Source organism: Atractosteus spatula, chromosome 7, assembly GCF_055471065.1.
Source record: "Atractosteus spatula isolate fAtrSpa1 chromosome 7, fAtrSpa1.hap1, whole genome shotgun sequence".
NCBI lineage: Eukaryota > Metazoa > Chordata > Actinopteri > Semionotiformes > Lepisosteidae > Atractosteus > Atractosteus spatula.
The window spans coordinates 53,106,869-53,395,226 of NC_142712.1; the positions used below are offsets into that span (position 1 = coordinate 53,106,869).

The following is a 288,358-nucleotide window of genomic DNA, read 5'->3' on the forward strand; positions in this document are numbered from 1 at the left end:
GGGAATCAAATAAATATATATATAATATTTTCAATAATTATATATTATTTTTAATAAGTATAAATTATATTTTAATGCCAAGACATGGATTGGGGAATAAATTTACTTTTAGCAGCATTAAAATATTTACCCTAATAAACAGTAGTATAGAACAATAGTATATAGGATATTTTATCTTGATAAGCATGAAATTTGTTGTTGAAACCATAAACTTTATCGTAGCATTAAAACTGATTTGTTTTACATTGGGAGCTTTCAGCCACATACAAAGTTCAGCTAGTCTGATCATGATAACAGGATAAGAAAAAAGTACAAGAGCTGCAACAACTAGTATAATAACCCATCCATCCATCCATTTTCTAACCGCTTCATCCCATTCATGGTTGCAGGGGAGCCGGAGCTATTCCGGCAAACAAAGGGTGCATAATGTTACACCCTTTGCAGTATATTGCAGTATCTTGCAGTATATTGCAGTATATTACAGACTATGGGTGAGTTACTGTATTCATCTTTCCAGTATTAAAACTCAGTAGCATTTCTAACTAAACGTTAGAGTTCAAATAACAAAAACTGGACAGCTAACATCTCAGTTTATAAACATTCAGATTATTGTCTCCTTCTGTTTACGCAAAACAGATATAATTAACAGGTTTCAGAGTTTACTTTTTAAAAAAACTGCATTTCTGCAGAAAAATGTTCTGAACCCATTTTTTTATTGTTTCCTTATTCTGTTTTTTTTATTAAAAGTGGGTTTATGGTTTTATTCAGGAAAATGCTTCTGTATCTGCAATGAAAAACACAATAAAACAGAAAGCACTGCAATGCCCACAATAATATTACTCTTCTCTTCCACTCTCCTAAGCAACACACTCTTGTTTTCATAATTCTGCCTGAAAAAGGAGATGATGTATTGCCTATGGAAATGTTTTTAGTCTAAAGTGCCAATGCAAATATGAAACTTTTGAAGGTTTCAGAAAGCAAGGACACATACTGTATACCAAGTTGGGAATTAGTCTCCACTCCACTCAGTCTTCCACTTATTCTATATGATGGCTGTTCAATAGGCTTACACAAACTGTAAAGTGTTTTATATAGAAATTACAATAGGAATTTAACCTTTTCTTAAAATAAAATTCTCTGAAACTGATCCTGAGTTACATAAGACAAAAGTGTATGAAAAATAATAGCAACCAAAACACATTAAATTCAGTTTTTAATGAATATTTACTGTAGTTCTTCTTTGTGCTTTTAATGTTAGATACTGTATATACTGTAGTACTATTCATCTTTAATAAATTGTTAGCATATTTTATTGATAATAAAATTGCATGAAATTGTATCTGTGTAATTACCAAGTAAATAATAAATTAAAAAAACTCATATAGCTCTTTACTGGAAGCTCCACTGAAAGCAATGTGTAGCACCCACCTGGATGATGTGATGGCAGCACACAGAGGAGAACAGAGAAATGAAGCCACTTCATAGATGGGTGTTATTTGGTAGGCCATGATTGGTAAAGGCCAGGGGGAAATTTATCCAAGACACCGGTATAACACCCCTACTCTTTTTGAGAAATGCTCTGGGATTTTGAATCACCATAGAGAGTCAGGACCCTATCACTAAACTGGGCCATTAGGATTCATACAGACCAGAAGGTGAGCACTCCATGCTGATAGCCACTAACACCTTCCAGCAGCAGCCTTAGTTTTTCCCAGGAGGTTTCTTATCCAGGTACTGTCCACGCTCCTACCTGCTTATCTTGACTGGATTTGCAGTTGTGAGTTGCAGGGCGATATAGCTGCTGGGTAAAATACTTTCTTTTAGTTTGGTATTGATGAAGGTGTTGAAATGTGTCTGATCTGATGTGCAGAGATAAGCGTTACATACCTGACAAAGTGAATCAATACATGGGAATAATGTTTCATCTTTAATTTCAGTTTTCAACAAATGTTGCAACAAATTTTAAAATAAACCACTCTCCATCCTGGCTATGGGTACTCTAAATGAATATACTGTATAAACATAAAGAATGTTTACATAATCCACATGCAAAATGACAGATGAAACCTCCTTTCTTGTAATAAGAATGTTTCTTCAAAAGCAATCGTGAGTCATTCTAGATTCCTTAATTTACAATTTGATATCATACTATTCTTGTAACTTTTTTCCCTATTTTTTTAGGAATTAGGTTGTATAAAAATAATAAAGAAAGCCATTTACTTATTCAAAAAGTACAAAGAAGCCAACAAGGCTAATCCCATGGCACAATGGAATGAGCCACAAGAAGAGTTTAAAGAATAACATTTTATCACTCGCTCCCATGTCGTTGTTTTGCATTCAAAATGCAGACAGGGACGTTAGAGTAAAAAAAGAAGACGATGAATAAATGTAAGTTTGGTCCAGAGGTAGAATTCTGTTTTCCACACATTAATAACTCTGCAGAATAAATTACCAGCTGAGACTGGAGTCACAGTCAGTAAAATATTAGGCCTTTTGGTAAGTTTTATTTAGTTCCATTCCTTTTTGCATCCTTAGTTTTCAGGATGTCTTCTATTATTTCTGCAGGCTTTTCCCTAAGAAAATAACTATCAAAATCACAAATTAAAATGGAACATAAATATAAATCATTGCTGTAGAATTAAACAATTTACTTTTGCTATGGGACAGTGCTATGAAGGTAAATTTAAGACTTGACTTTGAAATATTGGAACAATATAAAATATTGGGTGGATTTCATAATAACTTGTAGAGGCAGTCCCTTCATCATTTTTACAATATTCTATAGATTTTATGACTGAGTGTTTGAACTACGACATAATTACAGTATCCCAGTGAAAACACAGTTAAATGTTGTCTTGTGAAAAATCTGCTCTATGTTTTCTTACTAATTTTACTCTCTGTTAATTTTAGAATGTCTGCTTCATTCTAAATAAATGTTCTTTATAATAGCAACTTATATGTTACTTATAAGAACAATACATTATATTATAACCTGTGTCTTAGAAATATTTAAAATTTCTTCAAACAGCTTCCGCAAAATGGATAACAAATTTTGTTTGAGGACAAAAAGTCCTTTTGAATGCATGCAGATGCCAATACTGTATTTCACAGCACCATTTAATAAATAATAGCACAAGCACTGTAGTTTATTTTCCTTTTGTTAGTTTCATTCCTCAGCCATAATTTCCAATATGTTGTCATTATATCTACTGTAATATTTTATCTGCAGCTATATTCTCTGGTGTATCACAAGGAAAGAACATGATGTATGAGTTATATGAGTTTCAGCAAATAGTGATCAAGTTCAATTAAATGAATGCAGAGAGATGTACTGTGTGTTATGTCATATTTATTAAACCTAGAGTATGGAGAAATAATAAACATTTGTATATTTTTGTTTAGATCTCCTTATAAGTGATTCAGGATTTACTATTATTATTATTTTATATTATTTAATAAAATATATACAAAATATTTATTTTAAGAAATGGCCTATATGAAATGCAGACAGTGCATACTGAGTGACACCTAGTCTATCTACAGTGATACTAATTAAAGTATTATTTAGGATTTACTGCAGTTCATTGAGGTCTGCAAAACTATCAGCTGCTTTGTACAGTATGTCTGTTCTCAATATGTACCACTGAAGGAGCTTCTAACTTAAATAGATTGAGTGTTAGTTAGCTTAGGTTTTCTTCGTTATTGGTGCAACAGCTACTCCTGGCACCTACTGTAGGTGTCTCCAGGCTTGTTCCTGCATTCGGCAGAAACCTGCTGCTTTCAAAACATGAGTAGGTTAAGAGGAACATGTCCACAGGTTCTTATTCTTCCCATGAAGTACAGGAATCATAGCTGAATAACAAATTAACATGAACAATCAATGATTCCGAATTGTTTGAGCATAATTAAAAAATAACTGGTGATTCAATTTTAAGAACATGTTTATGGGTTCACTTTTATATTTTTCTTTGCCCTTGTTGTTTGAAACAAATTGACTATCCCTTAATGAATTTGAAAGTACATATCAATGAGAAAGCACAGGAATATAGGGATCACACACATACAGTGGGTCAATGGGGTAAATACTGTTGAATAGCATGAAAAATTATTATTTCTAGTGTTTTCATTTGTGAAACCATTCGTGAAGGTTTATAACCTCAGTATGTATCTTCAGGGTGCTTTTCAGATACATAAAAGAGCGGCTATTATTAGTGTCAGGGTTCAGGTAGACACTTGTGTCAAAGGTGGTTAGAGGTTAGAGAGTATAGTGTTACTTTATAAACTGCAGGGGCCCCGTGGTGAACGATTCATGCATCCTTAATTTTAAGGCACCTTGACCCTTTTTCTCCACAGAAGTTAACATGTTCACAACCTCTTTGTTTTTTTGTGTGAGTGCACACATTTTTCTATCATAAAGTGTCACTGAAGTCTACTGGTCTGAAACCCAATTATTCACAGCTTAAGAAGCAATACAAAAAACTTTTTTTTCTGGATTGGGATACAATTCATGTCATTTTTACATATCTTTATTTATTGTATCACATTAAATTTTTAGTCTGAATCAGAAGTAACAATATTAAGTCACTGTCCTTTCACAGGCAGAGAAATTCTAACCATTTCTAAATGGAAATAATATCTCATTGTTGCATCTTCTAGTCAGTAAATGGATTTTTCTTATTAATTGTCTTGTATTGCATTTTAATTATTACAAATTCACAAAAAACATACGTTAAAAACTTTCACTGACTTTATGACATTTTTTTTCTTTTGTACACAAGGTCATCAAAACCACATTCTACATTTAATGTAGGGCCAGTCTCTGTGTTCTTTTTAAGACAAGCTACTGTACTTTGTCATATCCTATAAAGCTTGGATAGAAAAACTGTATTGTTTTCAACTGCCCCAACCCAGCAACAAATCAAGGCTACATTTAGCAGATATTACAGCACAACATGTCTCCACATGCTTTATCAGTGGTGACTAACATGTTAAAATGGCTTAGAATTCAACGCTACAGCTAGAGTTTTAAGTTTAGAAGAGTTCATGTAATATGACTTTTTAGCTTTAAGTACATACAGTAGATCTGACCTTCTAGTTATTATTACATATTATTAGATAAGAGCTATTGAGGTCAGTAGCTCAGCTATAAATTTTATTTTTCTTTATCTGCAGAGACCCATGAAGGAAAATAGTAAGATCATCTAAATACACTGCAAAAGAGGTAAGAATCAATAAGAACAATATTCACAAAAACTTAATTCTGTCCAAGACACATTATCTATGTGTAACTTGGCAATATAGGTGATAATGTACCCTTTGTGTAATTTGTCAGATGTTTCCATTTGACTAAATGCCAGGAAAATAAAAATAGTTGTTTCCCATATTTTGACATTGGTAATCAGAAGAGTTGTACTCTTAGAATATAATAGTTCAGGTGGGTAGCTGCGTCAGCATGCATAGGCTGCAAAGGAACAAGTAATAGGTTTATTCCATGCTGAAAAGAGAAGAAAGAAAACACAACGTTTCGGCAGTGGAGCCTTCTTCAGGTACCTGAAGTATGTTATGTTATTTCCAAATGCAGGGACCAACAAAAGCAGAGAAGATTGTGAATGTGCGGCAGTATCACTTCCGAGAGGAAACGGTGGGAATTTTGGATACACTATTACGTATCAATTAACAGCTAAAGATTCTGTCAGCCTCAGATGGCATTGCTTTTCATATCTTTCCATTCAGACAACATTTAAAACATTTCAGACAAAAATCAAAAAGCCATACATTACAAAATTGGCCACTCCTGGATCTGAACAAATAGAAGGCATCTTAAGCAATTATTTTGTGATAGTTTTTGCCTTTTTTGTTGTTCTGTTTTGTTTTTTTGTAAAGCACTGATTCCTAAACTTTATCTACCAATTTTTGTGTGTTCTGTACAAGAATATTGAATATTTTGTATATTGTTGACAAACAAAATCAAAATATTATTTGGAATTGCTTGAAACATTTACGAAATAGAAATCTTTGGACCTTATACAATGCAAACTATTTCATTAAAAAAATATATTTCCAGTTCACAAAGCAGACCTTTTTGTGTTTGTGTTGGCTTAGTCATATAGAGTATGACTGTCCTTCATCAAGGTCTGTCAAATTAAGATAAATTCTGTGATTACAGTAGATTTCAGCTTACTGAAACATCTGAATTTAATATTTGCTGCTTATATGTAAGTAAAATACCTGACCAAGCCATGTCAATTAAAGATCAAATAGAGCCATACAGCGAGGTTATTCTAATGTGTAATCTTAGATACAACACCCTACAAAATTTGTTATTATTGACTTATTGAAAGTATTTGTCAGTATAATTGTACTGGATAATGCTCAATGGGCCTAGTGAATCATTGCCTTGAATACCAAACAAAGTTAGGTCAAGCAAAAACAAAATATAATTCCCAGAACGTTTTCCTTTATCAAATTATTAGAAGCTGCTTTAGGAAAAAATCTTTTGAAAGCAAATTTTACTGTACCTTTCAAACGCCCTGATATGAATCTCATTAGTGAGCTATGCTGACTCATTAATCTCCCCTTAGTTGTTAATGAGAAGAGTTTTTAAATCAATGTCTCTACATCTAGCCATTGGCTAATAAACCCATCAAAAATGTTTATATAGCAATATCTAGATCCATATTTAATGTTACAAAATAAAGAAACCTGCATACAGTATATTCAATAAAACAATGTTTTTTCTGCACAGCAAAGAATCCCAAAGTACATTATATATGGGAGGGGTTCACTTCATTCCCTACTCTTACAAATAGTGCCATAATCTTTAACGACAAACAAGTTAGGGCTTTGTTTTATGGAAAACCAAAGGACAGTACGTCCTTCAATACAGTGCCCTCATCACCAGATTGGAGTGTTGATTTGGAAATTCAGGTCTAAAGGGAAGAGCAGTGCCTACTGGTCCTCCGCCCAGTATAGATCAGACCCAGTATTTCTTAACGTAACTGAATTCTTGGTAGATCAAGCTGCAGGGTGGCATTGCTGTTGTTAAAAACATGTAATATACTGTATGTTAAAACAAGGAGTACAGTATGTTTCAGAGCACTTTAGCATTAGAATAATTAAGAGATTCTGGGTTCCTCTGAAGTAATCTTTATTTAGCAGAATCAGATGTTGTATATACTATTGAGCAGAACAGTTAAAAGAACTATGATACCACAAAAAACAGTACAGTTTATGTTAAGCAATCCTCACAGTACAGAGAGTTCCTTTAGCAGTGGATCACTGGGAATAAGTCAAACAGAACAGGAAAAATAAAACACCCAAGGCACCAGTCTTGAATTAAAAGTTGAATATTAATCTATTCGCTAACTTTGTTTTCTCCCCCCTCATTGGGAGCTGATGCCTTTTCCATTCATTGGGCATTCTTTTTATAGTTTATATCTTAAAAAGAGCAGCAATGTTTGCTAATCTAGCTGCATCCTTATGTTGTTACAGCAACATGCATGTGAAACAGAATTTTGTATTTGGAGTAGTATCATCCATCCAGCTTATCCCAGCAAATAATGGGTGCAAGGCAGGATACACCCGGGAGAGGACACCAGGCCTTCACAGGGTAGTGACACACACATACTCACACTAGGGCCAGTTTTCCCAGAAGCCAATTGACCTACCAGTATGTCTTTGGACTGTGGGAGGAAACCAGAATACCCAGAGGAATACACACAGGAACACTGGGAGAACATACAAACAACACCCAGATAAGCACTGCGTCACTATGCCTCCCCGGAGTAGTATCACACATGATGTCATTTAAAAGCTACCTTCATTAGAAATAATTCATTTTAGGACAAGTTAAATAAACATACAATGTTTTTTTTTTCAATGAGTTTTCAGAATGTTTCAGGCAACATAAAGTTAGCAGTGCTTTACTTGCTCTTGACACCGCAGAAACAGAATATACATCAGTGACCAGGTTACCCTAACAATTCTCCTAATCCTTCAAAGAGCCCAAGAGTGGTTCCTCGTGTTTATGGACCCTTTCAGTGGGAGTTGGCAAAAGATACAATGAGGGGTGCTTTCTAGCAGAAGCCAAATGCTACAATTCCTGCCCCCAGAAGCAGTGTCTTATCTTCCGCAAAGAAGTGTCCTTTGTGCAATCTCGTACAGTACATACAAGTATTACAGGTCATCCAATTCCCCTCCTCTCATAGTCTCAGTGTCCTGTGAGTCCTGACCTGGGCTTGCAAACCGCTACAGTATGTTGAAAGTGCCAGTAATTCAGCAGTTACAGTTTTTTGCGAACTGTTATTTATAAATTTTCAAAACAGAGCAAAACTAGAACAACCAAATAATGTCAAATACCAAGTCATAATATATTGCTCAATTATGAAGTGAAAGCTCTATCAACAGTATATTGTGTAAGAGAAAGGACAGAATACTGTACATTCAATTTTGAATTTTGAACTTTCTGCAAGTAGACACCAAGATGCATGAATTTCAGGACTGAACCAAACAGACAATGATTATGAAACAACAGCTTAAAACTAAAATTTGAAGTCTGGAAGAGCTAGGCTTCCAACAGATCTTTCATGCTGTAGAATTTAATACATGGTTGCTTCTCTTTCCAGATGAATTTGGAAATTCTAGTATGCAATCTATACCAATACAGTAAAGTAGAAAAGAGGAATCCTAGAAAAAAATATGAGTAAGGAAGGATATACGTTTTTCTGCTGTGATTTGAGCATGCAGCAGCCTGTAAATCTACTTTTAAAAAACGTAAAAAAATGTAAAATCTAAATTTACTTTTAAAAATGTAACTGTTTTTTTGTTATATTGTGTACCAACAATAAATACCAATACTAAGGTATCTTACGTTTGACCATTGGCACAATTTTAGGTATGCCATTGTTTTTTATTGCAAAATGTAAAGACAATAATGCTTATTTTGTTAAAATGGTTTAATGCCCTGATAGAACACAGTTACTGTTTATAAAAATAGCTAGCAGATAAAGTAAGGTTTGGGCAACATTATCTGCACATAGCAAAATACCATTGCCAGGGTGAATTGCAATATTGATTATTGTTAATGTAAAAAGGGTTAGAAATAGAAAACTGCTGGGCAGTTTGAGCTAGTTGTTCCAAAAACCAGGTAACCTGAAGAAGTAAAAGTGGGGTTCCCAAACTTTGAAATTTCAAAATGATAATACTAATACATATTAACACAAGAATGGTGCTTAAGGGTAGGTATATACTAAATCTTTGTAACAATATCAATGGCATCTGATCTAAAACCCATACATTCTAAAACTGACTACAGATATCCTCACGCTTGTCAAAATCTTTCTTGGTATCCAACAACAAAAAAGCACACCATGAGGAAACTGTGAATATTATAAATAATATAATAAGCACATAATGCTTTTTAATAAAGCCTGAATGATTGTGGTGAATTAATTTGGTCATACAGGCCTCCAGTCAAGACAAGTACCTTTGTATTCAACTTGGAACCACAGCAAAGCAAACAAATAGGATAATAGTGGAAACTAAATACACAGTAGGATTGATGTTGTACAATAAAATTGATATAACTATTATATTCATATACAGTATTACATGTTAATGTATCTTTCTATTGAAGTATGTATCATTTTGAGCAGTAGGGGGTGCAACAGGGGACAAAAAGCTCAATACAATTCAGAAAGGGATGCCATCAGTGCCAAAGGGTTTACCTTGTCGTATCCTGAACCATTGTTTTTATTTCACACCTCTTCAGGACAAAGACAAAGTAAATGAAGGTCATTGCAGAGACACCTTACATTTTCCCTGATTACACTAAAAGCCTGCACTGTATAAATGTAGAGTTTATCTGCATTTTATAATGGGGCCAGCTACCATAAGAAATAATTTTCTAATAAGGTGTATTTTCTTATGCAGAAGCCTCAGAAAAAAAGTGAGTTGTTGTGCATATCCTAGAAAAAGAACAAGTAAAGGCCCATGCTGAAGGAAAGAGAAAGTTGGTGGGATATGAAGCAGAACAGAATGAAAAAAAGGAAATGTGAGAATTGGCACAGCAGGTGACAAAGAATGTTTAAAAAAATGGAAATGTGCAGGATAGCTTCCAGAAAAAGCCTGAAAAGTTTAAATCTGTAAATGAATTGAGAGGTTTTAAAAAGACATTATACTATCTTTGAAAGCTGGTAGAATGTGTGATCTTAGTTTGAGGATAATCTTGGCTTCTCGTGTGTTTCTGGGTTTAAGAGCCCTGGAAGCTGTCTAAAAGGTCAGCATAATCATGGAAAGGAGATTAAAATGAGGGAACTGTTGAAGTTCTAGGAAAGCCATGTTGGTTTCCATTTCAGATTTATGATGTTGTGGCAGTAAGTGCAGTTAAATTTTTATTAACTGCCTTTAACTGTGCCTGAAGAATGCAGGTGCTGTTGATCAGAGTACTTGTTATGTAGCCTGAAACTGCATCTAATTTTCTTAAAATATAATAATAAAAAAGTAAGGGGCGTTTGACGATTTATCAATTAGTGCAAAATTCTAAAAATTGCCAAGGTTATCTAATCACTATCTAATCACTTCTATCACTATCTCTGCATTGTGTACCACTGGAAAAAAACAGCTTTGAAGTAAAAAAGTATAATCAATTGCAGAGCACATTTATGTCTAGATGGAAATAGTAAGTTCCTTTACTGGTGAGTTAAGTGCATTCCATGTACCTCCAGTTTAGATGTATGTTAATAGTGTCTATCACACCCACAAAGAAATTTCACTCATAAGTGTAGATGCTGCCATCTAGAATGCATGAGGTGTCTGTAGTTATGCAGCGGTAGATATGGCAGTGTACAGAGGTGACATGCAGCACCTTATTTATCCCCAATTGTCAAATGCAGGACTGCATTACTCTGTAACACTGCCCAGTGATGCGGTAAAGACTTCAATTTCCCAACCACTGTGCTGCTGCAAACTAGTGTACTGTCAGAAGAGATTGAGGGTACATGTAAAAACAACCTTAAAAAAGTAAATTATTTTAAATATGTAAAACTAATAAATGCCATACAAAAAATAAAATAATTCTTTTAATCCAGATGACTCAATTAAACCCTCAAAAGAGTCTAGAATGTTCGCTTGTCTAGATCACATCATGAATGGGGTGGTTAAATTGTATTGGTAACAATATTTCTAAAATTACTGGTTTTATAACTTTATTAGTGGTTTTATATATTTTTACTATATACGGTGTACAGTAATTAACCTAAAATTAATTAACAAAACTCGTAATTTTGTTTGATGTTGAATTTACAGTATTACTGAACAGGTACAGTTTAAATGTTTTCAACAATGACAGCTTTTCTTCCCACATATATTACACATTATTACAGTGGCGTGTCCCTTTGGATGACTGAATGTGTAGGACAGTGGGATATGTAGTTTCTTAGTTCATGTACTTAGTGCCACGAGCTAAATTAAAAACTATAAGTTTCATTTTCCATTCAATGCAAAGAAACACTCTACAGTGTGTATATATACAGGATATAAACATTATACATAAACAACAAATAATTACTGATGTTACAGTTGTTTGCAGAGGAAGTGAAACCAAACAAACCAGAAGTGTTTCAAAATTAATATGATGTGAATAAAAATGCTGAACGAAAACTTAGACAAAACACACAAAAATCATGTAATAAATCAAAAACATTTCAAAAAATAAATCTCTGCTCCTTAAAGAGAATCTCTGTTACACATTGAATCTTTACGGAACTGGATAAAACATAGATTGGTGGAACGTGAGTATGCATACTGTGACTGAATATACTTTATTTTAAACTGGTATACTGTAGTTTTATACATTTATGTACTGTATTTCAGTATTGTTTACTTAAAAACAACTTCAGACCTCCAAGAATTTTGCACCAGCATTTAAAATCACTGCCCCAAAATAATTTAACTGTTTTCTGATTTCACTAGGAACAACAATATCTAAGGATTGAATGCTTTGTAAATGTTTGGAATACTTGGTGGGAAAAGTTTGGCTGAGCCTACTTGGTTAATGGGTAGCCTTCTGGTCATAGGACGAGGAGGCTCAAACCCCATTCAGACTGAGTGACCCAAGGAGAATATACAGTATTTTCATAGGCAAAAAGAGTAAAATATTTCCATCTATACCACAATTAGGACCTGACTGAATGTCAGGGCAGGAAATTCCCTAAACCCTGGAATGTATCTGATTGCCCTTCATTGGACTGATTCCAAAACAACAATGTCTTTAATGTCTATAACCTGGTGATCAAAAAACAGCCTTTGACATAAATCTTGTGCTATTAAATATATATCCTAGCATTTTGTTTGCCTTTTATCCGAGTCCCTAAACTGTGTTGAAGATGTAAATAATAAGTCAGTAAAAAAAAATCAATCTTTTTCATAAGTATCCTCTTCTGGCTCTGCATCTCCTATTTAGTATTTACTGTACAGTTCACAATTTTACTACTTGCATGCAAAACCCTGCTCTTTACAGTACATTAAACATCGCCTGCCAGCTGTTTGCCCAGATTCAAATTTTATCAAAATCTTTCTGAATTTTATTTTCTGTTTCTAGAGTGTTTGCTAAGCCTCCTAATTTGATAATATCTTCAAACATGACTAATTGACCAGTTTTCATTTACTTTTCAATTTCAAAAATGTTAACAATGTTTACAATTCAGAAATTGATTGCCTGAATCAGAATCAGAATTTGTAAGGATGTACAATGTCACAGAGGCATTTCCCAGACAGGAGTAGTGTAAATTCACACTGGAGTGGGTGTCCATAATGTTCTTGGCCTTCTTTAGAACTCTTGTTGTAGAGTGCATTTAGGTTTATTTGTTTTGCTTAATGATCTTTATGCTTATCTTAATTTAACTTTCCCAACCTATTACAATTAATTATACTAATGTTGCCAAACAGACATGTAAGGAAGTATTTTAAAATAAGTGTTTATATAAATTAAATAAGTGTTAGAATAGTTTTGAGTATCTTAAAGAAGCTTTTTTTACAAGTGGTACCATAACATTAGTCCCTGTTTTCCCATTGATAAAAAATAACAATGGACCATTAGAATAACCAGTTTCTACATTGATTTACATGACAAAGACACCTTTTATGCAATTGAACACCATACAGCTTTCTGCCAATTGCTGGCATCATTTTGACTGGGAGCAGTGAAATTAATGCAAATACTCTCTCTTCAGGCTGCTGGGTGTTTCTACAATTGAGGTACATTTTGTAACAGTAGACAATATTTATTCAAAATGCTTTTTGTCTTATTATAACATGGTTTCAAATGTACAGAAAAAAGCCAGTTCGTATATCTTAACAGGTAAACCAAGTTGTATTATTTGCTATTATGATGACTGATTACAGTATTTGTTGTCACCTCCTTTACAGACATACTACGCAGCACATAATTTAGAAATGTGTTTGGGTTACTACAGTATATATCAATTTGTGGATATACAAAACTTCCTAATTCCCTTTACCAATTTCTCTTTTAACTTTATTTTTTTATTTAAAAGGAACTAAGATTAAACATATATTAAATATGATATCACAAAAATATTATGGCACTACCTTTTACTCACAAAAGTCACAATTAAAATTAAGATGTTCATAAACAGATAATCAATGGTGCTTCATCGTTGTTTTTTTTCACCTTGATCCGGTTGCACTATTTTTTCCTCATCTCCTGTTAGTCTTGCAGATACCTCAGTGCTTTTCCGGGTGGTCATGTCACCCTGTAATGCTAAGCCCATTTGCCCCCCTTTCCTTGGTTCTTCACACCAGGACTCTGCTCCGATGGCAAATACCCCTCCTCCCTCAGGGCTCGGCAACAGGATTCCACTCTAATGCTGAGGTACATGAGTGTCCTCCTTCTTTTCTAGGAGTTTGGTACAGGAGTCTGCTCCGAAGCTGATGCTGCCCAATTCCTGTCAAAAGGCTGTCAAAAGACTCACCAGGGTTGAGATCCTCGGGCTCTATGAAGACCACTTTCGCTTGTTGCTGCTGAAGCAGTCTGCTCTGTCTCCAGTTCAGGATTTCATGTCACTCTGCACTGCAGCACTCAGTTCCAGCTTCTTTATCTGTCTGCACAGAGGCTCCTGGTATCTGCCCTGGAACCCTGGACTCTTTTTTGCAGACCTCCTTCTCCTGTGGTTCTGTCCCACTTTCAGTAGGCAGCTTCTGTCATCCAGGATCCCAGGGTTCTCCCTGTGCAGCCATTTTTTCCTCTGCCTAGCAGCCCCATTTTAGTTCTGTAGAGTAATTTAGTTTTTCGTAGTTTTTCGTTGTCCTTTCCTGACTCTTTTTTGGCTTCTCTTTGAGGCAGCTCCTTTTCCTGACTCAGGGGTCTTTTGTTTTCCTCACCTTTTTCTCTTGGGCTGTCCAGGTAATTTTGCGTTTCTTTCTTTTATCCCAGTCTCCATCCAACATCCCAGCAAACCCTTCTGTTTCTTCTTAGAGAGCCAGGCATCCTGTTTCTGATCTGATGCCTGGAAAGCATCACTCCTTTAGCCTGAGCTCCCTGAGAATTTCTAGTTTGCACGCAGTGACAGGGAATGCTCCCTGCAGCTGTGCTGACCTTGGGCTCTGAGCATTGAGAGGAAACTGAGGGTGGGCCTGTTGCCTCCCATCCATCGCATATGTCTCCCCCAGTTAGTCCAAAGGGAGCTTGTGTATCCGATTCTGTTCACACCTGGGAGCCTGCATCAGAGAGTTGAACTTGGGAGACCGAGCTGACTCCTGGCCTGGTCTCAGAGTAGACCCCCATAAGGACGTGTCACTTGAGTCACTGGACAATCAATGGACCACTGAGTGCGGTTTTCCTGCCTTGCCAGTTTCTGTGAAATCCTTCCTCTCAGTGGATTTGAGCCTATGGGGCAAAGGACAGCTGTGCTCTGATGAGATTCCTTTTTTCCAGTGTGTTGGCCTATGGGCTTGCCTGCCTGCATCCCTGGCTGCTTGGAGGGCTGTCTCCCAGAACCATGGGGACCCTTTTCTTCTGGGGCCTCAGTGGTCAGTTCCATCCTGGAGCTGAGGGTCCCAGATATTGGTCAGTGGGCTGGGGTGAGCAGTTTAACTTGGGAATGGCGCTTTGCCTTGCCAGCCTGTCTCTTTAGTCACCAGGGATGCAGAGAGCTGGCATCTCCCAGACTGTCACGCCTCACCAGCTGGGGTAATTCTTGCTTCGCCGGCCAGTTCTGGCTTAGTTTTGAGTTTTTCTTTTCCATTACTGACCAGCCTGAACTGATTTAGCTCTGTCTACCAGTAATTAATTTATCATATTATAACTTCCTCGGTTTCCAGTTCTCTTTTACTTTCACTCCGTCCTGTAGTGATCAAGCCCTGAGTCAGTGGGGTCTCCTTGGGTGTTCTGCCACTCTCAGGTCTCTTGCACTTGGGTTCTGAATAATTACCGGCCATTTCATAACAATATAAATATTAAATTATATTGTTAGTTTTGTTAATAATATACTGGTTATTTTTATTTTTAGCCTTTAAAATTTTTAAATGAAAAATCAATTTTTTTACATAATTCCATATTAAGTGGATTAATAAAGAAGCAGGCTTCCAGTACATGAATATGACAGTATTGCATTTCAAGGTACCATATATAGTTGTCTGTAGTGGCAAGGCCTATTATTTTTACTTAGAATTAAGTGTTAATACAGATTTCTAATAATCTTTGTGCTGCCTTGACCAGGCAGGTTGGTGCCTCTCTCAAAATGCAGAGGAATGTGTAGCACAGATGGGCTCCATAATGTCTGTAGTCTGTTTCTTAACCAAGACCATGTGTCCAAGGTCACTGTTCATCTTCCAATGGAAGATCCACTATTAAGGGATCTGCAGGGTGGGAACCAGGACAAAACCTGATAGAATCTCAGCTAATCACCAGCTTGTGATCCTTTACCTTAAAAGGAAGAACCCAACTCATTTTTATTGATCAACTTACTATCTCCTTTTCTCTCTCCAACTAAACTGGCAATCTGACTTTTCCAACCATATTACTGCAAGTAGTCCAAGTCAGGACTTAAGCTTTTCTCCAATATGCCGTGCTGAAGGAGTGAGTCAGTAAAGTACAAAATTCTGCCCAATATATTCTTTCTGAAACAGATTAAATATTGTGCTTGTGAATTCACTGTTATTTTCACCTGATCAATGAAATAAGACATTTGGACTCTTTTTGTCGACATTCTGAATATCCAAACATATTCAATATCAAGCTACAGCCAGGACAAACCAACTTCTCCCACCTGCGTACCTTGTGGTCAGACCCAAGAAGACAATTGTGAAGACACTATTACTTCAAGACAGTTCAGCGATCCTAACTTTTGGAAGAGCTGCCTGAGATTTACTGTAATGCTCGGAAAAACTCTCTCTTCTCTCTGCACCCGGGACACTTCCTGCACAGAGCAAGCAGCTGCCAATTGGACCATGGACCAATCCAGACAGCTTCATCTTATCAGCGGGAAGTTTGAACTCATCGAGGATATTTGGTCAACAGATCTTTGAGTATTAATTGTCTTTATTCACATTATAATTCTTGAGAGTTTAACTATTATTCCAACCAATGTTTGATGTTAAGTTCATGATACTAATTATGTATTTACTTGTATCTGAGAATATGAATGCAATGTAATTATATTAATTATATGAAACTGATAAACAAAGACTATAGCACGTTATATGAGTGAACGACAGCCTTTTGCATCACAGCAGATCGTTTTAAATATATATTCTATTACATTTGTTGTTTTTTAATCACATAGTCACATCACTATGGGTCTAATGCAAGAGCTTTCAATGTGATTATTAGACTTAGAAAAAACAGATTAAACAAAGTTACCATTTTAATAACATCTAATGTAAAACAAGTGTTACCTATCAATATTTGAGCAATAAAGGGCTGTATTTGGTATGCTGGACAGGACTATGGTATACAGCAGTTTGCTTTCCAATTAAACTCATTTTGACTTGCATTCTAGATGGCTGCATCTGTACTGCCTCATCAAAGGAATACTGATAAATGTATTAGTATCCCAGAACAGCGTAATGCTTCTCAATCAGATGTACAGTAGAAGGCCCTTTTGATCTAATGAATTTCTCCACCAGCATGGAGGTCTTTGAGAAATGCAGTATGGAACAGGAAAGGCTGGTGGCCAGCCTCCCTCAGCAATTTTCTTAGTCCTGTAAAAGCCCATTTCTGATGTGTGAAATTTGAAGTGGTCGGTGAGGCAGAAAAGAACATTTTTTGGATTGGGTGAAATTTGCTGAGTCCTAGGTTGTACTTGCTTTAATTCAAATATTGTGACCAAATATAAAACACACTTATATATCTCAGTAACACTACTGGAATTGTTTTGGATACTTTGGAGACATGGTTAAATCCATAGCATTTTATATGTTGTAAGTTAATGTTTTTCACAGATGCATCTTTTGAAGACTTTAAAAGAAATGTAGGTTAATATAACACCACTGTTGTTCAGCTGTTGATGTTCTGATAAACCAGTAGTATTAAGTTATGATTATTATGATTATTACTGTATGTGACATGAAACCTAAGCCAAATTGTCACTGCCAAATAGTCAGAAATTTCCATTTTATGTAGGATGTATTTATCATCAACTATTAGATGTAGCATAAAAAGTGTGGACACTAGGTCTTGGTATGAAGTTTGTGAAATGTGTCTACATAAGATCAATTCTGTGGTATTTAATTCAAGCAGTGGTTCCAAACTCCAGGCCCATGTACTTAGGAATCCAACATGTTTTCTGTCTTCTTTTAGTTAAAAAGAGCTCTACACCTAGAAGAAATGTTAAATGGATTCAAAAAAAGCTCAAGTGGAGTCATGGCTTTTATTTGGCAGTGTAACAGCACAAATTAACAGATGAAGCTGTTTTTTTTCATGAGCCTGAACAGTATTTCCTTTCTAAAATAATAAAAAAACATTTTTCCATTGCATAATCAGTTATAAATGTTTTTATAAGGCAATCAGTCAGATACATTGTAAAGTATCTTTATAATACTGTGCTTATCTAAAATGGCAATACGGAATATATCTGAGAATTATTATGTCAGCTAACAGTTAATTTGAAATATAGAATTTGGCAGGACTATGACGTATTGGAGAAAAAAATAGGATCAAGTGCACTAATTTTGATGTGTAAAATAGGATAGAAATAACTCATAATTCTGTAAGCAGGGTAGATATATTTCTCAAGAATATATTTCTATATACATAGAAAAATATATTGGATATTCTATATTATATAATATAGTATATATTTTACAGTATATACATATCCCACCTTGTTTTAGAAACTTAATCAAGGTCAAAATAATATTTTGCTAGTAAAGCTTTAAAACACTGGGACTCAGCAGCACATTTTCTTTAAAAAATTTAAATTCTAAAAAATAATACAGTGTATTTGTACAGTATGTAGATTAGACTATACGTATCTCGAGAAAAAGTATACAGTTGTACAGCTTTCACACAGGTAGCCCATTTGGTGATTTTATGGAATGCAAGTTGTGTTTGTGTTTGAGGGGAGGCTGAAGTAGCCACTAAATGTATATATAAATAAGTTAAGGAAAAACACTTTAGACAGAGCAGTTACTGCACAAGATTTACTAGTACCAGGATTGGTACATAAACTGACAATCAATGAGTCATCCAAAGCAGTCTCCTGGAAAATGAACTCCTCTTGGCTTTAGACTTTTTTTCTATTGCTTTCATTTTAGGTGACTCACAGCAATAAGAGTCGCACAGCTCTGAGTGTCATAAATCATTACTTTTTCAATTTGGAGCTTCGTCCACTGCGACCTTCTCTGGAAGTGGGAATGGATGTTCAGAGTTTTTTGTGTTTGTTTTTGTTGTTTGGTTTTTACTCACAAGTTTCCCTCTAGAATGCTGATGTCTACAAAGAGAATGTATACTTTCATAAAATTAGTAATTTATTAAAATGTTCATAAACTGTTTTACAGTTAGCAACTTAAGCATTCCCATTTTGTTCTCCCACAGCATTAGATACTTCTGTTTTGCTGACAAAGTCAAATATGGACAGACTAAGCATTTAGTCTGAACATATTTGTTTTCTTGCAGTAACACCATTTCTCTTTTTTCCTCTTGAAAGAACCTACTTGAGATAGCCAATATGAAATAGCTGAGATAGAATTACCCTTTCTCTTGAACCTGTGCTGTCTTTGATATTATATTGTTGCTGTTACAATACTGTCAGTGGCTTCAATTTGTAATGTACAGAATAACTACCTTTCAGAAATGGATAGGACACCTTAATATTTTTATCAAAATTAATTCACTAATGACAACAACATCCAAGAATTATTTATTTTGTGAATGTTTGGAATACTTGGTGAGATACATTTGGCTAAGCCTGCAGCTTTATAACCCTGCAACTTAAAAGTGACAACCCACTGAAGCTAAGCAAGCGTGAGTTTTGTTGGTACCTGGATGGGAGACCTTCTGAGAAAGCTAAGTTTGCTGCTGGAAGAGGTGTTAGTGGGGCCTGTAGAGGGCACTCACCCTGCAGTCTGTGTGGATCCTAATGTGATGGGGACACTATACTGTTAAAAGGCACAATCTTTTGATGAGAAGTAATACTGAGGTCCTGATCTTTGTGGTCATTAAAAATCCCAGGGCGTTTCTCAAAAAGAATAGACTTGTTACCCCGGTGTCATGGCCACATTTCCCATTGGGCTTTAAAAATCATGGGCTCCTAATAATTTCCATCTCTAAATTGGCTTAATCACTGTGTTGTCCTCACCACTGACAGCTGATATGTGGAGAGTGTACTGGTGCACTATAGTTGCTGTTGCATCATTCAGGTTGGTGCTGCACATTGGTGTTGGTGGAGATGGAAGGAAGGTTGGTGGAGACTAGGAAAATAGGAGATGGGGCGGAGGAGGAATGTTTGAGATGCACGCGAAGGTACACGTAAGCATTTGAGTTCAGTATATTTATCTAATTGTGTATTGATGATGATCATGGATCTTCAGTTAATAATTTCAATTACATAAAATGAGAAAATTGCATGTGAAAATATATATTATCACAAAATTCAAAATGGGACATTGTAGGAAGGGTCTGAATACTTTTGTAAGGCACTGTAATTACTGACAACTACATATCCTACAAATAAAAAAAGAAAATCATCATAATTCTATTATTTAGGAAGTAATATTTATTTGGGTAATATAGTATAACTAAGATTATTTATTATTTTGACTAAATATATGATGTTCAGTATGTATGCTTTGTGTGTGTGGACATTCTTCTACAGGGGACATATTTGATATGCACATACAGTGCCTTGCGAAAGTATTCGGCCCCCTTGAACTTTTCAACCTTTTGCCACATTTCAGGCTTCAAACATAAAGATATAAATTTTTTATTTTATGTGAAGAATCACCAACAAGTGGGACACAATTGTGAAGTGGAACGAAATCTATTGGATTTTTGAAACTTTTTTAACTAATAAAAAAATGAAAAGTGGGGCGTGCAAAATTATTCGGCCCCTTTACTTTCAGTGCAGCAAACTCACTCCAGAAGTTCAGCGAGGATCTCTGAATGATCCAATGTTGTCCTAAATGACTGATGGTGATAAATAGAATCCACCTGTGTGTAATCAAGTCTCTGTATAAATGCACCTGCTCTGTGATAGTCTCAAGGTTCTGTTGAAAGCGCAGAGAGCATCATGAAGACCAAGGAACACACCAGGCAGGTCCGTAATACTGTTGTGGAGAAGTTTAAAGCCGGATTTGGATACAAAAAGATTTCCCAAGCTTCAAACATCCCAAGGAGCACTGTGCAAGCGATCATCTTGAAATGGAAGGAGTATCAGACCACTGCAAATCTACCAAGACCTGGCCGTCCCTCTAAACTTTCAGCTCAGACAAGGAGAAGACTGATCAGAGATGCAGCCAAGAGGCCCATGATCACTCTGGATGAACTGCAGAGAACTACAGCTGAGGTGGGAGAGTCTGTCCATAGGACAACAATCAGTCTTACACTGTACAAATCTGGCCTTTATGGAAGAGTGGCAAGAAGAAAGCCATTTCTCAAAGATATCCATAAAAAGTCTCGTCTAAAGTTTGCCACAAGCCACCTGGGAGACACCCCAAACATGTGGAAGAAGGTGCTCTGGTCAGATGAAACCAAAATCGAACTTTTTGGCCACAATGCAAAACGATATGTTTGGCGTAAAAGCAACACAGCTCATCACCCTCAACACACCATCCCCACTGTCAAACATGGTGGTGGCAGCATCATGGTTTGGGCCTGCTTTTCTTCAGCAGGGACAGGGAAGATGGTTAAAATTGAGGGGAAGATGGATGCAGCCAAATACAGGACCATTCTGGATGAAAACCTGTTGGAGTCTGCAAAAGACCTGAAACTGGGACGGAGATTTATCTTCCAACAAGACAATGATCCCAAACATACAGCAAAATCTACAAAGGAATGGTTCACAAATAAACGTATCCAGGTGTTTGAATGGCCAAGTCAAAGTCCAGACCTGAATCCAATCGAGAATCTGTGGAAAGAGCTGAAAACTGCTGTTCACAAACGCTCTCCATCCAACCTCACTGAGCTCGAGCTGTTTTGCAAGGAAGAATGGGCAAGAATTTCAGTCTCTCGATGTGCAAAACTGATAGAGACATACCCCAAGCGACTTGCAGCTGTAATCGCAGCAAAAGGTGGCTCTACAAAGTATTAACGCAAGGGGGCCGAATAATTTTGCACGCCCCACTTTTCATTTTTTTATTAGTTAAAAAAGTTTCAAAAATCCAATAGATTTCGTTCCACTTCACAATTGTGTCCCACTTGTTGGTGATTCTTCACATAAAATAAAAAAATTTTATCTTTATGTTTGAAGCCTGAAATGTGGCAAAAGGTTGAAAAGTTCAAGGGGGCCGAATACTTTCGCAAGGCACTGTAACTCTTCCATTTCTTAGCACCCTTTACATTGCACAAGAAGGAAAATTGGCCATGTTTTCTGCCTGTCACCCATCGAAATAAGGATAAAAATAGACATTATCTTCTTTTCCACCAGCCTCAAGGGCCATGTTACCGAAGCAGAAGGCTTCTGCTTATGGTTTTACATTATAGAATATATTACCACCAATAATGCATAGTCCTTTTGTGCATTCAAAGCAGTAATAGTTACATTAACAAGAGTTCAAAGCATTAACAATTACATTTCTTAATATGCTTTGTCAAGTGCAGCACTACAGAATGTAAATTTTGCACATCTAAGCCTATCTGAATCCCCTCTTAGTCATCAGTTGACTACAAATTCAACTGATAAGCTACAGTATCTTTCTAGGAACATATAAGTACATTTGACACTTTTGCTTTAAATAATGCAATAGAACACTTAAGTGTAAGTGATTGTATCTATGCTGGGACTTTCTAATATTTCAAAATAAAAATCTGAGAGCTTGCATTGACCCAGGGGCATTTTGACACATAAGATGTGTCATCTTGATTTTAAACCACAAATTTCTGACAATAAACTCCCTTGTTAATTTAAAAAATCTGCATTGCTAGGAGCAGAGAAAAATGTATAAATGTATGTAAATTTATGTATATGTTATTTTTTGTGGAGTTTCTGCTGATTGTGACAGCCTATTTTACAATTTACTTGGCCTATTAAACAAGGAATACAGGTATGTACCTTGTAAGTTTGCCTAATGCAAGTGATGCTCATAGCCCTATTCATTTGAAAGAGTAAGTGTCTCCAAGTAAACCACCCTTAATTTTTGACCATGCTGGATTTTAATATATTTTATAATGATGACAAAATTCACAGCACAGAGTTCTTTGAAGACTAGGAAAAACGAGATCTTTTTTTAAAATTTCAGAAACTATGGATTGGATACTATGGATACTATGGATGTGAGTGAATGTTATTTTTCAATACAAGTAAAAAACAACACTGAGGAATAGTATTATGGAAAAAGATTGTTTTGTTTTCCACATATTATTAACATATGTAATATGTAAGGAATCTAAGTTTTTTTCCCCAAATATTTGTGAAGTAGATTACATCATAGGTTAGAACCATTGCATACAAATGACATGTTCAATAAATTCAATAAAGTTATTAAAATGACACTTTTTGTCACTGAGCAACATAGATATACAGTACTCCATGATAAGTGTCATGGTGTTAATTTTCATGTGTTGATTCTCATGATGTTAAGAAACGTACTTTTGCAACATACAACTGGAAAAGAAAGGAGATCTAGAGAATTAGCCACATATTAAAAGTCTTGCAAAATATTCAGACCTTTGTAGTTTTCTCATTTTGTCCCTGTAAAGTCATGACACTTTTTTAAGTAGCAATTAATATATGATATGTACACAACCTAACCAACACATTCAAAGCAAAAAAAGAAATCAACAGATAGATAAAATTAAAAAAATGGAAAAGACATGATTGTATAAGTATTCAAAACCTTTTCTGTATATTAATTAGGTGATCAAAATTACCTAAATGAGCCACACAATTAGTTGATTGGCCCCTGTCTGTGTGCAGCAAAAGTGATTCATATGATTTAAGAATAAATACACCAATCTCTGTAAGATAGTGAATTTCAAACAATGATTCAACAATGAACATCAATGAGCTTTCAAAACAACTTAGAAAAAAGGTTTGATGAAGGCACAGATCAGAAAAAGGGCTACATTTTTGTTCAAAGATCTTTAATATCTTTTTGAGCATGGTAGAGTCATCATTTAGAAGTGGAATGCACCCAGGCACTATCTAGATCAGGCTGTTTCTCCCAAATGTGCTTTTAGGCAAGGAAGAAACTAGTTAGGGATTTCAGCGGTGACTTTGAAAGACTGAATGTACAGAGTTCAGTGGCTGAGATGGGAAAAAAAGACCATATCACTGTCAATCCACAATAATGGCTTGTATGGGACTGAAAAAATTCAAACTCAGTATAAGGTTTGCAACAAGGTGCCTAAGAGTATTGCAAACATGTGGTAAAAGGTTTGTGGTGAGACAAGAAATTGGAATTTGTCTGAATTTGATGGAAAAGTGTTACATCTGATTCAAAACCATTATGCCTCACTCGGTCACCACCATCCTTAATGACAAGCACGTTCATGAAAGCATTACTGTCACGCCCTCCAACCAGATTCCCACATGGAGGCACTCTCATGCTAATTACACTGCAGCCCTGAGCACTTCTTCCAAACAATAGCGTTCCTGTCAATCAACCAACCACAACACTCCACCTGTCAGTGCACCATCCTCCTCTCACAATATTTAAACCCTCTAAACCCTCTGTTCTTTGCCTGGTATTGGTTGCCCCTTCAGAGCCCCTACCTTGCTGTCCTTTCAAAGTCTTCTAAGCCCTTCTGGATAAGAACTATGGAGCTTGCCCTTGACCACGTCTCTCGCCTAGCCCTCTCTTGGATCGGAAGCTACTGGATCTTTTACAGAACTTGACCCTGACTAATTGAAGTAAAAAAAAATTACGCTTAACTACGCTTGAACATGAATAGGGGGTAGCATATTTTGTAATTACACATGATGAAATTTGTGTTAGTTAACATATAGTGCCTTGCACAATTAATGCTCAAAATGAACACTTTTATGGGTAAAAGATGTTAAATATCAGGCAAAAATAAAAACATATTGATTGCATAAGGAGTCTATACTTGGTTGAAGCACCTAATGGAGCAATTAAAGTTGGGAGATGTTTTTAATTAGTCTCCACCAACTTTGCAGATTGGGATGGTACACCATCTCAACCTATTATCATTTTTGATTTGTCATTTCAATTTATGATGGCATTTAAGTTCTTTTACCCATGAATGTGTTCTGTTCAGCTATTCAGGATTTGATTGAAAATTTGTATGCATAAATTGTAACTCAACAAAATAGGACCTAATTAGAAGGGGGTGAATACATTTGCGAGGGACTGCAACCTCCCAATCCAGTGTTGTACCTTGCAATACATTTGAGGATTTAATACACACTTGAGCATTTGTCCTATATTGATAAGGGATTCACAAGCTACTGCAAATGTCACAGAAAGGGCAGTCATTGCAATGCAAATTTGGAATTTAAACTTTTTTCTTCTTGCTTTGTTGCTATTAATCCCTTTTTTTATTATAATAGAGTGTTGGAGTGATTGACAAAGAGGGTTTATTAACAAAAGTTCCTTTACATGTTCTCAAGTACAGTAGGTGTGCATATTCACAAGGAAATATATCTGTCAGACTGACTTGTATAAAACAATCAATCTTATACATCAATGACACAGAACAGTAAATTACTTCAGTAGCTGATTCCTATGGAATGATTTCCATTTCTGTCATAGATTTACAGCATCCTTGGGAAACAGAACTGTTTTATCACATTACCTATAAAATGGCATTACTTGAGGGCCACACAGGAGGCTGAGCAAATTAAATCATGATATACTTATTATGGTAGAGTAATGCCAAAAGAGAGAACTGTTTGTTATACAACCATGCAAGATTCCTATTCCTGTGCTCTTGGCCCCTCAGATCAAAACTGTCAGGATGGAATCGCTAGTGGACCTACAGTAGATGTGTATTTCTGTTGGTAATATTTATCTCACACTCGTATCTTCTTTGATTTCTAATTATTGTTAACCCTGTTTGTCAGTAGGAAGCAGAGCAGAGTATTCCTGGAGGGTATTTCACAAACTCACTTAGAAGGATAACTTTAGTAAATATGTTAACAAAAGCCTGGCTTTTTGTTTTCTTGAAGCTAGATCGAATTACAAAAGTGACGCATTCTCTATTCCTAACTTGCTCAGTGCAGGTTAGTTCAAACGTCTCCTCACTTGCGGTTAAGATTTTGTCTAATTGACCAAGTAGTCACCTGCAAAATTTGACATCACCTTTCTTTAGGGATCGAGTTGACATTGAAGGTTTGCAGAGAAAAAGAAACTACAGAAAAGAACTACAGGAGTTAAATGACTGAAATATTGCTGAACTACCCCATCCTGATTTATTCTGTGTTTGATTAAGTGATTTTGTTCTCAAGCTGTTTGCCAGTAACAATAAAATTTTCAAATTCAGAATGTTAACACCAAATTCTTGCTGGTGTTCAAGGAGTCACTGTTGCGGTTAATGAAGTAAGTTTGGAAGAGATTTTTCATCAAATCCAGATGCATGCTTTTCATATTGTTCTCCATCCACAGACAAATGCACATAAATCAATGCTGTTTAATAGATTGTGCTGAGTCATTTGTATTTAGGCTCATACATCATTTACCAGCACAACAGTATCTTTTTTTTGTTGTGGTATGTATAACATGATCATAACTGGAATAACTGGCTCTTATAAGTCAAAGGCCTAGAAAAAAACATAACAGGTCAAATACATCAATATTTGTATTTGCATTTTGAAGATATACTGTGATTTGCCAGGAATACTCAATTTACAGGTGCCTTACTAGTGGGCATTGTATAAGAGGCAGTGGCAGTTTTGTAAACAGCAGGTAACCAGGCATGACATACTCAAATATAGTTTTGAGCAGATTGTTATGATTCAGCACCTGCCCTAATGAACTTAAGTCATGCTGTCATTCATAGACTGTTGTGAACAAGACCCTGACAGGGAAGCAGTTAAAACACTGTGCTTTAGCAAATATGTGATTAGTTGATAATATACAAGCCGCTTGAGATGCTCTATTAATATCAGAAAAAGAATGGATCTATAATTCTTTGGGATTTTTGGCCACTTTCCAGATGATTAAACATGCACAAGGAAAAGTTTTGATTTTGTTGTCTTCAAAAGACTTTTAATATGTTAACCAAAATATTCCAACACTAGTGTTTGACATAATATATTTGGACAATGGAGGAATACTTTAACTTTAATTCATAATTATATCATTTACAGATGCAGCCATTCAAAATGCGCGGGAGATACCGCATTATTTTGCGGTGCGCTTTACGCGGTCTACCGCGAGTTACCGTAAATTCTCCTATAATACCGCAATTAAAATAATAGTATCCGGAATTTCAGCAAGGTGGAGCTAATAAAGCTCAACCTCTCATGTTTGAGCTGTCGCCATCAAAGTCTTTAACGAAGATATTACTAATAGTATTAATAATGAATGACCTTGGACAAGCTGTAAACTCAAAGTATTGCCCTGGTCCACATTCTTTTTTTCATTGACCGTCTTTGTAAAAGTAACACCACAGCATTTCGCAATCACGCATTTGTTTCCAATCATGCAAAGTACAGTAATTTTTGAGAATCGATTCACCATGCCTTTCACATGCTCATAAAAGAGATTGATTTAGGAACATAAACATATTACCGTATGCAAACTGTACTGTATACAGTATGTATATGTATATTTAATGTCTTAACTGTGCCCGTTTAAGTATTGAATATTTATATGGAATTTTACCACTGAAGGGAAATCTTAGTACCTGAGCATAAAAAGAATAGGAGCATACTGTAACGCGTGTGAAGGCCATAAACAATATTAATTTTGGAACTTAAACATACAGTATATGGCTGGTCTCAGTACTTTAAAGAAAACATACACACCAGTATTCCATTTCTCCCTAAACATTTTAAGCATCGAAGTCTTTAACTAATGTGATACCGGAGTCAACAAGCATACTTTTAGAATTTGATTAAAAGGGAATATAATATGGAATCGCGTATCTAAAGAAATTAATAACGATATAATTATATTCATGTACCGCAACACAAGAATAGTACACGCTGTACATTGTCTGTTGCAACGTAAATTGCAAAAATGCACTTGGAATCTGTCCAAGCCCTACTTTGTCAGGCATTTTCTTTTACTGCAACGGACATAAAAACTCCCTTGTTTTAACAGAGCGTTTCATAATTTCTAACTACGAAAATTATTTAAACTGCGACATTTATCATTCAACCAGAGCTCGAAATATCATAAGGATCCTCTAGAGCACAGCAAAGACTGTATTAAAAGAATCGCGTATCTAAAGAAATTAATAAGATATAATTATATTCGTGTACTGCGACAGGGCTGTGTAGGGCTGTTTCACCTCTCTCTTCATGTGACTCTATTTAAAAGCCATTTAGCAAAGAGGGGATGTGAAGAGTGACAAACTAGTATACTTTAGATCTTTTTTTCTGAACCGAGGAAAATCTGATCATGTTTCTCTATAACAATAATAAAAAACATTATTTTACATATCACCTTTAAAAGTGGCATCTCAAAGCAATACAGTAGATGGAAAAACAGTTAAAAGGACCAAAGTAAATACCAGACAAACGCAAACGCGTTTTTAATAAAATGCTTTTATTCATTCAGCAGAGAGTGAGAGGGACATCCAGCAGAGAGAGACACACACACTGGTTTTCATTGACAAAAAGTAATTGTTTTTTTACATTCCTCTTGTCTAACAGGAATGTTTTGTTTGTGGACAGACTGTTAGACTAGAGGAAAAGAGCGCCTCCTTCTACGAAGCATTTCGTTGATCCGATCACGAATTCTTTTCCAGTCGCACGAAGTAAGGGTTGAGAATCTCCGATTCACCATGCTACTAATGGTTTCCCGGAGATTGCAAGGCAAGGCACTTTTGCCTCTGGACCCATCGAAATTTACAGACATGGTCCACCCCCAGTAAATGTCAAAAGTCACAAGATTTCGAAACACTGGGACGGCGTAGCGGTCGGCTCTTGCTTTCCCATCCAATGAAAGGCAGGTTCCTTTTGCCGAAGTTGGGAGACATTAGAGGCTTGCCACACCCGGACTGTTAAACCAACGCATTAGCACGTCAAACCCCATTGAGGAGCCGGGCGCAATAATTGTTTTGTCCCTTGATTTACTGATCTGCATTAATTACAGAAATTGAGTTCCTGCTCTTTGCAGACGACCTGGTCCTGCTGTCGCCCACATAACAGAGGCTGCGGCAGAACCTGGCACTGCTGGAGCAGCACTGTCAGACCTGGGCGCTGACAGTCAATCTGGACAAGACCAGAGTTATGGTTTTCCAGAAAAAAAGCCAGACCTCAGGGAAACAGGTACAAATTCACACTTAACAACAACACATTAACACCTTACAACGGGAGCAGGGCCGAATTAGGCCAGTACCCACTATTGTTAAACATACAGAAAAGAATATTAAAGTATTGGCTTTAGTATTAGCCATACAGAACATTAAAGTGCCCCTTTCCATTCAGCGGGTGTCTGAGCCGCTGTGTCCTATCTTCTGACAGTCGCTGTTGTGAATGTCTGTAGAGTGTATCTTATTTTTAGTACTATATTTTTATATTATATTCTCTATTAATCAAACTCTAAGAGTATGTATCGGCTTGTCCCCCCCTCCCGCCCCTCTCTGTGTACAGTAGAGCCTCCTGTCCAGCCAGCACATGTCCACAGACATTCACAATAGCAACATATCATAAAAGGTTTGCACATATAGTTAAATTATTAGTTGTTTTTCAGGAAGTTAAAAAAAACACTTGAATTACTTATCCAGTCTCTCGAAATAAAGTTATTTTTCAAGCAATGCAACAAACGTCGGGCAATGTGTTTTTTTTAATCCAACATTGACAGCCACATCTTAAATCTTGTCAGTCAGCTCTTTTTTCTCTATTTGAATTGTGGCGATTCAAACAACCTGGGATAACAAGTGGTCTCAAAGTCACCGAGCTCACAGAGCTTCAGCAACAGATGACAATTCCCTTAGTCCTTCCTTAGTCTTCCTGAAATTGTCGGATTATGAGTGAATAAAAGCATCTTATTAAAAACACGTTTGCGTTTGTTTGGGAGCTATATTATGTATTTTTCATATGTAAGATATAATAATGTGTTCCTGCTTACACATCGCACGACTTTAAAAGCTAGAAAAACAGGTTTCGATTCACATTATCTGGCGAGCCTTGTTTTGTCAAAGGACAGCACAAAAAAAACAGACAATACACAGGGGGGGGAGGGCAAGCGAGAGAGAGAGTTTTTTACCCTCTGTCAAAAAAAACCAAATCACCCGGGGCAGAGACTCTGGGGGGATCATTGTGTGGTACAGAGCGGAGCTCAGTCAATCCAAACAAGTACAGTAGTAAAGAGAGAAAAGTCAACAATTGATTTAAGGACGATCTGTCAAAGTGCAATGAAATACAATATTGTTGTTGTTGCTGTTATTGTTGTTTTTATCCCGTAAAGCCTTTTGAGAAGCCACCTTTAAAGGCGATATATAAAAGCGCTGATTCTTATGGAATGTGTTCCGCCGGGGAACAAGTATAACCTTGTTCATGCACAAACAGTGGCATGTTACATTATTAATTTGGGTGTCTCCTCTTGCCAGAAAGCTCTAAATTGCATTTTGAGTGCGGTTTTTGACTTTTTTTAAATTGCAACCCGTAAATAAAGCTGATACTGTTTAGACTTATATTAGGATTTAGACTTATATTAGGATTATATACTTTGTGAAAAGTGATAGTCTTTTAACCTTTTCTGTGAATTCGCTTGTTATCTAACAAATGCATACTTTTAGAATTTGATTAAAAGGGAATATAATATGGAATTGCGTATCTAAACAAATTAATAACGATATAATTATATTCATGTACTGTCTGGCGGAATAAACTGAAGAGGTTAGTTAATGCGACACGGAATTACTTTCCACCCCCTCTACATTCTCAGAGTAGAACAGACTAACCTTCTAATGAAAGACGCTCCACCCCCCACGGACAGGAAAAGTGCCCACAGGCACTTAAACTTAATATGGTCAGTAACAGTAAACAGTAACATGGTCAGAAGGAGCACGTACAAACGTTTCCGAAATAACCACATGTAAGACTCTGATGCTTAAAATGTTTAGGGAGAAAGTGGAATACTGGTGTGTATTTTTTCTTTGAACTACCAATACCAGCCATATACAGTCTGTAACGTAGGGATTTCTATATGTCTTTATTTAGTGGTTACATTAGTGACAAAGGCTAAACTTTTAGCTTCAGTAACACATACATATCTCCCCTTTTTATAAAACGACATGGTTGAAAACTGTTCCAGAGCCACTGTTGTTTCATCAGTGAAAAGTACATCATGAAATGCCTCTCCCTGTTCAATCCACTGGAAAAAGAAAAGGAGCATAAAGCGTCTGATGGTCATAAACGATATTCATTTAGGAACAGCATCAGAGATATGTTTTTAACTGCACTGCATCGGAGAGAATACCATAGTGTGTTTTTCTTTTACTCCCTGGCGGAAACTGGCTTCCATAAGAATCAGTATGGCTCAGAGATTAAATAAAACTTCACTTGCACCAAACAAATGTATATTTCTAAATATCACAACATGATCGAATTTAAGTCATTTTAATAACAATGAATAGTCACCTAGGCGTTACAATATAAACATTTATATTGATTTAAATCGCGTTTTGATTTAAATCGGAAAAGTGGGTTTAAATATATGTGTTTTTTGATTCACAATCAGACAAATGCAACATAAATTGATATCTTTGTCTTCTAAGTATCTTAATAAACTTTCAGCATAGCTTTCTCCCCGTTTAGATTTATTTTTCTTGGGATCTTGGGATCAAACGTGGAAAGATTAGATTGTAATCGTTTTTATTTTTTAAATACATTTTAGAAAAGTGTAATCTATACTAAAAAGCTGTACACCACCTGCTATAAAGATACATATTGTAATACTTTCAGGTTTGGATAGGACAGACACAAGAACTCAGACTTGCGTAGTTAAAGCAAGTTAAAGCCTTGATTTTATATATCACCTTTAAAAGTGGCATCTCAAAGCAAAGTAAATACCCAACACTGATTGTACCCATCTGTCATGCTAATAAAGCACCTTGAATTGAATTGAGAGAGAGAGAGAGAGAGAGAGATTTAAACTGCGACACTTATCATTCAACCAGAGCTCGAAATATCACAAGGATCTCAAGAGCACAGCAAAGACTGTATTAAAAGTATACTAGTGACAAACTAGTATACTTTAGATCTTTTTTTCTGAACCGGGGAAAATCTGATCATGTTTCTCTATAACAATAATAAAAAACATTATTTTACATATCACCTTTATGTGATATCACCTTAAGGACAGCACATACAAGGGTTAATTGCACAATGGACCGCGCAAAGAAATTTAAAATAGTCTTCTTTAGGTGTGAGGGCAGGAGTGGATCGCAGAAGGCATAATCAGCAAATTAGGAAAACAAAGAACAGGACAGGCGAGACGTTTATCCAGAGAGCGAGTGATCAGAAAAAGGAACAGCTGTTACGCCCAGGTTTTACACTCTCTCTCTGCTGAATGAATAAAAGCATTTTATTAAAAACGCGTTTGCGTTTGTCTGGGTATTTACTTTGTAATCTGTGGTTTACATCTACTGTATTGCTTTGAGATGCCACTTTTAAAGGTGATATGTAAAATAAAGTTTTTTATTATTGTTATAGAGAAACATGATCAGATTTTCCCTGGTTCAGAAAAAAAGACGATTAAAATCTGTAATCTTTCCACTTGTATGTCATCGGAAAATACAAGAAGTTTCTGCTTTGTGTAAGGATGGTATCAAAAAGTAATCTAAGTGGTGAGAAAGCTGTGCTCCTCAAAGCGCTTTACAGGATAAAAACAATAACAACAATAGTGTTAGGCTGGGCAAACGATTTTTTTTATAGAAATACAAAATGAGATATAATGATGTGTTCCGGCTTAGACATTAACGAGTACAACCCCCCTCTCTGCGGGAGTGCTGGCTGTGACGAATTAAACCGGTTTCACAGGTATTTTCAAAGTAGAAGGGGGCAAGATTTCCAGCGAAAGACACCTCCCCCCTCCAAAACCAAGGAAGTACAGTACTTACTAGTTAAGAAAGCTAGGCTCCTCAATGAAATCGCTTTAACATGCTAATGCGTTGGTGTAACAGTCTGGGCGTGGCAAGCTTCTAATGTCAACTCGACTCGATTGGAAGACAATGAACATATTCTAGCCCTAAATGAATTAATAGCAAACATGGTTTACATAAAAGACATTTTTCCAAGAAAGTTTATAATAATACGATCTATAGTTGAAATCTGAACCTAAATAAAAAGAAAAAGCATTTTCAGAGAGCAATTACGCTGTGTTTATGTAGAATAAATGATTAGGTTTAGTAATATAATTACTTATTCGTTTAAAACGCTATATAAAATAAAGTTTATTATTAATTTGCTGGACAGAGCGGTGAACATTATTATGCATAAGACAAAGATAACGATCCTGGTCAGTTTAGAAATCTGTGTACGCTGTAAGGTTTTTACTTCTTAAACTTTTAAAATACACGTTTCGAATAGAAAGAAATCCTCTTCCTGGTACAGTATGTACGTATAGCAAACCAGCACGTCTTTTTTCTCCAATCAGAGGGGTGTCAGATGGTGTCAGCCAATCACCATTCTGAAGCCCTACCATAATCTCTGGTATGGGGAGACCCCAGAATTCTGTCCCATAGTTTAGACAGATGATAGATACTTTTATTGATCCCGTGAGGGAAATAAAGTAAATCATTTTCATTTTAGGAAATTATTAAACGCTCAGTTAAAAGCAAAGGAGATTTGTTATAGTGGACATAAAAACAAGAGTACGCTGGCATTATATCCTAGAAGACACAGACCGGCGCCAGACCGGGAGAATGCCCGCAGCGTAAAAGAAAATGCCTGATGAACTAGGGATTGGACAGTTTCCAAGTGCTTGTACAATCGATGGAAATGTTCAAATAAATGTGCAAAAGAAATAAACAAAATAATCATTTATTTCTTTATCATATTGGCTAGCTAATGTCCTCTCTTTGCTAGTTAGTGGCTGTGTTTCTGCGTTGGGTAGCAACAGGTGACTGTTCTCAGGCGGAAGATGTAAACAGCTTAATTTTCGTGTTAAATATTTTTTTTTAAATTAAAAATTCATTCTAAACAGCAATCGCATATTTGGGTACCGTTTCATAAAACTTTCATGCTTAAAATGTTTAGGGAGAAATGGAAGACTGGTGTGTATTTTTTCTTTAAACTACCAAGACCAGCCATACACAGTACAGTTTATGTACATACAGTAATGTTTATGTTCCTAAATTAATATCGTTTATGACCTTCAGATGCGTTATGCTCCTCTTCTTTTTATGCTCAGCTACTAAAACTTCCCTTTAGTGGTAAAATTCAATATAAATATTCAAAACTAAGCGGATTATAATGTGCACAGTAAAGACATTAAATGATTAAATCTTTTCACTACCAACCAATGCACCACGAGTGCCCCTGTCGGTCATTTTGGCCAGCCAATCACTTACCGCGGTGCCCTCCGGTGCCTCGCGGTGGCTTGTGGGTAGTTTACCGTACCGCGGGTTTGTACCGCGCATTTTGAACGGCTGCACCTGTACCAATAACATTTCAAAGGTTCTGTTGATTAACTTGCGAATTGTATTGTTGTCTATTGTGAATAGCTGGCTGTGTCTTATATTAAAACAGTATTTGGTTATCTCTCCCCATGCCCTTTTCATCTGCTTTCTTATATTGTCTGTGTTCTTCATGTTCTTAGAATTGTCCAACATTACCCTTGTTTTTTCATTGTCCTCCCATTTAATATTAAGGAGCTTTTTAGGATTTTTGAAAAGCACTTATGAATAGGACTGTTTTTAATATTATTCTTAGAAGCATATATTATTACCTTTGTTTTGTTGAGCATTATGGGGAATTGAGATTGGAGGAATAGTTGTATTTTTCCCCCTATCCTCCCAAGTCAAATGTCAGGAAAAAATAAGTTAAGATGTAATTTTTCACCAGCAGTGTGCAATGTTGATGTGCAACTTTCAGAGCTCTTTTTCAAACTCTTGTTTTGCTGTTTGCATTTTATAAACAACCATACGTAAAATAAAACAAATAAAACAATATATTGAAAAGGAACTGAGAGAGAATCTTGAAATTTCATAGGGAAATATTTGCAATAAAATAATCAATTTCTTTTATCTGTGCCAAAACATTCCTTTTCTCAACTTTTTGTTGCTTTTTCCTATTTCTGCAACTTTTTACGGTGTATATATATATATCTGCTATATTTTTTTAAAAATCAGCAGTTATCCATTGCATCCCAGCAGTATGAATGTGTGCAAATGTACTGTAATTGGCTTTGGAGAAACACACCAGACTGTTGTAAATTAATAAAAATACTAACATCAGCTGGTTGAACAAGAATTACATTTGGTGTCTTAATAACAAAAGGTCTTTACTTCACTCAACAAAGATTCTTGCAACACACGTTGCTTTATTCTGCATCACAAAAACCTTCTACTTCCCTAACTTAACTTCTATGACATTCTATTTATCTTAACTTTGACAGCTTTTTGCTTGCAGCTTGATTGTTATTAATAATTTTCAAAATAATAATCTTAAATGACATATCTAAGAATTATCAAACAACTGTCCCAAATTAATGACTAATCTAAAAACACCAAACATAATGTTGAACTCTGAATATTTTAAATTCAACAGCAGAATTAAAACAAAATCTGATGTTAGTGGCTGTTTGTCCCAGCCAGTGATTTTTTTTTGTGTGCAGAAAGATTAATATGCTGTATTTTATAGTGGTACAGAAGTCCTGATACTGTAATTGCAAATGCACAATTTAATAAAATACTTGTATCGAATAAGAGGAAGCCATTTGGCTTATTGCATTCATCTTATTTTTTTCTCCACTTCTATAGATAATGTAACAGAATTTCAGAGTTGGTGTCACATCTACAACTAGAGCCATTCATGCTACAAGCAGGGCATAGACACAAGTACACAAAGTACACTGTGGCTAAGGATCTGCGCCTGTGGCTGGAAGGTTGCCAGTTCAAATCCTGCGGCCGGTAGAGGAATCCTACTCTGTTGGGCCCCTGAGCAAGGCCCTTAAATCCAGCTGCTCCAGGGGAGCTGTACAATGGCTGATCCTGCGCTCTGACCCCAAGCTTCTCTCCCTGTCTGTGTGTCTGTGTCTCATGGAGAGCAAGCTGGGGTATGCGAAAAGATGAATTCCTAATGCAAGAAATTATATATGGCTAATAAAGTGAACTTATCTTACAGTCATAAAATACTCAGAAGTTATATTTAGTATAAAATATACACCTACCCTGTGGTGTTAACACATTTTCTGAAATTCTCCTTTCTGTGCATCTGTGGCTCCTGCCTGGCTAAGCTACAGTAGCAATGGAGCTGACTTGGAGTGCAGGCTAACCTGCTTGATCCATGTATCATTGATTGAAACCTGTGTTACTGTATATCACCTTAAAAAAAGCCACTATGATGAATGAGCGTTCTTTTCATATGCTGCTTCCGCCACCTTATTGGAAAAAGATTTTTGAAAGACTTTATTATTATCAAAATTATTTCATTGTCCTTACGGACATTACAATTTTTATTGGGGTGTGACTGTGACACATGCGCAATTTCTTTTGCGTGATAATTTGCAGATTTTATTTTTGTATGACTCAGCTCAGGTCAAAGCAGTCTGACCCACATCGTAGGTTGACCCACATTCTAGGTTGGATTGTTTACCAGCTTCAGCTTCCAATCCAGGTCCATGGTTTCACACTGGCAGGGTTTACCAAAATTTGGATTATAGATGTAGGTCAGAAAGGCCTTGTGTGAAAAACCCCTTTTATTTTGTGTATTTTCTTTAAATTCACCACATTGGTGGTGGTGGAGGGGTGTCCCCATTACCTGTAAAGCGCCTTGAGTGGAGTGTCCAGAAAGCGCTATATAAGTGTAAGCAATTATTATTATTATTATTATTATTATTATTATTATTATTACATAAAAGCCAGTCAGTTATCCTAAGCAAAACATAAAACAGTTCATTTTAACTTTTAAATTTGTATACTGCAGATTTTTCAGTGTTTTTAATAAGAAATCATTATTTGGAATTTTCTTATTATCGTGCAGTTCAGTAAGAATTATGAACATTTTATTCGGTGGACTATGCATTTGAACACATTACATTTTCCTAATTCTATTGCACAAACATAATTTCAGAAAAGGAAGGTAGAACTTCTGTTAGAGCTGATGTGGCTGTGAAGATAACCAGTGATTCTGGAAGATTTTTTTTTCTCTTACGTTACATTATAGAACACAGAATAATTTAGTTCTCTTCTGTTAAACAAGTGACTGACATTAATAAAACAAAATACTATGAAAACCCACTGTTGGGTAGATGTTCCTGCCACATATCAGCTTTCAAATTTCAGCATTTGTCTTTAAGTATCATAAAGCATAGTTCAAGAAAAATATTCAGATTCTTTTTTTCTCAAATTGATGTTTTTAGGTGTATTCATCTCTGCCACTTTCAAGGTCTCAAATATAACTGAATCTGAATTAAAAATGTTTATGCTGAAAGTTATAGCTGAAAACAAGAACACACAAACGTTTAGATTTAATGAATTTCTATTCAAACAGACTACCTTTATTGAAAGTCAAATTAATTATCCATATACCTGAAGGAAATAATGGTACACAGTTATTTCTTTATTATCTTCCTATGCCAAATTATATTTTAGTGTATGCAAAACTGTAAAAAAACATGCTGTTTATTAATTAATAGATACACAATTACAGTAGCTGCAATTCTAATCTGAAAAACAATGACAATCAATCTTTGAAATGGAATAATAATGAACACTGAAATATCTCTTCCTCTATAAATTAAATTGTATTTTATTAAAAAGAACATTCAAGAATGCTGAAATAAGATCTCTCATATTGTCTTCTAGTACACTGATAAGGAGCATTAACACACTTTTTGTTCCTTAATACACTTTCATTACTTTTTCTAAGCAGAAACTGAAATGTTCCAATTTACACAAAGGAATTAAAAAGTCGTTAGCATTTTTAAAATTCTGTTCCCCCCCCCCCCAATCTCATTTTACATCTGTCCTTTCGTACTGAAATTAATTTTTGCTTCAGCTACTATCCGCCTTTGATAAATACTAACTTGCCCTCACATTGGTACTCTTAAAGGGTAATTGAATTTTGTTTGCACCAGATATAAATAGAGTAATGAGGAGTTTAATTTAATGATCATGGCTGTTATCGGTAATTAAGGATGCTACAGTAGAATTGCAATGCAAATTGGCACACCCTCCTTTTTGCTCATCTTACTTGAAAAAGCTGTTTGTGTTCAGATGTCTTGAGCTAACTGACTTCTGTCTGTCTATTATCAAGACCAGCTCCCAAATTTTAGAGTAGATCCAAACTCTCAAATTGCATATTTTGATATAACAATTTCTTAAATTTCTTCTTCAGTCACGTTCTTTGGACCTATATACTCTATAGCTTGCTGCTTGGTTCTCTTAACTTGGAAACTAGCTGATCCACACATACTGTATATGCTCAATGGCTGAGAAAACTATTGCAACATCTCTAGCTCAAAAATATACTATAATACATGTGCTTGGTGGATGGAATTAATACAAAAACAATTCTGGGATTTAGAAACATTAATTATTTTATGGTCGATTATCTAATATATTCTTTAAGGCCTTGTCCCTAATATTTATACTTGAGCAGTAAGAACAATAAGAACATTAAAATAAGAAAAAATGGTTTGCAGTAGCACCAAAAGAAGAGAGGAGACGCCAACTAAAACAGGAATGTATCTTACCAAATCATGTGATAAAGATAGTATAATTATTTTCTGCCCAGATTATTTTTACAATTTGTGTTTTTTTCACAGCACATGAAAAAGGTGATTGGTTTTTAGCAAGAATAGTTCAGAGGAATAATCTCTTTATACAATGCTATACATTTCTGTATACTGTACATGAATGCTCTCCAGTTACGCTTTCATGCTCTCTCATTGTTTGCATGAGTCCAAGCAGAATTGTAAGAATTGTTGGGTAATCTGTAAGGTACAAGATTTCTGACTTTTAAAATGACATATTTTCTGTTTGAGAGAAGACAAGACACCACAGTTCATCTATGCCCTGGGCATCCAAACTCAGTAGAGATAAAACTTGCTTTAGTAGTCTAATGTTGAGTGCGGAAACTGGACTTCAGCCCCAGTATTGTAGAACTTGAAGAAATCCTCAACCATCATAGGTTGTATCAAAATGAAAGCAAGGAGAATACCACCTCACCCCCATGCCCCCGTGATTGCAGTGGTGAACACAAATGTTTCCACACCCTCTTATCTCTTGGATAATGAGATTGTTTTTTCTCTGATTAGTTCAACTTTTCACATTCAAAATGTTTATGTAGATATACTGTATAGTACATAGCCATTTCACAAAACTTATTTAATTCTCTACAAATCATAAGAAAATGTCTGTGTGAACTGGGTCTTCTACTCCATACACTTATATTCTCTAGAAGGGAGGATACCTTTTAAAATTTGTGGATCTTAATGAATACCCATATTCCGTGTTAGAAATGGCTTAGATTAATCAGTTTTTGGATGGCTCATTGTGTCTGCACAATGTACTGTATAATGGCTGAAACATAATGTATTAGCTTCATTTGTGATTCATCAGTTGTACCTTGTCTCCGGATAACAATTTACAACAATAAGATAGCGGTCTTATGATGTGTGCCAATTCTCTGTACTGTATGTAGCTTGGGAGTTATGGTTTCAACCTGTAGGTAAGTGCAATGTAGGATGTAAGTCATTTTTTTAAAATAATGTATGCATATACATAATCAGGAATAAATACAACAGAGATTAAAAAAATAAATAAAAAAAATATAGACACCCCTAAATGTCATCTCTTTAAAGAAAAAAAGCCCTGTGAAAAATAATACCCTAAATTTGCTGCTTGTGAGAGCTCATAAAATCAGCAGGCCTGCAAACCTTAACACTTCATTAAAATATTCCTTGGTCAATTGATAGGAAAATAAACAACATTCTTTAAATTTACTGCAGAATGTTTGAGGTTTATCATTTATGCATTCTTGCTGTGACAGAAACAAAATCTGCTGACATAGCAGATTAAGTTATACTACCTTCTGTCTGTTGGCACACAGTTTCATAATGCTAGGGAAGGCGCAATGGTGATTAAGCTTGAAAATTCTGACAGCACCTCCTACTTTTTACAAACAAGCAGGTTTTTTCACATTTTTTGAAGACTTTTGAAAGATAATGGAAGTAATAAGCACCCTTTTGATTCTTGCAAACAGATTTTTGAAAACTAGCTCTTGATTCTTTCCGATTCTTCTCGTTTTATAGACTTCATACTCCAGGTTGCTTCTGTTTCACACTGCAAAACTCACAGTGGATTAAAAGTCTGTGTGAGTGCCAAGGAAGTAGTGTGGACCTGAGCTTGTAAAGCTGTGTATGCGAAAGGTATGGTTGGCTAATTGGTGTTCTTTTTTCCCTTGTGGAGTTCCTATGCAGCCAAGCTGCCTACCAAGCACTTTATTGAAAGCTAGGTCAGGGAACTCAGCTAATAGCAAATTAGAACAGTCCATATGAGAGGCATAGAACTGTGGATCAATGTGTCTGTTTACAGGCACAGGCAGTCTCTTAAGATGATGAAATGAAATGCACAAGTCTTGTTGTGGCTAACCTAACCTTCGATAGACACGATACATGCATTTTCTGACTTAGAAGCTTACAAGGGACATGCAGTGCATTTAGTGGATTGTGTATGCATTCTGAGACTTATCTAAACATTAATTCATGAGAACATTCTGGTACAAAAAGTTTTCATTGCAAAGTATAATAAATGTTTAAATGGAAGAGATCGAATCAATATGCACAACATACAGAAGTCAATGTTTATTGTTCTTCTTTATAAGAGATGTATTTTCAAGGACAAAAATGTATTGTGCAATCTGAATAACGTATCAGCATTATTTAGTAAATTTGAATAATTGTTCGAGTTTTGAATAATGAAGTGTTTGTTTCTGCGGTTCTCCATCGAGGTACCAATTATCTACTCTAGACTCATTTTTAGGATTTGTGTTTAACTCAAACTAAGATTAATTTTGCCTGGAGGCTCCTTGATAGAAGACTATTATTTGAAATTCTAAAACTGAAGCGACATACTATAATTTAAAATATGTTTCCTATATTTTAAAAATGAGAGTTTGAGAAGCAGGGAGTCTATTTTAAAAAACCTATTTAGAATTGTAAGTGGCTCTTAGATTTTTAAGGACTGGTTATTTTATTAAACACCTCACCTACTTCAAGAAGTATAAAAATGCCAAGATATTACAGAATCAAAATAGATTAGATTAATAGATGAATCAGGTGCCTCATTGAAAATACTACTGCTGTGCATGCTCTTGTAGAATTCTGAAGTGGACCAATCAAAAATGTGCAGTTTAGAAGGTACTGTACAGTATATAAAGAATGCTGCTGTTAATAATTAGCTAAAGAAATACTATAAATACAGCAGTTCTCCAAATTTTTACTATCTAAAAAGTCCCCAAAAATCCAGTGTAGAGGTACACTCATCCGAGACTATGAAAGACTTGCTATGCTGCTTTTTGTTTGCAAGGCTACGGCACAAAGAACGTTTATAGTATTTGTTATGTTTGTAATTATTACACAATTACTTTTCTTGTGTTTAAATGTTCTAAGTTTTACAACATGCAAAGGCAAACATTTCATTAGTGACAAACATATAATCTTGAAAACACCCTATGAGTTTATATTGTAATGACTGCGGGTTTCAGTACGGAATGGAGCAGGCATGGGACTCAGGGAATGGGGTTAAACAACACATGTATTAACTCGAACCAGGGAAAGGTACACACACAGGGACAGGGGTTACAGTGCTGCACCTTCACTAACACACACACAGGAAGGGTCTCCCAGCCTCCGCCCCACTATATATAGTCCCTCAGTCCCGCCCCCAGGCGCTGTTCTCAGCCCACCTTGCGTGTGCATTGCTAAAGCGCCCCATGTGGTGCTACAATATATTGCATCACATAAATGATTGGGAGGGGCAGGAGGAAGGCTGATACATGTCACAGGTTCTTCTGCCTGAGCCTTTTTCTTCTGTCCAGGTTAAGAAAGTTATCTTGTGATGGTGTGTCACAGAAGTATGAATTATTTTTTGGAATTTAGGTTTTATAGTTTTTTTATACTATGTTCCTCTATGACTCCATTAAAATAACATCTTCTCGCATTTACTCATAGTAATACAAAAATAGATACTTGTTTTTGCTATCAATAACATCAACAGACACTGACAGAGATGTGCATGGCTTTTTTAACAAGAGTCAGTTGGTATATTATGCAATGCATGGTGATGATGTGAAGTAAGTGTATGGACCAAATCCATATATGATGGAGTGAGATGTGGCTCCCTTGGGAAGCCAACTCCTTAGCTTGTACTTGGCCCAGTGGTGGCCTCGAGCTATGATTGATCATAGAGTAATGGGAAAGAGCAGCATAATTGAACACACCTGAGCTCAGTGAGTGTATAGCACCCTGAATGATTCAAATTCCTCATAAAGGAAGAGAGCTGTCGACATAGGCTCTCAATGGAATTAGCCACGCCTCCAGCAATCAAAGCATTTCTGAAATTTATCAAGAGTTCTGAAAGCAACATCCTGATGAAACATCCACGCTGCTGCTGTGGCAAGAATGCGACTGTTCCACTGATTGTCGCTTACTAAATGGAATCAGCCCAGCAGGAGAATAATTCTGGGCTCTGAATTTCGTTTTTTTTCCTAGAACTAGATTAGAAAAACTAACGGGCTTGATGGACTTGTTGAAGTATGAGACATCTTGAGAAGATGTAGTGAATGCTGTACTAAAGTACCTTGTAGGTTCTGGACAGGTGGGTTATATATTAACTCATTTGCCAGGCCCAAAGATAAAGAAACATGTTGCTGACAAACAGCAGTAGCAGGAAGGATCAGACATCACAGAGTAACATGAAAGGAATACTGTGCTGCTCGTGAATCTGTCTTACCCATCTTTTTTTTCCCTCTTCACTAGGCATCATATGTTAATTACTGTAATTGATTGCTTAATGAACCTGCAGGAGGCAGAGGTTCAGCTTAGGAGAAGTATTTAGAAGCATACAGCCAGGGAGAGCCAATGGCATGCAACTGTGGTGTGTGAGCAAGCCACAATCAACCAGACAGGGCAAACAGGCAGGATAGACACAGCTGTGCAGTTAGGCTGCCATGCTGCCAACAGTGGTCATAGAGCTGTAGGCAAACCGCTGAGATAGAAGAAGGCAGAAGCACAAAGGGGAAATCGAAGTGTGATGGTCAAGCAGGCAAGAGGTTCAAGCACGGGAGAGGGTTCACAACGTCAGATGATCTGGGTCAAATATGGGAGATCAACAACAAACAAAGTGATATGCAGGAAGCATGGTCAAGAGAACAAGCAAGGACTCAAGCCAGGGAAACATTCAAAACATGGGAGAAACAGCGAGAGACACAAGTTCCAGGTCACAGAAGCTAAGACTGAACACTGTGTTATTATTGGAATAAATATCCTGGTGGGAACAGGGTAAGCTTTAATTATGTGCTGGTGGTATTGACAACCTGCCTGACCACGTTGATATGGGAAGAGGCAAATTGGATGATTTACCACCAGCTGTGGTGGTATGGGAGTTGAAAACAGCACTTACCCAGCCTTGAGCATTACTAATTTCAAATTGCTCTGACACCCTTCTCTCTAACTCATTTATTTTTGTTAATCAATGACAAGAGGACAAGAGTGCTGTTCTTTTTCCGGAGAAGTTTTCAATAGAATTTATCATCATAGTCAGTAACGAAAAAGGTTATAAGAAAATAATTCACTTTTGTATGAGAATCTTTACAGACATTTTTTAGTGTTTTAATAGTAAATTAAAAAAAATAAAATTTAATAGTAAATATTATAATAGAGGTGCTGAGTGAGTGAAGGCCTTTCGGTATCGTCCAATTTGGGGTGTATGCTGCCTTTTGCCCATTGCTTGCAAGGATAGGCTCTAGCTCCTCCGTGTCCCTGATTTGAAAGAAGCTGTTAGAAAAAGAATGGATGTTCTCCCCGTGTTTGCGTGGGTTTCCTCCAGGAGCTTCAGATTTTTTCTCATAGCCCAAAGACATACTGGTACAGTAGGTCAAAGAAGTTTGAGAAGGTAGCTGCGTCAGCATGCTTAGGCTGCAAAGGAGGTCACCTGGAAGGTTAATTTGTTTCTCGGAAAACTGTGCCTGGTGTGAGTATGTGCATGTTTGTGTCCATCTACTCTGCAACTGAATGACGTCCCATCTAGGTTGTATCCTGCCTTGCCACCCGTTGCTTGTCAGAATGGGCTCTGACTCCCCTGCTACCCTGTATTAGATAAAGATCTTAGAAAATGAATGGATGGAACGGTATCTGTTTGCTTTTTTGGCTGGAAAGTTAGTCACACTGAAAGCATGTGACTTGCAGATTACTGTAAGAACATTATGTACACAAGCCAGATATTTAATATGATACAGTATGTGCAATGAACTAATCTGCTTTACAATGCAATACAATTACTCTTTGGCTGGCTAAAGATCTTTGTCCAAATTCTGGTTTCGGTAAAATTATAATTTCTTTAAAAACGAGAAAGAATTCTAATAGTAACTTGTTCCTTGGTGGCCTTTCTTGTGTTTTGCTTATGCTCAGGTGACAAATGAGCTTGACAGAGCAGGGCACCAAAAAGCAAGTGGCAAATGCTTAACTCTGGACATTGTACAAGTAGTTGAGTCTGTTGTTTACATTCAAGGCTGTTTCATTGTATCATTCATTAAGGTTAGGGTATATGTTTTATAAGGTAATGTCTTAAATTTTAAGTTAAAATAAATTGACTTTTTTTTCATCCGCATCCTTTTAATATTCCAAAATTTGTGTGGAACCAATTAAATAATATAGAACTACACAAATTCCGTGGGTATTGATTTCCCAGCAGAGGAAATAGTAATAAAACATAAAAAGTAATCTGTACCCAAGTTATCCTTTGTATGAAATAACAGAGTTAGGGAGAGTTAGAACTTTACAATGTTACAGTGCAACTAATACATATAGACGAGTCTTAGTGTGCAATCACGGTCATTCAGAATCAAGACATGTACTGTATAAATTTATCTAATGGAAATTCCTTATTTGGGAACATAAGGCAGAATGATGCCCTGCATGGATATGTGTTAGGTAAGTGAGTGAGGTGTGATAACCAATACCTTCAAACATTCCTTTAATGAAAGTTGACATTTGCCACTTGTACAGTGATTGCACTGCTGTTCTGGTTAGCCCTGGCCTGTTTCACAAAGCTTTAAACTGCAGTGAACCTTGCTACAGATAATGAGTTTCACACTAAAGAATGGCAGTCCACTCTCTCCATCATTGAGAAAAATGCCAGAGGGTCAATAGTATGATTGCTGGACAAGTGGTCTTTTGGAGGAGATGGAGGATGAGAATCATTATGGTATTTTTTAGTGTGATCGTTAGCAGTATGAAGCAAGCTTATATCACCATCTGTTCTTACAGTATGTTTATAACAGTTCTGCTTTACTAGAAGGTGCATACTGTATGTAAACCTGGGTAGTGATAAAGCTAGAGTGCATGAGATAAGGGATCTTAGACTTATAAAGATGGATAACAGAAGGATTACAGGAAGGTTTTGGGAATAAGGAACAAGCTGCCCAGCCAGTTGCAGAAGCAGATACCCTGGCTTCGAGAAATGACTGCTTGGTTAAATTGGCTGCAGAAACACAAAATGATGTAGATGAGCTGGATGGCTTTCTTTCATTAATAACTATTCGTACGGTCTTAAAACCCAGCCTTCTATTATTAATCTATTTTAGTTCTATTTTTACAAGATTTTTATAGCTCTGTAATTAAGAAATATTATGACGCTCAATTTGAAACAGTTGTTTGCTAAATATTTTCAGTGCTTTGGTAACTGTTTTTGGTGACGGTTTCACTTTGAGACAGTTCATTTTAGATTAATTTTAATTTTAGTACTGAAATATGCTTTAAACACTACAGAGAGATTAGATGATAAGCTTGGAAAAGCTAAACTTTATATTTAGTTTTTTTCTGTGAGGTTCTAAGTGGCAGGCCTTCTCATCTAGGCTGACATGGTAACTGCATTGTCCGCAGTTTCAAGTTCTAGGTAAAATGTCAAATGTCTTCTGAACAATGAAACATTTTAAAACTCTGTGCTCAAACTTTTTTAGATTTCTTGACACGAGTCTTAGCCAGGACACCATCTGTACTCTTTTTAACTTGTCTTGGGATCTTACTGTACATGATCAAGTAGTTGAGACCACAAATTAACATCTCATCCAAAGGATTGCACTTCGCATGGCACAGTACTACATACTGGTCACCATATCGGGTCTTCAGTTTGAAAATTCTCATCCAGAAGGAAGAGGGCCAGGTACTATTCCACCAGCCATCACCATCTCCACTAGCAACCTTGTTTTCCTTAGAGGTCTACCATCTCAATATTGACCAGTCCCACACTTGTTTAGCTTCTGGGATCTGACTAGATAAGACTACAGAGTGACAATACTGCTGACATTTACATTAAGTAATGGAAAGGGAAAGAATGATTATAGCATTATAAAAACAAAAACGTATTGTATATGCCAGTTTCATGGTACACAAGATGGTGTTAGGAAAAATATTAGTGTTTTGGATATTTTTTGCATTAATTTTTCTGTAGATTTTCACTGATTTTTTCCTTATTCTGCCTCCTTTTGCTTTTCGGTATTCTTCATTTATATTGTATGTAGCATATATTGCATAATACAGTATATGTTGCATGTAGCAGGAGGAATTAAGCTTGCACTGGACATTGTTGTCAGGAGAAAACTGCAAAATAGAGAATCTTTTAGAAATGACAGATATCTGTCACACGTCCTACAAAAGCTTTTTGTCTCATCTGGGGAATTTAAAACATCTTAATTTGAAACCGAAGCAAGAAGACAACATTAAAAAAGTTGCTTGACAAAGCAATATTTAAATACATTCAATGGCAGTCCTAAAAGAGCAAGGTGCTTACTCAGACTTTCAATTTAAACATAAGTTAAATAATATCATGATATTTTATGATAGCAGAATGCTTCTATAATTAATCTGATATTGCATATACAGTTCTAGCAGTCAGAACAAAAAGAGACTGCTTATATTTGGAGCCAGTGTTTGTATTTTCCTGACTATCTTTTAACAGTTGTATTTTATGTATATACTTTTACAGAATTGCAACCCTTTTTTCCTTTTTCCCTCTCTGTCAGTATTTAGACAGAAAAATATGTTTGTTTTATGGATGGCAATGGTCAAAGATATTGATGTGATACCTTTGGGTGATTTCTCAAAGCTAAAATATGCCCCTCTGGGGCAGAAATGTAAGCCTTGAATCCTTTCTTTTAAACCTAGCCACTAGCAGTGGTTGTTTGAAGTGTCTACAGATTTATTCTTTAATTTTTAATTATTTTAACTCTGACAGTTTGTGTGAAAGCAGAGTTACAGCATTTTGGTTTTCATTGCTCTGATTCAATTATATATATAAAAAACAATTCAATTACAGTACATAGCAGCTGTTAATAACAGAGAAAGAAGGTTTTTATTTAACAAGGAGTGTTATGTAAAGCAAATAAGTTTTCTTTGTAAAAATTACCTGGTCTGCAGATATCACATTGTCAAGGAGTGCATTTCTGCTGGTTATACTGTCTACCATGGGTCAAAGAAGGATACCTGTACAGTATATCTAGACAATAATGGAATACATGGATGGTAAAGTCACTTAAGATTTTTTTGGTTACCATGCAGGGAAATTATACAGTAGGTATTTCATTACAGTGTAGGTATTTCAGAAAATATTTTAGATCTTATTTTTAGAAAGGAAAAGTTTCATTCCTTTAGTATGTTAATGACTAAATCACTCTTTCTTCTAATCTGTCACTATTCTGGCGTGAAACTATCAGAATTGTGTTTATATGTTGATAGAATATTTGTTCAGAATGATTGTTGCAGTCTCTTTTTGGGGGGGGGGGGTATATGCAAATAATTGCACATCATACAATTACAGTAAATAGGATAAATGTTAACAAATTGTTTTATTTCCTTTTCTCATGATCAATATGGAAGTTAATTATGTAGAATTAAAATATGTTTTTTTTTTCAGTGCATGACTAGAAAAGGATAACATCCAAATCCGGTGATAGGAGGAACCCTGTCAGGTCTTCTGTTTTTATCCACCATTTGATTCTGGTAGGAAGACTTTTCATTGATTTGTTTGAAATTTGTTTTCTTGCAATCTTCATTTATTGCCTACAGGGGTCATAGCTTGGCACTGGGATGCATTCTGTTAAGAATATTTTACATCATTCTAGATACAAAAATAATATTTGCAGTGCCACATTATTATGCTTGTGCAAATGTTTAATTTCTTTAAAATTAAATTTTGAAAAGCCAATCAATTCTGACTTTTCAATGTTTCTGGATCTGCGTGAATGCATTTGTCTACATATTAGTGTTAACCAAGGAACATTTTGGGGATTTAATGTGCTTCTGCAGTATAGAAAGCAAGCCAGGCTACTTTACATTGCAAGTCATAAGCTGTATGCCCTCAGTTCTAGCTAATACTCTTCTGTGTTCAGACCTTTTCTGGTTCAGAAATAAAATTGGAAGAGATATTACTGTCTTGTAAATCCCAAGGATGTGCTTCAAAACGAAGACTCTTTCATGCATTCATCTTGAAAGCAGTAACAACATTACATTGAAAACACTGTACATTCCTACAGGGAGCTGTGCTAGGTTTAGCAAAACTGCTTAAATTGTGGATTATTTCCGTTACCGTTAGTCAAGGCACTCATCACTGACAGATTGATTAGATTTTTGTTTAGAAAAGAAAACATACCAAACATAATTGTATGCCACTGATCATTTCAAATATTATTTTCTAGAATAAACTCAGGGTGAAAGTATTACTGTATGTGCATCAACATTTGGTTCTTAGGTACCACCCTCCCCAATTCTATGGTGTGATCATAAACAGATCAGGTGTGTGATTCAATATAATTTTGCTTTATGAGCAATTTTTTTAACATTACCATTGTTTGATCTGCATTGACTTGAGGTCGATTTCCAATTCTGTAACTTTCATTCTCTCTTAATCATCTATAGTTTCTTATTGACATGTAAACATGCCTTTCCCCATTTAAGTTCTTCTTTTTTTAAACTTTGCTCAAGCAAATTAGACTGACCTCCCACTCTGAACATAATGAGATTATCTGAAACAGTGACAAGGCGTGATATGAAGGTAGAAATGTTTCATCTTAAGGAACATTGTGGCATTCTTTTTTATAAGCTTATTACAAGACAACTGCTTTGTAGTTTTTTATTGCTGCACAGTTCATGACTCATTCCTCTGGCACCTTGTTAAAAAATGTGTTACAGAGAGATGCAGAATGAAGTAATATCCATAATTTTTAATGACAAAGATCTCAAAGAGACTTTAAGTATAGAATAATGTTCTGTTTCCTACATATTAAAAGGTTATTTAAAAAATGTCAATAGTATAGCATAGTATGGTATTGTAATGCATACGGCCTCCATTGCTTGCGAGAGCTGGCTTACCAGAATGGTGACGTCACCGTCCTTCCCTGTGGATAGCAGGGACTGCAGCCGCTGGGCTGAGGGAAGAATTTCCTTTGGTTCAAGAGGCTGGGTCCCTGTTGAGTGACGCCGGAGGCCTGGGTTCGAGTCCTTGACGGTGGGGGGCTGACCTGATGCGGCAGTGGTGAGGGTGCCCACGTGAACCCTGTAGCGTTACAGTATGTATAATACTTTTAAGCCATTGGTAACAGTATTTTGCATCTTGCGTAATAGATATGACAAAAATGTATGTTTATTTCAAATAGTTAGATGATGTTTAAGGTACAATATTCCAAAGATTTCTGGGCATCTTTTTTCTCCTTATGAAGATCAATTGTTCTTTTGTTTTCCCTGAGAACTATTGATTAAAATGTATTCAGATTTCTTTAGGAGACTTGGTACAGGTATCTGACATTGACAATTACAATTACAGGCATTTCACACACTTCTCTGAAAACAGTTTTGTATGAAATATGTTTTACAATTATTTATAAACACTTTTATGAAACTGCAGACTTAAAGTATATTGGATGCTACAGTGTATGTAATTATAATCCATGCTTGTAACAATATGCTTTTGAGAGAGGGTCTGTTTTATTCATCTAGCACTGTCTGCTTGATGTTGGAAATCACAAGCTTCCCCAAGCAACACATTATGTGGAGCACAATCAAACAAGATTGTTTCATGTGTGTCTGTAATTGACCTTGAAATAATCATTTTCCAGGTCTTTGTAAATGTGCTATTAACAGACTAAATGAGCCGTTTCAAAAGAAAAGGTTGTCAGGTTTTTCTCTCTCTCACTGATGTCCAGTCTTGCTCTGAATCCTAGAGGTACACTACAATATGTCTGTAATATATTTCAATGCATACATTTCAGACTGAGATTGAGTCATATAATTCTGCACATAAAATACAAGAAAGCAGAAATAATATTTTTTTTCTGTTGTTCTTGAGTGACTTTATGTTTTCTTAAAAATTAGGAGGAATGTTTCATCAAGACATTCTGGAGGTCATTAGGTCATATGAATCAATGCAATTGATTGACATACTGTATGTCTGTGCATTACTAAGCTTCATATTCTTGGTTTTTACAGATCTAGTAAGCATACATATAGAGATAACATGCTATATACAGTATATGAAAATCACCAATACTGTGTAATATGCAGTCATGGTATACTTTACATTACATCTTTATTGCAAAGGCTGTCTTAAAGAGTTGACTTCCTAAACATGTTTTATAAAGTGGGCCAGGAATCTGAAATTAATAAACAGTATGGTTAGCATAAGGAAAAATTCCTTGTTTCAGAGTAGCCACAAACTATATTAATTGTAGTTCAACAATGAGCAGATGAAGAAAACCTTGCTTTTTACATAACGTTTAATAACTGATTTTAAAAGCAAATTATAACTGACACTTCTAAGGAAGGCTATAATTACTATACTGTATGTACTATAATAAAGTAAGTTAGAACTAACAATGCCTAAAGTACAATGATACAAAGCCAGTGGTTACAACTTTCCTAGTTTAAAAAAAAAATCAGAAAGCAACACCCCTCCTCCACATTGTATTGACATATCTCACTTAAGATCTTTGTGCTCTTTGAGTTGTTTTATCGATGAAGGTTCCTGCAACTCCTTATATACCTGTACTTGTTTTCATGGCCGCTTGGGTTTCTAAGTGTCTTTTCATGTATAATCCCTGTATTGAGAGTGGTATTTGTGGTACTTTTGCACGCTTGGAAGTTCAGGAAAAAAAAAACAGAAAAAGACAAACTGGAGATGTGGTGAGCACAGTTTTTTAAATAAAACAAAGCATTTTTTTTCCTTTCTTAAAACAAAGATGGAAGGAACACTTGCCAGAATGCAACTTGCCTCAAATGTAAATAACAAAGCACTTGCAATTATCAGATGCAAATTATTTATGGTATATATAAATATATACCAATATATAATGTCGTATATTAACTATGAACTGCAGTACTCTATAGTATAATAGCAGGAAAAACACAACTTTAAGTAATTTTAAACGCTGAAGAGATTATTCTAGCTCTTATAAACTAAACAGAAATGAGATAACCCAATCAAATTATATTCTTTTGTGTACTGTTTATTATCTTTATATTTTAGTTCTTGCAATGCTCACTTGATGAAGAAGTCTCAGTACCAGGGAAAACTTTGGTCTGTGTAGCTTTTTTGTTCAAGGCTCCATATGATAGTAAATCTTTTTACAGTGTTAGGGAGGTTTTACCAGATCATAAGCTACTAACCATCACCATGTGCCATAAAGAAGAAAACATCATATGTACTGTAATTTATCAATGTACAGCATGTTGTGTTTGCGATAGAAGGATGGAGGAATTGATACAGTATAACTAACAATGAAAAAGGCCAAGGGAAAAATACTCAGTACTGGAAGGATAAATTATCATTGTCCAGCAGAAGACCATGAGGTAAAAGATTAAAATAAGAAAAATTAGTTTAATAGTTTCACAGTCTAAGATTCTTTATAGGCATCATAAAGTGAAAGTTTTAAATGTAATTGTTCACTCTGTTTTAATTTGTTTCATGTGTAGAGACTCACAACCATCAGAACTAGGACCAAATGTCATTGTCAGTGTCTGAAATTCTTTTGAATTGTTGGCTAAAAAGCCCATCTTTGGCTTGGCAGATGCTACCATAAGTATGTATTTTTTTATTGTCAAATTCCTAGATAGCATGCTTGAATGCTTGCTTAAACTGCCACAAAGTGACCCTTGAGAGAGAAATGTAAGGGCATTTTATAAACATACAGCAAGGCAGGCATAAAAGAAGATGTGCTTTCTGGTATAAACAAAAAGGCAGATGAACAAAACCTGATGTGGAGATGTTTTTATTATTATTCCTAGTTTAACTTTCAGAAAGAATGCTCAGAATTCAAAGATGTACCGTATATTATACAACAGTTTTCTTCCAGAAATCATTTGTATTTGGTTTTGAAATTCCACAGAACATGTTTTAGGTGCCTGAGATATGAAATTAAAGAAACTATTCAGTCAGTGCTAGATTCTGGGAATTGAGAAATATGGCAATACTATATGTAATAAGCATGTAAAAACAGAAATGCATGTTTAATCCCTCAATCTCTCTCATGCTGTAGTCCATTCTAGGTAAAATGTTCTTTAAACATGCAAAGAAAGGTTAAATTTTCAGTAATTATAGAATAGTTTGTTTCTCAAGCTTACATAAATTGTCATTTATTGGGACATAAGTATCTCTATTAAATATAAACAGCATATATTAATTATTTTAAAGAATGCTTTAATCATACTCAAGGCTTTTTATTGTTAACTATTTTTCATGTACTAACATTAAAATGAGAATTGTCAAAATATTTCTGTTAAATAAGGCAGTATAAAGAAATCTCCCTTTATTGTAAGAATAATATAATTTGATTTCCCTCTTCTTACTCTCATTATATTTTGTTATGGTTGCATCCAATGTACAGTAAGCTTTACAATATTGCTACTCTGTAACTACTGTTTTTATAATGTACAGTACTCATACAGTGCAATGGCATGTGTAGAAAAAGATATAGAAAACATAATGGTCTGTTCAAAGACTTATCCATCTTATCTGCCTGTTAATCAATAACCTGTGTAATTTAAGAAGGAGATATTTAAAGATACTTTCAAATGTGATAGTCTGATGAATTCAGTTCCTATGAAAAGCAAGTAGCCTGAAGTACAATATATCAAAGGCATTTTTTCTCCCTGACTAAACAAAAACATTTTTACAGAGTATAGCTAGATAGATGCAGTAGTTTTGTTGCAAATACAGAAAAAATGATGGTGTTTGTAGAACCCAGCCATACAACTATCAAAATGGAGTCTCTGTGCTGAATTTTAGTGTCTTGTGTAAAAAATAGAATGTTTGGCCATAGCAAAGTTCATAAATGTGGAACAGAACTTTACTTGCCAAAGGTGGACCTTAGGTTACTGTACACTGACCAAAATGCATTAACAACAAGCACTGGCTTTTCCTCTGCTTCTTGATTATGCATACAGTATATACATCTTGCTACTGATGTTGCTGAGCCAGCTGGATCTATCAGAATATAAGGATAGTATTTGGCTCTGGGGGAGTTTCCTTCCTCTAGCTGTGACCTATTTCAGTCTTTTTCCATCTTCTTGCAAAATATGTGGAGATTATTGTTTTGCTGTATTTCCTGGGGTTCATTTGGAAAAAAAGAAGTTTTGATGAAGCCATGCTGCAAAAAAGATTTTTTCACTCATGGCTTTAAGCTAAATTGGTTGGAGCACATTGGATAAAACAACATTTTACTCAATAGAATTTCCAAACTTTTTCACTTTTGCCATTATTTGAAAGATATTTTAGGTTTCCCTTTCCATAATGGTGATTTAATAGAAGATCAAGTGGAGTAATTAACCTTTGTCTGTTACTTCAGTAGAACCAACATTTAAAGGCAATTCTAAGTGTATATTGTACAGGAAGAGAAAATTATGAAGCACTAAAATGATGAAAGTAGTATTAAAAAAAGTTGTAACCTGATTTCATGTTCTCTTGAGATAAAGGGGTCCCATGAATGTGAATGTGAAAGAAAATATTACATTACATTCTTGAAATAAAAGATTCACTATTCTATTACCTTCATATTTATCCTATAAAATCAGTGAAGAGAGCTCAGCAATTTAATGCAATTCCATGCCTATATCCTATACAGTAGTGTTCAAATGTATTAGAATACACCATCTGTAAACTTTAATTGCTTCTATAATCTTTATAAATCGTTCATGTGACAACATGCTACTGCAAGTGAAAATTCAGATCAATTGCAAAAACAGTGAATCTGACCATTTATCTAATTTACTGTATATAACCATAGATAAATAATGTGTAGGTGCAGATGGTAAAATGGAAAAAAACATTTTTTTTAAATACCAAGTATTTCAGCCCAAAATACTGCTGATTCTGAAAAGGTTTTGGCTAGCAGTAGTTTCATGAAAAGTAACTTAAAAGTAACTTGACTTAAAGACTTGATGTAAAACACTTTGGAATCTGTTTTAACAAGTTCAGCACAAGCACACATTTACGTTATTAGTAGACTTTGATGTCACAGTGGATGGAATTGCAATAGGATATTAGCTTAAAGAATTGTAAATGTACATTATTTTAACAAAGGCAAATTAATTTTTCATTCCTAGTTCTCAAACTATTTGTAGTAGAGCTAACATGAAGGAATTGAATTTCATGTCGAGCATAGTTATTATTGTCCAAGTTTCATATGGGCACATATTTGAAGAATCCAAGAAAATACCAGTCACCACTTAACCACGTGCTGTACAGCTCAAACCAGGTTCTGTCTTTGCTGTTTCACACTTATTACACAGCCTATTACATCTCCCCATCACTCACTTTCTCACATTTGCCCTTTTTCTTTTCCCTCTTCCTCAGTTGATCTTGTCTGTTATGTTTTGTGAGTGCACGTGCAAAAAACATGTAACAGCTTACTTTGTAACTCAAATCACTGGAAACGGTAGACATGAAGTCAGAAAATGATCAGACACTTCCTATTTTTAGTCCAGAGAAGCTGGCAGGATGGAGCTTGCATGCATTCATATGGGTTTGTCATTTACCCCAGTAGGGTGGCACAGTGCTGTAGTGGTGAATGTTTTATGTTCTTATCTGTTGGGTTCCTGAGGTTTTTTTTTGTTCTCCTTGTGTCCTTGTTTGTGTTTTCTGGCTACCTCAGTCACCGTGCTCCTTCAACAGACGCACTGGCCATGTTGATTGATGTCTCTAAATTGTCCATGTGTGTGTAAAATGGCATTTTCTTCTTACCCCCAACTCTTCCTTGTCATTACTGATTCACCTCTAAGTTTAATATTCAATATGAAACATTCCCTAAAATTAAGTCAGACTGTCAAATCCTGTCAAGTCCTTATTGCAGGATATGCTGTCTTAGCAGTGTCAGCAGTGGCACTCCGGGCACACATGGACAATTTAGACATGCATGCATATACAATGGACCGGCATCCATTCCAGGATGTTATCTTGTCTTATAACATTCATCCGAGATATGTTCTGGTTGCCATGACACTTTAATGGGAATAAGTAGATTTAAGAAAATGGATGGACGATTTTTAATCAGTAACTATGATCAACTTTGAGATCGATCACAATTGACCTAACTTGATATAGCAGCTGAGCAAGTTCTTAAAAGCAATGCTGGGGTGGTTTCAACATCAGATTCAGCTTTGGATGTACGGTACAACATAAGAGAGGTATTCATTGTGAATTTGTTGCTGTTATTTTAATCTTTGACTTTATTTACTTTCTTTCTGTTGTCAAATGTCTAAATATTAGAGCTAATAGCATACAAATATAGAAATAAAAGACAACAAGAACAAGAACTGCTTACCTTTAGTGAAAATAAGTTACTGCTAATTGAACAGTGCACTATACAGTATGTATTATAACTGATCGCAAAAATATCACCATGCATAATTATTATCATTTCCAGCACTAAAGGCAGTCTAATGCCAGTCTCTTTTTAAACTTTATTTTAGTATGCAACACAAGGTTTACCTAGGCTTAACTTCATTTGAACAGTAGAACTGTGTGTGACAACATAGGGCTTTAAGCTTTGTTTTCAAAATTTCAATGTAAAGCTGACATTTAAAGCAAAGTCCATGGTGCTGCTGATTATGAGCAGCAAGCAATTAGCTCCAGGTTTTACACACTGCACATGATGCATTTCATTTCTAAATGTCAATTATTGTGAAGATGCCTGTAAGTAGGCGACCTCCAGTTATATCTGTATAAAATAAGGCAGCATTTAATATAAGCCTGTTTAATCCCTTGCAGAGTGAATGTTCATCAGAATTGTTTCACTCCACAGTATAAGGTGTAGGTTGGTAGAAAGACATATTTGGTAAAGATTGCATTAGTCTGCACAGATATTAGTTTTTAGTACGTTTTTGAAACATAAGAACCAAAAATGACATTTTGCTCTTACCCCTAGCTCCTCATTGTCAGTATTTCCAAGTTAGATATTTGATATGAAATATCCTTTAAAATTAAGTCAGACTGTTGAATCCTCACTGCAGAGTACACTATCACACAGCAATGTCAGCAGCGGCATGCCAGGTGCCACCTCCCCCACTCCCACACTCAGCAACAATGTCACGAGAAGTAGAGAACTCCATATAAATAAGGTCAAGAAAGATAGGATAGAATCCAATGATCCAGAGGAGAGAATGCAGTGGCTTCCAATGCAGCATCTACATCTTTTTAGTTGCAGTGAGACCAGTCACCCAGATCTGTTTCAACTGACAAGGACAGGATTAGATTTATTTAACAAGAGTGCTAGGTAAAAAAAAAACTGGCATATCATTGTATAGCATAGTGTGCAAAGAAGAAGAAACATTTTGTCCTCTCTCCAGGAGCTTGGGACTAGCTTGATATTATAATATTATAATGTACAGTATGTGAGGTGTTTTGTATGACCTATGACAGAAATGTAAAAAATGAATTATTTGATTTTTCATACTGTTACAAATTAGGGGTTACAAAAATGGTGAATATCAGAAAAAGGTTGAGTGGGTTAGTAAATTAAATTATCATGACCCCAACTTATAAATATTTTGACAAGAATATACCTGAGTGTTTGGTACAATTAGAGGCACCTTTGTTCACTGGCACAGCTTTGATGAAAAGAGTAATAATTCAGGCACACTGGGTAAAACAAATATTTATTAACAATAACAATGAAACATCAAACAACACATGACATAAACATACAAGTTACACTATTTATAAACTTACAAACAAGGTGTTCCACAGGCCTACCACCCCAACTAGGACCCACTGTCCTCATCACCCAGAAAACCACAGCAAGTATTCATATTCTCTACTATAATACTATAATAGTATACTTTATAATAGTATACTATAATATAATACTTTTTACACATGCCTAAAGAAGAGATAAATCTGCCCTCTAAAGCAAACAGAACACAATGTACAGTTAAATCTCTCTCTGCAAACATGGATGCAACAAAATGAAGGGGAAACCCATCTCCCTATTTTAAAAACACATCCACTTAGCAGGAGGCATTCTCTAAACTGGAAATCGTTAAGAATGGCAAGCTCCCTTAACAAAGTTAAAATATTTACAGTAAGTCCACTCTGGTCTGGTCTTTATGGATGATCTGGATAAGGACCTTCCTCCTTCTATCTTTCTCTCCTGTACCTGCTTGTTGTTATGCAGTGTTCCTACACTGTTGATAACACTTAAAGATTTACCTCAAACTTAATTAAGCAGGTAAAGCAGAGATTGCTTTGATCAGAGTGTCTCACACCCAGCACAACTAAGTTAATGCCATAGTTCTTTCCTTGTTGTGAAGCTCAGATTTGAAGAACTTCAAATCTTTACCCTTTCCAGGTGTTAACCATTGTATTTATATTCTTAAAGACGCTTCAGTAGTCCCATAAGTTGTAATAGTATTTTTGGAATCCAAACTTAGTCCCAAATTCGGTGCTTATAATGTTTACCTGTAACATTCAAATTAATATTCCAAACAACCGCAGCTGCTAAATGTTCAGATGAAGTATTTAAAACAAAGAAAGGAAGCCAATATCTTTGTTAGACTTTGTTGCTAATGTAAGCTCTCTGCATGTCTTGTCATTGCACAATATCACAATAAATACATAAAAAGTACCTTCTCGTCACCTTACATTTTGAAATGTGTCAAGGAATGATTTATGCCACATACTAATGAGTGTAAAACTGTCTTCCTTTGTTCTTTTCATTTCCTCAGTAAATTCAAATTAGGCTGTACATTTTCTTTAAAAAATATCCAGATCATTAAGAATACTTGTTTTGTGATATGAAATGAAACTATATAGTACACTTTACTAATATTAAACTTTTGTATATAAATATAAACCAGACACTGGTGAAGAAACTGTCTTTATATTGCTACAATTGAGTTCCCTAAGGTTTTTGCTATTATATTTGTAAATAAAATCAATGATGTAAAATCATCATATTTCTAAATTTTTTTGATGGAAAATTATGGTGAATTACAAATAATTACAAGTTAAAGTTAGTAATAACCCTATACAAGGAATGTCATAGTTTCAGCTTAAACATGCACATGTGTATTTTGTAGACACACTGAACTGAACAATAGGGATTTGGAAGAAGTGCGTAGTTTATAAAATGTACAGCGGTGTTCCATTAACTATGCTTTAAAAGCCACTCCGATAGGCATCCAGTCCTGTGAAATGACAGGTTAAAATAGAACCCTTTGATATTTCTTTAACATTTCATTCCACTGTCTACATTTTACTCAACATACTGTCTGATAGAAACAAAATGCAATAGCCACAGCTATAGACACACTACTTCACATCCTCTCAGGCCAATCTTACAATATAGTTAACCACACTTTCAAAATCAGCCAAGCAGAAAACCCAATTCTAGTAGCCTGGGTGTCACAATATATACTGATGGAAAAAAGAAACGCAACACCTCCTCCTGCACACTCTGGCCCTCCCGTCTGCGTGAAACAGGCTGAAGAGTGACTCATACGTGAAGATGACCTGACCTGAAATGATCTCTCACATGGACCAGTCTGATGTGTCGGTCTTGCTCTGATGTGGTCACTTGAGGGCCTACTGTCATATGTCCTGCTGGTCAGCTGAAACCTTCTCTGCAGTCGGGACACAGTGGAGAGGTTTACTCCATAGTGTATGGCAACGCTGGCACATGACATGCCTGCCTGCAGCATGCCAATGGCCCTCTCCATTGCTTCTGGTGATATTCGAGGCATTATGGAATGCACAGAAAACTGACTAAGTGTGGCCTTTTTCTTGCAGTGACCTAAGCTTTGAATTAATGCCTTTTTAAAGGTGATCTGATCAGGCATTGTTCCACCTGGACCTTGCTGGGTAAAAGTGCACCTAACAAGTTTTCGTGTGATTGGCAAGTTGCAATGCCAATGCACTGCACAAGCTGTATTGATGGCCAGAGAGCTTAAAACAAATTGACAACTTTTTGTAAAAGCACATAAGCTATAACTATAATATTCTCATTTTTCCATCAGTATAGTTATACTAAACATCAAAAGAAACTTAGTATTTATAACTGAATGAATTTACAAAGTTATCATTATGAAAATGGCAAAAATATTGGAGGAGGTGCATTGACATTTTGTTAAACAGAGGAGACAGATAAAATTATGTTGCTGTTTTTAGCAGATGTAATAAACAAGGGTCTACAATTAATACCATGCATGGCCACCACTGGATGAAATAGAAGTGAAGCATGAGGTTGCAAATGTTATCTTTTGGGATTCTGTCCCCTTCCTCTTATCCTATTCCTCCTTCAGTAACCACATGCCTGTTCACTTTTCTGCCAAGCATCATCAGAGCTGTTTAAAAGGCTTGTGAGTGGCATTCAAAATTGTCATTTTTGCATCTCACGAAAACAGCTTTCTTACAGGATGAGGATGTGAAATGGAGGAATTCTTTGATGTCAGGATGAGCAGCAGATATTTTCCCATGACTTAATGATTAGGATCTGTCTACCTGTTCCTTAAAAAAATTTAAAATGTTTATTGTACTGTCCAGAGTACAGATGTTAACTTCAGTGTCCTAGATCCACTCTGGGCTTGTGTAATCTTCCAATCTGAAGTTTGCCCTTAATTTATGAAGTCGTTTATCACTTCTGTACCTCGACGATTGTGTAACAGGGCTTCTGCTTCAGAATGGCTGCAGTCTGTCACCGAGGTGGGTATTGCTTGTCAGCAGTAAATGAATTGGGTCCCTTCTTAGATTTAATTTTTAAAATTTTGTTTTTGGAATGAATTAGGGGAATTCATTGTATGCAAGGAAGTATTAAATTGAACTGAAAATATAATGTAGATGAGTTATTTCGCAATCAGTCCTCGGATGTCCTGATGGGATCATTTTTTCGACTCAAATAAGGCTCAATTAAATAATAGCATTGACTAACAAGCCTATCTTAATTGTCAACATAATACTTTATGATCTTTTTCTGTTGGTTCAAAATCTAAAGCCTTTGGCAGACAGAAAAGTGCAATCAAGTAATATTTGGAACTTGTGATTTGTATGTTTGATTCGATATGGGCCGAAGAAAATTCTTTGATCTGTCTAGTTAGATTACATTAATGCAAAAACATTTCTTACTGTTTGCACTGTGAGCATATATTTCCTACTTATATCCCAAAGGATGTCAACAAGAAAAAAGTAAATAAAAGTTGAGATTACATCTCTGATCACCAAAGCAACTTATAATGGATATGAAGGGCTACAAGTCTGAAGGAATTCTCAACTTCATCATCTCAACTCACTAAATCAATTCACTGGAGTGTTTGATGGACATAGACACTCAGAGGGATGAAAGACTGCATTCACAGGTTAAATTTCCCTGGCATATTCAAACATTAATGAGCTATTGCCATAGTAGAAAACAAATATGATTTAAATAAGCTCTCAAGTTCAGACAGTGGAAAATGAGTTCAGGCTTCAGGAACAGTCTTTACTGTGTTCAGTGACCTCTTTTTAAAGAGCCAAAACAGAAGCAACCATTTACATTTTTGTGCCTCAAGTAAATGCACCATTGCCCTTTTGACTTCTAACTTTCTCTATTTTACCAACACTCTCTTGTATAATCATTTCTCCTTGGGGGAAAAAGGAAAAAAATAACAAAGTAGGTTTCATTTTTAGACCCTCAATCTATTATAAAATGATGCTCAATCATTTTTGCCATTACATTTTAGAGAATCACTTAAGCAGCAAGTATCACCTAGTTCATGCAAAATAAGTCACTATGATACAATCCATTCAATGCTTAAGCAAGAAATACATGTAGCAGTTAACAGCTGCATCATTTTGTACATTTAAAATATAATGGAACAATCACTTGACTTGTGATTTTCAGCTGGGATATTCTGTTATTTTAAGGGGAAAAGCAGGGGTTAGTAAAGTAGAAGAAAGTAGCACCCGGACTGCACAGGGAGCCCAAGTGGCTAATTGGGTTGGCTGACTCGGCAGCCTCGGCAGCCTCCGGTCTGTGAAAACATAAACACCCTTGACTCGCGGAGAGTCACTTGAGAGGCGCTGCCTCATGACTGGGAACTAGGCCCGCAGGGGTAGGGAGGGAGGAGAAAGACTCCCCTGACTCGTTGAGAATTGGTTTGAGAGGCACTGCCTCACAAGCAGGCTATGCCCTCAGAGGATAGAAAAAAGCATGTAGCCTCTTGACTCCCTGAGAGTCGCATGAGAGGCACTGCCTCATGACTGGGAACGAATCCCTCAAGGGGGAAGAGAAAGAACCCCTGACTGGAGAGACACTGCTCGAGGGGTTGAGAATGAAGTGAAAGCTGTTCGAGAATGAAGCAAAAGAAGTCACCTGACTCTCTGAGAGTCGCTTTTGAGACGCTGGAGATCGAAACTCACAGCTGAAGAGAAAACATGTACCTGTTTACTGAAGTATTCACAAAGTGGATTGGGTTAGAAGCATAGAAAAGAAAGTGAAAGGCTGGGATACGAAAGTCAAACACTCAATTCTGGAAAATGGAATACAGAGAAATTGGTGAATTGCTGCTCTTAGAATTTGTGGCAGCCAGACACATTACATCCATAAGAGAAGGGGTAAAATGGCCTTGTCTTGGAATGGAAGATAAAATGCGAAGGATTTTGGAAGAGATAGGCTTCCTTGAAGAAACTATTGAAGATGCAGTCTGGATTCCTTGAAGTGTGAGATGTAGTGCTGGAATAGAAAGCAGTGAGGAAATTAAAGAGACTGAAGCATGAGGCAGAACTGAATCCCAGAGGTAAAATCCTGTAGCACCTGGAAAACAGTGAGAATAGCGAGGTTAAAATGGTGATTAAGGCGGCCAGTGGAACGGGTGGATGGGTGGAAGGTACTGCATGTAGTCCTGGCAGAAGAGTAAGTTGCATAGGTAGATGGAGCTAAATCATGTAGTAACGTGCCCATTGAAGCTGGGTGGAGATTTGATTCTAGACGAAGGAAGTTGGAACTCTGGAAGTTGAAGAGGAAAAGCTGTGATGGGCATCAGGATGCGGGATTTGGTAATTGCCAACCGTAAAGAGCATTGGCTGCAGCATTGGAAAATCCAGGGAGGTGTTCCTTGCCAGAGCTGAAGGAAATCCAGGTGAGATGGCAAAGGAGGCTTGAAATTGGGGGAAGAGGATCTTCCTTTATCGATAATGGAAGTGGTGGATTTGATATCAAAAATAAAATTGATTATCCGTCCTCTGGTGTCCCCAGACATGGATTACAGCAAGAATAGGGTACAGTTCCAGAAGGGCTGACAATCACACAAGCAGAGGGAGATCCTGGACTTGAGAGGGCCAGAAGTTACAAAAAACCATTGAGCATTTAATATCACTGCAAGACTGACAGCAGAGTAGAACACCAACAGAGAGACAGTTCCAGTGGCAGAGTAAAAGACCTGCATTCTGATATCTTTCCAGGCATCAGATGGTAAGGTAACGTGGGCATTGAGACAGTTGTAGAAAGCGAGAAGATGGAAGAAAGATTTTCCTTGAGGTATAATGCAAATAGTAATGTATTACTATTTAATAATTAATAATTTAATTAATAATTTTAATGCTGCAACTAGGATAGCAAGTCGCATTTAGTAATTATTTAGAAATCTGAAAGTGAGAGAGGAGGGAACAAATAGAAACAGCTTGTCAGGAGGAAGATGAGCTGCAAATTTAACCATATCTAAAGTGATAAGGCTGTCTGCTGGAAAGCTTATGAGAAACAATACCAAAAGGGGGTGATCCAGTATAACTAAGAGGAGGCTCTAGGAAAGAGCCAATGAAAAAACCTTTTGAAGCTCAGCTGGAATCAAGATGGCAATCATCTTAGGCTTAGTAGTAGAGGAAGATTGGGACAAGAATAAGATGGAATTAAAAACAAGCCAGTAGAAACATTTCGAAGACCATCTAGAAGGTACTTAACAAGAGGGGAGGGAAGATCCTGAAGGGCACGATTAAGCGTGGGAATACAAATGAATGTATGAACTAAAAAGAGGTATTAGAATCATTTTGGATCAGTGGGACAGCAGAGTCTAGAGTCGGCCAGACATGAATATGCAAATAGGGGCATGCCTTAGGACAGAAAGAGTGGTTCAATTACAAATTCATTTAGACTGAAAATTCAATTGGGCATAAAACAAAGAACCACCTTAACAAACAAAGATCAGCAGTACCTGGCATTTGAGATGGTGGAAAGAACAGATGACATTCCTGAAAATAGAGAAATTTAGAATAAATGCACCCAGAGTTAAACTTGAGAAGATGTGGATCCCAGGATTTAGAGCATCGGCGAGATCTCCAGATTCCACTAATGAGTAATCGCATTCAGAGCTGTCGATTTTGTTTATCTCCTATTAGACATCTTCACCATCAAGGATTTGGTGGCGGAAAAGAGGAAGGAAAAATAAGGATAGCCTGAGCAGCATAGAATCTAAGGCGGTAGCTGTGCTGAGGGTGAAATCTGACACGGGGTCGGGTAGAGGGAGAGATGGGCGGGGCTGAAGCAGGAGGCAGAGCTGAAAGGAGGGAAGTTGAAATTTAAGCAGATAGGACTTAATGCCAGCTACAGAGAGAGAAGGGTATTCGGGAATCTGAGAAACCTGCTTGGAATTTGGAAATGGCTGTCCAGGAGGAGAAGGCGGAATTGGAGAGCCAAGAGAAGGAGGACGAGCTGGCCATTTTGCAGTAGGCAGATCTGAAGAAACAACAGTGGATGGAGAAGGAAGAACTGTTTCATCCAAGATGGAATGGTATAAGACTAGAGAAAAATATAAAAATGGTCGGACTGTGAAATAGGAATAGATCTGTTGAAGAGCGACTTGAGGAGCTTTGAAAGAGGCCAGTCCTTTAAAAGATGAGACGGCGATTCCGTGGCGGTGGAGTGGTATAATGTGGGAGGCTGGATTGGAGAAGAATTGTCGGCGAGGTGAATTAATTTGGATCCAAGGAGGTTGATGGACTAATGAGAAAACAAACAACTGGACAATCTTAAAGGTGCTGGAGGAAAGAAAGGTGGTCTGAGCACGGCAGAGAATAGGCACCTGATCCATTACAGGTCTAGTGTTCCGAACTCAAAAGACTTGAATTCAAAACTTTAGACGTGTGCGTTAGTGTGGTTAGGGTTTAAATAGAGAAGAGAAAATTAAATGATAGGGGAAGGGGTGGAGCACCCCCAGCTTCTCCCCTAGAACTCCACCTAATGGTTTCCATTAAGACAATTGCTGCTGCCCTTATAATAGCACACTGCCCCTACATTAACTGTTATTGCCACCATTTTACTGTCTTTATTGACTACTTCTAAACGTCTGCTCCATTTGATCAAGACCAGAAGGGAGTCAGCTGAGCCAAGAATGAAGGAAAATTCATGTAATCAGTCCTTTGTAAGAAATGCCTTTTGGAGATGTCTTTCAGTCTTAAGTCTTGTGGGATCTAATAAAATTTGGAATGAGGCAGAAGTAGCGAATTTAGTTTATACTTTCATCTTCACAGGACATGCTGCAGGAGGATCCGATGTTAGTGCTAGTAAATTTGACACATAAATATCAGTTGTATTCTCATGCAATAACTGTGGTATTTTTAAAGGATAGTTTTTTGATAATGTTACTCTGATTACAGTGTAAATAAAATATTTGTGAAATAAGATTATTGATTTTCAAATAAAATCAAAATGCAGGATTAAATTGCCTTTTTATAACACAAGCTTCAAAAGTCATATTAAATCACAGGCAGCAGAATGTCAGGTTAATGATGTTTGTTCATTTAACCAGGACAGTCTGCATTTTGAAATTTCACACACCTCATTAAGAAGTGCATTCATTATGCAATCACGTTATGTATGAAATTAAACTTGTTAATATATCATATTTCCTGAATTTGTTGTGTGCTATTACGGTTTGTATTTTGTCTTAATTTATAAACTCAGATTATGTACTAAATGCATATTGTACACATATTAGCTTTTGTATACAGTCCACAGTAAATACATACCACTTTTCATTCCTTCATGTAATGTAATTATAATTTTGAAATAAAAAAAAATCTAATTTCTAATTTGGAACATTTTAAACACTACCACAAAGAAACATTAAATTTCTCTTCTATTCGTTCTATTAAGTACAAATCCCATTTACAGTTAAGCATTGTTACACAGAGCCCTGATGAAAATTGAAGTCTTGAACCCTGTTGAACGTCCTCATTTACTGGTTATTCCTGGATAATTGTCTTCCACAAATCCTAAGGTGAGTGATAAGACCAGGACATGTACTGTCTGGCTAGTGATGTGTTGGTAGAAATTTGGTCATATACTGTGCAATCATGTCATTCTCTAACAGCACACATAAAACTGATGTACTGTACTCCTATGATGATTATACAAACAACTGGAAATGTTTATAAAATACAGTTGTTGGAAAGTGTTATTCCAGTTAATGTTCTATAAAGAAATGCTGAGCATCAGAAGAAACGTCTATAAAATATGTACAGTATATCTATTATTTGAGCATCAGATGAAGCTTAACACTATGCATGTATGTTTTATGATACTATTCTGATTTTGGATATTAAATACTTTGATTCCATTTAGATTAATTGATCACTCCTGACTAACTAAAATACATTTAAGTGAATTTTAAAGTTGTATAAGCACTCAACAACCTTATTAGAAAAAGAGCTGATTGGGCATATGTGATAAGGTGATTAACCTATTGACTGTCAAGACTGGTGAAAATCAAGAAAGACAAATTCAGAAAAGAACCAAACTTCCTCACCTCAATGAGCGAACATCATTCTGTGTCATTAGTATGGTGGTGGGTAGATTAAGTCATTGGAATGTTGCTTTCCATCTGGTGTGTTCAGAGCCAGCAATTTCTATCCTGGCAAGACATTACATTCAAACACAGTTTGTCAGTGATAGGCCAATATCTAGGAGATAATGACACCTGGTCAAGATTAATGAGGAATTTCAAGTGTGATGGTCTGGGCAGGAGTGTCTTGTCAGTACAGAACTCTACTTGCAGTGATTGATGTAAACATGATTTCACAGCAGTGCATTGATCATGTCCTGGGACCTCACTTGATGCCTTCCTGTGTGCTCCTGAGGTGATAACATTCCAGCAAACATACTTCCTCATCCTGTTTGCACAATGATAGGCTTCTTTTGAGATGACAATGAGAAAATTATGCCACAAGATAGTCTCACATGGCAGCATCTTACACAATGCATGTGCAACAGATGTACCATATATGATGTGGCTTGTATTGCTTGCAAGGGTGTCCACAAACTATAATAACCAGAGACTTTCACAGTAGACTCCCTGCTCATTACATCAACCCCGTTGATGACAACTGTTAATCAGCATAATGCCAAATGCCACACCTACTTATTTTATATATTTTTTAATTTCATAATGATAGCTTTGTAAATTTTCTGCAGACATAAATGATTCATTTCTTTTGATGTTCAGTATATCTATATTATGACACCAATGCTACTAGAGTAGGTGAATATATACACATTTTGAAGTAGTTCAGTTAGGTAGCTGCATGTGTAGGCTGCAAAGGTTTATTCCATGCTGAAAAGAGAAAAAAAGAAACATTTTGATACACTGTCCCTTTCTGAATTTAAGAAGAAATCTCAATACTGTTACAATCCAGAAGAAGGACCTATGCAGAATCCTCAGAACTTGATAGTACAAATAGAAGTTTATCCAGAAACGTGAGTCAGGAGTTCAGGCCAGGGTCAAAAACCAGTAAATCTCCAAAGAAAGTTCAGGGGAGAGAGACAAAAACTGTAATTCAACAAAGAAAACCAGTCCAAACCAGAGAGTTCCACAATAACCAAGTTGAGAGCCAGAAGACAAAGTCAGAAACAAGCCCAGGGTCAGAACTGAAAACCTAGAAATCTTACAGAGAGAAAACAGGAAACAATGCAGGTACTGTAAAACACAATGTTTAGCAGGGAGTGGTGTGTCAGGCTGGTTTAAGTAGGCAGGTGGAAGAAGGTGTGTTTGATTAGTCAATTGGAAACTGCACTGGAATGTGAACGAGCTGATTGAGGGCGGTGAGTTCTCCAGGGGCGTGACGTACAGTAACAAATACATTTTAAACTGAGTGCTACTAAAGGTATTTAAGAACATAAAAATAACTTGAAACGAGACAAGTAGACCCATCTATCTCTTTTGGGTTCTAACATCTTTCTTTTTGATTCTCAGATCACTTCAGTTCTTGAAAGAAGCCAAGGTACTGGCTTGATCAACCTGGCTGTTTGCTTGCTCCAGACCCCCCAGAGACCTTTATGTAAATAACTATTGTGCTCCTTGATAAATGTATTTTCCCCTTATTTTCCATTTGTGTCCCCTGATTGATGTTTCACTGTAAATTCTATGTTCATAGCATTAACATTAATCTGCCTATTAGTTTAGCTTGTTGGTAGGACATTCCTTTGAGTCTAGAAATGAACTGCACATGGTCTCTCTGATTGACAGAGCAGAGATATTTATTTGTTATTTGATATTGTGTCAAACTGTGGTGGTGAAGTGGGAACTGAGTCTTTGGACAAAGCTATTAGTTTTCTGATTGATCTGTGTCCACATCTTTACTTATGGTCATGAGCTTTGGGTAATTACTGAAAAAATTAGATAGCTGGTAAAAGATGCACAAATTTGGATTTTCTGTAGTGCTCAGGGTGAGACAGGGTGAGGAGCTCAGCAATCTGGGAAGACCTTGGAGATGAGATATTGCTCCAATATTGAGTGACTATTGTATGCAACACAAAATTATACTTTAAAACTGCAAAAATACTCCATTCCTTGTAGAAGCATGATTTGTTTAATTAAATTACTAGTATGATATCTTTAAAATATTTATAATTAGAACATCTTTATAATGTTGAAAACAAAAAATCATTTACAGGTTGTAGGAATTTTGATTCATTGTTTTTTTTTCAGAAATTGAAAAGTTCATAACATCTAAGCACAGGAAATAAGAATCTTAGAAATACCTAACAATCAGAAAGGCATGGATATTAAGCAATAGGCACATCTTCCATCACATATTCCAAAAAAACTGGTTATGACATTAATCCCTGAAGCAGGCACTTTTTATATTACATATTCACCTTTTATGCAATCCCACACACATTTACCAATTCACTTTTGTAGGGATGCCAGTTAAAAGTTATCTCAGACTTCAGCATGCTGTGATCCTATTTAGTGGTGATAAGGTGTCTAAAATAGTCTATTGTCCTAGCTATTTTTATAAAACCTTTGCTCATTCGGTGCTCCATGTTATTTGCAGTCAGGCAATTAAAGCTACAGAAACTTATGTCGAAAAACTTTAACTTTAAACTTTAGAGAGAATATGCTAAATGAAAGTCTTAGAATGTTTCTTTCACTGTACTTTACATTACAACTTGTTTTCTTTCCCTTCAGAAAACACATATATAATTTACTAATTGAAATGTTTTAGATTCACTCTTGTACTCTTCTTTTATATTATATATATAACTGCATTCTTCACAAATTATCTTAAACTGTGGATGCTAAAACAATTGTAAATAGATAAACATGACTGCATTTTGATTATCTGAGGATCAAAGTGATTAGGACAACATTATTCTTGCAGATAGGGTTTGTTTGTTGTACCTTTCTCATGAGTCACCAGTGAATCAATGAAGAGTGTTATTGTCAGCTCAGGTGTTGTCATTCCCATTTCATGCGAAATGAAGCTTGTAGTTGTCTTCTACAAAACGCTGGCATAATTATATCAAGATCTTGCCCTGTACAGCCAGAAATCAAATCCAAAATGGACTCTGAGCCCTTCATTGATTCCATAAGCACCAAAACCAGGTGCTGCCTGTGTAAACTCTTTTTTTTGCATGCTCAGTCTGCATGCTGCCAGTTAAGGCAAATGTTTTCAAAACAACAAAGTAAAAAAAAACAGTACTGAGGTGATGAATCTCAGTAATTTGTATTAATGTTTATAATTCTTTTGGGGGAAAAGGGTTGCAACAAGGCAAGCCACTAGTAGTATTCAAGGATAGTTTAAAAAAAACATTTGTTAACATTTACTGTAATATTGGTATAACATAATCTAATTATTGAACTAGTTATTATTTGGTGTAACACATGATATAATGTAGTAAGTCTGCCCCTATAAGTGTTAACACTGTCACACAATATTATTAATTTACAGCACACACTTGCTTCTAATGACTTCAGAGACTTATGATCTTTAAAAATAAACATACATTACTGTATATAGAATTATTTTTCTTTGTTAATGATAGGCTTCTGTTACGTCCCAGTGTGGTCCATGTGTTTGTTTTTGATATTATGTTCCACACTTCCTGACTTTGCTTGTGCTCCCTCCCCATTGGTTTATTAATGCATCCATCTTTGATGTTGTGACATTATCTTCAAACAACTCTCGACCAATCAGAACTCAGCTTATTTAGTATTTAACTTGGAGGTTTTCAGAACGAAGGGCCTTTCACTTGACTTTGGTTCTGCTCGGCTCAGCTTTGGCTTCGTTTCCGCTTCTCTTGGTTTTCGTTCGTTTCGCTTCATGTGTGTCTTCGTATAGCTTCAGCTTCGTTGGTTTGTTTGTTTCCTTGTACTTTCGTTTGTTTTTATTATCCTTTATTTCGCCATTACCTTGCCCAAACACTTCATATCAACCTCTGTGCTCTTTTGTACCCTATTGCTTGTGTCTACTCTCATTTTCCCTTATTTGTATTCGTAGCTCACTTGTGTATTTGTGTGAACTTTTGTGTAAAGGGTGAGTTAAGGTTGTTGGGTACATGGTGCACACGTAGTTGGTCTTTGTATTAGTAACATTAGTTTAGGACAGGTGAGTGCCTTTTGTCTTGTATGGTTTTGGGTAGTTAATGAAGGTTAGCCAGGGTGTTAATAGATGCCAAAGACTGAGTGTTTTGGTAGATACTGTAGGTCAGCTTTCCCTCACTATATTAGCCAACTCCATTTTGTTTCTTTTCTTTGGCACTGCTCTAGTTTCCTTTCCCTGTGTGTTATTGTTTCCTAATTACGTACCAGTCACTTATTCACTTTAAAATAAATCACTTTTACACCAAAGCTTTTCACGCTTCCTAAGTCCCTCACCAGAAACCCACCTGCATCCAAAACCATCCTAAATGTTACACCCCTTTATCCCTAGACACTTGGGGTCGTAACAACCCTAGAGTTGATTGAAGATAATGTCACAACAACAGAGTGTTACGAATTCGACCAGTAAAATCAAGACTAAGAAATGCTCCCACTTGCAAGAGCTGAAAAATAACCCTGAAAAAGATATTTTCCGCAACACAAAAACCAAGTCAAAAGGGGAAGTCAGAAATTCTAAATCCAGAGAGCACGAATGAGGAGTCAAAGCCGCAATACAAAAAACGTAGTTCAAGGGAAAAAAGACAGGAGTCCGAAACCAGGGAGAGAGTTTTCCAAAGCCAAGTCGTAATACGAAAGCCGTAGATCAAAGGAGAAAGCCAAGAGTCCTTAACCAGGGAGAGTATTTTCTAAAGCCAAGCCATAATCCGAAAACCGTAGTCAAAACAGAGAAAAGCAGTTCCAAACCAAAAAAGTAGCAAAGGGGAATGAGGCGCAGCGCAACAAGGTAGCTCACACGGAAAACCAATACTGAGCGAGGAGGTTAGGGAAAAACTGTACTTAAGTATAAAATGAGAAGGAGGTGTGGTGGTGAATATGTGATCTGATAGGTTGTCTAATTCAACGGACTACGCCTTCTTCTTCTGACCGAACTCCGTTGCCGGGAAGCGGGGATTATAACACAAAGATGGATGAATTAATGAACCAATGGGGAGGGAGAACAACCAAGGTCAGGAAGTGTGGAACATAACATCAAAAACAAACACACGGACCACACTGGGACGTAACAGTTTCATATACATGTTAATTTTATCAGGCAGTCGTATACCTCAAAATTATGTTTACATATTCTTTGTACACTTGTTCTATAAGTGGATTTTCACAAAAAGTGAACTAAATAATGTTTGTTTTGACAGCGAACATCTATACAGAGGTTGGATTGAAACAAACATTTTTAATTGCTAATAAAACAACAGATCAAGAAACAAATTAATACATTTATTGATTAAGCCTTGGTTTAATCAGTTTTATAAACTGCTGCTACATGTACACAAGAATTTCCTCACACTTCTTACCATTTACATTGCAAAAGATTTCAAAGTTTTCAAAATAACTAATCTATAATCAACAATACCAGTTTTTCTTTACAGCAAGTCTACATACTGCAACACCATTGTGGATGGTTCAAGTGTTTAGCAGAGGAAATCATAGAACAAAAGCAAGAAATATATCCTAGGGTTTTTGTTTAACACTGCAGAAATATGCTCTATCCACAACTAGAAAAAGAGGTCAGATTGTTTTTCCCTCTGCATAGCTAAAGCTTTATCACCGCTTCTCTCCAGTCTTGAAATGCTTTGATACTGCCTGCAAAGGCTGTACCTGCTTATCTCCATGACTGGCCCTGCAGCACAGTTCAGATCTAAGGAGCTGCCTAGGGGTTGTGGACGCTGTTGCTAAGCCTAGTTTTGGCAGTTTTCATCCCTCCTCAGATCCCCTGTCAATCGTGGAAGCTTTTTTTAAAAAAATAACTTTATTGACTTTTTTTTTTCAGTGCACTCAACAATAAACATTTTGTGTGCTTCAGCAGTTTTTGCCCCACAGCTTTCTCTGACCTATCATTAGAGCTTGTGATGTTTCTAGAACAGGTCATTCCTGAACATATTTGGCAGAAGGATCCACCAAGATGCACACAGTATCTCTTGCAGGGCAAAACCAATCCTAAGGATTATCTAAGCATTTAAATTTAATTTCTTTTAATTCAAGATATATGACTTGAATTAAAACTAATACTTTTTTTTCTATAGACATCTGTTTGTAAGTGTGTGCCCTGCAATAGACTGGCACCTTATCCAGGCCATAGCTACAGTATGTGCCCAATTCTTTTGGGAACTCTGAGTTGATATTTGTAAAATGAAACAACAATCTTATTTCCAAAAATTCAGAATTTTATTTTTTAAATTCCTTCGGGAATACTTACAGTATGTACCTGACACTGCTGTTTGTCACAGTTTTTTACAGCACAACATCTGTTGTTGAAGTAGCATATTCAGCATTAAGTGGTACAAAAAGGGAGCAAATATGCATCTTCAACAAAACATCCACATGCCAAGGAATGGCCCGTTTCAATACCAACTTTCTAAAATAAGATTTCTTCCTTTTTAAAACAGAGGTTCAATTACATTGAAATTAAATGTTACAGTTTTTAATTTTGTGTAGGACTGTTGTTATGGCACTATGTTGTCAAGTAAATGGAAAATGCCTACTTTTGTATGTCTACCAGTTTACTTTGCTGCTTAAATTATAGCTCAGGTGTGCCATTAAGCTCTATAGTCTATTCTTACTCAATAATATTTCAACTTTACCCTTCTGGAACAATAAATAAATAAAAAAAACAATGAAATAATAATTACGTCACTGAAATGTGTATGGCATACAAATCTGCGATGCATTAATTGTTTTAGAGCTGTTTGAACTTCCTTATATAATGTTTATATTCCAATTGAAGTAGCTTGGATATACTTTATGGATATGGATCCATATATTTGGATATATGGATATATATTTATGCATTTAAACGTTATTAATGTATATTTTGCTGCAGTGCTGGAAAGGTAAGCACTCGTTCTGTTGTGGAAACCAGATACTGAACCAGCATTCATTGGTGTCAAAGGTAAATACCTACTGTTGTGTAAATGGTCAAAAGAGACAGCTTCCATTGGTATAGCAGACTGATAAATCTGTATATTCAAATCAAATGTGGAGTACGCTAATACTGTTTTTTGAATAAAAGTTTCTGATTCTGATTTTGATTCCAATTACAAATATTGAATATTAATACTGTGGTATTCGATAAATATAAAATAATGTACTGTTTTAGCTGAAGCATGGCTGTGATGGATTATACCTGTGTCTTTATAAGAGATGGAATACTCTTTTGTCCTTCACTAAGCCATATACAGTAAAACATTAATGTGAACTGGCTGGCAGTGTCAAGCAGTATTTATGTTCTATAGTCCAAAAAATAAAATAAAACTGTAAATAATTACAGACAACTTTTTCCCCTTTTTGAATACTACATTTCTGATGATAAAACAAGTGAAGAAAGTTGTATCTGCTCATATATTTAGATTATCATCTGGTAATATGGTAAAAATTGCTCAAGTAATTATGATGTTTTTGTAAATTACAATAATACATACAGTATATAACGTAACAATTCATAAAACAACATTAATTTGTAAATCAGATTAGCACAATTTATCATTCCTGAAATGTGCGTAATGTCACCTGAAAATAACAAATTCAATGCTAATGATTTGTCCATGACAGAGCCACATGGGCTCACCCTAGAGCCTCTAGGAAAAAGGAGACTAGGGAGCACACAACCACCCCCCTGGATGGGACACATGTCCATTACAGGGATTACTGCTCAGCAATGTTAGTCCCCATTTATAAAACTGGGTGGACTAGAGCAACAGGGATGTAGTACCTCCCTCAAGGGTACAATAGCAGTATGTTCAGCAAGGATGGAACCTACAGCAAGGATTGAACCTACAGTACAGTCTGACAGTTTGCCCCTACCTGGGCAGTAAACTTTAGAAAATCTTACTTTACGTCTGTCAAAGATACAGGTACTATAACAGTAATGTGGCAATGTACTAATGTGTGTGAATAATATGTTAAACCTACATGCTGTACTGTAGGTTCTCACAAAAGAAAGCTAAAAGGTACTGAGAATGTAACTTTTCAATGTATCATAATCCTAACAGTAGTGACTGACACACTGTTTGATGTGAAGACTAGGAACAATTGAAAGTGAATACCACAAATCATGTATCAACAAATATAAAGCAAAATAGTGCAGTCACTGTTAAGAACATTAATGATTGTATCCATTTGTGAAAATACAGCTTTTCTGATAACAATTGTGTTTGAAAGTGAAATTGACCAGACTCAGGAAGTTTTGCTGGATTTGGGCTAACCGCGTCTCTCTCTTGTTTTAAAACAATGGATTTTCTGTGTCTCCATGCGAGACCAACTGCTAACAAATCCACTAAATGACAGCCCCTCCTTCAACAAACCATTACAACGCTGCTTGTGACCATTCAGCCAGCATGCTCTGCTTTTCAGAATTAACGTTTATGGATTTAAAAAAAAGAGATATAGACGTGTCTCCGACTGGGCAAGGAACTCTGCCAGGATTTTGCAGTTATGCTGTGTATAAGTAAAAACAGGCCAGCAGTGCTCTGTGCCAAATCTTAGCTATAATAGGCCCCTAGATGGTGATTACTTTGAGCGATGGCATAATGAATGCTTTATAAATATGCATAGGTCGGAAGGCTACCCATAATGTGGATTATTTATACCGCTGGGTGAAAGGTCAGGCTAATGAGAGAGAGTTGGAGGTTGACGCAGAGACTGTGGGGAGTTTCACTAGGCATTCTCTTTAACATAGATGTATGACGAGTTCTATCTTGGGTCCTCAGAGCCATTTTCACACTGTGTTGCAAAAACTCTGCCTGAATCCGGGTCTGTCTTGTTCTCCTCTCTGTCATTTGTCATACCTCTTCTTCTCAAGCAGCAAAGCACCAGGAGGAGGTTCAAAGCATCTCTTTATATCAACCATAGATTTGTAGAATCTTTTTTTTTAAAGATCCAGAGGGCAATCAGGTCCCACTGGGAGAGGGGAAGTTAAAAAAAAAGATAAATGTAATATTTGCTTACTTAAAAGCCATTCAGGAAATTATGGTTCATTTTACTGCCTCACAACTCTAAGATCCTTGGTTCCATCATGGACTGGTGCATCTTCTGTTTTCTGCCAGGTGCTGGCAAGTGATGTAATCATGATATAGTTTATCATCCCTTGGGATTATATTTTTGAAGATTCTGATCAGTGTAAATTAAAGACTGTGTTAATCACCCTAAGGTGATTAGGTTGGTTAGGATTAGATTAGGCTGCTTTGTTTTTACCCTAAGGTGCATTAATAATAGTTATAATAGTAGAAAAGAGAAGTGGAGTAAATTAGTAAACTGTTGATACAGTATAATGCAGTTTTGTCATTTGTAACCCATGATTGTGTCTGAGACTTTTGCTCTCCAATGTGCTGCAAAAAGCACACTTATGTATTTGTCATTATAAAATCCTATGTTCTTTTCTGGACAGGCCACTCAAAGAGCTTTAGAGGTAATAGGGAGTCCCCTCCACTACCACCAATGTGCAGCCCCATCTGGATGATGCGAGGGCTGCAAGGTGTGCCAGTTCGCACATCACCACACATCAGCTATCAGTGGGGAGGAGAACAGAGTGATGAAGCCAATTCATAGATGGGGGTTATTAGGAGACCATGATTGGTAAACGACAGGGGGAAAATGCAGACCAGGACGGTGGGGTAACACCCCTACTTTTTTTGAGAGATATCTTGGGATTTTTAATGGCCGCATAGAGTCGGGACCTTATTTTCATGTCTCATCCAAAGAATGTCATCTTTTTACAGTATAGTGTCCTCGTTATTAGGACCCACAAAGACCAAAGGGTGAGCACCCCCTACTGGCCCCACTAAAACTTTTTCCAGAGGCAACCTCCTTCCCAGGAGGACTCCCATCCAGGTACCAGCCAGGCTCACACTTGCTTAGTTTTAGGGGGTTGCCTGTTGGGAGTTGCTTGCAAGCTGCTGTAATATGTCATACATGGTATCCTGAATTGTCTGGCTTGACACATCACTCCATTTATACCTGATTTCTTGTCTTGCATGTGTTACATGAACTTCAAAAAAGTTATTAGCTCTAGAATAACACTTAACATTTACCGTAAATGAGCATTACACAATTGATATACAGTAGTAGTTATGATGTATTTTTAAAATAGTTAAAAAATATTATATAATGCATATTATTTCTAATATTCTTTATCAGTAACATACTTAATCAAAAACTTTTTTTATGGGTTGTTTATCACTTTAAATAAATCCCTGAACTGAAGTTTTTCCTGCCATTTTAACCTGCTTCAATTCTCACCTTCTGGTATCATCCATTGTGATTCAGTGTTCCACATGGCTGGGAGCACAGTCTCATCTCTGTAGGTGAGAGTACAATTAAAAACAGATGTCTCAGAGTGACCAGTGAATACAAATGTGGGTAAATGTTTAATAGCTCAGATAAGAACTAACACGGGAGACCTTAGCTCAGCAGTTAGAGAAAATAGAGTTCTCCTTCATCTTCTGGGCTATGTTTTTTTATAGATTTTTGCTCATCTGTAGTTTTAAGTGCAGTGGTCAACTACATTTGCAGCAACTTTCTCTCCCAGCTCTGTCAGCTCCTTATCAGTTCATGATTTTTCTTCCTGCTCCTTAGGTACTCAGGTTTTATGGTTTTTGTTTCGCTCTTAGATGGAGTAATGCTAAAATGTGAAAATAGGCCTCAGAATGATGCCTACCTGTTGCTTTAGCCAAATTTTAATTAGTCAAAAAAATGTCAAAAAGCATTGATTTTTCTTTTGGTGTAATTCATCCACCTCTTGCTCTTTTCCATAGATTTTATGAAGCTTTAAAATGAAACAGCAGAATTTAAAGAACAAATTACAGTTGACAAAAATATTAATAAATGTGAGCTCACAGGCAAATACAGACAAATAATTGGAAAATGGAGGTTAAATAAAATATAGTCAGGAGATGGCAGAAAAACAGCTTACCATGCTTTTTTTTAGAAGCAAACCAAGTTTCTTGTACATCTCACCCACACACCTGAAGAAGGATTCTCAGCCGAAATGTTGTGTTTTCTTTCTCCCTTTTTTCAGCATGGAATAAACCTATTACTTGTTCCTAAGAACAATGTCTACAAATGAATGCAATTAATTGTGATTTAAGGATATCTGGGTCTTTATTTAAACTCATAAAATATGATTTTTGTCTACAGTTGGTAGTACACTAGGAATCATCATTGAGCATGAACACTCAGTGGCAATGGCTCAGTAGCATAGTCACATGTACATGTGTCAATTCTGAAATTATATCAATCACATATTTGTACACACAAGAAATACTGTATTGTACCAGATTCTCCCTGAATGCTTCTGTATTTAGTGAAATATTTATTGGTAATTCTAGTTTTGCAGAAGTTATGTTTGCAAATTTAAAATGGATTGTCTGGTGCATTTGATTTTTCAAGGAAGAAAAAGTATTGTCCCAGACTATTTCAATTAACACTAACATCCAACGTGTCCAGTTTTCTATCTCATATAAAAGGATGTCAGTGGTGATTGATTTTAGATTAGAGAAGAAAGTCCTATGGGGAAGAAATTAGACCCCTTGTGGAGATACTTGCTCTTGAATGCAGTGCATAAATGCACAATGTTCATAAAAGCGAAAGAGATTTTATTTCAATGTTTAAGCATTGTTCTTGCATGCATTCACTGGATATATCCTAGATTTATTTTGGAGTGACTTAAATTTTGTAAATTAATTGCAGAAAAAAATCAATACAGTATACTGTAACAATAATAATGATTTTCAAATATTTTACACTGATTCCTAATTATTGCATGCTGATTGGGAAGATCTTCTACTTCATTTAATTTGGCACACTGAAATGTTTGCTGCTAAACAGGCATCATCAGTATTTTTTTCTGTAGTTTGTTGGGGCTGCTCTTTTTGGCCTGTTGGAAATTACCTTCACTTCATTTTGTGAATCCAGAATCAGAAAAAAGAGGCTTTCTGATGATGGATGCTGTGGAGCAAAGAATCAAAATTAGTTTGGTTTGTTTTTCAATGAAACATTTCCATTTACATTAAAGCTGAAAAAGCCAAATGTACTGTAACTATCCCTAGATAGCCTGACATATTTATTAAATGCAAGCCTGACATTTGAAATTCTGAATGATAATTTGTAAAGGTTAAATAAACAAAAACTCCCTGTATAGTCATTTAAGACAAATTCTTCTTTCTTTTGAAAGGGCAATTTGTTGTTAAGCCTTTTTTATTTTCTTACATTTTCCTGTTGTTTTGAAGCATATATGTTGTATGTTATTTAGTGGTACAGTTTTTCATATTTTTGAATCTTGGGAGAGGTGTTTGTGAATATTTAATACACTTCCAGGGGGTGTATTTATATTTATTAAGAGGGAGTGGTGGGATTTTGAGGATGGGCTTATGCGATTACCAATATGCCTTGGCTCAGTTTTGAAATACTAAACTGCTGTTTATGTCCATATCATCCATGCAGATAGTAAATGACCTCTGGGTCCAGCACGTCAGCCAGGGCTTCCTTATTTTTTTTATCTGTCTCACTCCACACCCTCCCCTGGGTGCTATACTGTTAAAAATGCAGAAGAGGATGTTAAGGATACAAGATCAGGTCTAGCCACATGTCACCTGAAGTCATTATCATTGTGCACTAAGTCAGCTCCAAGTTATGATTTGTTTCCTTGTTTAATAGATGATTGGCTTTGTCTATTTTAATCCAGTCCTCCAGTGCTTAACTAGGCTTTCCATGTATTTTTATTGATGGAGTTTCTGCTCTATAACTCCAGCTCAGCAATGCTCCATAGACTGTATTTCAGGTCATGTTAACAAATAGTAAGAAACGTTAAGTACTTCCTTTATGTACCCATGGGAGCATAGAAATATATCTTAAGACCATTTAAAGATTGGTTTTGATTTTAACTGGTTTTGATGAGCACATGTTTTTCCTTTTGAGAACTGGTATACATTGTTTTCTATGTTTTATGTATTTCACACACAGAGAGTCATCCAGTCTGTCACTTTTTAAAACAAAAATAAGTTATTTCCAGTAAACATTTTTCTATACAGTATATGAAGCAAAAGGTGATGCAGTGTTGTTGGTAATTCTCAAATGGCTTTTTTAAGATGTTCAGTTGCTCCCAGCCAAGACAGTGGTTAAATAAAACTCAACACTTTTTTCAGCTTAGGGCAGTTTTTGCAGCTAAACCCTGTTAGGCAGATCCCAGAGATGCTTGGTTCCCTATTCCCCTAAAACTAAGGTTAAGAAAGTCAGGAAGCAGCTTTTTACCTTGTATGCCACAACAACTGACACTGTATTTTCCTGTGATTACTAAGTGAAGAAACTCTCTGATGCATAGTTCCACTCACTTAGGGATTTTACTCTGAGTTGCATCATGTACACTCTGAAAACCAATCTCTTTACAAATGTTAAAGCTATCTGCATTACACAAGGAGCTATACAGTCTCAAGCCTTCAACAGAAGGAGTAGAGGATTGCAACTGTTCTGTCATCTGCCAACGAAGAAAGGTGGTGGGTGGATAGTCTGAAAACAGTATTGGAACAGAGCTTGTGACAGCATCAGAGAGTAGGAGAAGATGCAATCACTGTATAGTCTGTAGATCTAATCAATTTGGAAATGAATTTAGCCCTTAATCTTACTCCTAATTTTTAAGTCTGCTGGAGTGAGGAAAGCAATATGATCCTCTTGTTTCCAAAAAAAATACAAAGTCACTTACCCTCACTGGTCACCGACCAGTTGTAGTAACATATTTATGTAACTTATGCTGTAAGCACAAAAAGACAGGCCTCATGCCTTCATCTTAAACGTGTTCTCTATAGCACTAATATTCACTCCTGGTCCTGAAATGCTGCCATGTCATTTGGTATTCATTTCACCTTGAACTTTTAATGACAATTAGCTTCAGTTATACATTTAATTGGTCTACTGTACAGTATAGTGCCACCTTTTACAGGTTTTAAATAAATCTAGTGGACTGCTAACTTTCAAGACCAGGAATGAATATTATGGTTGTTTGATGTCATCAACAGCTCATCCTTTAGCCTGCCAGAAGATTATATGCCTCCTTTCTTCCCAGATTAATCCACTCCCCAGTGCCGAAAATGTTTAGCCCTGTAACAGAGATGCCATCACCAGCTTGGAGTGCAGAGGTGTCTGTTTCACCCAGTCACCATGAGGTTTTCACCCAGTCATCCACTGCAGCCAGTCCTGTCTGTCTCACATGGCACATGAAGCGTCTTACAGCTGCAGAAAAACAATGTCTAGTTAATTAGCTATAACACTTCCAATTAGGCACCTGAACTTCCTTCTTTTGTAGATAATCCTTTTGTTTAAGTGTATTGCATTTTTATATAAAGTACATCAAGTAGATAATTTACTTCAGTGAATTGAAGCTTTGTGATTTATTCTAGCGTTTCGGAGTGAATAGAGTGTTGTTCTGTTATATTTTACTGTAACTCCTGGGGTGCCATTTTTGTATTGTATTTTTAAACACCATTCTAATGTAGTGATTTCTGTGGGGTTGCCCAACTAAAGTCTTGGATTGAAACCATGGAAGCTAATGTTTTTTGGTTGTTATTTTCCATGAAGCAGTTTGATATTCACTGCTGAATTTTTACATCCTTTTACATGATTACTTATGTTATACAATACACTGTCATTACAGCAATTCTAATGAGGTTCAGAACTTTTGTATGCACTAGTCTGGGATTTCTTAATGAAAAGTTAATCAAACTTAAATGTTAGAATAGTAAACCCACATACAAAATACATTGTAGTATTATAGTCATTTCAGACAAAGCCATTAGCTAAATTGGGACATTTATTTTTATCAATGTTTTAGTTTGTTTATTTGATGTTATAATTGCAGTACTAGTGTGGTTTAAAAAAATAACTACTAAATCTTCTAATTGTAAAGGCTATTTTGCTAATGATTATCCTAATACAAAGAAAGTGCAGCATAATGCTATACTGTAGATATTAGTGCTGCTGTTTCACAGGTCTTATGTCATCATTCTGACCAGGGGTGCCTTCTATGTGGAATAGCTACATTCTCCCCATGTTTGTGTGGGTTTTCATTAGGTTCATATGGAAAAAAAATAGAGCTAAATTATGCTTTCCTAATGCCAAAGTGGTCAGATACATTTTCCCATCTCTGGAACATGTTTTATCAGTTTTGCATTTTGTGACTCTTATGTACAAGTGAAGTTTGTTGATTTATTACAAAACAGGCCCATGTGGCATAATTTTCTATTTTAAGAACATTTTTAATTTAAAATACTTTAAAATAATTAATAATTAAAATATTCAGTAATATCTTCCCACTAATATTTATTTACACAAATTGCACTATGCATGTAAACAAAATTAAATCTGCAAACTTCAATTGATTTTTTTCTTGCTTTCTAGAAAAAAATATTGTTTTACATCTGTATTTTTGTACTAGTATAATTAATTCCTTTTGGATAGTATCTGTAAAATCTACAGAAATATTAAATGATTCTGGTTGGTAGAACTAATATCATTCTACAGTTTATTGTTATCATTTCTGATTAATCTTCCCTTTTTAACCTTTCCACTGTAGATCTAAATCACCATATGCAATCAGAGTGAAAAAACTATGGAACATACTGTAGATGCTACTTCCAATAGATGTTACTTGATTAGGAAATGCTTTGGTATGTATTGAGGAGTGGGGAAGGAAACCATATTGACATCTTTTGATTACAACATGGATGCCCTATATCTGACAATACACTCAATTAAGACTGTGGTGATGTTTCCTGACTCTAAACTGTGTATTTGTTTGAACAGAAAAGTAGGAAATATCTTTAAAAAAGCCATTTACTAGAGGTGTATGGGGAATAAGCTACAACTGGTCAGAAATGAAGTTTTTTGCCATTTCTAACTTTGAGATCAACATACAGAATTTAAGAAGAAAAAAGTTAAGCAGGAGATTTTTATTGAACAATGGCAGACTTCTGCTCTGAGTAATTTGTTTAGATAAGAAAATATTAATTTAAGAAATTAGTCATTACATCACCAAATGTTCACATCAGAGTTTACATAAAATTACTAAAAAGTCCTAATATGTCCAAGATAAATATATCCCAGTTAAATATTTAGGGATTGAAATAAAAACCCTGAGTTCACATTCTTACAATAACTTTTAAAGGTACTATATATGTACAGTATGTGCATACTGTAAATACACACAAAGATCTTTGGAAATGAACAATTTCATTAATTTTTGTACAACCCCTCATACAATACTAACCATGTTATCTGAAAGTGTGAATAACTACATTTATAATTAGAATTACATGTGTCTCCGTTTCCTCATTTGTTTTCTGATCCTCATCAGCTCTTCAACTTTTTCACAGCCTGCAGAGGAGTTCTTAAAATTCAAACAGATCTGTCTCAGAGGATTTTTTTTACTTGCCTTTCCAGAATACAGATAGATCAGGTTCTACATTATCTATTCCCCCATTGTATAGACACCTAACCAGGGACCCACTATCCAAGTTGAGAAATAATTTTCAGTATATCACATACTTGATACTTCTCCAAATTGTACGTGTGTCAATGATTTTTTATACAAAGAATGCATGATAAGATGGAAAAGACAGATTAACTGCAATTTAATGACAACGACTCTTGGAGCAATAATATGTAAAATAAACATTTTAAATTCAACCCAGCTGTCATAACAGAAGGTATTCTGCCTGCTATGAACAATAAATGTTATCATTTCTATATTAAGACAACAATAAGGAAGACAGGTAATTTCAACATAATTTGTGGAATATTATGTTAGACAATGGTAAGTGCAGAGAGTTAAAAGACTAGAAACCCAAAGTTCCTGGGAAAATCAGTTTTATTTGTGCAATTTGGAAATTAAGGAGGAAAGGACTGTTCTATTTAAAATCCGTTTGCAATACAGTGCATTGTATTGTAAATGTTTAAATCAGAAAAGCCACAGCTTTGATACTGTGAGCTCTGCACATCCAAGAATCAGCCATTCATTCAGTCATCTGCAGATTTTCATGATTATTTCTCTGCTGGAGAGATTTCCAAGCCCAGAAATATTCATTTTTTTATATCTTTCTTTAAATCAGATGCACGTGAAGGGCTGGGAATGTCTGTTAAATTGTTCCAGTTAAGCTAAAAATTAATTAAATTACATAATAAAGGGTGGTCCAGGAATAAAAATGTGATTTTATTATAATCTACCAGAACTGAGTTTAGGAACCCCTTCTCTGTGGCACTCATTATTATTTTACACTCATTATTATTATTATTTTACATTATTGACACCTGAAGAAGGCTCCACGGCCGAAACATTGTGTTCTCTTTCTTCTTTTTTTCCAGCATGGAATAAACCTATTACTTGTTCCTTTGCAGCCTACGCATGCTGACGCAGCTACCCACCTGAATTATTATTTTACTATGCTTCCAGCTCTTCACAAAACATGAACAAAAGGAGGCTCCAAAAAGTGCAAGAGATACACTGTTTCAAATGTTGATGCAAAGACCAATGCAGTATAGTATTATGAATGTAAAGAGCCAGCAGCAAAATGATTTTTTGAATAATGTGAACATGTATTTGTGTATGCATGTATAGGTATACAGTATATGCATTATTGTATGTAAGGGAGATCAGATCACTTTATTAGCCATATACAATTATTTGTATTAGGAATTCATCTTTTTACATACCCCAGCTTGCTCTCCATGAGACACAGACAGGGAGAGAAGCTTGGGGTCAGAGCACAGAGTCAGCCATTGTACAGCGCCCCTGGAGCAGTTGGGGTTAAGGGCCTTGCTCAGGGTCCCAATGGAGTAGTATTCCTCTGCCGGCCACAGTATTTAAACCGGCAACCTTCCAGCCACAGGTGCAGATCCTTAGCCATAGAGCCACCACTCCATCAAATTCTTAATGTTCTTTTTTATATGTAGAGATGTACTGTAACTGTAGAAGCAATTTATTTTCATTGCTGTGACTTTTTTGGGTTCAGCTTAAGTTGAGCTTTTAATATTATGAACAGTGATACAGTACAGTATATGAACAGATCTTGATTGGTGTATACACTACTATTATTATCTCCCATCACAACCTCATTTTACTATTTAGAACAATTACATAAATTATATAACTAATATTCACATGTGACCACTTACAGTAGTGAATATAGCTAACCATATTGGCTGAGGGCACTGACCAAATGATACTCTCTATCACTCTACACCTCCATAGACTGGTAGGTGTAGGGACGGGATGCATGCAAGTTAAACATCACAGGATAGGATGTGCACAGGTTAATACAGATGCAGCCATTCAAAACGAGCAGGCGATACCGCATTATTTCGGGTGCGCTTGACGCAGCCTACCGCCAGTTACCGTAAATTCTCGTATAGTACCTCATATAAACCACGTGGTACCTCAAGTAAAATAATAGTATCCGGAATTTCCGCAAGGTGGAGCTAATAAAGCTCAACCTCTCATGTTTGAGCTGTCGCCATCAACGTCTTTAACGAAGATATTACTAATAGTATTAATAATGAATGACCTTGGACAAGCTGTAAACTCAAAGTATTGCCCTGGTCCACATTCTTTTTTTCATTGACCGTCTTTGTAAAAGTAATACCACAGCATTTCGCAATCACGCATTTGTTTCCAATCATGCAAAGTACAGTAATTTTTGAGAATCTCCGATTCACCATGCCTTTCACATGCTCATAAAAGAGATTGATTTAGGAACATAAACATATTACTGTATGCAAACTGTAATGTATACAGTATGTATATGTATATTTAAGGTGGGTAGCTGCGTCAGCATGCGTAGGCTGCAAAGGAACAAGTAATAGGTTTATTCCATGCTGAAAAAAAGAAGAAAGAGAACACAACGTTTCGGCCGTGGAGCCTTCTTCAGGTGTGTTCACACACACCTGAAGAAGGCTCCACGGCCGAAACGTTGTGTTCTCTTTCTTCTTTTTTTCAGTATGTATATTTAATGTCTTTACTGTGCCCGTTTAAGTATTGAATATTTATACTGTATGGAATTTTACCACTGAAGGGAAATCTTAGTAGCTGAGCATAAAAAGAATAGGAGCATACTGTAACGCATGTGAAGGCCATAAACGATATTAATTTTGGAACATAAACATACAGTATATGGCTGGTCTCGGTACTTTAAAGAAAAAATACACACCAGTATTCCATTTCTCCCTAAACATTTTAAGCATCGAAGTCTTTAACTAACGTGATATCGGAGTCAACAAGCATACTTTTAGAATTTGATTAAAAGGGAATATAATATGGAATCGCATATCTAAAGAAATTAATAACGACATAATTATATTCATGTACTGCAACACAAGAATAGTACACGCTGTACATTGTCTGTTGATACTGTTTCTGTAGGACTTTTTCAACACTCCTCATGTGACCTTGCCAGTGGTGCTGTGGGTTAGGTTCCCGACTTATACAGTACATCACACGTTGGGTGTTTGAATCCAGCCGGAGCCATGACTTTTTTTTTAACAAACATTTCTTTGAAAAAATAAAACTTTACCCTGGGTCAGAGATTAAATAAAACTTCACTCGCACCAAACAAATTTATATTTCTAAATATCACAACATGATCGAATTTAAGTCATTTTAATAACAATGAATAGTCACCTATGCGTTACAATATAAACATTTATATTGATTTAAATCGCAAACGCGTGTTTAAATATATGTGTTTTTTGATTCACAATCAGACAAATGCAACATAAATTAATATCTTTGTCTTCTAAGTATCTAAATAAACTTTCAGCATAGCTTTCTCCCTGTTTAGATTTATTTTTCTTGGGATCTTGGGATCAAACGTGGAAAGATTAGATTGTAATCATTTTTATTTTTTAAATACATTTTAGAAAAGTGTAATCTATACTAAAAAGCTGTACACCACCTGCTATAAAGATACATATTGTAATACTTTCGAGTTTGGATAGGACGGACACAAGAACTCAGACTTGCGGAGTTAAAGCAAGTTAAAGCCTTTATTTTTCTTCTCCGTCACCACCTGCCAGCCCGGCTCTCCCGCAGGGAACTATTTACAAGGAAAACGGATACCTGGCACAGTTGTTAGTATGCTTTTTGTTTTGTTTCTTTTTCATAAATACAACAGTAGTACCTGATGTCTCAGTGGCATTCAAAATTAAATTATGAATGCAAACCTGTGAACTGGCCTGTGATACTGGCCATGTAATACCCTGCATTGTGGAATAATAGTTTATTTTAAAGGATAGAGAAAGCACAGAAAACAGGCAGTTAGATTGATCAGATTAGTATGAAAAGCCATTTAGCAAAGAGGGAATGAGAAGAGTGACAAACTAGTATACTTTAGATCTTTTTTTCTGAACCAGGGAAAATCTGATCATGTTTCTCTATAACAATAATAAAAAAAACTTTATTTTACATATCACCTTTAAAAGTGGCATCTCAAAGCAATACAGTAGATGTAAAAACAATTAAAAGGACCACAGATTACAAAGTAAATACCCAGACAAACGCAAACGCGTTTTTAATAAAATGCTTTTATTCATTCAGCAGAGAGAGACACACACCGGTTTTCATTGACAAAAAGTAATTGTTTTTTTTACATTCCTCTTGTCTAACAGGAATGTTTTGTTTGTGGACAGACTGTCCATAAACGTAATACTGTCTTTATCAGACTTTCGTGATTTGGCCGTAGTCCGTCTCCTTACCAAAGCGATACAGTGGTGCAGGTTGAAGCCTGTACCTGTATATCGTATGGTACAGATAAAACTTACACCATACAGATGAGCTAATACCAGGGAAAGACACTCCTATTTTATTTAAAACACAATACGCCAGGAAATGTGTCTGATGCATTAGCAAGTTAAAAAAATCAATCAAAAATCAAATAATCAACTTGAGCTCTGAAAAACTCTCCGCTCCTGCTACTGTCACTGGGAGAGTGACTGCAATCCAAAGGGCTATTGGCATGCAGCAACGATATTTAGCCAGGCGATCCAAGCGGCTTGTGTACAAGTGGGAAAATGCGGATCTGTTAAGTTCTAGTAAAAACATCTCAAGTAGTCTACATGTTTAGCTTGAAAATGTGGCGTGTCTACCATTCACTAGTTCCATGGATCTTATAGACTTAAAACAAAATAAAATACAGTACATTGGGTGTGCCTCTGTTTTGAGTAAGCTTATTCCGCTCTTCTTTTCTGCGCTTCAGAAACATATTACAGTGCCTACTCAATTATGAATGGTTAGTTTTTGACTAGGCTTCCATTAGAAACATCCACAGCAGCAACAGAAAGAGCCTCTATATGGAATTCTTCACTCACATATTAAATGATCTGATTAAAAATATATTTTGCTGCACATTAAGGGGGTGCCCTGGTGATGTCGGGGCCCTAGGCAGTCATTTAGTTGGCTTATGCCCAGGACTGGACCTGAACATGCAATTTGTATATAGGGCCTTGTGCCGAGGACTTCAATTTAATAATTGATCCACAGGATGGAACCATCTACAGCGCAGTGTCCACTGTCACCATTCAGAGGCATTGGTTCAGAAATTCTGGCACAGAAGAAAGAATTTCACCTACTTGTCAGCTAACACCTACTGTATTATGGCAACAACCTGGTTTTTCCTTAGCAGGCTTCCATCTTAGTGGTTCTAAGATAAGAGGATATCAGGCTAAATCTGTTACTTTTTTCTACCCATATTTTATGAGTAGATACCATGGATAAGAGTAAAAAAATATTACTTTTATGATATAAAATGAATTAGTTATTACACATATATGAATAGACCAAGGCAGCATGTTGGCACAGCGGTGATCTCTGCTACCTTGCAGCCCTGGGGCCTGTGTTCAATTCCTAATCCAGCATGCCATCTGTGTGGATTGTGTATGTTCTCTCCATGTTCACATGGGTTTTCTCCAGGTGCTTTGGTTTCCTCCCACAGTCCATAAACACAATGGTAGGTTAACTGGCTTCTAGGAAAATCAGCCCTTGGCATGAGTGCATGTCTGTGTTTGTGTCTGAGTGTGCCCTGCTGTGAGCTGGTGTTCCATCCAGGGAATACTGCAATTTCCCTTAGGGGATCAATAAAGTATCTATCTTACCTTGCTTTGCACCCTGTGCTGCCATGGGGGTAGTTGACACCACATTGGGCATGGTCAGTCTTCCATTCTCCCCTGTCACAGCTTTATAAGTGCTTTTAGATTCCTTTTCTTTATCTTACACACACTCTCCTCCAAGAGTGGTGATCACACTGACCCCCTCATCACCATTCCATTACTTTTGGGCCCTTTGCCTTCAAGAGTCTCAAGCTCACCATATTCATCCCATTGTCTTCACTGCTAGGAACCCCCTGCTCTCAGACCCCAACACGGAGCCTCCTGCTCCTATTCCATTAGGTCACTGTTTCACTCTCAACCAGTACCTCAGACTCCCAGGTCCACCTCCAACCTTGACGTACTCTTCCCAACACCACCAGCTTGGGTTACACAAACACAAGCTACCTACATCACCGAGTCTCTTCTCCACTACACACCGTGTCAAGACCCAACACACAGTCCCTCTCCAACACACTCACAACCTCTCTGGTGCCTCACTCTCACACCCTTAAGTTGCAAAACTCACAGCTGCCAGCGCAGCCCACATCGTGCCCAGCCACACTGGAATTGTCATTATTCTCCACCCCCTCACGGGGTTTCTACAGCGACTAATCAAGCCTTTGTTCACTCATACACGATGGCATGCTCTTCTAACATCGCCCTGACTAGTAGCGTCTCACATCCGCTACTGTCATGCTTCAGCCTGGTTCTCTCACAGTAGAGACTGTGCATTTGTCCTCTCACCACTACACCCACAGCAAGACTGCTAAAGTCCTGCTAAATCTTTCCCCCTTTTCCAGGAAGTATTCAGGCTAGTTTTAAACCTCTTCTACACCTGCAATTCATTCACTTATTCATTACAGGTGTGGTTTCCATGGCAACACGTCTCCCTTAATCCGGGGCTCTGCCCCCCACACCCAACACTCCCTGCATTGCACCACAGCCCGTTAGTTACCTACTGTAGATCCCATGTGGCCTTGAATTGGAAAAAGTGATTAGAAAATGGATGGATATATAGATAATATTTAGGCTATCACTGGACAAATGCATGTTTCCCTCCCACACACTTTCTGGTTTCAGTTAATTCAACATTTTAGAGCTCTGCGATATGGATTGATTGGCATTTGGCATATGGGTGCCAGATATACAGTATATGCACGAATGGGTTTAACAACAAATATCAATGGATTCATATGCAGCAATTAAAAGAAATAATTTATTGCATGACATGATGTAGATGTAAGTGCGGGAATATTTTAAAGAGATCTCAAATCATGCCTTTTAATACATTAGGCATAGTGGAGTTCAGACTTAAGGTTGCAATCAAGATCCCATTTCCAGGAAACTAGCTTCTTGCCTTTCTGAATGCATTTAGGAAACAGAGACAACTGTTAATTGACTACACTTCCCATAATGTAGGATAGTATTTCTCTGTCAGTATACTAAGTTTCTTTTACATGTCGACATACTGTAAATATACTGTACTGTATATGTACAGTACATGCACACTAACATTTTTATTGCAAATAAAATGTACTTTTTATTAGCATATGGTAAAGTCCAGCCCAAGTAATTTAATAGACTGTATTAAAGATGGTTTAATAAAGCCTTTTAAAGCATGTACCGTATGAATATGAGCAATTAAAATGGTTATTTTTTGTCTAGTAAGTATATATACTGTATGTAAGTCCAAATTACCCATAAATATGTTTTGTTTTTGAATTACAACTTTAAGGTGTAGAGTAGCATAAGAGCTGCTAAATTAAAAACAAACTGTGAAATTAAATTCTACATTTTGTGGCAAAGTTTGAATAAATTAGTTATGTCATTTAGGAGAGTCTCAGAATTGTTTATCATTCAGTTCTATTTATCTTCTGCACATCCACTTACTGTAGATCTCTGTATGTCTATTTTTTAATGTTTTCCAAAATTTTAAAATACAACCCCATTGGTTTTAGCTCATTTTTGATGGTTCTATTCATGAAAACTGCGTTTTGAGAGGATTTTATGAGGAGAATTATTGAGTTATTACAATTTGTAAGAGAATTATATGAGGGATAAAAAACATAAAGTAAAATTAAAGTAAAAAGATGTTTTAACATACTGCACTGTTTTTTCTTCATGTTGAGTATGTTGGGCACATTGCATAACAGTGTGTTATTAAAAAAATATTTCATTATATATTTTTATTTCATAGTGATGTATTCAGAGTATACAGTGAAGTTATTAGAATAATTTATAGCCAGCAGCCATATCACCCTGCAACTTACCACTGGCAGTCCACAGATGCTAAGCAGGAGCATAAGAGACTTTCTGGGAAAAAATAAGGTTGCTGCTAGAAAAAGTATTAATGGGCCAGTAGGGGGTGCCAGCTCTGCGGTCTGTGTGGGTCCTAGTGCCCCAGTATATTGAAGGGGGTACTATATTGTAAAAAGGCAGTGTCCTTTGGATGAAATGTAAAACTTCCTTACTCTCTATAATAATCCCAGGGCATTTCTTGAAAATATTCCCATTTCCTTTTACCAATCATGGCTGCCTAATAATCCTCATCTATGAATTGGCTTTCTTTACTGTTCTCCTCCCCACTGATAGCTGATGTTTGGTGAGCATACTGGTGCACTATGGCTACTGTTGCATCTAGCTGGATCTGCACATTGGTGGTGGTGGTGGGGAGTCCCCATTACCTGTGAAGTGCTTTGAGTGGACTGTCCAGAAAAGCCATATGTAAGCGTAAGGAATTATAATTAATTATTAATAATGATAAACATGTCTGGCTGGATCTTTCTAAAGCAATGGGATTCCTTATTACAACTACCTTGATCAGATACTTCTGTATTGTATGGTAGCAGACTTAGCATTTTGAACATGATGTACAGTAATTTTCTGCTGCATGATTTAGAATATTTGAGTTGTGCAGAAGCATTTTATCAGTTTTAAATTAAATATAAATGTTCTGTATTTCCTGGAGTAATGTGTTCTTCAATTATACTAAGTTTTTCAGACCCTATTGCAAAAATGCAACTTCATAACTTCATTGGTCTGACCCTATATCTGTAGAGAATATATTATAGAGTATATATATAGAGTATATTGTAGAGAATCACTTACAATTTGAAGGTTATGAAAATGTATTTTACTTATTGATTAAACCGCTCGGTCAAATCCAGATTTTCACCATTTTTGTAATCCTCCATTTGTAACAATATTTTCAATACATAATTTATAAAAATAATATTGATTCACAAATGTTAACACTTCATACAATGAGATATTCAATTTTGGTTATGCACACTACAAATGCATAGTTTTCATATAATACACTGTAAGTTCATCATATTTCTTGTTCATGTAGTAAAAAGTTTGTGCAAATTTTATTTTTAACATAACTGCTTCATAATATATTTAAACATAACATCTTGCATCAGAAAGATGTATTGGTAAATTCTTCTTGTTGTAACAAATTGTACTTTGCAATGTATACTGCCAGACTATTCAAATGCATCATATAAGTACCTAAACCCAACAGGAATATATTTAGTTATGAGCACTGGGAAAGAATCTGAGACTTTTACATGTATTTTAATGATCATTTAGTGTCAGTTTTATAAGTTTTCATCTACATGCAGACATTTTGGAAACAATTGTGTTCATATAGAAAGGGATGAGTGTACTTGGCATTCCATAATGCATGATTCTGGCATATACTGTAATTCTTGAACTCTTTTGTGGCTTCTATGTGTTTTTATCTCCTCTATGTATAATATATTATATCAGTAATTTTTAGATTTGTATGAATTATTACATAATCCAAACATGAATATGTTTTCTTGCATTTTGACGCTACTGGCTGTAGAATGTTTTATTAATCAAATTGCTGCAACATTAACATAAGGTTGTCATTACTGATCTTTATTACTGTAGCTAGCTTCAGATTTTTCATATTTTATGCAGGAGGGAGACTACTTAGTTTTGCTTGGATTGTAAACTGTTAGAACCATACAGTATGCATGAGCTTAAATGGCCCAGACAAATGATTTTCTTTGGGTTAAAAAGAACTAAACAGTCTCGAAAGGCATGGTTCATTACATTATTATGGTATACAGTACATAGTGTACCTCTAATCCATATCTCTGCTGCTAATCTGCTACATTATTCTAAAAACATAACTATATACTATTGAAAGCCATGGGCATTTTAACTCCTAAAAACTAAAACCCTAAATGTTTTCTATTGGTTTTGAAATGAAAGCATTTTTTAAGGTGGTAGGATTACACAATAACATCAGAGCAAGAGTTATTTTTTTCAGAGAGACACAAATTACTACTGAGATAAAATGGATGTCTGAAAATTGTGTGCCCATATTTAGAATTCTGCTATTCAGCTTGACAGCACTTCCACACTGAAAGTGGAGGAATGAAGATAGTGTCTCCATAGTGTCTATACATCAAAATAGATGTACTGTCACACCAGTTTCTTCTGTTCACATTGTAGATCCAGACCAGAAATTGTAGAGCTTTAGTGCCACACAGAGGTTGAATGCTTTGAGACTGGCCTGTGCTGGATTTTCAATTTCATGTGAACTTTTTAAAGTAAGTTTCACTCCTGAGAGTGACCCCTCTGGGCTTATTTATGCCCATGGGCTGTTTATGCATGTGTAAAATAAGTTTCTAAAGATAGATAGATAGATAGATAGATAGATAGATAGATAGATAGATAGATAGATAGATAGATAGATACTTTATTGATCCCGTGAGGGAAATTGCAGTGCAACAGCAGCTTAACACACACAACACAGCCACAATGTAACGAATTATATAATAATAGTACAATACATACAATACAATACAAGAGTTACTCACAGTCCAGACGCACAAGAACAAACTAGAACAGAACAGTACACAGAAAATCATATCACACTCATATCACACATATGGATATAAATATAGATGTAACTGTAGATATAAATATAAATGTATTGCACAGGTCCCTGGCATATATTGCACAGAAAGTGGTTGTAAACGGGAAAAAGAAAAAGAAAAAGAAGAAGAAGAGAACAGATGTAGCAGTAGATGTGTAGATGCGTTTAATCCAGATACAGGTCACTGTCGATGTTGCCTCTGCCAAGACGCAAGGTGGATGCGTTGTACAGTCTTATGGCAGACGGCAAGAATGACCTCCTGTAGCGCTCCCTGTTGCACCGTGGATGAATCAGTCTATTGCTGTACGTGCTCTTCATTCCTGCAAGCCTGTCATAGAGGGGATGGGAGAAGTTGTCCATGATGGCCTCTAGTTTGGACATCATTCTCCTCTCAGCCACTACCTCCAAGGAGTCCAGGTCAGACCCAATGACAGAGCTTGCTCTCCTGATGAGCTTGTTCAGCCTTTTGGAATCTACTGCTCTAATCCCCGAGCCCCAGCACACCACTGCGTAGAAAATGGCACTCGCTACCACCGACTGATAGAACATGTGTAGCATCTTACTACACACATTGAAGGACCTGAGCCTCCTCAAGAAGTAGAGTCGGCTCTGTCCCTTCTTATAGATGGCCTCGGTGTTCTTAGACCATTCCAGTCTATCGTCGATGTGCACTCCCAGGTACTTGTACGAGTCCACCATCTCCACGCCACTCCCATGGATGTAGACAGGAGTAGGTTTGACCTTTTTCCTCCTGAAATCTACCACCAGTTCCTTTGTCTTTGTAACATTCAGTTCCAAGTGGTTTACCCCACACCACTCCACAAAGCTGCTGACCAGTCCTCTGTACTCCTCCTCCTGCTCACCCTTGATACATCCCACAATTGCAGAGTCATCTGAGAACTTCTGCAGGTGGCATGACTTTGAGTTGTACTTAAAGTCCGAAGTATAGAGGGTGAAGAGGAATGGAGAAAGAACTGTCCCTTGAGGTGCCCCTGTGTTACTCACTACCTGTTCAGACACACAGTTCTGAAGTCTCACAGACTGTGGTCTGCCTGTCAGGTAGTCAGTGATCCACGAGGTCGTGGAGGCATCGACTTGCATCTCTTCCAGCTTCCTCCTTAGAAGTAAGGGCTGGATGGTATTGAAGGCACTGGAGAAGTCGAAAAACATGATCCTTACAGTGTTGCCAGCCCTGTCCAGGTGTGAGTAGGCCCTTTGCAGCATGTAGATGATCGCATCCTCCACACCAACACTGGGCTGGTAGGCAAACTGTAGGGTGTCCAGTGATGAGCTGACCAGGGGTCTCAGGTGGGATAAGACCAGCCTTTCCAGTGTCTTCATGATGTGAGAAGTCAGTGCAACTGGTCTGTAGTCGTTGAGGACAGAGGGGCGCCCTTTCTTTGGTACCGGGACCAGGCATGATGTCTTCCAGAAGCCATAAAACAAAACAGTGTGCTAAGCAGTACAAAACAACAACATTACAAAATATACACTTAATTTAAACATTTCCTGCAGTATATGATGTGTGTTCTTTCCAAAAGGCCCTGAATTTTTAATTCAATTGATGTTATACATTGTAAATCGCCAAACTATGTTTGTAGTACAAATTGTACTGTATTTTGCACATGCATTAATTGCAACCTCCTTACAGTCCCTTTGCAGTTTGTTTGGTTGAAGAGCTGTGTAATGAAGAAGGTGTTCTGTATTCCAATAAAGAACAGTAAAAGAAGAGAACAATTCCCAAAATTATATTTAATTCAAGGCGTGTTAACAAAATATTGCAGCAGTTACAGTATGTTGTGATTATGCAGTGGTGCGCGTGGTGAATGCAACTTCTAGAAAGCACATTGAATTTCTCCGTATACACTTCAGAGCAAATGTACAAAGGGATATTATTGCAGGCTTATCACCATCCCATCTCATACAAGCAAAACCCTTTCCAAGGGTAGTCAAAGGTGAATGATGAGTAGGTCATTCCACTTCCAATGTGAAAATTACATAATTTCACCATATGTAGCAATTTGTATCAGAAGTGCTTTGGGTTTGTCAACTCACTGATCCAAAGAGCAACTCTGAGCAAACTGCAGCACATATGTTGTTAGGATAATAATGTCTGCAAGGGGAGAAGGAAATGAATGTTTGCTCAGAGGGTCATGGTGCTTTTAGTTAATGACAGACATAGCTGAAGACCAGTATGATTTACATTTGCTACTTTATTCTCGTAGCAAGTACAACCAGAATCGGCCAAACAAACAAAACTCCAATGCCTATGCAATTTTATTTACTAACTTCTGAAGCATAGACAAAAGTTCTGGTTACTTCAAACGCTGTTTACTAATTTACGGAAATAAGAGACAGATAGAAGGCTGTATAACTGTATTAGACTAAGAGAGCCTCTGTTGTGATTGCGTCTTATAGCTGAATGACAGGTGCATTTAGCAGCATGCTTCCTGGAAGATACTTTCTTTATTCATCTCATTATAGAGCCATTATGGTCACAAGACCATAGAAATTAGGTTGGTTCACTTCCCCCAGTTGCTTTTGTAAGTGGTCTAGCTGCCTATAGTCTACAGTCAAAAAAAGAATACAACAACATTGGCATGATGGTGAAATTCAGACATCTAGAGAAAAAACTAACATAAAAACCCCATGGTGAACATTTATCAGTTTGGGAAATATGGGTTGGACCAGATACTGGGTACAAGTGAGGTACTAGTGCCAGACCTGACCATCTCTCCCAGCATTTACAGTGAGACTGAGGTAATTTATCCATCTATTTAAGTCAGACCACCATTGTTTTAATAATTTTTTTTGTTTAAATATAAATATTTTGAGTTGCAGAATTCCCCACACCCCCAAAGGGAAATTCAAAAAGTCAGTTGTACTATATAATCACAAGTAATTCCTTGTTAAACAACATTTGAGCAACAAATGAACCACAGAAATTATGAGCCATTCACTGTGTTGGCCAAATTAAATCCATTGGCAAACCAATTTCCTGTAGTCAGAGCTTTTACTCTCCGTTTTATTTTTGTCTTAATCTTTTGCAGTGCTTGATTTGTAAATTATAACACTGGTTAACACTGGAGTTAGGGTAAGAGGTGCCCTTTTGGATGTGGGGGGCTTTTTTAATTGTTACAAGAATGTAAAAAAAGATTACAAATGAGAGACAGACATTTGGCTCATCCAGGTAGATTGGAAGATAGAAAGTAACCGATCCAAGGCTCTCATCTAGTTGTCTTTTTTAAAGAATTTAGGATATTGACTAACGTTTTCTAGACTTCCACAACCCTGCTGTAAAAAAAATGCACTCACTACTCAGTTTTATTGCACTTTTTTTTACTTCTGTACTCCACTGTACTTTCTACTTACTGTAAGTGTGTCCTCTGGTTTGTTTTTCACTATTGACTCCGCGAAGTTGGTGGCTATGATTATTTATCTATGATTTTTTCTTGAGTTTCCACATTTTGACTAGTTCCAGGACCTGGAGTGAAGTGGATTTGTTTTGTAATATAATAGTAGATGGCGGCATCAGGAAGGATGTGGCTGTCTTTGTTTCATTGACAAACTGGGCCAATCGCCACTTAGTTTCTATGTGTTGGTTCCCTGTGCTTTGATTTGTCAGTCTCTCCATTATATGTTGCTGCAAGTCCATCACAATTTAGGAATTGTATTAGTTTGGATGTAGTTTAACATCCAACCTCCCCACCCCCCATGAAAAAGCAACCTAGGAAAAGTAATCAATTAAATTTTACCTTGAATGCATTAAAGTATACCACCAATCTGATTAACATAATTTGAGCTCCACTTAAATTTCATTTGAGAGTGTAACTGTCATACTGGCCACCTGCCCCTCTCAATATCACAGACAGTTTAAAAGGCATGCCCAACGTTTTTGTAAGGAAACTAGACTTGATATTCTTAGATTACACTGATAAACAGTATATGACATCTGCACATAGTAATGTAAACCGTTAACGTGCAGAAAGGCTTTTCAAATCAGCTGTTATCATTGACTTCATAAAGGTGTAAAGCACATCAAAATAACTATTTTAAGAAAATGTTTACAGAGATGTTATTCGCAAAGATATAATATTAATCATTCCAATTATTTATGTTACTAATGTGTAAATGTACATTTTTGAGACCTTACTGAAATGAATCCTAGTGTTTTGTAATCCAATTTGTTATGAAAACAAAGCGTCTGAAACGACTGTAACTTTCAGGTATTATTTGTCTTTCACTGTTTGTCTGTTTATTTCTGCCTGACTATCTGCTGATCTACCTGCTTGCATGGCTACAGGTGCTGTCCACTATTTTTTGTAACTGTGTTATTTTACTGTGATGCACTGTATAGTTATTGGTCTTGACATTTTATGGTTGGTAAGCATGAGCATCACTCTCTGAATGTCTAAATTGCTGAATGTTTATGCTTCCCTGCCTTTTATTATCCTTTTTTCCATCAGAATCTAAAACTCTCCTCACTGGCTAAATGCATGAGGAAAACGTCAGAGACCCATTTGCAGAGGCTGTCTGTCTGTTGAGCTCTCCGCTGGCATCGCCACACCTCCCCTCTGTTTGGTTTTACCTTTCTCTCTTGGCCTGTTTATCTTCCCTCCTGCCCATTTACCTTCATCCCCACCTATTCATCACTTTGCAAGTGCGTGGTTTACTTTGACAATAAACGGTTTTTGCACAAGGGGAGCATAAATCATCTGTGCTCTGAAAGACAGAAGAGGGGAGGGGAGATGGTAATGCTGCTGTTGGTAGTGGGGGGGTTAATAAAACAAAAATAAGCACAACTCCTGCCCCCTCCCATGCATTCAATCCTCTTGGTTTCAGTGACAGGCTTGTCATCTCCCTCCAGGCCCCCTCACCCCCCCCTTCCATTCCCTATTGCAGCTATGATGGAACGTGGGAATTGAATTTCATTAGTGCAGGCTCCCATTTTGTATGAGATCCACTATATACAGCCAGTCTCTCTCTCTCACTCTCACACACACTCCTTCTTCCTCCCTCCCTCTTTCCATCTCTATTCTGAATGCAGTGCAGCTCCTCCCTCCACCTTGCACTGTCCTCACCCCCCCCTTCTCTCTCGTCTCATCCGCACTGATCTATAGGTATAGCCAGTGTGTGTGCTTGCATTGACATGTGAGCACATTTTTGGAGGTAGAGGGCAACACTCAGCACTACTGAGTATTCAGCACTAAATCCGAACAGGGGGTTTGGATGACTTAGTCACATACCTTGCTCAGCCCCCCACCCCTTTTTAAAATCTTCTAGCTTTTTTTCCCTCCAAATCTGTTCTCTTCAATGGAATCTTCAGTCTCTCTTCACCACTCAGAGGCATTTGGATTTAATGTTTAGTGTGGCAGCATGAATTAAAATTTGGAAATCTCCAAGTAACGCTGGTAAGGTCTCTTTTTTTACACATTCCTTGTAAGGAGGGGTGGCAGAAAAGGGAGGGTATGAGAGCTGAAATTTAGAGAGGAGACAATGTTTGTTATACTGGGATGTGGGGAAAAGAGAAAGAGAGCTTACTGAGCCCGAATGCAGTATCTGTGTTTGTATTCAGTGTGAATACCTAGATTGTTAGGGCATGAAGGAAAGCACTCCCTGTGTTGCTACCTGATATTGATCCACTAATTATTTACAGCACTTCTTTCATTCTTCACTTAACCCTTTTTAGGGCACTGGTGCTGTAGGTGAACTGTATTGGTGCTGCTTCGCCATTGAGGTGCGTGGGGAGTATATGCAGTACTTGTAATTTTCTATAATTGACATTTAGTTTATTAGACACTCTGAACCTTTCAAGCTTTACCTGCTCTTGCTGATAAAGCGGGAACATGATGACCACAAGGATTGGTACTCTGTTTTCCAGAGACAACCTCTAGCATTTTGATGTTCACTCTGACCTATCTAATGCAATCCAAGTTGCATTTGAGACTGGTGAGTGATGGTGTGCTTTTGCTTTCAATGTCCCAATTAACATAAACACCCTAAAGGTTCTGAGGATGCTGTATCACACACTGGTGTGATAGAGACTTTTGCCAGAATGCTCTAGAAATGTTTACTTGTATCTGTGTGTTGGGGGGTGGGGTGGGAGTACACAAACAACTCTTTTAAAGTCCCCTTGTCATTGCATTAAAAAAAAGTTCAGGCTAAAAAAATCTTCAGATAGCAATGAATTGAACGGAAAGAAATGCTGTTTTATGGTGAATGTTTTTTTAAATATATTTTCATGCATTTTAATTATTGTATTTAACTGAATCCATGGTTTCGTAACAAAGTGCACTTTGGGATTTAAAGCCTTGACTTTTCCATCACTTGTCAGCAATCACGATGTACTGGATGCACTGAAGGCAGCATTTTTTAACCACCAGCTGGGAAGCACAGTAGCTGGAGGCATAATGAAGAGAGAGCAGGCAGAGAAATTGCCTGAATGGCTGTTGGCACATTCACATCTTCAGAGGGGGAAAAAAATGAAAAAGCAAAAGCAGATTGATTAGGGAAAATACTGCAGACTGCCATTCTGCCTTTCTTCCACCAAACATCAATATTTATTGCATTTTCTGTTTCAGAGAAGAATTACAATAACATGGCACAAAAATAATAAAAGTGGAATCAAATTACTGTCTTATTTTTTACATTTACTGGCTAGATATGGGTAATATCAAATGAGTAAGTTAAACCATACATGCATTAACCTATTTCTGCCAAGTGTGTATAATAAATTGGCATTAGGAGAGATTAAAATGCCCAATTTGTGTCTCTGTAGGCTTTAAGCAGAAAGTTGCTATGGAATTTAAAACAATGGATCAGAGAGGTATAGTGGATTGAAAATAAGAAACTAGAAAATTTTGCACTTTAGCAACTCAGCACACACAGTGCAGACTAAGGTTTGGTGTGAAAAGCAGTGATCTGAGTTCTGAACTGAACAACAGTTACAGTCCTGTACTAATTCTTGATTCTTAGTGGTTGGGCTTCAGTAGTGGGTTGCAACTGGTCTTTAAAGCTCAGTAGTGATGAGAGCTAGTTGTCTGGAAGGTGGCAAGTATGAATTTCATGGTTATTACTTTTGGCTCCAAAGTGGTTGACAATTGGTTTCAGTAGTAGGTGTAGTGCTACCATCTCTTAGATCTTAAGAATAATGAGGCTCTCAATACTGGGCAGCTTAATTCTGGATTTCAGCTGTGTATTTTCAAGAGAAAGTGCTTAAAATGAAAAAAACCTAGCTTTTTAAATGAATGTGTTTATGTAATATCTGTTTTGCAAGATGAATCTGTTTTGATATTTGTCTTTGCCACAGTATGTACTGCATTCACACAGCTGCTATGGCACATGCTGCTGCACTGCCCATGGTGGCACCCCTGAGAAATTAGAATGGGTTTGTCTTCAGTGTTTGGCTTATTGTATGACAAACTGGCTATTTGTAAATTCAGTTCTGCATCTAAATGGCTGTTCGGGTCATTATGCATAAGTGTCAAGGACTAGCACAGGCCTTCTAACAATTAACAATGTCATGGCCAGCAGCCATATCACCCTACAACTCACAACGGGCAGCCCACTGAAGCTCAGCAGGTGTGAGCCTGGTCAGTACCTGGATGAGAGACCTCCTGGGAAAAACTAAGGTTGCTGCTGGAAGAGGTGTTAGTGGGGCCAGCAGGGGGCGCTCACCCTGCGGTCCATGTGGGTCCTAATGCCCCAGTATAGTGACGGGGACGCTATACTGTAAACAGGCACCGTCCTTCGGATGAGACGTAAAACCGAGGTCCTGACTCTCTGTGGTCATTAAAAATCCCAGGGCTTTTCTCTAAAAGAGTAGGGGTGTAATCCCGGCTTGCTGGCCAAATATCCCATTGGCCCTTACCAATCATGGCCTCCTAATAATCCCCACCTATGAATTGGCTTCATTACTCTGCTCTCCTCCCCGCTGATGTGTGGTGAGCATTCTGGCTCACTATGGCTGCCATCGTTTGAACAAACCCCTGAGAAATTAGAATGGGTTTGGCTTATTGTATGACAAACTGGCTATTTGTAATTTTGTAATTTTGTTTGAACAAACTTTTTTTTCTTGTTTAAACTTGCTGCACATTGGTGGTGGAGGTGGTGGTAATCCCCATTACCTGTAAAGCGCTTTGAGTGGAGTGTCCAGAAAAGAGCTATATAAGTGTAAGCAATTATTAATGATTATTATTATAATTAACATGTCCAAGTTTTTATTGTTATTATTTAATGAAAAATTCTCAATATGTCATGATTCAGAGCTAGGCCCCATTCTGGCAACTTAATGTGTGATCTTGACCAATGCAAGGAAAAATATAACATTTAACTAACTTTGAGAACAATTCAAGTGCTTGCTTAAAATATAAAATGCATTGTAATACTGTATTGGTGTAGAATTTGCTACTCAGTATTGTATGAAACAGTTCTCTTCAAGGACTCCTATCCTAACATACATTTCATTATGGTTAACTGGATTTAGACCACAGTGGGAAATGTTCTGAGGTCCTTTTGTATAAGATGCTTTTAAATGGAATTTATTTTAAATCATCAGTGCTGATCATTGCGGTAAACTGGAAAAACAAATGAACTCTCATAGGATTTGTCAATGAGCACTGTGATAACAGACTGCTTCAAAAATGTTTGAACCACCAGTAAAGTGTTTGAAAATTACTGGAGCGGATTCCATAGCCAAATTTATGTTTATAGAGTGGTTGGCACCCGACAAAATTTGCAAGGTCTGCCTACCAACACTTCTTTAGGGATGATGACGGGAAGTTAAGTATCTCTGCAAAAAGTCAATGAGTGATTACTTTAATCTTTTGCAGCTCTGATGATGCTTCTGATGAGACTTTATAGGGCCATTAAAATGTTTTTTTTTCCATTTCAGTCTTACGTCTTTTAGTGATCTGTATTAGTTTTAAAAGAGGATAATGCTGACTTAATAAAACGCCTTTTGTACAATTTCGGTGAGATGTAATTTGTGATTGATAATTTTCCATCATCTCTGGCAATGCAGCAATGCTGTAATAGTTTATTTCGGGAGAAGAGCTATGAAAATGCCTCTCCTATTTGCTTTCCAAGCTAAAGACAATGTCAGTGTAAGGTGAGCTCGGTTCCAAGAAAATCAAATGTGCCTAATCTTTAAATTAGAAATGGTATTACAAGAGTGCACATGTTTCTAAGGGTGCTAAGAACCTTTTGCAGCTGTAAGTAATCCATGAATGAATTTTTAAGCCTTGCTGCTTTTGTTCACATCATTCAAAATAGAAACAGAATATCTGTAACCTTTCAAGTGCTGTTTTTAGAATAAATTCAAAGCAAGGATTTTTGGGAGAATGTTTGAACAAACTTTTTTTTCTTGTTTAAACTTCCAAGGAGGAGGTTGTTGTGTCTGTCACACTTGCAGGGGTGCTCAGAGATTATTGATCTGAGGATCTCAGTCGGTATGGATTATTAACAAACCAAAGTATGCTTTTTCTTTATACAGTACATATGTGTGCTTTTGACACATTGAAATTATTTGAAGTCAACATGTGAACATTTCAGATTAGTTTTCTAGCTAGTACAAGTTACAAGGTACAAGTTTTTCAAATCATATTGTTCTTGTAAAGCTGTGATGAGGTCAATTTTAATGATGTAAAAAGAAGATTGTATCTAAGTGCACAGCCAGTCAATCTCTTGGGTCTTAATCACAGTGGGGAATTAATTGCCCCTTGATTTAACATTATTGAACACAGTAACCCTTCAAGTGAATATCAATTTCTTAGTTGCTTCTCCCCACAGGGAATTAATTGCCTCCCTATTTAACTTCAATGCAAAGAACAATGTAGTAATGATTGTACAACAGTAGGTTTACAGTTAAGGATGGCGGTGACCAGATTCTATCTTATTTAACTGATTGAAATCAGCCTTGGTGCTGTAATAAAATGCATATCTTAACTAGTTCTAAATTATCATTTGACACACTCTTTAAGATGTTAGTGGTACTTACAATGAACCCAAAAGGGATTAGACCTAGATACATTGCATTTATGAGTTGGGTTTGTGTCTCACACTATAGTTTGTTTCATTAAGACCTATTCACAGAGCTGTAACTCTGGAGGAGGACTAAAAAGGTGCATTCTTTTATTTGTTCTACTCTCTTACTATTGTAATTTTCCTATATGAAATGTTTGAATTGAAAATACTTTTATTTTGCCTTGCATTAATTAATTTTAAGTTTATGTACAATTCTATATTAAATGTACATTAAAATGTGTCTTATTACTTGCAATTTACATTTTACAAATTACATTATTCATAAGGCAACACTGAAAAATAATTAAAGAAACTCAAACTACTATATACTATACATATAAATTCTATCATAGGTGGTGGCTAATGTACAATTGTAATTAATGTTAATTTGTGCTTTGCAATAAAAGCAGTTTTTACTTATCAAACTTTTTTTTTAAATATGATGATTTCATTATAAGGATGTCTCAGTTAATATTCTCACAATCACAAATACTTGTGCATATGCAGATTGGAAGCAATGTTTGGAGCTCAGGTTGCAAGCAAATGTTCAACAGAGAACATGTGAATCTTTAATAAATCCATCTTTCATTTCCCTAGCCTGGCTGTAAAAAAGTACAGTTTTAGTTAACAACTGTCACCAGTTTTTCTATTGAATGCAAATTCATAAACCATAAAATTAATCTGAGCATTTAATTGAGCTGGAAAGCAACACAGAATGGTCCTCAACTTTGAGCAGACATAGTACTCCTAAAGTTTTTATATTTAATCTAGATCTGAGTTTTTGAGTCAAGAAGGGCAAAGACAATCAATTCTGACAGAAATATATACAAAAGCAATTAAGAAGAATGAGAAGTATTAATTCCTGTCAGGTACTGTATACAGTGTTTGTGAGATTTCTTGCACTTTAAACCACTTTAGGTAGGAATTTTTCATACTGTATATATATTTAATTTTACCATCATTCTCAAACTTTGACCTGTAGAAATCTCAATTCAATAAGCTGACCACAGCTTGACAAAACAGACTTCTGTATTAATGCATTTATAAATGTTAACAAGTTTTATCTGTAGATATATTTCTTGTGGTGTTGTGATTTCCAAAATCCCTCCATCCATCTGTCTTTTACAATAATCAATGATCGAACAGGATTTGTTTAATGCAAAATAATGCATCAGTATCCATAGCATATATAGAATCATATGCATACCCCCTCTCTTGTTTGAATATTTGAATATTTCATTTAGAATTAATATATATATAAATATTATTCCATGAAATATCCAACAGAAACTCTTTTTGAATAGTAATGTAGATAAAGGGCTAGGCGGAGATTGCACTTGGCCTCATTGATTAAAGATGGACAGCTGGTAATGCATGTAGCTCTCCAAACAGATGCAGAAATCAGAGCACATCAGCTTAGTAGCTCATTTATGTCACATAAAAGGAGTGAGTATAAAAAAATGGCTCACACACAGTGAAAGGCTGAATGTGGTGCAGTAAGGAGTGAGTGAAAATAGAAAACTGACAGATCAGGCATGCAATATTCTCTCACATTAAATAAATAACTTTAGTCAATATAATATCATTTACATCAAGGGTTTGAGAAAGTGAGCAATGATACTTGGATATAAAATATAACAATTGCTGAAATCATACTATTTATAAATATTGCATGTTCTTTACCATAACATACATTCACTGTGGAGCCTTCTTAGAGATAAGGACCAGCAATTCCTTTTTGTTTGATCTGGAAACTGTGCATTAGTAGATTTATTGAGAGGTAGCAACATGTTGTTATGCTATAGAAATTCTTTTTAGCAACAGGAGATGCCATGAAAAATAACATGTTTTCTCAAAGAACCAAAATGAAAAGGACATTTTCATAATATTCTGGTTAAGATTCTTTGCCACTGGTGAAAGTGCTCCAAACCTCAGATTTATTGGAATACAAAAATGAGCTATGGTTAGAGAACTTGTTTATAAACTTTAGCACAAATGTAAAGATATTATTGACTGCAAATATGGTCTCTGTTATATGAAGGAAGAAGCAAGGCCAGAGCCCATATTATTCCACATCACTTTGAGTTGTGCTTGAATAGGGAGATAAGGTAATAATTTCAATGTTATGATATTGCCAGCCAGCTGCATGCTCCTTTGTGTTGTTTCAGTGAGTGGCAGGAGGGGCTTATAATGTAATATATTGTTAGAGTAATAACATGAAACAGACTTGAACAGTTAAGAATGCTCATTCTCTCTAGAAAGGGAACAGTTATGCATAACTCTTCAACCAATTATCATACCTCCTACATCCCTCCTACAGGCGCTTCTTATTTTGCACTGATCATTACAGAGCTTCACTGTATAAACATGTTTGAATCTTAAAGGCATGGATAGGATAACACAAAATACAATAGAGATACTTAGATAGTTCAAAATTGAAGAATAAGCTGATGGGTCTAACCGCCCTAAGCTGTGGAGATATTCAAGAAAAATAATGTGGACACGAAACATAAAAACATAAGTGAATTTATACACAGCTGTCCATCTAAATATCTTCAGACACACCGCTAACATAGCTCAGTAGACAATAATTATGTTTCTGTTTTCAGCTACATTAAGCATATTGCTGTTTTTGATTTTGTCTTTATATTTAATGACACATTTATTGAAGTTCAGGTGGGTAGCTGCGTCAGCATGCATAAGCTGCAAAGGAACAAGTAATAGGTTTATTCCATGCTGAAAAAAAGAAGAAAGAGAACACAACGTTTCGGCCGTGGAGCCTTCTTCAGGTGTGAGAAAGACAAGGCAGTAGGTAAAGGTAAATTTCACCTCTGACGGCCACGACCACTCTAATCTCTCCGTCTGTGTTCTCAAAGACGGTTTTCAGAACTCATACATCAGAAAGACTACCGAAACCAAAATTATTCTGCAGCTAGGATCACACCTTCCCACTTCTCTTAACGACAGACTACTGTTATTTTAAATTTTCTCCATTCATTGGAAGTTTCATTTCACACCTCTCTACACCTATTCTGACTTCACACCTCTTGATTGGTCTCTCTTTTCTGTCCCCTGCTCCTGCCTCTCACTCCTCCTTCCTCCCAGCCTTTGTTCTCCCGCTACATTACCTTTACCTACTGCCTTGTCTCTCTCACACCTGAAGAAAGCTCCACGGCCGAAACGTTGTGTTCTCTTTCTTCTTTTTTTCAGCATGGAATAAACCTATTACTTGCACATTTATTGAGCCTATTGTGCCTATGTGTGCTGTGAGCACTTAACGCTTTAATTAAGTCTCTTATTTAAAATGTTACATCATAAACTAATCTACCTCCCAACTATTTCAATTTTAATAGTGAAATTGAATGTGATATCTGAGTAGTATTTTTATACATTTGAAGATGGAATTTGACAAGAGAGACAAGGAGATAGAAAGAGAAATTAATAGGTGCAGTAAGTTGTCAAACTCTTGCAATTGATTTTTTTTGTGTTGCATGTTCCTCTTAAATAAAGATTAAAGAATTCTGTTACATTCAATGAATTTGCATAAGTTTATTACCCAGATAAAATTAAAATGACTATTGGGAGAGCAAATAAGCATGTACTGTACAGGACTCCTACATACAGTACATAAACATAAAATCTGATACATGTGATTATTCTCCAGGGACCAATGCAGATCTTACTTAGACAAGCAATTTTTCATGTTTAATGGAAGAATCAGTGCGTGATAAAATCCGATAGACTGATACCTGTAGAGAAGTGCTTCATCTCTCTACAGGGTAGGTATGGCACAAGAAAATGAAAAATTTGTGCCAATGAAAGGTTAGGCTTGAAAACTCAGAAGACAGTAGACTCTTTCACAATCATTTTGCCTACTTCAAGAAAAAGAATTTAATATCAGTGAAAGTTGTAAAGAGAAAAAAAAATCTACTAGTTTTCTGAAGGAAAATGCATTAATGGTTTGATTTCTAATTTGCGATCACCAATTATTTATTACAACCCCCCATTCAAAATTGCCATTTGCTAACCTTGTTTGCTTTGGCACTACCACTATTGACTACATGTCAATAATGAGGACTGAGCAAATTTCCCCTTTAAACAGACCGCAGGTCGCAAACTGATTATCGCAATGTTCTCATCAATTAGATAAATGTGAATCTTGAGGACAACTTTACAAGCTCACGAAGTTGTTTCAGTATTAAAAGTCTTGGACACACAATCTTGTAAGCACTTGGTCAAATCAATGCTCTGAAATATCTGAATAGTTTGAAACAAGGGGCTCAACCTGTGATGCCTTGGTACACCTACTTTGCAGTTCAGACATGTAATACTGTATGACCAATACTTAAACCAACCTCCAAAACATAACATTCTGAACTGTTTTTGCATGCAAAGATAATGTCTTGGCATTATACAGTATATCCATCTATTATCAGTCACAACTTTGTATACAGTATTTAGTATTTTGAAAATTCAGAAATTGAATTGTATATTATGATAATTCAGAAATTTTAAAAATGGTGTTATCACTTTCACAAATATATTATTGTATTATAAATTATTGTAAATAACAGTGAAAATGGTTTGCAAAACATTAAGAAGTAATGCTTTCACACCTAGTCTTTTTTTAGATAGATTCCTTCTTTTTCCTATTTGTCAGTATGCATAGCATCAGAATGAACTAAACTCATTACTCCTTAAACACATGAAACGCAACCTTGGGGATATCAAAGCTTATTGAGGTGCTTTCATTTGAAATATGCTTGAGTGCATTCACACCACTTTCTACAGATGTTAGTGTGAGCAATAATTTCTTGGTCAATAAATCTAAATATTCTCTTCTTTTAGCCCCCAGCAAAATGAAGTGCAAAGTATTGTTTTCTGCTTGCTATAACCATAGTTAAAAATGGTAGCAAAGGGTCTGTGTTCCACTGCATTTCACACAAACAAATTAAAACATCACATCCTCCCACAGTTACTTTTTAACTCAGTTAAGTGAATATTCATTCAGCATTCAAGATCTTGTGATAAGGTCAAGAAAAGTTGTTATTTCACTATATACAGTACTTGTTTTTCTGTAATGTTTATTTCCTCAGTAGATAGGTTGTTTTGCATATAGGTTCTCTTTTTAGGGGAAACCTTTAACTTGTGGAACATGTTTTTTCCATCTCTCTTAGTTCTAAATGGCATAACAAATTCAATAAATCTATAGTTGACACATTTAGACACTTAATGTTGTATGTAATCCTCCAAAATGCAGGACTGAAGGTGCAGAGAATCTAAAATTCCATGCACTAAGAGAGGGGGTTTCTTTTTTCACTTCCATGTACAGTACACATCAGTAGAACTATACTGTAAATGTACATGTAAGAAAATAGTGAATAATAGTCCACTAGACCAATCAGTTACTATTAATATGCCAAGCTTTCTTACTCTTTGGGTTAATTTTATTTTGACCCAGGAATTTTCATTTTATTCTTATACTTTTTACATTAGTGTATATCCTTATATGTGTAATAGCAAATAAACAATCAAATAAGGAGCATTCATTGACTTTGGTAAAAGCATATCAACTTTGTCCAGCATTTTGAATGATTCCTTTCAATGTTGTTGCATTATGCAGTATGAGAAGACCTGCATGAATAATTGTTTTCCTCCCGGCCTTCTGCCAGTCAATGGATAGCTTGAATCTGAATCTTTATTAAATTAAGATTAATAACACTGATCTGAATTTAACTCTACATAGATAAAGACAAATCTTCCACAATGAATTGCAATTTAGAAACTTTTTTTTACAATGTAATTTTTTTTTTCAGAAAAACCTTACTCAGAAATTCCTCACTCATAACAATCACATTATTATGTGATTGCATTACTATTTGTACAAAGGTTGTCATTTGGAATGCAAATTAAATGTACTGAAATAAGAAAACTGAACCTCATGTTTTGAGTCCACTGCCTGGGAAAGAGTGATGTTAATGTAACTGAAAGGTCACACAATGGGGTGCCAATCAAAGGGGAAACAAATGTATCCTTCCTTGCACCTGTGGCTTGCAGGGATAGGCTCTGGCTCTTCTGTGACCCTGTGTTAGACAAAATTAGAAAAAAGTTAGAAAAAGGTGCATGGAACTCTAAAAAATGTGTGTGTGCTATCACTGTAGAGGTTTCTGAAAACCCAGCATTGAAAGATCTGGGAGTGGAAGCAACATGGAAGTGTTTTCTTAAAGTCTAATAAGGAATATTGCCTTTCATTCAAATAATATTATATTTATTGTTACAAATTATGTAAAGAAAGGCCACAATACTATAGAAAGTAAATACAAATATACACTGTAACATGGCTAATCAACATTTCTTTCAGTCTAGTCCGTGTTATCACATTCATCACCTAATAATTATTGTGTTGATTTAGTGACCTGAATGAAATGATGGAAGACAATAATGGTCTCAAAATTTTATAATGGACTTTATAATTGTTCACAAATTTGAAATTTTGTCTTAAATTTTCCTGCTTGACTTTAAGATAGAACTGAAGCACTTGGTTATTTTTATTTTATAATTTGTTTTCCATCCAGTGTACTTGATTTAAGTTTTCAACACTTTTTGCATTGCTTTTTTAAATATATGACAATTTCAATAGTTGTGGATTTAAATCTTTCTTGGTAATACTTGTATATTAATTAAATCACAGAAGGAATGCTAAATGAAAGTAAATTGAAAGCAGTTCCCCATAGTTTCATGCAAATGATAATACTAGTTAGTCATCCTGACATAATGTTTTTATGTTGTGGAAGTAAAAATGCTATTTTAATTTTTTTGTGTGCGTGTGCAGATACGTATCTACAGTATATGCATAGAGCATTTGCTGTCATGTCAGTTTTAGTAGCAATTATTTAAAACAATGTAGGTTTGTTACATTTTTTTCATATTTCACAAAAATAACAAGTGACAATAATGCATTATTTACATATTTGTAAATTAATGTGACAGTTTGGAAAAAAGTCTAACCTTAGTATGACAGTATTTTAAAAATACAGTCCATTAGACAAATCCATGGTAGACAAGTTAACATTATGGTGTTTTTATGTAACATTAGAGGAACATATTTGTCATTTCAGTTGATCAACCCATATACTCTATGTATTACAGGCTGCTTTTACACGGCGAGCATCGTATGAAAGTGGTCTATGTAGGTCATTTCACAGTTGTCTTTCTTGTAAACACATTTTCATTTCATTTCATTTTAATTTTTAGATGGTTTGAAAAGACTATAAAGCTATTTTCACTTTAGTTACCCTATGCTTAGTAAAGAAAACCACTCATTCAAAAAGCACTGGTTTTATTAGATGTGGACATTTACAGTAACTCCAGATGTCAGAATGCATTAAGAAATTACATCTCAAAGGTCATGCCAACATTGACCTGCATAAACATAATGAAGAAAACAGTACTGATAGTTCTTATATCCTTATAGTCACATTACCAGAGTTATTTGCAGGGTAGAGAGGCACACAAACCATTTCCCACATGAGATTGAACCAAAGGGATGGCTACAGAAGCCAATTAAACCTACCCTGCATATCTTTGAGATGTGAAGGAACTGGAGCACCAGGTGAAAACCTGTAAGTGACAGGGTTGTAAGCCGTATGTATTTTTAAATTAATTCAGAAATAAAAAAAATGTCCAGTTTGACATTGTAAGATTTTCTACAAAATTGTTTGCAACCCAAACTATTTTATTTTGTCAATTAAGTACTATTGGTAAGATGTATAAAATGCAGTGTGTGCCACATTGAGCATTGCATAAGGTACAATAGAGCTGTATAGTACCTCATACATTGACAAAATTGACCCATCACTTGCTTTAAATATACCTGAATGGTTGGGCAAGATCAATAAATTTCTACCCATGCTTTAACACTTCCATTTCTTAATGAAATCAATCTAATTTATGCATCTTTCCATTTAGAAACAGCTCTGTGCTTCTGTGTGTAAAAAACAAAATCTCAGCAACTATGGAGCCAAAAGTCAGATCCAGATGGAATTCTAATTTTACATCTGTACTCAAATTGTATTTATAAAAATGCCATCAAGGAAGAACACGAGAGAGCAAACACATTTTGGCCTAGTTTAGTGTTACAGTTTGTAAACAATTCTAACAAACATTTTTGATTTTTTTTGACTCAACATGGTGGTACTGCTAAAATCAAACAGCATACCAATATATTTCCCATTATGTTTAAAATGTTAATTATTAAAACGTAGACTGTCCTAAAGCACATCTAGACTAGAAATATTATGATTATAAGCACTTAATCTCTTCTAATAAATCTCAATATCTTTAAGCAAAACAAAACTTGAAAGAGTAATTGTCTAAGGGCCCTGGGCCTTTGCAGTAAGTTGTTGATGCAAAAGGCAGTAGCACATTTGCATGCATGCCTGAGGGCTGTCTCTAAATTGTGAATAAAAAATAAAAAATGACCTTAGAAACCCCTTCATTGCTGTTCATATAGGGTAAGTGGGAATTTTTTTCTGCTTGGTTTCCTAAATGGAACAATCACTCAGTGGTAAAAAAAAATGTATTTATTTGAAGTTGAAGCCACTTATTCTTGACAGTAAGGGGGTGAAAACTTAACTGAACAATATTATTAACCATAAACAAAACAGTTGCAGCAGTGTAATCTGTGACTGTGTGACTACAGTAATGGTCAAAAGTGTTAAAGCAATAAAAAAGTGTACAGAATAAGCTGATGCAGATACTATCTCTCAGTATAATGGTGAAGATCCTTCAAGGGCAGTTTGTATGTGCTGATTGGGCTGGATTACTGACCCAACAGGAAAAAGAATATTTGAATACTTGTACTCGATAGTCAACATGGACTTAAAAATGACAGCTTGCACATAACAACTAAATTGTGTTCTTTTCAAAAGCAATGGTAGGTAAGGATACAATCTAAATATATTTTTAAACATTCCTCTTTTCTTTAGATTATAATTGTCCAATTCCTCCTCCAGTCTAGATTCTGGTATAGTTAGCAAATTACTCAGGCTTGTAAATGATACTAACCTTCCATGAATAGCAAATACTGTAGAAGCTGCAGAAGAAATACAATACAAAATTCTGCAGTGTGAAAACAGCTCGAAGATGACATCGCAGTAAACAGATGCAGGGTGTTAACCGCAGGTTTTAGTAATTCCCATAATGTCAAGGTTGCATGTTAATGGAATGCCTTCACATTATTGTACTGTATTTCTTATGTTTATAGCAATAAGTTAAATGAATTACAGTATAAATGTGTTTTTTGTTTTAAGTTTGCTCTTCATTTGGCTTTACAGAAATTGATTGCTGTGAGCCCTTTGCACTTTAGGTTTACCACAGATACAGTATATAAAAAGAGGAGATAACTTCAATTCATATTGAATTCAGATTAGGTGGAGGCTTCAGACCTGTGCTGCTTTGTAAATGAGGGTCAGCATTTCATTTGCAGTCAAACCTATTTGAATTTGTTTGGATTTATTTGCAAAAACGCTACATGTAAGACAGAATTCTGTATTCATTTTGCAATCCTGACCAGCTTCATCACTCTTTTGCATGCGCAGCAGTATCCCATGATTACTAAATTCTTTTCTTATATACTGGTCTTATGTACAGTATACGTTTATATACAGTACATTTTATATGAAACCTCTGCTTGAGTATGATAAGGCAATGCAAATAGATGAAATGCAAAAAGAGCAACAGTTATCATAATCTGTGCTTTAAAAAAAATAGCTTCCTACATAATGTGCTTACCATTTCATTCCATTACAGAAGCTATGTACCCCAGGGGAGCTGCAAGAGGATATGAACCAATCAGCTAAACTGCAGCTCTCTTAATTTTTGATGGTGAATGTATTGTAGCAATTCCAGTAATGGTTGGAAATGTAAAATATATGCTTTAGATGCACTGTGTTTCACTTGAGGCATAGTTAACAATAAGAATGAGTGGAAAAAGTACAAAAAATGCAGAAAGAATTATATTAATAAAATAAATGATGACTTTCTTAAAAGGTTGCAGGAATGAACTACAAAAAAGATAATCGCTGTAGTTGTACTTAATGCTTTTAAAATTTAATTTGTAAATCTGTAATATTTGTAGACGTTTAGTGATACTTTTTAAGATTTGTCTTAAGAAGAAACAATTATGCTCATTTTTTTATACTGTAAGTGGAAGGTTATACTGTACAGTAGGCACCAATCCCAGGTGGGGAGCTACTGTTGTAACCTTGGCAAAATAATTACCATTGCTTCAGTACAATGGCCTACTGTTCAAAGAGATAACACTGTTAGTCACTCTGAATAAAAATAAGAAATTGTTCAAATACACGAAATACATTTATTAATACATAAAATTGTGCATATGAAAACATATAACAGACTGCCTGGTTACAGATGGCAGATCTTATTGTGATGGTTACCAAGATATAGAATATATAACACAACGATACAAAACAAAGAATATGCAATACAATACGGAGTATCCGGCGTAGCGGCTACTTCTGAATAAAATTATTCAGATGTCAACACAGTCCGACCGTATGTCGTTGATCAGGCAGGCATCCACAGAGGTTTGCTAACGTTCACAAGGTCTGTGCTGCAGGCTTGACCCCGGGCAGAATTCCGTCTTTACATACGGGCTTCCTCTGGCTCGCTGCTTGGAACAAAGTTGCAAGTCCCACACTCAGACAACAGTTCTGGCAGTCACGTGATTAAGTTGGACAGAGGAGCAAAGCACCTACACTGTCTTTTAACTACAACACATACGGGAGGTGATTGGTTGAGAGTTTGGCGGGCATTTGAGACCAACGTGCCCTACAGGTTCCTGATTGGTTGGTCAACTTGAGGAATGACTGACCGTGACCCCTGACTCTAGGACCATAAAGCATTTGTTTGTAGGGTCCGAGAAGCTCTGACCAGACAGGCCATCCATTATGATAGCTGGTCGCTTCCCTGGTTGCCTCCTGATCCTGGGAGCTGTTCTTATCAGAAGCACAACATTCCTAAGTCAGTGAGCATGTGAATGGCTTATCTGTGGCTGGACCACAGAGATGAGAGAGAGGCCTCACTGGGAAAGCACAGCAACACTTAAATGTTAAATATCCCTTAATCTAAATCTTTTGAAAAGAGCTCATACAGAATAGTACAGTGCAGAACTTAATTATTGCCAAGAGTTTAGCCCTTAAGAAACACTTATCAGTTTCAAATTCAGTGAATACTATCCATCCATCTTCTAACTGCTTCAAGCAGTGGATGCAAGGCAGAGTATAGCCTGGACAGACTGCCTGTTCATAGCAGATCACACAGAAACACAGGCAAACATACTGACAACAGGGTCCATTTTCCCAGAAGTCAATGAAATTACCACTATTTAATTGAACTGTGGGAGGAAATCAGAGCATCTGGAGGAAACCCACTGAACACAGGGAGAACATATAAACTCCACACAAACAGCAGCACAGGTCTGGAGTTGAATTTAGGGCCCCCGATCTGCAAGGCAGCAATGCTAACCACTGTGCCACCATGTTGCCCAGTGAATACAATGAAAAATATAACTAATGTCTCAGAATCTATTCTACAAGTTGAACAGATTCTAAATAAAGTAATTTTCATGTGGACTGTGCAAATACTAGTTCCTGTATGTGACAATTTGCAATTGCACAGAAAACCTCCTACAACAAGTGCTGTAGTACTTGCAGTAACCCCGTTTCCAATATCTATGAAAACAGCATTCAACATTTTGCGGCTATTGTAATATCAGGAATGTTATGTCATTCTCTGTGTCGAGGCTGATTGTAATAGAAAAAATCGTCAATTTATATGCAACAGAGTTTAGCTCGCATAAATTGTTTTTAAGACCTAGCAAAGAAAATGGAATCATAAGTGTGTGCACTGTGTACTAATTTAGATAAGCCTATAGTCTTGAAATTGCATACTATAAAGGCTGATGTCAGGGTTTAAAATACTATGATATAATATAGCTTTGTGAATACCCAAGCAACAGTAATGAATGAAATGAGTTGTACTTTTTAAGCAATTTATGTTCAGTAACATATAATATGCTAGCATGTGAGCCTTAGTGTTTTGAAGACTGAATCCAGCTGGGAAGGAAGTTAGCTTGAATAGATTCATATTTGAAGTACAGCATTTGAGTGCAGAAAATGAAGAAATGTATGGAATTTTAGAAGTGACAAGTCACCCTGCTCTGCTCTTATTTTTATGTATGGTATAAAAGATATAAATTGTGCATGGCAGTATTGCAGCTTAGCACGGAAGAAAGCTACAAAAGCAAGTAACATATTTGAGCTGGAATGAGCAGAGCAAAATTTAACAGAAATGTTCACAGGGACTGGTAGTACAGTTTACTGAAATTCACCTGTTTTCAACTATTTTTCCTGCAGTAATTACATTAAAGAGATAACTAACACCTGAGAGATGCAATCTGAGTTTTCATATTTCTACAGTAGGTACAGTAGGTTCCTATTTCAGTCTAGCAGTTGGACCTATCTTTTTCCTCACTAATGATCTGATCAGGCCAATAATAAATAAATAAGAAGCTAAGAATCACACTGTCTCATTCTGAGGTATTGTGTATATATTACCTGCTGAAATACAATTGAGAGTTAACCTAATTGCTTAATCTCAGGAGATGAAGGAACCTGACAATACTTTTGTCAACAAAAAAAGGGAGATGAATTATTCAAAAGTCCAATTCTTCTTTTATTTGTGCTGATTGTTTCCCCAAGGAATTTAATCATTGATGTTGTATTTCTAGCTTACAACAGTATTCAGTGCTTGCAATAAGACAGGAGGGGAGATGCACAGTTCATCATGAAATCCTCATTGGTAGCTCTGCTAGTGGGCCATTTCTTGGACTTCTAGCCTGCTGTGTTCTTCTCAAAGTCCCATGAGTTAGCGCAGTCCAAGTGAAATGCATATCACAGATGAAATCATTGAAAAATATGGTGTGTACCCCATCTCTTCAATTTGCTTTGTATGTACTGTATACAGTATTTTGAAATTAAAATAGATTCAGAATATTACACTTGGGCATACAGTATGACTGAACAAAAATATAATTAGGTAGTGTGTATCTTTTAGAGATACAGAGAAGGGATATATGGTTTGAATACTATAATTCAATATAGTTCTATGTATTCAATGTACTGTATAATTCAGTAAATGACTTTTTTTCCATTAAGCAATAGCCTGAACATGAAAAACTCCTCGGTCCTTCCTCTCGTTTTGCAGCATGATGTGCTACTTCACAGAAAACTACGAAACTAGATTTGTTGAAAAATGTTAACCGTCCTAAAAGTTTCACAACTGTTATTTTATTCTCTCTTAATCTGAAAACTACTTGTACAAAAACAAGATGACAAAAACACATTAAAGTAAATCAATGAAGATGTACTGAACACTTACAATTTTAGTAAGTTCCACAGATTCTGTATATGGAAGCATGTGTTACTGATAATTTTCATTTCTGATCTTTAAAGCTGTCCAGAGATTAAAAAAAATATAGAATGTTTCATACCGTCACCTAAATCTTTCATCAAGAGGAGAGGAATCTGAAATATGTCAAGAATAATATTTGACAAGAATTTCATTATTTCAAATATTACAAATCAAATGCCAATAGTAAAAGCCAATTATATTTATATTTATAAACTATCTTGTTAGTATTTCAGATGCATGGCATTCCATCTGATTAAAAAAAAACTTTAGGTGACAGTCTGAACTAAAGATTAAAAATGTCTTCTCATAAACTCAAGGAACTCAAGGTACCCAGCAGCTTTCTGTTCAACCAACACAAAGTGGTTTGAAACTAAGAATATATAAACAAGAGAAATGGACAATTTAGAGCAGAAACAACAGTTTATGTTTAAAAGACCAAGCAGAATGGGTCATCACTAGTACAAGAAAATGCTGATCTGAATATTAAGTGATAAAAAGACTAAGCAGAAATTCTCTTGCAGGGTGACAAAATTAAATAACACAGACAGTAAGAAGCTGGACACCAACAGCCCATGTCAAAATGTGAAACAAACTCAGTGAAGATTTAAAATCTGTATTTTATTAAGAAACACTAAAATTGATGATTCTACATATACTCTACAGTATGTACTATATACACCAGAGATCCCCTCCTGGTTTAAATTGGCTATAGCATGTGCACATTAATTGAAAGATCAAGGAGAGGTTAATTTTTACTGGAGAGTAAAAATAAAGATGACAAAATAAACGTTTCAATTCAGTACTACTAATTATTTATTTACACCCTGCACCATCTATGATCTTACTGTTTCATTATGTACTAAGTAGTCTAACAACAGAGAAACATTCTTTTTACTGGAAGTGTAGCATATCTGACTAACAGGCAACAGCAAAATGGAACGCACAGGCCAGAGAGGAAATCTTACCATTAGCTACTCCCTTGGGGCTTATCTTAACTAAGATTTCGACTTAAGTTTGACCTGCTTTTATATGTACAGCAGTACAATATGACTCCTGACGAACCAGAGTCAATGGGAATTTCAATGGGATCAGTTTACAGCTCCTTGATGAGCTTTTGAAAATGGTGGTAACAGAGACCTTCGAGATCCTTCCCAGCCAAAAAGACTGTAGCATGTGTTTCAGTGTTTAAAGACTCTACTAAGTTACGTACATCCTCTTGTTTATACATACTCTGTATATGTGCATAATATACCTAAATATACTTCCGAATTTGGTGAATTATTTTGATGGATAAAACTGTATATTTCTGCATGAACACCCAAAGACAAATGTTTTGTATCCCAGTATTTGAATTTGGGAAATGTATCAAATGAATAAGAATACATACCTTAAACAACTCATGAAAGCATGATTTCATGGCCAGTTAAAGGAGTAGGCTAAAAGTAAAACGTATTCCAGAAGGCACATATATTAAAGGCATTCTTTGTTCTCTTAACAAAACTAGCCTTTATATGTAGGGATCATTTCAACACATCTGCCAATGCTTTATCTAGTACATGTACCAGACTATTTTCAAAGCTTTTCCTACTGTATATATCACATGACACTGAGGTCCATCATGAGATATATTTGAGACTTAAAATCCATTTTGCAATGAGCTTTGAAGGGAACTTGTTATGTATTGATCCACCAAAGCGGAGACGATAATGTTGAACTACTGTAAATGAATGCAGCAGTAAGGCCCTGATTTTATGTTCAGTTATTTCTGTTTAGATTAATTCTCCATAAAATCTTAATCCATCTCACCTCTGGTAGGTCATTTTAAATTCACCCTCCCAACAGGAGAGATCGTAGATAAACCGTCACATTATGTGGGCAGGTCTCTAGATATATTACACTGCTTACTTTGTAATTAAATTGTTTAACTGCTCAGAACAGTCACTGACACCCTTGCTGTGCTTCTTTTGTAGTTTGGTATTAATCTTTTAAAAATTGGAATTAACGTAACCTATATACAGACACCTTAATCTAAAATAATATATACATAGTGAGAAGAAAACAAAGCAAATGTATATTTGATCAATAATGTAAATTGTGAATTATCATATCTTAATTGCCCCCTCCTAATTCAGAATGGTCTGACAGAGGACTGTAATTATCTCTGTATTATCTGACTTTCATTCATATCATAGAACATACAAGTTGCAGTTTTATGGTAACAGAATACTTAGAAGAAAAAGAAACAAAGGTCACTATTTTAAATATAACCAGTCAGAAATCTGTAGATTTAAAGAAAGAATATAGTCACAAATAAAGGTGCTTCAAACTAAAAATTGTTCTATTAAATTTAATATTTTTAAAATGTAACTCCAGGAAAGATGTCAAAATATAAAAAGTTCAAGTAGGTAGCTGTGTCAGCATGCATAGGCTGCAAAGAAACAAGTAAAGGTTTATTCCACGCAGAAAAGAGAAGAAAAGAAACATAACATTTCGGCTGTGGAGCCTTCTTCAGGTGTCACAAGTGTACTACTAGAAGTACTTCCACAATTTCCACTTATACCCTCTTGTGTATGTTTAAATGTGTTATAGCGGCAATGCTTATTAATAAGACAGAATTAACATGCACTTCCCTCCAAAACAATTTGTATAGATAAAAAAATGTTATTTTTTAATATTGTTTTTTTCAATTTTGCTTCACGGTTAAGCAATTTACATTTGCGATTAAGAGGTGAATATGAACGCTAAGTACAATATAACAGACATAAAGAACAGATAAAGAATCATGAGACAGTTCCAAAGACAGTTACATGGCTGAACACATTTGGTGAATTCAATGGTGTGCAAAATCCATGCAGATTTTGCCTCGAAGGAATGGGAAACCAAAAACAGAATATCACACTGATTTTATTGAGTTAACTGAAATTGACCTAAAATGGATGTGTCCTAATACTTGTGGCCCCTTGCAAGAACTATATTGAACTCTGTTTTGTTCTAATATGACAAACTGTATATACTGTATGGAACTACCGAAAATTAATTTTTGATATTTATTATTAATATTTTTCACAAATCCATCAATCCAAATTACTTTACTGTAAAACAAAAACAATTTGAAACTGTATATTAATACTACGTCACAATAAGCAAAATAGCTTATTGTTAAACTTAATGTTCTGCGTATCCTATATTTTCATTAGAAATCATAGTAAACCTTTTATTTTAGCAGTGTTTTCTTTGTAATGTACTTTTATTCACTATGTCCATGGATTTTGTAAATATTGCTGTGAAATCTTAAGCAGATGAGATATGATAAATCCTATTGCTAGGCTTGTACTTCTAGGACTGAGCACTATATGGATTTAAAAAGTTTGACATCTACAGAGTGATGTTTTATGTTTTTTGTAAGAATTCAATAAATAACATTTAAACTTTAAGGAATGGAGATTACTGAGGTACGAAGGTAATGAGGTAAGCTACAGTACCTGATTTAGTGGATGTAGAGCAGTGTTTCACCCCACAACATAATTCATTATTTACTTTTTAAGCAATACCGAAACTGCGTTGTGTTGTTTTAAATGAAATTAATAATATTAGAAATGCCTGTTATTATTGTACTACAAGATATAAAACTATTTTTCAATTGATTTATTTTTATTAAAATGAAAATACTTAAGTGTCAAAGATTACTGTATTCTTGTAGCAAGGTATTTAAAAATGGTACAAATTAATTTTTACCGTATAATTTGATTTTATGTAATATCTAATTGGTAACATTACTGTTCTTGCTTTGACTTACAGTATGTGTGGATTATTATATTCAGTTTTAATTTATTAAGCTTGTACTGCTACATCTTATTTCTAATGAATTCAATGAGTGTTTCAATGGTGTAATGAAAAAGGGGCATTTTTTGTATTTACAGTACGTATTGCACAAATATTCAAACTACCAAAATCATTTGACATTTGCCCTGTACTGTATATCCTAACCTCATTTAAATGACAGCTGGACCCCAAGTCATCAATCACTGAGCAAACTCCCACTTAATCTAAAGCCATTTCTTAATTTGCCTGGTGTTTGTTAAATATTAATGACCCAGAGTGAATATTGGGAAAAGAAAGAAATATGAATAAGGCACTTCAGCAAGTATGAACCACACTGTCTTTTCTGGAGATGGAAAGAAATGAGGCAGAAATGTCCTTAAATATTTTATGTTAGTGTTTGAAATCAGAATACTTGACACCAATTACCTTAACTCCAGTGTGAAAGATGAAATCAACTATTAAAATAGAACATTGATATATTTGAGATATTAAAATATCTAACAATAGCATACTGTACATAATACATTGTAAAATAACTTGTTTTCCTTTGTTCTTTGATGCTTCATGAGTTCAAGTAAATTATTATTATTATTATTATTGTAACGTGCAGTTCTTTTCGGACCCTATGCGGATGACACAATCTGGAATAGTGAGGAAACACTGGGGAAAAAGTAATGCAGGAATACAGGGAAGAAAACAGGGGGGCGCGTCCATGCAGTGCTGGTGATCCGGGGAGGTGTGGCAGAGGCAAACAATCCAAGAAGAAGTCCAACGGAGAAACCAAAACTAAGCAAAAGTCCATGGCCGGGTGATCCATCCAAAACAAGGGATTAAAAACAGGTGCCGGGTCGGGACCGGCGGGGGGAGCAGGAGCAGGAAGCTATAAACATAACGGAGCCAGGCACAACCAGGTCCCAGGCTCACACGATGTGGAAACAGATGCAGAGCCTCAATTGGCGACTGCATCTGGCTTTTAAAGGGGGACAGGAAGGAGACTGGAACAAGGGGCAGGTGCGGGGAATAAGGCAAACGAGGAAGAGCTGGAGCGCCCTTAAGAGGAGGAGGAGCAATCGTGACAATTATTATTATTATTATTATTCAGTATCCTAGCACCTAAGGCATGGATTGTGTCAAAAGAACAAATCATTTTAAGATTCCTAACTTAACCTTAAAATGCCAGTCTGCATACTGTTAGTTATTTCTTTAAAGCGTTGGCTATGAAATTATTTCTATAATTTTCATTATTTCCAATTAATCAAACTGGAGAATGGGGTAAAAACATTTATTTCAGTGCATATTACACTTTCAGTGCACCTGAAGTAATTTCAAAGTAATTGATTTGTATTTAACCCACCACTATAGATGATCTTAAAATTAATATCAAGGACAAATGGAATCCCTGATATATACAGTAACGCTTCATTTACTATTTCTGTGTTTTTGTTCTTCCCTTACATTTAAAAACTTTGTTCCATAAAAGTAAAAAACCTTACTCCTCCATATAAAATGTACATACAGATAAGAATAAAGCCAAACATTGTTTTGTAAGTAGATGTGAGAAATAAAATGATTGTGTTTCATGAAACATGGAAAAAAATAGTGTTACATTGTTGCCAACGTCTTGCCAACAAGTAACAATGTTTCCTCCAAAATTTGTTATTGCTTGATGGAATGATAATAAATAATACATATAGTAGTATCACCGATAGTGGTTAATATTGATAAAGAAATGGCTGTTCTTTGAGTAGATGCCTTTATCCAAGATGACCTACTATTAATACAGTTGGCATTGTGAATTAGTGCAGTTCTGGTGATAATTTATAGTCACTAATAGGCCTGGCTGCTCCTTACCTCCTTGTCTTTAGCATATTTTCAGTCCAGCAAATAGTCTTATTACATCACAGAACACACTATTTCAGGTTGTTATGAATTAATTAGTCACACTACAGCCTGCCTGAGGAGTCAAGGTTATACGACTAATTAAGTTCAGGTATGGGTAATTACGCTAATACGAAACCTGAATTGATTATTTTCAGTATTCAAAAAGGCGTTGTTTTCTACTTACCAATATTATCTACTGTGGTTACTACCATTTTGTACAAGTAATGAAGAAAGAAGTATTACTCTAAAAATGATTTTCTGTCTCTTCCTACCAAAGATATTATTTTAGGAGTTCAAGATATTCAGAATATCCTTTGTTAGGTACAAAAATAGCCAACAAGTTCTCTTTTCTGACAGGAAAATCATATGATTTGTAAAGTAACACAATTCGCTAGAAAATGAGAAAGTTGCTGCATATCTACATCAATATTAATCCAATAGGCAAGAACATTGCTACTGTATATATTTTAGGTTTCTGCCTTGTAGTAGAGCAATACTTGTTACCCAATAAAAAGCAGACACTGTCAAGGATGCAGAATACTCTTGCAACTTCTTATGCCTGTTGGCAGGAATCCTGAACCCAGTTCATTAAGAGCTGTCTATACTTTATCATGTTCTGTGAATGTTAGACTATTGCAAGTGTGACGGATTGTGAAAAAGAATTCTGTGTCATCTCTCTTCGGAAGTGGTCAGCAAATTGTGTTGCTACCCGATGTTGAGAACTTCTTCTATCAAGATTAGTGACAGAAAAGTCACGTTTCTGTGTGAAGACAAAGATTCTTTTAGTTAGCTACTGTATAAATGTAATAAATAAATATGAGCATGTCTGCAAATTGACTTATGGAGTTTGTGTCTTTCAGATGTGTAGGTGGCACATGATGCCATAGGTCTGGTGATTTTTTGGTTCCATTTGGAGTGCTTTTATGTGAAAGACACTGAGAAGCTTCCAGTACTGCTACTGCTTTCAATCTTTTTATAACTGACAACCTTTTTTACAGGAAGTTCTCTCTCAATAATTAATTTGTTTGTAGCAGAGTGCACCTGAAGTAATTTCAAAGTAATTGATTTGTATTTAACCCACCACTATAGATGATCTTAAAATTAATATCAAGGACAAATGGAATCCCTGATGCTGTTCATTTACAAAAAGGTCTGTATCTACAAAGTGCAAATCAATGCAGTCAGAAAAAGGTGAACCATAGTCATGACAACATAGATAGCTGGGCATTTTTTGCAAGAGATACAGTAAATGAGGCTGCCGGAGTTACACGATGTCTTCTGGGTGATCCGGAATTGATCTATGGGGCCTGAATGAGCGTGTTGTTAGATATGTATTTGCAGGTGATGCAGCGAGTTCTGTTGCAGGGGAAGGTGCCTGGTGGGGATGATTGTTGAGTGCAGTCAAGGGAGCTGTGAACAAGAAGTTTGTTGATTGGGTGGTCGGCGGTTAGATTGGTGATAAGAAAAAAGGGTACCGATGGAGGGATCGTCCTGTAAAATGGAGTAGTTGTTCATAATGGTCCTGGGGGTTGAAAGTGTGTTAGGGTGGTAGGGAAGCACCAAAGGAATGCGGTTGTGAGAGTTCCTGATTGAGTTGATGATCCAAGGGCTGTTTTTGGCCCAGGTGAGGTGATCTTCAAAATTTAAAGATGACATTCTCCTCTTGCCAATACTTACTTTTCTTATTTTTTAAATGAATGGAACTGTGTAAAAGGATGTTTGCAAATTGAAAGCATGTGAAATATTTCAAACCTTAGGTTTTGAATACAAGGTCCTAGTATTTGGAGATGGTAGAACTATGAGATCAATGAGAAAAAGAAAGTGTGAGAGATTAATTTAAAACTAGACCAAGACTTTTAAGGCAGTGACTGCTAAAAAAGCACAATGAGCTCCTTACACTACAGTTTTGAACCAATGCTATTAGAGAACTTTTCAACTCAATACCTCCAAAAAGTAAGAAAATGAAAATCTGAAAACAAGACATTGATTGTTGACATTGACATACCTTATGTGTCCTACTGTCTATCCCATTCTCTTCACAGGTTAACATATTGCATTCCCTACGCCAATATAATTATGCTTATGCCTGGACAGTTCGTGTAATTATGTTTTTCCCTTTCATCTACCTTATTGATTTCAATCAACATTCAGATACTCCTTTTTCTTCTTTCTTCGCTCTGCTGTTTCTGTCCTGAGACATTTCATCATGCAAACAAAGGATTTTTAGATATGTGTCTTCCTTCATCCTCTCTTGCTCAATTCCAAATCCCCTTTTTATGTTCTACTTTCACTTGGCCACACAAAGAAGATTAGAAGGTCTGGTGACTTCTAATTAAAGACAAAGGGGAACTGCGAGCAAGCATGAGGCTGAGCAGGCCATCAATTATATATTTGGTTCAGATAGAATTCAACCAATGTTGTAGATTCGACAATATTAGCGTTCAGCTTAGTGTGGGAGACAGAGGTTGCATGTAAGCAGTGGTGCAAAGTAATATAAGACTTAGATGTTATTCGTTAAGATTCACATTATTTAAAATGTAATGTCCTATGATTCTTTGAGATGTGCCTGGAACAAGATTTACCTGTGCATTCCCAAACTATGAAAAAGGACACATTTTCCTAAATGTTGAAGACCAAAACCCAGCACTTTACAGTATTACACATGCCTTTACTTAATAATAAATTAAACTCTACAAAGATAAAAAGGAAAATATTCAGACTTTTTAAAATCATCCTTCTCTGGTTAAGAGGGCTTTTACACTTTACCAAAAGCTTACATTAAAATTCAATGCAAAATTAGGACACCTTTTAAAAATCCTTAAAAAGATGTAACTACAAAGAATAGAAAGTGCCTCTCACCCTTTGCTAGAATACCTGACTCGTTGGAAACCCGCTTCCAAAGGTACTTGCTTAATACTAGTTACTGCTACCTTTGTTTCTTTGAAGCAATATGTGTTTATCTGCTTTATTTTCTATCTTTGGAAGCTATACCATTGCTTTTTGTAGTCCTTAACCTACCCTCACCCCATCCACACACTTGGCCAAGCTTTTTTAATGCCAATCTGGATGAGAAGGGAAGGTCAGGTGTGGTGACGTCTGTGTTCTGGCAAACACATTGCTGGATTAGCCTTCCACAGTTGTCCTCTGAGACACAATGGGCAAGGATACGAATTCTCAGCTTGTCCAGCAGTGTAAACCAGATGTGGCTGCAGTCCCTAGAAGAATGTCACTATCAATTGGTTGAAGGTTAAAATGTTTCTTTTTCCATAACTTTTCTCTCTCATATAGTAATACAGACCAGAGGGAGCCCTTTTCCATGAGAGTTAGATGCAGAATAAAGGCTGCATTTACATACATTTTCTGTTATGGTCAGGACCCAGAATTCAAGAACCTTTAAATAAAAAAGGAAATTGTGGAGGATGAAGTGATTCAATATTTATATTTCTATATCTTTTAATGTGAAATGTTTTGTGTTTTGTAACAGCTGTGTAGAAGTGATTGCTTTTTTTCTGATCTATCTTTAGCCCACTTCTTTATTTGCTGACGATGAGCTAGTGAATAATTCAATGTTATCCTGGTGTGCTCTGTTAAAGACGGCAGTGGGTGTTGCTGTAAGTGAAGATGTAACCTGGTGTCATGCAGTTTTTTATTTGTATTGTCTCTAGTGCAGCAATGTTACTTCCCAGTTGGAATTTCCTGTCTTTGCTGGCTAACTCGTCACAACTGATGGTAGATAGTTGTAGTATACATTAAACAGTGTGCAGATTTAAACTCATCAACAATTTAAACATCATGTACGTTATACTAGACAAAAATATTTCTTATTATAAAAAATGTACAATTAATGTGGAAACTACAATCAAATGAATTTATTAAAAAGTGCTGCATTCCTACAGTATATACAGTACATGAACCACTATTTTACTTACTGAAATTTTGATTAATTTTTTCAGATATGTTCTCATACATTATTATATCATCACCAGGGTGCTTACCTGGTGTGCTTTCTGAGAAACACCAGAAGGTACTTTCAGAAGTTTACTTTTTGCCAAAATAATGGAAAGTACAGTAGCAAAACCTTTCAACCGAGCTAAATTTAAAAAAAACTCAATAAAAAAACAGGAACAAGCTCTCTTCCACTTTCTTCTGGAATGAAGACAGACATTTCCAACACAATCCCACTGTGATTCTTTGACCTGCATAAAGGATCTAAAATAATAGTGACAGTGCATAGCAGCAATTTTCTTGAGGGGTGGATTTGCATTCACAGTAGAATAGGGAGTAAGTGGAACAGTGGTTGGGGGTCTTGATAACTGGAAGAATGTGGGTTCAAAACACTTGAGCAAGGTACTGTACGCTACCCCAATTTTACTCTAGTAAAATACCCTGCTGTATGGATGGATGGAAGTGGCCTTCAATAAAAGTAATTTCATAAAAAAAAACTTTTTATTTAATTAAAATTCGCTCCTCCAAATAAGCTAGTAAGTAGGTATTAGTAAGAAAAAGTGGTCCCACACAACTGGCTAGACACTACAAACGCTTATAAACTCGACATTCATTCTAATATACTTTGTAGTGCCTTCATGTTTATCAGTGGTGTCCCATGATCATATTTTACTTTATTTTTGCTTTATTGGTATGCACAAAAATTCAAGTATGCCCCCTGCACACTTTTTGGTCAACACGTTTTAAGAAGAGGCTTTTATAAGCTGGTCTGTGTATTGAGTACAAGTTCATTTGAAAGCAAAAAAGCAATTCAGCATTACACATTAGACTAAATATAAAGTATTTTGTAATGACTTTTCTTAATTAGATCATAACACCAGTCATAGTTAGATTAGTGTTACCTGAAATAACACAATTTTATCTTTCCATAATGGACGTCACAAAATGAAAAAAAAATACACAGCGTAAATATCTAGATTTTTTGTATTGCCCCTGCTTTTTGTTTTGTTTCAGTATTACAAAAAGGTTGCAGATATAACATTCTCTGTGCACTTAAGAGGTTTGTAAATTCCATAAAATAGTCAGCATGTATTCTGTCTCTGTGGTGTTTTTAGAGATGTAACTGTCCTAGAATCTAGTCCATCTTTCAGCCTATTATCTGTGAACATTGACTTTTTTGAGTACTCAGTGTTCAGCGAATGATCTTTCCCAGACCTCCCCCTTGAATACCCAAACTCTTTGAGCTGCTGCAAAATATAAATTGACTTTCCCTGTTTCCTTGTGCTCCAACCTTGTTTCCATGGTGACATGGCAGACATGAAGGACAGACTAAGGGCTCTGAAGGCTTGAACCACACTTCCCAAGAGTAAAATCCCTCAGGAAGAAATAGAAAGAAAACCCAGCAATACTATAGACATATGAATAGTACCCAAATATAAATAAAAAATTCAGATAAAGATATTATGTATATTTATATTATATATAGTAAAATACACATCTTAACCTATTTCTTCTATATATACAAGTATATATACTTATGTAAGGTTCCTTTTTTACTCTGTTCACTGACTACATGTATGTAAATGTATATAATTAATCTGAACTTTTGAAAGATTAATGATGATACAACATAGTGGTGTAATCATGTTCAAATGTGTATGTGTACTTATAATTATTGAGAAATAAACATTAACAGTCTTGTACTCACGTCTTAAGTTAATACTTCCAAGCTATTTAAATACAAAGAATTACTTTATTCATTTTTAGATAATTGCTTTATAATTCTAGTTATTTAGATGTTCTTTTTTCTTTAATTTCTTGTGGAACCTTACAGTAGTGTTAGCCACTGTAGAATGTTCAGTTTATAGCCAAGAAGCCAGTTTCATGTATGAAACCAATAAATTCCCTAATAATAACTTAAGGAAAAAAAATATGTGAAATGTGAAGGCCAATGAATTCAGCTTTCATAATGGAAAGGAATGTGCATTTTCAGGGAGAGTCAAATGAAATTTAATTCCTCTTCACCAGTCAAAAAAAAAGACACACAAAATGACTTGCACAGAGTGTATTAATTAATTTTAGTCATAATTATTTGTTATTAGCTAGTATATATTCAATTTTGTGTTATACTGATCTCTGATATGCAGAAACGTTAATATGCATAATGTTGTTAAATGCAAAGAAGTTAAAATAAAGGACAAATATGGGTATGAAAATATTCTCTGATACTGTACAGACTTTGTCCTCCACAGATCATCTCCAACTATCATCTGTTCCATCCATTCTTACTAACTAAAGAATTTGCTAAGAAGACAGTCTATATAATTATCTGTGCACAAAAGTGAGTACAGAATGTGTCAATGTGGCGGTTGTTACTCTAGTGAATCTTGATAATATGACAGACAAAAAAAATCAATAATATGCATTGTAACACAAAACTATACAGTATATAGATAACCAGATGATTATTTTTAACACAGATTGGGCATACTTCCAGGTAAACAACAAACTTAAACAGACCAGTCACAAAATATGAAAATTCAGCCTTTCAATAAACAGATTAGAAAATTCAAAGTTTTTAATGGGACTATGGACTAATGAAATATTTTTTTAAGTTGTTTGCTGGCAAGCACAAGCAGAAACAGACCCGAGCTATTGATCGTCCATAGGTGAGAAAAATGAATATTTCTCTGCACTGAAAAGGAACCATTTGCCTGTCTGTAAAGACAAAATATGGGGTCAGGAGATCAAAGATCAAACCACCCATCAGATTAGAACATGGAATGTTGAGTTGGCAGTGTATTATTATACCTTAAAGACTGAAGGTATTTCAGAGTTCCTTTTTTCTATGAGGTGTTTACCTTAGCTTAGATGAGGCAATTCTATTAGAAAAATGCATTACCATAAAAAATTGAAAGAATGGGTGCTCACTAGTCGCTGTAAGCATATAAGAAACATAGTTTCCTAACAACGTTAGTTATTTTGAGTGTATTTTAGTTGGCTGTCTTTTTTTGCTATACTTAAGGTTATCTAAAAAACATGTCACCTTGCATGTGTCTGTTTCATGAAAATATTTACTATTGATATAGTAGGAACATTTGCTTGGTCTAAAGCATGTTTACAGTGTAATAGGGCCACTTTCGCCTCACTGGAAGCTTGTTGCCTCATTATGAATTACAGACAATGACAGCAATATGACACTAAATGTAAATTGGAGGTTATTAATGTTACCATGTACTTGGTAATTTCATTTTGATTTAAAATGCACTCATCATTGCTGATTCCTTAAAACCCCAGAATGTAAAAATACAGCTCAAGCAAATGCCAAGTCCATTTTAGCCTTAATATAAGGAGTTTGAATGTTTTTGAAGGACCAGGTGAGTGACATTGCCATAACAGTCACTTTTTTCCGGCCACTGTTAAAAAAACAGAACTTTACTAGTGAATACTAGTGAGAGAGCTGTAATTAGTGTGGCACCAAATGATAAGCTCTGCAGTTTCCAAGGACAGCTGAAGACCTGATTAATCACCCCGAGGAACCCAAAGTTTGAGTGAGAAATTTCCAAGTTGTATTTCGATGTTTAATTTTATCACATTAAGGCATGTAAATCTCATTACTAAAATTAATCGTAAATAGGTGATGTTTTTACAATTGATATTAAAAATGAAATTATGTTTTGCTGGGCTCCCAACTAGATAAACCAGTAAAAGGGCTCACTTGGAGCACAAGCTGACCTCTATTGTTTGACCCTGGGTCTTGTCACCAGCCAATTGTTGGCCAAGTACCGCTGACGTGAAGTTAGGAGGAGTGAACAAGGTGTAATGGGAGCCGGTTCAGACTCCCATGTAGTGCATATTTTGGATCCTATGCAGATGGTTAAATCCGGAACAGACTGGAGAAGGACAACAGGTAAACACGACAGGATCAGGATTGGATGACTGACAAGGGGGCGTAACGACAGTGTTCTGGTGTTTGGGTGGCGTGGCACAGGCAAACAAGTCCAAAACTATCTAGAAGGGGAAACCAGGAAGCAGTCCAAAAGTCCATAGCCAGGAGATCCATACGAAACAAAAACTAGACAAGGATAAAAACCGGAATGGGATCTGGTGCAGGGAGAGGAAATAAAAATGGGATGACGAGGCCAGGCGCTCTGAGCCCCGGACTCAGCTGGGTCAGGACGCCAGTAGGAGGCCTATGCCCTCAAGCCTCGGACGTAGGGCGACTTGGTGGTAGGCGGGCCTCCGGTCGTCAGTCTTCCAATGCAGAGCCGGGAGTAGCGAGAGCGCCCGCCTTAAATAAGGAGGGGCAGGATCGGCGGCAGGTTCACATGATCAACTAAAATGTGAAAGAGCCGGAGCGCCCTTAAGAGAAGGGATTACGAAAGTAACACTAGGGTTTGAGTGAGTTTCCAGAAATCAAACTCCCATGGCTGGAAGCACCTTGCGGGTCTACAGTTGCATCAGTGAGAGATGCAAACCACTTCCAAGAAGCATTAAATCTCCTGTCAGTCACTTTGGAGCTTGCAAGGCGTCACATGGTGAATGTCTGTACAAGTGAGCGTGTTAGAGGATAGTGTTGATACAACTTATTCTCTCCTGAGCTCATTCTACAGCCATTGCCAGAGAAACTATTCATAAATAATGAAGATTACAAATTTGGGTTTACCATAAAAAAATCCATTCTTAATTATTTAATATAAAGGGGTGTTTCTTTGACATCAGTGTACAGCACCTTCTCAAAGAATGTCATAAGTTATTGGAATTTTGGCACGGCAAACATACAGTAGAGTACCAAATTCACAAGACTTATAAATACATATTTGCTAAAAACATCTAATATTTTTGAAGATTTTTAGAATACTTTTTATACGTTATTTATAGGGGAACATACTCTATATTCATCAGAATTAAAGAAATGACTGGGACAGTAATCTGTGTTTGTCAGTCTTTTCAAAAACTGTGAAAAGGAAAGACTTTAAAGAGACATCATTTTAAGAGGAAATGGTAAATATTACAACACTCTGGAGAATTGCTTTCAAGAGTGTTGTCTTCTTTTTCTTCTTTTTTTTAAATTTAACTTGGAAAAAAAGCATCTGGAATGTTCAGTGTAAAAGAAAGGTCTGTGTAATTATCAGCTTAGGTCAGGTGCTAGCAGTGAATTCCAAGCAGGAGCAGGCTTAATTATTTTTCAGAGGATGACAGTTAATGGAATTATTATTCGTCTTATTGTTAAGAAATATAAAAGCAGCTCAGTGCAGTATTATCACCCATTAAGCAACTTGGTATTTACTCATCTACAACCATTCTGCACAGTACATGTTACCACCAGCTAAAGGCCCTGAGATATCAAGGGCACATAAAGCCACACTTTTACACTAGAAGGTAGAACACATGGCTTCTACATTGCACAAAACCACTTTTTGCCTGTCGTGTTGACAGGCCAAACCCTTAGTTGTTTTCCCCGCTGATGTTTGTTGTTCATACTACCAATAGATGTGATGCATCAAAAAATAAATATATATATCTCCTTTTTGTAGTAACAGACATTTAGAGGGCCTCCTTCCTGGATCAATAACTGATAGTACTGATTTTTTAATTGGTAGTGTGGTATTACAGAGTTGTTTTAAAGCATATGATTATTATTCACCTGCAACTCACAACTGGCAACCCACTGAAGCTAGGCAGGTGTGAGTCTGGCCAGAGGATGGGAGACATCCTGGAAAACTTAAGATGTGTGCTGGAAGAGGTGTTAGTCCCCTTGACAGGTAATGGGGGTCAATGAGGTTCGCTTCATTCAGGTAGGTACTGTACAACACATTGGTGATGAAGGAGGGGAGCTCCCACTACCTGTAAAGTTCTATGAGTGGAGTGTCCAGAAAAGTGTTATACGAGTCTAAGGAATAATAATTATTATTATTGTTGTTGTTGTTGTTATTATATATTGGATAATGTGTTTGAGACAGTTTTGTGCAATCTGCATTTTGCCTTTTCGATACAATTTTCGCCTTTGAGTTTAACTAATAAAAATGGGAACATGTATACATGATGCAGAATGCACAAAAACAGCAATTTACTTAATGGGATTCAGTTTGTTTTCAGAACCTTAGTATGCGTAGTCCCAGATTCTAAAAGCAATTAAAATATTATAACCAGCTGTTTTTTTTTCCTGTAATATGATCGCTTCCTGTTCACTTCAATGTATTGAATATTGAGTTCCCTGGTATTGCAACATTCTCTAATGTTTCTGTTAAGATTATTTTTCATGCCAGACTATGATTCAAATGAAATAGCATCTGACAAGACATCTCAAGTTGCTGTGCTGTGTGGTGGTGATTCACATTAGCTTCCCACAATGCTCTGAAACTGAATTCTAAAGTGTTACTTCTGGAAGCAAGCAGCACACTGCTACCTTATTTTTCTAACATTCATTCTTATGGAAGGTCCGGCAGGAAAAATTGGAAGGAAGCATGGCAAACAAAAATTGAAAAAGAGAATCATTAAATCATACTAAGTAGGATATCAACCAAATAAGAAGCACATTAACAGGAAAAAGCAGATGATATGAAGTATCTACTCCATCTGCCATGCTTAAGCACATCTGATATATTTCATGCAATGTTTGTGGGTAGTATACTAAATGTGCTGCTGTTTATCTCACATTGTCATAAGCATTATTGCTGCTGTTCTACACTAGTAAGTACAAAACACACTTAACGGACTCCCAGGATTTTAATTACTTCAATTAATGACACTAAACATATTGCAGATAAACAACAGGAAGGAGCGCACATAAATTACTCATTCCACATGCAGTTCTGACTTGCCTGTGAAATATTGTATGTTTCAGTAGAATAGCAATACCCCACTTCATTGTCAGCAGAAATTAGTAATACCCAGTGCTAGCATATAGTTGCCTACTCTGAGGCAAAGGAAGAACATGTGAAGACAATAAGAAAGCTTTTGAGAGAAATAAACAAAAAAAGGATTGTATATTGAAACAGAACTGACAGCAAATGCATTAAAAGCAGAAATGAGTCCATTTTAACATTTTCTGCCAGCCAAATGAAGGTAAACAGATTGGTTGAAGATGATTCGGAAGAAAAATGTGTAGGAAGTGAAAAGTGGAGGAGTGTGGATGTCCTAAAATGTACTGCCATATCTTTGGATTTTATTCACAAGTCTGCACATGGCTTTCATTTTTTTTGCTGGCATGCACATCCTCCTTTAGTTTTAAACATTTTCTTCTGAAGTCTGGTATATTAACAATTAACAAAAATGGTAAAGAAAAGGCCTCTTCAGTGTGATGGTGATGGTTTCAATGCTGAAAAGATACAAGGATTATCATTGCCACACTCACCACTTTGTTTTGAAAACAACTACTTCCACTTCCTTCAGGCATTGCTTCAGTATACTCTAACTACTAACTACATCACTAACCTTTTGTTAGTTATTGAGTCTTGTTTCATTTTCATCATCAGAACCTTATTTTTGTAAATTGGTTGCTGCTTTAAATTCAAATTACTGATGTTAGCAAATGTTTTGTTCTCATTTATTTGTATTGTTTTTCCTAAATTCTATAAATCAAAAGTCTACCATAATATTGAGATTACTATTGTTTTAGCTGATTATATAATTCATTATATGATACATTTGGTAATTAAACCTTCTCTGGAAATGTATACTTTACCAAGAAGGAGGTACAGTATTTGTTTTGAACAAGGACACAGTTTGTTTACTGAAACATTACTAAAATGCATACCCCAAAACAACAATCTTTTCAAAATTAAGCAATGAATACTTAAGCAATGAGTGGTAATGAATAAAATTATGGGGCTACAAGAATGGAAATGACTATTAGATATTATCTGACAAAGCCAGCAAAATACTTAACTTCTCGAAAGAAGATTTAGCAGATCTGTAGATCTTGTGTTCCAGTTGGGGTGACATTCACTGCTGGGGAGCTAATAAGGACAGCCTGTCATTATGTTATCTGTTTGTAATCTTGAACATGAAAGTTTAAAATTCATTCTGTTCATGGCTGGAAATGAAAGCAAAAAGAATAGATCTTCTACCACAGGGACATCTGGAATTTGTATTTACTCAAGAGGTGAATTAGCTATGACAAGAGACCTGAAGGAGTAACATCTGGACAAAATAAGCAGCTGGGTCAGAAGCTCTTTGTGTGTGCTATTCAGAAATGACTTGGGGTATTTGAGACTGAAATAAAATATGAGCATATCCTTTATATGAACCACTGCTTAACTAATTAATAACTTATTAACCATTTATGAAGTCTAGACATCTTCAAAAAGTAAATCCCCAGTTAGTTGACTTAGTCAGTGTATGTTTAATAATTCCATCATTCATTCTTCAATGGTCATGAGACATATAAGTTTTAAGGCCAATTTTAGCAGACTGTTTTTCTCAAGAGTATTATCGGTGTTGGTTTTTTTCTAAGAATAAAATAGTTCAATGCACAAATTATACCAAACAGATTTTTCTGTGCTTCGAAAAATAACTAAAAATACAAGCAAAATGAAACATAAACTAAAAATATAAAATTAAAATTAAAATTGAAAGGGCAATTTATTAGAATAACTTATGTTTCTTATGGTGTTTATGTACACCATTTTTGCATCTTTCCACACTTCTAGACAGTGGCAGTACATGAGGGAAGCAATACAGTATAAAAGGGAAACAGAATGCTAGGATATATAATTAAAACAGAAAATGCCAGACTCAAGGGATGTAAAATTATAAAATGCACTAATAAGACCTCATTTACAGTAGGATACTGTGTACAGTTCTGGTCACCAAGATACAAGAAAATATATAGAGTAGTTACTTTGGAATCTGTATAGAGATTAGGAACTAGATACATCCCAAGAATAAAATGGATGTCCTACAAAGATGAGCTAAATAATTTAACCTTTTTAGCATTGAACAGAGAAGACTACAAGGAGATCCAAGTCAAGTATCTGAAATCCTCAAAGATATTGACAAAGTTGCCCCCTCTTGGTTGTAACTGTTGCTACACTCTTTTTTAAAACAAGTCATGAACAACAATGCAGCATGAAAAACAGATACTTTTGTTATTACTGATTTGTTTGACAAAGTCAATTCTGTGGACATCTTCACAATCAACAGTGAAACATATCAGAGGACACAAGTGAAAACTGTGATGAAGTTTAAAGCCAAGACACTTTCAAACAAATTTGTGTAGGTTTATAGAACAAAACACTGTGTTTTCAGTTAAGTTAATATTCTGCATTCTTTCAAAAAACAAGTGGATGAGCTTTTTTTATCTGTTATCTACTGAAAAAACAAATGAGCTAGGCTAAATGGTACCCTTTTGGTTGTAACTGTTGTTACACTCTTATGTAAAACAACTCATGAATGACAATACAGAATAAAAGAAAGTATTTTATTACTGATTTGTTTGTGTGACACGTTTATCCAGCACAACCTAAAAAATATACAGTTATATTTTTCCATACAAAATGTGGTACTCATTTATACAGTTGTCGCAATTTTGCTAAAGTTCCTTATAGAAGCAATATTTTGTCTTATGATCTGTATCCAGAACACTTCAGTCAGGAGTCGTCATTTCTGTTCCACACAGCAGGAAATATACAAAAATGCTTTTTGCATGAGATGATCATTTTTGTAATTGTAAAATATTCACCTTTCTTCTTATTATTTAAGTGTATTTAGAATAAAACCTAATGTTTTGTCTATTTCTTTTCCATTTATTGATACCAAAATACACTAGGCTCTGGTGAGTTTCAGGGAATTGATAGAGATAAGAGGTTAAGGAAAAAATACAAGTACAACAAAAGCATATAAACAAAAAAACATAAAATTGAAAATAAGAGGAGACAATTTATGAGAAAGACTGATATGGTGTTTATGGTGTTCGGTGTAAGTCTCTTATGGTGTTTATGTACACCATTTTTGAATCCTTTCACAATCAAAGGTTTCTAAATTTGGGTTAGTCAACAAAGAACACTAGATAACAAGATAGAGCGCTACATCCAAGATTAAATAAACTCTACTTTGTTTTTCTTGAATTTTATTGCAATATATTGTATGTATACTGTACATAAACTGTCTCAGTCTCAGTCTCAGCCTTTCATGGTTCAATATCATAATCCTTTCTGTTAATAACCTGATTCTTGTCAGTCCAGATGAAAAGCCCAGCTGACCAATATACAGTGTCATGATGTCTTGTTGGTTAGTCCCGTTTCTGAGCTTTGTTATGAATAAGACAATGGCAAGAACGGTGGATACCTATTTTCTGGATATGGTTTGAGCATGTTCTAGTCTTCCTTACCTAATTGGAATCTTAAAGGGGACCTCCAGTCTCAATTTCTCAGACATGTTATTAAATCTTAGTAACAAAAATAATTAACTGACGGTATTGCAAAATTTTACCAATTCCAAATTAAGCACAAAATTGTGAACCTTGTGAAAGTACTGTAAGAGCTAGATTTCGGGAGAATTGTGACTTAAAGTGGCCCTTCCTGCTCATTAGTCACTGTAATAACTAATGTAATGTAATGTATGTGCGAATAAGTACAGGTTTTGCAGCAGACATTTCACCGCAGAAATGTTACAATATAATGGGTAATAGGGCTGATTCACATCACCGGACATTTTGTTGCATAGTTCTGAATCACAGACAATGATGGCACTGTGCATACCTGGAAATTTAAGCTATTTTGTAATGTTAATTGGAAGTTGTACACATTACTATGTACATTTTATTTTCAATGTGTTTTGAAATGCACTCATCAATGTCAATTCTTTCTAACGCTGAAATATAAAAATAGAGTTTTGGTTCCCCTTTAAAACAGTTGCTTTCCTTAGCAATGATAATAAAAAGGAAACAACAATTACCATTGATTGTGTAGTATTTGCTTTTGTAATTTATTGAGTATATATTTAATTTTTGGATTGACTGCTTGATTAATTAAAAATAATCAAAGCTATTCTCTATAGTATCACATTAATTCTAAGTGTGAATAAGTGCACCCTACATTTATAGAAAGAAGTCTTATTTACCATCAACATGTATGATAGTAAGCTGTAGTAATTCTTAATGATGTAAATCTAAGCCTGTGAATTAAAAGACCCAGCTATTTTTATTGCTTTGTGTTTTTCTATTAAGTGCGTCCAGTTTATGTTCTGCAACAAACTAGATTTGCAGTGCAGAGTGGATCACTTAGGAATAAAATAAAAACAATACATTTTTATTAATTAACATGAGCTTGATTCTGATGATACAATCCTCACTCAATGCTGAAGGAAAAGAACACTTTGTTTTCCACTTCCTTTCATATGACTCAGATTTAATATTTCAGGAGTATATGGTATGCTCAGATGGTTGGCATTAATCTTTCATATCTCTCCTCAGGGATTGTTGACACCTTTCTGAAGAGTCATAGATACACACGTTTAAAGTATGACCTCTATGGAGACTGTTGTAGTGAAAGTTTTGGAGAGGTTGACATGCTAAGTTTTGAAATATAGCTTTGTATGGCATTTGGAGCTTTCTAGAACATTTCACTGTATTTTAAGTAAAAAGCTTTCAAATTATAATCACAAAATCTTCATGAATGAATCAAAATCTGAATTTTAATGATAGTAGTAAGAGTAATATGGGCCACATTCATCTCAGAATAATAATAAAAATAATAATTGCTTACACTTATATACCAGTTTTCTGGACACCAAAGCGCTTTACAGGTAATGGTGACTCCCCTCCACCACCACCAATGTGCAGCCCCACCTGGATGATGCGACGGCAGCCATAGTGCACCAGAACGCTCACCACACATCAGCTATCTGTGGGGAGGAGAGCAGAGTAATGAAACCAATTCATAGATGGGGATTATTAGGAGGCCATGCTTAGTAAGGGCCAATGGGAAATTTGACTAAGACGCCGGGATTACACCCCTACTCTTTTCGAGAAACGCCCTGGGATTTTTAATGACCACAGAGCAGGACCTCGGTTTTACATCTCATCCGAAGGATGGCGCCTGTTTTACAGTATAGTGTCCCTGTCACTATACTGGGGAATTAGGACCCACATGGACTGCAGGGTGAGCACCCCCTGCTGGCCCCACTAACACCTCTTCCAGCAGCAACCTTAGTTTTTCCCAGGAGGTCTCCCATCCAGGTACTGACCAGGCTCACACTTGCTGAGCTTCAGTGGGTTGCCAGTTGCAGGGTGATATATAGAAGTACTGTATAATGCTGTATTCCAACCCCTTTTCATTATTGAGAAGCTGATCTTAGGCTGTTTTCATTCTTTTTTTTTGTTTCATTATAGTGGTGTATGATACAAAAATACTCTGAAGAATTCCAAAAACAATTTATATTGTAGCTGCTATCTTGTAGGGGAAAAAAGAGCAAGTAGAAGAACAACATAGGGTTTAAAGGAAGATAATTTGTCAGAAAATAAGTCATTTCTCCTTGGCCAGAAGACCATCACACTGAAGTACATACTGTATCATGCCCAGCAGATCCAGATCTCTCATTGCAGCCACTGAGCACTTCATAACCTACTACTCGTGGACTGCACTTAACAATAGCCACTTGCACATGTACCTATAATTTGAGTAGAACAGTATAACATTATGAATAGTCAACAGCCCAATCAGAAGCATGCTTGCTGTGGGCAAATGTGAAGTTTGTTTTCATCTGTGCCAAAACTCCCTGTATGAAGTCAAGAAGGGGAACAGTTAAGACGTTCTTCTCTATGCCTTGTAATACCGGACACTTGGATACATAATTTATACACTAGTCTATTAAAAGTAAACAATTTTCATTTAAAAAATAGACTTGTTGTAGTATGCTAAATTTTCTTCTCTCGGCAGGCCTAGGTACTGTAAAGGAACAAGTAATAGGTTTATTCCATGCTGAAAAAAAGAAGAAAGAAAACACAACGTTTCAGGCTCACACCTGAAGAAGGCTCCACGGTCGAAACGTTGTATTTTGTTTCTTCTTTTTTTCAGCATGGAATAAACATATTACTTGTTCCTTTGCAGCCTACAGTATGCATGCTGACGCAGCTACCCACCTGAACTAGGTACTGTATTCCAATTGAAAATGACTTCTCTATACTTCCTGGTCACACTGCCTTTGGAAACAAAGCTGCCCTTGCTTTTGAATTCTATTTTACTAGACCAATAACAATAATAGAATTGCAAGATATGACTATGATTGTTGTATTATGCCTAAATGTCCTGAAGTTTAATCTCAAGACTGCATCACGTCTGAGCTCATAGGACATGACACAAAATATACTTTTCCTTAAGATACTGTCATGGCAAGTATAATTTTATTATACTTAGAATTAAGTATTATTAAAGATTTCTATTAATCTTTCTGTTGCCTTGACTGAAGAGCTTGGGCATCTGCAGCAGCCATATCACCTTGCAACTCACAACTGGCAACCCACTGAAGCTAAGCAGGTGTGACCCTGGTCAGTACCTGGATGGGAGACCTCCTGGAAAAACTGAGGTGGAAAAGATGTTAGTTGGGCCAGCAGGGGACACTCATCCTGTGCTCTGTGTGGGTCCTAATGCCCCAGTATAGTGATGGGGACACTATGCTGTAAACAGGTGCTGTCCTTCAGATGAGACATAAAACCGAGGTCCCAGGGTGTTTCTCGAAAAGAGTAGGGGTGTTACCTTGGCATCCTGGCCAAATTTACCATAGGCCTTTACCAATCATGGCTTCTTAATAATCCTCATCTATAAATTGGCTTCATCTCTCTGTTCTCTCTTCTCTTCTCCACCCCAATGATAGCTGATGTGTGGTGAGCGCACTGGCTGTAAAGCACTTTGAGTGGAGTGTCCAGTAAAGCGCTATATAAGTGTAAGCAATTATTATAATAATCTGTGTAAAAGCAGAGGAATGCAGCTAAAATGGGGACATTATAAGACATATCTTTCTCATCAGAAACACACAACAGAACATAAGAGTGTAACAACAGTTACAACCAAAAGGGTACCATTTAGCCTAGCTCCTTTGTTTTTTCAGTAGATAACAGATAAAAAAAGCTTATCCACCTGTTTTTTGAAAGAATGCAGAATATTAACTTAACTGAAAACACAGTGTTTTGTTTCCATTCTGAAACACCCTAATGATATATGGTACAGCTTGGGTCCAGTTAGTTTGCTATTTTCCTTCTGCCAGGACAATAGGTCAGAGGTCACTGTCCACCATACAAAGGATAATCTGCCAGTGAGAGACCTGCAGGGTGGAAACCAGGATTGTACCTGATAACATCCTTACCAGTCATCAACTGTCAATTTTCAATTTAAAATTCAGCAGCTAACTCATTTCATTGGTTAGCTCACTGGCTCCTCTTCTCTCTCCAACTTAGCTGGAAATATGAATTTCCCAACAATGGAACTGCAAGCAGTCCAAGTCAGGAATTAACTTTTGTGAGTAAGTAAAGAATTCTGCCCAATATATTAAACAATAGAATAAATCTTGTGTTTTGCTAACCAATTGTTATTTTCACCAGATCAACAAAATCAAGACAGTTTGATCTTTTTTGTAATGTTTCACAATACCCAGCATATTCAGTAAAAAGCTATAGCTAGTATAAACCACGTTTCACCACCTGTTTCCCTTGTTTCCTGACTTAAGCAGACAACTGTGCACAGACTGTTTTAAAGACCGAAGCTCAGCATGATGCTGACTTTTTTGGACTTCCTTTGCTGGCTAAAGCTCTCCCCTATCTCTCTCTGCACCTGGACACTCCCAGCCAAAGCAAGTAGCTGAATATGGATCAGGGACAATCCAGGCCAGTTGAATCTTTAACGAGAAGTATAAGTTGAGTAGAAAACTCAACAGATGGCCAACACTGGTCAACAAATCTTGGAGTATAAAGATTTCTTATTCACATTTTTCTTATTCAAATTTTGTTCATGATAGTAGATACATATTTACTTGTGTCTACGAATATGAAACTGATCTATCTACTGTAAATAAGACTGATTAAACATACTTCGTAGTCCATAATACATTATTGCCGACATATTTAAATTCTGATGTGTCACGGATGTTGGAAGGGACGAACCGAGGAATGGCAGGAGAGCGGAAAAAGACCCTATGCGTAGAGGTGGAATGGGGGATTAGCCCGGGCTCAGCAGTTCAGGAGTCATATAGAAACCTATGCCCTCAGGCAGCAGATGTGGGGCAACCTGGTGCTAGGCGGGCCTCAGGACATCCAAACGTCAATGCTGAGCCAAGGGGAATGAGTGACCCGGAAATATATAGCCCCAGAGAGAGAGAGACCGGAAGGAAAGCAAAGCACATGAAACTAGGGACAAGACAGAGTGGGAATGCCCTCTGGCTGCAGAGGGCATGACATAATGTTATTTACTTTTATTCTCTTAATCACTGAGTGAATGATCAACCTGTCATATCACAGCAGATCAATTCACAAATATATTCTATTATTCTTCTTGGTTTTTAATGAATGTTTTGGTGTTGTTTCAATAAATTGTATACACTATTTAGAATTTAACTGTAAATATGTGAATTATTATGCTGGATTGATTGCTTACAGTTGTCAAAGCACTCTTGCAGTTTACTGTTTCAATTTCTAATTTTACAGTAATTTAAAAACCCTCCCATCACCACAGTACTTTAAGGAATAATTATTGTATCATTAAATCATCAGATTTTCTTTTAGAAAGTTCTTCTGATTGCAGGGCCATTGTTCTTTGCAAAATGCCTTAGTTTTGTTTGTTGGACAGAGCAGTGAAGAAAAAAAAACTTTTAAAGGGAAAATAAAAATATAAAAAAATATTTCAAATGCTGTGCTCCTATTTTATAATTCATTTGATCTTTTTGGGAAAATAAGTTTAAGAATAGCAAAATACAGTACATTTTATTAATAAACAAATTAGTTACAGCTACAAGGAAAATAGATTTTACTCTCTTTTATGTAAAAAATTAGAACTATCAGTTCAGACATAACATTATAAATCTTTGGTGAACAAAAACTTTATAGAGCAAATAAATGTGATGTGCATCATTAAAATGACCTATAGGAAAAATAAATCAAGTAATAATGTACTGTATAGAGAAATAGCACTGATTTGTAATGTTTTTTATTAAGAATTTTTTCAGATTCATTTTATTGATGCATTTATTTCATATTATTTGCACTGTTACTACCTTCATAGCCTGTTTTCAGGCTAAGCAAGGCTGGGCCTGGTCAGTACTGGGATGAGAGACCTGTGGTGTTAAACTAGTACGTGACACTTTTCCTCTGGAGCAGAATTTCCAAACCAATACCTCAGTATGGTGATCAGGGACATTAAATGAAAAGTCTAATTATTGTAACAATACCCCTGAGCATTTTGCAATGGGATATTTAAACTAATGGGCCCAGGTTAACAAACAAAATACACAACTGTGAGATTTGAAAAACACCATAGTGCCTTTATTTATAGTGTTGGGATAATGAAGAAAACTTAATCCAAAAACCAAAAGAAAAACCTAAGCTCTTTGTTGAGCTTCTTCCTAAACCTAAAGCCCCTAACTAAAGTATCTAAGCAACTAAACTGCTACTACCCTCCAAACAAAACAGTGGACAAACACAGCCTTTGGAACTCTTCTCTAAAACTCTTCCTAATAAACACAATTTATTTAAATAAACAAATGCTTTGAGAGGTTTCACCCTTTCACAAAATACTAATAACACTCACAGTTTCCATCCATCTCTAGTCAGTCCTTCTATCCTCTAAAGACAGACATCTTTCCACTCATTGACTGACCCTGGAAGCTTCCTCTCCTGCTTTTTTAAACAGTCATCTGTCCAATAGGCTTCCTGCAGCTAGTTGGGTGATAGAGCAGCAGCTCATTCTCCCACAGGATTATGGGGAATGCAGTCCCTACTGGGGCTGTGCTTTCATATTACCCATTACTCACTCTGTATTTGGCTAAATTCTACTTTGAACTTGTACAACCTGGCCTACCTAAATTTCTAAAATCCAACTATCTACTCATTGCAAGCAAGTTCACACACTTTCAAAATAAAAAAAACACTAAATTCACTCACATTAGTAGTATTAAATATATTGTAGGTATAAAATATTTATAAAATGTATATAAAAATCTGGACTTCATATAAACTTAATCTTGATCAGTCTTTTTTAGCAGATTAAAATAGACTCCTTGCTTATTTGTACCTCTCAGTTATATATACAGTGCATGAATGCAAAAGAACCCATTTATGTGTATTAAAATCTACATCTATTTCTGGCAATTTGGGTTTGTAATGTAAGTGGCTCCTGACAACTTGATAAATCAGTCTTAAATAATATTGTTAGAGGTCCTTACTTCTCTATGATGTAAGATATTCTGCAAAGTGAACCTACTTGCACAAAAAGGAAGCCATGGTTTGGTCAGAGAAGAAGTATTCAGCGTGCTCTGGCTAACCCCTGATGACAATATTAAATATAAAATTAAATGTATGATGTATAATTTAGTCTGCCAAGCCGGCCTCTGGCAAGGCAAAAGAAACATGACATTGATTGGAAGAGCTTTTGGACGAGCAGGACAGTGAATTCTAAATGACAAGCAGTTGGAAGAGTGGTTTAAGAAGTGTTCTGAGTAATTGCTGCTGGCATCCATAGCCCCCTGTGTCTGGCCTCACCCCACTTCTGATATAAAACCATGTTCATCACCTCACCCATGAATCAGAAAAACCTTCAATGTTGTACTAATCTTTTAAGGAACACCTTGTCAGGGGGTAAAAGGTGTACCTGTAGTAAGCAGCCTTCGTCTATTTGTGTAATGTGGTCTTTGACACATTTTCTTAATTTCCTATAATAACTAGAGTTGACATCTCTGGAGCAGAGTGAACTGGAATTAAATTAATCACATGATGGTAATTCAGTGTAAGGTTTGAATAATGTTAAATGTGGTTACACATTTGTGTAGATTTCTTCTTGTGTAGATTTTCTTCTATTCAGACCTTGCAGTTGACACATCAGACAGGAGTCATAGCTGGCAATTGTATTGAATCTCTTGTTTGATTTACTTGACATGTTTGCAGTTACATAAATTACTACAGCAACTCAGAACAGTAATTCAGGTAAAAGGCCTGTTGGTTACAGCACATGTTATGCTCATGAGGCAGAAATTATCCTGAAATAAGATATCCATAGGATTGCAGAAAACTAAGAATGAGCTTTCATTTATTGCAATTATTGCTTTTAAGACATATTACTATATGATGTATTTCAACCTTTATTTTTTTATTATATATACTGTTAACTTATAACTTAATCAGTAAAAAACAAGCATGCCAAAGATAGAGCCTAGTGGAACACCACAAGTAACATTTGCCGACCCTTATTCACACCAAAGAAAAAAAATGAACTATTTACAGTACAAGATATGATTAATCCACATCAGCATATTTCCTGAAACAATGATGCATGTTTCAAGACAGTCTTTTAAATGCTATGATTTACTTTATTTAAAGAATGGAAAAAGCATTTGAATGTGTCTATCAGTAAGTCATTTGTTACTGTTAAATGGCACATTCTGCAGTTTCTTCGATTTGAAACCCTGATTATAATTTTTGAGGATAATGTTAACTCCCAAGTAAATTATAGAATACTGACCCCAAAATTGTGGTAACCTCCACTAGACTTAGGCATGCTTTAGTCTATTTATATGTAATGATAATGCTAAAGCAATCCAGTATATGCAATTGTGTTTGGCTTTTTCAGAGTTTTAATTTACTGTATGTGTGGGCAACCATTTACACACTTCAGCAATAATATGTTGATTGATAGCATGATTGGTTAGTGTTCGATCCAAGATTACATAAACTATGCTTTCTCCTTTGTTCTACACAATTTTCTACCTGATGAAGATCCATTTGGATCAATACACCTTGTTATCTTTTGTGACAATTTTCTTTGTCAAAACTGCTTGTGGTTAGCAGTGTTACATTAACTTTAACTTTGAACTGAATATACCATAGGAGATATGAGAATATATGAAGGTGAATCCTTCATCCTTAATTAAGTAAGAAGGCTTTTTGGATTTTTTTTCTTTAGCCACAATCTCATTGATTGTGTAAACACTGCTTCTACATGTATGTAAGTGAGAAAGAAAACTGATCTAAAATGGAACTGATCTATCCAAGATATGTTTAATAAAAGAGGTTTGACCAAGGCAAATTTGAAAGAAGATGGAAGCATCCCTCTACCTGGTGACATTTATAACAGTGGGAATATTATTCTGAAGGCAATTAATAACTTTCTTTAGAAATTTGGTTGGAATAGGATCTAGAGCACTGATAGTACATTGTGTGCTTTACAGTCATATTTACCCTATATGGTAATAAAGGTAATTAACAAAAAAGACTCCATTAAAAACTCACTTTTATGTTTGTTCCATAATAATGGCAATCAAGTGAAAATAAAGACATTCTTCACATTTTCCAAACTGTGCTTCTTTGTATTTTGCAGATGAAAAAGAAGGATGTGACATTTTTTCTATAAAACAAATGTTGATCCTTGGAATTATTTTCTGCAAAAACCTTTGTAGACCCTGTAACCTTCTATCACTTTATAATTACATTTCTGTTCTTTTTTAAAGGAATCACACTCTTTAATCCTAATATATTTCTGACTGGGGCAGCAGCATCAAAGTAGTTCCTGAACGATTAGTATAATTATCAACTTACCTGCAGACAAAGAATAAACTGGTGTTGGCAAGATGAACTTATTATTTTTTGTGATTTATTATTTTAATATTTCAGAACAAACCAAAGGAATTTAAAATATCTTTCTGAAACATTTACTATTTGATGATTACTTATTTTCTTAATAGTTAAATAGTGATCAGAGATATCAATATCTCAAAACTCACAAAGCATGCACTTTGAACCTTGTGAGATTACAATTTTAATAACATAATGTTAATAATGTGACATCCTGGAATTGTGCTACCCAGAAACAATAAATTCTAAAGGCATTGAAGTCAAGAGCCCTTGAATCAGTTACATTATCAATCTGTAAGTCATGTAAGCTTTTAGGATCCATAAACCAATGTGTTTAAATTTTTGTCCTCAAGATCCATCTAACTGTTATTTAAATTTAGCGGGTATGTTGCAGTGCATAGACTTTAATTATTTATAACTCAGCTTTTATCTTTTATCTTCCTATTTTATAGTTAGAAGTATTCCTATTTTGTAACTTTTTATTTTACTGTTTAATCTCTATTCCCAAAGGTTTCAGCAGAAAATGGCTTATCTCTTTGATCAGTCCTATCTTAACTTACAGTGTATAGTCTAACCTTGTCTCACCTGGATGATTAGAGCATGTCATGTCTGAGACACCGAAGTATTTAATAAAGCCTCACATCCCACTCATCTAACCTTTTCTCAAATTGGCATTTTCTTGCAAACAGTCCTCTTTTGAATTGTTGTAGGCATTTCTGTGAATCTGTCCCCTTCTTCTTAATAATAATAATCGTAATCATAATAAATGAATTTTTTTTTAACTTTTTGAGTTAATGAGCCTAATTTCTTCTCTACAACTTCCAGACCTAATCACTGGATAGGTTTAGGGTTTTTCAGAGCTACCTCATTTCTTCAAATTGTAGCATCTACAGTACCTACAATAAATTAAATGTGATATAGCAAGAAAAATGTTATTGTGTAGAATTCTTTAAAAATGAAATACTTATAGAAGTATATTGCTTTGTTGAATTAAGTCATTTTTTGTTATTTGCTTTCTTCCTGAAACAAACTTGTCCTTCTTATATGCTTCATTGGTTTTGTCAGTGGACATTTGGTCTGTGTGACCCAAAATGAACCACTGTTACAAAAACAAAGTGCATGTTTTTTTTTTCCAAATGATATACTGTAAATTTACTCAGATCACACTTCTTGTCTGCCCATAGGGCTGAAACCATTCAGCTGAATCCTAATCAGGAGTTCACCAACATTCAGTACTATGTCTTAAACAGATCTGTCCTTGGTAAGATAGGGTATTCAAAGCAGGACTTTATATATGAAAGAAATCTATGGTGGGTGACTGGACCTAGCCACATACCTACAGAAGGATCACTATTTTTGTTACTCTCTGCTTTGTAGACGCTTTGTAGTTCCTGTGAAGGAAGACAGATTTTGAGAATTTTATTGGACTCTTTCTTTTTGTGTGCTCTCATTTTTTTGTGTCACTGTCCCATGTCCAGGCTGTTAAGGCATTGCTTTTTTCAAATGAAACTCATTTCTCCAAATCCAGGGGCTGTTGGGATTAATTTGAGCACTTCATTTCTTCGCACAAGGAATTGGAAGCATTCTTCTTTGTCAGAAAGCAATTTTAGTTAACAGAACCTTTTTTAAACTTATGTTTTCTTAATATTGTCCAAAGCACATGCTTACTGTAACATTTTAATCAAGATTAGAGATGCTGATTAATACTTTTAAAAGGGGGCAAATTCAGATCAACACATAATATTTAAAGAAATTTTGTTTTTACCATTATTTACCAATTCAATTCAATGTGAAGAAACAAATAATATGACATTCCATGAGTGCACCTTACACCTTACTAAGTATTTTATACATACTGTATGTATATATACTGTGTATACAGTGAATGGTTTTTGTTATGCCTTTTTTATCTCACAGAAAATTGTAAGGAAAGATATGCCAGCAGGCAATAAAAGTGAAATCCACAGGCTCTAGAGTTCTATTCAGCTTCACTATTCATAGGCAAGACAGGTCCGTCTGTGCACCTGTCTTATAAAAAAGATTTTCAGAGCTCTCAATCCCTCGTATTTCTGAAGCCTCAAATTCATAATGAATTAGAAAAAAATGAGATGAGAAAGAAAGAAAATGAGAAATAAAACCCTTGGCCCATGTTCTGACCTTCCTTGTGTTTTTATATTCAATTTTTTCAAAGATTTGCCCATCCTTTCCAATTTAATAACAAACTATATTCACCATTGGGGAAAATCAATCAAACAAATATAAACAGCACAGCTGCCAAAGTCCTCTCTCACTTGCTCAGGCATTACACTGCTCTTCGCCTCAGAAATTGGTTTTGATTATGGGAATAGGCCATAGCATCTTAGGCTTCAGACCCCACTATCTGACTATGAGCTTCTTCAGTTATTTGTATTCTCTAAACTGTAACAGGCTGCCGGTGATGGGAGTAGAGAGTCAAGATGGGATTTCAGAGATGATCCTCCCTTAGATGTTTAGCCGAGATGAAAACCGCCCTTATTTAAAGCAACCATTGAAGCCATGCTGTATATTTATGCATAGTTTGCATTTTTCTATTTACTAACTAAGATTTTTCTGGATGGATATCATAATTATAAATGGTGTTATTGAATAGGCATTCAGCTGGGGGTCAGATTCTAATCTCCCACTTCCGCTTCCAAGTGTATGTGACTGTGTACTGTATGTACATGATGCTGCACGCATCTTTCCTGAACTTGGCTTTTTGCTTCATCACAAATGGAAATGTTTCTCATTTGGCTTTTTCTCTGACTTTACCTTCACTGTGTTCATCTGGGACCGGAGTTGGTTTATCGCCTCCTCAGACTCAACCCTCCACCAAAAACAAGTGGTTCTGCATTTTTGTTTCAGGTCTCCTGTTGTTAATAAGCCTTCCAGAAATCAAACAACTGTGGTAGGTTTACCCCCGCTTTCCCTTCCCTCTTTATATTCCAAATCTCATCTGCTTTGTTCTCCCACTTCACACTTTTCTCTCCCTTTCTGGTTGCAGGTCCAACCTGCGCCTATGGCCTGAGCCTTTATCTGTTGTTTCATCTCTTTCCATTTCCCCATCCTTCTTTTATCTGTTCAAGCACGATAACTCAGTTGCTGATTCCCATTCAGCCAAGCTGGCGCAAACGCACGCTGTCTGTCTGCATCGGATGCTATGCTCAAGTTTCCTAACTCTCATTCCTAGGTTGCTCTAATGCTTTAATTTTCCCTGCTCCCTCAGCATTTACCACACCCCTTGGTTGGCGTCTAGCTGGTACGGTCTGGCCTTCTAGTCTTCCACTGGCCAAATCTTCCAGCCTCATAGTTGCTCTTCTTTGGGGTTCTACATTCTCATCTATTCCATCTGGCAAGCATCACCAAGCAATAGCTCTTTCATGCTTCCACATCTTCTGAATCACAGCAACATTTTCTGCTGGCCAACACAGTGTTTTAATCCCAAAATAGCTGGGTCTGGTTGGCTGCTAGCTGCAAAGCAGTAGCTCTCTTTCTGCTTTCACATTCATCTACACTTCTGGGTTACCTCAGCATCTTCCACTTCACCACAAAGTTTCGATAGAAGCTAGCCATTGCTTTCACCTGTTTTCTGAATTGTATTCTGTCACAATCATACACATCATACCACATCATACTTGCTTCCAACCACTGCATATTTGGATCAACTCATTAAATGAGCTCAAGCCTCATCATACATGCTTTTTATTCATCCCATGCAAAATGCACATCCTGCTTGGTTCCAGTGTTCAGTATTCAAGTCTGTGTTTAGGGAATTCTTTTGAGGGGAATGTGACAATGTTAAACTCTGACCAGCACTGTTATTTCAGTGAGATTTAAATGCAAAGTATTAAGCACACTACCTCTTTATGTTCATTAGCTTATTTTTTTCAATTATTACAATTTGACTGACCACAGAATAAATGGCTTTTGAATAGGTAAAGGTGTATTTGATGCTTAAAGGGAAAGAAAAGAGAAACAACGTTTCAGCTGTGGGGCCTTCTTCAGGTGTCACACCTGAATAAACCCTTATCCGTTCCTTTGCAGCCTGTGCATGCTGATGCCTACTTGAATGTCTTTCAAATGTTATTTTCTCCTATAAATTACTATCAGTTTTAAATATACTTATTAAATAACAAACCAAGCATCAAAAGAAACATCAATTTATAATTAATACTTAATAACCATTAAATCATATAATTAGTATCATTAGTGAGAGAGTTGATTCGGCAAAGGTGATGAAGCTATTATAACCTGCTGAATATCAAACCTTGTGGAAATCAAGGGAAAGAGACATAGAAAGTAACCATAATGCTGCACTTAACAAAAGAACAATGTCTTTGTGCCATCAGTATGTTGGAGGCTAGACTTAGTCATAGGGTGTTCACAGCCAGCAATTTCTAACCTAATAAGATGCTAAAACCAAAAACTGTCAATGATTGGCCACTATTTGGACAATGAGGTACACCACCTTGCCAAAATAGTGTAGACTTTACTGTCCCACAAGACACTTGCAACCTGATGAGAGGCATGCGTGACCTGTTTACAGTTTGTATACCTTTCAATAACTACTCCACCTATGATTTAGACACTTAACTAATCAACCCAGTTGATGACAAATGGAAATCAGCATAATAATTTTACCTGTATTATTTTTGCTGTATAACATGTCAGCACATCTCTTAAAAAAGTTTCCTAATAACTTTCTAAATTTGATGCTGTGATAAAAGGTCATTCTTTTGATGATTAGTATTAGAAGTTTATGAAATAGTTTTAGAAATATTTTTGTCATACAGTGTATTTTGATTTTACTGTATTTAATGTGTGATTAAGAGTTTGAACATCATAAAAGTTTCTAACTGCAACTTTCCTTTTAGGTTTCAGGACATACTATTCAGCAATTATAAGCAAAAACTAGCTAGGAAAAGGTGGTGTGTGCAAAGTGCAGTTATCTAGGTGGTGTCTCAGATGATTTTATCTTCGTGATGTTTTAAATGATCAGATTTTGTACTTAATGCACTTTCTTGTATATGCTTTCTGCCATATTAGAGACCCAAGCTTTCACAGCAGTCCTCTAAATTTCTTGGTTATGGCTACATATCAGCTATACACTGTAGGTATAAAAGATGTAATGGATTCCAAGTCTGAGAAGATTTACTGCTCAACCCAGAGCTGAAGGTTGCAGTTATTACCCTCTGAAAAAGCCTGCTTAAGTTTCGAGCTGTTCTTGAACAAATAATCACATGATCTTAAAGCACATGAAAATGATTTAGAAGTCTGTCTTTTAAGTGCTGTGACAACTAAAAATGTATTGCTTTCTGGGAAAGATGTCTGATTAGGCCAATGGTTGTTGTGGCTTTATGTACTAGCCAAACGCCTTCTTCACTCAAAACTTTAACATGTCCACATCCCACACCAAATATCTTTTGTTTCTTTTCACAGCCTCCTTTAAACTCTATGCAGAAATAAGGGCAACGATACTTTTTTCTTACTATTTTACTTACTGTTACATGAAATAGTACAGTACAGAGTCACACCAGAGCAATTAATTGAAATTACCTTCCTTTGACACTTCCATACAGTATATTATGTGGTACACAATATGCAATGAAGACTGGAACATACCTGTAGTTAAAAGAGGAATAAGAATTTCGGGGATACATTTTTACTCTTCAATTCCCTTTCTTTAGTGGTTTCTCAGAAACTCTTAACTGGGGATATATTTGCATAGTTGCTTTCTTTTTTAGAAAACCAGTTAGGATAATTAAAAACAGCTAGCCAGTATAGGCTAATGACTGATACACTTAGTGAAACACTGCTCTTTGTAAGGTATGCCAGTCAGGTCGATTGACAACCCTAATTGCTTTTATTTACAAATGGACTACAGTCCCTTCCAAACTGTAACGAACAGTTCTTTCCGGACCCTATGCGGACGACACAATCCGAAGATGTGGGGAAACACTAGGAAAAGGTCATGCAGGAATATGGGGCTGAAAACAGGGGGAGCGTGTCCAAAGTGCGCTGGTGCACGGGGGAGGTGTGGCCGAGGCAAACAATCCAAAAGTAATCCATAGAGGGAATCCAAAAACGTAAGAAAGTCCATAGCCAGGAGATCCATCCAAACAAGGAATTAAAAACACGAACCGGGTCGGAACCGGCGGACAGGGAACGGGAACAGAGATTAAAACCTTAACGGGACCAGGCGCTTCCAGGTCTCGGACTCGCACGGTGCGGAAACCAGATGCAGAGCCAGGATGAACGTCAGCACCTGGCTTTTAAGGTGGGCTGGGAAAAGGGGTCAGGTGCACAGAATTAAGTCTGAAGTGAAAGGGCTGGAGCACCCTTAAGGAGGAGGGACTATACTTGTGACACAAACAATTTATCTGTCTCAGAACAAATTCTAGAAGCCACTAGTAGTTTATCAGTCACTTACATATTGCCGATAAGCCATGGCTCAAGGCAATTCTGACTGAGAGGTCTCATATTTACTAAGAAGATCTTTCTAAGTGCAGGTAAAACTTGTGCAATTGGTTAAATTGTTTAACTTATTATTACCTGCTTTCTCCCAGGTTTAAATAGAAAAGAAATGTAGAGGCACAACATCTGTTAATAGACAGTGAACACTAAAAGTAAGACATAGTGCTTGAATTTGGAATTATGAAAATGATGAAAATATCGTTAGGCATTCATAATGCAAGTATGAAGAAAAACTAAGAATTAAGGAGCTGTTTATTTTTATTAAATGACAATAAAAAACAAAGCAACAAAGATTCTTCAATTTTTACCACATAAGCACAGATAATTATATATTCAAAAATCTCTTTTTTCATTTTTACTCAGTCCCACTTGATTGCTGGCAGGACCTGGGACAGGACAGTGTGTTTCTGAAAGATAACGTAGACTGCTTTCTACCTGCGTTCTACCAGCCTCAAATCCAAGGAAAGAACAAAGTTGCTTACAAGGCAGTGCCAGATTTCCTTTGCCATCTTGCTATGCAATGAAGTTTCAGAATCCAGTACTGAAAACACTCAGAGCCCGTGACCCCAGTCCTCTCCATGAGCAAAGACAGGGGTGATCTATGTGTCTGAGCTCTGCAGCGGGGCCCAGCCCTGTCAGGTATTACCACTGCTCTATAGAGGGTGTAGTTCTAGGTATACTGTATATTGACCACACGCTAATGCGCTGATCTTTGGATCCAACGACCAGCAGCCTCTGGTGGTCATGCCGAAGCCAAGTTCCTTTGGTCCTCCCGGATAGACAGATAGGAAATCTCTACTGAGACCTGCAGCTGGAGTGTTTGCTCTCCATCAGGTGACCAGGCCCAGATGGTGGTCTCCGCAGAGCCCGTAACACCTCTCAGCTTCCCCTGGTTAAAGTTAAGGCACATGACCAGCTGTGCAAAGGTAGACAGGCGACTCTACAGCCTCTGCATCGAGAAATCCACAGGGCGACCGAGCCGTTCCCGTGACCCTCAAGTAGCCGGGGACTGCAGCCACAGTCAGGCTGCCAGAACCTCGGATGACAGGCATGCCCAGCCAAGCCTTAGGGTTCGGGCTGCAGACTGGCACCTGCTGGGGGGCACAGACACCAGCGCAAATCAGATCAGCCAAATCTGCTCTGGTGCATGCTAGCAGCCAGTGCCCCATCTCAGAATGAGGGAACTGTTAAAGGTGTACTCTTATTTTCAGACTTGTTTTTGCATGATATGTATATGCATATATGTATATACAGTGTAAGTAATTGCAGTATATGAGTTCATGCAGTACATCACATGACATTGCTAGAGCATAACACATTTGGGAGATACAGTATAAGAAGGAAATATGCTTGGGAAACTGCATTCTACATTTTAACCACCAGGGTGTTGTTTAGTTTGAAAGACCCTGGATTCTGGAGAGCTTACTCAATAATCATAGCAGAAGAACAGGTGGTAACAACGTCAAAACAGAGAATAATAATTGCACAGAATACTAAGCTCTTTTCATACTTTATGAGAATGGAAGCACTAGTGGAGATTCCTTTTAGTTGTATCTGTATGGTTGTAGAGAGTTAGAGCCTAACATTTCAGAAATGTTTTCTTCTAGCAAACTGAGAACAAGGGGACATTCATACTGTAACTGTAGCAGACAATTTATTGGGAATAGTATTTTTTCTCTCTAAAACATTCAGACTCCCTGCTATGTTACTTTAATAGGTTTTATTAAAATAAATAAGATTATAACCTGAAGATGAGTAGAGGGTTATTTTTACTTGCTTTGATGTGGTTAGTTCCCTACAGCTCAAAATGGTAGCACTGTCAAATTGTTTCTGAATTGCCAAACATTAAAAGCAATTTAATCAAGTTATTTTTAATTTCTCTCAAATATCAACAGGGCTCTTCCATTGGCTTATTATTATTAGGTTTTTTTTTTTGCAGTTTAAGCTGTTTAATAAAGATCACTAGGTGTGGTATGAGATGTGTTCAGTTGGAAGTTAGCTTTTAAAAACTGATCCAATATTAAACTACAGTATATTTCAGCAGTTCTGTATTGCACAGTTTCAAGCATATTTTCTGTTTTACAGTATATACCAAGAAAGAAATTAAGGAGGAGAAATGAGATTCTTCTTAAACTGCTCTACATAAATCTTTATTTTTTTAAGTGTTGTGTTCTTCAGTGTTTTGGACATATAACATCTTCATAGCAGGCCAAACAGCTCATACTATATGCTTTTAGCATAAACCACAAACATTCAGACCTAAAAAATGGCACAGCATAGTTGTTTTGATATTTCTATCAAATATTTTATCTGCTTGTCAAATAATATAATCCTGAATATTGTCAAAAATACTATGTTTTAGACAAAGGTATGTGCAAGCCTGCTAAATACTGTATGTTCCTAGTATATAGTTATAATTAAAAATCAATAGTAAAAAATGTAATAAAAGAGGAGTCCACAACTGTACTTTAATATGTTTAATTGAAGCTCCACAACTGCTCTTTAATATGTTTATTTTTAATTGAAGAAAAAAAATTATATTTTTTGTGTTTTAGAGGTTTATCACCTATCTTAAGATTTGTTTTGTCTCTGTCAAAATTTCAGTCAAGAGATGCTTTGTGTTAGGCCTCCCAGTGAGCACAACAGGATCAATAACAAGTGGATTGTTTGAAAGGGGTTTTCATGATTCAGATTGATAAGAATATTCTTAGTGAGCATTTTTGACACCCCACTCTGCAGCTCCTGTCACTGATCCTGCATTTGAGACCTCAAGGTTACAGCTGAGGATTGTGAGGCAGGCTGAGCAAGTGAGCGAGGACCCCTTCGTTATATTCTGCTCATACTCCTTTTTCTATGTGGGATATAATCCTCCCAGATAATTAAAAGAAAAACAAATTCCTTCAACAGATGATGAGACAAGGGCAAGGAAACAGCATTACAATGACAAATCAAAGCTGATGAGGATGTAGCAGCCTGCACTAACATTCTTTAGATGAGACACAAACAACCGGCTGTGTGCAGAAGGCACCTCCCTGAATCTTAACGAGGTGCTACCACAATTAAGCATGTCTCACTGCCTGCTTCCTCACACAGATCACATCCCCTTCTCACCTCTCTGAGTGTCCCTTTACCTTAGGGAAGGAGACAGCTGCCAGTCCATCTCTCTGGCAGCCAGCTTTTGAGACCAGCAACAGTGGCATATGGCATGAGAGGAGTCTGTGCTATAACCTTTTTATTTGTACTATTGTCCTTTTTTTACTTATAAAAGAAAAGGCATGTTTAGAATTCACAGTTGATATTTTTTCAAGGGATGTCTTACTTTATTACAGCACTGTATGGTTTATATTTAAATAAAGAAAATAAAGATCTCCATGTACAGTAAGTGCAAAATATGCTGAGGGAACAATACGGAGTGAATGTATTGCAAACTAGTATTGCAAAATACTCCTTTTGACATGTAAGGGAAGTGCGCACATCCTAAGCAGCAATAGAGGATTGTGAATCAATAGTAGAAAGTTCTTTTCAACATTTAATAATTGTAAGTTATTGCAAGTAATTGCCATTTTGGAACTAAATGGTACATACTTTCTCTTTTATCTGTTTGTCATACTGTGTGGTCCACAAAAATGGAAAAATGAAACACAATTATATTTTCTGTTTTAGAGCTATTGTTGTTATGAAAAATTCTTGACTGGCTGTCAATATTGGTTGGATCACACAAAATTACTTGCAGAAATGAAGTACTTCATTTAAAGTGATATATTTACTATTTGTCAGAAATATTTTATATATTTTAAAAAAGACATTATGGGGTTTATTCTTGTTGGATGAATTTAGGAAGTCATGTGCTAGATTTTTTATTTTCTACAGATATTGATTGAATTCATTTAAGTGCTATGTGGTTGATTTATGTGTGTTTTTATGTAAACCACTTTAATGAAGATTGCTTGTGATTCTTCCCCTGATTCAGAAGTATTTGTAAATGTTAGGTAGCTGTCCCAAAGCAGAACAGTTGTAGTTTCTAATTCTAATCATCTGAAATATTATTTTTTCTCTGAATTGAATTAATTGCAAACACTGAGTAAGGAGAGAGATGTAGATGTAACCATAGCATTGAGTGTTACTTGGAGTTCTATTACTACTAGTCCCAGTACTACTACTTTGTCTGCTGCTAGTATAATAATGTGCGGGGCAGTCCTAAAAAGTGAAATACTCCAACACTGCACTTAAAATAAATCACTAAAATGACACACTCCAGCACTGTGGAGTCCCGTGGACACTGTGGATTCCAACACTATATTTATCTAAAATCACCAAAGTAACAAAGTCCAACACAGCACGTGTATGGAATCACTAAAGTGATACAGTCCAACATTGCAATTATCCAAAATTGCTAAAGTGCCACACTCTGACACTGCGGTTATTCAAAATCATGAAGGTGACACACTTCAAAACTGCAGTTCTCCAGAAACATTGAAAATTTATGTTATATCAATTAAACCTGTAAGGCTTAAATAAACTTGCCATGTTTTTTTGGTAGCTTACAGTTTTTTGTTTATGCAGTCAAATGAACCTCAAGTGGTAACTCCTACAACATGATAAGGTTCAAGGAAGCAAAAAACATATCAACATTCATGTATAAACTGAATAACAAAAAAGAGATTAAATTCCACAAATTTTGATTAATTACCCCACCAGCTATAAATGAGTAATTGATTAATTGTTGCTCCCTTAATTAAAGAGGATCTGCCGGGTCCCCAGCTGTGCTACTCTAGCTCCATTAAAGTGCTCGTTCCTGATAAGAGATGTAACTAATTTAGAGGCAGGCTTTGAGCTGCCACTAGGCCAGAGACTTAGGCCTGTCAGTCTCCTAGGCCTGATGAAGCACCCTTAATTACAGGGATTTTTTTTCTTAAATGAAGTAATTATCAGGAACTCTAAGCCGCCTTATTTTGGAAAAAAGACTCTCATACCATGAAAACTGGCTTTGGATACTTAATTACATCACGTGGTGGCCGGGGAGCGTGGAATTAAAGATTACAGAGTATACTCTGGGAAGCTTACAGAGTCCTTTCTTAATGAGCTCATGGCATCCTTAATGCTTGAGCTGAAGGGTGACTTTACAAGCTTCTGAAGACTGGAATCAAATTTATCAGCATCATTTTCCAATTCAGTAGATCTCCATAGTGGCAGATTTTAAAAACCATCTTAGAGTACACCTTCCAACAAGGTTAAAATAACATCTTTAATATACCCCTTTTTGAGGGCAGCCATGTCTGTCAAAGAAATTAATTTACAGTATCTTTACATCATCAATTAGAAATGATCAAAAAAAGCCACATAATGCATACCAATAACTGTAATACAGTTTAAAATTGTTAAATATACATTAAGTGGTTGAAAATGATACAGTCTGTAAATAGTTCTGTTGCTGGTTTTAGATATATTCTACCATTTAAATGCACCTCATGAATATCCTTTAAAACATTGAATATGTACAAGATAAAACTATTACTGCTGTTTTTTTCATACAAGAAGTGCATTTATGGGAACTCATCTAAGATATTGACAAATTCTCTTACATTGCTGAGTTACTTTTGGTCATTGAAGTATATCCCTTTGCATTAGTATTTATCATGCCATTTAAAAAAAAAATCTGCACTCAGATGTAATGCTTCATTAATTCTGTGCAAAACTTCAAAGATCTATTGATATTGCTTGTTGGTTGCTTCTTGTATTGAACAGCATCCTGCAGTAATAACTACCTTTTCCTCATCTGAAAACAAACTTAAGGCATTGAAAATGACCTTATGAATGCCCGGTAATTGAAAAGTGGAAATTAAGTAGTGTTAGAGAACAAATAACTACTAAAACATTTCGTACATAATTAGTTCAACTGGATTTTCAAAATGCTGTCTCTTGTTCAAAGAAAAGTGTTTTGCTGATTGATTTTCTTTGAGAACTGTGCTGAAGAGCACATCAAGTGTTTCTGGTAGTGTCTGATGCCAAAGAAATCTTATGCTTATTCCAAGAGAAAAATATTGAAGTTGTATTAGTCTATTAAAAAAAACAAACTCTCACATTGTGCCTTACGCTGCTTCCCCACAGTTTTGATTCAATGTTATTGAGTCAGGCAGATTTCTTATTTATCACACAAAACATTCCAATCTGACACCTAAAGTTTTCACTTGAGAATATAAAATATCCACTTATGTCTGTGATTGAAAAACAAACTAAACTGTAAAAAAATACTTTGTTGACTGTAACTCAGATGTCTGTTTGCTACTTTTCTCTCTTTAAATTAGTGATACATACAGTATTTTGGTTTTATTAAAAGACACTTTTTTATTTCAAAAAGCACCCAGAAGTAATGTAAGTTCTTATTGAAAACTATAGTACATTGGAATTGTCCTGACTTAAAACAGCTATGCTGTATAGTTTCAAAGAAGATTTCGACCTCTCTTAAAATAAAAAAATAGTGATTTTTGGACAATCCAGACTTAAAACCACCAAACTAATAATAATAATAATAATAATAATAATATTTCACAAGGAATGAGGACAGTCAAAGATCGTGTGGAAAGTAGAATCATTTATCGAGTTTGTGAAAACGTGGCTTAACCCACCTGGATGATGGCCAATCACCTGGCCATTTGATGCAAAGATTAGGACCCCCACACCCCATGAAAAGGAGACCAAAAGGTAGCTGCAAAGCTGGAGATGGGGTGGAGAAGAGATGCAAAACAAGCGAGGAAGAGGAGAGAGTGACTTGTGGTACTGTATATATGGGAATCTGGAAGAATTATGTCAGGATTAGTTGTGGGTTACGGCAGCTGAGTTGGATGGATGTAATTTGAGTTTTCAGTTTATTTCTCCCCATTGCAGCACTCTGAGAAATGTTCTTTTTGCATTTATAAAGTTTGTATAACCTGTTCTGTATAAATATTTGAGCTCTGCTTAAACGATGTTAATACTATGTCAATGTTTTTCAGAATGTGAGCAATTTAAAAGGAAACGTTTATTACATTTGCAGAATGGCTTCTGTGATATGAAATTTGGTGACAGTATGAGATTAGATTATATGCTAACAGTGGTGCGTACAGGACATGAATTCAGATTCAGTAAACGGATTGATAAGCCATTTCTGATCCAGACTACAAACCAGACTCGCCAGACTACAAACCAGGTGAGGCTTCCAAGAGACAGCTTGACTGCCTGTGTTATCTCTGAATTATAGGGTAGATAAAATATGTGACAAATGGTGGAAATATTTGGGTTTTGAGAGGACATCAAAATACGTCTGGAAGAATATAAATACATTAATTACAGGTAATCTGGTAGAGAGAGTGTATGCTGGATAAAAGAAAAGAAAACTGTTTCTGTTCTAAACTCACCTAGGTTTTCAGAGTTTGTGGGAGTGATAGAATGCTTTGACAGTGCTTGTGTTGAGCAAATGGAAATTCTCCACTGTGAAGTGCCCTAGGGATTGTGGAGTGTGGAGAATGGTGAAGCCAAAGTGTTCATTCTAGATGGCTTGGAGCTGATGCTGCTGAGAGTGGGAATATTTCCACTCTGAGAAGGCCCCAGGACTGAAAGCAGGAGCAACAGGAGAAATTCCACCCTCCCAAGGATTTAGCCAACCGTGTGTACATGAAGATAGTATAATCTGTGCACTGGCAAAGACATTGCCCAAAAGGGCTGAGCAAACAGTCAAATCTGCCGCTCAGGGAGCTCAAAGAAAACACTTTCAAACAAGATGCTTTTGTTCTTTCAATTTCCTGTCCTTAACCTTGAAACTACCCTCAGCTGGTTTGAACTACACAAGTTTTTATTTTTATTTTTTTTCATCTATAACTGTGAAGAGTTCTGGCCTTACTACTAAGTTTAGATTTTATTTATAAATACATACAGTATTTTCCCCTTCCATCAACAGAATTTATCAATGTTTTTGTACTTCCATCTTGTAATGCCATCTTGCTCAGTGTGTAAGAAGTATGAGATATCTCTTCAAAGCATTCTTGAATATTTTGAAAACTGCCTAAGAGCATACCATGTTATTTACTCCTTCATCATAGTATGCCCTTAAATGTTACCACGTTGCAGTAGTAAAACTGTGGGACTATACAAGGAATAGTTATCTTATTGAAGCAATTAGTTTGGAATAATAAATACAAAGGCACTGAAACTGCCTTAGGATTAAATTTACCATAGTTATAGATGGCCACAGGCAGGAAAGGGGAGCAAATAATTTGCATCTTTTCATTGCACAAACTCATGGAGAGTTATTAATATAGCTTACTTATTAAAATAGCTTGCTATTAGTAAAAGGTTATTCCACTGGGTTTGGTCATACCTTACAAGAAAATGTTGCAGTGCAGGTCTGGTCATTGGCATTTAAGTAGATTTGTATGCCAATGCAAAACATACAATAAAATATTCGCAAATAAAATTGAAATTGCATTTAGATTACTTGTCGTTTAGTTCAAGGGCAATTTTTTACACCATTTTATTGTTCTGAATTGGTGCTTCAGGAATAATCCTTCACTTGTTCTCTAGTGCCTATATTTTTTTGAGAGAATAGTATTCCTGCACAAATGTATTTTATGTCTATTTTTCTAACATAAGCTTCAAATTAATTTAACAGTTATATATATATATTATATTGCTAATGATTGATTTAAAAAACTAACAAATGATAATTGAAAAGACGAACTAGATAAAAGGAATCTTTATTTTTTTAGATATTTTTGGAGAGAATTGTTAAACATGTATTGATTACTCAATTAGATCAACAGAGCAACTGAGATGGATAAACAGAAGGCTGAAGGTATTATTGTCCATGAAGTGTTCTCCTTACTTTTTAATGGTGTGAGTGTTCTCGATACTTTTCAAACAATCTGAAAGAAGTACAAATCATGCACTCTTTTTTTAGAAGGAAATATGTTTAAAAGGAAGTCATATTTGGTGTTTTTTTTTGGTTCAATTCAGATTGTTTTTCATTTTCACTAATGATTCCAACACAAATATCGATCATCATACATTGATGGCTGGATAGTATGCACAGTAGGGAATGAAATGAGAGCTGCTTCAAACATGAAAAGAAAATCCAAAGGTCTCCTAAAATTAATAATACATTCATTAACAAGTATTTTTTTAAAATACATTTCACACAAGCTAAAATATTGAGTAAATAGTTTAAATACTTTTGCAACAGTAGAGTTCCATAATTTACTCAATTTTCCCACATCCTCCAGTGTTTCTTGACACCATTCCGAGCCCATCTTTCCGCCATGGTACATTTTTTCAAACATAGCTTTGAGAAATAATCACAGATTTCTACACTAGCAGAGCTTGATTTAATACTTCAGAAATTCTTATCGTAGGTGCCTGAACATTGAATCTTGATTTAAATACCTGTATTGAAGTATTGTTTCAAAATGTAGTTATTGCCACCACTTTTGTTTCCCATGATGAAAATGAAACAAAGAAAACATAAAAATCAAGCAGAAGAAAAATAGTTATAAAAAGCTTTTTAATAACTGGTAAGTTGAATAGACTGAAAGACTGTTATCATCACAGCACACCAGATTCTCAAACTTCAATGGCTGCCCACATCATAGAATTATTTGCTTGGCTGGTTTGTACATTCACATCAAGGAATCAAAAGGAACTGTCAATATTTAATTAATCACTTTTATCTCTGATTATTTGATCAATAACGGCAGGACAGTTGGTGCATCTCAAATCAGAGAGTGCAAGGAAATCGAAGAGGATTTATCCAGGGGTGGGGTGGCATTTGTGATGGGATACACAACTTTCCACCATTAAGTTCTCAGTTCAAAAGGCCCTGAAATCGATATTCAATTTCATGTCTCCGGTGGATGTCTTGCTTAGCTCCTTAAAAATAAACATTCAGAAGACTGTCAAATCCAACATAACACTATCTTTAGTTTGTTGGTGCAATATGTGTAAAGTAATGAGCCATACTTTCTTACAAAACAAGTACTCAAAGAAAAACATAATAGCACTAAAAGTTAATTGTTGACTACTAAATCTATAGGAATGAGAATACACCACAAATAATACCTTGTATTTTTTAGTTACTCAGCCATTAGAGTTAATTCTCCAGCAGGAGGAAATCATACATATATTAAACAATGACTTTATTTTCACCATTTACTGACAAGCTAAAATCTACATTCTTTTTTTTGAAGCAATTCGCAGCATTATATTTGTAGATTTTTGGTAGGTATTTCAATTACATGCTCCAGATTCTACCAATATATTTTGGTTGAACACTAAACAAAACAAAAAATGCAAAAATGTAGTCATATGGAAGCTTACTTAAAAAGGAGGGAAAGGAACAACTTGGATCTGGACTCCTAACTGGAAAATTACTGGTTTTAAATAGTCAGCTGTATAAATAAGTAGAATTGTCGGTCACACTTGGCAAAACTATTACCCAAATAAACAAATTATTAATGAATTAGTTAAGATCTGAAGTGGGAAATCATTTAATCTGTCAGTCACAGTTTGTTTGTATGAGCAATGTAATCTAATGATATTGTTTTCCATAAGAACAGTTTATGTAAATGGGTGCATGTAATTTAGATTGTCTGATCACATAGTGCTCCTGTACACGAAAGTGATTCTATTACAGTGCAGAGCAATGTATTCATCTCCACAACATAGGTTGGTCATTTATTCCATAAAAATGTGCTTCTATTACATTTGTAAAGTATACATCTCAGTTAATACTGACAAACTAATTAAACTATGTTTCACGGGGTTAGCTCTAAATTAAATATATGTTTATTTAGAATTGGTTAGTTTATTAAAGCCACTTATATAGAACAGCAACCGTACATTGCTGCTTTCTCTTGCCCCTTGGACGTGCTAATAGGAATATTTTGCCTATGAAAGGTTCTGTACAAGTAATACAAGTTTTTCTGTATCAGCATCAAGACTTATTGTATAGTGTTTTCAACACAAATTAGACTGATACATATTAATCATTTTGAAGCAACAAAGCATTCTGACATCACGAATGCTTAACACTAGTTTGAAAAAACTGGATTCAAAACTCAATGTAAAAGTAACTATTGTTTGCTTCAAAAAAGATGCAAGTGTTTTGTGTTGGATTCCTTCTTACACATGTTTGAAACTGGGCCATTAAGAAAGCCTTTGGGCTTGAGTTCGGAGCAGAAGTACTTATACAAGTTTGTAAAAGCAAATAGCAAGTTTACAAAAGCAGAAGAGTTAGTGAAAAAAATATTTGTTCTTTTTTTTTTCATTCGTGAGATCTCAAATGAAAACCTAGCTAGGGGTGAAGGGGGAGAACAAACCGTATACACTTTGATTTCTGGGTTATTTCACTCCCAGAAAAAGCAGCAGAGAATGCTGATTTTTCATGGACTGTGATATTGAAAATGAAAGGCATTACAATGGAAATCACTTTCACTGGATGCCAAAAAATGGTAAAGGTTGCAGCTTTATTCACTTACAAAACCCTAGGAAGGAGAAAAGACGTCTGCTGCCTTCGCCATCATAGCTCCATCACAGATTATTCTAAGACAGAAATTTTAAGTTTGAGAATTTAAACTCAAACAAAGATGGTTCCAAAGATATTATTGGTTATTTATTTCAAGGTATTTCTCCACTGCACAACAGTGTATTCTAACTGCTGTTGCGATTCTTCTCACTTTCATTTTTTTTGTATTTCAGAAAAGAAAGGAGAAATATCCCAAGATAAAAACAAAGAGAAGGTTTAGAACTATGAGGGAAGCAATCAAAAAGACATCTATTGTCACTCAAATTCTTATATATATTATATATACTGTATAACACTAACAGGAACATTCTTTCTCATGTATACAGGGTATATTATAGTAACTGTAATTTATTTTTTTCCGATATTTTTGCATTAAATATTAGAGGGAATTATATTTGAATGATTTTAAGAATTATTAAATAATCAGAACATCAAAAACTTACTAATTATGCAATAACTTCTGTGAACCAAAATATATTGGTAGAACCTGGAGCATGTCATTGAAATACCTCCCAAAAATCTACAAATATCTTCTTCTTCTTCTTCGCATTTTCCCACTTATGTGGGGTCTGCTTATTTGCACCAATTTTTTCACTTCGTACGGTCTGCTGCGTCTCGGCAGGTGACTTTTGCGAGGCACATGTCGTCTTCCACCCGATCCAGCCAGTTCACTTCTGTGAACCAAAATATATTGGTAGAACCTGTAGCATGTCATTGAAATACCTCCCAAAAATCTACAAATATAATGCTGCAAATTGCTATTTTACTGTGTAGATTTTAGCTTGTCAGTAAATGGTGAAAATAAAGTCATTGTTTAATATATGTATGGTTGCTGATTACTTTCCTCCTGCTGGAGAATTAACTCTAATGGCTGAGTAACTAAAACATAGGTAAACAGCCAAGCAGTAAAAAAATACAAGGTATTATTTGTGGTGTATTCTCATTCCTATAGATTTAGATTTTGTAGTAAACAATTAACTTTTAGTGCTATTATGTTTTTCTTTTAGTATAATTAATGCAAGGTTATAAAAATTATCCAAATGACTTTTTTACATTGTATTTTTATTTGAAGAAAATAAGAACACAAGATAGGTTGCAAATGAGAGCAGGTCATTCAGTCCATCTGGTTTGGTTAGTTGCTAGTATATAATTGGTCCAGGGATCTTGTCCAGCTGTCTCTTAAAAGAAGGCAAAAACTAGCATTGTTAGTTAGTGGGAGTTACTGTTAATAAAGAAAGCAATGCTTGTACTGTATGTGGAAAAGGAGATTAAGGTGATAAAGTACTGTACGTGAAAGTATGTCAATATACTAAGTTATACAAAATATAAAAAATAGCTAAGTTTAATGAGATCTAGTATTTGGATTTTTTTACAAATATTCTTGTACAATTCGAAAGAGAAAAGGTACCTCATAAGTAGCATAAGGTACTATTGAGAGTTACCATAGCTCTCAAGTTAAAGACAAACATGGTTTATTATTAAAACCTCTCTTTGTGTCAGGGAATGCTGAGCAAGCTGATTCTCAGCAAGATATTTTTTAATTATACAGAGATTTTTTTAAAATCTTAGGTGAAGACGAGTTTATGAATAACCTTTTGGCAGCTGAACTATATGTACAGTATATACAGTACCATATATAATATATAGAACACAAACAATCATTATTAAATTAAAGAGATTAAAATAGCAGTGGAATGGATATGCAACTACACCAACAAGTAATCTTAGCAAACACCAAAATAATGACTAACAATGATATCTCCTCTAGCAATATAAAATTATAACATTGAATTTTTTCAGCATTTCATTAATAAGATCATATACTGAAAGAGGCTCCTCAGAAAAAAAAGTTCAGCAACCTGGGAAAATGACTATGAGTGCTCGATGCTGATTTCAAATGTTGGGTAAAATTATTTCCAGACTTCGTCTTAGATATCACTGGGAACACAGTTTGGGAAACATTGCCTAGGGTACAGGGGCAAATGTTTTATTTAGGGATGACATATGTACAGTATGATCCATCGATTACTACTTTATTACTGAAACGTGCTGTGTTCAGTGTTCATAAATGATTAAAAAATGCCCAATACATGTCTTGTCAGTGACTCAAGTTGTTTATGTAAGAATGGAACACTTAAGGAATGTAAAGGAAAAGTGCAGATGTGGTTTCTCTCCTACCTATCCATCCATTTTCTAACTGCTTTATCCAATACAAGGTGGCGGAGGAGCCAGAGCCTATCCCAGCAGCTTTCTTCCTATCATCTGTTAAAATATCATGAGGGCTTTGAAGAATTGGAATCAAAGATAAATAACTATTAAGATAATATTTACTTTTGACAAATTGTTAGATATATTGCAATTAGGCTACTGAAAATAACAGCGAGCTTGAGCTGAGATGTCAATCTTTGAGAATCTGCCACACTGTACGGAACAATCACGTTGCCAATTAAATCTTTAAAGATTTTGAGTTGGCAGAAAAAAAGATATATAGGATGAGCCTTGGTTGATAAAACTAAGTAAAAAAATAAATTCAAGACAATTTATCAAGTGTGAATTTTCAATTTCACCAATTGTTCACTAGAAAGTGGTACTCCAAAATACTCTTTGCTTCATACTATTAAATATAATTGAAGTAGCTATTCAAAGATTTCTGAATGCATTGCTGTCCTGATGGCTGTCCCAAAGCAAAATAAGTGAAATCTTCAAGAGAAAATGTGGCTTTTTTGAAGTGCCTTTAAAACCCAATTTAACTGACAGGTGAAGATGTAATTAAAAAACATCAGCTTCATCAGACATCACTGGGTGGTAATATACTGTAGTGTACTGTAATATACTGTAATCAGAAGCCTTGTTTTTCTGTTTTATTTGCTCCCTTTGTTATCCCTTAGTTTGTACTACAGTGCCAGAATTAACTTATTTATGAAAAAATACAGCTTTTTAGCACTGAAGTTAATTTTAATCAGTGATTATCTAGTTATGATGTGGTTAAACATTTATTTTTTTGTACAGTACTTGTCTTTTGTGTTCTTTGAAATGATTACCTTCTGGAAATACAGTAATAATAGCTAGGAGACACTGTTTATGTAGTCTAGAATTCCCATTAGTTATGTCTTTTCTGCACCAGGGAAGCCATGATATGCAGCTTTAGTTAGAAATTAGAGGGTACGTAATCAAAGTTTTAAATGTTGTCAATTTGATGTAGATAGAAACTGCCAATCTCTTATTTACCAATTATTTAGTTATAGTATTCATTACACTGCCCTGCCTACAGTTTTATTCTAGTAAGAAGGAACATTTTTCAATTGAAAAGTTTCAGGCACGCAGGCTCTGTTGTTAAGGTTTTTGTTGTGGACATTGTGGTGTCTCATTATAATAAGGCATAATTATATATGACAGGATTCAGCTAGAATGATCAAAGCAAGACCCATTGGTAAGAAATTAGGTGCAGTGGCTGTTGCTATAATGTTACTAGTTTAATTTCTTGTTATCTTTGGTAATTAGGGAGGCTAAGAGTAAGCAGCATAAATTCCCTGTATGTTTGACCATTTACATGACCATTTACAATATACAATGCCCTCCAGTCTTATTCATACCACTAATGAAATATGAAAAGACTTTGTATACTGTAGCAGTTACAGTCTGGATAATGCCTCATTTACAAAGATATTAAAAATGTCACATTTTTTCACACCTCTAAGTTTTTCTTTCAATAAAATTCAATCCAAATAAGTGTTCTTGACTGGCTATCTCAATCTGCATACTTCAATCCAATTGAACATTTGTTAATCTATCTCACCATGGCAGTTAATTAATGGAAACTGATGGGTCTGAAGGACTTGGAGCAATTCTATAGGGAGGGATGTTCAGACATTTTCCCTCTGATGTGTCAGAACCTCATAGCACCCTTCAAGAGGCATCTAGTAAGTGTAATCCCTGCCAGAGGAGGATTTATCAAATATTAACTACAGAGGTGTGAATTGTTTTGACTCTTGTGTTTTCTAGATTTAAATTATTTAGAACAAATTTGACTTTTCTCAATAGCAATGCTATTAGTTTTACTGCGTAATGTGTTTAGACTTTTATGAGCAAGAAACACTATCCAATCTATGAATTTCTCTGTTATTTGATCTTTCTTATTCCTATTTCATCATGGGTATGCATTAATTTAGAGGGCAATGTAAAAGACCTCAGATACATTACTCATGTATAATTTAAATGTTTGTCATTTTTTAAATTACCCTTTGTGGAAAAACAGTTAAAATTTAAAGATTGATCAAAGAATCTTGAGTGCTGCACCATCTTCTAATGTCTACAATCTTTTAGAACCCAGATTTCAACTTGGTCTATTTGTTATCCTCAAATGTCTTGCAGTTTCAAGGTAAAATAACAGCACGGACATCGACAGAAAATATGTGAACATTCCTGAAAATTATTGGTATGACAATTACTATGCTCAGAGACATTTTGATGTTTAGAATTAAGAGCAAAAGTAAAAAGTTAAAAGAACAATGATTTACTGTGAATAGCAGAATGTATTTGTATGACTTATTTTTATGTCAAATTGCCAAACACAATTACATGGTCCCTTCACTTAGTTGGAACAAAAATTATGAAATTATAAAGACGTCCATAGTACAAATAACTGGCCTAAATTGTATAAAGAGTTGGAAGCAACCTCCCAACTCCGAACTGTAGTCATCTAGAATTGACTTACAGAGTTGTTAAACCCATATAAATACTTAATGGACTGCATGAACATAATGTAAACTTGAGATAACATACATGTTATGTTAGATAGATATGTTAGGAAAGACGTTTGATGAATAGTATGAGTATGGTATGTGAATGTTGTTGAATAATATATATGCTATCTCAACTATGGTACTAAAACAAATTTAATTTTAGTACATACTCTTTGCCCACTTCATATTTTTGGTTTCAATTCATATTTAGTCGAGGAATAATGTATATACAGTATTCATTGGATCATTAATGTTGATTGTTTTTATGCTTTTCTCTTTCTTATGCTCTTCTTATGTTTATCCTTTTTATCATATGATGCATTTACACTTAAAACCAATGCCTCCGATTCTAAAGGAGTTGTTTTTATTTTTACAAACTGTTTCTTACTACAACAATTGTTTATTCTTCTGTGAGCAAAGCACATACAGTAGCACGATAGATCATATTTCTTTATAACCTTCTTTTAAATTACTAGTTTAATTACCAGTTACCAGTACTTTATATTTTCATGCAAGGTAGTAAAGCTGTAGGGGTCTGATGTCCTTTGATTCACATTTGTTTGCCCTTTATAAGGAAGCTGCATGTACTGATGTGAGGGTCATGGCAAGCTGGAACCTATACTAGCAGCATAAGACACCAGGCAGTGCATCAATAAAGATTGTTTTGAAAACTTAAACATGCATTGACTCCACTCACATAATTGGTTGCCACTGTAACCTGGTATTCATTGCCAAAAGTGCTGACTATACAATATTTTTAATAGATTTTCATATACAACTGTAGAAGGTTTTTGGCTGATGCCACCTCTGTGAATTTAAGCAGCTTGCACCACTGTACTGTTGTAGAATAAATTGTCTATATACATAGAATGTATACATAGAACAGCCTGGAAGTCTATCAACAAGGACTGAAGACCTTCAATGTTATTGAACTTGATCTTGTTGTGAAAACCCTTCTCCACTAAGTATTGACCAGAATTAATTGTGAAAATGGTAGCACAGCAAAGTCTCATAATGCATTTTAAATTATTCTGCAGGCAGACAGCACATGGGTCGTGCAGAGCAGGGAGGGAATGTGGACTAAGGAAAGGGAGGCCCTCCAGTTACCCACCGTCTGCAACACACGCGGTAAAAGGCTTCCAAATTGACAGGTTCGCTTTCATTGTATGTAAGTACAGTTCTCACATTGTTCCCTCAGTCAACTGCTTGGCTTCAGTCTCTGTTTAAGCTATAAAAGAAACACAATATTAATCTACCCTATATATAAACAACAGAAACTAAAATAGGTCAGTCTTCCAGATGTTTAAATGGGTAATGGATCAAGAGTGTTCAGGCTTAGGTATATCAGTTAAGAGGCTTATTTTAAATGATACGTATTGGGATCACTTTGAATTTGAATCTTCTTCTCTAGTTATCATTGCAGTAATTTATGGATTAACTTGTCAAGACTTGCCTAAGACACTTTTAGGCTTCAGAACATCCAAACATTAATCACTGAACAATACCCTGTTTGCAAAATCCTGTACAGTACAGTGCTGTACAGTAAATTGTTCTCTTTTTTTTCTAAAAATCAGTTTTGCTATATATATATGACATTATTTCTATTAACACATTTTACATGTATTGAGTGCTCAGAGTATATAATATATATCAGAATTTACCATTCAAGATATTGCCCTTTTGAATTATGATTCTAGTGTTTGCACTTAATTTCACTTAAAATTCATAGTTACATTTAAAATGGACTCTGATACGGTCACTCAGAATTGCCTGTTACCCTGCATTCTCTCTCACAAACCATATTTACAGTATGTTTCTTGTAACTGATGTTTAATCAAACATAAATATTGAGGGACTGCTGTTGTGTTACAAATTTCCCAGTTGGATTGATTAGGTCTGGTTTGTTGATTTTACAAAACATATCTGAGAGCTACTGACAAAAGTTAGCAAAACATATTTGTAAGTGAATGGCAGTAATCTGGTACAAAGCCAATATAGTCATAAGGAAGGTCATATTTAATCAAGAGGAAACCATACAACAATAAGGTATATGTGTACCTTAGACAGGCTTTCATTCTTAAAAAGAATTCAGTGGCAGTATTAGTAAAAAAGAGATGCAGGAAGAGATTAAAGTCAGTAATAACCAGAGAGGCTTATAAAACATTTATACATGGTGTTTTTAGTTTAAGAATTTGAAGTTATTATGGCTATTGTAATATACAGTAAGGTAATAGAAATGAAAATAGTAAACAAACCATTTATTTATAGCATTCTTTTTTCGTTTAGAATTTTGGATTTTGGACACATTCTTATGTAAAATGACGAAGCCTAGCAATCTAGTATTCATATTCATTTTGGAAATTGTGCATGGTTTTTATACAATTGCATGGTTCTTCATGGTTTTTATATGATCTATCCTAGTTTAATTTTGCAGTACTTAAGGCAGATGCACTGAAATGTATATCACTGTGTTATCATGATGTTAATTGACAATTTGAAGGGACTGAATCAATATTTTTTCTTTGAACATGGAATAAGCATGAAGGAATCAAAAATGGAGGTTATATCCAAGTGCCAATAAAAAAGTGTAAAAAATCAGTACTTTGTATTCTAATCAAAATGTAATGTTCAATTATGAAAGTGAGGCTATTTTAGGTTTGAACTAAATAGTATTTTTGGGTTGATCAGGAGTTCATGTGCAGTCAAGAGCTTTGTGGAGAGGTTGGGGATAGTGATATGAAGATTTAATGTCTCTGTCCAGCATCAGATTAAGAAAGCATAATTAGAAAACAGAAAATGAAGCAGTCATGACAATTTTATTTGGCTTCAATGAAGTTTGATCCTTTCAAAAGATGCTGAGCATCAGAACTGAAAGGAGGTCATATTTAATAGCTGATTGGACTAGACTGGACTATGCAGACACAAATTAGGGTTTTTTCTTCATTTGGCAATCTATCTCAGCAAGAAAAATTCTGAATTTTCACTGAGCTTGTGGTGTCCAACTATAAGCCACTTGTCACATCTAATAAGTACCTCTGTGTGCAAGAGCATGAAACAATTTTAACATCTTACGTTGACATTCATCAAAAATTGTTAATAAATCACTGGCATTAGGTGCTTAAAGCAAAATAGATACAGAAGCCCATGCTTATTACGTACTTGCGGTCCTCTTTTGAATGTTTCAGAGTACATACTCGTGATACAGGAAGACCATAAATCTGTCATAAGCAGTAGTACCACAAGTATATCATTCAGCACGTATGGACAAGTATACTTAGACTGATCAGTGTGTCTCCCTTTTAGGGGAAGATTGTTCCAGCTTCCAAGAGCAAGAAATCAAAGTGTTGTTTATTTTTAGAGAAGTAATAGACTGAGAGAGTGGTCTTATAACTGTTGGGATAAGAATATTCCCAATTATGTATAAATTGATATTGTGGATTTAAATACAGAATAGCAATTTCATTTCTGGGGCATTGCTTTGCATGAACTGAAATGAGGATGGCATATTTTAATTTAAATAGACTAACTAAATAGCTGCACTGAAACCAAATTACTGTATTAGAAAATGTGAGGTGTATAATGAAAACAAAATACTATATGATTTTAAATGGTGCATAATTTGCACTTTCAAATTAAATAATGCTCAGTAGCAGTTTCTATTTTCAAAGCACTTATAATGTCAGTTCTAAATATAGATGTAGAATTCCAGATTACAGATTATTTTTTTCTTATCAATGCCTATGAATTTTATTTTAATAAATGTGATAAATGTTCTTTAAATAGTATGTCATGCCCTTGTTGATTTCTTAAATAAAATGTTATTGGTACCTGCAATGGCACTGTACATAAATATTGTCCATTTTATTATTATAGGATATTGCATTAAATGTAATTACCATTGTGGTAGACTAGTTTGTTGTGACACAATTGTACACTTTAATAAAAAGAACATTAAATCATTTCTGACAAAACTTTGAAATTACAGACACATTTTCAAATGATGGTCATAGCAAATGAAATCATCTGAAATGCTTAATCTTAATAGTAACCTATGTCTTCTTGTCTTCCACTTTGCACATACTGTAGATGGATTTTTCTAGTATTCATTTTACACCAAACTAAAACAAGTTATTTAAAGTTAAGGACAGTGGCTCTTTAATTGGGATAATTCTGGCAGTACTAAGTGATGATAACATAGTCTAAGTCACAGTGTTCATCAGCAAAGAATGAGCCACAATATCAGAGTGTTAACGAAGGTCATCAGATAATCATTCTGCCTTTAAATAGATTCAGAAAATAGACTATGACAGGAGAAAATCTCACCTACATTTTCCTCATTAGGCTTTTCAAGGGGATGCCAAAGGCTAGCCAGCTACAGTAACTGCTTCCAGCTCAACTCATGAGGCCAGCTGTCAAAGTGTGCAACTACACGACTTGATTCATTATTTCATTACAGCTCTTTATTGGTCATGCTTTACTACATGGAGTACATTTAGTAGAACACTTAACAGTGTCGCAAGTCTTCCTTGCTAGCTCCTTACAGTGTCGACATCATGACTCCACTACTGCTGAACTGAAGGGAGAGCAGCGTCTGTGCAATCCATTTGTCTTTAATCTAGACTTATTACATGCCTGCTTAGATAAATTGCAAACTAGCTAGCTACATTATTTATGTATTTATACCACACAGAGGTACTGAGGCTGATGCTATGATTCAATGAATAAAGATCACCATTGTTCTGTTTAAAAAAATTTGCAGCCACGAGGGCATCCTTTAGGGTATTCATAAATCGTCTTCAGTCACATTGCCGACGACCACTATGAAAAATGCAAAGCTTACTTTGTCATGCCTTCTATGGATTCAGAATGATTTTTGATTAACAAAATGGGGTTAAAAACAGTCAAAATAATTAAATAATAAGTTTACTGTATCAAACATTTTTTGTCTTTTACTGTTACAGTTACTGTAATTAAAATATTAGATTTTCATATATTTGTACTTTTGTTACAATTTTTTTTTTAATCTCGGTACCATTCAACATTTTATTTTTCCTTACAAAAAATTTCATTGAAAAAAATTCCATGATCAACAAAGCTCACATTTCTCAAAGAGGACTGAGGTTTCTTGACCTTCCAAACATGTCTAGGAGGGAAATTAATGTATTTTTAAAATAAATATAGAGATGTATTTTTCTGTTTCGTTTTGTTATTCTTCTTATTTTGGTTTAATTGTGAACTTTTTAAAAAAATGATTGGTTTGTTCAGAAGAGATTTGAATCACATATTAGTTAAAATCCCTCCTAATGTTGGGAGAAACATGTTTGCTGTTTGCAGTAGGTTACCTAGGTACATGAAGTTTGCCACAGTCATGTACATTCTCAGTTGATATATAAATTATATTAATTTCTGGTTAATTTCACACTTCAACACATGCTGTACAGCTCATACTATAGGTAACATTTGCATGTTATACCCACATTTGCCAAACCATAAAAGTAGTTTTGGTCATGTTTTCCTCTGCAAGGTCTTATTGTATGGAGTTATGCTGTTAAAAAGTTCTAGTGCCATATTTTAAATTATATAGGTTAAACAAAAACAGGATCTGCATCCTTTCTGAGAAAAATGTGTGCATAAAAAGATTAAATTTAATCTCAGCTCCAAGCACAAGGAATGCAGCAAAAACATAGAACTTTCTCTTATTGGTCTGTAGGTGTTTGCATACAGTACTTGCTCATATGAAGGAGAACGTGAAGGATTTCTGTAGGAGCACTAGATAAGCCCACGCAGAAACACATCACTCATTTTGAGGAAAGCCTTGGGGTGTCCTTAACAAAGCAGGCACTGTCGTAGTACAAACTATGGCAGCACGCTTTTCACCTTGAGAGTGTCATTTGGCAAGAAGACATGCAGAGGCAGCTGAGTTTAACACTGCTGTTGGTCTCTGAGATGGAAACTGTTTACAAAGATTCTGCTCAGACTAGAATTGCCCCTGTGTTCTCAGTGTAGTTTGAAGGTTGGCTGGACACATCATGTGGTAACTGAGACAATGACTTTTTACAAAGCATTCATATTTTTCCCTGGCAAAACTGTCAATTTATTTATTGACAGTGAATTGAAATAACTTACTGTAGATAAACATACTGTAGATGGTCTACCCCTGAGGGAATAACAGTAGACTAAAGATATCTCAAGAAAAAAATGATAACTCAAACAGTGGAACACACTAAGTATGTGTAAGCTTTCTTAGAAAATATTGTATAGTGATATAATGTATAACTTAAGAACAAGAGCAGAATTACTCGTTTTAATTGTCTTTTGACTAACAAACCTCGATATCCCCTCTAACATATCTCTAAGACATAAGAGACAGCTCATATACTGTATGTGCATGAAATGAGAGCTAAAGCATTAGAAACATTAGAGTTGATAAAGAAAATAGTTTAGTGAATAAGAAAAATAGGGAGAAATATATTACATTTTCATTCACGTCAAGTAGTTATTAAAAACTGTACTCAGCTAAACTGCAGTACCATATTATCATTTTTACTTAAACATACTGTTTTGTCATAGTGAATTTCATTTTTTAAAAGGGACTACATTTAAGGAATTCTTTAAGAAATGTAGCAGGTGTGGTTTTAATTATAGATAGAAATGCTTAAATCATTTTACTTCTGAAATGTTACGCATGTAGCTGTTTTAAAATTAGGGCAACACAAATCCACTTGCTGGATAGATCCCAGATTGTATAGATTATAGCATTAACTGTTATTATCCTATATTCAAAATAAAATGGTTAAATTATTATAAATTTCAAATACACACAAGGGAACTACATGTTGAATTTTTGCATTGTTTTTTTTAATTAGATGAGCACAAGGTTGCTATTGTGAAAGTTATAATGAGGCCCTAGGAAACCTTTCTGTATATTTTGGACTGCATAATAATCTGGCCATGACTACTGCAAGATTGAAGATGAAATGTATTCAGATCTGCTGTATGTCATTATATCTACTTTTATAAAACATTTATAAAACATCACCATTGTCTCTCACACATTTTGTCTCTCACACGGTTTAATATACTCTGGAGTAGAGAAAGGGGTGTCTACCTCCTGAATTCCAACTGAAATGTGGAGCTTCCCCATTTACTTTCAATATAAGTCCTCATTATTCCTCTGTCAGTCCTTCAGAAAGTGGTTCCAACACTGAAGTCCACTATTTAAGCCAAATATATACAATTAATGTGGATATTAAGCATAATTAGCCATATGAGGTTTCCAGTTCAGTTAATTAACTAGTAACCAAAAAGACAAGATGTGAGATATGCATTTTTCTTGTCTGTAATGTTATTTCTTACAGACAAATTGCAGTGGAAAGTGGGATTGAATATTAACCAGTACTCTCCAAATAGAGATCTGGAAGTATTATTTTTTAATAAAGCATTATAACACTGTTCAATTTTTACTGATGCAATCTGTTAAATTATCAGTGGAAGGCAAAAATAATACATTATGCCTGCACCATATGCACATTATTTATAGGAAGTTTGACTGGATTAAAATGTTTGACCTGTACAATAATATATGGAGAATATTATGAAATACTAATATTTAGGATTATGTAGGATTTGTCATAGGATTTAGGACTGGTCAGTCACCACATTGGATGTATGTTCAGCCAAACATTTCATTACAAAAATCTCTGTGAATTAATTAATATACACTACGTACAAAACATGACTCCCCTGTGCTATCATTATTATACTTTTGAGTTATTGCATACTAACGTAGCCAGAGCTGTTGCACAATTTTCTCAGATTTTGCTAGAAAAAGCCCTCTAGGGCATTTTGGGCCTTCTGAGTCCCGAAATGCTAATTTTTTTATACATTATAGCAAAATATTTTGCCAGATGAGGTTTTCTTTGAAAATCTGAGACAGATGAACAACTTTTCCTTTTTGGATGAATCACTACAGATGTATGCTTTTTTATCATGCTGTGGTGCTATGGTATTTCATTTTTACACAAACATTTTCAGTCTCTAAAGCACTGCAGGTGCAATAAGACAGGGCTTGCACAGGTACCTGCTATATTTTTACTGTACCTTCACCAGTGTACTGGCAGGCAGGATCATAGGAACAGTGACTGACAGCAGGGAAGACTGGGGAAGCTGTGAGATGTACAGTGCTGTGCCTCTCAAGGTCATTGCTCACAAAAGGGTAAAGACCCCTTAGATCATATTGCAGCTGCTTTCACTGAGCTGCATCTTCTCCTTGGGAAACCCTATCTGGAGCTTTTACAGAGGAACGAAGCATAAAAACATATCAAACACTAATCATTCTGGTATCCCTTTCTACATTGTATTGTGTATTTCAGGCTTTAGGCTCATTAGCTCTGAGGACACTGATTACTCCACTAAATTCATTTTTCCTAATATAATATTACTGTTTCTACTTATAGATTTCAAGTAATGCTTTGTTGTTGTGGTATTTTAATAGAAATATAATAGTAATGGTATAACATTTATTTGTATTTTAGATTTCTATTTTGTGAACTTTAATTTGTGTTTTTAACATTTATTATTTATTTTCACATTTATCCACGTGGCCTAGAAAGGAACACATTCATGGTGTCCTTATAGTAATATTAATTAGAACTCACCGTTTCGCAATGCTAGGAAATACAACCGTCAAAAGACACATCTATTTCTGTCATTGTTACTGACTCACTTTGAGAAATGAAAGTGCTACCTTGCTGATTGGACAGAGGCTGTTATTATGGAAAGAAAACTATGACCATTTTGTATTTTACTGAATTTGTAAATCACATAATGGAAGTGCAAAATATATAATTGCAGATAATGGACCATATTTGTTTTTATGAGTTTGAAAAGTACATTTTCACATTGCTTTCATTTCCTTTAGCAATAATAATAAATCAAATGAAAATGAACTGATGTATACTCCTTCCTAATAGAATATATTCAAATATTGACTTGTTTAAATTATATGGGGAGGTTTTAATTAAAAGGTACCTAATGGTACCTGAAACCTCTTATCATACATGGGTCATTTTAAATTACATTTATGCTATTTCCTTTAGGCCTTCACAAAACCATTTAAGTCATAAGAACATAAAGGTTTCAAAAGAGAGGATGCCATTAGCCCATCTGTACCATTGGTTTCTTAGTAGCTAATTCATTAAAATATTTTTAAATTAAGTCAGGGTCAACTTCAGGGTCGCTGGGTAGTTTGTTTCATACCCGAAGAAAATGAAGAAATCTGCTGGGTTTTGTCTGTTTGTTTTTTTTGGAGGGAGGGGGGAGTTAGAGTACCAGAAAGACAATCCCCTCCCATACACATGAAAAGAAGTTTAATCTTTGCGCTATACCATGCCAGTTAGGAAGGGATTTGAAGTTATCACTGAATACTGTGTATTTGCTTACAAATTCATTATATACTCATTACTGTTATCATTATTGCTAAAGTAGTTTTTATTTATTTTCTCTCAACTACACTGCTCTATATTAATCAATACTGTACATGACCCATTTCCAGTGCCAACCCTGACAAGATTGTGTGATTGCTTAGATCTAGGTAGTATCTTTCATCATTTTAAGACAAGAAGGAAATGGCAACCTAACTGATTAGCTCTGCAGTGTGACACTAAACAGATGCATCCAATTACAAAAATGGTGTATCTGTAAAGCATGATGTGTTACGGTGAACAAGGTGAGGGGGATATGCCTGATGTCTTTAATGGTTTCTAAAGTTAAGATCACAGTCCATTGAATGTAGGGGCACATATCTATTCAAATCTACAGTACTCAAGTATATGCACTCCTAGCTTTCTCTTGTTATCTCTATATTTTTTTGTTAATAGCTATCTCTATCACAGTACTTTGTTATATTTTACATTATTTGTAACTTATGCTTTTAATAATTCACTTTGCATTATCAACAACAGAATGTTATTTACTGCAAACAGACTAACAATAGTGCATGAAGATGTGTAATAACAAATGTGAGCTTTTGCATGCATTCCAAATCAGTATAAATACATTATCAATCTACAACATCTGAGGGAGAGTACACAAAACCTTTCTTAACAGAACACCTGTGAATTCAAAAATTATGCAATGGTGAGAAAAATAAATGAATACAGAGTTCCTCCCTAACAGAGTATAAGAAATCTTTTAATGGTCTCTGCTAAGCCCTAGTATGTCACAGCTGGAGAGGAAAGAATAAAAGATCTAGTAAAATGAAGGTAAGACAGGGTTTGTGGAATTAATAAATCATGAAGGAAATGCATTGACATGAGTTTCCTTTGGTTTACAGGCTGGTTAAGGAAGAATCCGTGTGACTTCCGTGAAAAGAATGTGAATATGACAAATGAGAGAATTAAAGAATGCCTTAACTATCAAGGGGCAAAGCCAATAGATCATGTACTTCAATGACTTGATTCAATTTACCCATTAAAATAGGTGAAATAGTCCTGGGTGACTGTTTTGAAAGTGATTTTCAAGGCACATGGCATCCATTGACTAAGGCAGAATGCAATGCACTTTAGAACACCCACACAAGTGGGATTAAAGTACATTTCCTCTGTAGCTAAGGAGATTGTACACAACCCATGTCTACAGAATAACAGATCCCTTTAGGCTAACTGAGTGCTTAAGAATAAATTCAGTTTGCCAGAAACCAAAAGAACATATTTAGATGTGTTTGGGACAGCCAAAGGTTCCATACTTTTCCAGAAGAGCCCAATAAGGAAATTCAAGTGCTCTTTTTATTTGTAGTTGTCTTCACATTGTAGACTCTATCCTACTGTATGAAGTATATCCTTGTCCCTTGTGTGTGCTCTGTCCATGTTGGGCCAAAGGTACCTTTTTGTAAATGCTTGGAGAGAGTCTAGCTGCAGCTACGCTTGGAAGGCCAGGTTCTTCTTTGTCCACCATTATGATCTGTTACAGAAGCAGAATCTGGTTGGCTTTCCTCACTTTGTTGAAAAGAGGGTGGTATTTCATTAGGAGCCTCCTCATTCCCTTCCTGGCTTTTGTACATGTTACTTAAATGGAGTTTCCACAACTCAGGATTGAGGAGCTGAGGTTGACAGTGAATAGTGGAGTGGATGCATGGAGTACTGTTGCTGACATGGTCAATGTCTGGTGTGTGATTCCACAGCCAGCATAATTTGGTGGGACACTTGGAAGGTTACTGCTGATTGGGGATACTCGATGGAGAAGGTGTGGTTTGTAATGTGCATTTGCTTTCTGTTCTGAAAATTAAACTAGTAAAAAAATTGAATGAGAGATTCCACACACATAGATTCCAGTGATCTGAAAGAAAAAAATAATTGTTTATTTTTTTATATCAGAAAATTTAAATTTGGGGATGAACTAAGTAAATCAATACATCAGTAAGTCTCCTATAGGAAGATGAAGAAATTTTAGTACCCTGAAGGCAAACAATAGCCATTAGCTTATCTTGGATGGTCTCAAGTCTGGAAATGGATGCTTGTGAAATGAAGCAGGCCATAGCATGCCAGAGGAGCCACATTACAACCATGTGAATATTTTTAGTTGTAGCTTTTTGCTCCATTTTTGCAGGCAGAAAGCATGATGTTTCTGTATGTACTATCGAGGTAAACATTTTTTTGGGATCTGGGTTTATTATATAGCCCCAGATTCAATTAATTAGGTATCAAATCCAGGATCTCATATGCTGTTGCATTTTAAAAACTACAGATATAAAAATATAATGAAAAATGCTATTAAAGGTATCCACCATGACATCTCTGAACATAAAGTGCTGACCCCTGTTTTATACTTGGTGGCATCTGTCTTAATAAGGTCAGACTAAATAGTTAAATGTATAGTTACTGTATATTAAATAGTAAAAGCCATTGTAAGCCAAAATAAACTGGTAATTGTAAACCATTGTAATTTTGTTTTGCAAAGAATGCGCAAGAAAGCTATAAGCATTCAGTAACTAGGAAAAGTAAGAAACCGTAAGTGAATGTTTACTAAAATATTTTGAATATTGTAAATTTATTATACAGAGACACAGATGTGTAGCAACTGTTAGCCTTCATTCTTGTGTGGAGTCACTGCTAATGGCTTCATCATTGATTTATATGTTGATGGCTGGTGTGAGAAGGCCATTAATCTTTTGTGAAGGAAATCTTAGGCTGAGTTGAACGTGTTTTTATATACAGTACATTATGGGCAATGAATTACCCTCTCACCCAAATAGCAATTCCTCTGTGTTTTGAAGAATGCAGCACAAGAGGGGTAGTGAAAATAGCTTTGTAATGTGTATAGGTACAACAGGTGAGAATATGATACACAATTTGCATTAGGGTAATTAAGATTTAAAAAGTTTGTCTAAAATATTTGCTGTTTTATAATCAACCCCTAGAATAGGAAAGTATTGTATAGAAAATTAAGTCACATGTTGTTTTGCTCCAGACAAAACACTGCAGTTTTTCTTTGCCATTCCTTACAATACAAAAGATTACATCTCTATTTAGTTCAACATTTAGTTCTTTATAATGTATTTATAAAATCACAATTGGATAAGTTGTATGAATGCTGGAAAACTATTGGACAGTCCTCCTATATCAAAATCTATTCTCGGGCAAAAGGGAATAGGTAGAATGAAAATTTAAAATTAGATTAGAAAAAATGACAAAGTTAGAGAAAAGGAAATCTTTCTGCAAAAGTAGGACACTGAGCAATCTGAGACAACAGCTGAGAATTTAATACATGATAATACAAAACAAAAAAAACTTGAGGTGTTAACAGGACTGTGAATGCTTGTACTGTGATCAATTACAGACATCTACAGTATAAAGCATGCATTGAGTAATATACCACAGCACATGTTAACATGCTGGCATGCTTTGAGAAATTACAGAACAAATAACTCATGCTGGCTGATAAATACAAAAGAAAACCAGATTTTCTGCTGTATGCACAATATGTTGTGCTATGCTTTCCACTGTGGGATAATTGCATGCAAATTGTTCCATAAAAATGTAAGTATATGATGCGGACAATTAGCCAGCATTGGAAAAGCAGGCCTAAGCAATTCAAGACTCCACCAACATTCTAAGATATTGATAATTATTTTGCATTCAGTCCAAATTACATACCCAGATTGGCTACGTGCTTTGTGTACTAATGTGACATGGCTGGATTCAGCAAGCAATCTATGCCACTGTTCAGATATCGATCCTCTTTCATGGTAACTGTGGCAAAAAGTCAGGGAAAAGGGAAACTGGAAGAGAAGGGAAAACAAAGAAGCCACACAGGAGCATCTCACCGTCAAGTAGGTAGGAGGTCTTATATATCATTCTGATCAGATTCTGTAAGAGAATAATAATCTTCTACTTTCTACAATCCATTATATAGCTGTTATCCCAATAGGTGAGCCTAAAACACTGATGGGATTAACACAAGTCTTAATGAATTTCCTTTAGGGTCTCTGGAGACCAAAACTAAGGTAAAACCACACCACTACAGTTGCAGTCAAGTTATCTTCAGGAGTGTGGCTGTACAGTATGTGTTATTCATAGGTTTTTACAGTGGCAGGGATTTAGAAGGAGGTTTATTCCCATTGGGACACTTCATCACTGTTGCATCAGTGATTTTTCAGACTTCAGGTATTCCTGGGGGATTGTTTTTTGCTGAAATGTAACAGTGGATCCTGGTTACATTTTTTCCTCTGAAGCCATTTATTTATTGTGGTTCTGATTTATGTGTCTGCATACCCATAGGTGGAGGATCAATTAATTATTTTCATGCCACCCAACATTGACTGTTCCTCATTGAGTGGGTTATATAAGTTAAGTATATCGAACTTCATTCATTTGTTGGCTATATTAAAAGGCTCGTTTTATGTCAGCTGACTTTATCTTTACTTTATTCTTTATGTGTACTCTGGTTCTCTTTCTTTGCTGTTATTTTGAATATTTGTTGATAGTGCAAAAATGAAACTAATTTTTGTTGGCCTTTCCAATATGGTGCATTGCCAGTGTGCTACACTACCAAGTAATCACTGTTAAAAAAATTAAATGTAAGCTAGATTTTTAGCTGAAAAGCTACTTAGCGTGGCAAATGGAAATGTAAGTCTAATCACCAATAACAGCCCATACATTACAGACAGCATCATAGCCATATCCAACAAGATAAATCTGAAATGTCAGAGAAGTACATTTTACAGACTACTCATTTCCCATTGATTTGATTGAGTAAGTGTGAAGTCTTGCTGTCTATCCATACTGTCAGTGTATCGGGGTATTTTATTCTGTTAGAACACTTCATTTTCAACAACACTCTTCTCCTCTAAGTGGAAAATGATAGGAATAAATTATCTGAGCAAAAAGTTCTTTGCATTTGTTTCTCCATATCTTGCTGTCATTTTTCCTTAAAGTTAAAGTTTGTAGTTGATTACAATTAGGTGTATGCTCCATTATTTATGAAAATGAAGCTAAATATTATGTCGTATTTTAAATACTAATAACTAGAACATTAAATGCTACATGTGAATTTTTCACTTTTGGTTTTAATGTACAGTAACAGAGTGGAAAGGAGGGTCATCAAGTGTCAAGGGCTGTATACATGTTAATTGCATTAATGCACCAGTAACACCCCAGTGTTGATGCAGTTTCCTGCCCTGATCAAGGGCCCTCTTAACACAAGCACCAGACAATTACCCCTCCACTCAAGGGTAATGCGTGGGGTTGCAAACAGTTTTGACTGGACCAGTGATTGAGAGGGTGGCATACACAGGGCGATATTTGGACAGCCACTTCCTAAAGGAGCCCTCGGTGGCTGACTCTGCCCATACAAAGCCCCGATCAGGACAGAGCAAAAACAACCCTTAGGAGGAAGCAAGGTTGGAGAAACAGGCTACAGCATAGGACACAAGAGAGGATGCTGACACCAGGGATTCTACAGTGAGCTGCTAAGGAAGGCTCCAGGATCACCTTCCTCCCCCCCTGCCTGACAGAGAAATCAGGATGGGGGGGGGCCATGATGGAGGCATGTTGTTTGGGATGGTCAGGACCAGAGAAGTTGCCACCGGTTGACCAAACGGAGTGTCATCACTTTTCCTTAGTGGGAGGGAAGGAACCACACCAGGTCACTGACTGAAGCTGGCTTCAGAGGAAAATGCTAGTAACTGGATCCCATGGGGTTTCTTTGTACTGTTCCTACAGTAAGTGCTTCTGGTGGATGAACTGTATTATGTGTTTTGTGTGCTGGGTAGTCGTTAAATTTGGGTAGTCAGAAATTTGTCTTATGAGGATACCTTAATCTGATGGTTAGAATGATAGATTGCTATAAATAAATGGTATATCACATATAATAACTGTCTTTTCTGGTCTGTGGATACACTGGTGATTCTGGGAGAAAAATAGAACCTGCAACAAGGAAGTAGCCTATCACCCTTTATAATTGTTAGGTGGTGTAGTCGTGTACAAGGCAGAAATAATTCTCATTTGGGGGGGGTCACCTATCTGTAACATTGACAAAGTTTCCTTTGGAACTGCATATATTAAAATGTGACAGTTTGGCTTTATTTGGTATAGATTTATACAGTCCTAGCAACATAGATGCAGAACATAAATGCTTTATCAATACAGCCTTAAGTCCTGTAATTAAATTGGAGACACGCTGCCTTTCATGGGATACATAATTTACAGATATTGGTCTAGAAAAAAATGAAATGCAACAGAAATCAACCGAGCTGAAGTCTTTGATTGTTCTATATGTCTGTAATTAGAGAAATGTGAAGAATATTGAGAAATGTTTTTTGCTCTGAAAACTTTTTTGCTCTGCATGATACTCTGAATTGGGGTGATGAAGGATTTTACAGGCTACCGTTCAATGTTAAATTCCATGCAATATTCGCAATAATTATAAGTAATAAGTGAATAAAAACATATTAATTTCAATAAATAATTCAATGCAATTAGTTTTCTATGAATAATTAAAACAGTACTTTGAAGTTCATAAAACTATTCATAAGCACATTTTTATTGAATAAGAATTGAAAAATTATAGATATAATGAAGAAAATTTCAACAGAACCTCTCATACCAGGTCATAAATACTTCATTTCTAGTTTTTCAGCATAATGTACTTCTTTCTGTTCTGAGAATGAATTATTTTACATGCTTCTGAAAGGCTTTGTAAAAGCATTAGTACAAAAGTGAAAATTCAAAATAGAGGAAAATAGAGGCTTGTGTTGAGCATATATTTCATATTAAATCATCTATTTTTAGGTAGGATCTAATTTAATTCACAGGGCTTCTGAAATAACCTTGTAATAGTAACCTTGGAAAACTGTCCAACAGCTAAAGGTCATCTAGTTCACAATAACAGATTTTTTAAGATGCAATAATCTGTGTTTCCTGGAAAGGCCCCTGCCGTATCAAGTAAGGGTTTAGAAATGTGAGCATGTAGCACAAGCTTTATGGTTTCAGGTTTACAAAAACCCTTTGATCCCATATTGACATTCCAGTAATTCTATATGGTAGACCTCTGAAGCCTCAGATTTAGAGCAAATAGTAGCAGTTGAGGGCAGACCCTTGCAAGAAGACCAGGCAATGAATCACTGTTTTGTTATTGTTTACATATGTTTAACCATTACACTGAAATTGGTCATTATTTAATGTGTTGTTTGAACTGATTATATCTGGTATATACTGGTATCCTTTATAAAATTTTAAAAAAATAAAATCATTCTGAAATGTGAATGTCTGAGTGGTACAGTTGTGCAGCTAGCACTGTTCCCTGCAACACTGGGGTCTTGGGTTCAGTGTTTGGGGTGCTAACCACATGGAGTATCCTCCCACAGTACAAAGGCTGTGGTTAATAGGTTGGTTAATTGGCTTCTGGGAAAGTTGGCCCTGTTGATGGATCTTTTCTCCACCATCAATAGCTTTCTAAAGCCCAACTGCTCCACCATATTACCTGCCTCATCGCAACTTTGTAACACATTCTTAGATTTCTTTAGCTCCAAGATCGACAGCATCCGGCATCACATTCTCTCTACTACACATATCATTTCCATACCTCCTCCCTCCTTATCCAACTTTTCTGGTCCCCTAATCTCCAACCTCTCTCTTCTTGACTCAGCATCCCTGAATAAACTAGTTACACACATGAAACCTACCACATCTATTTAAGATCCCATTCCCACCACTTTATTTCAGTCCTGTTTCTCTTCTCTCTGTCCCATTGTCCTCAATATTATAAATGAATCCTTGAGCACTGGCATTGTACCAACGGTCCTCAAAACTGCTGCCATTACCCCCGTGCCAAAAAAACCTAACATGGCTCTCAACAATCTTAACAATTTTTGCCCTATCTTCAATTTACCCTTTCTTGCAAAAATTCTAGAACGTGCTGTCACACTTCAGTTACATAACCACCTCATGACAACCTTTTCAAACCCCTCCAATTTGGCTTCCGTCAACTTCATAGCACAGATCAAAGTCACTAACGATCTTCTAATAGCTTCTGATTTTGGTTCTCTTTCTATATTCATCCATCTTGATCTCAGTGCTGCTTTTGACACTGTTGACCGTGACATCTTACTTCTCATCTTGAGACTGTGTTTGGAGTTTCTGACACTGCTCTCAAATGGTTCAAATCTTATCTCACTGATCGCTGTCACTTTGTCTCTCTTAATGGGTACAGGTCTGAAATTGGTCTTGTCAAGTCTGGTGTTCCTCAGGACTCAATACCGGGCCCCTTGCTCTTCAGCATTTACATGTTTCCACTTGGTCAGCTTTTAAGATCACATGGCTTCAGCTTTCATTTTTACGCTGATGATACTCAAATATACATCCATACCAAACCTGACACTGATGTGGCTGTCTCTATTCTATCTAATTTCATCTCTGACATAAAAATTTGGATGACTCAAAACTTCCTTCATCTTAACTGCGACAAGACTGAAGGCGTGCTTATTGGCACCCCCCATCAACTTCGTAAAGCCAGTCCTATAACCCTATCTGTAGATGGTTCTGTACTTGAGCTTCAATCAAAATTGAAAAACCTTGGGGTTATATTCGATTCTGGCTTAACATTCGACCCACATGTGCAGCATACTGTCAAAACATCTTTTTTTCACCTCAGAGATATCACTAGACTACGCCCTATGCTATCACTAACTGTGGCTGAAAAGCTGATCAACACATTTGTGTTCTCTCGAATTGACTACTGTAATGGTCTACCTGTTGGGGTATCTAAATCTACTTGAACAAACTGCAGTATGTACAAAATTCAGCAGCCAGAATCCTGACCAGGTCTAGTGCAAATGATCACATTACTCCTATCCTGGAGTCCTTGCACTGGCTTCCGGTCAATTTCCGTGTAGACTTTAAAATCCTCATGCTCACTTATAAGGCTCTGCATGGCTTGGCACCTCAGTACCTGTCTAAACTATTATTGCCCTACTCCCCACCTCGCAACCTTCGCTCTTCTAATTCTGCTCTCCTTACTGTCCCCCAAGCCTGTCTACATTGTATGGGTGACAGGGCCTTCTATTGTTATGCCCCCAAGCTCTAGAACTCTCTCCTCAAGGATATCAGAGAGTCACCTTCTCTAAACTCCTTCAAATCCAGACTCAAAACCCTCTTCTTTAGAAAAGGCTTTACTTAACTGGTTCCATTCTTCACCCCTCTGCTTTTCTTAGTACCACCATCCACGGCCTCCTCTATATATTGTAATTGTGTTTAATCTTGTGTATTCTTTTTATTTATTGTTGTTGTCATTCTGTAAAGCGCTTTGGGAAGCCACCTTTAAAGGCGCTATACAAAAAAATAAAGTTTATTATTATTATTATTACAATTCTCTATAAAACAAAATGGCTATGGATAACACATGAATAGAGTTTGCATAAATGTATATTTAAGAAACATAAGGAAAATATCATAATTAAAAATAGGAAATAACAAACCTGGGACAACTATGAAAACAAATAGTCCAGGAAAATTCAAATGAGATACAAAAACTACAAGAAAATGAAATGTGTTTAATTTATGCATGTTAAAGCTTAATACATCCCTAAACTATTATCGCCGTACTCCCCACCTCGCAACCTTCGCTCTTCTAATTCTGCTCTCCCAACTGTCCCCCAAGCCCGTCTACATTGTATGGGTGACAGTGCCTTCTCCTGTTATGCCTCCAAGGTCTGGAACTCTCTGCACAAGGATATCAGAGAGTCACCTTCTCTAAACTCCTTCAAATCCAGAATGAAAAACTTCTTCTTTAGAAGACCCTTAACTTAACTGGTTCCATTCTTCACCCCTCTGCTTTTCTTAGTACCACTATCCACGGTCTCCTCTGTATATTGTAATTGTGTATTCTTTTTATTTATTGTTGTTGTCATTCTGTAAAGCGCTTTGGGAAACCACCTTTAAAGGCGCTACATAATAATAATAATAATAATAATAATAATAAAAACTTTATTTTATTATTATTATTATTATTATTATTGGTGTGCGTGTGAACAGACATGTTTGTGTCTGTGTCTGCCCTGCAATGGACTAGCATCCCATCCAGGAAGTTAGCCCTGTGCCCATTGCTTTCTGGGATTGACTCTGGCTCCTCTATGACTCTGTATTGAGCAAAATGGTTAGAAAATAGATGGATGGGTGGATGAATGAATGTCATGAAATGGGGTTTAAACAAGTGCAATCTTTACCTTTCAGGCTGAAAGTACAATAAGAAGGAATTCACAAAGCACTGTTAACTGGTGATATCAAATGAAAGAAAATAAATAAAAAGGACTGTTGAGGGATAAATAGCTTTCTAAAACATAATAATAAAAGCCTAATGTCTATATTCAACCTTCTGAGGTTTAACATTCTTTGTTTTAGTTTTCTTTCTCTTAAAAATAATAAGTAAAAAAATCGCTTAATTTTTAAGGTTATGGTTTATCTTTTTTATCTTGATAATGAACTGAAAAATATGTACATGATGTTAATATAACTAAAGTAAAACATTTTAATACATACATACTGTACAAGGTCTACCATATTTAAAGAAAAATGTTTTATGGTGTACATCATCCAAATTCAGGGAAACAATCCCAAAAGCTTTTTTAACAGCGAATCTGCTGGTTTCAGCACACACTCGTCTGTTTTCATCCGGATGAGGTACATGCAGAATTGAGATACTGAAGTTAAGTATTCAATTAATTTGAAATTCAACAATAATAGAATCAATTATGTATAATTATTTGTAAGAAATAATTACCATACTTGTTCATTATCTACACACTTAAATTTTGAATTCATACACTTAACCCCCCCCCCCCCACTCACAACTATCAAATGCAATAAATAAAGAATGATCAAAATATAATCAGATATGCTTGCTATACTGTACTGTATATGCTCCCTGCCTCAGTATAGTAAGGAATTGAGGTATCAATAAGTTAAGCAGTTGTTAAATGTTTAGTTAGAGTTGGTGTTTGGTTATGCTCAACCAATTGACTGTTTCATGAGATATTGTTATAAGACATTTAATTTGACTCAATGTTTTTTGGATGGTAGAAGTAATATACACAGAACTGATGTACAGTAGCTATAAAAAGCAAAAACACAACCCCTGTCTATCTACACTAAATATAAAACCTATAGAAAGTACACCCACTTTACACATTGTCCTTTCCAAACATGAAAAAAATATATGAAATACTTCATCTATGTACGTGATTTCAGTGACACTTCTAGTGTCTAATAAAAATCATCTTGGAAAAAAGTTACTTATTTTCAAAGCTACAACTGTCACAGTAACTTCAGCCATTTCAGTATTTCATTGCCATTGAGTACACTTTTATATCTGCTCTAAAAGTATTTCAGTGGTCTACAGTGGTGCAATTGTAAACATTGCTACCCTGCAATGCTGGGGCTCTGTGGTCAATTCTGGACATGGAGTGCTATTTGCGTGGAGCTTGTATGTTATTTCCATGTTCACAAGGGTTTCCTACGGGCACTCCCATTTCCAAAAACATACTGGGAGGTTAATTGGCTTTTGGCAAAATTGACCATGTTATGAGTGTCTGCATGTTTTTGTCTGTGTGAACACTGCAATAGACTGGCATCCTGTCCAGGTTGTAGCCATGCACCCAATGCATGCTGGGATAGGTTCTGGATTCCCCACGACCCTGAATTAGATGAAGTAGTTAGAAAATGAATGAATGTATTTCAGTACTAAAGTGTGTTATATAAAATTTCTATTTTGAATATTTGAAAGACAGAGGGCACAAATGGAAACTGTGGAATTGCATTTAAAACCAAGAACAAGAGGTACAATACATCTCTACCCAGAGGGTTGTGAAGTATGGAACAAGCTACTCAGACATGTTGATGAAGCCAGTGCAAACGTTCTTTCAAGAAGAAAATGGACAAGATCCTTGAATGAATTAATTACTAACTATCAAAAAGGCAAGATGAGCCGAATGGCTTCTTCGCTCCTCTCTATACTTATGTTCTTATGTTCTTGGTTTGGTAGATTTCTATGTAACAAAATCTGAATTCCTGACATTGCTGGGCCAAATAAAACAAGACATTTTAAAATCAATGATGCTGACTATTTTACTAGTTCTAGGTGACCAAATTAGTATTTCTATGAATGTATTCCCATGAAAAGAAAGAAAAGAAATGAAATCATTCATGTGTATCATAACCTCCTGTGTGAAGTGTATTCAGTACTTTTTCAGGAACTCTTTTCAGGAAAAAGCCATTTTTTCAGGTTCTCAATATCCCCGAGGGCCCTGTAATTCTAACTTGACCCCATAACTTAAAGGACCTTTCTGCCTTCTTTGAGAAGAATGATTCCAGAATGAGTTGCCCTCCTCAGACCCCAGCCTAAAAGCATCAGAAACTGTCCCTGGGACTCTTCAAAGCCTAATTATGCAGCTCCTAGCCATGGCTCTGGTCATTAATGTCAAAGCTGCCATCTAGACTTGCCTAGTCATACATACTACAACTCAGTCTGCTTAACGAGGCATGATTAATCTTTCACAGAAGCAGAGAAGTTATTACCATCAGTAAGTATAATGTCAAGGGCCCCAGATCAACCTCAGTTAGAGTATAATTCTTGGAGTTTCATGGAAACACATTACTCAGCAGTTTCTTCATGCACTAAACAAAAGAGATCAGTACATACCTGTATACCTTAAGGTCACACACTTCAATATAACTTCAGATCATTTTTATGTGGAGAGTGCATGGCCTGTCTGTGGATGCATCGGTTTTCATTGGATGTTCCAGTTTCCTCCCACAGTCCAAAGACATGGCATTCAGATTAGATGGAATGTCTGTTCTCCTCTGTGTGTGCATTCTGCGGTGGACTGAAGTCCATTTCAGGATGTACAGTATCCTGCATTACATCCAGTGTCATCCAGATCAGGTGCTGACTCAATGTGACACTGTATTACACCCAAAGGTTATTAAAAATGAATGCATGAATGGATGAATTGGAGTAAGAAACCTTAATTTTCCTCTTCATAAAATCATTAAAACCAAGCACATATTTCACCCTCCTCCACCCAAATTTTATTTTGTAATAGGAAATACTGTGCTTCTTAAAACATTTCATCCGCTAATCAATTTTCCTTTTATTACACATGTTCATTTTCATTTTTGCTGACAGATAAATTCCAAAAGACTCCTTAATGGTGTGTAAAATGCCTGGCTTTTTGTGGGGGGGTACTAAAATGAGATGCATGGCTGTAAGGCAATTAACACTGCGCTATGTTCAGACCACAGGAAGACATGCAACAGTAAAATATCATTGTCACTATCTATTTGGGGCCATTCTTGTGCACCATTAGACAGCCCACATCTGTTAGCTTTATTGAAAACATTCAAATAAGCATATTTTAATGTTCTTCATAAGAATCACACATAACGTTAACTGTGCAGGCAAAAGCATTCAATTTCATGCAACTAAATAATCTCATTTGCATTTGCCAAACATCTGGCAGTAATTTATTTTTACTATCAAAGATTTTTGGTGAACAATTTTATATAAAAAAACAGATTTAATAAACAGTGAAAGTGATCTTGTTCAGGCTGTTCCTTTAGGCAGGCACTCCCAACCCTAGTCTTGGGGACCAACACATCTGTTGTTGTTTTTTTTTTTAAATAATCTCCCAGTTATATAATAAAACCCTCATGAGCTAATGATAGTGTTAAATGTAGCTCTTTTTTAATTTAAAAAATGCCAATTTTTCTTATACCCACTCAGTTTTGGACAAGGTGTCACGGTTTAAACCTACATATCTCACGACTGCAGGCAAGTGTAGGTAGACTTCTCTGACCCATTCACCTTTGAGCCACTCATCTTTTAACAAGGCACAAGCTCCATGGTTAAAAGCACAGCACTGTACTGGACTCTCAGCACCACGCTCAAGGCTTAGCTCTGACTGAAGGGGAGGTGCATCCCTTACCATATGTTGCAGTCTCTGTGTCGCTGAGAGAGCAAACAGCCTCGACTCGAACCCATGACCGTAGAGCCCAACTTGAACATAGGCAATTGTTTTACCGGTTGAGTCACTCAGTAGTCTTAATTTGAACTCTTTCATTATTTTCAGTTTCTAAACATGTTGGAGATTGATATTTAACAATACGTATAGCTGTATATAGAATGCGAAACGTCCACTTTCTTGCAAAGCTTCTTATCAAGCAATTTGTTAATTAAATTAAGTTTTCAGTTAAGTATAGAGCTTGGCAAGAGCATAATCCAGCAAGTGTGCATGTCCTCAAAACTAGGATAGGAAAATCTGCATGATGACTTGTTTCTTTTTTCTCCATCTGAAAATACCCTATATTCCTTATCATAACAGAATTTTAAGATAGGACCGTATTTCAAAAGCACTGCCAAAATTCCTTTAACTGAGATAAATATGCTTTTATGAATAAAAGTAACTAATTCTCTGGCTAACCAAGTAATTTCTTTATTTTGAGTGTGTTTTTAGTGTTTTTCGTTTATGGCTCTGTAATGCTGTTTTCAAGTGCTGCTTTCACAGGATTTGTCTTCATATGCTATTTTGGGATGGCTCAGTTTTAATTGATCAGACCCAGAATAATTTAATTAATCAGATCCGAAACAACAGTTTATTGAACTCAGGAAAACTCGGAATCTCCTTATTGCACATCAGCCTCTCGTGTCCTATTCTGGCTGTATGAGAGTTACAGGGTTCTCACTCACACGGAAACTATCACCCAGACAGCTGGAGGGCAGATTCAATACATTTACTGTGAGTCCCAAGATAAGCAACACAGCACAAACAGTACATTAACTAGTGTCTTCCAGACCACATAACTCACCTTGCTTGTGCCTCTGGACATATTTTAAAGAAGTGCAGAGGCAAATTTGAGTGCCACAGAAATCCATGTTCATTATAGTATGTTCTTATTCATTCTACAGAGTTCTATGGTACTTAGTAGCACTCTAGTTTAAAAACCATGCAACTGTTGTGCTAGCAATTACACCTTCCAGCTAGCCTCATATTCCTCCTCTGTGCTCTTTTTTTCTTCAGGGTTCGAATAACTCACTACACACTTCTAACCTCATAACTGCCTTGATCAGTGTTTGAAAATGATAGCAAAAGCAAAAGTAATGTTTTGATGAATTTCACTTGCCCATTAAGTAATAAAAAGCCTGCAGTTGTCAGTAGAAAAGGCCAAGGATAAAGTCCATAACCATGCATATAGTGGCTGACTGGGCCAGAGCTCATGCTAGTTTAATGACCAGTAAATGCACTAAAGAGCCCATGACCTCACCCCCCAGCACAGATTGGACACCATTCCACCCCACAGGGATTACCTCCAGCAAAGCTTGTCCCCACGTATACAGCTGGGTGGACTGGAATGACTTTGGTCAATTACAGTAGCTCACTCTAGGGAACAATAGCAGTATCTTCAATAGGGACTTGAATCAGTTACAGAAGCTTACCCACTGGCATGAATTTGCCCTAGGTTGGAAATCCAAGATTTGATTAAAAAATGATTATCATTGTTTGTGGGCCAATATGACTGTGAGTATTAAAATGAGCTCTGTCTAGCCTGTCCTTGGCATACAAGCATTATCTATTTAAGAAATACATTGTGAAAAAATAAATAAATGGGCAAGACAGTGTGAATGTATGTTTTATTAATGCTGGTATTCAATAATGATTCAAATTAAATTGCCAATTAAGAAGTAGAAAAGATATGGAAGTATCTTCAATTTATCATATGTAATTCATTGTCAACGTTAACAAGCCAAGGAAAATAAACACCAAACCTTTACGCCTTTGAAGAGAGTAATGAGATGTTAAAATAAGCCTTGCTCAAACAGTGTATTGTAAGTACTTTGTAAAGTAATAGCACTGAGCAGGAATAGCCAATGAACTAGACTGAGTGCAAGAGAAAGTCTGAATATGCATGCTTTTTTTGCGGGGGGGGGTGGGGGGCAGGGTAGGGAGGTAATTGTACGCATCCAGAAAGTACAAATATATGCAGCTATGTAGGTAAAGGGGGCTTCACTGCTCAGAAACTTTAATTATCCTACACATTTTACATAGGGGGTTAAAATAGCAATCACTCAGTTAATTAGATAAATCAGTCAAGCAAGAGCTCTAAAAGCCAACGAGGTGTGTTCTTAGCAGGCAAATGGAGTGGTATGGCCACAGACTAGTGAGGCAAGAGTAATTTGGATGTGAAGTCTTTGCTCTGGGCTTTCTTATATTACTAAGATCCTTACTATAGGCTATGAATAACATAGATTTTAGTTAAGTGATGATCTTAATTCAGTTATGTAACATAAATACCTATATGGTAGAGTAGGAGTAACGTACATCTTATTGTAATATTAAATAATTTAGTAAATGAGAAAAAATAAAAGGCCTTTTAGACAACAAAATCTGGAAACAATCTCCTTCTTTATTTTATTTATGTTCTACAATATTACTCAAAGGTAATACAGTTTAGTCTAACATTTCAGAGAGAGTGGTAAATGATCCCTGAATGATAAATTTAGTTGTGAAGAGTGCCGTTGATGAACACCTTAAACATTGGAATATATGAGAAAAAAGGGCTGCTGAACAGGCTGTAAATGTTTCATGTTAGGATTCTAGACCATTATACGACACTGACGGTTTTGGCTTATGATAACTCAAAGCCATTTTGTGAAATTCTTTCTTGTAATACACTGCAACCAACATACAATTGTGATAAGAGAAAAGCACCAAAAGATACATTTAATACTAGTGTAATTTGGTAATGTGAATTCTGCAGTCATAAAAGTATTTTTTGTCTCATCAGTTGTTTCCAAAATGATGGTGTTACAATTGGTTTAATAAGGGAGACAAAAGTCATTGCTTTTGTTTTACATGTATTTATTATTGTTGTGTTTGTGTTTTTAAGGTCAACCTTTATACTTATCTACAAGACTGTAACTTAGTGTTATTATCAGCAAGTTCAGCAAAAAAATCATCAGCTGTCAAAGGACTTTAATCCCTGTAACCTTCAATTGTGCTGTTTATGATGCCCCCAAAACCTTCTGGATAGTTATTATTCTTTCAATGTTCAGAACAAGTACGCATAGCTTCCTGCTAAAAAGTGATGAGATCTGATTCAGTCTTGATTAGATCTCTACTGCAGAAAACACAGGCAAGCAACATCTTTAACAGGGACCTAGTGTCACAAACCTATTTTGTTCTACAATAATTCAGGAGGCTACATCAAGGATTGAATTCCACTGCACAAAGCTGCACAAAAAGCCATTGTTTCAAGAAAGTATTTTTGTGTCTCATTTGGTGCAGTGCTCCTAATAGTCCCTGCTCTGGGAGGCTGTTGTCAGGTTGGTTGAGATTTAAGTGAAAATGAAATAGCAGCATCAGTTTGGACAACAAGCAGTGCCAGCTAAACACAGCAATAAAAATACACAACCAGGGACTGGAAAAGTGATTGAAAATTGAATGCTGGTAGATAAAACTCTTCCAAAAATGTATGTATACATCTGATACGCACACGTACATTCTTTCCAAGATTATCTACTGGGAAATTTCCCACAAGAAAACCTATTCATCCTGAATGTTCCTTTTAGTAATCTATGTGCCTTTTGCCTCTGCTGTGTTTACCACTTTCCTGAAGAAAGGATTTTGTTTTGAAGTTCAAAAAAGGTAGACAAAAAAGACATTTGATTGAGGTATCAAAGATATTAAAGGTCACTAGCTGTGAAAGGTTATCCCCAAAGTGATCCTGTTCAGCTGATATATAGGAAAATAGATAGTGTAAACCTTGCAAACTGTAATCTTTATATTTCTATATAGTGAACTGTACTGTATAAATGCCTACTGTACATAGGGATTTCTGCACGCACGGTATGTATTGTAAATCAAAAGTGAATATACAGTACAGTAAATGAATTCTGCTTATTGTATCAAGTTCTAACAAATGTTTTGTTTCTGGATAGAAGGGTGTTACAAACTAAAAATCACTTATTAATAATAATAACATCACTTTATTAACCCTTTACAATTTCTTGCATTAAGAATTATCTTTTCACATACCCCAGCTTGCTCTCCAAGAGACACACAGACAGGGAGAGAAGCCTGGGGTCAGAGTGCAGGGTCTGCCATTGTACAGAACCCCTGGAGCAGTTGGGGTTAAGGGTCTTGCTTAGGAGCCCACCGGAGTAGGATTCCTCTGCCGGCTGCGGGATTTGAACTAGCAACCTTCCAGCCACAGGCACAGATCCTTAGCCACAGAGCCACCGCTCACAAATGTGCATTTTCTTTTATAAGGGTGTTCATTATTTATCTGATTAAAAATTATAATAAATGATTAGATGAATTATGTTAGTGGTTACTACTAGTAGGAGTAATGTTGGCAGGTTTACATGCACTTAACAAATGTCAAGAAAATTACAGCAACAAAAAGAACTTTTATATGATTGTTTTTCTAAGGATTTAGTAGGCACATGTAAGTCATGCTTTAGAAAATACTAAGAATACTAAGTTTCATACTTGATGTTCAGTGAAATCCAAAACAACATGAATAGCTAATCACAGACTTTTTTTTCTTTCTGAGTACACTCAGACAAAACTTAAATTTTGCATACTACTGAAAAATACTTGTTTTGTAACTGGTCTCGAATCTCTTTCTCTTGGGCATATACAGTATATAGAAACACATGCAAAAAATGTACCTATTGAAAGGACAGATATAAACCTTGTTTACCAAGTACTTCGGCCACCACTTTCATTAAATTGCTGTGACCTCTTCTGTTATCAAACACAGAGACAGGAACATTTTTTTTCTTGCTACAGCTGTAGCTTTTTTCATTACATTCCCATCACCACCCTATTCATTCTAATCAGAGGGCATTCAATTACACCAGTAGTTTGGCTGCTATTGGTCACTGAGAAAAAAGACAATTGGAGACAGGCTAAACAGTTTAGAAATGGCTTTGAAAGTAAAACACACTTGTACATGATGACCACTGGCATCCCAGAGGTCTTCAATCTGTAAATTGGTTGCTATCTGTCCCTTTTTCTCTTCTGGGGTTCTGTGTAGCTGTGGGAGCTATTGGCTTGACTGCACAATTAAGTTTATACAACACAGTACACTGGAAGCCAAGACATTTATTCACAGTAGTTTAACACCCTAGTGATTACTACTAGTCACTTAGCAAATCACTATTAATATTTCTTACTTCAGAGCCAGAACCTCCTGTGCATATATTAAGTGGAACAGATGCAGTATACGTACAGACAGAAGGTATTGAAATTGTCTTTACAATAGTCAAGGTTTGTATGAGACTCTTTAGTATTCCCATTACCTTGCAAAAAGAGGACATTGTATCTAATTAGGCATCAAGTATTACATTTAGAAAATTCAAATATAATTTTATTACATCAAGAAGGTCTAAAGCTATTATTAAAAATACTGCTGGTGCTTACCACCTGAAAAAGGTTTAAAAGATATTCTTAAAAGTTATAGTCTATACGCTTACTGCATTACATAATCTTGTTACTGAATAGCCGAAAACAAAAATGCCTTTGAACCTAACATTTCAAAGCATTGCAATCCTCCAAAATCATCAACTGTTTTAAATGAGTCACCTAGATACACTTCTGTAATAAAATATATACTGTGTATATTAATTATAAAACAATTATAGAAACCATTATATATTTATTGGGTTGCATGCAAAGTATTGTGGGATTCTGTAGCACTGATTCAAATGTCGGTTCTTTTCTGTAAGACACTACATGTTTTCAATTTTTTAGTATTGACAAAAGAAAAAAAATAATTGGTGGCAACAATAAGGAAAAAAAATAGGGTTAACATCAGTGGTTACATTTTGTATAGTATACTGAATCCCACAGTGCCACCAGGTCTTCGGGGAAAGGTACTGCGATCATCTTCAAGGGATAAGCAAATGCTTCAGGCAACATTAACTGTAAGCAAGAAAAGAGGTAGACTTAACCTATTTGGCTCACATCACACACAAACACTAAATATGTCATAAAGCTTATTTTTTATTATTTTCTTCAATTACAAAAATTAGTTAGTTTTTTTCTGGAAAGAAAAAAAACATAAGAACATTGTTTGAATTTATGATAATACCCTTTATACATGCATAGGTTTTTAATATGTGCTTTCATCTACATCTAAATATGGGCTGTCTTTACACACCATGCTACTACTATATATACAGTACCTCAGTGTTGTGTTTATCCCACTTGGTCTGAGTGATCCTTTTCATTAGGAAATGATAGAATACATTGTCTGAATCCTTACAGTAAACCCTTAAAATGAACAAGTAATAGGTTTATTCCATGCTGAAAAAAAGAAGAAAGAGAACACAACGTTTCGGCCGTGGAGCCTTCTTCAGGTACACCTGAAGAAGGCTCCACGGCCGAAACGTTGTGTTCTCTTTCTTCTTTTTTTCAGCATGGAATAAACCTATTACTTGTTCCTTTGCAGCCTACGCATGCTGACGCAGCTACCCACCTGAACTACTACCACCTTAAAATGAACTATTGCTTCCCTTTCAATCATCCCTAACACTTATTATACATGTCAAAATAATTAAAAGGCATTTGTGTTTTCAGTATTGTTTTCACGGGGTGCTTTTGGATTTATAAACCCTAAAATTAATCCTGAATGGAATTGTCTTCTGAGATCATTTAGAGTGTGTAGTCTGGATTACAGATTATTACTTTTGTATTTCATTTTGAAACCTTATCATTTTGTGCAATCTTTAAGTAGTAGGCTGAACAAGCCAAATGGTGTCCTACATGTCTCATTTGGGTATAATTTCAGACAGCGAAACTGGTACACAAGAGATGTTCGCCTCACTGTTGAAATAAGAAACCCATTATCATTTCAACATATAATCTGGTCGAAGATGAATTGTATAACATGGGAAGGACAGAAATAATATTATTTTGTAACATAAATGTACAGTATGTATTGAATAAATGCATGTGTAATTAAGAGATGTATTTTTAAAACATGCTTTATCACAGCTGTAGTTATGTAAGGTACATATAATACAATATTCCATTGCTCTTCTGATTTGCAGCCTGTGTTGTTCCTTTCAATTAAAAAAAATCTTGAAATTGAAAAAAAAATGAGAAATCCTTTTCCACTTGGCTGAACATGACATGAATAATTGTTCCCGTCGCATTGGAGTTGTTGCGTTTGTTGAATCCAATTTATTCAATACTATGTATCTTTAACAGTCGTAAAAACTCGAACACAAGTGAAATAATAATGATGATGGCGTTGATAATAATTCATGAAGTACATCCCTTTTTCCAATTCCTCCTGCCTCCTCCCTCCCTCCACCCTCTCAGTTGAACAAGCCGCCGGAGCAGGCAGACAGAATAACCTTGCGAGTGGCTCTGTGCAACACAGACTGGGGCAGACTAAGGGATCTGCGTGGATGTGTGCGAATGTGTAGGAGTGCGTCTGCCCTCTCTCCCGAATAAAGCCAAGGCAACAACCAGTACAGCGAAGTCCGTCTTGACAGGGCACCTGGCCGCAAGCAGCTCTGTCCTTACCTAACGGAAGAATGATAGGACAGACTGGCGGTGCCTGCTGTCTGTTGTAAGCTGCTTTAGGCACCGTATTCAGCTGGAATTTGAGAACAGAAGAACACCTGAACAGCAGTCTATGCTATAAAGCTATGGACTTGAAGTAGTGGATCTCAATTTGTCTTTCTGCACTGGGAGTAGCCGTTGGGCGAGTTGCGTGAGGATGCTTGGAAGCAGCTGTAGGTGAGTAAGTGCTAATGGCAAGCCAGCGGCTTCAATTACAGTAGCAGTATGATTTTAAGAGCGCATTTTACCTAATGCATCTACAGTATGTCAGCTGGTGTGTTCAAATTTTCCCTTAAACAAACTGGATAACCACGGAATGAAACTGTCTAAGATGATGGAATTGTTTCCTTTTCAAAAGGACAACCGCAGAGTGCGTTATGAAGTAGAGCACGCTAGAAAAGGGATCTATTCAGATTCGTCTTCTGGACGTCTGCGGTAGTATTTCTGTACAGAGAACTAACAGACGAAACCCAGTTGCACTCCAGCCGAGTGTCATAAAGAAGTTTATTTTCACTGTATATACTGTATAAACGATACGATATTATGTTCGTTTGGCAAGCGTGTGAAATTCCGTATGCTGCAATGGATTTGAAGACCGTGTTATTACAGTGCTGGAAAGAAAATCATAGACAACATAGGCTCGAGTAGATGCGTTTGCATTTCTGTGTATCCGGGCGCCATCTTCAGGTAAAAATACTGAAATGGTAATTACATTTTATTTTTCTTTCAAATTAAATATAGGTATTCATGATCTATTGTCTTCCTGTATATCTATACATCTTAGTTCAAAATAATAAGAATTGGACATTACGCTGCATGCCCTTTTGTAGTATTTTATATAGTCTATAAGATTTAATTATTTTTATGGGGACAATGTTTTTCATGTATTGGAGCCAGTATCATAACTTACCATAAGAATCTATATTAATATACAATTTCTCTTTTATCTTGTGTTTTTTTTCCTTTCCTCTTTTTACAGTATGCCATCAGTCCAACAATAATTACCATTATATCGTATTCCCAGTCTATTTTTATATCCTTTCAGTTTTCCCAAAAGACCTGCCACTACCAAGAAATGATAAACGTCTAAGAAAGGAGACATAAAAATGGGGAAAAAATCCTCTTTGGAGGATTGGTGGGGATTTTGCAAGAAGAGTTTGACATTGCAGCAAAAATAAGATAAGAAATTAGTACATCCCTGGAAGTTTTTTTTTGCCTTTTAACTGCTCATGTGTAAGCCGTATACTGAAATAAAGTGTGTGACAACAGATGTATATTCAACATCTGTTCAATTATCATTGAACACCTCCGACCTGTTTTTCCAGCAGCTACAATGGCCATTCTTATTGTAGCCTTAATTGTAGCCTTGAGCTAATATACTGATATTTATTAATCCTTTAGAAAAAACCCACTCTTCATTATATTAAGTAATATACTGTAGTTATAGTATTTCAACAAATGTTTATATCTTGTTTTTTTCTAGTTCATGTAGTCTAGATGGGTAGGTGATTATTTATTAGCTGAAGCCTATAGTTTTAAATTCTGATACTGATTGTGTAGATTTATTAAGTAGAATTAATGATTGGATGTTCATTTTTGTAAAAATATAATATGAAAAATGTGTATAGAGAAATACCACATTATACAGTGCATTGTTGTTTCTTTTTTCCTGCCTGTTCCAATCAGAATTCAAAGCTCCTCATTACATCTGTAATTGAAAATGTTAGGTTAGACCTATTTTTTCCAATGTCTAATTTAAACTCTCATTGTTTTTACTGTGTTATTATGTCTTTAAATTTGTATTTATCTAAAAATGATATTCCCTTTTCCATTCCACAAAATTAATTGAGCCCCTTTTCTTAACCTAAAAATACTCTGCTGGGTGTAGCTAGAACAGCAGAGATATACTGTAAATGCATTTATCTAACAACAGTACCGCTATTATTAAAAAAACTATATTTTGGTGGATTGTTTTTTAGTTGAGACATATATATGTCTCTCCCTACCCTAGATTGCATATTGTATTTTTCTTAAAGTCTGAAGATTATTTTGAAGAAAGTAGTGCATGCAATTAGGTATATCTCCTGTATCTGGATAACATTCCATCATACAATGGAACACAGCAGAATGTCAAATTGTAACTACCCAGTCCATTGTAATAAATAGAGGGATATTATTTTTTATGGGTACATTCCAGTGAAAGAAGTGCATCGGTGTCACATTTTTCATGAAGTCTTAGATGTTTCCATAGGGCCCTATGAGATTGTATTCAAGTTACATTCTCGACAAACAACAAATCCACTATAAAAGCTTCCTTTGTAATGCAGACAGTGAGCCACGCCTATTTTTGACCATTAATCAAAAGTCGCAGGCTTTCAAGGTAGACTGTGATACCGTTGTCATAATAATTATTCATTGCTTTACAATTACATTTCTTTTCTGTATAGTACTTTGGTATTTCATGCAAATTCAAAAGCACTGAGGCTTACTAACAAATGCCCAAGGTGAGCAGTTACTAGAAGTGCACTCAGATTGACAATATTTTACAGGTACAAAGACATAGTATTTATTATGGCCAGCAGTTACCTATCCACTTATATAAAAACATGAATTCTTAATTTTAATATGTTAGAGTTCATCAAACATGGATAAACATACAGTATAATGAGTTAAAGTGAAGATGACCTTGTAATTTTTGCAGTGTTGATGTGACCAATACACGCTGAGACCTTCTTGTAGTTCAGTTTTATGATCCTGATTTGGTCCTTTACAAAAAAAAAAGCTGACATTCCTACTTCTGTTTAGAGAACCATTTTATTGTCTGTAAAATTTTGTTGTTAATCATTAACAGAAGGAATACATACAATTAAAGAATGCAAATGTATTTTTTAATACTATACACTACCATTTGATAACATTGCTTTCTGGTGGCTGCAGATTAATGTGCATAACTTTTATAAACTGTAATACATGAGGGCAAAATACAAGAGAAATTCACCCTTAACGATTGTATTTGTTATGTATTTACTACATTAGATTTGCACCTCTAAAATCGTTTTATCCAGCATGGCACTTGGCTTGCCCATAATAGGTTCCTTTGAATCTAAGGAACAGCAGTATGACATTGTGACATCTTATGTACATGAACTACTAAGTCCTAAATTGTTTGTTCATTAGAAGCAGAAATAGCAATGGGTTTGTATGTTTTATGTTTATCTGTTGGCTGGATTATGTATGTCTCCACGTGGAGTGCTTTTTCTTCTTAGTCAATGCAGTTCTGCTGGCAAATTTCAGCTAATTCTTATATACTAGAGGTTGGCTTGTAAGTGGAAATTCTACAAAGATATTTCTTTACCTAACCTTGAAAGAAAGCTGTTCAGCAACTGATGAGTGACCTAGGCCTAAGGAAAGAGAATTCCTGTTGTATAAGAGCAATTTTAGAAAATGTGTTTACATTTAAGTGTGGAACATTGTGTTCACTGCTGTGTGTTCCAGCCTATAACAAAAGATGTCCACCAAGATGTAGGTCTTATTCTCAAAAATGGTTACATTAGAATTATTTATTGATTTAGCTATTACGGATTATGTCACTCCAATTCCAAATCGGTTATATATTGTCACACCATGTTTGAGAAAAATAGAACAGCTTACCGTATTAATCTTTAATTGAAATGCATTGCCAGGCTCCAGAGGTAAGGGCTTAGAGAATAACTATTATTTCCCCCCATTAGTTTTGCTTAGGTGCTTAAATAAGAATGGCAATCTGTCAAGAGAGAAAATCATTTTCAGCCAAATTGTAAAGCAGTCCTGTTTTTCATGTACAGTTATTTGCACGTCTTTTTTTCTGCAGTATCTATTTTTAAATTCTGGAGCATGTGGAGACTCCAAGCTCAAGTGTGTGTGAGAAGAGCACCCTTTCAGCTTGCCAAGAGTTTCAACGGATCTATAGTCTTCCTATGCTCAGTAGCTTTTTTCCCTTTGCAATCAATTGAATTACCAACCGAGCTATTCTGAGCAGCACAGGACCATCGGTGGAAAGAGATAAAAAGAATTAAGATTTATGGAATGTTTGCTTTATACAATGCAAAGCTGTATATATGCTTTCTTTTGAATGTGATTGTTGTTAAGACTTTATCTTCCTCCGGTGGAAGTCGTTCTATTTTTTGTTGTTCTTAATATTTAGAGAAAGTCTAATTCCTGTGTTGTATGAGATATAGACAATACTCCACCACATAATGTTTGAAAATGAATATGATAAGAACCAAATAGCTCCTGCATTGGATGTGGGTGATTTTGTTGAAACACAAAATGCAGGTAAGAAAAACTTGAAATCTTGTATTAATAATACCCTAATGAGCTGATGATGGTCGAGTGTTGGAATATTGTTTTTCTCTCAACTGAGCTCCATTTCTAAACAAACTTCTTTGCAGTACCCACATATGCTGTATCTGTATTTCCAAATTTGTAATACTGTACATACTGTATCTTTTGGAATATTAGCTGTAAATAGTTTTTGCTGTTACCGGTGCTGTCAACTCAAAGGTTTGAAAGTCTCCTGTGTAGCTCATTGATAAAACTATGCTATTCGTAGTTAGCCAGTTGTTTAAAGCATTCATTCAATATCTTCATCTTAATCACTTTAATGCTAAATGGAGTTTTTAATGAAAGTGAGGGAGGGATGTAAGGAGCCAAGTCTCCCTCATCTCTGCTACTCTGAATTAGAATTCTCCAAGATTTCCATTTCCAGGAAAGCTATAAATACCACAGTAATCTCCTCTCTCTTCCTAGCATTCATCTTTATGCATCCTTCCTTTACCCCATCTCCAATTTGCAACTACAGTACCCCTTTGTTTACTCCTCACTCTGTATGGAGGGATTAACTTTCTCATCCTACAACCAGGCTGACCCTCAACTCAGTGGTTAAGCCAACACTTCCCATGCCCATCTTCTCAATAACCATTTTGTTTTCACAGTTTTTTTTTTCAAATTGGCAGAGAATGAATTGCTCTAGCGCTCAGAACTCCCTTGACCAGTTCTGATTGGTACTTACAGTTCTGATCAGTACGAATAACCAAAAAATAACATCAGATTACTTTGAACTCAGTATATTAATGGTTTTATCTATCAGGTCACAGAATAGCACGAGAGTCACGTGGTTTGATCTGGAAATCAGAACTGTAATATGGATTTTCTGGAACATTAAAAAAATGTGTTTTGCCTACATAAAGTTCAAAGATGTGTAAAAATAGTAATTGGTGCATACATATTTTTGTGTTTTTTTGTGTGAATAATGATTTTCTTTTTAAAGCAAGGATTTGGGGGTTTGAATCCAAACACTCTGGAAACGGAAAGAATGAAATGAGTGAGAATCACTTAAGTAAATGATGATGGTACCAGTTATATTCTTCTACATAATAACATTAAAATGTTTAAATACAAGAGAAGGCTATTTGGTCCATTTAGCTCATTTGGTTGCTAGGAGCTAAGTGATTTGAGAATCTCATCCAGTCGATTCTTAAAAGAAGCCAGGGTACTAGCTTTGAGAAAATTGCCAGGTAGCTTGTTCCGGCTTCACATAAATTTCTGTGCAAAAAACTACCTATTTTTCTCATTTCAAAATGCACTTCTCGTTAGTGTCCACTTGAACATTGTGGTTCATGTTTCAAAGTTTGTTATAAAGATGTCCAGTGCATTGACTGTTTTAATGCCCTGTAGAGTGTTGAATACTTGAGTTGGATCCCTTAGTGGTCTTCTTTGTTCTAGACTGTCAGTGTACATTCCTTTATTCATCCTGGGAATATGTCTGGTACTATAGTTCTTCTCTGGCCAATATCTTCCAAAAGAGATCTTACTACATGCATTGTACAAATTTAACATAACATCCCTTGATTCACATTAAGTGCCTCCAACTATACTGTAAATTCTAACATAATGTTTGTCTTTTGATTTCCTCCTCACATCTTCTAGATGTAAATTGTGCCAATATACATATATATATATATTATTTTCCTAAGCAGTGTATTCAAACTCATTGTTTCTCATCTTAGAGTGATAGTTCATACTTTTGCTAACTGCATCTAAAACTTAACATTTCGCTACATGAAATTTTTTATTTGAAGTGCTTCTGGTATCTATTACACTTCTGTTTCTTCAATGCTAATATAGTTTAATAGAGAACTTTGTTATTCTTCCTTAAGCATATTGCTGAATGAAATATTTAATACATCAGCCATTTTTCATTTGTCATTAAAAACGTCACCATTGTTATCCATGAGACTATTTCATCCTTTCCTGTTCTTTTGTTGTAATACTGTAAAAATCTTGATCTGTTTGGTTGTACTACTAACATCATAACATAACATCACTTTATTAGCCCTATACAATTTCTTGTATTAGGAATTCATCTTTTTGCATACCCCAGCTTGCTCTCCATGAGACACAGATAGGGAGAGAAGCTTGGGGTCAGAGCGCAGGGTACCCCTACTTAGCCCTACGTACCCCTACCATACCCCTACTTATTTTATCTATGAAGTTCAATGTCCATTGGAGAGTTGAATTTCAGTGCATATGTTTCAGCATATGCTTCTGCTCCTAAGCTCATGATTTATGATAAAAGATTTAGTATTGTGCCATCCATTCAATGATTTTAGTGTCCCCATTTCTGCTAACCAATGCGGTCTTGGAAAATACCCATTTTCTGATGTGAAACCTACAGAAAATAAAGATGACTAAACTTTAAGACCTTTTATGATTTAAGACCTTTGACTATAATATACTGGTTGTGGCAGAGAAAATGTTTTCTGAATTGAGTTGTGGTTTTGCTGTGGTCAGAGTTCAAGGGTTGGCAAGTTTTGGTTATGCTGAGTAATCACCCCATGGCCTTCTGTTTCTGATAACTGTATTCCTGACTACAGCTCCCTGAAGGATGACAGATTGCAACTTGAATGCTCCTTCTGTGCTGAGCTGAAAGGCAGCACACCTCATTGCAAGCAGTGATGATTGACAAGTATATCACAGCAGCGTTGAAGACCCATGAATTAGGTTCCAGGAAGTATTTTATTGATATCCCACAAAGGGATACTCTGAGTCCCTCCTTTTGTTTAGCTTTCACTATTCTGCAATTGTTAATGTGGTTGCTGTTGCTGATTAGAGGCTGTCAGCATACTTTTAGTTAAAATGAGTAGCTGGTTATTTATTGGATTTTTCTGTTAAATCTGTTTTGTGTGCAGACAATCAAAAAACAAACAAGAGCCTTTATACTGTATGAGCACTTGTTTTAGAGTATTTTAAAATAGATTTCACTGAAGGAAACACAGAGGTCAGGTAGTGTTTTTATTATTTAATCTCCTGAAATGAAGATTTTTTAACTTAAAAAATAAAACTATTCAGAATGCTTATAATGGGATAGCAGCTGTACAGCTTTACAAGAGGAAGAAATGACAGCAGAATCCTGGGTATATAGCTGTTATGTCTCTTTAAACAAAGCTCAGCATAGCATTCTTTATTAACTTGATTTTATTCATAAAATAGAGCTCATGAGATTACCTGAACTTTAAAAAAGATTAAACTAAAGCCCCAGTGTAGTCTTCACAAAACATTCATTCATGCCTATTAATTAAAGATTCATTATCAATGCTCTTTTTGGAGGCTTAAATTTATTTTTAAGGAAATATCTGTAAAGCATGTGCTTTGCACTAATTATACTTCAAAATTACAGTACCTACTGCTATTTAAGAAATCAAAAACATATTTTTCTGGTTCTAATTTCTAATAACCCATTTTTATTTTATTTTTTTCACTTGCCAGCAATTAGTTTTGTATTTTACCTAAATTTGGAATCATTAAATGGTTTCTAGTACTGTACATCTAAGCTATGCATGTCTCCTCTGAAAAACATGCATGCCAGACTTAGAACCTCTATTCTTTAATGCTGTCTGAACAGGAAAGAGGAACATTGTACTAGTACAGGAATATATAAGGTCACTAGCAATTTTTATGCTTTGCACCACTGTACAAACGTGGATTTCTAGATTTGGTTAAATGTTTCCAACAGAGGATTGGGAAACACTTGAAAATTACAACGTAACATTGACATCGTTCACTACAAACTTTGCTTCTGTTTCAGTCTTTGCAGATGCCAATTACTGTTGAAAATGTATTCAGTGTGTTAAAGGGCAACTTAAGAAGAAAAGAAACAAACATGATTTGTATCAGGGAAATTAAATCACATCGAATTGCAGACTGCTGCATGTAAAATAATCATTTGAAAGGTAAAACAATAAAATGTTCTGTTCATGGTGAAAAGGAGAGCGATTAATAGAATGTGGACATTTTAGATGATTCATACTGCATCTATCAGCCTTAGAAACAGTAATGGAGGAAACAATATTTTATGAAAAATAAAAATAATAGGCAATCTCTTGGACAGAACAAAATTCAATTTTCAACTCCCAATGCTACATTTGAAACATTTAACAACTCATTTAATCTAGGAAAACTATTTGTACTGTTTTAGCCTGTGTTAAAAAGCAACCAGTGTTAATGTCCATTATCACATTAGAATACATTAAAGACGTGGACTGTTTAAATCTACTGCTGCTACTCCTGGATAATGGGGTCCAATGTTTGAATTGCTGCTATTCTGATTACTATATTATTTAGAATGAGCCTCAAGCCTCTAGTTCTTCTGAATTTAGTGGATCTTTTATATTTTTAATTATTTGAAGCTACTTTGCAGACTACTGAAGTTGTTCATGTTTTGACATGATATCACTCTTAATGCACAAAGTAAAATATAGAGCTTTTAAGATCACTATAGAACTTATTTTAAAGAATTATTTTGCAGGTATTCTGTTCATTCAAGTTGAATCACAAAATCAGTCTTTGTTTTTATACTCTTCTTCTTCATATTATGATGATGTTAAGCCTTTAACCAAAGTGTACCTTTCTGGTACTGGAAAAAAGTGTATATTTTATTATGTTTAGTGTTACGGTTCTTCCAGCTACATTTCTATTTTACTTTGTGACTGAACTGGAATTTAAAATTGCCCCACAACAATTTAGAGTAAACCATTGTTTATTGTTTGTGCAACAAAAATTTCTTCCTTTGGCATTTAAAGTATTATATATTTAATATTATTGTGTATTTGTGTCTCCCAGTTACATTTGTTCAATAATAAAAAGATTTTACATATATTAAATTAATGAATATCATGAATTAAATCTTCAGGTACTATCGAGATAAAGTAAACTTCAGCCAATTGTCCAAAATAAACACTGGAATTAAAATTTAAGTTTTAGCACTATCAAATATGGATACGTTTCACCTTGCATTAATGAAAAATTAACAAATACAGACCTTCATTTTTTGTTATGTATCTAAAATGTTATGAAAATGAATATAAATTTGCTCTTTCCATTTCACAACAGGGGATCATCTGCAAAGACTTCTGATTACACCTAAAAAAGGAAAAATTAGAAGCTGCTTTAGATGGTTTAATTCCCTTCAGCTTTGTGAAAAGGCAAGAGCTACTTAATATTCACTCCTATATTCTGGTGACTACATTCTCTCACAGCACAGAATAAACCTGAATGCTCTTCATTTTTAACATACTGTACAATTTATTATTGTTTGTTGGATTTGGCTGTCATAATCCAATGTTAGTTAAAAAAGATTCAAAATATTACAAAATATACACAAATTGCAATATATAACAATTGGCTGTGTGGAAACTTAGCTTGAGTTTTTTGTGCTGCATATCCTAATATATGTCCCATAAGAGTGCTTATGTGTATTATAGGATAAGGCTGTTTTGTAATAGTTAATACTATCTCTTATATTTTGGCATGTTAATATAGTGCAAAACGAACATCTTTAAACTTAAATTTAAACGTAAAAGTTAGATGTGTGTTTCGTATCACAGAGGCCGTGTTTGGAAGCTGCTGTTAGTAACTAACCTGGTTATGTTTAATACAGAAGACCAAGTCCCCCCCACAGAGGGAATGGAAGAAAACAGATTTTAATGTCATTAAATTCCAGAATTAGCTTCAAGTGCGTCTGAATGAACAACAGAAGTGTGGCAATTTTCCCCTTCTCACCCTCCTTAGAAACAAAACTTACAGGCAGATTAAAGTATAAAAGCTTGCTAAAATGAAAATAAGTACAAAATGGAATGTAGTTGGAACACAGTATACTGTACATCACATAAATTTTAGTAGTAACACTAATTGCTCCATGTTCTTATTAGAAGTAACATCCAGTGACATTTGTTTCCCTTATTTTATTTTAGAGTACAAATTTTGATTATTCAAGAATGAAAGCTTTGGAGGTTTGGTGAAGGCACATTTAGTTTTCCCATGGCAAGGGATACGAGTGGCATCATTCTTAGAGCACTGTACACACAGCAATATATTCCGTAAGGTCAACCTATGGCATAAAGACCTGAGGGCATTATGTGAGGCTTTGCCACCTTTCACCTGGAGACCTCCCCTGTCACCTGCACACTAAATTATTCAAAATATTGACGGAAAAACTGAAATATGTATTTTTTACACTTCCAATATTTTTGTTTTTATTAGTATTTATCATACAGCAGAGTGAAATAAAACAACTATGAATTCTTATAGCAAAACTAAGTTGTGATAAGAACATTTAACATTTGAGTTGTTAGCATTTAAAGTTTTATGATAGCGTTCAGCATCCCTTTAAAAATAACACAAAGCACCCTAGCTATGCTGTCCAAAATGCTGAATATGAATAACTTATAGAGTACTTTCCACTCAGACTAGTTACTTGAGTTGAAACTCAATGAAAATTAATCACAGAATGTATTATTGTATACTGGGTTTTACTTGATTAACTTGTTAACTTATGTTATTAGAAGAACTAACACATAACATTTATTTATCTTAATCTATTTATTGTCTACCTGTATACCTTCATTATTTGTAAAGCCAGATAGAGGGTAGAAAATGATAGATAATTGATTTATTTCACTTTTACTTTCAACTCAAAGAAGATACTTTTCAGAAAAAGTTCCTCTTATGCAGTTTATTAAACTAGAGAGAATGAACATAAGAAAAGCTTCTGAAGGTTTCCACTCATCAACTTTTGCCATCTAATTGTCTTTAGGTTGTTCACCTATCCTCATAATTATATTTCTCACAGGATCCTACCAAATCACAGTGTTTTAGTAAAATATTCTATATACCTGCAACATATGCTGAAACAGTAATCAAAGTGGAAGTGGGAAGTAAAAAAATGTGTATCTTGGACTACTGTATGTGCCTCATTCTTATCAATATTTCAAACGTTCTTCCAGGTTTAGGGAAGTTTTGATGTAATTTGTTCACATGTATGTGAAAAGTGGTTAGTTCTCTTTATATGCTCAAACTTCAAATGTAATTTATTACAAAATACTGGTGGTCACCGAGTCATGTAGTATGCAACTTATGTATACTCATGCTTACATAGCAACCCCTTTAAAATAAAAATTCAGATGTGTATATATTTGTTTACTGTATGTAGCATTCCGAACTCAAAGAAACCTGTACTGTGGTGTATACATTGAAGCCCATATTTTATTTTTTGCTCTGAACTTACTCTAACCATGGCTAGCAAATCTGATGTGAAAAGTGATACTGGTGCAGTGAAGAAGCAGCTCGAAACGATTACACTAGAAATAAAATGTGTATATACAATAGGTATGAGAAAGGTGATTCATTATCAAAAATTGTATGTGAACTCGTACTGGTGTTATCTACGGTGAACATCATTGCGAAAGACAACAAATACTAGAAGATTCTAATAGAACTGCCCCCATGAAATCAACTTTTATAACCAAACAGAGAGGAAATGCAATTGAAGTAAAGGAAAAGCCTTTTAATTTTGTGGACAGAAGATCAAAAACAAAGACACATGCCTCTCATCAATTGAGTTATGTGTTATAAAACATTACATATATTTTGATTGTGTCTATATTTTTTTCTTTAGTTAAAATTTTTAATATACAGTATAATGTACAATAGTATGAATGCATGAAGTCATGTTTGTAATGCTTAGATTGGTCATGGGGTCATTACATACAGTGTTTCAAACTGTGATATTTCTATAATAATGACTAACTCACTTAATATACAGTAATTAACTTTTCTTTACTTGAACTGAGTCTTCTGTACAACTAATGGACAACAGACAGAGATCAGAAAAACACATCGTTATTCCTGTTCAACAGTAACAGATCCCAAGTCGAACCAAACACGCTGTAACAGTCACCTATAAAATGCAACAATTGAAGCTTTTTATGTGAAGTATTTTATCTAATAGATAATATTATAATTTTATGAACAATTATGAACACACATCAAATCCGAATTGTATCATTAACACAAGGATTTACAATGTGCGGCTCAATATATACAGAAATGCTTTATGTATTAAGTATTGCAAAAATATGAAAATTAAACATCCTTAAAATTTGGGTCACGTAGCAGGTTCAGGAAGGTAACTCCTGTGTAACTTGATAACTATCAATACATACATTTTGTGCTGTCATGTTTATATTTAGTTTTTCACTTATAGCTTCTTGACCCTTGATTTTGGACTCACCTTGGTATCCTTTTAGGGCTCAAATGCTAAAGTCATATCTAACTACTTAAGACTTTATTAATGCCCTTTGATTATATCTATTTATTATTTGTTTTAGAAAAGATATTGTTACAAAACATTAGTTATTGTTTAGCAATGTTTAAGTGGCAATGTATAAATCAGTACATCTTACAAGAATTAAAATTAAAAGTAGTACATCTTACATACAGTAGATATGGTTGTGTCCGTTACCACAAGAGTGGTAATTTAGCAATCAAAAAGCTCCTTGCTGGAAAACCCATGTCAGTAAAATTGTAATTTTTCATCAGATTCCTATGGGATTTTTTTCCATGTGTGTGGGAGGGGGGTTCTAGCACAAAACTCTAGAGATCACAGAAATTCTATTACTCACTCTGTGGGTGTATCAGATCAGGGGAAACGTTGTGGAGGCACATCAATAGTGCATTTCAGGTGTAGAAATGACTTTTTCAGTGCATTTCTAGTGTATCTGTAATACATATTCCTTTTTCCATTACAATTTTACTTAAGACGACAAGTAATGGGCACTGTAAATTGGCAAGGCCTGTGTTACGTGTACAGAAGCTACAGAATTAATCTCCCTAATACAATTTTCTTCAGCCTGAGCCTTGGCAGATATGCAAATATGGTATAAATAATTCCACTTTCACATTTACCAAGCTGTCTCCAGATACACCATTAATAATGAGCAAGCAGTGATAACAGCAAGGGAAGTCAATGCCATTCACCTTGGCTTCACAGCGTGCTTCCAGTTCAGGGGCTTAGGGGGCACTGTATGACTCGGGAGATAGGTGAGGCTGAGGCTTGCTCAGAGCAGACCTGTACAGCTTTTAAAGGAGCAATACCACTGCATGATGGAACAGACTGCTGTGTTATTCTGCTGCATGATAATAATAGCCTTGACTGAAAAGAGCAGTCAAACTGCTTTTTTTAAACATATACAGTATATACACACTATACCTTAGACATGTTTTTAAATATCAAAACAAAAAGATTTGAAGACTAGGGTTGTAAAGCAAGCATTGTGGGGGATAATGAAGTCTTGTTTTTTATAAATGTGAAATATAAATTCTCCCCTAAGAGCTGGATTCTCTATTACCTTTATCCACTACTATTAATAGTTTTATTAAACTGTGATGTAGCGTACTGTCTTTTGTGCATAAAGTACAATGCTTCACAATGAAATAAAATGTAGTCAGATTGTGTTAAATTGTTGAAGTAAAGGTTTTCTTTTTCTAAGACTCCAAATATTAAAATGCAATATGTTTTAAAAATGAATTACATTATTAAGTTGTGATATCTTTACAGATATATATTTATATCATTAGTCTGTTACACTGAGAATTATCATAACAGTTGGGACTATTTTCAAGAGCAAATGATTTCTGTCAAGGACCACATCCTTATTTATTCATTTCCAATATACTTGTCCTACTAAAGGTTGCAACAAACAAGTCTTTAATTACTGGTAATTCCCTCAGTGTTGTGACTTTACATAGTGATGAGCTGACTTTTTTCACAAAGTGAAGTTTGTGATTAAGGAAGCAACCCCTTTATTACTTAATCATCTAATATTAAACCTAAATATTAAAGCAGGTGTGGATTTTGATAGATAAAAACTATAATGGATAATGACCTGCTTGTTCACACCTCTTCCTTTTTCACTCCTTTGTTTTCATTTTGCTTGGTACTCAGTTTATTGTTCGTATCAATAACCTCATTGAGCAGTCTTATTTGACTAATTAAGACCTCCTTTTCCCAGGAATCTCTCTGAGGATTAGGATTAGTTCACTATCTCTGAGATGGAGTCTCCCTGGCCTGGACTATTAACAGACAGCCACAGAACATCTGCAGCCAGTTAAAGCGCTGTAAATTAAAACTCAAGGAGTGATGAAATAGAATTGATCCGCCACTTCTCATTGTTATTTATGAAGTGTGTCGAAGGACCTTAAAGATATTCGAATTGCATTGCATTGCACTTTCACAATCCTTTTTTTTTTAAAAAAAAATCTTTAAACAATGCCTTTAATTGTTTGAACTCAGACCCATCACTCGGTTCATTAAATCTTCTCTGCTGGCCATTATCTAACAGCCGCTCTGTATGAGAGAACCAAGCTTTGTATTTTGACTGCATATTTTCTGTAGTATACAGCGCACTGTAACACCCATATGTAGAAATTGTAAAGGTCTCTAGTGCTTAAACATTGTTATATACAGTATATGTATGTATAAGAGTCAACTGACATTGTTCCTTATCACATTTTAAGCCCCAGATGGACTATTTACAACAACAATATAGCATTCATTTGGAAAATTAATGTATATAATTTGGGTGGTTGTATCCTTAAAAGATCAATATTGTTTTTTTGCACACATTCCACCTTCATGAGGTATTACAGCAAACCAAAAGGACAGTGAGATGCAGTATTCAACAGACAAATTAAAATTTCAGGGCAGACTGAAACACAGGGGCGGCTTATTGAATTTTAAATGGGCTTATATGCTGTTATCCCAAATTGATTTAGGAGCAGATGTTGCCTCAGATATCAAGTAAGAGTCATTTAGTTGACGCCTGTTTAAAGTGCTATCATTGCATTCAAATGCAGGTAGGTTTGGTGGCTGGATTTGTCTTATCACAGCTATTACACAAATGCACACAGACATGCACTAATACCAGGTGGTCTCAGCTAGGCTTGTTACCTCAGGCATCTTGCAGGGATTAAACCTGATTTTGATTCCATCTCTGCCAGTATTCCTAGCAGCATGTGTTGTTTTATGTGCCGTTATTTTAATGCGGCTGTCTTCTTTCCTGCAAGCTCTTATGAGAAATTGCTTCTGAAGGCACTGCCCTGAGAAAATAAATTTAAATGAGTAAACAGAAGTGACTATGCTTGGGCGTACATGGGCAGTTTTATTTCATTTAACGGCTTATGAATCCATGACCATAAATTTATCCATTTTAGAAAATAAGCAACATTTTGCAATTCCTTCTGTTATGACTCCAGATGAAATTGCATCTGTAGTCAGGTATAGTTTGTCAACTCCAGGGAGACAGGTAGGACCATAGAAATATTAGAAAATGGGAAAAAATAGTCAACCTATCGGCATATGTTTTATTACTGCAGCTATAACTCGATGGACATGGAATTCATGGATAGCATTAGATTAAAAATTAAATGTATTATTCTTTTAAAGGGTTGTGCTAAATAACATAGGATGTGTGGATGCTGAGATCAACTAATTGAAATTCTGTGAGTTCCTTACCATATTATAAGTGTGCAAACGAACAAGTTAAGGTTTATTCCATGCAGAAAAGAGAAGAAAAGAAACAACGTTTCAGCTGTGGAGCCTTCTTCAAGCATCACACCCAAAGTTATCTATTTGAACTACTTCAGCCATATTATAAGTGTGATAATGACTGTAGTGTGATGTTTAATAAAGCTGCTTCAGTCTGTAGAAAGTGCCCTCTAAAGAACAAATAAAAGGTATTCAACATTTAACAGTCAAGCCTCAAAAAAGTCGAATGATGTCTGACATGTGCTTTCTTCAATAATATTGTACTAATTTCTGGACTGTCTTGTTCTAAGGCTTTCACTTTGAACTAGAGTCAGGCATTGAAATAAGTGCAGTTTATTGTTTTTAATGGGTCACTTCCATTACAGCACATACTAATTACAGTTTCATTTCTTTAAATTCCCATCCATTTTTTTAATGGAATAAACTAAAATGCCAACTGTGATTACAGATGTGTCTTTACTACTATAAATTCAATATAATGATTAAATTAATCATTTTTGAACAAGATGATATGTTTTGTAAAATGTAAGCTGGCTGGGAACTATGAATCCAGTAAAAATTTTACAAATACAGGACAGACTCATTTACATTCATTCATCTTGGTTTCCAGTAATAGAAAGGATTGTTTTCATCATCATAAAGTTAGAGACATAATTGAATGAATGTTAAGACAAAGCTTCACATCTTTGCACATTTAGAGAACAATTAAAAAATGCTTCTTAGTCCTCTTTATTCTCCTTTTTATTTCTCAGTGATTTTATTGTCATCTTTCCTTATATTAATCTTATTTTCAGTCCTGCTTTCTGTCGATAGAACATTTGTGTGACCATGTTTGGCAATTACACTATGTGTCAAAGATTAAAAGCATGAAGGTTCATAACTGATTAAAATATGGGGCAATTCAAAGCCCCTGTCACCGTTGAAGTCATTTAAAAATTTCTCTTACATGTAAGTGTGTAAGATTTTTCTCGTTACAAGTAGCATGAGTCCATCCAATTATTACTCCCATTTGAAGAAGTATGCAATTGCACTACATGTTTAGGATTTTTAATTTTCCAATACTCTGCACTAGTACTGTTGATGCTTTAAGTGATGTATATGAGTGAAATTGTGTGGTAGAAAAGCCATGCTCTATTTATTTTATAAAATAAATGTTATAAATGTTACATGTTGTTCTGTGTGATACTGTACATGTGCAACAGAATGATGTGCAATGTTTTTCTTTTCTTCTCTTCTTTTTTTGCATTCTATTTAAATGTACAGGAGTGCTGGGTGTCCATAAAAAAATTCCCTTAGGGGACAATAAAAATCTTATCTTATCTTTTGAGAAAGATAATAAGTACAATGCAATACCAATTGCATAGATCTACACAAACTACATAGGTGACAGCTTTCCAATGTTGACCTGAAATAAGTCTGTCCTAATAAGCATGTTATTGCTAAATTCCTTTATAGAGTGAATCTTTTTACATTATCATGGCTAGACTAATGCATCATCCAAGCTAAAGATTACCAATAAATGACCTTGCAATGAACTGAGCTAATAGAATGTATAGCAACTGTCAGTTATCACTGTTTCTGATTTAAATGGTGGAATTATGTTTGAATTTTCTGGTCTGATCAGTTATTCTTAAAAAATAGGCAAACTGAAAATCAGAACATGCAGAGTATACATTAGGCAAAGAACAGAATGTATTTGTAATAAGAAAGCTCAGTCAGTTTCAAGCTTATTAGGATTGATGAGGATAGAGGACTTTTTAAGTCAAAAATTTCTCAAATGTGTTTGGAAATATGTTTAAATTCCATAAAGTAAATATTTATATCAAGCATTCATTCTTTTTTTCTTCTCTTTAAACAGTATCTCTAAAAATTTCCATCACATAATAAGATAAACACTTTTAGTATTAAAACAATATGAAATTACATTCAGTTTCTTTATTATGGGATAGTTAGAGCTTATGAGACTTACTTTTTTCCAAAATAATATTAAATATTGTACATATTTCTGATTTTTACCATCCTAGTATTTACAAAAAAATCTATTTGTTTTGGCTTTGAAAAGGTTATATACAGTACAGTCGAAAGTGTTGTTTCATTACATAGACAATATGTTTCATTTGTCTAGGCGTAATTTATAACCTTGTAACTGTAATTCTGCTAGTTGAGCCTTTATCTTAATGTCATTCAAAAAAGGGACTTGCAAGTGTGAAAAATATTCTTATTTAAAAAAGGATAGGGTCAGCTGTGCATAATAGCTTGATATGAATCATATTTACTTCAAAGAAAAACTGAAATCAATGTATGTTTATTTTATGAGAATATCACTCTGAGAAGCCTTTGAAATATGATACGGACATGCCTGTCATTGAAATTCTGGTTCGTAAGATTGTTTTTTTTTCTCAGGAAGAAGATGCTAATTTAACAGAGAAATTCTGGCAGAGAAAAAATAAGGTTTGGTATTGAATGAAAGGCTGAGATGCTAAAGTCACTTATTATAGCACAGTATCCTGCAGTTAAAATCAAGAGAGGATTGCCTTCTGTTTTTTAGAGATAATGTAACTGAAAATGAAATTGTCTTTTGGGGATAATGGGTACCACAACCTCTATCGCCTTATTGTTAGTCTTTTGTGCCTAAGGACCTATTTATAATGATTCTATATCTGAATAACAATGTATTAAAATAGGCTTTTTTACCTAAAAGGTTAAATGTAAACTGTTAAGTAAAGTTTGAAAAGATTATTAATAGTGTTCATTTTTATAATTTGTTCTTGATATATTACGCAGTATGTTAAGGATATAACTCCCCTGGTGCTTTAGTTCAGTGCAGATTACAACACAATTTGCACTTTTCACCATTGAGCACTAAGTTTAGAATCTCACATTAATAAAAACAAATTAAAAAAAACATGTAAACATCGTGACCTGTGGATTAAGTCTGTGTGAAATATTAATTGAGGTGACCTTTAAATTAATTATTCCCAGTTATTGCATTGGCATGCAGTTTTCATTTTTGCCGTTTTAGCAACAGTACTGCATGCTGAAAAGGGATGAAGGTCACTAGCCTCTGGAGAGTTAGGGGGATAGAGACAAAACTTATTCCAGTAGGTAGATCACAGCATAGGAAATGCAGCTGGAATAGTTCAAACTAGACAAGAGGGAAAAAGAACCATCCTCTTTAACTAGCAGGTGTTTAAGGAAAATTATGTTATCATACACTAGCTAGCCTTTAGCAAGTCTTGCATTTTAATCATTGTGGTTCTTATATTTTCAGTATTTCTGGTTACATGGTGATTCTGTTTTTAATCCTCTTAATTTGGGTATCAGATTGTTCTTTCTGAATTCCTACACTTCTGAATGAATTATATCTGCAGTCATTTATTAAGAAATATCCCTTTATTTATTATTCTGTTGTTAATACATGTGCAGAGCAGCTCATATACAGCATTTATACTGTATGTATGTTGGTCTGCCTCCCTTGTGGATCATCAGGTAATCTTTGTTTTAAATCTAAAGTGTAAATACATAATGAAAGTAACTTTATTTCTTTTTCTGTGACTCATTTGGATCGTTTCAAATAATCCTAAAACATGTATAATGAGTTTTTAATGACATTTGAAGTTCACATCAGGCTTTCTGTAAGACTTGCCATTCAAATTATGTCTCAGATGCTGTTCTTTCTAAATTTAATTATACATGTATGTATAAACACAAGCAGATTTATTTTCTAATCTTTGTAAAAGTGAGCTCAGCACAATAAAAGTGATAGACTTGGCTTATTCACAGTGATTTACTTGAAATTATTTTCATATTTGTTGCCTTTCTGTATAAAGAATGGATACTACAAACACATGCCCTCGAAGGTATAGTTATATACAGTACTGCACTGTTAGACAGTAAGATAACAAAATACCTATATTCTTAAACTTGGCTATGTAAAACCCCTTTTAAATCTAATTTGAAATCTGTTTCAGGGATACTCTTCAGATAATTGCCCATAATTGTAGCACAGAGGGTTGGGTATGGTGGTCTAGCACTGAAGCAGAGGAGTATTCTAACAGCTGCTTCATATCTGAATTCTGTACCTTGTACCAGCCAGCCTCCTCTCTAGGATTAGAGCTTTGGAACCCATCTGTCCTGTGTCAAGTCAGATTTAAGCCTTGCCATATCATGCATGGCCTAAGCCAGCCCGCACCGCTGATCCAGATTTCAATCACAATGACACGAGGGTCACCTTTCTTGGTGATTCATCCGGCAAATGAAAAACTGTAAAATGGATATCGTAATATTCCTGCACCAGACAGGCAGCAAGGCCTGTTAACCAACAAGAATACTATAATAGAATAAAGCAAACAAAGGAAGGGTAGTACTCTAGAAATGTAATTTTTCCTTGTTGTAACTGTTCAGTGGCAGATTATAGAATTTGCTCGAGGATGAGCACCCTAATAATACATACAGTATATAGACACACCTTGTTATAAACATAACATTTTTACATGTTGCTTTAATCTTTAACCTTTCAGCTGTTTTGTTTATGCAGACATATAAATGGAAATCTATTAAACTTGGAGAGCTTAAAACAGTTTAGAAAACATTTTAAACACTGGTTTATAGAAGAGGTTAGTAGATTTAAAATAATATGATGAATACATATTTTGTAAACTATTTCACTAAATTATGATAAACACAGTTTTATCAGCAGAGTTTTACATGCATGCAGATTGAAAACCATGGAAAAAAACATCCAAGGACTAAACACAGTTTTAGCTTTGGTTTGAGTTAAGCTCTTTCACACTTTATATTCTGCTGATATCACTGAACACTAGAAACAGAATTTACTGAATAATACACGTCTTATGAGCACAGAGTAGCAAAATGTTTAGCACATAAATTGACTTTTGGACAGAAAGACCCTGAGTAAACAAGAGACCACTTTTAAACCATCTTAATGATTCTAAATCTCAATCAAGTATTTTCTTTGACTTTATACATGTAGTTAATGTTATTTGTGGTTTACTAAAATATATTCCCATATTATTTAAGGGGGTGAACATGTCACAAGTCATTTGCTTACCTAAAATAACACAGGTTCTGCAACTAGAGTGTTCTACTGTACAACACTTTTTCTCACGTCAAACTTTGTCTGGTTCATTTGCACAGCATTAATAACTAATATTTGCTCCTTCTCTTGTATTTGCATACAGAAATCTAGGTCATTTTATTTTAGAAGCTTGCTTCAATTAATGTATTTCTCCAAGCACATACTTGTACAGATGCAACCATTCAAAATGCGCGGTAAAACCCCGTACTGTGCAAAATTGTCTGTAGATTAGCACGTTATACTGCAGTACGTGATTGGCTGGCCAAAAAGCCCGACAGGTGGCACTGGTAGTGCATTGGTTGTTAGTGAAACGATTGCTTAATTTAATCTCTTTACTTTGCATGTTTAAATCCCCTTATTATTGAATATTAATATGGAGTTTTACAACTAAAGGGACATTTTGGTAGCTGAGCACAAAATTAACAGGAGCATAGCATCTCTGAACGTCGTAAATTATATTAATTTAGGAATATAAACATATTATGTAAGCTGTATATGGCTGGTATTGGCAGTTTAAATAAAAAATACACACCAGTATTTCATAGGGAAGAAAAATCAACAAACTAGTTTTTATAGCTTTTAAAGTAATGCGATGTTAGGCAGGGACATGTCATTGTATCTTATTTTTTATTTAGTTTTTAAAAATTAAAAGAAAATCGTTTGTCCATTGTGTTGATAGGCTGCTCTCCGATTACTGGCAATTGTAAAAAAATAACCATTCCCCCCTCCCTTGTTTAACTTTAAGAGTTCCGTGAAGAAATCCTTAAACACAAAATCATCACGTATAATAATTCATCCATATACACACACACCGGAGCCAATTTTGCCAGAAATAACCTCCCAGAGCAAATCAGGCGCCCAAGCTGAGATCTCCTTTAGCTCAGCCAGCTGGTTCCTTGTTGAGTGACGCTGACGACTGGGTTCATTCCCAGGCGGTGTACTATATAGTAGAGTTTAATTTTTTTTTAATTCCAAGTTAAATTGTTGGCTCCTTACTGGCTGCTGACATTTGGATTACGACAAAATATAGATTTTCTCAATTCGGATGTAAACCTGAAAGAGACGTGTCATGTTCACAATAAACTATAATAGTGGACTATTTTTTTGCATTTGGCTATGTGAGAAACAAACCGAAAGTAATGCTCCGATCGCGCTTTGAACCGCCTGGGTGCAGGTCGCTACATTACAGTGCTCATTACCACTATAAGGACAATAGAAGTATTTTTTAAAAAGAAACGAATGTCCAAATGTTTCCAAAACATCCACTTGTGATACTTTAGCTGCTTAGTTACACGATTCCATATTCATATAACTATCAAGTGATGTTAAATCACTACAACATTTATCTTTTTACAATAACAGAAAGTGGTGTTCTTACTATGTATTCTTAGAAAAGGATAAAACGTTATCACTTTTTATGAAGTACAGAATATAAGCTTAATAATGTTAGAACAAGCACGTTAAAACCAGAACCCACTGTAAGTTACCAAGTTAAAGACTGATGCATAAAATATTTATGCATAATAAAATTATTTATGATGAAGTTGGAAGGTACTTTTGTCCAATCTTGCTTTTATAAAATATACCGACTTTTTCAAGTTTAATGTTTAACATGCTGTAATACACAGTTTAAAGTTATTAAGAGTCTAAACAGCATACAATTTAAATTCTTAATTGGAAAAAAAATTGTCCCTCAGCAGTGACCAGGATTCGAAGCCAGGCGTTTTCTGGCGACAGCTCAAATGCTGTACATAAGACATTTATTAGCTCCACCTGGTGGTTTTACAAGGTACTATTATCCTATTTAAAAAAACATGTGATATGTTGCGGTATGAGGCGGTATGTTGCACAATGTCCAGCACGTTTTAATGCGCTTACGTTTTTACCGTGCTCGTTTTGAATGGATGGATCTGTAAATTTAAAAAAAAAAGTTTCATTATTGTTAAGAATGGATACCTACCGGACAAAGAAAAAATATTTATTTGACCTTTTTATCATCTCTGGAACTCAGGGTTTTCCCAAGTTGTTAAAAAATGATTATATTTTATATGCTAAGTAAGATGGGTTGCTTGAGTTTTTACATACATATGTTTTAATATATTGTCAGTATAAGGTGATGTCCCTTTATCTCCAGAATAACATATCCCTCAATTTCTGATTTTACTTGTAAGTCTGTTCAAATCATGAATCTTTGCATGCATATCATGGTGTGCCAATAAATGATGTCTTCTATATTAGTGATAAGTTTAAAAGTAAAGTACAATGATGCTACAGAGAATTAGGAAAATGATTGATTATACAAACAGATAATTTAAATCTGTAATACATTACAAGATCCATCATGCTCTTTAAAACAAATACAAACTCATTGAACATGCACATAACAGTAATCAAATTCCAATTTATATCGAATACTAGAATACACTAGCACTTACTGTAAAGGCATTTTATAATGATAAACATTATAAACAATAATGTATTACATTCTTGAAGAGTTGTCTTTAAGAAGTCTTTAAGTTCCCTTTTATTTAAAGTTTTAAATATGTTTTAGGCCTTTTGAAAGCATTTTGATTTGAAACTAAAAAAGGGATCTTGTCAGTTGATTTGCTAGTGCCTACAATGACCAAAATTTTGCGCAGTAGTTCAGTAAATGTTATTCAATTGTGCTGTTACTGTAATTGTCACATCCAAATTCATATACTCTTGGGCAGCTTTCTTCTTTCTCCTTCATATGTTCTAAGGGATTAAAACTAGGGAGTTTAAACTAGGAGAATCAATTTTCATATTTTTAAATCACTCTGTAGGTGTATATTTTGATTTTTTTGCTTGGGGGTCATGAAGTCTTTAAATAGATTGATGATCATCTTTGATATTCATCCTCTACTGTTTCTGTAACCCAAAAAATGGTTATTATGACAATTCATAGATATCCTAAACCCAGTGTTGCCTTATTAGGTACATTTGCTAATTTGATGTCTGTAGTATGTTTTAAATGTTACAAGATTTTAATATCCTCATTAATACTTAACAAACCCACCAACAATAGAATTTCTTACTTTAGATTGTTTTCTATGTTTGATCACTTTCCAAATCATAACACGTTCTCTAACTAATCTTGATTTTGTTTTATTTTTGTCCTGATCACATGACTGTTCATTTTGATTTGTATTTTCCTTTCTAAGTTTGTGCCCGTATAGACCCTATATTTTCACAACTGTTGATCAGTCAGCCATGGTAGATTTTCTAAATTCTGTTCTTTCTTCACTCTCTTGATTTTCTGTCTTAAAATTTAAGAGGATAAGGTGAAGCTGTTCAATAGCTGCTGGGTACTATATAATTCTAGATACCCATTTTACACCATTAATCGGTTGTTAAAGACTGTCACATTACCCACTTCATATAATTTATTCAATATCTTTCTAGAATTTTTTCACAACTAAGGTTGATAATATTCGGCATCACATTTGCACCTCTTCTAATGCTCCAGCACTGCCTGTTTGTAAGCCTTTGCAGTTTCTCTTCTTTCTTAATTTATACAGCTTTGCATTTTAGAAATCCCTGTTTGTTGACCCCATTTCTTTTGCTTTATTTCATTCCTGTTTTTCTTCCTTTGCTACTTGGTATTTCATATAATGTATGACCCTGTACTCAGGCAAGGTGAAGACAGCTCTTCAAACTGTCACAGTTATGCCAATGCCTTAAAAACAAAAAAGTGCTGTTGAACCACCTAACTGTATTTAACTGTAAGTAAAATTACAGTTTGAACCTTTTAGCTCTGGTGTAGTGCTGGCAATGCTTTTGGTAACATTGCTAGAAATCTAGGAAGCTGATTTGGGTACACAATCTATTATAATTCTGTTACATATTTGTGTTGCACTTGATAGTGTAAATCATAAAATTCCATTTGCTTACAGAGTTTGTTTGGCATCACTGGAACTGCCCTTAAATTCTTTAAATCTTACCTTGCTGAGGTCCTGAACATTTTATTTTTTGGTGGTTTTTGTTCTGAGATTTCATTGATTAAACTTGGCAACTTCCACAAGATTAAATACTAGGTTCTTTCCTGTTTAGAATGTATTTAGAATTGTATATTTCTTCTTGGTCTCATACTAAAATGGTCAGAATTATCATTTCTAATCACATTTTGAGATTGTATTATTTTTTGTTTGCTTTCTTTTCTTACATCTTTGTCATTTTTTTAAATTCTTATAAATATTTTGTTTTTACATATATTTTCTTGTATTCTAAGAGAAAGTTTGAAGAGAAATCTGTAATATGCTGAAGACTTGAGAGGTTTTATTTAAGCAGGCTGCAGCAACCATAGATTGCCTCTTTGGGTCCTTGGGGAATATCCTGAAATGTGAGAATTGATGTAAAGGAATTCCAAGGCCAGCAGTGCTCAGATGCAATACACATTTAATTATAATACTGATAAAATACAATTCTTTTAGTACAGTATGGTTATTTAATTACCACACCATATTTAAAGGTTTTAAACTGGTATAGTGGAAACAATGCAGTGATAAAAACAACAGAAGAAGATTCTGTCCATTTGGTAGTTGGTAGTTAATTTATCCAAGGATTTCTTCCAGTTGTTTCTTGAAAGAAACCAGGGTATCAACTTCAACAACATGGCTTGGTAGTTGGTAGTGTATTTATGGGAAAACTTCATAAATAAACACAGTTGAGAAGGTTTGTCAATTATGTAGGCGATATAAAGGATTCACTGCTTGTGTATTTATTTTCCTAAATTCTCTACACTGGAACAGAACTGAGGTTTAGCACTATGTGGAAAATTTGATCTTCCGTGTTTTAAAATTATATTTAACATTGTTTTTAAAAAATATATATATCACCTTAAAGTTATATACAGTACATACAGTAGTAAAGTATAAAACACACTGGAGTTTCAGGAGTTGAAATCCCTTTTACTCTTTGCTATTGCTTTTGGAGAATATTTTGATTTACTCCTGGAGAGTGTGGATTTTGCAAAAGGAAGGTTTTCCTATGCAGATATAAAAGACAGAAGCAAATTTAAGCCTGCAAATTCCTCAAGGTGTTGTCCTAATTTAAATCCTATTGCATAATATTAAGATTATTTTTTCATAAAAGAATACTTTTAATCAGTGATCTCTTCCTATTTGTCCCAATAGACCACATTTAAAAATGCAATTTTTAGAACAAAAAATTTAGAACAAAAAAAAACAGGTTATTTTTGCAATACCATGTAAAACAAAACTACATTCAAAGCATTGTTAAATGTAACTGAAATACAGTCAATTAGAGTTAAATCAATTACAAGTACATACTTATTAATGTCTTAAGCTCTTTCAACAGGCACTTCAAAAATAAAAACATCTGCAACTATTTTCTACAAGATTTCTGGTAGTTTTAATCAAAACCTTTTCTTTTATTAAATTACTGTTACACTGCTGAATTGTATTAATGAACTAATCAGCAAACCACCAATCACATTAACGTTAATTGTTTATTGGACAGCTTACAGCTTTACCAATCAAAGCATAGTAAATCAACAATGAAAAATATACCTGAAGTGGCTGTTTTTTTCAAAAATGATAACTGACTTTAAAATGTTTAAGATTGAATTCAATTTAACCAGCCAGTTTTCTAAGGATATCTCTCAAGAAAAAAAAACTACTGCCCCTTTAGAGACTCTGATCTCTAAAAAACAACAATAAAAACTGAGAAACAGAAGAATCCAAAGATTGCACCACCAGAAAGTTCTAAAACAAAAGTAATTTACAGGGATTAAAGTTCTGCTTTTTTATTTTGAGAGTTTTTATCACACAGATAACAATGCTGAATGAAAAAAAATGATTACAGCTGACAACTGCTCTAATTGCAATCTGTAAAATTCATTTGAAGTGCATGTGAGTTATAATATCTGTATTGAATTTTAAGATACCCCTTTATCACAGTCTACAAATCATATTGCATCTATAGCAATAAGTAAAATGATTAAATATGTTTTACCATCATTGGATTGAACATTTAGTAATTAATGGTGTTAAAAGAAACCTCATCCTTATACTTGAGTTGTGCTAAGGACCACTCAAGGCAAAAATAAATTGAAAAATAAAATAATAACAAATCAATATTGTAACGCATACGGCCTCCATTGCTTGCGAGAGCTGAGCTGGCTTACCAGAGCGGTGACATCACTGCCCTTCCCTGCGAATAGCAGGGGCCGCAGCCGCTAGGCTGAAGGGAGATTTCTCTTTGGCTCAAGAGGCTGGGTCCCTGTTGAGTGATGCCGGAGGCCTGGGTTAGAGTCCCTGAAGGTGGGGGGCTGACGTGAACCCTGGAGTGTTACAATATTATTACCTGTTTTGTAAAGAATAGATTATTCAACCAACAATAATATTTTATTTTCCATACTTAACCTTGCCATGTAAATGTAGCATCTTTGTGTAGTATAGTAATAAAATCATTTCTCTACTTAGACCATATTGTATTACAAAGATAGCAAGTGATAAATAATATCTCTGGAGATAAATGTCACAAATGAAATTATTTTTCTGTGCTGCTATCTTGCTAGATAACCATCCCCCAAGGTGAGGCTGCTAAAATAGTGGGAATATATGAGGTTTTATGACAAACCATGTAGTTGATTACATTTTGAACTATGGCTGAATCTAACAGCACTTGGCCTTTATAAAACACCATAATTTAACTTTACAATAGATGAACATCCTGGGTAAGGAATAGTCTGCATCGAAAAATAAACATATATGGATTAAAATGTTAATTTTGTACACATTGTTAACATGTTAAAGAGACAAGGTACAGCTAATGGCTACAATCCTCAATAGGAGGAATTGACCCTTACTTCTGTAAGTGTCCACAATTTAAAAAAATAAAATACAACAGATGCTCTTAATTGTAATAATCAATTGTTTTTAATGTTTCTCAGTATAAAATACTTATGTCTATAATAGTTAATATGTATACATTTTAGTATAGTTTATTTTTGAAAACACATTAAACAAAAACACTTATATTAATTCAAAAATAAAGCACGAGCATTTGTTAAGTGGTATAAATGATCATATCATCAGCTGGTGTACAATAGTCTTAGTATTCAGCTTTTCATGGTGTCTCCATTTAGTATAGTAGAGCACTTAAGCTCCCAGAGAACACAATGGTACTATTTTAATTCTGGAATATTTTTTCCATTAACTGTTTCATTCTCATTAGGCAGGAAATGGGAAAATTTAGAATTATTTCTTTTGATTCAGAAATTGTAAATATGATGCCGATGTTTTATTTCTTATTTGCCTGCCAAAATATTTGCTCAATACTGTTTTCTGCATTTACTATAAATGCAAAAGCAAAGGTTGACTATAGACAAGACTTTGTGCTGTCAAAGTAGATTTTTGTTCAACACTATGTTTCGTCCCCAGGTTGCTTTAGGCTACAGTGTTTTGATAATTAACGCCTGTTTGGTTTCTTCACATCATCAGTTTTATTTACCATCAGTACTGTGTTCTCAGTGCTTAATGAAATTTTTGGAAGCACTTTTTGAAACGGCAGAGATTTATTTTTGTCACTGACAAGACATTTTAGTGCTATGTATGATGATACACTTTTTCCTTCTTCCTCTCTCCTTGTGATAAGCAAATTCAGAACGTTTTTATGCTTGATTACCAATTATGCTTTTGGATTGAACTGTTGAATTATAAAGAAGAATTTCTTGTTTTTTTAATTCACACAGTTAAAGGAGGTGGAACTAAAATCCTTTAAGCACGCCCATAACAAAAACAGACTGTGCAATTTAATTGCTAGATTCTGATTAACAAATTTTGTTTTTATTATTTTTCATTAATCTGATGGAGATCAAATAAATCAAAAAATTATTGTGTATTCCAAGCATTTTACCAAACAGTTCTCCCCAGGACATAAGTATTCCTCAAAAGTAAAAATAAAAAAAAAATCTTGATGTTTTTTGTATGACAAGGTGTTTGTGTTCTGTTCATTTAGCATTGATAATTATAGGGCTCTTTTAATAACTACATAGTTTTGGTGTTCCAGCAAGCTCTAGTCATTTACTTGCAAGTGGGTTTCATTATATGAAATACAAATAACATACTGTATTGCACTTTCCTTTTATTTTGTACAAGTAAACAAATATTGTGACAAGAGATTAAATAAATGCTTAAAAAATAAAAATGCATAAAAACTAATATTTGTATGCAAATGTCTATTTTTAATTTAAATCAAGCTATTTTTAACAAACTTTCCAGAGTGAAAAGACATCCAAAAGCCACTCATTGAAATAAAAAAGCGAATACATTCATTATGTATTTTTTGCTATTTAAGTGTCATGCCATGTGAAGGTATGGATGAATTTAGTCATAACATTCATAGTGTTAGGAAATTGTGTCATTCATAGTTCATAACACAACAGAGCAATGCAATTTAGATAATTGTTATTTTGGAGATAACAGGCCCACTGGTATATTATCTCATATTCAAGCATTTAAATAATTTACATAGGTTCACAGTTTCTTTTATCAGCATATGGCAATTTTATTTGCCACCCAGAGTGCTTTGTTTCTTTATATAAAATCATTTAGTCAGTCGGAGGAGAAGGGGGAACATTGTCCATAGAAATACTCTGGTGGTTAGAATTGGTTCTGGTCTACATGCTTAAAGCTTATAAAACAAAAACCAATAAAATGAAACCTAGCAGATATAACACTGCTACTGTCTTCGCTAAACTATACCCACTGTGTGAACAGGGAGTGCTCTGCAACCTGCTTAACAAAGGAAAAGAGAGGAGATTTACACATTTTCAGACGGGTCCATTACAGAAGCAAATGTTTTGTTGTTTTAATCTGTTGTTAAAACATGTTTTTTCTTTCCGACCAGCTCAGGATCCCCTGTTGTTAATACACAGTATATAGTGAATAACTGTATGTATGGTAATGGCCTTTACATATGTTTTTTGCCATTGTAGAAACTGTGGATTCTTCATATACTTTATGCACTGCTGACTGAAATACTAATTATTTTAATCACCTCATCTTTTTGACAAAAGATATGAAGAATGCTTCTGTGCACAGTAGTCATTGAAAAAAATACTATAAACCAGTGTCAGTTGCTGAACTGAAAAAAAAAGTGCACTGGAAAGCTAAACTGGATGGCAGCTTATTATGAATGCTTGATCCCAAATTGAAATCTGTGAGAAATGTTGAGCTATGCTACAATGTTGATGTAGCCTAACAGTGTATCAGTGTTCGCTTTCTGCACTGACATTTTTAAAACAGTGTTTTCTTTACCCACTAACAATGCAGAAACATGAATTATAGATGACATTGAAGGTAACACTGAATTACATTCAGGAAGTGAGTAAATATCGTTTTATAATGTTTATATTCTGAAATGCTGTATCTCCTTTACTATGCTGGCTTTCTGGTGTTGTTTAGTAGGTTACCTCATCCAAAGTTTTAAGTTAGAAATTTGTTTATGGTAAAATGGTAAAACCAACTAGTAATTACAGCGCCACTTGAGATTTGTTTCCCCTTTTCTAAACATTCCTTTCTCCTCCTTGTGTCTCTGCAGGTAACAGGTAGGATGGTGGCCGGGGAGGCTAGCGTTCACAGCTCCCTGGTGGCTTGCTGGCAGCCCATCCTGCTATTGATGTTGGGTACTGTCCTGTCAGGTTCAGCCACAGGTTGTCCCGCTCGCTGCGAGTGCAATGCCCAGGAGCGCTCAGTACTCTGCCACCGCAAGAGGCTACCAGCTGTACCAGAGGGCATTCCCACAGAGACACGGCTCCTGGACCTTAGTAAGAACAAGATCAAGACCATCAACCCAGATGAATTTGCCCCCTACCCCCATCTTGAGGAGCTGGAACTGAATGAGAATGTGATCTCCACAATTGAGCCAGGCGCCTTCAACAACCTCTATGGCTTGAGGACACTGGGGCTGCGGAGCAACAAGCTGAAACTCATTCAGATAGGGGTCTTCACAGGACTGAGTAACCTCACCCACCTGGACATAAGTGAGAACAAGATAGTTATCCTTCTGGACTACATGTTTCAGGACCTGTATAACCTCAAAGCTCTGGAAGTGGGAGACAATGATCTGGTTTTCATCTCACACCGTGCATTTCATGGACTCAACAGCTTGGAGCAGCTCACCTTGGAGAAGTGCAATCTGACGTCCATCCCCACTGAGGCTTTCACTCACCTCCACAGTCTTATTGTTCTCCGGCTGCGGCACCTTAACATTAACATTATTAGGGATTATTCTTTCAAACGGCTACACCGGCTAAAGGTTCTGGAGATCTCACACTGGCCCTTTCTGGATACTATGACCTCCAACTGCCTCTATGGACTCAACCTGACCTCTTTGACCATTACTCACTGCAACCTGACCACTATTCCGTATGTGGCTATCCGCCACCTTGTCTACCTGCGCTTCCTGAACTTGTCATTTAACCCCATCCACACCATAGAAGGAGGAAAGCTTCACGATTTGCTTCGACTCCAGGAATTTCATCTTGTCGGGGGCCGACTGGTAACAATAGAGCCATATTCCTTCAGAGGATTGAACTACCTGAAGATCCTCAATGTCTCAAGCAATTCTCTAACCACCCTAGAGGAATCTGCCTTTCACTCGGTGGGAAACCTGGAAACTCTAAATCTTCACGATAACCCTCTGGCTTGTGACTGTCGTCTGCTTTGGATCTTTCGCCGCCGCTGGAGACTCAATTTCAACCGTCAGCAGCCCACATGCAGTATGCCTGAGTTTGTCCAAGGAAAAGAGTTTAAGGACTTTCCAGATGTTCTTCAGCCTAACTATTTCACCTGCCGTAAATCACGAATTCAGGACCGCAAGCCTCAGCAAAAGTTTGTGGATGAGGGGACTACAATCCACTTTGTGTGCCAGGCAGATGGAGATCCAGCCCCTGTAATAATGTGGTTGTCCCCTCGTAAGCACCTCATTACAACGAAGACCATCGGGAGACTGACAGTGTTTCCAGATGGCACCTTAGAAGTGCGATATGCACAAATCCAGGACAATGGCACATATATGTGCATTGCCAGCAACGCAGGTGGAAATGATACTGTTTTAGCCCATTTGCATGTCCGTAGCTATTCACCAGACTGGCCCCATCAGCCAAATAAGACTCTGGCCTTCATTTCAAACCAGCCTACTGACAACGGTGCCAATGGAACCCGTGCTACTGTTCCCTTTCCCTTTGACATCAAGACATTGATCATTGCTACAACAATGGGATTCATCTCTTTTCTTGGTGTTGTTCTATTTTGTTTGGTGCTTCTCTTCCTCTGGAGCAGAGGTAAAGGTAACACCAAGCACAACATAGAAATTGAATATGTGCCCCGCAAGTCAGACGCTGGCATGAGCAGCAGTGCTGCAGAAGCACCCCGCAAATTCAACATGAAAATGATCTGATAGTTTGATGGCCCAGAGAACCAACATAAAGATAAATCAATTTTAAAAAAAAGTTCTCCCTAACAGTCCCAGGATCCTGGGATTTTATTCTAGATTTACAGAATTTTCCTGACTTTAAACACCAGAAGGAGATGTTCTTTGCTTTCATTTTTTGCTGAAATTATGAAAGAAACTAACATAGCTCATGTCCTTCCTGGATGTTTGATCAAGACTGAATTCTGAAGGGCCTTCAGGGACCACTTCTTTGAAACCGAACTTCATTGTACGGGATTCTTGTGGATTTTTATGGGAAAAAAGTTGATTAAAAATAAAATAAATTAATCCTTTTAAAATTTCTTATCATCCACCAGAATGCAAAAGGCAGATCAGTTTTCTCCATGCAGTCCTTTGCCTTTCATTTTTGCTTCTTTTTTATGAAAATATTTACAGATTTTATGGAAGGATACAACTAGGCAGAGCACTGAAAAATGGGTTGGTGAACACATTGACCTTCAGCCATACAAAAAAAGAGGATTCCGTTTTTTCACAGCTTTTCAGCCATAATAAATTTCATTAGGTGTAAAGAAAAAAAACATATTTCCTTTTAGAGCTTTAGGCCTCCTGTATATTTTTCATGGGCAATTTGTGGACAAACTACTCACTTTATGGGAAACAAATCAGATGTGCAAATTACCAGAGGGAAAATGATGTCCTTAATCATGGCAATATTAAAATGTTCTTTAAATAATACAATAAAAAAGTTATTTCACTATGTCCAAAAAAGTCTTTGCTCATACCCTGTACTACACCCTTAACAAACAACAAAATCCTTATAATTTTTTTCTAGTGTGGCCCTTATACAGTTTTAGCATTACATGTATTTGATCTGCTTTTCAAGCCAAAGTGAAAAATGTAAATAATATGTTTATTGGTACTGATTTTTTTGTTAAAATTAAGTACATTAGGAAAGGGGTCAGAATAACTGTGAGAACACACAGCTGAAGGGTCAGTCTTGCTCAGGAAATGTGGTGTTATGTATATTGTGTATGTTTTATAGTAAGAAGCCAGTGAGGTAGAGCTACAACCTTTGTGATAGCAACAGGTATGGGAATGGTAGGGGTGTCACCCTCTATTGTGGTAATTAGTCTTGCATGTTAAAAAGCACTCCTGGGGTATACACAAACTTCAAAATCACCTCCACAGTAACTTTGTGACATGGCACACATGCATCTTATGCATTCCTCTTGGCTGTCATCTAAAATGGAGACAAGGATTTCTGCACTTCAGATCCCATTTAATCTAATATGAACCCTTATTATTCTTCACAAGAGTTAGGGGAACACACTCATTCAATAATCTTATTTTTTTTATTTGGCTATATACGGCATGTTACACAACAAGATGATTGTGTAAAAAGAAAATAAGTGCTAATTAGGAATGTAAGCAAACAACTACTAAGTGGTCATGATACTAAAACATGAAGCACGTCTCACATTATAAACAGCTGTTCTTAATATAATATATGGACATTTAAATGCTCCCTCTCATATTCATATTCATTGGGTAATTTGTATTTACTTGTGATGTTTTAGTTCCTAAAATAAAACTAATCAGAAAAGCTTTTCCTATACCTTCCAAGTGAAACACTGTCTGTGTATGCCCTTTCATTAACTTTAAAGGAAAGTAACCACTGTTATATTTTAGCTCTGAACGCTGTATAAAAATGAAATGTATTGGGGACTATTGTCGTCTCTTTTGACATGACAACCTCACAAACCTCAACCTATCAAACCTCACACCCCAGCTACAATTTCAAGTAAATGCCAATAAATGTGATTCAAATACTCCCACCTCTCCAGTCTTGACCAAGTCTTGAAATTTTGAGGAGTTTCATAAGGAAAAAGCGACATAGTAATTCAAAGCATTGTGTTTAAAATGAAAGCAGCCTTTGGACTTGTATTTTAATGACTTTTTTTGTGTAGAAGAAAAGAATTAGGCTTAATGTGCATATTACTATAGGGAGCTACAGAGAATTTTAACTCTATACTGTCCTGTCTTCCAACTGTAAAAATTAAAATCACTAATGCAATATACAGTAAGTTCGGCTTATAAAACTGAAGCAGAAACCATACAGCTGAGATCAGTCAGTGACTAAATATAAGATTTAACATAATAAAATAACTCTTTAATAACCAAAGGCAACATATACATTTTCCTATTTTACATACAGTATCTACAGAAAGTCAACATAGCCTTTGCAAAGTAACACATATTGTGGCCTAACAGCCTGAAATCAAGACACATTAAATCCAAATTTATTTTAACTTTATTTACACAATGTAACACACAGCCTCCAAGTGAAAAACAAACGTTCAACCTTTCTGAAAAGCACAAATGAAAACATAAAATGGCACCTTTTACTTAAATTACAAACATAATTCTGTTAAATAGGTCTATATCAATGTAGAACACCCAGATTTGAAAAGGTTGGTCCATTTGTCCTTACAGAACTGTTCAAGCTCAGTCAAATTGAAAACAGAGTTTTATTTAGTTTGATGTCAGGGCCCTGAGTGGGCCACTAAAGGACATTTACCTTTTTGTTCTTTGGCCAGTCCGTTGTTGCCTTGGCTATGGGCTTAGGGTCAGATGTCAGGAAAGACACACAATGGTTTATTAACACAAACCAGGTGACAAGTGATTTTCCGTGCAGGCGTGACAATGTGACACAAAGGGTTAATCCAAATAGGCATCCAAGACCAAAACCAGATCCACAACATTAACCAAAAAACAGTCCACAGTCCAGGAAACGGAAGGATCCATTATTCAAGGAAACAGGAACTCAATTTGAGGATTCTCTGGAACAAGGAAAATATCCATAAAATCAAAAACAAGGAATCATAGACAGGAACATGAGTATCCAGGAGTACTGCCAAAATTCACAAAAGTAACCACAGGGTAATCATTAGACGGGGATCAGGATGCCTGGGGCAGGCCTTTTCCCAGGCATACATCTCATAATGCAGAGCCCAGAGCATAGGAATCCCCAGGTTTATATAGACAGGTAATGGCATGGCAATCAGGCACACCCAGATGAGCTGTGTCAACCTGATTTACACCTTAAATGAGGAAACTGAGATAGATCGGGAGTCGGAGTGCCCCCTGGAGGTGGGATGTCTACTGTGACATGGACAGCTTGGGATATTGTTGTGACATGTACACACTGACCAGTCTTTGCAAGTCCTTCAAAATTCTCATTGGTTTCTTGGTGGTCTCTCTGATCAGTCTCCTTTTTGCTTGGTCATCCATTTTAGAGGGATGACCTGATATAGGCATGGTCTTGGGGGTGCTATATGCCTTTCACAGCTTAATGATGGTCTTGACCTATGTTCCAAGGGATATTTGTGGGCTTTTAAATGTTTTTCTATTCATCTCCTGTTCTGTGACTTTCAACAACTTAATCTTGGAAGTCTTTTGGTAGCTTCCTGTTGCACATAGTTGACTCTTTACTTTGAGATGCACTGGCTATAGGAACAGCTGATTTTATTCTAAAATCATCAGAATCACTGAAGTTGAACACAACTGGAAAATAATTAGATTGATGTTTGATTTGGAAGACAAGTGGTTACACCAGAGCTTATTTACAGTTGCACTTACTGAGAGGTGTGTATACTTATCAACCCCATTTTCTAGGTTTTCAATTGTAATCACTTGTAACTTGTTTTATACATAAAGGTTGTGTTTAACAATGTTTAAATAATGGTAAAATAAATATTGATTTAATATATCTTGATTTAAGACTGTTAGGCCACAAAATGTGTTTCTTTGGAAAGGGTGTGTAGGTTTTTAATAGGTATTTTATTATAATTATAGAAAGTAATATTGTTCTTGACTGAAGATTCATATCTATACATTGTCAATATATTGATATTTTATGTACCAACAATAACACAAATCTTCTCATCAATCAAAAAAAATAATACTTTCAACTTTGCATTTGCAGGTTAACAACACATGTTGTAGCAGTTCAAGTAGATAGCTGCATCAGCATGCATAGGCTGCAAAGGAACAAGTTAAAGGTTTATTCCATGCTGAAAAGAGAAGAAAAGAAACACAACTTTTTGGCTGTGGAGCCTTGACACCCGAACACCCGAAGAAGTCTCCCCGACACCCTAAGAAGGCTCCACAGCCACAATGTTGTGTTTCTTTTCAGCATGGAATAAACCTTTATTTGTTCCTTTGCAACATATGTTATATACTAGGAAACATAGTCATTAAATAAAAAATTAAAAAGGCTGCAAATGAGGTAATTTGGCTACTTATTGATCCCCAATTTTCACCCAGCCATTTCTTGAAGAATCAAAGTCTTACTAGAGAGCATGGTTGTACTGTATGTCTAGAGTTGGATGCTCATCCACTAACTAAAACTTTCAAATTCTGTGCTAATCTGAAGTTCATGTGTTCAGCAACCCACCAAGCCGTTAAAACACTAGCTTTCAGTTTCACATTCTGCAAGCCAGAAATGTTTTGAAAGGAAAAAAAAAGTTCAAAAGAATTATTTTAAGTCCTTATTCTAAAATAAAAACCTGTCATTTTGTCAAATATATCATCAATCAATTCTAAGGTTCTTCATTCTGATTTTGAAAGAAGGACACAACCTGTTTCATTTGATCTACTTGGTTATATGTACCAAGCCCTAATCCTATAAAGTGCACACTATAGACAGCTGGGCCAACAGCTGGATGAAGGGTGGGGTTATATATAATAAAATATTTAAGTAGTTAAGAAGTTAAGAGGTTGAAAGTATGCATTCAAATGCAATTTACAAACAGCTGACAAAATCTGATAAAGGCTTGTACTGTGCTGGTCTAAGGTCGAATTTGGTGAATAAGACTCAGTTTGTTAAAGATGTGTATACTTTACTCAGCCTTCCAGCTCCACTAATTAACAAGTACATTGAAATGGTCTTTGTATTTTCTTTTCTTATCTCCAGGACTGCATTGAATATGTAGTCCAAAACAAAGAACATTTTTATTAAAAAAAAAACAAAATCATTGACAAAAACGTTCAACTTGTTCTGTGCAATAAAGGTAATATGCAGATTTTTTTTTTAATTGACACAATTTTATTGATGTTAAATTGTTTGATGAAAATATGGTATGTTGTATTAAACAATCTATGGAGTTTTTTTACATAAATGGTCCAATCATTAATTCAAGCCTCAGGGGATGGTTATCATTGTAAGAACATGAGCAGCCCAACCACAGTCCTAATACCATTACAAAATACTGTCATGATAATTAAATATAGTTAGTGAATCATACATAGATTTTATTTGTGTTGTAATGCCCCACAGAGTAAAAACATTTAGGTTAACATCTATTGTGTTTCATAACTTACCAAAGACTGGTTCAATATTATAGAGTACTTGTAAATGTAATTGCCCAATGCAAACAATGATATCAATTATGCCATTATAACTATGGAGGATGTACCAATGGCTACAAGTGGATATTGCATTATTGTTATATTATAATACCATTAAGCTGTTGCAGGACAGTCTGCCATTTGCTGTTATTGTTCTCTATGGTCCAATTTGTATAAGACATGTCATTGCACAGTTGTACACAGTGTTCATAATACACATTATGTATTTGGCAAAAAAGCTATATTATCATCATCATCACTCTTTATGATATTTAAACACCTTTCGAAGGTCTGTATGGGAATATAATATTCATAGAATGTTTTTGGGGGATTTTTTTTAATGGACAATACAATATCATGATGTGAATCTCAGGAGATCAGCTAGGAAATTTCAGTCTTAATTTTCTGTGTGAAAATACATGCAGATTTTAATCTTGTTACAATAAAACACATGAACTCATATAAGCTTTTAGGTTTAAATGCAACAATAAAATAGCTTTTAAGAGTGCACTGTGCCCTTGTGGGAAATAGCTGTGAAATGCTGTACAACATTGGAGACCTTTATCTTACCTGGCATTGGTAGTAATTGAAAATACTTATATTTAATTTCACCCTAATATCCCCACTTCAGCACAAGCATGCATAAGTTCAAACCTATTATTCAAATCACAGTCTGTGTTCAATTTGCTTATCTTTATATTTATTTGAATTCAGCATTCATGAGTATAAATACAGTCATATCCTATCATGGAACAAAGAAGCAAGCACGTATAGTATCATTATGCTACTTTGTTCTGGCTCATGAGGAATAAATAAGGAAGAGAATTGAATCTTGAAGCATCTATGGTATTAAGCCACTAGCAAACATTAAAAATAACCTCAGTATAACCAGGGTTCAAGAACAGTAAACAAGGCAACACATAATTTGTGATTTATTTGAGTTTGACTCATTAGTTCTACTACTGGAGGTGGCTGGGCATAAATCTTGCTTCTTCTAGAAAGCAGTAGTTTCTTCTATTTGTATCTTTGGTTTATACTGTGATTTTACAATTATTCAATTCAATTTATTTTCAATTTCAATTCAAGTGCCTTTTACAACAAGGTTGCCCCCAAGGCGCTTAACAAAGCAAGTGACCATACATGTTGTGAATACAGAACAGAAAAGACCAGAAGACAATGGAGGAGAGGAACCAAAAAACTCCTTAGTAGAAAAAAAACCTCTAGGGGTCCAAGATCAACTGGCTGCCCAACCCGTTTGGGCATGCTAACATTAAAAAAAAATGAAAAAATGAATAAAGGTATTAATCCATCCATCATGTCTTCTGTATATCAGTACTCCATGCAGATCTCTGTAGACCAGCAAAATCCTCCTAAATGATAGCTATATCCACAATGTCCCTCTTGGATCCATGGCAGTGATACAGCATCACTGTCATTAGCCTGGGCACCATCCGGACTTGTCGGAAGGAGAAATTCATTTATTATTATTCATAATAAATTTTCCTAATTAAACAAAGTGAAATAAACAACACGTAGTTTATTAGTTGTTAACAAATTAATTTCATTTTAATTTTTGCTAGAAACAAATACATCATTTAGATTAGTTCTGTCACTTGCAGGACTGTCCAAGTGGTAGCTCTATGGTTTATAATACTTTAGGTTTACAAGACAATTTTTTTTTTTACAAGTTCAGAATGAAATTCATAGCATCATATCTGTAGCATGTTCTTTTTGATATTTATTCCAAGTTAAATTAAAATCACCAAGTTGAGCATACAGATTTTACATAGTGAAAAGTAAAACCATATGAAGAGAGATATTCTTTGAAGAACTGAAAGCCAGGCTAGAAAATCCACTAGAAAAACAGTGTCTTGCTTAAGGTAAGACTGCAGAAATTAAACATATTTGTCCCTTATTACTATACACTTTTTTACTTATATTATTTCTCATAAACCATTAGGTAAGACCAAGATGGCAGAATTATAAATCCGGTAATTATAAATCAAATAAGGTGCTACAAAAATTCACTTATGTGGCCCCTTGTAGTAGTATCTGGTGTAGAAGGTGTATGTGCAAAAAAAATTCACTGTTTGGCCTTGTAGACCAAATTATAGATCAGTATACAGTAGTTTATTTGGTACTGAAGTCTGGGTTTCAGACCAACTCTTACTTATGTAAACCGCGTCAATGACCAGGAATCTGAAATTTAAGTAATTGAACCCATACAGAATTGAAGAGGCCTGTTTGACATAATACTACCATTTCTGTCTGTGCCATAGTTGGCAACATATTAAGGATGGTTTAGATAGGTATGGGAGAGAAACAGTTTAATAAGTTGTAGGCAGGCATACTAGAGCATTGTTTGCTAAATATCTTAAACATTACCCTTCTCAAAAACCTTAAGGGTAGTTAAGGGGTAACCAATTAATGGGCAACACTCAAGCAGCATACATTATATATAACATAATTCCTGGTAATTTATTTAGCCTACCTATTCATGGTCTGTTAATAACAAAATCCTGCAACCTGCTCTTTCATTTTTTCTAAAGCCCAGCTTACATATGTATGTGATACCCATTCTATTTAAAACAACTTTGTGTTTGCAGTTCCATAAGTGTTTTTGAATTTTTTATTTTCTTGAAATAAAATTAAATGTAGGATATTAGTTCATCCTTTATCATATCATTCTGTTTGCATAAGATTTTAGCTTTAAAAAATAAATTTTAGTTGTTAATATTAATTTTAATTGATATTCTTCAAATAGCATAGTAAGAAAGGTTACAAATGAGAGCAGGTCATTTGGCCAGTGATATCACTCAGTGTCCAAGCAAAAAATAATAAAATAAAAATATAATTAAAGAGGTTGACAAAGTGACCTGACAATCAGTATAGCTGCCTGTTTTAATTTCAGTGCCGTGCCTTCTTTGGGATATTTGCATGGTTTTCTTTGGTGGTCCATGTTCCTCCCATCTCCCAAGGACATGCCAGCTAATGTAAGTTAGTCAGTGTTTCTAAATTGCCCCCTGACTAATCTGATGTGTATGTGTGCATGCCCTGCAATGGACTGACAAGGACCAGCAACAAGTACATCTCTGAGCTTTCAAAATATGCACTGGATTGCTGTAATCACTATCACAAATTAACCATCCACTACCAGGATGATGGATGGATGAAATGGATAAAATTAAAAAAGCCCTTTGACATTTTTTCTTTTCAATGTCCACTTAAGTCTGCTTGATCCACTAAAAATAAAACCATCAATTACCACTGCAAATGTCCAGAGCCAATTAAATTAAACAATCAATTAAATACCAAATAAATCAGTAGGTTACTTAATTGATGCACACAATCAATCACTTGATCAATGAATCAATAAACATTTTAATTAAACAAGTATCTTGTGGCCACAAGTATCAAGTGGCTTCCTACTAATTCCCCTTTATGAACTGGCTTCATTACTCTCCTCCCCTCCCCACTGAGAGCTGATGTGTGGTGAGCGTACTGTGTGCACTATGGCTGCTGTTGCATCATCTAGGTGGGTGTTGCACATTGATGGTGGTGATAGAGGGGAATTTACCTGTAAAGTGCTTTGACTGGAGTGTCCAGAAAAACGCTATATAAGTATATGGAATTATTATTAATTATTAATGATCTTATTTGATGTAAAAGGCAAAATAATGGAAAAGACAGCAATAAATGCAGATGCTGGATTAGTTTAATATTATGAGCTAGAGTGTTGCTTGATAAATCAGGTGTTATCCGGGGTTAGTTGACTACCTTTGAATAATAGCTATGAGAATGTGTGGTGGTAAAATGCAGTAAGAAAATTTAGTAAGGTATCCATTATATTTTTCAAATTTGGATTTTATACTATAATCCAGCAGGTGAGGTCTGGAGTATTTCATTTCATCACACTTTCTCTTTTCTCAAATATAAGAAGTCAAGAACACTGAAAGCAGTTGGTCATATATTATTTAAGATATAGTGTATAAGACTAAGTATAAGAGTAGTGTTCTTCTGTGACAAAAATGAGCTATCAACATGATGCCATCTGGCTGCTAGAAATAAGTTCTGAAGATGAGAAAGACACAGAGGTCCTTACTCATTCAGCATGACAGGATCCGAAAACACAAATGTGTCTAAAGCTACAGACTGATATCTGCTTCCTCATAAAAAGGTAAGAATGTGCAATGTGGTAAGTAATTAGGAGTTATCTGACAACAATCTAAAAAATGTAATAAGATCTTGCATTACTTATCTGATAAGTCATCCACTTGGATTGAATAATTTAATTTAATTTGTGTTTAAGAGTCATATTTAATGTGTTCTTTAAATATGTCAATGAGACTGATTGAAATCCTACTGAACAGTCTTTTTTTTTTTAACCACAGGGGTACTATTGTAATCTTTCTTAAATCAAATCAGTATAAAGTGTACACTTCTCATGACAATGAGCAAGTATTACTCTTTTGAATTTTTAAAGTCACTGTTATTCTTGTTTGTGTACATTTACTCAAATAATTATTCATTTTTTAAGTATGGTAGAAGATTCAGACAGCAGACTTCCAAGGCTTGAAAAAATTAATTTCTTTACTCGCAAAAGACATATGTTTGCCTCTTAGTTTAACTGCATGAAGCTTCAATATATAGGGCTGCTATTCTTACTGTTACGATTATAGGAAACATTACTGTCGGCGTGATCAAAAATATGATCAAAAACGGGCAAATGTAAATTAGCAGTAATAAAAATATTATCATGACATACACTGGAAAGCAAATAGAAAAATATTATAAAATAGCTTAAAACTTTTCCCCTAGATGAGCCAGTACTACCCAGCAGGAGAGCATGTGCTGTTTTCCATGTTTGTCGTTGGTGGTGTTTTTCATGATTAACATGCAAATTAGGAAAACAAAATGCAAATCAGGAGATTTGACAGCATCGCCTTCCATCACAGTAATTCAAGTACTGTGCTAGTAAATCCTATTTAAGAATCAGAAAAAGGCACAATGTGACAGTAACAGCTTTTATTGCCATGACGGAATAATGGCAGATATTATGAACAACCCACGTAGGCTGGATATTACAGATAACTTTGAAAAAGTACCCTTATATGTTTGGAGAAAATGGTCTTAAATACAAGGTTTAATTTTGTCAAGCATATTTTCAGAGGTACGTTTTTCGTATCTTATGCTGTTAAGTCAAAGATATTCGGTATTTGGCAGATTACATGATAGTCTTTGATATTCAGACAATTTTTAGATCATCTTGATTTCTGAGTTAGATTTGTTCATAATGTATTTTTGTTTCCCTGCCTTTCATCTATGCTACATTTTTTTCTATTACCCTTTAAATGAAAGTTACTCAACATCAAAAAAGAATGAATGCTGCATTTATTCACTGGAGCTAATGATGCTTTTCAGAGCCTGCATCTCACTGGTGAATGAGCAGAATTGTGGTACACAGTGATCTGTTTTCTCCACAGAAGACATTCACAATGGAACCCTTCATAATTTTACAATATTTCATAACACAATATGCATTCAGCTGCAGAAATTATATTGCATTTTCAGGATATGCAGCTGGTGTGGAATAAAATTCCATTTGCTATACGACATTTTTCTTCTTCTGTAAAGCTGTACATCTTTTGCACAAAAAAAACTTAAAATATGGCAATAGAGAAAGCTCAGGGTGGGGGAGGGATTGAAGCAGTTTCCCAGTGAGCCTTTTTTAGAATATTATTGAGAGATGTGTGATGTCATGATGTGGCATGTAATGTAATGATGTGACAACTTGAACACATGAAGAGACCTGCGTGTCAGTCAGTTATTTCATGTTGTAGTCACAACATAGTTCCAATTTGATAACCCCACTGCCAATATCCAATATTTTAATTAATTTATATTTATGCCTACTAATATTTATATAGATACCTGCCCCAATTGGGACTACAAATAATTTAGATAAAATTATGTCAGAGATCTCTACATTATTACAAAGACGTGTTTCTGTCGTCCTGTCTTTCTTACTAAACATCTTTCAAAACATCTGATGAAATTAGTGCTTTTGATTGAGAGATACTTTTTAAAAGAAGCCAGAGTTTTGGCTTTAACAACATGGCTGGGTAGCCTCTGTCATACTCCCACAAAATGCACTGATAAATAAGGCAAAGCTTTGGCAAGTGATTTGTTTTTGGAAACGTTTTTGTTTTAGAAAATAAATTGCATTTCTTTTCAAAATTACAATAAATGAAAGTAGTAAATAAAGGGTAAATATATTTTTCTGAGGATTAATTTGCAACTGAAAGGCAGTGGCAATTAGATTTGTGGCTGTTTCAGTAATTGAAATAGACACCAATGTCATCACTCAATACACAGCCAAAAGCAGGAAAGAAATGTTCGGTATTCATTCTCAGAAGTGACAAATGCCTTCTTGGAACGTTCTGCCGGCCTCAGTTAGGTATCTACCCACTGCTAATGGATGGAAAAATGTTCATCTTAAGTAGTAGCATACAATTTGTATTCATAGCACATTAGGCTTTAATAAAAGAAAGGAAGAAAGGAGAGAGAGAGTTTCCACATTTAAGAATGGTCATTGTTTATTTCCTTTTGAACTTAAGCCTTAAAAATATTACATTATGAATTCTGTGTATTCATGGAAATTTCATTAACGCTGTACTTGGTTCAAAGTTCATTGCTTGTGCCACTTGAAAAAATGTTTACTATGTTATTTATTGTTGTTGCAGTAATAATCCTGTTGCTAGGATAATGGATTCACATGCAGAAACAGCTGCAGGATTTGGAATTATGCTCTTTATTACAATTAACCAGGAGTTTACAGCTTCTATTCTCTGTAGGTGAAAACCTATTTGTTTAAAGAGTTCCCCCATACAGTCATGTGAAATGTCATATAGTGTCACGGATAATAATAAACCCTGTAGGGATAATAATAAACATGTAGGCAGATGAAGCACAACAGAAGAAACTAATTACTGGACAAGCCTACAATTCAACCAATGACCCATACCAGCCTCCATGGACTGTAAAAAAGTCAGCTCTGATTATCCTTCCAGACATCCTCTTCTGAGTAGTCCTCTTTATCTGCCCCATCTCCGCTGCCCTCGCAGCACTCTTTTGGTTCATACAACTTGGGAGGGTCACAAGCACTTCATCCATATTCCCCTCTAGCCAGGCAGGTTAAAGCTAAAGTAAAATTTAAAAACGACCTCAATGAATTATTTAATGAACCTTTTCTACATCATTAGCCCTATACAATTTCTTGCATTAGGAATTTTTCTTTTCACATACCCCAGCTTGCTCTCCAGGCACACAGGCAGGGAGAGAGAAGCTTGGGGTCAGAGCAGGGTCAACCATTTATACAGTGTCCCTAGAGCAACTGGGGTTAAGGGCCTTGCTCAGGGGCCCAACGGAGTAGGATTCCTCTGCCGGCTGTGGGACTTGAACTGGCAACCTTCCAGTTATAGAATAATTATAATAAATAATTAAAATCAGCCTGAGAGGTAGGTTTAATATAAAGCACTTGAGGTCTTTGTTCTCTGGCACAAGTACATTACAACGAATCAGAGTCCAGCTAGGACAAACAAATATTAACCTAAACAACATACAAAATGTCAAACACGTATTATAATACTAAAGAACACATATGCCAGTTACAGAAAACCCAGACTGCTAACCCTGAAACCTGAAAGACTATACAATAACTTGACAGGCCAACAACAGAGATTAAACCTTCTGTGTCCTAAATAAAAAAAATACGACCCAGATCTAATTCTCCCTTCCTGTAACCTGGATGCCCCAAAGTGAATGAGAATTGTCATGGTAAAGTGACCCTTCAAACAAGAATTAATCTAGCTTTGTGCATTACTAGGCCACCTAACAATTATAAAGGGTGCTAAGCCCCTTCTTCTTTGCCACAGGCAAGGATGCTGTTTATCTCCCAGCATCACCAATGCACCCACAGACCAAACAGGACATTTATTATATGTAATATCCCACTTATCTACAGTAATCAGTCTTCCCATCACATAAAAGTACCGACTTACTTCCAGAGCAGTTCAAGAACCATAGTAACCGGAACCACATTTCCCAAACAAAAAGTCTGGTATTGCCTGGTGTGCCTCCTTACACCACAGAGAAGAGACAGTGAAATTCCAGACATTCTCCTCTGTTCAGGCCCCCTGAACAGTGTGTCCCCAGTGTTCCCACTTCTACCCTGTTTGTCTTTTGAGCCTTTTTGGGTAAAGGGGGTAGAAAGATTATGCTGAGACTTTCCTCCGCTGTTTTCTGTCCCTGGTTTCCAAGTAGAGTACTCTCCTCGGTCCACCTGCAGCAATTGCTTCTAAAAAAGTCCACCTGTCTCTATTCACTGGGTTTTTTTTCCAGCCTTCTTGACTGGGGCTCCTGACTACCCCAGGAGAGCGAAAGTGTCCTTGTGATGACTGGGGTGTGGCCAGGGCTAACTGCCCAGGGCTTGTTCAGGAAATGCCTGTAGATAGATGGCCAAGGGTAAATTGCACCCTGTCCTATCTTAGAGGTCCCCTCTCCATCACAGTCAAACCTGTTTTGCAACACAATACATTACCCCTGAGTGGTGTGGTAATTGACCAGCATCTGAGTTAAAAGGGCCTTTGATCAGGGCAGGAAACGGAGACGAAAGGGCATGAAACTGCATCAACACTAGGATGTTACTGGCACATTAATGCAATTAACATACATACAGCCCTTAATGTCTGGTGCCATCCACATCCATCCTTGCCAGTGTGTGGCAGAAACTGTCTCCCTATTCTAAAGATGCATCAGCAAATTAGCTAATACCACAATAAAGTTAATCAGAATTTCTAACTTTAAAGGATGGCAAGCTCTCTTAAAAAAGGTTCAACTGACTTAGCCAAAATCTGGTCTCCCAGATTGATCAGAACAAGGTCCTCTGACCTCTAATGAACTTAGGACAAGAGACAGTCTGTAGCTTTTCATCAGTCTTTCTCTCTCTGTCTTCTTTCTATTCCTTCCCTCCTTTGTCTTTTTTATACTGTGTTCTGATGAAGACTCTTAATCATTTACCAAGAAGTTGATTAACAAGAGTAAACCAAAAAATTCCATCTGATGCTTTGTGTGTACTGGGCTGTAAGCTCCATTGCAACTGGGTAAATTGGTTATCATTGTTTTTAAATTGTATGACACCTCTCCATCTGTAACAGTGATGTTTCATTACAGATTTACAAAAAGTGTGTTTGTTAGGCACTTTAATTGGAGATCATTTTTATAAAGGTATATTTATTTTCTCTCTCACCATATGCTGTCTTCTTCTATAAATAAAGTCAGAAATTATTGCTGTTTTATATATTTAACTGCAGTTATTTCCCTATAAAGTAGTAATTACATATTTTGATTTCTGAATCAGTTTAACCTGATACAAAATCACAAAAAAAGTCACTGCAGCTTCCACATTTTGTTGTAAATAATTTCCGAGCCCCTCAGAGTCCTAAGTGTTCCATATTAGCTGGTCAGAACCTTAACACTATGGTAAAGTGGGGTGCTGCATCACTGTTTTTGGAATTATTACCTTGTGTTTCAATGTTTGTGAAAATTGTACACATCTAACTAAATCCCATTTCAACAAGCCTTGAGATAAAAAGCAAGAACTGAAGGCTGACATTGCTTTCTTGAAATAATGATAGACTGCAGCATGAGGCAAGACGTGAAGCATGTTTTTATATCTGCTAGAATAAGAGCCTGAAAAAGAGTTCTATTAGCCCTGTCACACTATTCATAACACATTTCGGTAATCCACAGTTTACACTTAAAAAGAGGTTCTCCAGTCAGCCATGTTTTTCCCCGAAACTATTTGGATACGATTTTACACATAAAACCAATTTTGCTTTGTATTCTCTGGTTTGGAATTATTTTAACACCCTAGCTGTTTTCAATAGCAGCATAATTACAGCTTTGAATTCAACTTGTGAAACTTCAAACAGCTGGCCACTGACAGACCCCATTATAATCATAATTTAACTTGAAAAATAACCTCCCTGGTATTTTCCTTTTAAGAGATTGCACTACAAGAGAAGTCAATCATAATCTAAAAATTAAATTTATTAGGACTATGCTATCAGGAAAAATAGGCTGCTTTTACTACAGGCAGGAAAGCATATTCAACATTGACTGAGAAAATAATTTATACAAGTGATAATGTGACTCCAGGTTGGTGTGTGGGCATATAGGACTTTATTGCAGTGGAGCTAAGGTCATTATTTATGAAACAACATGTACTTTACAGCATTAAATACACATGACCCTATCCATGTTCTTATTCAGCAAAAATAAAAATGTAAATTCTTAAATGGTTATCTTAATTTTCATGCAATGTAACACAATTGTGTTGCTCAACTCTAATATTTGTTCTTACTTGTTTATTTAACTGAGTATATTGAATTGATTTATGAATTGTTTATTTAAGCTGATGGAGAAAGTAGAATTTAGAATTTAAAGAATTCAAACAGCAAGTAATTACTTTTGGATTTAATGAAAATGGTCCAATACAATTTTAAAGATTCACATTGGTTCAGTATGAAGATTGCAGAGTTTATCTCACAAAATCCTTATTTGTAAGTTATTATGCTACATTTCTGCAATTAAAGATTTGTAGAGTCTTCACAGGCATGCATCGTTTAGACGTCTCTGGCCAAAATCTTTTAACATTCTTTATCGGGCAACTGCCTACAGTTTGAGGTTTACACACAATTGTTATAATGTTCCTGCGAGTGTCAAGAATTCAAAAATGCTTATGAACACACATTGAAATTCATAATTAATTCATATTTAGAAAATACAGCCTCAACATGTTCCATACCAATTCTTCCTGAAGCTATAAAAAATTTAAGGAAAATGTGTATTTAATTGTTTTTGCTCAGCTTATGTAGGATCTTCAAGAAGTCACAGTGAAGTTCATTGCAGGTTTGAAATACGTTTATTACCAAATTCCCCAGAGAGCTGAGTGGAGAGATATCAGCGTATCTTCACCTACTCTACTCTGAAGCATCCAAGTGTATTTTATAAACCAAACACAGCCCCAGTTTCTTGTCCCACCATAACTGTTGCATTAGGAAAATGACTCATGAAGCATATGAACTTATATTGATACACAGATGAAACAACATACATGGCATAAACATTTTTAAATTACTCAAACAAAATGTAAGATGCAAAGTGCAAATGATCAGAAATGTTAAACACTCCTTCTAATTAAAAAAAGAAAGATTCCATTCAACATGTGTTTGTCCCCTTTAACATGAAAGTTTAAACCAAACATCACGCTGACTTTACTGTACAAATATACAGTACAAGGAGCACTTCATTCTCAAAGAAGGTGGAGAGGGCCTGGGTGTTTTGCATCACTATCCCAAATTCCTTTTGATTTTGGTCTTCTGGATTTGTCTGTGTGCAGTGTATTTTTTGTGTTTGTAAGGATTTCCTCAGGTTGCTCTGATTTCCTGTCACCTCCCAATTGGCTCAAATTGATTGTTTATTCTATACTGTCCTTTTCTGCGTGATCTTGTGAGGAACTGGTGTCCCATCCAGGTGCTCACCACAGGTCCTCTTTCAGCCCCAGCTGGTGCATTTGGGATAGTCTGATGTCCTACAATCCCAAATAGGATAAGCAGATTTCTGAGAAGGGATTAATACACTCTCTCTAATGAGGTTAGATTTGTAAACGTCTAGGCAGTTATGTAGTGTATCTTTGCATAAAAGTCGAGGTTGCAGGAAATTAAGAAAATGAGGAGCCAACCGATAAGAAAATATTAATTGATTACCCTTCTCAAGTGAGTAGGAGGACTGCTTGGTTAACAGAAATGTAACAACTACAATATGACATTTAGAGCATTTTTTCACATGTAAACCAAAAGGTACAATTTGCTTTGTAAGCCTGTCCAATATCCTTAATATTTTGTTTTCCCTAGAATCAGGTAACATTTTTCTTCCTGAATGACATTCAGGAAAATACTAGTTTTGATTTCAGAGGCAAAAAAGAACATGTAAAGTCATTAGACCGACCATTTGCTTCACAAGTTATCAGGATTTTCAGCAAAGTATCATTTTTTTTTCTTGTATTTCTTTTCTCTGCATCCTTATATAATTGAACACTTGTATTTTGATATTCCTGCTAAAATCCTATTGAAGATTCTTCCTTACTTCTTGTAATTCTGTATTCATATAATTTTCATTCTAGATGTGAGGTGATAAGTTGAGATATATTTTTGGTACCGCTTTACAATAAGTGGTTGTACATGATAATAATTCTTGAGGAACACGGGACATTGTGTAAAGAATTCATTAATGTATTTCAAATGAACTCCATAAGACATTATGTATTACTTTAGATGTCCATATTACATTAAAATATGGGCACATTATAAAGCATTCATATTTTTTTTTAAATATGTGATAAAACCAAATGTTATGGCATAGCAATTTTAAAACACCTACCTCATCATTATACTGTACAGGACACTGGAAGAACTGCAGATGGCAATTAGTGATATTTTTCAAAGACAGAAGGCAATTAGTGTCAATGGAAATATGTGAACATTACTGACAGAATTCTTAACTGATTATGTAATCTTTGTCACAGCCAACACAGGTTCCATGGGCTCATTTTTCACAGTCATTTTGTCCCGCCCAGCAGTATGCCCTGTTTCACAAGATTTATATACTTCGGTTTGCCCCATTTTTAATAAAGCAAATCTTTAAAAATAACGAGGCAAATGTTCACAGGCCTTATATCTTCATGTTGAGTTTGGAAATATTTGATGAACATGCATTGTTGCACAGTTAAAAAAAAAGAAATTCTTACTCTAGTGGAAAATGGGTTTTCCAATAGAGTAAGAATAGTTTGAATTAAATTTTAAACAAATTTTATTACACTGATGATATTTTTAAAAATTCTGTAAATGTGCTATGAGTTTTCTTTTCAGCTTAGAGTTGTTTCATGAAGTTCAGAGAACTTCCCTCTGTCATAACTTTTGTGAAATTCCTTCAAAGCAACATAGAAAAGCGGTTCAGCATTAATATAATGAAAAACATCTCTTTAACACCTCGCTCTGCAAAAAGCAAACATCATGAGGGCACAAAAAAGCAAATCAGACAAATCTCAGTATTGTGATTGGAAGAAACTTGGCTTTATCCTATTTCAGTAATTTCATTATGTCCTCCAATAAGAAAACTGGATAAAAAATATAGAGTACTTCATTCAATTAATCTTATTCACTGCTACAGATCTAGTTTCACTTAAAACAAATTACAGCTAAATGTAAATAGAATCATACATAAATTGTAGTATATTCCTAATTTATTTGTGTAATGATACTGTATATAAACCTTTTACATGTGTCTTTTAATTATGATGAACAAAATGATGTAACACAAACTGCTAATCAGTTTTTCATAGTACTTTATTTATTGCACCCTTCAGTTTCCATGGGGAATTTCTAATTAATATGCTCTGTTAGTCTCATATCCAACATTGTTTAGCCAAACCATTATATATTTTTTACATACTGAGCTTTACTGCAGTTTTCAATACACAACGAGACAGCAGACAAATGCTATATTTTATAATGAATTTTTAAATTGAAAACGAAAACCCATTTGTCAAACAGGTTGACTATCCAGTTTGTGGACAATAAACATTTCTGACAGATTCATGGTCTGAGTTAGACATGATATATTGCTCTAGGGTTCTTTGGGCAGTATGCACTGAATCTACAGACCACCAATGAGGTGAAAGGCCTTGAAGTCCTCCAGTCTCCTTTCTGAATGCCTAGATTATAAAGTGAAATAGCCTGGTGGTAATGACACAAGATGAACAGAATTTGCCTGTTTTAAGTGTATCATTAAGTCCTAAACTTCTTATCTGACAATATTTAAATTGACATAACTCAAGTCACTTATGTACTTTAAAATACAGGATACCAGTATATTACTGAATCTGCAAAGCCATAGGTTTTATGACTGATAGTCTCCTTAACATACACAAAGCCAACAGATACCAACAACTATCAGACACCAACAACTTTGTTTAATAATAATAATAATAATAATAATAATAATAATTCCTTATACTTATATTGTGCTGTTCTGGATACACCACTCAAAGCGCTTTACAGGTAATTGGAACTGTCCTCCACCACCATCAGCATCCATGTGGATGATGTGACGGCAGCCAGCCATAGTGTGCCAGAATGCTCACCACACATCTGCTATCACTGGGGGGGAGAACAGGGTGATGAAGTCAATTCATAGATGGGGATTATTAGGAGGCCGTGACTGGTAAAGACCAATAGGAAATTTGGCCAGGACGCTGGAGTTACACCCCTACTCTTTTCGAGAAATGCCCTGGGATTTTTAATGACCACAAAGAGTCAGTAATAACCTCGGTTTTATGGCTTATCCAAAGGACAAGTAGGGAGCTGCGTCAGCATGCGAAGGCTGCAAAAGAACAAGTAAAGGTTTATTCCATGCTGAAAAGAGAAGAAAGAAAACACAATGTTTCAGCTGTGGAGCCTTCTTCGGGTGTCACAAGTGTACTACTAGATGTACTTTGGGTGTCAGATAACAAGTATAGGACTTAATGTTGCATTTTATAACTTAAAACAGGCAAATTCTGTTCATCGTGTGTTATGACCACCAGGCTATTTCACTTTATAATCTAGGCATTCAGATAGGAGACTGGAGGACTTCAAGGCCTTTCACCTCATTGGTGGTCTTCTTTGAGAGCCTTCTTTTCTTCTTCACACCCAAAGAAGGCTCCACAGCCGAAAAGTTATGAAAGTGTTTTTTTTCTTCTCTTTTCAGCATGGAATAAACCTTTACTTGTTCCTTCCCATCCAAAGGACGGTGCCTTTATTACAGTATAGTGTCCCCATCACTACATTGGGGCATTAGGACCTACACATACTGTAGGGTGAGTTCTTCCTACTGGCCCCACTAACACCATTTCCAGCAGCAACCTTAGTTTTTCCTGGGAGGTCTTCCATCCAGGTACTGACCAGGCTCAAACCTCCTTAGCTTCAGTGGGCTGCCAGTTGTGAGCTGCACGGTGATATGGCTGCTGGTGAATTCACATGCAACTGCATAATCAAGGCAAACAGATAATTTTAAATCATTCATTTCTTTACACCACTCTAGTCTTCTTCCTGCTTACATAAGAACGTTTCCCTTTGAAAAGGGAACATTGATTCAGTCTGACAAGCACCTATGCCTTGTCCCTGTTCTTAAAACAGAAAAACATTCACTGTCGCAATTCCAATTTTAAATGATGTGTATTGATTCAAGGGACATGAATACTTGTTTTTGCAGGTTTTGCTGACAACTTCTTTCCCTAATGAAAATGTTCAATTGAACATTCATGTTTTAAATAAATATGTTCACTTAAAAAATATAAATGCATTAATTTTAATTCAGCAAAATCAGACATTTGCAAGGTATTGTGCAATCCCTTTTTTCATTATCTTTAAAAATCTTATAAAATTGTATTTTCTGTACAGAAGTTGGGAGTTTCCATAAGATCCAAAAAGATTCTGATCCAAAAGATCAGAAAGTTTAGGGTCCCAGTTTATACAGTATATAGTTAGCAACACATTATCAATGTTCATATTGCCTGTCATGCTTTATTCAACCTTTCTTCACACTGCGAAATTCATTAACTTAATTTTCATTTGAGTGGTATTAATTTAGTCTTTGGTTAGACTCCAAGTCGTTATTCACCGGTCATGAATATCAAACCTAGTACTCAATGGAAACTTTACACTTGGTGGATGCAAGAAGCCTCTGGCAATCATAAGACTCCTCAATTTGAAATTTGAAGCTGGTGAGTGTGAAGAAATACTATAGAAATGGTCCGTTTGTCATCCCATTAAATTACATGAGAAGTTAAATTAAAGAGGCTAAAAGTTTTAACCACTTGGTAAACATTATTAACACTACACAGAAAATGTAGTGTATAACTGGCTTTCAGCTTCTATAATACCAAGATAATAAGAGACAGCCTCCTTCAGATGTAAACTATTGTTTGCAAAGGATTGAGGGAAATCTGAGTGGATACTTTTACCTTTACACAGCACTTTAAGATTTATTTAGAACAGAGGGTTAAGGGCACACAGCTATACCCTGTTTAGAACAGAGTGTTTCTGTCTTCAAAGTGTATCTTAAAGAAAACAGAAATGAGGATGTTTCTAATTATCAAAAGATTATTATCAAAAGATTCCAAGGACAACGTTCTGTGAAAGCACTGACTTTTTTGTGGCCTTCTCTGTTACTCATCTCCAGAAGTCAGAGGCAGTTTTCTACAATAGCTTTCTACAATCCTTCCTGCGACCAATGCAAGAGGTCAAATCTGAAGTAAATTCAAGAAATAGCTGTGTGCTCTATAGTCACAGTGAGATGTGAAACTAAACCCAAGGTTACAAGCACTTTTTCATCTTTGCAGTTTCTTCCATTTAACATGAAGACCAAAATATGATTATTGACACTAGAACTCACACACATACTGGTTCTCAATTTTGTGACTGCTAGAAAACATAGTTAATTCAGTTCTGCCTTGTTCTTTTAAATAAAGTTAAAAAAAAACACACAGAGGTGTAAAGAATAACATACCTTATAAGATATCTTTTAGAAAAAAAAGAACAACACTAGGGCCTCACACATTAAGGTAATTCTAAACCACTTAGACAAAACTATAAGGGTATAGTATACTGTATTAATATGGGACAGCAAAGATATAAAAAAATGCTTCCTCTCATTAGCAGAAATTCAAATGTCTGTGTAGCCCTGAAGATGGATGATGAGATTTTTATCTTGTTTACTGTATGCAAGAATAAAATATCCTTCAAATACTAAAAGTTGAAGGTTAGTTTGCACGTGGGTTCTGTAAGCATGGGCCTTCCTCAAGGGTATTACAGACTTTCTTCTGATCCCCGTGATATTATAAGTAACATCAGAAATAATAGTCAGCTGAAATAACAGTCAACATTATAATGACTATCATCAAGTCTTTTTTCTGTAGTTGAAAGCAATAACGTTCTGTATATGACCATGTGATACTTCAAAGGTTTCTGAGAGACAACATGGACAGCAAGTGACTTCTATGGCCTGCTAAGATCAGAATCAATGTTTTGAGAGTGATGTGAAAGAATGAGGGTTAGTGGTGACTTCGGGTCTCATCAGCCAACAGATCAGTAGAGGATATTGTGGTGACAGATTTATTCCTTTGTTTCCCTATTCTGATTATCGTTTTCATTCTCCTCATAATTAACATAACCAAGACAATTGATGAACCATTCTAAACACAAATAGTTAGCAATCAGATAAGAAATATCAAAACCTGCTATTCTCAGACTAGATAACCCACTGCTACTTAAATAGATTAGTGTAATGGCCAGAGCTGCAGGGGGTTGTTAAACAAGTTCACTAGTTTTAGAACTGACTTAACAAGTACTGATTTGATGGTGAAGGAATTTTATTTTCACAATATATAGTTCTACAAAAAGAAACATGGTATTTCCTTAAATACATGTTTAGGAGTGTATTAGGATTCTTCACAAAAGCAGTAAAGACTGGAATCAGAGTAGAAAGAATTCACAGATATTTAGAAGATCTTGAAAGGTCATTCGTTAATCTTTTATGTAGAATCTCATTCCCTGGAAGGCACAGTTTGGCAAAAGGATTAACAATGTTGGCTAGAGAGATTCCAGACCACTGCAGAAACAATCTAGGCACTGTTAACATTAGAATAGGAACAGAAAGAATTCAAAGATGAAGGCTAAATGAAAATTAATGGCATGTATAAAGTGTGATGCCTCTCGGCGGTATGGTCATCATTTGGGACATTTAGTATGTGGGTCTTAAAACAGAACACTCCCTAAAGCAAGGTTTAAAATTAATGGTGCTTTTATTTAAGTACACAATTAAATTAGAGAAATACAACAAAGCTATATAAGCAAATGAAAACCTAGCTCAAGGATGGAGCTTCTGCCTCACTAACTAAATATTAGGGGTAGCTATTCTGCCCTCAATATGCAAAAATAAAATATTGCAGCACATTGTTGAAAAAAACTCTTCATCATACTTCGACTTTTATTTATGCCTGGTTTTCCTTTTATTTCCTTCTGCATCTGCTTTCCTTTGGTATGTTATCTTTAATTTTTCTCTGTGCTCTTTTTCATCTGTCCCAGTTTCGTTTTCTTCATTTTCTATTCCTTCTCACTCTCCAGGATGTTGTTTAAATATAGTGTTCCACTTCTTTCGTTTTCCCTGTTCTTCTCTCTCTACAGCAGCACAGACTACAGACTAAACATAAGCGATTGGTGTATCCTTTCTGTATTATAGGTAACTTGCAGAACTTTTCAGCTCATGAGCTTCCAGTGATAATCATTCAGTTAATCATTTCCTTACAGATCAACCTCTGAGAGTCCAAATGAACGGTGTATTCTCAGACGAACTGGTTTTAAATACAGGTGCTCCCCAGGATTGTATATTGTCACCTCTTCTGTTCTCAATATATACCAATGAGATGCAGATTCAGAGAAGCACAGCCAGTCTGCTTAAATACACAGACGACATGGTTCTCATGGTTTAAAGGACCAATGTCTGGGTGAGCAAACTTACTTTAGAAATATAAGTAACCGGTGCATTGAAAATAAATGTGACCAAAAGACAAAAGAGCTTCTTTTCAATGCTAAAACCTATGGAGGGACATCTTTGCAGACAAATGTACTCAATGGTCACTCTGTCGAGATTGTGGAGAGTTTAAAATATCTGGGAACACATATTGAGCAGAAGCTTAGTTACACTGAAAATACATGAAAACATTTTTAAGAAAGCAAATCAGAGGCTATTTTTAATTCAATGACTCAAGAACTTTAATGATAGTCAAAATGTCCTAGAGACGGCATATAAAAGCCTTGTTGAGAGCATCCTGGCATTTAACATGACAGTTTGGTATGGGAACCTGGGGTTGAAAAACAAAACCAAACTGTCCAGTATTGTGAAAATGGCAGGAAAATAAATGGGAAACAGCAGCCCCAGGTCTGCGATTTATATCATTATGCAGTTCTCAGAATGGCAAGGAACATTACAGCTGACTCCACACACCCACCCCATTCTCAAATCATAATTCTCCCATTAGGAAAATGGTGTAGGGTACCAAATTAAAACAAAAACATGTATAAGAAGTCCTTTGTCCCCTTTGCAATAAAAGTACTTAATGAAGGATTATATATCCATTTATTTATGTATCACAAACTTCTGTTGTGATTTAATGTGATTTTATGTGTCTTATGTTTTGCTTGTGCGTTTTCTACTTCTGTGGGATAAGCCAAAGACAAATTTCCACAGCAGTGGACAATAAAGTATATTTGTGGGTTGAAACAAAATAGATTTTTTTTACTCATGTAACTAGTGAAGTGTTTGTTCAGCCTTCTATTTTGGTATACAACATATTTGTCCCATTCACTCTTGTTCATCAGCTCTGCTGTTGTTTAATACTGTGTGGAACTAGACACGCATCTGTGCCTAGTTCCAGACATGTCACACCACCGCCATCTTATATCATAATTTCTTTTACAGCCATCGTAGTGTGGTCAAAAAACGTCTAACAATTTCATGACCCTCTGTGAAAGTGTCCTTCTACACCCCTAGGGGCATGAAGAAGAAGAACATGGTTTAATTGTATACACCTTTTTCTGTTTGTGTGGTTACACCATACTGGAATCAGATAGTATCAGTATCCAAAGCTTTAATTTTAGAAGCAACATTTAATTAATCATTTGGGGGATGAAATTTAATCATTTTCTTTTTTTTCATTTAAACTACAACAGCAAGAAACAACTTTGAGTGGGTAGCTGAGTTAGTATGCTTTGGCTGCAAAGGAACAAGTAAAAATTCCATGCAGAAAAGAAGAAAGAAGAAACAACATTTCATATGCTGAATCTTCTTCAAATGTGTGTGTGAGAGAGGAATAGGGTAGGGGTATAAAGCGCAGGAAATCAAAAGGTAGAACAGGTGAGAATTGACACAGAGCAATTTAGAGAGTCTGAATGAAGGGAGGTCTGGGAGAGTGGTGTTAAAAGCTGAAACCTGTAAATGAAAGAAGAGGTTCTAAGAAATGAAATTATCATTGAGAGAAGTGGGAAGATATGAGCCACATTTAAGGATAATCTTGTTTTATGTTATCCAAGAGCATGAGTTCTGAAAACCTTGTAAAAGAATGAAGACAGAAAGGTCAGTGAAATCATGACCGAGAAAGGTGAAATGGGAAATTACTGACCTGCAGAAATCTTTGATCCTTGCTGCTCTGAGATGTTTCCTGACAAAGTCCGCCAGTCTTATTCCTGTCTCACCGAGAATTCTCTGCAAGAGGTGCAGGAAATAATATTATTTGATACACGTGATGTTCTGTAGGTGATTTTGAAATGACCTTTTGGACCATGCATATGTGTGGCACTGGACACATACAGTACAATACTGGAGATGCAGCATCTTCTGTTACAGCAAAAGGTACCTAGTATAGAAGGTACCTGTGGGCAGTAAACGGAACTATGGACAAGAAGGTAGTGCAGATTGGTGGTGTGAGGTAATAGGTGGGTCTAGAAAAAAGGTTTCAGTTGAAAGGTAAAAACGAGAAGTTTTTTTTTTGATGATCCTGGGAATAGACGGGGTGTTGGGGTGGGAGGTAAGTACTGGTGGAATACAGTTCTGGATCTGGGATTAGATAATGTAGTTGATCTTCTTGGCTGTTTTTGACTCTGGTGAGGGCCCTGTCAATACAGCATGAAGGGTATCCCCATCAATCTAACAAACATACAGTATACGATATCTATATATAAAATATGTACAAACTCGAAAACCTCCAGAAAAGGTTCATATTTTATTTCCTTTTTGTAATGCCATGGCTGGATATAGCCGCATAGGTGGTGAATAGACAGAAAACAAACAGCAAGAAACTGGAGACTGAAAAGTAAAAAGGTGAAAATGAGATAATGAATTACTGGCCAGCAGGGCTTAATCAGCCCAGGTTGGACAGTAATAGGGAGGAACCACGCTCCCAGGAGAAGCCGGACCAACTGCATCCCTGGCGGAAAGAAAGCCAAACACAGCCTGGCAGAAAAGGGAGTCTACGGTATGGAAGGAACCTGAATAACGAGACCCCTGAACGAGCAGACGGGCTGCCCTGCCCTCAGAAGTGGCAGGGGTGGAGGTCGGCAAACTCGAGGGTCGACACGGTGAGCAGTGAAAAGGATAGAATAGAACAAGAGACAGATGTGTCAGGAAATGCGGAGAGCAGGGTAGAAGCTAAGGCTGGAGTGTGGGGTGATGCTGATTGCATCATGATTTATGATTTACAAATAGAACTTTATACTTAGAATCATAAGAAACTACTTCAGTAGAAATTAATTTTCTTACATACTGAAAGTATGTAAGTAAATAAGATATTTAACAAAAAAATATAAAGTACTCAATTACATTTATATTCATCCATCAGGTGCAAAAGAATAATTTGTAAGTTCTCTGAATGTCACCAACTAGGTGACTGAGCTCTGGCTTAATCCATAGAAGTTCTTTACTCTAAACCACATATTGAAATGCACAAAGAATAATCATTGTTATTAGTCTGAAACAGTATTATTAAAAATTAATATAGTTTTAAACTAATTCACAGGAGCACTTCCACTATGCATCCTTCCTCCTAGAGATATAAAAACATAGTGAGCTTCTCTAGCCTCTTAAACAGCACAACCATCTTCCAGTAGTTCGTTCTCCCTTAAAGAAACAACTTTCATTATACCATAACAATAAACATGGTCAAAATATTAATACAGATAACATTAGAACCCATTTAAATTTCCAGCATCATTACTGAAACTACACATAAAACATACATGTAGATACAAAGATTATGTTCTAACTAATTTATATATTTTATGCAGTAACGTCCAGTAACCTTTCCCCTTAAGATCAGCAACAATTTTGTTCCTAATGTGGCAATTTCAGTCATATTTAAAGGGGAATAACAATGCTATTTATATATTTGATGAGTGCATTTCAAATCACATTGAAAGTAAAATGTACACAGTACCATGCAAATCCCCCAATTGACATCACAAAATAAATACAATTTCCTTGTAAACGCACTGCCATATTCTGCGATTCAGAATGAGGCAATGACATTTCAGTGAGGTGAACTGGACCTAGTACATTGTAAACAAGCAGGCTTGTTAAAATATATGTCTTTCAATCCAATAGAAATATTGCTCTCATCTTTGATATGGTTTTGCTGACAAATACTACTTACTTGTTAACTCTGCATGCAGATGAAGTTGGAACATTTCTACAGTGAAACGTCTGCTGCATAACCTGTACTTATTCCCTAATAAACCACATTATGCTTGTCATTACAGTGACTAGTGAACAGGAAGGGCCACTTCACAACACAACTGTTGACAACATGGTGACTACACAGTACGTTCACAAAGGTTATGATTTTGAGTTTAATCCAGAATGTGTAAAATTTTACAATATCATCAATTTGTATTTTGTTACCAAGATTTAATAACCAATCTGAGAAATTGGGACTGGAGTTCCCCTTTAAAACTCTGTAGAGTTATTGGAAGTCATCTTTGATATCCCCAACTGGTCTTACGCTTGGAGCCCAAACAATAGTCTCCAACACAATACAAAATTTCACGAATAAAGGAACACTGCAGTGATCTGCAGAAGAAAGGTGAAAGCAATATATACTCAAGCCTCATATACTGTATATCCAATACACACAAACTTATAGGCTAGCAACAGGAAAAACCTTTCTATAAAAAAATCATAATTTATTTATAGAAATATAAAGGGATCCTGTCACACAAACTTTGTTTATTTCTTTAAGCCATATATCTCATAGCAAAATGACAAATTCACTATGATGACCACAAAGCTTTAAAAAAAAGTCAGGGATAAAGTGCTAGAGAGGCACAGATCAGGAGAAGGCTATTTAAGCCATCAAGAGAAAGTGGGGTGATGTAAATGATTAAAACTTGGAAATCATGTCATACAACCCAGACCCTCTCTACACTGGTCTGCTCTTTCAAAGAGAGCGGCAGGACAAGCAGTAAACAGGTACCAGTGTGAACCCAACAGTGACTTTGACAGATCAGCAAGTGTGAAATGGGAGTCCCTGATTAAATATCAAAAATACCCCAGTCCATATAAAATAGACTGAAATACATGGACAAGTGGCAAACCTTTACTTGTAAATCTTACATCTCATATGAGATATGAACATGCAGCAAAGGTTTGTTAAAAATAACTTTATTTGGTCTGAATGCCTAAGTGTAAAAGAGTTCATGTTCTTGAGCAACATGGTCAAAGTCCTGACCTGAATCCAGATACACAGAGACCCTTGAAAATACCAGTTCATCAATGATTCCTAAAACACTTGTCAGAAAGGGAGAAAGTGTGTCAGGACAAATGACTAGCACTTACATCATACAAGTGACTATGCAAACAGACGTTTACATAAAGCAGTAATTTCTCTAATTTAGGAAGCTGCATATTTATATGCACCCTGCTTTATCACCCTGCTCGTGAAATTCCACCTTATCTTCTTTTGCAGAATTTACTAGCAATTCAACATCCTTTAAATACAAGAATGTTCAATTTGATCACTGTAGTTTGGAATATAATTTTAAAATACCTTAATTTTAAAATATTGAATATATTGCTAATAATTCTTCTAAATGTTATTAGTAGGGGGTGAATATTTCTGAAAGGTACTCTATATATTTAAATTATAATATTACTTCAGCAATGTACAGTAAAGTTATATTGTATATTTTCTAAAGCCCATAAACATAGATAATGTTTGATCAAGTACATCAATCATGCCAAGTTAAAAAGAGAGGAAAGCGGAATAAATGTAAACATACTCTTGATAACATATTCCAAAGATAGGGATGTATTAAGCTTTAACATGCATAAATTAAACACATCTCATTTTCTTGTAGTTTTTGTATCTTGTATTTTCTCATTTGAATTTTCCTGGACTATTAGTTTTCATAGTTGTCCCAGGTTTGTTATTTCCTATTTTTAATTATGATATTTTCCTTATGTTTCTTAAATATACATTTATGCAAACTCTATCCATGTGTTATCCATAGCCATTTTGTTTTATAGAGAATTATAATAATAATAATAAACTTTATTTTTTTATATAGCGCCTTTAAAGGTGGCTTCTCAAAGCGCTTTACAGAATGACAACAACAATAAATAAAAAGAATACACAAGATTAAACACAATTACAATATATAGAGGAGACCGTGGATGGTGGTACTAAGAAAAGCAGAGGGGTGAAGAATGGAACCAGTTAAGTAAAGGCTTTTCTAAGGAAGAGGGTTTTGAGTCTGGATTTGAAGGAGTTTAGAGAAGGTGACTCTCTGATATCCTTGGGGAGAGAGTTCTAGAGCTTGGGGGCATAACAGGAGAAGGCCCTGTCACCCATACAATGTAGACGGGCTTGGGGGACAGTTAGGAGACCAGAATTAGAAGAGCGAAGGTTGCGAGGTGGGGAGTAGGGCAATAATAGTTTAGACAGGTACTGAGGTGCCAAGCCATGCAGAGCCATATAAGTGAGCATGAGGATTTTAAAGTCTACACGGAAATTGACCGGAAGCCAGTGCAAGGACTCCAGGATAGGAGTAATGTGATCATTTGCACTAGACCTGGTCAGGATTCTGGCTGCTGAATTTTGTACATACTGCAGTTTGTTCAAGTAGATTTAGATACCCCAACAAGTAGACCATTACAGTAGTCAATTCGAGAGAACACAAATGTGTTGATCAGCTTTTCAGCCACAGTTAGTGATAGCATAGGGCGTAGTCTAGTGATATCTCTGAGGTGAAAAAAAGATGTTTTGACAGTATGCTGCACATGTGGGTCGAATGTTAAGCCAGAATCGAATATAACCCCAAGGTTTTTCAATTTAGATTGAAGCTCAAGTACAGAACCATCTACAGATAGGGTTACAGGATTGGCTTTACAAAGTTGATGGGGGGTGCCAAGGAGCACGAGTTCAGTCTTGTCACAGTTAAGATGAAGGAAATTTTGAGTCATCCAAGTTTGTTAGAGATGCAATTAGAATAGAGACAGCCACAGCAGTGTCAGGTTTGGTATGGATGTATATTGAGTATCATCAGCATAGAAATGATAGCTGAGGCCATGTGATCTTAAAAGCTGACCAAATGGAAACATGTAAATGCTGAAGAGCAAGGGGCCCAGTATTGAGCCCTGAGGAACACCAGACTTAACAAGACCAATTTCAGACCTGTACCCATTAAGAGAGACAAAGTGACAGCGATCAGTGAGATAAGATTTGAACCATTTGAGAGCAGTGTCAAAAACTCGAAAACACAGTCTCAAGACGAGAAAGTAGGATGTTATGGTCAACAGTGTCAAAAGCAGCACTGAGATCAAGAAGGATGAGTATAGAAAGAGAACCAGAATCAGAAGCTATTAGAAGATCGTTAGTGACTTTGACCAGGGCAGTTTCTGTGTTGTGAAGTTGACGGAAGCCAGATTGGAGGGGTTCGAAAAGGGTGTTTGTCATGAGGTGGTTATGTAACTGAAGTGTGACAGCACGTTCTGGAATTTTTGCAAGAAAGGGTAAGTTGGAGATGGGGTGAAAATTGTTAAGATTATCGAGAGGCATGTTAGGCTTTTTTGGCACTGGAGTAATGGCAGCAGTTTTGAGGAACATTGGTACAATGTCAGTGCTCATGGATTCATTTATAATATTGAGGACAATAGGACAGAGAGAAGAGAAACAGGACTGAAATAAAGTGGTGGGAATGGGATCTAAAATAGATGTGGTGGGTTTCATGAGTGTAACTAGTTTATTGAGGGATGCTGAGTCAAGAAGAGAGAATCTGGAGAGAAGGGAACCAGAGACGTTGGATGAGGAGGGAGGAGGTATGGAAATGATATGCGTAGTGGAGAGAATGTGATGCCGGATGTTGTCAATCTTAGAACTAAAGAAATCTAAGAATGTATTGTGAAATCTAAGAATGTCAATAACAGTGAATCAGAGCTTATCCTGGTAAACATAAGGTGCCAGGTGAGAATTCATACCAGATGGGATGTCATTCCATTGCAGTAGACATATACTGTAAGCACACATACAGGAGCAATTTAGAGACACTCTTTAACCTGTCCCTTATGTCTTTGGAAGATGGAAGCAAACCAAATCACCCACATGGATACAAGAAGAACATACAGACTCCACAAAGAAGGCATCCTAGCTATGAATTGATCACAGGACCAAGAATTAGAAGGCAGCAACACTGTGCTGTACTGTTCAAGAATTTTATTTATGTTTTATAAAGATCACCTTCACTAACCCTTCACATTTCTTTTTAAGAGTTTCTTAACCTTTTTGGTCATTTCTCTTCATTTTTCTCACTTCTCTCACAACATCATTTTCACACTCTCTTCTATATCGCATCTGTGCCTGGAAGCTGCCTCATGCTGTTACATTTTGATCACTGCCATTCATTTGTTAATATGTCAGAAAGACTGATTCCCTCACCATTTACCTACATTTACATATCACATAACAAAATGATGACAATGATTATTACAGTGTTCCATCACCACCGGTAGTGATAAAGACAGCACATTGCCTTTGAGGGTGTATTGTTTCATCTGGTTTTAAAATGTTATCCTGTATTTTCAAAGATGAACCGTAAAATTGTAAAAGGGCATTAAATATCTTCAAATATTATGCAGTTAATGCCAGTGTACGTGCAGTCTCTCTCAAAGTCAAATAACCCAATAATGAAACATTTCACAGGAAGAAATGAACATATACTACAAGATTATCTGCAGTCTAGACTAACAGCACAAACATGGAATGTACATTATGGAGTTATTACAGTTATTTTCTGTAATTTTAATGTTAAGCCAACTTGAAGTAGCTGTGAAATATATTCATATCAAATTTGATTTTTTGCAAACAAAGAGGGAAGAAACAGGTGTTGCAGTTTGGGTTTGAGCATAAATTAGAAGTTATATCTTTTTTGGAATTTTTGTTATGGATATGAACAAACACAAAGTTAAAAATATGCATTAAAAATGCATTGTTTTCATACATTGTACGTCTAATGATTTCATATCTATGCAACATATACTGTATGTTGGAATACAAATATAAGGAACCTTTAAACTACATGTATAGACAATACTCCAGTAGTACAGAGAAACTGCTTTTTTTATTAAGTTGCAATGAACCTTGCATAATTTTTACATCAATATACAGTATTTTTAACATTGTAACAAAGTTTTATCAATGATTCTATATATGTGGGAAAAGCTATGGTAGATTACCCGATACCTGGATTCTTAATACATATGTAAAGACTTTTGAATAATGCTTTTGAAATTATCAATGATATCTGTTATAGTTTTCAATTGTATACACTTTCATAATATTAATTACTGTATAATTCTTTACTGTAGGTCATGTGTTGACTGTGAATAGATTAAAGAGTTTTAGTTTAGTTAAGTTTTTCCAATTAAAAAATAAAAATATATTTCATTATGGTACATTTAGAAAAAAAAAATCAAATAAATGTAGTCAAATGTTTACTTAATGTTAAATATATTTTATATATAATTGTATATGTCTGAGAAAAGAAAGCCATAACACGAAATTTATAAATTAACCAAATATATCATAAAAATGAAGAGACATCATCAGAAGACGAAACCTATAGATCTTAGTTTTAAAGACATTTAAGTAGTTGACACAGCTACTTAAATTAAATTAACCATAGCTGCTTCAATGTAAAGACTGACAAGACATTAACCTAACCTAACAATGAAAACAATATCCCATATGTCCATTGAATTAATTTTGGCTAATGACTTTTTACAGTCTTTTGAAATTGGTTATTTATGTGGTAGAAAATTGCACAGGAGCTGAGATGACGCAACCCTGTCTATAAGAAAGATTTATTTAACTGATTACGTAAACAAGAGGAGCAACAATATATATCTTCAATTATCCTTCTTATCCAGAATAATCACTTAGATAAGTTATTATGTGGTATTAAGTGCCTGTTTCCACCTGCTGCAGGTTTTCATAATTCAGTACAATTTCTTGCTCATTTCCTCACTCTGGGGTCTTTCTCTCTTAATTAATTTGTGTATTAAGTATTGAAACACATTAATAATGTCATTATTATTTAACATTCATGTGGGTACAGGGATATTTGTGTTTATATCATTAAATATATATTGTATACTGTATACTTTGAATAAAACTAACTTCTAGGTTTACAGTGTGAGAGCATGGGTGTGTTTGACTCCCATACTGTGATCTCACTTAGCAAAAAATAACACCTACAGTACACTTGCACTGATTTTCAAAAAGTGCAATGTCGTGAAGCTGAGAATAGCATATCTTTCATGTGTGATTTTAGGTTTCTTAATATTGAAATGTTTTTTTATTGCCTTTTTTATTTTACCTTTAATTTATTAATGTTACTAACAATACTCTGTGGATGTGAGAAGTAAGAAATACAGATATCTAACAATTAAAGTTTTGCTTTTACTATCAAGCGTGATACTTTCAACTTTAAGACTAAAGGTAACTCATTTTAAATTGTATAGGAAACATTTTATCTTAATTTTGCTTTTGACAAATTCAAATTTCTCAAACTTGTTCATGCCCTGTAAAATATAGTCTATATATGCAGAATTATCTCTTAATATTAATAGACTATCATATTGTATATTCACTATCATATTATTAATTTAATACTATAATAGTTAATATTTAAGTATTGGCTTCAAAAAATACTTTAAGCCTGTCTTAGGCCCTTTAGATATGTTTAGCTTTAAAAAGCACCATCCTTTATGATGTAAAATAATACTCTAATGTTATTACAGTTTTTCCTGATAGACAGAAAGCATTCAACGGTAGAGTTCTATCAACCCCCCACCTCTCACCCCCTGTTAATAATTCAGTGCATTATTTCACATGCAAATAGCTGTGGAGCGTAAAATCAATTTAGCAGTGGAGGAGTGGAGTGCAAACAGAAATTTGGGGATTTCAATATTTTATATTTAATAAAGCGTTCATGCGTTCCTTGATTTAATAAAGAGGGAGTCAGTAGCAGAAAGCACAAGCAAAAGAAAACAATGTAGCTCCTTTGCCCCTCCTTTCTCTCTTCATTAAGATGACCTTTCATCACCTTGGGAAGAATGAAGGGAAGAGTATGAAGTGTGTGGAGCTTGATTAAAGGAAAAGACTTCCAAAAAGCTATAGATTGGATTTTTATGTATTGCTTAAATACAGAACTACCTGAGTTTAGAGTTAAATAGGTCAGGACATTCAGAAAGATGTTAGCCATGTAAATTTAGAACTACCTGTAAATTTGCAATAGTTTATATTCAAAGTTTTAGTCAATATAAAACTTATTCAGAGGGAGTAGTAGTTCAGGTGGGTAGCTGCATCAGCATGCGTAGGCTGCAAAGGAACAAGTAATAGGTTTATTCCATGCTGAAAAAAAAGAAGAAAGAGAACACAACGTTTCGACCGCGGAGCCTTCTTCATGCTTTAATCAGAGGGAGGCATTATAGAGCACACAAGAAACTAAAAGCAATTAACCCCATTAGAGAATATACTCTGCACTATCCATCCATCCATTTTCTAACCACTTTATCTAAAATAGGGTCATGGGGGGGCCAAAGCCTATCCTGGCAAGCAACGGGCACAAGGCAGAATATACCCTGGATGGGACACCCATCCATCACAGAGCACCACAAACAAAATACTCACTCAAGGGCCAATATTTCCAGAATCCAATTCATCTGCCAGTACTGTATGTCTTTGGACTGTGGAAAGAACCTGCACAGGGAAAACAAACTCCATGCGGATACCACCCCAGAAACTGAACCCAGAGCCCTAGCACTGCAAGGCAGCTATGCTAACCACTGCACCACCATTTCCTGTAGTATTTAACCAATAATCTAATTAACAGCTAGTGAAGCTGTCTGCAATAGTTAGAGGCAATGGCGACCTGTCATGTCTCTCCTCCTCTGGAGTAGTGGACCAAGACATATTGTCACCATCCTCCCTCACCTCTGGGGACATGTGCGTCACAGGCTGCAACTCCTCCTGCACCTCTGGGGACTATAGGGGTCACAATAATAATTGTCAATGTTCTTTGGAGGCCTCTAGTGTCAGGTTGGCTGCTACTGCAGTCCCTTCCTTTACAAGTCTGCCATAGTAACACTTCAGCTTAGGATCTGATCATAATATTTATATTTTTTAGAACTTGTTAACCAGGGAGAAATGGAACCCTACTAATGACAACTTACATGGTTATTAACAAATATATAACAATATTGTTGCCATATATAGTTTATTAAAAATAACGTAACTGTTTGTTGTGCATGTATAAAGGGCTATGTGTATAGATTCATTTTCAAAGTTACTCATAAAAAATTTAATGTCTGTGGTAGCTATAAAGGTGCATGTACTGTATATGAGTTGTATAAAATACAATCATTTCAGTTAGGCATTCATATGCAGCTAGGATAGTAAGAATAAATGTGTTTAGCTTTGATTTAAAGTCCTTTTTGAGAGCTTCTGTTTCTGTAACTGCCTACTAGACCTTTTAAATTAAAACCATACAGGACACATACACATTTCTGGCCAATTATAAAGCACTCTGTATATTGTACATTCATATGTATATATTATAATAATTGTTAATAAAATCTCCTACTCTGCTCCTGAACTGTTTCCATGGAAACAGTACAGCACTGCGCCACACAGGAAATAGGGTCTCTATCGCCTGGTCTGCGTGCTAACATCTCTGTGGAATTTTCTGCTGTTTTCAAACAGATTTATTTCCAAAATCATATGTATATTAGTAACCTAGTACTCATTACCTGATATCCCTCAGCCAGAGCAGCTAATAATTGGGCAGTGTTATTCATTCAGATGTGTAATAAAGGGTAGATCTCATTATGAGCTGCTTCAGGGGATGTTCAAGGGTAGAAACAGCTATTTATAACACATTTTGAGTGTTTCAAATTAGCTAGAGGCAAGTGATTTCTTTTCCCTGCTTATTTATTTTTTAACACACGTGGTTTTGAAACGGCCTCGTGGATAGCCTCTATGTTTTTGCTAGACAACCAGGTCACAGGTTCAAATCCCACTTAAATACAAGAAAATAACAGTTTTATCTCAGAAGGAGTTTTTTTTTTACCAGTATAAAGCAAATAGTGGAAATGCTTTCAATTTTACTGGCTGTAGTCATCCTAGATGTAACCACTTTTACTCTGTTATCTTTCAATTAAAGAAAATCCTAATATCTAACCTACAGTACCTTTCCCTGTCCTGCTACCCATAGTGAAAAGTAAAGGCAAACATAAAAAATGATTACAAATGAAAGAAAGCCATGTAGCCCATCTAGCCTATTTATTTAGTATTGGTATGTATTACCTAATGGATCAAAGGATCTCATCTAGTTGTTTGGTGTTCCACATTCCTTCAGGGTAAAGAAAGAAACATTAAAAAAATGGAACAAGTAAAGGTTTATTCCATGCTTCGTGTTACACCCGAAAAAGGCTCCACACCCGAAATGTTGTGTTTCTTTTCTTCTCTTTTCAGCATGGACTAAACCTTACTTGTTCCGTTGCAGCCTATGCATGCTGACGCAGTTACCTACATTGAAAACCCGATCAATCCATAATTAAAATACACATGCTAAAAAATCTCAATAACTAGACATTTATTATTTTGTAATGTATTTCTGACAAAAGAAAACTATATAAAAATTTCTATTAAAAATATGTCTTGTTCAAAACCTTTTTTTTATTCAATGGACGTGACTTGCTTGATCCTGTTTTCTGTTTGTTACTAAGCCTGATTTTTCTTTTAGACCAATGGATTTCACAGTCAAGAATAATCAATTAAAGGACACTGTTGCCTTTTACCCTTTTGTTTTATTTCTAGATCAAACATTCCTACTAATGCAGTCCTGTATGGAGAAGAAGCTGTTCATTAATTTATCCGAATTAGCTTTCCTTGGGATTTCCAAGAGAAAGAATGAGAACCAATTAAACCTGTATACTGCTGCTTTTTCTCCAAATCCAGTTCATCAACAGCTTTCAACAATGATTTTTAAAATGTATTACACCTTTTCTAATGCTAAAACAGTTTAAATACACAAACAATTAAATACATGGCCATAATTAATAAGTAGTTGAAATTGGACATCCACTAATTTATTACTTTTAATAGTTTATTACAGTACATTATGTATTTCTGAAATACACAGCACAATTTGTTAACACATCACCAAAAGAAGAGCAATTCTATATACGTTTCATCACTGTAATTAAAGTTGAAACAAATGCAATTAATGAAACTGCTCTAGACACTCAGATACAAGAAGGGGCTCAGTCATTTCCAACAGCAAGTGATGAACATGTCTGCATTTTTTAGTTTCTTTACTGTGTCTCTTTCTGACTTTGTGTTTATACATAACATTTTACAATATATTAAAGAAAAACAATGTAATTATTAAAGTGATTTTGGGTTGTCATATTGCCTTGTTTGTTTACGTTATTTTGCAGTTTACCAGTCCTATTATTTTGTGCTTACAATCTGAAAATATTTTTAGTGTTTCTCATTTTTTCCTCTTAAGTGAATGCTTTGTCATTTTCACACCTGTACCCAGCTCCATTAGAAAGGACATTTGGAAAGAAGATTGTATTTTCTAATTATCTGGACAGCTGTACAGACACAATTTATCAAATGTAATCCTGTCCTTCTGTTACTCTTAAAGGCCATAAACATAAAGTCATTAATTTTAAATAAGGTTAATTAAATTATTGGTCATTAAGAAATAAATGCATTACAGTATAATATGCTCACTTTTTACAGGGAATTTACAGTAGTTGATAATAATAGTGGGTGACACGGTGGCATACTGTAGTTAACATTGCTGTCTCACAGCATTGGGCCTTGGGGTCTATGCCAGACCTCCGGTGCTATCTGTTTGGAGTTTGTATGTTCTCCCTGTGTATATGTATTTATTATCTTAATTCTGATTTTAAGAACAATACCTTTTAATAATGTTTCTATTGTTTATGGTCTTCTTAAAAAGGATACTAATAAAAAATATAAAATAAGTTTTTATTTTCTATTCTTGTGATCAAAGCTTTCCTTAAGAGTGGGTGGTTCTTCAGTTAGTTATAAGGTTATTTATTTCTTTGTGTCCTTTCCTGTCTGTTTCTATGTAAAACAGGCCATTTCTATTCATTTAAGGCTGCTGTTCCACTGCTGCATTGTTGTGACTGTGAAAATAACATACTCCTTTTTTAAAATGTTTATAGTGTGTGCTAACCTTGATCTGAGGACCGTAGATCTTTGTCATGCCCAAGTCACACTATACAATGATACTATATGCCTCAGTAATACTCCTACATTTTGTTCCTGCATTGAAAAACATGCATCATTAAGCATCAAAATCAAAAATGAATCTGCCAGGCGTTCCGTATTTTGATGTTTATTATGTCAGTCATATCAAAATAACTGTTAATTTAATTATCTAAAAAAAGTTCTGATCTGGAATTTTGGTGGCGTTTTTGTCTTTGATTACATGAAAATTTCAGTTCAATCAGTCTGCAGCCAAATGTTATCACCAGGCTGAAACCTGTATTGAGACTTAATACTTCAGATATACCCCAAGGGAAAAATATTTTCTTAATTCTTCCCTATTATAATCTGGCTTTGCTGAAAGAAATTGGTTGAATTCCTTGCTTCTGCCAGTGAAGTTCTTATAGTGAATGAAATCTGTAATGAAAATACTGTACATTGGCGCACTGTCTTGACTGGGAGTTTTAATGTTGTTAGATGTGTGCTTGAATCACCGGTGTTAAAGCTAGTTGTTACTGGTTATTTAGCTTTTGACCTCTTCTGTGTAAGAATTAGAACATAGATAACTTTCATCCTCCATTTAATGTCTTTATACAGCATTATTGCCATAGAACTTACATACTGTACTGTATATCATAGCAGTACCATATGAACTTCAGATTTGTTCATAGTTTTTTCCACCTATTGTATATAACGGTTTTCTTTTCTCATAAGTTATTAGTATTTAGGAAACAAAGCATTTTGTTTAACTCATCAAAAAAGCATTGGATATTTCACTTAAAATATTTGCTACGTGTTTTGTCTTACAAGTTTTAAAAGCTCTAGTCTACACTGCATCAGAATATAAATGTACATTATACCCTAGTGCTGTGATAGCACCTAAGAGACTAGCAAATTATAAAAACTTGTTATAATCAATCTTCACTCTTCAGGTGAGACCCATGTCCTTTTCTCTTCAGTGTCTTAATGCCAAAAGGCATTTTAATACCTTTTTTACAGCCAGTCTACTGCTGAGTTTATATGTGAATCTGTGTAATAATTCAGTGTGTGGGATGCCACACTATTAATCTTTACCTTAACTAGAAAATCTGTATAACGGCATTAATAACATTCAGTTACTCAAGTTTCCCATATTAAATTCAATGTAAAATACACACAGACGTTTGATGCAGGTTGTTTGCCAACTGATTTTTGTAAGTGCTTGATTCTTAATTGTCCTTCGTTGGAATTCAGACTAAAAACCTCCTGTGCCAGGGATACTTCACCACATTTATGCAAAAGTGTAAAATTATGTCTTTCTACAGATGCCATATTTGCAAAACTGGATACATATTATAAGTTGCTAAAGGAACTGTCATTTGAAAACGAAGGCCTCTCTGTGCTCAGAAATAGGTTTTTTTCCTTATAGCTTAAGAAAAAGTAACATTTTCTTTTCCTGAGAATGAAAATTTGCTTAAATGTACAGTGTAATGCAGTAAATCAATTTACAATAATCCAGTCATGGCATATTGTTATGAAATTCTGCCACTAATTATTACCTTAATCTTCTGTCTTAGAGAAACTAAAAGCAATAAGTTTTGTTTCTTTCTTTGGAGATATGATTTAGTTTTAACAGTTCTTTGTTGCCTAAAAAAAAAAGATTTTCTCAAAACGGGATTCAATTTATTATAGACCAGAGGAGGAAAGAAATGTTGAGCAGAAGAACTGTCAAAATTCTGTACTTGAAGCAAAAACACTGTATAGCATGACAGCAGATTTTGAGATACACTTTAATACAATACAATGTCATCATTTTTGTAATACATTTCATTTCAAACATGCCAGAGATGTTGAGCAAAAACATCAATATAGCAATTCAGGATCTAAAATATCTTAATATCTTTTATACATACCCTGTGTATTATATTATTTAATGTTTCCCTGGTTGCACTGAAGTTGTCAACCATACCTTTTACAGAAAGTAATATTGACGTAAACCTGGATTCTACATATTCATTCTTTCAGTAAAAGTGTTTTCACTCCTAGAAATGATTAAGGTCACACAATGTCCTTCTAGATCAAAGTACCAAGTGGTGTGCATTATGTTTTTTGTCCTTCTCTTATTTTATTTTGACATTCAGTTTGGAACATAACCTAGAATTGACACCAGAAGGAGAGCTTTTAAGGAAACTGAGAAGAATTAAGACGATATGAATTACCATGCTGTCAGCGATGCCTGTAGATCAACACTCACAGTTGGCAGTTTTTTGCAACACTTTGCTTTTCAGACCCTTAAGCTCAACCAGTCACCATAAAAGTGACAAAATAGTCAGGCTGTTTGCTGTCAAGGGCACTCTTATGAATGGCAACTAGGAACCAATTAGTGATATGAGGAGAAAGGTTTGAGGCTACTTTGTTTTCTTCTTAAAAAGGTGGTGAACTGTTCATGTGGGAGATTAGCAATTCTGTTAATATTTTTTTCTTCACCCTGGGTAGTTCATCTCATACTTCAATTTTAAAAAATGAAGTCAGTTTTAAAAAATAAAAAAAGTGTCCAAATATAAAAGAAACACTATCAAAATATGCCACTTTAGAGTTAGTTATTGACATAATGATACCCTTTTGCACATGAAAGTAGCACAAGAGATATTCACCCATGTTGTAAGCTTGTCTCCCTATAGTTTGCTGTGTGCTACAATGTTTGGCACTTTCATAACAGTCAAGAAACAGTGATCTGCAACCATACCCCAGTACAGTCATTATCAGATTTTTCCTGTATGATTCCTCTGAAGAAATATTTCATGCTGTTAACAGATTCTTTGACAGCAATAACTGATGCATGCTGTCTGTTTTTATTTCTGGGCTGCCAGATGATTTGCAAATATTTTACTTCTGCTAGTATTTAATAGGAAGCCTCAGGGGCTCATAGATCCCCACTTTCAACAAGAGATAATGATTTAGGCCAAAAACAATTACTGTATGTCCACGGATCTCTCTTCATTGGTATAGGGATTGCTTGCCTATTCCATTGTTTCTCAATCAGTTTTCTGAGGTGCTCTCATGGCTTCTGTCTTGTATTTCAAACGAGCTCCTGATTGACTAGGTTTATCAAACCTTTCATTGAACCAGCTGTTTAATTTGTAACTCTTCTCTGGACTCAGTTTCAGAAAAAAAAATTACACTTTATTATTTATATTATTTGTTTTAAACAGTCACTTTCCCATAGGTTTTTAAGCAACTCCTGATTGGTTATCAGTGAATTGTACATTATGACAGACAAAGGAAGGAGTGACATTGTCAAATACTCCAATTACAACCTTTTGCAACGTTATTTCAACCCAAGAGTTAAATTCTACATTAAAACAATAAACCTAAATGGGAGACTTTCTGAAACTCAGCTTCTGGTACAGGATCAATGCTGCATTCTGACGCAGTCTTACTATTCAAGAACTTAAAATAATTTAATGTTTTTTTAAAGTAATATTATAGATTTTTTATTATTGATTGGCTGCCAAAATGAGGTGACATTGCAATACTTTTGTGGCGCAATACGAGATTTGGAACCGTGATGAAAAGTCGTGAGGGAATCGTGTAATTAGTCACATCCTGTGATTTCTAGTCGTACAGTATAATTTGACACCCTCTAGGACAGAAAAGGCAGTGAGATTCGGCAACTGCAGTAGTTAAATTTGACATGCTCTCCAACTAGAAGTCATGTTGAGTCATGTAGTATGATGCCGGCATAACCTTCCTCCTGCACTTCATTAATCTTAGCTAGAATGAAAGCCATATGGTACAGGAGTTCTGTAGGACCAATATGTGATACTTTTTGGAAGCTTTTTAAGAATTTATTTAACTGCAACCCTTGGCCTTCTAACAAAGACTACTTTCAGGCATCAATCTACTAGAGAGATAGAGAGTCTTCATTATCCCCAGGGGGGCAAGTTGTTTTACGGCAGCAGTGTCAGTGTAAAGGCGGACAGAAGAAAAAAAATGACAGGAACAACAATATACATATTTGCATAGACGTCAAGTGTTAAGTAATGATATGGCTACAGGTACAGTATGAATGAGAACTTAAATCTCTTGGTTTTGGAGTTAGGGAGTCGATATCTGCGTTCTGATGGGAGTAACTGGAAATTATTAAACGAGGGGTGTGAAGGATGTGTAGGAAGATCAACACCAATGACCTTCTGACATATTTTCACAAGACTGCCCAGCTTGTTCTTGCCTCTCAGATTCAGGTTTCCAAACCAGAAGATCAGGGTAAAAGTTAAAACAGATTCAAGGATCGATAGAACAAAATCAACAATGAATTGTCAACCTTAAAATACTTAAGTTTACTTAAGAAAAAAAGACGCTGTTGTCCTTTTTTGATCAAGTCTTTATAGTAAGCTGAGATGTAGATAACACTGAATTATTCTTTTAATTTATATGAAATTTCAAATTACACAAATATTAAACAAAATAGATGTACTTTCATATAATTAAATGGTGAGAATGGAATGAGTTTTAGATGTAAATTTGTTTTATAAGGTTTACAAGGGACTGGATTTTGTTGAGTTCATTATCAAATTTCACACATCACATTTGTGAGGATGGTAAAGTTATGGAAATGTCTAAAGACATTTTCTTTCACCATTTTTAGCAAGCACAGCTAAAAAGGGATATTAGAAAGGCCAAGGGAGTGCTAAAAAGGAATACTTTGATGCTTAAATCAACAATGAAGGTATTTTTTCTGCAATACTACATCAGACAAAATTGTAAGGGCTAATGTAAAGTGTCTCTGGGACAATAGAACAACATTTTAGATTAAATCTGCTACCAACGAAGAATGTTCATAGCTAGTCTTCTTTCATTTGTTACCTTTCTTATGTTTTTATCTGTTGTAAATGTATTTTACTTCACATCCCCAGAATTTCTTGTGGAGGTGTATTGCAATTTTCATTGCATAGCAAATCAGCTTGCATGCTTAATGGGAAACTGAAAAGAGAAAAGACGTGTAAACATATCAAATTATATTATTTAAGTACAGTCACATCTGTTATTTTTATGGATATATCTGAAACTGCACTGTGAGCAGTAAATTAAATCAGACAGATCAATTATAGAGCAACTGCATCATTTGCTTAATGGGCTATTTGTACACTCTGTTCTGTTGCTATTATTTTTAATTCCAATTTATTTGCAAATTCCCAGATAGGGGAGAAGGCAGAAATGCTCCACACCTGAGCAAGGCACAAAGTGAAGACTATTTCAACAGATATTAGCAACTCATAGATAAACCTTTCTGCTTTCACCTGCTCCTCAGTATGAGAATATTCTGTAAGAAAATGAGGTTTTCTTCAAGATAACACGCATTTCAATTTCTTCCCTCTTAAATCAGATTGAATTAATATAGAAATAGCATCCCATAATTTTGTTCTATTGTGTCCTCCGTATGTTCAAATTATTGTAATTAATAACAGTAAAATTGTCTTGTTCGTTGGGGTTTATACTGTTACTGGCTGAGGTAGGTGACAATGCAGGTGTCTAAAACAATAGGTAAAGTGTGTAACACCTGGCAGTATAAACATTTCCAGCTTCAAAGCAGAGGGGATGTTTGCTGAGATGTAAGGGGGTCCAGAGTCTGTGAACCAAGTTTACCTTGGTTTATCTTAGTCAATTAAGTTGTAATGATTAAGTGTCAATCAACAGCCCAGAAACACACCCCATGAAATCAGATCAGGAGAAGACACAGACAGTGGAAAAGAAGGGGAGACCACAAGAGAGGAGGAGAGGAGACGGGGCTTGAACCTTGAGCCAGGCGATAGTCTCCTCTTCATGATCATCTGAAAAACCCGATTGGAGCTAATTGAACCTTGCTATTTTGTGTTTGTTAGGAACTAGGATTTCCTGAGTAAAGAATACCTCAGTAAAATGGACTTTACTGCTTGGGGGTGCATTTTCAGAATAGAGAGATAGGCTCCAATTTCTTTTGTGGCATCTGGGTCTACAGAGAAGGAGATTTAACTGTACTATACATTGTATTGCATTTATTTTAGAGAGCAGTTTATCACTTTTTTTACCTCTGTAGGCTTTATTTAAGAGTCAGTCTGGGGTTTTTCAACTGATTAGGATGTTAGACCTCTGGAAAGCCTTGTCTATAAACTTGTAAAAACAAAAACTTGTATGTTGAATGTTTATGTTGTGTGTAGTGTAGTGTTTGTATTGCCATTTTTAATACATATTTGTATAAAGAAGTGTGCCTGGATTATTACTGTTTTCACAAAAGCTGTGCAAGAGAAGAAAGAAAATTGTGTGCCTCTAACAGTACCAACCACTCAGCTATATTTTGACAGAAATCACTTACCAGTTAAGGGTATGATAATCTATTTTATTATTGAGTAACCTGCTTGGTCAGTTCCTGCTTATTCTCCATTTTTGTAACCCTCCATTTGTAACAATACTTATCATAAACATAATGGAAAACAATGGACAGTGTGTTTAAGATAGAAGCAGAACCTTTATCAAAGCAAATAAAATCTTTATTAGTGCATTAAATATATAAATAGTGTTATTCCCATATCATACCATGTGACTGTAAGTCAAGGTTATTTTAGTCACTCCTAAAGTAGAAGAGAATTTATTTTTTACTCATTTTCATTTTAAGAAATATCTAGGCAAAGTCATCAATCATTTATAGAAATACTTTCATCTGAAAATTTTTGAACCACAATAAATCAATTTTATTTTAAAGTCATGCATTTTTATTTTCCTTGAGCCAACACTGGTTCTTAATTGAGGTTTCATAGGTGCCATTATCTGAAAGCAAGAAAACTATATGAAATTATATTTCTGTGAACAACAGAGCTATATTATTTTTTTAGTTAGTCTGAGAATATACTGTAGGTAAAAAAGTCTAGGAAAAATGCAATAGAGTGCAAAGTAATTCTCTTCTCAAATAAAAAAATTTTCTGGATCATGAATGATGGATAAATGCTACCTGTCATGTATAATTCGTACTGCATTTATGAACAATTTACCAGATTATTAAATAGATGGTACGATTAAGGGATTGTAGTCCATAAGCTAAAATGAACTGCAAATAAAAAGGGTTTCCTTTGAAATATTAAAAATAATGCTGGTGAGAAGATTGATAGAAGCAAAATCTTTAAAGTACAATTTTTGTATACTTTAAGTTTTTTCTAGCATCAAATTTGAAAATATGGTTGTCAAAAAACCTAACTGATGTTGGTAAAAAGGAGTTTCTAGGATGCTTTATAGCCAGTCCAGGAATAAACACTACCTCCATCTGGCACTGTTCATTGAACATCTCTGCATGTTCTCCTATTTAAATATGTTTTAATCAATAATAACAAATCACTGCCTGAAATCCATTTTAATTTTCTCATATTCTGTCATGCTAATTCAAAATCAAAGCACAAGGAAGAACTCTGACCCTGTCCCAGAAATCAGCTTTGAACCAAGCATGCTAAGCAACAGCTGAAGGTGACTGGACTTAACCTCTGGGCCTAAGGATATTTGAACACAAACAGGAGTCTCTAACAGTGCCGGAGCTGATCAAGATACTGGGGAAACAGCCAAAAGGACAAAGGGGTTATTTCCCTTTGTGCACTGAATTCCCAAGTAGTCCCAAATCCCTCTTTTGTAATGAATACACAGGCTAGTTGGTCTATGGTTGTTTTGTGCTTTCTTCATCTCATAAATGTAGTTATTCACAGTTATTTTCTCCCACTAAGCTATCAATGTCACCAATGTTCTTAAGGGTGTGTTTGCCTTCAAATTGTGATGAACTGAAAACACTTAAATGTTACATTTGATGATTTGCCCAAATTAAGAATGTTTCACCTTAGTGTGATCATTAATTATATTGTATGTGTCTAGAGCTATAAGGCTTATGCTTAAAGAGTATATCAAATTTACTGCAAAGTGTCAAAATCTATATCACAAAATACTATAACTGATGTGCAAGACACATACTGGTTCAAAATCTATTGTGCATGATTGTATAATAGTGTGTAACAAGTGTTCTCTGACAAACTAGCAAATATTCCTCTTTATTCTTCTTTTCTGAAGCCAAGCAAGTCTTTGTGATTAAATGTTTCAAGATCTGGTTTCTAGTTTAATAAGGCCAGAAAGTCAATGGTGATCCCTGCATTCGACCGTACAGGGCCCTGGGTTCAACTCCAGACATGGGGTGCTATCTGCATCGAGGTTTATGTTCTCCCTGTGTTCACATGGGTGTCTGCTGGGTTCTCCAGTTTCCTCATACAGTCCAAACAAATACTGTTAGGTTAATTGGCTTCTGGAAAAAACTGCCTTACTGTGAGTGTGGTGTGCGTGTGAATGTCAGTATGTGTGCCCTGTGATGGGCTGGCATCCTGTGCAGGATGTATCCTGCCACACACCCATTGCTTACTGGTATAGGCTCTAGCTCCCCTGTGACCCTCTATTGGATTAAACAGTTAGAAAATGGATGGATAGATGGAAAATTCTCATAGCTTCTGGTTTCCTAGCAGTAAACTGTACAGTTATAAATGATCCCATTTCTGCCACCAGCCGTGCTTTTGGAAAACATTTGTTGTGCTGAAGAATTTCTGTTCAGATGTCCTCCCTGCAGCTGATTAGTTTCTCGTATATGGCACTAGTTGAGGGGAAAATGGAATGATAAAACTTTTATTTATTTTATCTAAATCCATGCTTCTAAACAAGAATCTTCTAGCCAGAGCTTTTTTATGCAAGTAATCCTACTCCTACTCTAACCACTTGTCATCACCACTTAAAACTCATGTATTTTCACCACTGTGCTTTATAATTCTTCCAACATAACACAAATTGAAGGAAAGAAGAAGAGCGAAAATCTGGAAAATAAATAATAATGTCTGTGTCATGCTCACCCTGGCTGTTGAACTGAGAGTCAAGCTAGCTGTGGTGTGGCAGTAGGTGACGTCATCATCAACCTGTTTCCCTACTCTGGCTGCTGCAGAAAACTAATTACCTGGAGACTTGGAGTACCTGGAGTCAGTTTACGACAACACCCATTCACAGAATAAATACTTGCACCTGATAGAGTTTGGAGCTCTGTCATTGAGTTTGGACACTGAGCCTCTTGAGTGTCTTATCTGTGTTTGTTTCCATGTTTGACTTCCCTTGCACTCTAACTCCTTCTTTGTTCCTGACTGTGTTCCTGGATCACCCCCTCTGCTTTGTTAACTTAGTGTCTCTTTTGTTTTGAATTTGGACTGAAACGTGATCACGACTCCTGGATTCACCCTTGTGCTTTGCTACAGTGCCTCCTCAGATTTTGCTTGTTTCAGATTTTAACCATGGACTGTGTTTGCTCTGTTTCCCCAGCCTGCTACAGCAACATGCATGGTCTCAGTGTACACAACCCCCACTCAACCAGATTCCTGTAATGTAAGCACTGCCCAACCTTGCTACAATAAGGGTTTTTATTGTAGGAACTAACTTTGACAAAAAATCATATATACTGTATAAGGCAAAAAGAAGACTTCTTTGCAAATATAATATAACACTTTCAGTGTTCAAAGATGTAAACAATGTGTTATTCCCTTGGATTTTTTACAGTGTGATTGTTCCCAGTGGTATTATTTTGCATTCAGGGTGCTTCAGCTTTTTCTTATTTTTTTACTAAACTGACTCCTTTGCTTTGTATCTCTTGGAGATGACATGTTTTCCACTGGTTGTCACTTACCATGATTATTTAACAGAAGGATTCATCTACAGGTACTCATCGAAATACATTGTTGTTGTTAAACTCTAGAGACACTGCAATATCTTGTTTATACCCTGTCCTTTTGAAAGGGCTGAGAATTCAGTCCATGATGAAAAAAACAAAAGCAATAGGAAACTACAGTGCTTTATTTTATGCCTTCCATTTAAAAGAAAATATAAAAGAGTTCTTATAGTAAATTACATTGCTGTTTATTCATGTACTTGATTTATCACTATTTTGTCCTTCAAAATTTTAGAAATTTTATTTTCATGGTAAGGCATATTTATAAACTATCGGTGCTAGATTTTTTCAGAGATAGCCACATGTGGATAGCTGCTCTGTTCCAGGTTACTACTATGATATATTTCTTTGGGTACTTTACAGATGTATTGTACTAGTAACAGATGTTCCATTTGTTTATTCAGTACATGTCTGGCCTCTCAAGTTGGTCTATGAATACTAAAAAGGGAAGCACTGTCAATGAAGTCAGTCATATAAAAGAAGCCTAGACTGTTGTTTGATAATAATGTGAATTCAAAAATGGAATATGTTTGGCAGTGAAAGAGTGTGCAATTTTGGACGCTAAAATTTGAGAAATATCAATTTATTTTTGTGTATTCCCTTTGGCTTGGTTTCTCTAACAACTTCTTTCTGTGCTTGACCACACTTGAGAGTGCTCTGGCATCAGCACTGAACTCTTCGATTTGAGGACCTGTAGGAAGACCCCTGGGCCTAAGCTCTGACAATATAGATTAAGCACCATATTGACATATTGCAGTGACACTGTGAAGTATTCAGCTCTGTTTCTAGTAGCTGGTCAATAAAGAGCAGATCCCTGCCCTGTGGGAACTGATGTTAAATTGAAAAATCAATGACTCCAGTTTCTCCAATTTTGACACTGTGATTGTGATAAGCCTTCAGTTTGCAGAAAATCCTTCAGTCTTCCTCTTTGAGCACGTTATGTCTATGGAAAAATTAATTTACTTACTTCTTTAGCAATCGGTCATATTTGCTTGCAATGTACTTTTAAAGCTCATTATGCAAAAGATTAGTGGAAATTTTAGGAATGATCAACCATAGAAAAGAGTATTTAAACTGAATGAAATAATACGGTTTCTACATCAATTTTCAATATAGTCCCAATTGACTTCACTACATGTACAGTATACTTCTCTTGTATCAGTCATTTTGTGCAATGCAAACTCTTTCGGGATGTGTGACTGAGCAAGTCAACATTGCTTTCATGAACGGTACTTTGAGCAGCATGGAACTTGTTTACAGGTGTTTTGAAACTATCAAATTGTTTCCAGTTAAGCTTTTACCATACTCTTGGGCACTTTGCAGATTTCTTACCACAATGCGTTTCTGGTTGTTATTGCTATTGCTTTATTTTGGCAAGCAATGTTATTAATCAAGTTTAGAACATTGTAATGCGCTTTAAAAAATTGTACCTAAAAGTAAACTTTTGTATTGTCCTGGTGAGTCTATAAAGAATCCAAGCTAATTGTTCTTAAAAGGTTCCAGTTCTTTTGATCTCATATTCAAAATGCTTTTCTCTTACATTAAGCTTGTTGGATGATGCATTCCGTTTTAAATTTACTCAAATTCAATGCATAGAAGAAAAGATTTACTAGAATGACAAAACCATTAAAAGCACCGCTGGAGCCATATGAATTAAAGTCATCCTTTAATTAAAAACCACCTAACAGTAAAATTATACAACACATAAACAGTGATGCTCCTTACATATAAAACAGTAGCAGAATAATGGTGAATCTCTTTAAAATGTGTTTTAGGAAATGTGAAAAGGGCAAACGTATTTGTGATGCTCTTGAAGCAAAAAGGTATGTAAGTTACTGTACATTACAGACAATGTAAAACAAAAACACCAGGACACTATTATTTTTAAATACAGTCTAAAAAATAAAGGAAAATAGTCTGAGACTAGCAGATATTTAATAATTATAAATTGCTTACAGTTGCATAGTGCTTTTCTGGATATTCCACTCAAAGCGCTTTACAGGTAATGGGGACTGCCGTCCACCACCACCAATGTGCAGCCCCAACACGGATGATGCGAAGGCAGCCATAAAACATGCAGTACACCCACCACACATCAGCTCTCATTGGGGAGGAGAACTGAGCCATGAAGCCAATTCATAGATGAGGAGGCTATGACTGGTAAAGGCCAATGGGGATTTTTGCCAGAATGCCAGGGTAACACCCCTACTCTTTTCAAGAAACAGCCAGAGATTTTTAATGACCACATAGAGTCGGGAACTCAGTTTTAAGTCTCATCTGAAGGATGGTGCCTATTTTACAGTATAGTATCCCCGTCACTATACTGGGGCATTAGGACCCACATAGACCGCAGAGTGAGCAACCTTTGTTTTTCCCAGGAGGTCTCACATCCAGGTACTGACCAGGCTCATGCCTGCTTAGCTTCAGTGGGCTTCCAGATGTGAGCTGCAGGGTGATATGGCTGCTGGTGAATTCACATGCAACTGCATAATCAAGGCAAGCAGATAATTTTAAATCACTAATTTCTTTACACCACTCTAGTCTTCTTCCTTCTTACATGAGAACTTTTCCCTTTGGAAAGCAAACTTTGATTTAGGCTGACAAGCATCTATGCCTTGTCCATGTTCTTTAAACAGAAAAACATTCACTGTCGCAATACCATTCTAAATGATAGGTTTCTGGGTACAACTACAGTATGGACAGCACACCTCCCTCTTACCTGAAATAAATATCTCAAATAAAATGTCCTGCAGTATATCATTAGAAATAATCATACACATTGCAAATCCTAACCATTTGAATTCATGTCTATTAATTTTTATTCAGTTTTTTTAAACGAAAAACACTTGTAATGATCTGAATCCATGCATCAATTTTCAAAATGATCCAGTTCACAAATAGAAACCTTTATTAACACCGTATGAAACAACTGTGAGATGACTAAAAATTTAAATATTCAGAATCATTAGTTTCAAAAGTGTAATTTCTAATTAAGACTTTATTGTGTGTGTTATGATAGTTATTGTAATTGAAAGAATGTTTAATATTCAGTGACAATGACAGTTTGAAAAATATATGCATTGATTTTTTTTACTAACTGAAATGCACATTTTTTGTGAACTAGTGTTTTTTGTTTTAAAAAACAAAAGAGAAGAGAAGCAAATAGAAAAATATTAATACAGTACTGACAATGAAGTGCAATGAAGGACACTATATCAAAGCTTTGCAAAATATTACATAACAGTGCTACTTTATCAATAGCAGTATCCCAAACTGAAAGTGTGGCAGCAGATATGCAAATTAACAATTCCTCATTAAACTAAACTTTGCATCCATTATTTAAGCGATGGTTACCAGCATGGATGCTTAATTGTAAAGACTTCCAGTATATCATATGATGCAGCAGTTTTTATTGGTCCTAGGGATTCCTGGGGGTTACACCATGGTCTTAGAGGGGTTGCATGAATAATGTACTAAAATAAATCAGTAATAAAGAAGTGTAATGCTACAATTTACAGTATTTTGAGAAAGGTGCAATACATAGTAATTGTGAAAAACAGTACCACCCAATGGCTATTTTATTGCAATAGACATTTATATTTTCAAAAGTCACCCAAATGTTGCAGTAAATTAACCGTTACCTCATAAAGAGCTAAAAAACACATTAAGTGGTTTCTAAATGGAGAAAGGATAAAACCCAAACACAAAGACACAAAGTTCAAAGCAGAAGAGACAAACAAAAGAAAAAAAGGAAAACATATGAAATAGCTGGGGTTTAAACTCAGCCATTCTGTTATCTGTCTCTGAAAATCTCCATTTACGTAATTTGAAAATGTCCCTCAAACCACAAAATATGAGCATAGAACAATCAAATCCATTCATAAAGTGTGCTGTTAATTTATCTTCTTCAATATTGTATCTTCTCTAGGCAAATTTTCACTCATTTGAAAAACACTTAAAATGGTATTTACATAAGCATGATTTTCAGGATAGTCTAGGGTTAGTACATGAACCTGGTTCCATTTGATATAACAAAATTGAGAGAGTTTACACAATGATTAAAAAGATGGAGAAACGTATCACTTTTCCTAAAGTTCACTTGGGCTTCAAATATAACATGAGGTTAAGAAATGTGGAAGTCCTAACACTAACCCCAGCCTGGTTTCAAACTAAGCAATTCTGTAATCTATCTCTGAAAGCCCTTTTATAAGGTTTGAAAATATCTCTCAAACCATGAGCCTTAAACATTCAAATCCAATCATAAAACCTTTCGCAAGTTTATCCTCTTCAATAATGTACCTTTTTTAGACATTTTTTTTATTCATGGGACTTATAGTATGATTAAGTTTTGGAAAAGGAGAGTCCCATGCCATCAAAAATCCTATGACATCTGCAAACCAGGCACAGTTCTCTGCCAAGCTACTGAAATTGTTTGAGAGAAAGCTACAGGACCTATGAGGTTAGAAGTCTACCATACTGTACATACTGTAAAGCTGCCACAGTAAATGAGAAGGCACTTCAGGCCTCATTCATTATCTCACATTGGATTGCCAGAACTGGAAAAATACACACAATAGGTAAGACTTCGCATAAGTGTGAAAGAATTTGTTTTCATTATGTGTGAAAGAGCACAGCAGACCAACTTGCTTTGATACCATTGTCAAACAATACTGTGGCGAAACACATTGAATGCATGGTTTACAAAAGTCAAAGTTAAATCAATTTTTTTTGTTTCAAGAGATGGGAGCAGAGCGCGACCAACTGTTGTATCATACCAAAGTGCTTGGCTGTCCAGAGATAAGTTGCTTATTTTTAGTCCAATTTAGGAGCTCAGAGATGAGGTGAGGATTTATTGTGTCAAAGAAAAATTCTCAGCTGGCTAATAACCTTTCACATGCAAAACGGATTTTCTTTTTAGCCTACTTAATATACATTTTTGGCTAGCTGATTGACCAGCGCTTCAGGGGAAAAACACTATGTTCTTCAATCTTTCCAACAACATTCTGGGGTGGATCACAAAACTCATGTTATGGCAAACACATCGTCAATGACAACTTTGAGGTTTGCATGTTACTGGAGGAGTTTTTATGTCAGGACAGTGGGCCAAAAGCTGATTTAAAGACAGTTATTGGGGTTCATCTGGATGCACGCAAAAACCAGCTTTGTGAGTATTTTCCTGAAAACGTGGTGTCCCTACTGCAGATGGATGGATCCGAAATCTACTAATACAGGATTATCTTTGAATTTGAAGAATCATTGATTGATCTCACATCTGACTTGGCTCCGAGAGCCCATTGGCTGACTTTTGGATCTCTGCAAAGTGAATACCAAGGCCTGGGTAACATGGCCTTGAAAAAAATTCTCCCATTTGTATCAACCTATCTTTGTGAGTTGGGTTATTCAGTGCTAGCTTACACGAAGAACAAACTCAGAGCCCGCAAGCTCCACCATTTTATTGAGTGAGTAGTTTTTCTTCCAATATTGTTTTATGTTTCATTTGATCTGTCAATATGTAACATATATATATACATATATATTCTTTTGTGAGGGGTGACACAGTTCATCAAAGACCCAAAGGGGATCACGTTACAAAAAGGTTAAGAACCACTGATATAATGTTTATAATAAAGTACAGTGTTCTTAATTTCCTTCCTAACTATTACCTCAATAGCATCTTACAAATGCTTTATATTGAAATGTAGTTGACAGTATATTTGGCACTAGAAGGCCTGGTTATCAATGGCACACACGCACCACCCTAAGTTCACCTTAATTTTTCCTGTTTATAGCTGTCTTCTTTTGGACAACCTCTAGGATCATAGTTCTTTCAAGAAAGACTGTACTGTTCTCTTCCTCCCTGATTGCTCCGCACTAGGTTCAGCTCCCACAAGTCACTAGAACTTCTCACTAACCCTTCTTTCATCACCAGGCACTGGAGTGTTTCATTATACTCACTCCAATACTGTTGTCCAATAGCAGGTTCACTAAAATCACTTCAACTCTTCACTAAGCAGCATATAATCGCTAACAACCCATAACTTCTCTCAGCACTGTCCTAGTTGCTTCTGTTGGCCAGTGATGTCTTTCTGTAACCTGCATTCCTGACAAACTAGCAGCCAGTTTGCTGTGCCATCCAGACTCTTCTCACAGCTATGGGAAGAAGGCACACTGCTACCTTGCTCTACTCCTCCAGATACTAACACCTCTTGTCAGCCCTGGTTCAGCTGGCTGGTTCACACGTCAACCACATTGAACCTGCCAAAGAAACTCCAACACAGTCTTCATGTTCAGAACCTGCAATGCTCCTCAGTACAGCCTACGCTTAATTGTATTTAGTATATCAAATGTATTTTCTTAAGCATCCCTAGCTCACTGAGTGCCACAGGCCTGAAAGCCAGCCCGATCTGATACTATTTTAAACTCCCCTCTGGAGCTCTCTACTTCATTTCCAGGGTGGGGACAAAACACATACTGAAACCTTTTTCTTCCTCTCTCTTCTAGTAACCCTTTAAATAACCCAGAGGAGTGGCTAATTTCACACAGGGCCTCTCCCATCAACTCCTTACCCTCGCATGGACTTTTACTCCTTCTGAGGTCTTATTTCTAAATCAGATAAACTGTGCCTCATTCTGCAAGTTTTTGCAATTAACAGGTGACTTTCTCAAAAAGCCACACCTCAGTCTTTCACAAGGGTTTTCTAGAACGTTGAGTATGGGAGGTGTGCATCAATTCTGTAAGGAGTAACAGCTTTTTCACCTATTTAAACACAACCTCATTCTT

The 288,358-nt window shown here is 35.5% G+C and overlaps 1 protein-coding gene across 3 annotated transcripts; it reads left to right on the forward strand.

Moving 5' to 3' along the window:
• Positions 1 to 98,702: 98,702 nt before the first annotated feature.
• lingo1a (leucine rich repeat and Ig domain containing 1a) lies at positions 98,703 to 238,093 on the forward strand. 3 transcript variants are annotated; one of them, XM_088921788.1, is made up of 2 exons: positions 98,703 to 99,027; positions 231,066 to 238,093. In XM_088921788.1, exon 2 carries the CDS (start codon positions 231,078 to 231,080, stop codon positions 232,923 to 232,925), a length of 1,848 nt encoding a protein of 615 aa, XP_088777914.1. In that variant the 5' UTR covers positions 98,703 to 99,027; positions 231,066 to 231,077; the 3' UTR covers positions 232,926 to 238,093. The 3 variants fall into 3 exon arrangements, with proteins under 3 accessions (XP_088777914.1, XP_088777915.1, XP_088777913.1); XM_088921789.1 differs by lacking the exon at positions 98,703 to 99,027 and adding an exon at positions 170,428 to 170,505 and having other exon boundaries at positions 231,066 to 233,497; XM_088921787.1 differs by lacking the exon at positions 98,703 to 99,027 and adding an exon at positions 200,213 to 200,637 and having other exon boundaries at positions 231,066 to 233,497.
• Positions 238,094 to 288,358: the final 50,265 nt, after the last annotated feature.

Bases quoted from the DNA above. Each gene is read 5' to 3' on its own strand.
- lingo1a (XM_088921788.1), top strand. From the start codon at position 231,078: ATGGTGGCCGGGGAGGCTAGCGTTCACAGCTCCCTGGTGGCTTGCTGG.